The sequence below is a fragment of the Talpa occidentalis genome, unplaced genomic scaffold (assembly GCF_014898055.3).
Source record: "Talpa occidentalis isolate TD23 unplaced genomic scaffold, MPIMG_talOcc4v2.1 talOcc4.11, whole genome shotgun sequence".
NCBI classification, from domain to species: domain Eukaryota; kingdom Metazoa; phylum Chordata; class Mammalia; order Eulipotyphla; family Talpidae; genus Talpa; species Talpa occidentalis.
Window position 1 is genome coordinate 17,102,655 of NW_023601104.1, and position 223,212 is coordinate 17,325,866.

Below are 223,212 nucleotides of genomic sequence, written 5' to 3' on the forward strand. Positions count from 1 at the left end.
AAAAAAAAACACTCTAAAGTAATGGTCAGATGTCTAAACACAAAGGCAAGTAAATTTTCTGCTACTAAGAACAACTAAATCCACTTCTACCATCATCACTTATATTATTCCCAAGTTTCAATGATTTTGACTGAGAGGTTTGGGGTCTCCACTATGTGAATGTTTATCTCTGTGAGTACTGACACAGACTCAAGGTAAAAAATGAAGTATTTTACAGACTGGTTATCAATACTCACCCCTAGTAAATGGAAAATTTGCTTTTTATAGACATGTGATGACTGAAATGGATGTATGAATTCAACTAGTCCAGTTCCCTCATTTCATAGACAAGGAAAATGGAGTCCAGACAGATTCAGCAACTTCTTCAAGATCACATTGATGACTGCCCACAGAGTTTTTTTTCTCTGTATAATTAATTTGGACTTTAGTTCACCAGCTGGTCGACAGGCAGAAAAAATTTCCAATTACTGCATGCGATGTTTTTTCCCTTCTGCCTTTTGTCTGGTTACATCTAAAAAAGGTGCTAAGAATACATGTAGATGAGGGACTAAGTTTTCATTTCAGCCAAACAAGAGAATATTTTCCCACACTTTCAAATAAATTCTGCACTCCAAATAAAAATGGAGCCAATAAAGATATCGAATATGAAGTGTTCATTTGTTTGCCATCTTTTAAATCTGTGCACTCATGAACTATCTTTTTGTGAGAGGGAAGAAGGATAAATATGATGAAATCAGAAATGACTGATAGATTTGGTCTCTCAGTTTGTTACATGCTGTCTACAAATGATCCAAACAGCAAAGACTGAGAAATCCTAGGCCAAAGAATTTGGGCTGCAACACTTTGACCAGCAAATGGGACAGACCAATGCTTCAGTGGGTTTTGGTTTGATTCCACTGGCATAGACACTGTCCAAATTCAATGTCAAATTAATTTTAACATTGCAGTGAAAGTGCTACTAAACAGAAAATGCAATAAAGTCAATAGCTATCAAGCAAATTGCTTATTTTTGTAAGAAGGAAACCTTTTTTTTTCTTTTTGGCAAATGGTTCTGTAGTTATAGAACAAGAAGACATTTAGAACTAATCTCCCCGATATGAAAATGTCCCAAAATAACCAAGTTGAAAGGCACATACCACTGCCCCAGCAGTTCATTCAAGTTGTCTTTAGCATGTGAAGTTTTAATTGTGCTTTTTAGTTTGTTATCAATGTATTCTGGCCTTAAAAAGTGACATCCGTGCATATGCATAATTTCTTTTCAAATGGACCAATCCACTTCCCCTTTCTGAATTTTCACTTTCTGAAGATCAGTTTTGTTAGTTCTTTGTTTTACAAAGGACCTAGTCCACATCGGTCTTGGAAAGACGCACTTCACAGTTTGGGCTCTATTTTATGTAGAAGCCAAGTTTGTGTCCTAACACAAAATGGAGTTTCCTGAAATATCAGTGGGATGACACTTCCATATCGTCATTTGTTGGAATGCAAAAGTCCTGGATTATTATCTTTTCTCACTGGTTGTTTAAGGTTCACTTCACTTCCAGAAGAGATGATTGGCAAACTGTTATCCATGTGGTATCTGATCAGATGACCAACATTATCAAATACATGGTCCTTGGTCCTTACCTTGAAAAGGAAGTACAAATACATTAGGTTAAATGATAATATTTCTCCTAAAACATGTAAACAATCAGGGGGAACAAACAAGACATATCCCTGAAAGATATTTGGATGAGTAAACAAAAGGTACTTTTCAACTCTTTCAGTAAACAATTTTCTCATTCCCAGTACCCTTTTAAAGCAACTATCTCTTCCAGTAAGGAAAATGGGAAGCATTTGTGCCAACTCCAAATTTGCAATCAATCTCCTTGCCATGTTACTGTTTGACGTATTCTGTCCTGTCATCATTCCAATAAATATTTAAGTGGGGTGTACACAAGCATGACTTCCAGGGTCACAATTAAATCCCATCTAGCAGAGTACTTCTATATTCTCATCTCTTCAGGATGTAGGATTTCTGAAGAAGTCTTACTCCCTTTAGATGTTCAGCACAAATCCTGTCTCATCCAAGAAGTCTCCCCAAATCTTTATGATAGATGTTAACATCACCTTCTGGACGACTTCATGGTAGCTGATTTTATAAATATTTGTTACATGGAACTTCTTATTTGCATGTCAAAGGAACTAGGCCATGACTTTTCCTGTGGACTTTCCTCCCTAGTATTATTGGATTCCTACCATGTATGCGTGGGCAGTAGACATTCCTCTCCATCATGATTCCACTGGCCTGGAAGCCTGGCCATAATGCGCTCCCTGTTTGGAGGGTAGATGGGGAATGTCCAGGGAAGGGAAGGTGTAGAGCCAGGGAAACCCTCAGTTATATAACACTATTACCTCTCTACAAGGGATTCTTTGAGTTCTGTCTAGATGTTGGTTTTCAGAATATTGAAAACATGTATTTAAGGGAATAATTGACCAAATTTGGATGTGGACTGTGATTTAGATAATGGTGCTATATCAATGTTTAAATTTCTTGATTTTGATTACTGTGCTTTGGCTGAGTAAGGTTATATCCCTATTCCTTAGGAAACACACACTCAAAGACTAAGAGAAAAAGGATACAATGTCTCCAACTTGCTCTCAAGTATCCCTGGAAGATGATTTAATCTCCTACATCTCATCTCACCCTACATCAAATCAATTGATCAGTCTCACCCATTGTATTCTTAATTCCAGCTCACTCAGGCTTCCCCTCCTGCCTCTATTCTGGTTCAGGCTTTTACCTAGAAAAAGTGGATATGACACCAGGACACTTCTTTTACCTACTTACTTTCTCTGGCCCTGGTCATTTCCCTTCTCTTCAATTCATCCTGCACATAAATGTCAAACTAATCTTCCTAATGCAGAGATTATAACCTACTCGCTTTCTGGCTAAATACACTAGGGAACCATTTAATTTGCTGGGGAGTAAGGCAGAAGGTGTCCAACAGAGAATTTTTAGTATTTTGAATTAGTGAGGAGATTTCATATAAAACTCTGTTCTTAAAAAATCTGATTTTGGGGCCTCCCCGGTGGCGCAGCGGTTGAGCGCTGGGTTGCGAAGCTGCCCGCGGCCTCTGCGGCGCCGGTTCGATCCCCGGCTGCTCCCCGGCCACCGGAGGAGGCTCCCACATGGCGCGCAGACCTCTCCTGCCGCCCGCTGCTCCCCTCAGCAGTGTACTTCAGTCCTTCTGCCTGCTCTGCTCCCCGCTCTGGCTCTGGTGAATTCTCTCACCCTCCCGCGCTTCTGACTGTACCCAGTGCATGTAAAAACAAAACAAACAAACAAATAAAATAAATAAATAAAACATGCCTCTATAAAAAAAAAAAAAAAAATCTGATTTTGTGGCGCTGGGTTGCAAAGTTGCCCGCAGCCTCTGCAGCGCCGGTTCGATCCTCAGCTGCTCCCCGGCCACCAGAGGGTCCCACACGGCACGCAGACCTCTCCTGCCGCCCGCTGCTCCCCTCAGCAGTGTACTTCAGTCTGCCTGCTCTGCTTCCCGCTCTGGCTCTGGTGAATTCTCTCACCCTCCAGCGCTTCTGACTGTACCCAGTGCTTGTATAAATAAATAAATAAATCTTTTAAAAAAAAATCTGATGTTGTGATTTCTCTGGAAAAATAAAATCTGGCTGCACTGAGCCCCTACCCTGAGCAGTGACCCTTCCCCTTGTAGGACATGTACTTTTCAGTTCATCAAGTTCATTGCACCCTATGTGCAAGTACATCAATTGTCCTCCTTTGCACACTTACAGTACTGGCCAGGACCTGCAAACATTTGCCACTGTAACCCATATCACATAGGTTATTTTTTAATTGTGGTAATAAACACATAACAAGATCTATGCTCCAAACAAATTTTTTTTCAAAGAACTTATTTATTTTTGTGTAGAAGAACTGTGGTGCAGGTGCAGGTGCAGGCTAGAGATGCAGGGAGGTAAGAAGATTCACCAGAGACAGAGTGGGGAACAGAGCAGGCAGATTTACTGAAATACACTGCTGAGGGGAGCAGCAGGCGAGGCAGGAGAGGTCTACTGCGCCATGTGGGTAGCTCCCTGACCAGGGATCAAACTCAGGCTGGGGCAGTGAGAGTGCAGAGACTGAATCCCTAAACCACCAGGGAGGCCCCCAAACAAATTTTTAAGTATACAGTGGGAGTTAACGAAAGTACAATGTTGTATACCAGATCTCTAGAATTTCATCTTATATGACTGGAACTCTGTAACCTAATAAATAGAGGTCCCCTTCAACCCCTTCTCCCTACGCCTTGGCAATAGTCATTCTGCTTTGTATTTCCATCAGGTGGACCACTTTCAATACCTTATGTGTATGATGTATACATCACATTTTTAATCCATTCACCTATCAATGAACATTAAGTTGATTTCTAATTCTTGAATATTAGGAACGATGCTGTAGTGAACGTGGGAGTGCAAGTATCTCTTTAAGATACTGATTTTAATTCTTTTGGATAAATACTCAGAGAAAGGATTGTTGAATTATATGGGAGCTTTAGTCTAAATTTCTTGAGGAAACTCCACAGTGTGGCTTTTCCATCATGGCTGCACCATTTCATATTCTCATTGCCAGTGGACAAGTGTTCCAATTTCTGCGCATCTTTGTCAATCTTCCTATTTTCTAGTTTTTTTATAATGGCACTTCTAACAGGTATGAAATATCTTACTGTGAAGATTAGTATTATCAAGCATCTTTTCACATACCTATTGACCACTTGCATGTCTTCTTTGGAGAAATGATGGTTCAATACACTGCCCATTTTTTAACTGGGTTATTTGTTATCAAATGGCAAGTTATCCTTAGATATTCTGAAAATTAACTCCTTACCACCTGTATAGTTTGCAAATATATTCCCCCATTCGTTCACCTGCCTTTTCACTTTATTGTTTTCTTTGATGTGCAGAAGTGTTTTAGCTGATGTAGCCAACCTTGTCTATTTCTGCTTTTGTTATCTTTGTTCCTGGTGTCATATCCAAGAAACCAAGAAGCAAGACCAATGTTATAAAGCTTTCACCTTATATTTTCTTTTAGGAGTTTATAGTTTCAGGTCTTACAGTGAAGTCTTGAATCTATTTTAAGTTGATTTTCGTGTATGGTGTAAAGGTCCAATTTCATTCTTTTGCACATAGATATCCAGTCTTCCCAACACCACCTGAAGTGACTATCCTTCCCCAATAGCTTATTTTTGATAACTTCATCAAAGTTCATTTGAATATTTATGTATATATTGGACTCTATTCTGTTCCTTCAGTTTTATGTCTGTCTTTATACTAGTGTCATATTGTTTTGACTGCTGTAGCTTTGCAGTGTGCACTTAGGTCAGTAAATATGATGCCTAAACTTTGTTCTTCTTTTCCAAGATTGTTTTAGCTATTTAGGATCTTCTGTGGTTCCAAAAGAATTTTAGGATTTTTTACTATTTCTGTAAAAAATGTTATCATAATTTTAATATAGACTGCAATGAATTTGTAGATCATTTTGGATAGCATGGACATTTAAAAACATTAAATTTTCCAATCCATGAACATAGGATGGCTTTCAATTAGTGTCTTCTTTCATTTCCTTCAGAGTTTTGCAGTTTTCAGTGAACAAGTCTTTTGCCTCTTTAGTGTTTCTTATTCATAAGTAGTTTATTCTTTTTGCTACTATCATAAATAGAATTCTTAATTTCCGTCTCAGACTGTTCATTGTTAGCATATAGAAATACAACTGATTTTTTGTACATTGATATATTCTACAATTTACTGAAACCACAAATTAGTTTCAACAGGTTTGTTTTGTCTTGGTGTGGAACATTTAGGATTTTCCCATACATAAAATCATGCCACCTATTAACAGAGATCATTTTACATCTCCCTTTCTGATTTGGATGGCTTGTATTTCTTTTCCTTGCCAAATGCTCTGGTTAGCACTTCCAGCACTAAGTTGAACAAAAGTGGCAAGAATGGGCATTTTTTTCTTATTAATGATCTTAGAGGAAACATTTTCAGTTTTCACCACTGAGTATGGTATTAGTTGTGGGATTTTCATGTATAGCTTTAAACTGTTGAGGTAATTTTCTTTTATTCTTAGCTTGTTGCATGTTTTTTTTTTTTTTTCCTCATGAAAGGGTGTTGAATTTTGCCAAATATTTTTTCAACTATTGAGATGATCACAAATTATAACTTTTCATTTGTTCATGTGATGTATTATATTGATTGATTTTTCATATGTTAAACCATTCCAAGGATAAATCCTACTTGGCCATGGTGTATGATCCTTGCAATCTACTGTTCAACTTTGTTTGCTAGCATTTTGTTTAGGATTTTTGCATCTATGTTCATCAGGGATGCTGGTCTGCAGTTTTCTTATAGTGTCTTTTCTGGTTTACGTATCAGAAAACAAGGTTACGGATGCTTACCTTGTAAAATGACTTTGGAAGTGTTTCTTCTTCAATTTTTGCTTGGAAAAGTTTAAGAGGCATTGGCATTAATCCTTCTTTTAATGTTTGGTAGAATTCACCAGTGAAGACATCTGTTTCTGAGCTTTTCTTTATTAAGAGTTTTTGATTACTGATTCCATCTGCTTGCCAGTTATTCATCTGTTCATATTTTTTATTTCTTCATAATTAGGTCATGTTAGGTGAAATGTCTTTAGGGTTTCATGCATTTATTCTAGGGTATCCAATTTGGTTTTGGCATGCAGTTATTCTTGGTAATGTCTTATAATCTTTTAATTTCTATGACTTGAATTATAATGACTATACTTTCATTTCTGATTTTATTTAGTTTTCCCTCTTCTTTTTTAATCTAACCTAACCAGAAGTTTGTCAATTTTTATCTTTTAAAAAAACCTATTCACAGTTTTCGTGATTTTTCCTTTTTTTTAAATTTTCTTTCATTTGTTTCTACTCTAGTCTGAATCATTTCATTCTTTCTGTTAATTTTGTGCTTCATTTTTTCTCTTTTTACAGTACTTTGAGATGTAAAGTTAGGTTGGTTATTTGATATCTGTATTTGTTGCAATGTAGGCATTGATCGCTATTAACTTTCTATTGTTTTTTTCCTATCTTTGTTTTTTTTTTTGAAGATGCAAAAGAGACAGTTTTTATTGAAGGTTTTGTAGAACAGATTTGTGTAAGTGTAATCAAAGAGGATGATCACCCTAAACTTAGCAACATTAAAAAAAAAAAAAAAAACTTACAGAAGGCTATTTTTTTTTTGACAGATTCATTAGAATTGTACTTAGAATTTCAATCCAAAAGTTGGTGTTTACAAAAAGAAGAAATAAGCAAGTTGATATGTAAGGAACTGAGAATCATGAGTTTAAAGCAACTATAATTTTGAATGAAATGACTTCTCTTTCTCCGGAAAAAAAGTTTTAAAACATTGAAAATAAAAACAGAAGGATGCTTTCCTAAAAACTAAAAGAAATTTCAGCATTCACAATACCTTCTAACATATTTTTTTTTTAATATTAAATTTGATTTTTATATTCCCCCATACAATTGCAAACGCCCCATTCTGACCCCAATCCTTCCCCTCCCGCCCCCCACCCCCCAAAAAGTGTCTCTGGTTCATAGTTTTTTGTTGATTTTGATTTTCACTTTCTTATATTCATTTTCCTGGTCCCTTATTTAAGTTTTCTAGATTCCTGCTATGAGTGAGACCATCCGGTATTTTTCTTTTTCTTTTTGGCTTATTTCGCTGAGCATGATCCCTTCCAGCACCATCCATGTTGCTGCAAATTGCATGTGTTTATCTTTTTTGAATGCTGAGTAATATTCCATGGTATATATGTACCACATCTTCTTGATCCAGTCATCTATTTTTGGGCATTTGGGTTGTTTCCAAAGCTTAGCTATTGTAAACAGTGCTGCTATAAACATAGGGGTGCAGGTGCTCTTTGGAATTGATGTTTCTGTGTCCTTTGGGTAAATACCTAGGAGTGGAATTGCTGGATCATATGGAAGTTCTATGTTTAGTAGGTCCAGAAATCTCCACACAGCTCTCCATAGTGGTTGGACCAGTTTGCACTCCCACCAACAGTGCAGAAGAGTTCCTTTTTCTCCACATCCTCGCCAACATTTGTTGTTGCTAGTTTTTTTAATATGTGCCATTCTCACTGGTGTAAGATGGTATCTCATGGTAGTTTTGATTTGCATTTCCCTGATTACAAGTGATGTTGAACATTTTTTCATATGTCTGTTGGCCATTTGCATTTCCTCTTCAGAGAAGTTTCTTTTTAGCTCTTCTGCCCATTTTTTGACTGGGTTATTTTCTTTGTTGTTGCTGAGTCTCATCAGCTCTTTGCAGATTTTTGTGATCAGTCCTTTATCATTAGTGTTGGGTGCAAAAATGTTCTCCCAGTTGGTGGGGTTTCTCTTTGTTTTTGTTATTGTCTCTTTTGCTGTGCAGAAGCTCTTTAATTTGATGTAGTCCCAGCTGTTTATCTTTGCCTTCACTATCACTGCTTTGGGTGATGTGTCTGTAAAGATGTCTTTGATGTGCAAATCCCGTAGTGTTTTGCCTATATTTCCTTCTATGTATTTTATGGTTTCAGGTCTTAAGTCTAGTTCTTTAATCCATTTTGAGTTGATTTTTGTGTATGGTGTGAGGTAGTGGTCAAGCTTCATTCTTTTGCATGTAGCGACCCAGTTTTCCCAGCACCATTTATTGAACAAACTTTCTTTGCTCCAATGCATAGTCTTTGCTCCTTTGTCAAAGATTAGTTGACCATAAATCTGTGGGTTTATTTCTGGATTTTCTATTCGATTCCATTTGTCTGTATGTCTGTTCTTGTTCCAATACCATGCAGTTTTGATGATTATGGCTTTGTAGTATAATTTGAAGTCTGGGAGTGTGATGCCTCCATTCCCTTCTTTCTTTTTCAGGAGAGCTTTGGCAATTCGGGGTTTTTTGTGATTCCATATGAATTTCATCAATAATTGTTCTATTTCTTTGAAGAATGACATTGAAATTTTGATTGGAATAGCATTGAATCTGTATATTGCTTTTGGTAGGATGGCCATTTTAATAATGTTTATTCTTCCAATCCATGAGCAGGGGATGTCTTTCCATTTCTTTGTGTCTTCTTCTATTTCTTTTAACAGTGTTTTATAGTTTTCTTTGTATAGGTCCTTTACCTCTTTTGTTAGATTTATTCCCAAATATTTGATTTTTTTTGTTTCGATAATAAAAGGGGTGGTTTTTTTGATTTCTTCTTCTTCAGATTTATTGTTTGTGTATAGGAAGGCTACTGACTTTTGCGTGTTGATTTTGTATCCTGCCACTTTACTGAATTGATTGATGAGTTGAATTAGTTTTTCTGTGGAGATTTTGGGGTTCTCTATGTATATTATCATATCATCTGCAAATAGTGATAGTTTGACTTCTTCTTTTCCTATTTGGATTCCTTGGATGTCTTTCTCTTGTCTTATTGCTCTGGCTAGGACTTCCAGTATTATATTGAAAAGCAGTGGTGAGAGTGGACATCCTTGTCTTGTTCCAGATCTTAATGGAATTGCTTTCAGCTTTTCACCATTGAGAATGATACTGGCTGTTGGCTTCTCATAGATGGCCTTTATGATGTTGAGGTATGTTCCTTGTATCCCAAGAATTTCAAGGGCTTTTATCATGAATGGGTGTTGCACTTTGTCGAAAGCTTTCTCAGCATCTATTGATATTATCATATGGTTTTTATATTTCTTTTTGTTGATGTGTTGGATAACGTTGATTGATTTTCGGATGTTAAACCATCCTTGTGCCCCTGGAATGAATCCAACTTGGTCGTGGTGAATTATCTTATGGATACATTGTTGGATTCTGATAGCTAAAATTTTATTGAGGATTTTTGCATCAGTGTTCATTAGGGAGATTGGCCTATAGTTTTCCTTTTTTGTGTTGTCCTTATTCGGTTTTGGTATTAGTGTAATATTGGCTTCATAGAACGTGTTTGGTATTGTCCCTTCCTTCTCAATTTTTTGGAAGAGTTTGTGAAGGATAGGCACTAATTCGTCTCTGAATGTTTGGTAGAATTCATTTGTAAATCCATCAGGTCCTGGGCTTTTGTTTTTGGGGAGGTTTTTGATTACCATTTCAATTTCGCTGCTTGTAATTGGTCTGTTTAGGTGTACTATTTCTTCTTTATCTAGCTTTGGGTGATTGTAGAGTTGTAGGAATTTGTCCATCTCCTCTAGATTGTTGAACTTGTTTCCATATAACTGTTCATAGTAGTTACTGATTATTCTTTTGATTTCTGCTGTGTCCATTGTGATTTCTCCTCTTTCATTGATGATCCTGTGTATTTGTGCTTTCTCCCTTTTTTCCTTTGTGAGCCTGGCTAGGGGTTTGTCTATTTTATTGATTTTTTCAAAGAACCAGCTCTTGGTTTCATTGATCTTTTGGATTGTTTTTTTAGTTTCAATTTCATTTATTTCTGCTTTGGTTTTTATTATTTCTTTTCTTCTACTGGTTTTGGGGTTTTTTTGTTGTTCTTTTTCTAGATCTTTGAGCTTCGAGATTAGGTTGTTTCTTTGAGTTCTTTCTTGTTTTTTGATGTGAGCTTCTATTGCTATATATTTTCCTCTTATTACTGCTTTTGCTGCATCCCATACATTTAGGATATTGGTGTCCTCCTTGTCATTCAATTCAAAGAATTTTTTAATTTCTTCTTTGATCTCCTCGTTAGTCCAGTGGTCTTCCAGTAGTGTGGTTTTTAATCTCCATGAGGTAAGATAGTTCCTTGCCTTCTTTTTATGATTTATTTCTAGTTTGATGCCTTCGTGGTCAGAAAAGATGGTTGGTATGATTTCAATCTTGGTGTATCTGTTGATGTTTGTCTTGTGCCCCAGTATGTGATCGATCCTGGAGAATGATCCATGTGCGCTTGAGAAAAATGTGTACTCCGTTTTTTTTGGGTTTAGTGTTCTATAGATGTCTGTTAAGCCCAAATGCTCTAGGTCCTTATTTAGAGCTTTAGTTTCTTTACTTATTTTTTGTCTTGTTGATCTATCCATTGTTGATAGTGGTGTGTTGAAGTCTCCCACTACGTATGTGTTTTCTCTGATGTCTGTTTTCAGAGAGGACAACAGTTGTCTGATATATTTTGGTGCTCTTTCGTTTGGTGAGTATATGTTAATGAGTGTTATTTCTTCTTGAAGTATTGTCCCCTTAATCATAATGTAGTGACCATTAGGGTCTCTTTTTATTTTTTTGAGTTTGAAGTCTGTTTTATCTGATATAAGTATAGCTGTTCCTGCTTTCTTTTTTGGCCCATTTGCTTGTAGGATTGTTTTCCATCCTTTGACTTTGAGCCTATTTTTATCTTTTGTAGCTAAATGTGTTTCCTGGAGACAGCAAAAGGTTGGGTTTTGTTTCTTAATCCAGGCTGCAACTCTGTGTCTTTTTATTGAAGAGTTTAGTCCATTTACATTTAGAGTTAATATTGATATGTTAGCATCTGTATTTGCCATTATGTTTCTTTCCTTTGATTTTATTTATTCTTTTAATAACTTTTTTTTTTTTTTGGTCTTCTTTCGTTGTTATTCGTCCCTCTGAGGTTCTGGCTTTAGGATTCCTTGTAGTATTTTTTGGAGTGGGGGTTTATTCGTAATGAAATTCCGGAGTTTCTCTTTGTCTGGGAAGGTCCATATTCTTTCTTCATGGAGGAAAGAGAGCTTTGCGGGATAGAGTATTCTTGGTTGGCATCTGTTTTCTTGGAGTCTGTTGACTATGTCCCTCCACTCTATCCTTGCCCGTAGTGTTTCTTCAGAGAAGTCTGATGTCAGCCTGATTGGTTTTCCTTTGAATGTTATCTGTTTCTTCCCTCTTGTCAGCTTCATTATTTTTTCCTTGTCCTGGATTCTTGGGAGCTTTACTATTATGTGTCTTGCTGTGTTTTTCCTTTCGTCGTGGAAGTTTGGTGTTCTTCTTGCTTCTTGTAAATCAATTTTCAGCTCCTTCTTCGCATTTGGGAAGTTCTCTTCAATTATCTCCTGGAATATTTTCTCTGTTCCTACATCTCTCTCCTCTCCTTCTGGAATTCCTATAACTCTTATATTTCCTCTCCTCATGGAGTCAGATAGTTCCCGAAGTCTTTCTTCATTCTTTTTCCTTCGTACTTCTCTTTCCTTTTCTGTTTTGGTTCTTTTTATTTCTGTGTCTTCAAGAGAACTTATTCGTTCTTCCATTTCATCTATTCTGCTTTCCTTGCTTTTCCCGGAGTTCTTTAGTTCCTCCATTAATTCTTTGATCTCCTGCATTTCTTTTACTTCCCTCTTTAGGGACTCAATTTCATTCTTCTTACCATTGTTTTCCCTCTTTAGGGACTCAATTTCCTTCTTCTGATCTATCACTTTTTTAATCATGGCAATTTTAAATTCTCTTTCTGGAAGGCTCAGAAGTTCTTCCAAGTTGCTGTCGTTGCAATCTGGGGAGTGGTTTTCTTTTTGTGGTGTGCTTCTTTCCTGAGGAGTTGTTAGGTTGCGTGTGGTTCTTCTACTCCCTACTGTCTGTTTTCTAATTTGTCGTATGCGTTGGGACACTGTGTTGCTCGGACTGACTGACATCTTGGGTGAACTTCTCCGCTCCCCTCTGGCTCTTCCAGGAGCCATCTCTGTCTTCTGGGGGAGCTTTCTGCTGGTTTTAGGCAGTTTTTACTGAAGAAATGTCCCTGTTCTCAAATAGCGAAGCGGGATGCAGTCCCTGCGCCTCCGGTTTCAGGCACACTCTTCTGCGCACCCGGTCTGCCCCGGACGTGGGTGCCTGCTCCCTCTGTGGGCTCAGACTGCTGGTCGGAAGGGGCCTGGCGTGGAATAACTTCCCGGCTGGCCACTGGGTCCTCCAGAAGCCTTCTGCCCTTTTCAAGCAGTCTTAAGAAATTTCCTGTTTTATAGGGTGTTAGTGACTTTTTTTTCCTGGTCGCTAGGTGGCACCAGAGATCTCTCCTATTGTCCTTGGGGGGCTGTTTTTCGCCTCCCCCCACCCCGTGGGACAGGGAACAGAGCGGGAATGGTAGGGTACACCTCAACAGCTTTGGGGTGCTGTGTCTGCCTTGTGCCCCACCGTCGTGGAGAACCCACGCCCCGAATTTTCGTGCCCCGGGTCTCAGTTCAAAGCCCTCAGTTCCAGGACGCGGGCTGTAGCCCAGTTCAGTTGCGCGGGAATGGCGCCTTTTGCACCCCGCTCCCGTGCCTGGGTGCCTGGTTCCTGCTCACTCAGGGAGGGACCTTCACCTCAGTGAGGACCTCCGCGCGTCTCCCCGCAAGCCTAGGTTGCAGGCGCGGGGACCTTCACCTCAGTGAGGACCTCCGCGCGTCTCCCCGCAAGCCTAGGTCGCAGGCGCGGGGACCTGGGCCGCTGCGATCCCGGTCCGCGTTTTCTTTTCAAGCTCCCCGAGCGCACCGCTTTTCCGCGCAGGCTTACCGGCAGCCCGGGCTGGGTGCGCGTCTCCCGGGGTCTTTGTTCTTCTCTAATGGCGCCCGGAGCCGTTCGCTCACCGCCGCGGCGAATCCTGCAGGGTTCGTCTCAGCTCCCGTTCACGGGGTGTGGTGGCTGCAATAGTTCCTTTCCACTCACAGTCCCGCTTGCTGCGTCGTTTGTTCTTGTGGGTCGTTTTTGGTTTGTTGTTTTCCTCCTCTCTGCCGGTCGGAGAGTGCCGCCTCTGTGGGCGGGGGAGGGGAGCAGGGTTCTGCGCTTCCCTCCCTTCTGGTCCTCTTTTATGGCCACTTTCTTCTTCGGGCAGTTTGCTGGCGTCACCCGTTTATCTTCCGTGTCCCGGTTCTCACTCTCCTATCTTTGTTTTTAAACATCCTTGTTTATTTTTTCACAATATAGGATTTCTCCCCTCATGTGCAGTTACCATGATTTTACCACCACCAAAGTGCCCCCAGTCCTCCACCATACTCCACCACGCTTTGGTCCCCACCCCCCAACTTTTCTCATTTTGTTTCTGCTGCATCCCATAGGTTCACAATGCTATTTTCATTTTTATTGTCTCTAGATATTTTCTAATTTCCCTGTTGAGTTCTTCTTTGACCTGTTGGTTGTCCAAGAGTTCACTGTTTCAGCAAGAAAAACAGAAAAGAATATAAACAAATGGGACTACAATAAGCTGAAAAGCTTTTGCACAATGAAGGAAAACATCATTAAAACAAAAAGGCAGCCTACTAAATGGGAGAAGATATTTATAAACCACATATCAGACAAAGGGTTAATAGCCAAAATATACAAACAACTCACATAAATCAACAAGAATGGATAGAGGATCTAAACAGACATTTCATCAAGAAGACCAACAGATGGTGAAGACACACATGAAAAGATGTTTGACATTGCTCATCATTAGAGAGGTCCAAATTAAAGCTACAAGGAGAATTCACAGTAGTTAGAATGGCTATTATCAAAAAGCAAGAAACAATACGCATTGGTGAGAATGTGAAAAAAAAAAAAGGACAATTATGATTGGAATATAAATTGGTACAGCCACTACAGAAGACAATATGGTGGTTCCTCAAAAAATTAAAAACAGAACTACCATATAACCCAGTAATTCCACTTTTGGGCACTTACCCAAAGAATATGAAAATAGTAAGTCAAATAGATATATGCATCCCTCTATTCTTTGCAGCACTATAGCCATGACAGGGAAACAACCCAAGTATCCAACAACAATAAAGAAAACATGGTATAGACACAATGGAATAGTACTCAGCCATTTAAAAAGATGAAATCTTGCCATTTTGTGACAATATGAATGGACGTTGAGGGAATTATGCTAAATGAAAAGTCAGAAGGAGAAAGACAAATACCATATGATTCTGCTCATTTGTGGAATATAACAAAACAAAAGCAAATGACCACCTAAAACAAAACCAAAAAAAAAAAAAAAGAAAGAAAAAAACCTTTAGACTCTGACAATAAAATCGTGGTTACCAGAGGGGAAGCGGAGTGGCTGGTAGAAGTAGAGAGGACCAATTGGTTAATGGTGGATAACAAGGTATTTGGTGGTGGGTGTAGTATGATATATACAGCTGCTGCAGTGAAAAACTATATACCTGAAATCTTACCTCAACAAGAAATAAAAGAGGGTGTTGTCAATGACCACATTTGTGAATTTTCAAGTTTTCTTTCTGTCACCAATTTCTTGTTTCATTCCATTGTGATCAGAAGAGACACTTGGTATGATTTCAAGTTTTAAATTGTTAAGACTTTTTTTATGACCTAATATGTAATCTATCTTAGGATTTGTGATCTAACGTGAATGTTCTAGTGTGTTTGAGAAGAATGTGTATTCTCCTTCTGGGACTCTCATAATACATATTGTTTTGTTTGATGATATTTGATAAGTCCCAGAGGCTTTCTCTACTCTTTTTCATTCTACTTTTTTACCTTTTTGTTCTCTGTCTGGATGAATACACACAACATGTCTTCAATTTTGTTGATTCTTTTTTTTTTTTAATAGAGGCATGCTTATTTATTTATTTGTTTGTTTGTTTGTTTTTGTTTATACATGCACTGGGTACAGTCAGAAGCACGGGAGAGTGAGAGAATTCACCAGAGCCAGAGCGGGGAGCAGAGCAGGCAGAAGGACCGAAGTACACTGCTGAGGGGAGCAGCGGGCGGCAGGAGAGGTCTGCGCGCCATGTGGGAGCAGCCGGGGGATCGAAACAGCGCCGCAGACACTGTGGGCAGCTTCGCCAGCTTCGCAACCCAGCGCTCAACCGCTGCGCCACCGGGGAGGCCCAATTTTGTTGATTCTTTCTTCTGCTCGACTAAGTTTGTTGAACTCCTCTAGTAAATTTTTCCGTTTGATTATTGCATTCTTCAAAATTTCTATTTAGTTTAAATATATTCTCTTTGTTGATATTTTCATTTTATTTTGAATTCTTTGTAAGATACTTTGTATACCTTCATTTCTTTAGGCTGGGATCCTGCATTTGACTTTATATGGGATAAGACTCTCACCAATCAGCCAGGCTAGAGATTTCTGGGCCCTGGGGAAGAAGGATGCAAATTCCCTGGGCTTATACATACAATTTCTCAATAAGAAAGTCTTGCCACTTTTTTTTTTCCCCAAGCACTCCTAATCTCTTGCTCCCTCTGGTGTCTGTCAACATACTGCAGGTTTCCTAGAGCAACTGCAAGTTTCCCCACTAGTCCTTGCTCCCAGTGTCCACAGGCGTCTAAGATTTTCTGGCTCCTTGTCAGTGCTCAGATATCAGCCTTGGGCAGTCCCCTGAAAAGCCAGAACAGCAGATCCATGTTCTAGTCCTCTCCCTTCCTATTAAAGGAAAAGCATCTTTTCCTTTTCATGCCAAGCTATATGGCTATAGTAAGCCCCACTCAACTCTTGTTTTTCCCCAGGCAGTCAAGCCATACTGATTTCATCCGTGCTCCTTGAAAGACAAGACAGAAACCAGTCTCTCTGCAGTCCTCAAAAAAAATACCGCAACACTGGACACATGCACTTCTCTTTTTCCCACTGAGGAGCAGAAAGTCATTCTCTCAGACGTTCTCTCCCTGGCACTGAGCATTATCAACTTGAGAGAGGGACTGACTTGGTAAAAGTAAAATAGCTCTTCTGTCCTATTTCCATGTGGCTATTTTCAACTTTGTGTCCACCTGGGATACTGCAGGTTCTTAACTAGATTCTAGAATTCTCATATATAGGTATTTTTATCTATATATAATTGTGAAGTCAGTGTTTGGGTAGCAGAATAAGGGCTGAGACTTCCTATTCCATCATAGTGCTAATGTCATTGTTTACATGGGTTAACTGCATCATCCCCACTTTAAAACCTGCCACTATCTTCCCTGTCTGACAGCAGGCATTTCAGTCTACATTCCCACCTCACAACCTACTTTCCAAGAACATTTCTGCTCCTTACATCTTTATGGGCTTAATACCCTTCAGTTACGCTCTCTGCTCCTGCATTTCCATCCCTATGTCCCAGATGTACCCCCTTTTAAAATCTGTCTCTTTCAAGGTTCATCTGACTTGTCAGACTGCAAGATGTCATCGCAATTTGTGTCAACCCAGGCATTCCTCTATGCTAAGGAACAACATAATGCTTTGGCTGAACCATTCTTGTCATCCATCCTTATGTTATAATTATTTACATCTGTTTGACTGAATTATAAACATTCTAAGAGCAAAGGCCATGTCTGTGATGCTGGGCAATAATCAGCTATCACTCCTTGTACTTCATGTAGTGAGTATTCATTCAGTACATTGAACTGAACAGAAAGAAGCTGTCCTCTTCTTGATCCTCTAGGGCGATTCCTACTCAGACCCCTCCACCAGCCTCTGTTTAGCACTTCCTGCTCCTGTTGGAGGGTAAAAACATAATATACCCTTCTTCTTGACAACTCAATATCAGGTTTTGAATCTACCATTCAGAATAACCTTGTCACAACATCCCGTGAAGACGGTAATGAGAAGTTAATGATACCTTGCCTTCAGGATCCACCAGGAGAAGATGTTTTGCCTGGCCTCCTTGCAGTCCACTCAACACATATTGGCCAGGAGATGTTGCACTTTCTCGAACCAAAAAGTCCCCATCCTTTACCAAGAGGCTCTCTGCTGCCTTCCTGCTCAATTTGCCGTGGTAGCAGTCTTCATTCCGCAGCTGCTGCTTAATGTGTGGCAAAGAATGTGAGCTGGCAGGCTGAGCCGTGGCACCTGGCTGAACGGTTTCTGGTGCCTCTGAAGTCGAAACACAAAGAAAGACATTACTAAGTTATCTCCTCAGGCATGCACATCCATCTATTCGGCCAGCCGGCCAGCCTTCCAGCCTTCCATCCATCTAGTTGCTCATTCACTCAGGAAATAGAACTTGAAGCCCTACTATGTGCCAGCCACTGTTTAAATAATGCTGTTTCTGGGACAATATTTTTCCCTAGAACTTCCAACAGGCTCTAACTGAACGGTAGACCCAAACATTGCCTTTGGCTTCTATTACCAGGAAAGGCTTGCCCAGGTGCGGGAGTTTTTCTTTCAGATGAGAAATGGAATTGGCCCACAAAAACTGCTTTTATAACTGCAGAGAGAGTCTCTTTATGTCCCCATGTCTTCTCATGTACATCTTATGCTGTACCTGGTTTACAGATAACTTCTAAAACATTCTTAAAAATTTTTTTAAATGCCTACATAATTTCGAGCTCTGCCCACTTTTTAGCATTAATTATTTTTTCTTTAGCCATAATTATGAATGTGAGTCTCAAGATATTTCTGATCTGAAACATCAAAGCTATGCTGGAACTTAGAGGATTTCTGTTAAATGACCACTCCTTTGTTTGAGTCATTCTGCTCACACAAACAGAGTCTATCAGGTAAAACAAGAGCAGGCATGGTTGGATTCAGCCTCCCCAAGTTCTGCAGAAAAGTATAACCCAGATGGACAATACTGGGAATGAGAAAGTACATGAAATTAAGTGCATTAAATAGCACTTAGTAGTGTTACTGATACTCATAGTAATCCCCACTTACTATGATAGGTATTGCTCAATATTTTACATATGTAACATCTTGTTTGACTCTCAAAATCAGACAGGAAAGAAAATGGGTCTTTAAAAGTGCTAAATGACATACCTAAAGTCACACTGCTAATATGTTGTACATCCAGAATTGGAAACATGATCTAGCTGACGCCAAAGTCTAGGTTCTCTCTCACCACATTCTAAGCCTTTGTCATGGATGCAAAAATCTTCCAGTTTTCAAAACTGCTCTACCCACTCTATTTCTGTAGTACCAAAAAAGTTCCTAATAGATAGCAGAGCTATCAGGCTGATATACAGCATATCCAGAAGTAATAACATAAAATTCTCATGCCTGAATCTAGAGAAAAATTATATATTAAATATGGGAAATTTACCTGGAAAATAACCACAGAAATCACTGTCCTTTTAAATGTAAAAGGTCATTTATATAGAAACCAACTTTCACCTTTATAAATGCAAAGGAATGTCTATAGGGTTTTATGCAAAGGTCTACCAAATGAGAATTTGTTAAATTCATTTCACCCTAAGTTTTACAACCTATATGTGATGACCCCATGAGGTCAATGACTTTAGCAACCGATGCCGTGTAGGCGTAACATAACCCCCCTATTAACATGTTATAGTCTTTTCCCTATTTAAGAACTTCTCTCCACATAATACAATTTTGCAGCTTTCACATGTTTATCTTTAAGAATATCTTTGGTCTATTTCTAACGGACACAACTATTCTCTACAAACAATCAGGTCTTTCTTGCATAGCCAGAAAAATCGTGAAGAAATGTGTCTGGATTTGATGAATACTGATTGTATTTGCATTTTAGTTCTGCATGCTCTGAAACATAGTGGAGAGCTACTGATGACTAGGTATGTGTGTGTGTTTGTGAATGTGAGAAAGTGCAGAAAGTGTGTGTAAGAAAGTGTGTGTGAGTGTGAGGGAGAGCCAGCAATGTGTGTATGTGGCACACAATGCTTAGTACAGAGCAGTTTTTGGTTTATTCTGTGATTGTGGTGGACAGCTTTTGGACAAGGACAAACAAAAGAAAAGCAGACATTATATCATCTTGAAAAGAGACACTAGATCTGGGCCAGCCAGAGGATATGAACAATATTTTCCTGAAACAACTTCCTGAATTAGCATAAGGACAAGATACACTGTGTTGGAAGACTTCTAACACCCTAACATTTATTGAAAATCTAATTCTGCTAAGAGTACAATATCTTCCAGATAAAATTTGTGTTTTAATTTTAGAAAAATTGCATATACTAATTTAGAAAAGTTATACATACTATTTTTTTTAATATGGGAAGCAGAAAAAAACAAAGAAAAGTAATCACCAATGATCTCAGCAGCAAACACAATTTTTAACATTGTGGTACATTATTAATTTCCCCCTTTTCTTGCATAAAGTTGAATGTGAGTAAGATAATCATAATTTAATATGGATACTTATGTACAATTTTCATATATATTCAATAAATTATTTATATTTGTTTATTTTCTCAGAAATATTAAAGAGTAAGAAAGCATAAGGAAAGCTACTCTAGATTTATTTGATACTTAAAAATTAGAAAATGATAGAAATCTTGAAAAAACTAATTATGCCATCTTAGAATTCCCACTAACAACTAAGAACTTTTTGCTCACAATCAGATCTTTAGAAAAGCATATGCACGTGCATATGCTTCTGGTGGGCAAAATCTCTGAAAGTTGGATTATGACTTAAGAAAGAATAAAACCTAATATGCAAGATCTGCATTAAACAACTCCAAATAATTCCTATGGGGGAAAAAAAAAGATAAGACTTTAAAGAAACCAGAATAAACTATGAAGACTGCATATTATTTATGCATTCAATTATTTCAAGCATGTATAAGACTTTTTTTGATAGTATTGATTATTATATTAGCAAGAGACTGGGGGAAATGAGATGTTACCAAGAAGACACAGGTTTGTAAACAATGATACAGTCACACAATACAAGACTATAGAACAACTGAAAAGAACAAGATCTATGCATCCAGCATAGGAGAACCTAAATAAATAAAGCAAATATTAACAGATCTAAAAGGCGGGCATACACAGAAATACAATAATAGATGGGAACCTTCAATATCCTACTTTCAACAATAGATAGATGATCTACACAGAAAATCATTAATAAAATGCTGGACTTAACTGCATATTATAACAGATGCAACTGAACTGGGATGGGATGTACATTCTTCTTGAGTACACATGTAATATTCTCCAGAATAGATCATATATGTTAGGTCAAAAAGTCTCAACAAATTTAAGAGAACTGAAATAATATCAAGCATCTTTTCTGACCACACTGGTACAAAACTGGAAATAATTACAAGACCAAAAGTGAAAAGTTCATAGATATGTGGACATTAAACAAGATACTACTGAACAACCAATGGGTCAAAAGAAAAATCAGAAAGTATCTTAAGACAAACAAGGGATGCAGCAACAGCAGTTCTAATTAATTCACAATAATTAATACCTACATTTAAAAAAAAAAGAAAGCTCACATATAAAAAAACCTCAAAAACTATGAAAAGAAGAACAAATAAGCCCAAATTTAATAGAGGGAGATAAACAACAAATACCAAAACAGGAATTTATGAAATATAGACTTAAAAAATAGGTTAAAAAATCAATAAAACTAAGAGTTTTTTTTTCCAAATATAAACAAACAGACAAACCTTCAGCTAAACTTACCAGGGGGAAGTAGAAAGCACTCAAATAAATAAAACTAGAAATGAAAGCGGAGACATTAAAATGATACCACACAAATAAAAAGGATCTTAAAAGGTCCCTCGAACCTATGAATTCCTATGAACAAATTTAACAACCTCCAAGAAATGGATAAATTCTTAGACATACAACGTATTTATTCAAGACAAAATCATGAAGAAATAGAAAATCTCAGTAGATGAATTACGAATAAGCAGATGGAATCAGTACATTAAAACATTTAAAATATTTGCTGGTAGCAGCAAAAAGTCCAGAACAGATGACTTCACAAATAATTTCTATCAAACATCATAAGAATAATTAAAGACAATTCTTCACAAACTTCTCAAGCAAATGGACTACATTGACTAAAAAACTGCACATCAAAAGAAACCATCACTAAGCTGAAAAGGAAAAAATATTTGTAAATTGTGTATCTGATAAGGGGCTAACATCCAAAAACTATAAAGAACTCACATAACTCAACAGCAAGCAAACAATATGATTTTTTAAATGTGAATAAATTTTGGCAGAAAATTACATGAATAGACATTTTTCAAAGACTACTAACTAGACTTACAATGATCAGTTCAAAATATATATAAATATGTTGTATACCTGGAATTAATATAATTTATGCTCAATTATACCTCAATAAAAACACACCACATCACTTCATACCCAGTATGACTTTAGTTTTTAAAAACATAATAAGAATTAAAAGGTATTGGCAAGGATGTGGAGAAATGTAATATTTATCAAGGCTGATATAAAAATAAAATGGTATAGGCACTATGGAAAATAGTTCAGCAGTTCCTCACAAAATCACGTAAGTGTTAACATATGACATAACAATTCTACAGTTCTTGGGTATATACCCAAGAGAACTGAAAGGCTATGTTTGTACAATAAATTGTGCAATAAATTGAAGAATAATGTTTATTGCAACATTATTAATATTAATAATAACAGCCTGAAAGTAAAGACAACCCAAATGGTCATCAACCAATGAAGGAATAAAAAAAAGGAGTATATCCATGTAATTCAATATAATATAGTCATAAAAAGAAAGAAGTCCTTCTACATTCTACCACATGGAAAAAAACTCAAAATCTCTGTTAAGTGAAAGATGTCAGACACAAAAAGTTCACATAGTGTGTTACTCCATTTACATGAAATATCCAGATTAGGCAAATCTAAAGAAAGGATAAGTAGATTGGTGGTCGATTTAAAAATTAAAAATGGCAGAGGACTAGGCAATGGACATTTTCCACAGTAGACATACAAATGGCCAACTGGTATATGAAAAGGTCCTTGACATCACTGCCATCAGGGAAATGAAAATAAAACCACAATGAGATACCACATTGCACCTGTTAGAAAGACTATCATCAAAAAGACAAGAGATAATTAAGTGTTAGAGAGGATGTGGAGAAAAGAGAACTCTGCACTGTTGTTGGGAATGCAAACTGGTGCAGTCACTATAGAAAACAGTATGAAGGACCCTCAAAAAATTAAAAATATAAGTACCATATGACCCAGCAAATCCACTTTTGAGTATATATCTGAAGGAAACAAAAATCATCTGTATTCCACATTCATTACATCATTTATGTACTCCACAGCATTATTTGCAACAGCCGGGACATGGAAACAACTTAAAGGTCCATCAATGGATAAGTGGGAAAAAATGGAGTATTAGTCACCTATAAAAAGGAAGGAAATCCTTACATTTGCAACATGGTTGAAACTTGAGAGCATTTTGCTAAGTTAAATAAGTCAGACAAATGAACGCTGACTACAGATCTGAGGCAGCCAGAAGGGAAGGAGGCCAGGAATGGAAAGTAGAGAGGAGTAGAAAAAAAGGCAGGGGGAGAACACAATGGACATGGTGGAGGACTAAAGGGTGCTGTGGTGGTGGGACACCTGCGGTGACCACACCTGAGGGAAGAAATCCTATACTGTCAAAAAATTAACAAGGATGTAAGAAAAAGGTACTTCATTAAAAAAATAAATAAATTAGGGCCTCCCTGGTGGTGCAAGGGGTTAAGATGCAGCCTATGAAGCTATCCGTAGCCATTGCAGCATGAATTCAATCCCCAGCCAGGGAGCTACCCACATGGTGCAGCAGATCTCTCCTGTCCACCCCCTGCTCCCCTCAGTCAATATGCCTGTTGTGTTCCCCACTCTGTCTCTAGTGAATCCTCTCCCCCCCAATACCTCTGGCCTGTACCCCAGTTCTTATATGCATAAATAAAAAATCTTTAAAAAAATTTAAAATTATATAAAAAGAAAGACGTCAAACAAATAAAGACAAATAGTGTATGACCTCACTAACACGTAGAATCCAAAAATAATGAACTCACAGAAACAGAAAATAGGTTGGTGTTTGCCAGAAGCAAAGGGAGAGGGTTGGGAGAATTAATGAAGGTACAAAAAAGGTTTAGACTTCAAGTTATAAGATAAATAGGTGCTGACGATGTAACATACAGGGTGGCAACTGCAGCTAAGAGTACTGTATTATCTGTTGTATGGTATACTTACAATGTCTCTCCTCATGGAGAGGGCAAATAAGTTCCCTGTGAAAAATGAGTTCATGGATATTTGGGTGGCAGAAAGTTCTGTTGTGGCAAAAACAATTTGTGGTCTATCAATATTTACTCTTCCTTTCATTTTATTTCATATTCTAGAAATCCTGAGTTTTAGGTGGGCATGTGGCTGGCTGCCCAGCAGGAGTAGCCTTTCTAGCCCCATCAAAGGTAGGAATGGCCACATGTTTAAGTTCTGCCAATGACAGGGGCCACTACTGGGTCATATCCTTTTTATTTTATTTTATATATTTTTTACATCATTTTTCATTTTTTGTACAATGTATGCATTTTTATCGTGATTATAGTCCCCGTGAAATTCCCACCACCCATTCACCCAAGTCCCATCACCCTAGTCCCTTGTGTTCTTCCCATCCTGTTTTGATCCTATTCCCTTCTCTCCCCTTGCAGAATGTCTCTGGTTTATAGTTGCCTGTTGATTTTGATTTTTCTTTATTATAATTACTTTTATTTTTCAAGGAATGCATATGTACTCCTCTTGCCTTTCTTTCTACCTATGGCTGAACACTGTTGTGATGGCAAGAGTCCGAGACGCTTACACTGGACAAGGAAGCCAGGCTGGAGAGTGGAAAGCTGTCCTAACAACCCTACCTAATCTATTTGTTAGGTAAAATGAATAAACTGCAGTCTTTTTTACACTATTATATTTGGGGGGAGTTTCCCTGCTCTGGCAGCTTAGACTAAACTAGTCATAAAGTGATACAAAAACTAGACAGTATCAGTACTAATGATTTCTTTCTGCCATGCTGGAGGAGAATAAAAATTGTTTTAAAGCTTCTCCTATTTTGGCAATGGGATAGGACGGAGAGGCCCTGAAGGCAATACTTGAAAGAAATTTGATTTGTGTCATTAGATTTGTTTCTGTTTTGCTTTACTGAACTAATAAGTAAACATTTGTCTGGATAAGGGAAGCTAAGGATGCCTAAAGATTAGCTAATGAGGATTTTTATGGGAGAAAGGAAAGAAACAGGAGGAAGCATTAGGGGATAAGGTTAAAAAGGATTTAAGACATTTTTCAGAACAGTCAATATAAATTTTCCTAAATCAACATTATTTATACTTTTGAAGTTGAATTTAATTTTTTTGGAGGGAGTAACACTAGGTTGAAATTACCCTCAAGGTGATAACAAAAAGTCAAAGAAGGTTATGATACAATAAATCCTAAAGGGAAATACAGAATAAAAGATTACCAGAGGCCTAAATTATTAAAAATGTTGCCACCAAGGCAGGGAGAGGGAAAAAAAAAAGATGGAAAAGGAAAATGTGAAAACACATTTTGATGTTACAATTTTGGACAGAGCAGTTTCAACAAATGACAGAAAGTTAATATTATGGATTAATTTTACCTATTATTGAATAGTCTGTGATAAAAAGTAAAATTTATTTACTTGAATTATAAAGATTTTTAACATTGAAGATTTGATTATAAAGAAACAGCAGTTGTTATAAATCAAGAAGTATTCCAAATCACCCAATTTTAGCCACGCACAAATGAATCTTCTAATAACATGTTGCCCGGAAAAGTGCATGTGAAATAGAAGTTATTAAGCATATACTCCTATAAAGTTACTTTTAAAACCTGAGGTTCAGAAAGTTTCTTTTTTTCCAAAAGTTGTCGCTCTAGCAAATATTAACTTATCCACACAAGTTACTCTGCAGTAAACAGTGAAGTTCACTGTGGAAATCTGAACTCATTCCATATTCCCTTCCATGGCACAAGATGCTTTCTGAGGTAGACACACAGATTCACCACCCAGATCCTTCTTCAAAGAAGGACCAAGGAGGGGCCTCCCTGGTGGCACAAGGGGTTAAGCACCGCACTATGAAGCTATCCGCAGCCTCTGAAGCACGAGTTTGAACCCTGGCCGGCCAGCGAGCTACCCACATGGCGCAGCAGACCTCTCCTGACTCACCCACTGCTCCCCTCAGCAGTGTACTTCAATCTGCCTGTTCTGTTCTCCGCTTTGTCTCTGGTGAATCCTCTCACCCCCCATGCCCCTGCATCTCTGCCCTGTACCCCAGCTCTTGGAGCATAAATAAACAAATCTTTAAAAAAAAAAACAAAAACAAAGAAGGACCAAGGAGCCCAGGTGTCAACAGCCAGCTTCAGCTGACCACCCTTCAAGGTCTGCCTCAGCCACAGAAAAAGCTGCCTTGCCTCCTTCAAGTGGCCCACTGAAATAAGTGGGATTAAAAGGCCCAGCCATTTGTAACCCTCACATGCTCTCACTAGGGTTGGTCGAGGACATGGTAGCTCCAAATGTCCCTCTTCTAAAGCTTCCCTCTTCCTCCTTCCAATCCTCCATTCTCCCCCTCCTTTCCTGATATTAATTCTAATAACACCCTCTGTATGCCAAGCTCCGTCAGTGTTTGCTTCCAGAGAAAGCAAATGAGTTGTCTGGGTACCAAAAATGAGCTTGGAAAACTTGTAAGAAGATGGCCCTCTGTCCATCTGGTTGGCAATGAAGACCATTGTTTCTTAGTCTAAGTATTAAGGTCATCTGGGGAAGCCCAAGTTCAGCAAAATCTCCTTTTAAATTTCATCTTGCCATGGGAGTCATGCCAGCTGGAAAGTTGCCTTTGGCAATTCTGGAAAGACTTTCTGGGCTGGTGAAAGGACCTTCTCAGCCACTGGTTCACCATCTTTGGAACAAACCAAATTTGACACCAAGCCAATCTCTGAAACCAACAAACTTCAATATTTTATGAAAAGCATTTTTTGTTTATTTTTTAGTTGATTAAAGACTTTTGGCCTGTTTTGCTTTTATATATTTACGTTCCTGTTTGTGTGTTTATCCCTGGAAGCAATTTGGCAGGAAAATGGTGTTTATCTAATTGTATTTTACCCAAAGTATACAGCTGAAGAAGAGTCATCTTATTTTAGTGTTGTATAGATGACTTACCAAAGGATTTTAAAACTAATAAAATTAACACCCTCACAAAAATCATGGCAATTACTCCTCATGCAAACAAACTCAAAATTATCTCCCCATTTTGACAGCCCTTCCTTCGACGAGAGGAGAAACCAAGAGTTGAGAGTCAATTTGAAGTATTTGGGAAAATTATTCAAAATCAAAGCCAGAATCTTGAAATCCATAAAATCTATACAAAGTTCTAATCTATATTAGCTATACAGCTCCCTGAAGATGATGCCAAGCAAATAGCTCTCTTTAAAATGAGAGACAGTGTAGTGAGAAAGGAAAGGGGGCGTCCCTGGTGGCCTAGGGGTTAAGTCTCAGCACTATCACCGCTATGGCCTGAGTTCAATCCCCAGCCAGGGAGCTAACCTACATATGGTGCAGCAGACCTCTCCTGTCTCACCAGCTGCTCCCCTTAGCAGTATATTTCAGTAGATCCATCTGTTCTTCTCCCCACTCTGCCTCTGGTGGATCCTCTTGCCCTCCCACACCTCTGGCCTGCACCCCACTTCTTCTATGAAAAAATGAACAAAGGGCCTCCCTGGTGGCGCGATGGGTTGGGCACCGCACTGTTAAGCTGTCCACAGCCTCTGCAGTGCCAGTTCGATCCCCGCTGGCTGGTAAGAATCCCACGTGGCGCAGCAGACCTCTCCTGTCGTGCCCACTGCTCCCCTCAGCAGTGTATTTCTGTCGTCTGCCTGTTCTGCTTCCTCCTGTCTCTGGTGGATCCTCTCACCCTCCCACGCCTCTGGCCTGTACCCCGGCTCTTGTATAAAAATAAAACATATCTTTAAAAAAAAATGAACAAAGTTGGTTTTTTTGTAAAGAAGGACAGGAGACAAAGAAGTGAAGGCACGTGAAGACTGAGGCAGAGATTAATGTGTCTACAAGCCAAGGACACCAAGAATTGTGGCAGCCAACGGAAGCGAGGAGAGAAGGATGGAACTAATTCTACTCCAGAGGTTCCAGAAAGAACCAACCCCACTGACATCTTGATTTAGGATTTCTGTCCTCCAGAACTGTGACAGAATAAATTTCTGTTGTTTTGAGACACCCAGTTTGTGGTAATTTGTTACAGCATCCACAGCAAACTAAGACAGACAGTGAGCAGCTACTTACTTTCATGGTGCCATAGGCTCCCCAGTTGCTGAGATAAGCCTTGACTTCGGGCAGAGCCAAGTGTACTCTGAAGAGCCTGCGTATTAATGTAGCAGGGGTCGTCGAAGAGATCCACTCGACATGTGTGTTTCATTAATGAGGTGTCTCGTTGGGACTGCACCCCTCTCTCATGTGCATTACCTGTAGTGATTAGTCATGATCAATGTGTCATGTTTTTATTTTGTAAATAATAAGTAAAATCATGTTTGAGTCTAGAATTGGTAGGAAGCAAAAAGTCACTCCTATCTCAAACAAGAGTTGAATATTGACTTTTAAATTTGACCTGTAAAAGCATAAGTCTTGAGGGATAAGCATAGGTCTTGAGGGAAAGCACCCTCTCACTGGCCTCCCTGCCCCATCCCTCAACTGACCCTTTGTTTCCACAAGCAGACTAGAGGCAAGGCCGTAAGCTCCAAAAGAATCACCAGGGGAGAGAGAGGGCCCCGCTATCCGCCAACAGCACAGAGAGGCGCAGCACTCCACAGAGTTGCCGTCCAGGAACCAAGCAAGCTCACATGTTGTGTGGAAGCAGAATGTCTGTTATTTAAAGCTCTCCTCAAAAAGCCTATTTCTTAATTTAAAAGCACTAAGAATGGGATGTATCTTCTCTTTAGGTTCAAAATTGTTTCTCTAGGCTCAGCCTCTACCAGCTGCTGACGTTTACTCTGTTATCTACGGAAGGACTCTCCCCTTAGGCCATATCCTCTGTCCGCCTCCTCCAGTCTCTCCCTCTCCATCCTATGTTGCATATTGTGGCCCAAAAGATCGTGTCAATATGGAAATCTGATCATAGTTCTGAGAGACTTAAAAACCCTTCAGTTACTTGCCATTGCTCTCAGGCTAAAGCTCAAATTCTCAGACAAGCTGCAGGCCCTGGGCCCACCATCCAGTGTGTCTTGCAACCGTCTCTTCCCGGTCTCTGCCCATGCTCACACTGATCTTGCAGTGTAGTTTCCACTTAACTCCATTTTCTATGAGTGACATGCACTCTCTCCTTTGCCATTACCCTCATTCTTCAGGGCTCATTTTATATTTTTATTTATTTATTTATTTATTTATTTATTTATTTATTTATTTTAAACTCTATTATTTCTTTTTTTTTTTTTTAAGATTTATTTATTATTTATACAAGCACTGGGCACAGTCAGAAGCGCGGGAGGGTGAGCGAATTCACCAGAGCCAGAGCGGGGAGCAGAGCAGGCAGAAGGACCGAAGTACACTGCTGAGGGGAGCAGCGGGCGGCAGGAGAGGTCTGCGCGCCATGTGGGACCCTCCTCCGGTGGCCGGGGAGCAGCCGGGGATCGAACCGGCGCTGCAGAGGCTGCAGGCAGCTTCGCAACCCAGCGCTCAACTGCTGCGCCACCGGGGAGGTCAGGGCTCAGTTTAAACTTCACTTTTTTAGGAGAATCTTCCCTGATCTTCTCAAACCAGACTAAGCCTCTCTGCTTTCTAAGCTGTTTGAACCCTCCCCTTTGAAGCCCACCTCACAAGAATAGTTCATTCTATTGCTTATGTTATTATTTTTTTAATATCTGTAGTACATGTGGATACATGTCTTGTGAAGAGAAAGACCCTGTCTGTCCTGTTTACAGCTACAACCCTTGCTTCTAGCACAATCTGACACATATGACATTAACAGTCATATGTGGAATGAATGGATATTACCAACATATTTCACTATGTAGGGGCAAGAAGTGCTGTATACCATCCAGAGAGTTTTTCCCTAAGAATGTCAGGATAAAGTACTTTGCTCTTCTGTTGAAACAAGTTTACTTATCTTATTGGCCATACATGTTATAAGATTACCATGAGGCTGCTCCTGAAGTAGTGACATTGCCATTCCATTGTCCTATTGTAAAACCACTTGAGTCCTGTTGTTTCAGCCATTAAAGCCCTTCAGTGTGGGCCCAAAAGTGCCAGCTTTATACTGGATTTCATAAGATGCTGAATAATGTTATAACATTGTTACAAAACAAAGCAAAGAAACCTAAGAGCACACCAGTTAGCAAACTACAGCCTTATAACCTGCTGTCCCTTCACCTCTGTCTCACTGTCAACTATTACACAATACCGGTGCCACGCCACGCTCATCCTGAGAGGGGACTGTGACTTATAGTGGGAAGTGTAAGGGGTTGGTTAAACTTACTCTCACAAGCAAATAGGTAAAAGATCACTACAAAGAAATCAATGTGGGGGTGGGGGGCTTCCCTGGTGGCATAGGGGCTAAGACTCAGTGCTCTCATGCTATCACCCCTGTGGCCTGAATTTGATCCACAGCCAGGGAGCTACCCACATGGCACAGCAGACCTCTCCTGTCTTGCCCGCTGCTCCCCTCGGCAGTGTATTTCAGTAGATCTGCCTGTTCTGTTCCCCACTCTGTCTCTGGTGAATCCTTTCACCTCCCCCCCCCACACACGCACACCTCTGGCCTACACCCCAGTTCTTCTATGCATAAATAAATAAGTAAATATTTTTTAAAAAAAGAAATAAAGGAATAAGATAATTATTTTACTCTTAATACAAGCTCCTCCTTAGCTGCCTATTGAGCTTATAAACAAGAATGAGCTAATCAGATCAGAATTTGGCTTCCCAGAAGTTAAAAGTGTCAAGATTTGTAAAGTGGATTTACATCTACTTTCTTTATCAGTAAAAGTTCTAACTGTATGTCAGACTTTCAGTTATTATCTAATAATAGCATTCAATTACTGTAATTAATGAGACTTTGTAAAAAATGTTTGTTTTTTCTTAAATCTAACTTTGAAATTTTTCACTTTTGTGTTTCATAATACCTGCACATACTAATATTTTGTCTACAAATTTATACATGATTGAATTATTTATTTAGGAGTACTCGCTCATAAAATTTTACTGAAAACGGAATATGATCACAAGTGCAAAAGGTTTGCTTCTAAATTAGCATGGAACTGAATTCAGATCACTGTGGTATCTCACGCTATTTATGTGACATAGAGCAGGTTATTTAACCCTCTAAGACTCAGCTTTCACATCTGTAAAATGGGGATGCCTAGATTTACTGCTGCAAGCATGAAATGGAAAAAATGTTGATGAGACGATAAGCATTGTGCTGCTGTGTAGTCAGATGAAATAAATACTTCCCATCACTGATGTTGTTTATTCATTGATGCTGGGCATTTGCACACAATGCTTATCTCATGCTACAATATCCACCCTTCACTTTTCTTTACCCAAATCCTACTTATCCTTTAATATTCTGCCTGAATCCATCTCTTTTAGGAAATCTTCCCTTGAGTCCTCCTTTGCCCCTGATTGGGTAAGGTGCTACTCTGTGATAAACTATAAGCATCTGTTTACTTGCCTGCTTTGCCTTTAAGACTGAAAATTCCTCTAGCACTTGCAGAGAGATGATAACCCCATCATCTGTGTATCTTCTGATCTTCACTTACTAGTATGAAGCAGGTGCTCAAAAGAAAATGTTTGTCATCTGAATGGGTGTCTACCCAATTTCTCTTTCTTTGCATATTTGATCCTACCATGTTCGGAGGACCCTGAGTACACCTTTAGCACAGGACACTAACTCATCTGTCTCTGCTGGGCATTGGCATGAGCTGACCAAATCAAGTTTACTGTACCATAGAATTATGCAAGCATTTCAATGTCTATGCCTTGAAAAGTGCCATTCCTTTCTCTAAACTCTTGTCATTTTATTTAAGTCAGCAATGTTGTTCTACATTAAAACAAAAAAATATATATTATGCACTAAACCAAAATTTTAACATTTTTTAGAATAAATTGTGTGGCTGATGAGAGCTTAACACATCAACCATTACGCATTCCAAAAGTTCTTTTGGCCAAGTATTACTCTTAGAATCTATCTGAGGTGCCTAAGAAACCATCAGTAGCAGAAGTAATTTATATACAGTATATAAACTATAAGTACCCAAAGTTTTAAGTGCAAGCCCTCAGGGTTTATGGGAATTTAACATCTTTTTGATTAAAAATATCAACATTTTCATTTTAACTTGAAGGTTGGGGAAACATTATTTTGCTAGGGATTTTTTTCCATAAGGGAACTTAAGATTAAGGGCAGAGATGATTTATATTTCAGTATATTGCAGTACTTATAATAAACCAGAATTCAAGTTTTAAGTCAATAAATGGATAAATAAGTCTCCGGGAGGGGGAAAAACCAAAGCTTATTGAAAATATTTGTATAGGTGTCTCACAAACGCTCATCTATGACTCTCTAGGAAAAGTCATAAAAACTGTCTATTTGCTATTCTGACAACTACTGCTAATTTGCTCACTGGTCAAGAATTTCAGATCACTTTCTAAACGTATCATCAAGAAGCCACAGGCAGGCCCCAAGATAGAAACACCTGATTTCTGGAAGCTTATGGGTCAAGAGGACACAGGAGCAGGAAAGTCCTTCCTGCCACAACTGGAGGGGCCTTAACTGCATGGCCCTGGAGCAGGGCTTGGAGCCATCTGTCCCTTCATGCTTTTAGTGCCTGCGGTTTGGGAAGATTGCTTCCAAGTGTCTGGGTTCCCACTAGAACTTAGAACCTGCTTCTCTAAGGAATCAATGTTGTAACTCAGTGATCTGGTGTATGGGGTGGGGGAGGGGTGGTATCTGACTGTAGCATTTTCTCTAAACTACAAACATCTCTCACATACCCAAGATTTTGAAAGGTTTCCAATTCTGGATTATTCCCTGAGGGTCACCACAAAGGAAGAGAGTGTGCCTCCATTCTCTGTTAGTCCCAGACTATCCCACAGTTAGGGTGTAACTAAAGAACAAGCACTTGCAATAGAATTTCTATTGCATGTGTCATTACAAGATATATGTTTAAGCTCCAGTGGAGCAAACCAGAATAGCAGAGTATAATGCACTTGCCTTGGAGATAGACATCATGGCTAAAATTAATTCTATGGAAAAATTTATTTCAGGCTCCAAGTAAACAATACTATAAAAAACATCTGTTCATGAGTTTGGATCTGCTCATAGTGCCTTCAGGCATATATAAGTTATGAAAGAATAAGGGCCTACATTGTTAGTTAAATAAGAAGTAAAATCAAGATAAAGAAAAAATAAATTGGGCCTCCCTGGTGGCACAAGGGGTTAAGCACCGCACTATGAAGCAATCCGCAGCCTCTGCAGCATGAGTTCAATCCCTGGCCGGCCAGGGAGCAACCCACATGGCTCAGCAGACCTCCTGACTTGCCTGCTGCTCCCCTCAGCAGTGTATTTCAGACAATATGCCTGTTCTGTTCCCCACTCAGTTTCTAGTGAATCTTCTCACCCCCTGCATCTCTGGCCTGTACCCCAGCTCTTGTATGCATACGTAAATAAATCTTAAAAAAAAAAAGAGAGAGAGAGAAAGAAAAAATAAATTGGATTTTATGACAAGGCGACCCAGAAAGAAAAATCTTGAATAAGGTTGAAATAGTACCTGCATATCCATTTATTTCTTCCTAAAAGCATGCTTTGTGTGGAAGAGTAATTTAAATATGTGAAATGAAAATCAAGGTGAGAACTCTTCAGAAAAGAAGAAAGGAATCCATGGTCCTGTTCTCAATTGTAGTGTTGTGATTTAGCACATTCAACATAATTCTAGAAATGTTAGGATTTTCATTCAGCAAGTTCCTGTCACAAACTAGGCAGCTGAGGACAAGAGGCATGTCATGATGACTATTTAATGGAGGGGAGGAAAATGAGCTGGGAAGGGAGGTATTCAGGCAGGGTTAAAATTTTTGGAGGTTCCTCGGACTCTGTCCTAAGTCCAAGACTTGTCCTTCCCTCCCACCACCCCAAGCTACAGGAGAGCCAGCTGTATCTCCATCCCTAGCACTTAGCACAGTGGCTGGTCCACAGGAGGCTCTCAGAAATAGTCACTGAGTGAACTGTTAAATAATGAAGAATATAGAATGAGATAAAACAGGCCATAAAGATACTTCCAAGTGAGATTCAGCACAGGAAGAAAATGGATTAAGCACTCGAGGGCATGAGTGGTATGTTCTGACTATTTAGTCCTTAGGTTGAGGATGTCCAGGTTGGGGGAAAAGAGGGAGAAAGGAATTATAGCTCCCAGGGAGCACATTTATAAAAAGGCATTTACACTTACTATTATTTTGATTTGTTTTCATCATATTATTAAGAATTAGTTTGAAATTTTAAAATAACTTTAAAGAACAACATGAAATTTTAATTTCCATCCAAAGGAACCATGTTTTTAAGGAATTTTAAATACTCTTCTCCGGAGGCCGGGGAGCAGCCGGGGATCGAACTGGCGCTGCAGAGGCTGTGGGCAGCCTCGAAACCCGGCGCTCAACCGCTGCGCCACCAGGGAGGTCCTTAAAGAATTTTAAATACTGCCTTAGGTCATGACTCTTGCTATTTTTGCAGGGTGAAGGAAAGGGATACTCAAAGCTGTACCGAAAACAGTTAACTCTTTATATTTCTCCACTGTTTAAAAAATAAGGCAATTAATAGATTGTATTGGCATAATCCATAATAAATATGAATGGCTCCTTGAAAGTGACTACCTTCTAGATAGGTAAGTTGTTACCAATTTGAGTCCTCTAGTGTGGTTATCTAACTTTATCCTCCTCTGCACTACAGTTCACTTGGTATTCTTAGATGCTCAGAGTCTTGCCTTCTAAAGTTACAAAACTTTACTGCCCAAAGAAATAAATGTTTTTAAACAATTTATAAGAATAAAATGACTAGTTTTTATGACATAATCTGATAGTTGGTGGCCCACATTTGTGTTGTGGAAAAATGCCCGAGGTCAATTATCATGTGCATTAGTAAGACATTTAATGCCCAGGCAAGTATGGGGTGAATGGGCCCTTCATTGGGACTCTCACATTTCAGATGTCTTTTTGTTCCCAAGAAGAAATATAGGTTTTATCTTAATCCGAATGGATTTGACAAGCATCTATTTTCACATTAGCTTATTGTCTGATCTTTGAAGTGGAACTCCCTTGAGTTTTGAGGAAAAAAACCCACCTTCCCAGGGAAAGAGCTTTCCAGATGTCGAAGCAGTGAAAGATCCAATAGGGAGAAAGAGAATGCAGTAGAGCACTCAAGACAGGGGAGCCACGAGCCTTCGGAATGGTACACAGGAGGCACTCTGGGCCTCTCGAAATATGAGGCGACTGGTAGCTGAAGCACTAGATGTTGCTTTACTTATGCCCGACTTTCCAGGGAAGTAATTAAAAGTACAGGCCACAAGACCAAGTTACTTAAAAGAAATAAGAAGAACGGCAGATGGGGAGGGTGAGTGTACATACCTATTGCCCTGCTTTGTTCTAAACAGTTCTCGTATACACTGCTGCACTTGGAGTTTCCAGGCTGTACAAACAACAAATTGTGAAACATTTACCATCACAGTGTACATTCATACATTTTCAAAAAAACAAAACAATAATGCTCCCTTCAGAATATAGAGGATAATTCACTGTACGACACAGGAAGTGTTTGACAGGTAAGAAAAGAAAACTGAGCATGTAGGTGAGGAGTGTAGACTCCTTTCAAAGGATACTGTTTGAGAACTGTAGAGGTGGATCTGGTTGGGGTGAGGAGTCCTAGAGGTGGTCAATATAAGATGTGCATCCTGAGGGTGACAACCTCTGCTGGGGAGGTCACATTCAGGATTCAATCTAAGTCTCACCCAGGAAGCGTGATTTCCAGGACTTTTGTATATATCCTGGCCATTTAGCAAACCTCCCTCTAACCGTGAACTGGCACTGAAGCCCTACTCTCTGAGGCTTGTGCCAGGCTCACTTTACATCCTTGAAAATATTGTGCTGCAATTATCCCTTAAACATGTAGAATGCTTTTCAGTAATGCAATGGGTATCCTCTGATGCCTTTGAGAAGAGCAGTGTCTATGCTTTAGAAAGATTCATTTGGTAGTACTGTGCAAGAAACTTGGGGGGTGAAATTCCAGGCCTGTGAGGACTAGAACTTAGTGACAGGAATGGAAAACAATGGGAAGATTCAAAAGATATTTCCAGGGTAGAATCTGAGTATATATGGTAGAACGGAGTTGATAGGAGTTCTTTCATCAATAGGTGAAAGAAACAAAAAACTGTGGATCAGTGAGAGTGGCAATGCCACTGATTAACGTGCACAAAACAGTAAAAGAATCTGTACATTTGAAGTCAAGGGGAAAATGCTATTCAATTTGAATATAAACAAACAAATAATATAAACAAATGCATGTACCATGAATACAAACAAATGCATGTACCATCACAACTCCAGCCATAAGCAAAGACTGAAGACAGAGAAGCTGGAGGAGTGTGGATACAGTGGGATGCCAGAGGACAGCCCAGGCCAAGGGCAGAGCATTGGAGAATTCTCATGTGCTGGTAAGATGGGGTCTTGGACTTACAGGGGACAGGATGAAAGAAAACAAATGAAAAGATGCAACTTACTTTGAAACACATCAAAAATAAGATGGATTGATGGATGATAAATGGCTACAAATGGATGACAGAGAAAATATAGTAAAATATTAATTGTAGAATCTAGATGGTGCGTATATGAGTGTTCACCACACAATTCTTTCAATTTGCCATATGTTTGAAAATATTCATAATAAAATGTTGGAAATTTTGACAGAGAAAATAGAGAAAGAAGGGGTGGAGGAAAGAAAGGAGGAGGGAAGAAATAAGAAAGAAAAGAAGCAACAGGAGATATGGGATGCTTATGACAGGATGGAAATGTAGTAGTAGCTAGCAGAGGAGGGATTTCAAAAGAAGAGGCAGCCATCAGGTATCAACTGCTATAAACAAAATCAGAGTATTAATGAAAAGGAAATAGATTTAGCCATTAAATCACTGGCGACAAAAGAAAAATCAGTGACCACTATAGAAGTAATTTCTATCAAGCAGCCTCAGGTCTTACTAGTGAGGGAGGAAATGCAAAGATAAAAACAGTGTTTTCTAGAAGTTTGTGGGTGGAAGGAAGGTGGGACATTCTTACTCGGGTTAGTAGTTTATTTACAGACAGAAAGGAAAGAGACAGAGCAAATAAGGATTGAGACAGACTGATAGCGAGAACAGTCACAGAGTTAGAGTTGGTGGGAGGGAGAGGGATGGAGAACTCAGGGCAGAGGAGACATTAGCTTTGGAGACCGTAGGTAATGGAGAGAAGCAAAGAGAATAGAGGAAGATTGGAGATGGGGATGGTGAAATTGAGGCTAATATATTGGGCCACCTTAGTCTTCCCAGTGAAGTAAACTATGAGGTCATCTGATGAGGACTAGTTTGGGGGATTAAGAGTAAAAACAATTAGTACAGGCGTCAATAATAATTCACTCTCTGGTTCTAGACTGAGGAAGATGAAACTTTCTCTAAACCCAGTATTTGGAAACCTTTAAATAAAGCTTTCCAGTGAGAGGGACAGCACTGCATTGCTAGTTCCAATGACAACAAAACATTACTTACCAAATAGCACAACTTTTCACATTGAATGGGGCAGTATGGCGTTTGTTCTGTGGCTTGAACTTTGATGCGCACATCTGAAACACCACCTACTGGTGGCTGCTTTCCTGGGATTTCATTGTAATACTCATGATCTCTCTCCTCAGCATGGCCATCAACATGCACCTCCTCACTGTAAGGGAAAAAAGAATCCCCAAGAGGCTGGGCGGGAATTCAAATGCTGTAGGGGATGCAAAGGGATCAGATCCATGCAAATCATCCTGAAAAATTTTGCATTCATGTTTTAAGTTTAAAGCTCTGCTTAAGTGATGTCAAACATCTGGATGGAAGCAATGAGATGGGTTGAGTTGTTCAGTTTTCTGCAGACTATTAAAATGGGGTAAACCAACAAAAACTGCCAAGGGTGAGATTTTTTTTGTTGTTCTAGTGAGATATTATATAAATATATACAATTCATATGTGTTTATATATATATATCTGAATTTCTGAATGTATGGCATATTTGTCAATAGGATATTAAAGTACCAAGTTTTCCTGAGTAACTCTCAAATGCTTTGATTGTCCCATTTGGAGAATGTTTTGCTCAAATAAAATTTAGATATTGTTCTTTGTATAGTGTCTGGCCCAGTTATTAAACCAAGATGGAAAAAAGAAAGAGAGCTATGGCCAACTATCTTGTCTGCACAAGTCTGGAGGAATATATGTGATTCACAAAGAAATATTAAAACCATATGTGGTAAGTGGGTAGATTTATGTAAACATGTATTGCTTTTAAAATTGAAACAGGGCAAAAAATAAATGGACTTCTCTTCCAAATTGGAATTAGTAAAGGTTTCTTATGAAAAAGAGTAAATCAAGTCTTTTTGGATTGAACAGATTCCACTGACAACCCACACAGTTTGTTGGGTTCATTACATGTCAACAAAATGAGAGCATTAAAATGTAGGCTCTGCCCTGGGAAAAGTTCAACATCAAGGCCTTTTGGTAAACCCCTCTCTTTTGCTTCCCTAGACCACCTCATAAAGGGAGATCTCCAAACCCAGCATTTGTTGACACACAAAAATGCAAATGCATTTAAAAGTGCCCAAGAGCTTTGTTTCTCAGGCATGAATTCTGCAAGCCAGAGGCCTCACTGCATTCCACACGTGGTGGAGTCTGACAGGCCAAAAAGGGGTCAGCTTTCACTGCGGACTTTCTGTGCCTGAAACAGAACAATCAGATTCTTATGTCACGTCATGTTCCGTTCTCTGCCACAGTTTAGTTGAAGTTAATCTATTTACCCTGCAAGCCAGCAAAGCAACAGAAATTCCTGCTGTATACATCTGAATTCTTATTTTGCTCTTTGATCTTGAGTTTTTAAAACTAAGATGCAAGTGATCCAGGTTTGAAACAAATCTAAGAAAATTGTTGATGTTTATTATGTTATAATACTTCATTCCTTGCTCTGTATTACATTAGAGAAACAGGGCTCATCCTGTCTCATTTTTATAGACGCCTTTAATTTTATAAGCAAGCAGAAGGAAATATCTGGACAAATATGAATTGGTGGGGGAGGATCACTATTAGTTTGGACTGACACTGTTCCTATGTGTAAGGAAAAAATTACTAATTTCATTAGTCACTTTAATAATTAATAATATTAATTTTTAAAGAAAACAAAACATAGTGAGTCAAATAATGATAGAACTCTTGGCTAACCTTTCACAAGAAGTATTCAAGGAAGAATTTTTCAAATACTGTTTAAACCGGAGTTCAAAAGCCTGACCTATGGTACTGATGACATCCTGGGCCATTCCATTGCGGCATTCCAGTATGTGGCAAGCTACAAGAGGACAAACAAAAAAGAGTGATATGACAGTACATTTTTAACAAGAGAAGACAGGAAGTCAAAATACTTCCAGAACATGGCAAATTAAAGGAAGTGTAGGGAGTAGCTAACAGAATATCATAAATGAATTAGCAAACCTGCTGCTATTTAAAAACAGAAGCCTGTGTTCAGGGATCACAAATCATAGGGAACAGTATTCTAGCCTTGGATAGAGTAGGGTGTCATGCTGAGGGTCTTGGAATATAAAGATCTAAGGCCTCCCTGGTGGCACAAGGGGCTAAGTCTCAACCTATGAAGCTATCCTAAGCCACTGCAGCACGAGTTCGATTCCCAGCCAGGGAGCAACCCACATGGCACAGCAGACTCTCCCGCTGTTCCCCTCAGCAGTGTATTTCAGTAGATCTGCCTAGATCTGTTCTGTTCCCCACTCTGTCTCTGGTGAATCTTCTCACCATTCGCACTGCTGGCCCGTACCCCAGTTCTTGTATGCATAAATAAATACATATTTTTAAAAATTAAAAAAAATATAAAGATCTAACTGAAATTAAATTTCATAAGGATGACTAACAGTCCTAAGGATGACTGAAACACAGAGGCAGTGAGTCTCGGGAGCAATTAAATAAAAAAGAATACTGATTTGGTTAGCCTGAAAACTGAAGGGATGAGGCAAAGCTCAAACAGTTAAATATATACAGTTGTAAAGACTGTTAATAATCCTCTGGGAATAAGAAAAGCTTAAGCGTGTGCTTAAGGAATTCTTTGATTCCATACTGGGAAAGAATGTTTCAACATTCTTTAGCAGGACATCCAAGATGTCTCTTATTCTCTCGAAATAAATTCTTCCTCCCTCCTCTCTCTGTATTGTGAAACCAACACAGAACACATTACAACAAGGGCTACATGAGGAGAGGAGGGGTAGCTGTCTTTATGGAGCAACTTAAACATGTTGACTTGGAAGCACAGCTTCAAGCACAGCTTTGTCTTGCAAAGGGTTCTGTATTTATTTAAATTAAAAAGCAATTCGTTCACATCTGATGGAATCTGCAGAACCTATAACAGTAGGTTACCATAGGATTTATAATGGTGTTTCTTATCCTTATGTTGATGATCCTCTCAAGGGATCTCTGGTAATTCTCATTCCAAAATTAACTTGATTTTAATTGAAAGCATTTATGTCTCTGAACACTCTGGAAGAGGCTGTGGGGTGAGGAAGTGGGTATTACTAAATGAAGGTATCAAATCTCCAAAAGTTACTTATCATTTCTTTTAAGGTTTTTTCTTTTATTTTAAACATTCTTTTTTTTTTAAGATGTATTTATTTATGTATACAAGAACTGGGGTACCGGCCGGAGGTGTGAGGGGTGAGAGGATTCACCAGAGACAGAGTAGGGAGCAGAACTGGCAGATTGACCAAAGCACACTGCTGAGGGAGCAGTGGGCACAACATTGGAGGTCTGCTGCGCCATGTGGGTTGCTCCCTGGCCGGCCAGGGGATCAAACTCGTGCTGTAAAGGCTGCAGAGGCTGCGGACAACTTCAAAGGTTGCATCTTAACCAACCTTGTACCACCAGGGAGGTCCTTAAGGCTGTTCCTTTAAAGAAGCAACTTGGATCCTGAAATAAACTTAGGAGCTAATTCTAGCCTTAAAAACCCAATTAAGATTATCTATAAATTCATATCTTTCCTACCAAAGGAAAATGTTTGGTCTGCCTTTAGACTGCTATTTTATATTGCCCTTTCTTTTTTTCTATGGTAGATTTAAACAATGACCAACACATAAAAGGTGTTTTTAAAATGTGTTGAATGAATACATACTGATTTCTCTGAATCCCGTTTGATAATTCTACGGTGAGAAACTGTCTATAATATTTTTGAGGTGAGACCTATGGGGAGCCCCCAGGTTCTTGGAGCTAATGATTGCATGGGTCATTTGTGGAAATGGTCTCCTCCTTCCTAGTCAAGTCTCAGATTCTTAAATTTACAAAGTGCCTTTGGAGATGTGCCCTCCAGTTAAGCCAAGAGAAGTTTTGTTACATTATGACAAGGAAAGGTAATTCATTTTAAATTATTTTGCTGTTCATCCCATGAATTCCTGGGCTCAACTAAAAGTGAAGTCAAGACCACAAATTTTATCAAAATGGAGATGACCATTTTTAAACATTTTAATTTTTTAAGATTAAACAGATGTAAAGAGATAAAAAGGTGAGGAAGATAATGAGAGAGGCAGGAAATTCATACATTATAATACACACATGCATAGGGACACACACACACATACAAGATAGTAAAGTGTATGTCCTGTGAGAGGAAAGACAGGAAAAAGCAAGGAATGGGTGTCCCTTCTTGCTATATAAAAATCCTATCCTTCCTCTAACATGATAGCTTAAACCCTCTGAGGGACAGGGCAAAGCACATGGGCATAAAAGAATGAATGAATCAATAAAATTGGCCCAATCATCCTCTACCATTTCTCATATATTTCTAAAATGGTTATCTTAACTTCTCTGATTCTGGCATTTTAAGGTTTTACATAATTTTCTGCTTTGCTTCGGATAAACTTATTAGTTACCTTATAGTTTTGGAAAAGATTAAACAGAAAAAAAATTTGGTGCTTGTCTCCATGAAAAAAACAACATTGGACGAAAAGGCTGACCATGTGCACATGTTCCACCCAGCCATACACATTTAGGAGATGCACTAACTTTAACAGTTCTATTGGTGCCACTCACATTGTGCTCTGTGAAAATAGTTCTTTTTTAGGTTGGTCATGGGCCAGAGGAAGGATGGGTTTGGACTCACATGCAAATATGCCCACTGCCTAGTGTTAGAACCATCTCCAAAAGTTTGGATAAGCTACCAGCTTGGCCAAGAATTGCCCAATCTGTAACTAATGGAAAGGAAAATAAGACAAGTATAAAAAAAAGTCCTGATTACCAAAAAAAAAAAAAAAGTGACTCTCCAACTGGAATCAGATAAAAATCTGATTTTTTTCATTCTACCCTATAGCCAAAGAAAGTCACAGTTGTACCCTATATGAAGGAGAATTTTTAGAAATCTTAAATTCTTTTTCATTTGGCTTTCTAATTGGGTAAGAGGCTGAGAACTCTTTTTAGATCATAACAAGGCCTTCTTTACCAGTTTTATATATTTTAATAGACCAGATTTTTGGTTTTGTTTCAGATTTTTTTGTTATTTTTATTAGAAAACTAAAAATTCACAAGTACAGTGTCTCAGATCAACCATCAGATGGTGCTGTGGGATCAAGTCACAGAGGCCTCCATCTCTAGGCAGAAACAAGCCTGAAGAACAAAGCCTGCAGTCGGTCGGTGGATAACTGATGTCCCCAGGCCAGTAGTATATTTATTTCCTAAACGTAAATATAAATATAAACAAAAAGGTTCATTTAAATTGGCTTTTCGATGTTTTTTTCCTTCAGAGATCAAAACCATGGCCTCCACATAGTCTGGATATAGGCCTCTTCATACACTTAACACATTTAAACCTTCCCTGAATGGCTACACATTTGAAGTAAAAGGTGAAGAGAACATAAATTTCCTCACTTATGGCAATTACAGGGGCAGGCTATATTAGTCAGTGAGAAAATTCAAAACATTCTTACTGGAACTTATCTTTTCTACAGAAAAGGCCTTTGATAAAATGAGAAGTTCAGTAAAGGGTATCAGCCAAGATGGAGAAGAGTGGCATCTGTCCTGACTTGAGTAATAAAAGTGAATCAAGCATAGAGGAGACAGTGGGGACATTCAGGACTATTTTCATAAAGGCTGGTTTCCTCTGTCTGTTTCCAATTCCTGTCAGCCATGTTCTCCTCATCCCTGAGGACTGACTTTACCCTTCCACTGATACTGTGCTTTCTGGGGTAACTACTGACCCCCATATTGCTGGACTGAATGGTGTTCACCCTGACTCCTTTTCAGTGTGTGACATTTGGGGACGTCTCTCCCAGAGAAGATTGTTTTTCCCCCTTCTTAAATGATACTCATTTCCTGATTTTCTCCTGTTCTCTGACACATCGTTGTCTCCACTGACTTCTGCCACTCCCTGAGGCCCTTGGGTTCCTCCTTTGATGATCTCACGTCTAAGCAGTTGGGGTCTTTCCAAGCCCATTAGTGAAATCCTAGTGCCTTTCCCCTGCCTCCGCTCCCTCTTGCCTCACAAGGCTTCTCCTATTTGTTGATCAATTTCCCCTGGTGAACCAAATTCACTAGATAATTTTAAAGCACTGTCTTTCTCATTTCATTATTTTTTTTAATGCAAAGATTTAAAACATTTTTTTCTATTCACAAATATATAAATGGTCAACGTAGGAGTTTTAAAATATAAGGACTCCAAGAAAAAATAACCACTACATGAGTTTCACTATCCATTAACAATTTGGTATGAGTTTTATCACCTTTTTATACTATGTAAACCTACCTCCAAAAAATTACCTGGGATCATACACAATTGATTCACAATCTGCTCCTTTGTACTAAGTGATACTGCATATTTCCCCCATGTGGTCTTCTATAACACTAGGTTTAATTGCTACATAGTACATCCTATGGATTCATTTAAAGAGCTTGCTATTTATGAACAGTGAATTAATTCATTTTTCTACTATATAAATAATATATGCTAATGATCTCTATTACTTAATATTTGTGCATGTTCTGGGTATTTCCTTAAAAGAGAAAGTGCTAGCTAAAAAAATATTTAAAATTTTTAAGACTTTAACAAAAATTGTCAAATTGCTCTCCAAAACTTTTGCATCTATACTCCTATGAGCAGTGTTCAAGAATAACTACTACTATAACCGCAATTCACCATTTTTCAAAGTTTCAAATTTGAACATGAAACATGATATCTAAGTATAACTTGTGTTTCTTTGCTAGTGAGGTTAATTTCTGTTTATTTTTTTAATGTTCCTAAGTATCTTGTAATGTTCTTTTGTATAGGTATGCTTATTGATTAGATAAGATCAGGAAAGTCATTTCCTTTTTCTCAACTTCAATTTCAGCTCTATAAATAAGAAATGACATTAATTCCTACTTCCTGGAGTGGTTGTGTGGATGAACAAAGTACTCCAGATAATCGTTGGCATAGGGTGAACTGCTTTTTCCCCTCTCGTTTCTCTGCTGGGTTGTTTCTCTACTGAATTTCTCTCTTTTTCTTATTTGTAAGAATCCCTGTTTCTTTAGTGACAAATCACACCACTTCAAATCAAACAGAACAATAATAATAGCTACCACTTATTATACAGTTACTACGAACCAGACATTGAGATATTTGTGTCATATATAATAGCTCATTGAATGAGATTTCATCAACCCTGCTGTCAAATAAATAGCTCCCATGTACTATTCAGTTCACAATTTTGTCCCAACTGTCCCTCCCCTCCTCAAGGCACTATACAGCATGACCACTCCTGCCCAGGGCAACATGAGATGTCTTCCAAACTCATTTCTACAATGCAGGACTGCTTTTCTGCCCTCCAATGTCACTTGTACTGATTAGAAAAATTACCATAGAATGGCAGAAACCAGAGTAATTTTTATGAAGTTTAAAAGCTCCAGGGGCTCCCATTGGTCTTTTGATGTTATGCAAAGCCTTCTACAATCTGCTTCTGGTCTATTTATCTTTTCAGCCTCCTTCTACTCCTTCCCAGCTCTGCAACTCCACTTTATACACACACGCATGCTCCATCCCAAATACATACTCCCAGATTCTCTTAACTCAGTTCTTTCCCCCGAGTTTTTATTCATTCAGGCCTCAAATCCTGATGCTGCCGCCCTGTGTCCAGACTGTTCTCTAGCCCTCGCCATGTCAGTGTGCATGCTACACTGACTAATTAGTTCAGTCCCTTGTACATGGATGTATGTAATTACTAATTATTTGTAGATTCCAAACTGTGTCAGTAGTTCTGTGCAGAAATGAAAAGTCCAGAGGCTCCAGCGAGGAGAAAGGACTTAACAACAGAGGTGTATGCAAGCAGGGAGGAGGGAGAGAACAGAATGGCTTCTATTGAGATTTTTATACCCAAGATAAACAAGAAAGAGAATGTGGCAACAGGAAAAAGCACAGTTAAGTGATAGAGAATTTCTAACTATTTCATCCAAGAAAATTGCCCTCTGCTTCTGAGTCACCTGTCTACCAGACAGAACTGTTTCCCTGAGGAAGAAAGGTAAGATGAGGGAGGGAAGAAAATGATGTTTTTCCATATGTTATCTCAGTTATTCCCACTTGAAGAAATTAAGTTTAAAGGAAGGGAAATAATTTGACTGAAGTCACTCAGATGATAAAATTATGATTCTTAACCCAGTCATTCCAGCAACTTTCTTATTTCCTATTCACACATGGGGTCTTGAGAAAAAACTGAAACCTCTATTAGGAATGTGTCTGAGTTGATTTTTTTTAATTATACATTTTATTTTTTAATTTATATATATTTTACATCACTGTTCATTTTTAAACAATGTTTTCTTCACTCCCCTCGCCCTCAGGTGTAGTCCCCATAGAATTTTCTTTACTGATTCACCTGTGCAGATTCTTTTCTTATCTCCCATATCCATTCCTTGACCTCAGTCGAAAGCTCTTATAAGTACCTCCTCAGAATCCCTGTGCCAGGATCCCCCAAGGTCCCCTTCAAGCAGCTCAGCTCTGGCCAACTACTGAGGCTCCACAACAGTGAACTGCACCAGAATTGTCTCTGGTCCTCCTTCACCTGGGGGAGGGGGGATAGAAGGACTTTGCAAGCATGTGGGATGTGGGCCCTAGTTAGCCATGACCCTCAGTGACTGACATTCGTGAAGAGCAATGAGGCACCCAGAGATATTCAGTGACTAATGGCAAAAGTTATTAATATCTCCATTTCCTGGCTATTTGCTTTTCCTTTGACCCTGTCCTTTTCAGAGTTGAAAGGAAAGACTTTTTGTCCAGAACCTTCCTTAAAACAGCATGCTGTTGTTAGGGAAGCTCAGGAAGCAATTAAGAGGTTGCTCTTTTTTGGTGTCCTTTGTTTTGTTCTGTTCTTACACCCCTCCCTCTGTACTAGGTCCTGTCTCTCCTACCTACTCAAGTGTTACCCATTCTACGTTATGTCATTGAGAGTGAGTCCACTTCAGTGGAGTATTGCCTAGAACTTGTCACCTATTCCCTCTTTTCTGGTTCATTGAGTCATGTTCTTTTGGCAAGTATTCGCTGATCACCAACTCTGTGCCAAGAGCTGCTCCTCGTCGTTTCTTTTCTGAAAATCAGTGTCTTCCAAATGGATTTCTCTGCCTTAGGTTTCTCACTGAATCCATCTACTGCATCCTGCTGCCAAATTAATCTTCCTAAAGATCTGCTTTATATAACAGCATTCTCTCTCCCATTTGCCCATGGGGTTAAGTCCCTACTTATTATCTCTGCCCTATGTGCCCTCTAGATGACTTTAGGCTTTTTTCCCCTCCATACACATTCTGCATTCTTGATATGTTTTATTTCATTTGCACCCTAGCATGTCATGCGCATGTCCACCTATGTCTTTTGTCTCTTCGAATTTTCAAATTCCACTAATAAGTGTTTCCAGGCAAACTCTATCCCAAGTGCGGCAGAGAACGTTGCCTAGCTTACAGGTTCTAGTTGGGAAGTGCCCTGATACTCATCCCTAAGAAGAGTCTGAATCTCCCAAGAACAGGAATGAGAAGCAATCTAACCACGTCTATCTAGAGGGTCAATGAACTAAGGAACCTCGTGCCCTTGACACAAAGTGTGGCTGGGAGATAAGGTCCTTAGGCCACCTTGTTAAATCCTAGAATGAGAAATTCAATCAACTCCCTTTTGCAATCAGTCATTCAACAAAAATAGTTATTGCGTATCATCTATGTGCTAGGCATTGTGATGAGTGGTTAGGAAACAAGAATGAATAAGATAAACAGGTTAATGCCTTCATGCAGCTTTGAGTAAAAAGCACAGATATTAAACACATCAACAAGTGAGTACATAAAATAACAAACATGTAGGATAAAAGTGGTAATAAGAAATTTTTATGATACAGCAGGATGGGTTACGCTGCTAGAGATAGGTGCTACAGAGCAAAAGTCTCCCTGAAGTAGAGACATTTAAGATGTGATCTAAATGATGAGATGATGAATACTCAGAATGACAGGCCAGGCTTTTGGACAGCAAGTGCAAAACTCAACAAACATGCACACTCTTACACACAAGCACTCACACCCAGGCCAGTTTGACTAATAACCTCACTGTCTCGCGTCATGTGTAATTCATTTGCCCATCTGTCCACTGGGGGTGGGCCAGCCAGGCCCCTCTATCATAACCAAAACACCTTCTCTTTTGATTATACAAATAGAGAATAAGCCTTTTAGTTTATGAATTGTTCAAATGACTGGGATTTAAGTACTACTTATATGTTTTTCTCTATTTTGATCTTCTAACAGGGCTATTTATTTCTAATTCAAAATTATCTAATATTTACAGAGCTCAAAATAGTACTCCAGTGGTTCTCATCATCCTGCATATTGAAAATAACTGCTTATTATTTTTTAAATTTGGTATACGCAAGCTCTTAAGAAAATCTAAAAGTTGCTTTCCATACCTCGATGATTAACTGGATCTTTAGCTACGTAGGCAACATAGTCTGTAGTATCCTATAAAAAAGGGAAAATGATTGCATTTTAAATAAATGGATTGGAATATTGAAAGATAAGAGTACATTTATTTAGGACATGATACTGAAGAAAGGACTTATATATTAATGTTTCTGTCTCAAGAGAAAAGAAAAGCATCCTAGGAAGAAAAACAAACATTTGCTACATAGTTTGGCACTTGTGGAGTTCACGTTCTCACCTCTTGGAAAGAAATATGAAGAATGAAAATTTGGAGGCAGACCATATCATTAAAAATAAAAGCAAATAGAGGTAGGGAATATTTCAGGACACATTCTTTTAAAATGGTTACAGAATATGACGGTCTTCTGTGTTGAAAGGTGAAAAAGCCAGGGTTATGCAATCACCATTGTGTCATAAACTAGAATTTTCCAGTTGTCCAAACAGGTATCAATTTTATCAGAAAGTCAGTCAATTAAGTGCAGAGTGAGTCCTACAGGTGTTGCTCCAGGAGAGTGCAAATGAACTCAAGAAACAACAAAGCAAAACTACAAGGCATTTTTCATTTGATCAATGAAAGAAAAAAAAAAGACATTTTTAAAAAAGAGAACCCATAAAAACCTAAGGATTCAAAAAGAGGCGTTGCTGACTTTTGTAAAAACCGACAAACAAAAAGCCACTTGGTAATTCTGACTTTTATTGAAAACAGTAAGCTGATGAAAGATAAGATTTTAATAATTAAAGATGCTTTTTGTTATCTCAGCATGTGTTTTCTCAGGGAAAAAACACACACAATGCCATTTGCAGAATTAGAAGTATGACTCTCTAGAGGGAAGATGCAATCAACTGGCAGGAAATAAAAGTCCATGTTTGTAATACCCTCAAGGACAATCACTTAATAACCCACAATGAATCATACAGGAAGTGGATCTCAGGGTTAGCATAACTTGTCTTTGGTTATTTTAAAAATAACACACACCTAAGTAAGTTACTTTTATGCAAAACAATAAAAGAAGGTTTGAAATACCTTCTAAATAAAGCAAGGTCACGTCTATGAGATTTGTTTTATATTAACTGAGAAGGAAAGCAACATTGTTGAGGATTTGGCTGCTATTTTTAAAGCTGAAGAGGTGACAGGATGCCAGCAATGCTGTCAGGTGTATGGCTGACAGGAGAGAGGTCTTGGAGTCTCTCTGGATCTCGGTTTCCTCATCTTCCAAGCAGCCTCCAACATCCTTTTAGTTTTAAAATCTATTAACTGTAAATATCTGGGAGAGTTTAAAGAATGTTAAAAGTAAAGCACAAATAATGAGGAGAAAACACTGGCAAGTGTCTTTAATTTTGCCAGACTCGTAATGCATTTTTGAGACACAGAAAGTATATACAACACAGAAACATCACCAAGGGATGATAGAAAGAAGACAAGTAAACTGTTTCTGAGAAGAGCATAAAGGTGAGGGTGAGTGGAGATCAAGAGGTGAAGAAGAATATCCAGTACTTTTTAAACTTGGGTGGGGATCTGGTGGGAACAATTAGGCCATATTGGGCTACAGAGACTTTTCTTCCTACTCCTGGTACCCAGTTTGCTGTAGAGTTGTAAACTGCTTCAGTGAGTCTCCTAAAAATATATAAGCCCATGTGCCAGCTATAGGGGCAACTGTTACCTCTGCCACTGTATATCAGACATGGTGCTAGCAGTTCACATGCAGCAGCATTTCACTTAATTCTCACAACACTGTGCAGCCTGGGTGATCATCTTCCACCTTACAGATGAGGACGATGTGGCATAGATGTAAGCCTGTCAGGTCTCCGTGACCCTAAAGCCTGCCTCTCCACCCTGTTGCCTCCCTGGCCTGAGGATAAAACTGTACTCGTGAGGAACTCTCATGCCAAGGCTAGGGGCCACTCTAGTTTTCTATTTGAAATTCAGTAGGCTTTTTCTGCAGCTGCAGACAGAGAGCTCAGAGGCCCCACTTAATTCAGTAGGCACAACCTTTCCCACAAGGACTAAGAATTCTTTTTGTACTGGCAGTGCCTTGGTGTGGTTGAAAGAAGTAAAGGACTAAAGGCACAGGAAGACAGTGTAAACAGAATCAGGGTTCTAGAGCACTATGACAGACATGAAGGGCCCGCCTAGTGATTAATGAGGATTTGTGCACTCATCTGAAAATGACAGCAATTTAAATTATAGGATAATTATTTCTCACACTACACTGAAAAAACACATTACTTTAAACACCTTAGTGAAAATATTTGCATTCCTCCCTGGATGACCTAACTGCAGTAGATTAGGAAGAGGAGAGGTTGCTGGCCTTTTCAGGTTAGACCCAGTCAACCTGCTCTGCTACCAAGTACCCCTTGGTGTCGCTGTTGAGGCCAGATTACAAGGTGGGATGGACAGGGGGTCAGATTCCGTTTGAGCTCAAATTGCAGCTCCCAAGCTCAGTCAACTGCCTGCCCCCTACTTGCTAAAAATGCACCATCAGCCATCAGCTGACTCACTTGTGGGGACCATAGAGCTCTTAAGAATTTGGTTTATTTTCAAATGGCAGCAACCTCAAACTAGAGCTCTTAGAATTTGGTTTATTTTCAAATGGCAGCAACTTCAAACTAATATTTTCATTTGAAAATAACTATACCCCAAATTGAAAGTGAGGAAGCAGTGAGGCCCAAAGTTGAAATTGAGTATCTACTAATAAAAGAAATAAAACAATTACTTGAAATCCTGAAAGGCTGTCTTTCACATGCTTCAAAGAAGTTCTGAGGTAGGTTGTCTAAGCTTGGCACACTTAGATACTTTGTCACTGGTAGCCAAGTAATTATTGAAATGTTTTTAAGAATGGGCTAATTTAAATAGCATTTAGGTATATATTTCCCACATAAAAAAGTGACACCAATACCCAAGGCAAGAACTTGCTTAAATACTTAGATGCCAGCAAACGAAGCAATGACAGAGTAACTTCACAACTTTTTTCCTTTCAAAGATAAATAATTATTTTCTTTTTAAATATTTACATAGATGTTAAAACAAATCAAAACTTTGCAAAGACACTAGATTTTGTTCTTACACCCATTCCATGCCTCTCTTGGGTTTCTGGGTTACATGTCCTATCATTTATCCCCTAAATCGTAATCCTCAACTGGAAGAAACCATATGTAGTAGACAGAAAAATAATCAACTATTAACTTGGAATTTGTGCCTTATTTCTGAAGTATATAATCTTTAGTAATAAATGCTTTGTAGAGAAAGCAATACATTCTCAGTAAGAACAAGGTCTACATATGCTCCCCATTTATTTCATTGAAGCTGTTGATGGCAATCATTTTGAAAATCATACTCTGCCCTTTTCTAGCCTTCCTACATTGACAGATAGAAGGGGAGGGAACACATGATATTACAGGGGAGCAAAATCCTCCTATTTCCTCTATTTAAACAGATGTTCTCCTTCAGTCACAGACTCCCTAGCTTCAAAACTCACAGTTTTGTTTTGGTTTTTGTTCTGGTCCAGAAATGATGCAGCAGAGAATCAGGAAATGACCCTCCACTTTGCAAAGTGACCTGGAGACAGAGACCTAGCTCAGTCCCCACACACTTGATGGGAAATGAGCACCACTGGACTCTGGGTAAGGAGGAACTGTGAATCCTCTCTTCCAGCCCAGCTGTCCCGCCAGGAGTTTCTGCCAACCTGGTTCCTCATAATTAGATGAGCTGCCTACTTTGACAGCCTCGCTGGTAAAAAGGCTTCCCTTCACATGTCAAATTCAAATGATTAGTAGTATCTGCCTGGAACTCTGCATTGAGAAGAAATCTGACACATGTATAATATGCTCATTTATCATAACTTTGACATTATCAACAAGAAACTGTTGAGATGATAATTTCATGACAAGTAACAAAACAGAAGGGTATGAACTCATCCATTCATTCAGATATTTCAAAAATCAGTGAAAGGAAATATTTTATCAAAAAAAAAAAACTTGATTACCTGCTACAGGTGGCTATTCACAAATTGTAGTAAGGTATTTGGAAAACACATGTAGTGGTGAATATGCTACACAGGGAAGTTTTTTTTAACTCAGAAAAAGAACATTTATGAATCAATACTTACAGGATCCCCTCCAGAGGCAAATGAAATAGACTGCATGTGATGATTGGCAATAATCTGGAAAAGATAAGCATTTTGTAATACGTAAGAAGCCAAAGTTAATTACTTCTTAGTCATACATTAAAAGGCACATATTTGTTCATTTGTGCCTGCTCAGTATGTTTTTGGAAACCACTCTACCCACGTTCCATTATATTCTCATTTAGACCACGAGGTTCAGGTGGGTTTCACCCAGATGGGTCTCTCACACTTAGTGTGAGAAATGCTAAGTTTCATCTCACTGTCCCTCCATGATGCATATTATCAGCAATACCCAATTAGACACTGTATAGGGGAAAGGGACATTTGCAAGAGTACCTAAGTATGAAACTAGCAAGAATCATGTCAGGCTTTTTGGAAAACCTCATTCAACACTATAAGTAAGACCTGAACAAATATAAATCACCTTTATGGATGAGAAGAGAAATTGTAAAAATACCAATTATCTATAATTTGCATGCAATTCTCATTAAAATTCCACCAATATCATTCAGGGAACTTTGCATGCTGCTTCTAAAATTCACATGGACGAATAAATATGCAAAAAGAGCTAAAGCAATTTTTTAAAAAACAAAGAAACGAGATTTTTCTTATCGGGTGACTAGACAATGACATATTCAAGCTGTTTCTAAAATTTGTATGGAAGAACAAATGTGTGAGAAGCACTAAGGAAATTTTTTAAGAATAGAGACAAGAGTTTCCTTATCAGCAGGACATAATTGTAAAACTCTAGAAATTCATAGAACACAAGCCTAAAAACAAACTCATGTTCACAGACTTTTAGTCTGTGATAAATGTGGTACCACAGCAGACAAAAGAAGTGAGTAGAGCTGACTAAATCAGCTCTTTCTCCAGCTCTCTGTAGTTCTCAAAAATATTGGGAGACAGATTTTTGAGGTAGGAAAATTCATCTCAATAGAAAGAAGATACACAGAAGAATACCTTAAATTTGATTACGCAAAAACCCATTTTAAAACTGGTGTTAAGAGAAAGCACCCCCTGAAACAGGAAGGACACACAACAACAGGCTTGGAGACTATATTTGCAACATCTAAAACAAAGTATTCCCATGGCTTATAACCAGTAAGAAAAAAAAAAAAAACCAAAAGAAGACCTGAAAACTTTCAGAAGCAATAAAATATTTGATAAACATTGAAAGATAATCTCCAGGAATTCAAGTCTATGGAAAATAAAACAGGATACCAATGAATTGATAAATTTGTTAAAGTTCAACAAAATCATATGTGGGAAAGGTGTGGGTATTCTCAAAGTGTTGGTTAGAGCTTCCCTATGTACAGCAACTTTAGAGAGCAATTTGATGGTATATACTAAAACCAAAGGATGCATGCTCACTATCTCACCTTTCACTTCTAGATATTTCCTGCAGAGAAACATTGCCATGTGTGGCTGCTCATTGACTGACAGCTTATAACATCAGAAACTCAGAAATGTGTTCATAGTTAGGTCAACTAGTGTATAAGCTATACAAATACTAGAGGGCTGTTTGCCATGTTTTCTAAGTTGAATACAATTATGAGACAAAAAAAGAACCACAAAAGAATTTCCCAAGAAGAAATGCAAACCAAAACTACAACGAGATACCATCTTACACCAGTAAGAATGGCACATATTAAATAAACTAGCAACAACAAATGTTGGCAAGGTTGTGGAGAAAAAGGAACTCTCCTGCACTGTTGGTGGGAGTGCAAACTGGTCCAACCACTATGGAGAGCTGTGTGGAGATTTCTGGACCTACTAAACATAGAGCTTCCATATGATCCAGCAATTCCACTCCTAGGTATTTACCCAAAGGACACAGAAACATCCATTCCAAAGAACACCTGCACCCCTATGTTTATAGCAGCACTGTTTACAATAGCTAAGCTTTGGAAACAACCCAAATGCCCAAAAATAGATGACTGGATCAAGAAGATGTGGTCCATATACACCATGGAATATTACTCAGCATTCAAAAAAGATAAACACATGCAATTTGCAGCAACATGGATGGCGTTGGAAGGGATCATGCTCAGCGAAATAAGCCAGAAAGAAAAAGAAAAATACCGGATGGTCTCACTCATAGCAGGAATCTAGAAAACTTAAATAAGGGACCAAGAAAAAGAATAACTATAAGAAAGAAAATCAACAAACAACTATGAACCAGAGACACACTATGGGGGGTGGGGGGCGATGAAAGGAGGGCTTGGGGTCAAAATAAGGGGGTTGTAATTGTAAGGGGCACATAAAAATAAAATTTAAATAAAAAAATAAAATAAAAAGAATTTCCCAAGGAGACAAAGATCCCTACAAACTCAAACAAAAGGCCTTACAGGATGCACACCAAAGTGTAAAGTTGCCTCCTACGAAAAGAACTGGCACTCAGTATTTCATTATACTTTTATAAAAGAAGCCAGACAACACAGCCACTTGTGAATTGAACTCTCTTCAACGAGAAAAACTGAACAGATCCGCTGTGAACACGGTGATGTGTTGCTGGGGCTGTTGCGCACAGACAGATCTGGGGGTGCGGATGCGCACGTCTTTGGGGCGCAGAGAGCAAGTAGTTAAAAACCTCAGAGCAGACGCGATCGCCTTGGGTGTGGGGGAGGAGCAGCCCCAGGCGGAGGGCGAGGTGGGGGACGGAGAAACTTAAAAAGGGGGGGCTCACGAGGGGGGCCCCAGCGTCCCTCCAGAGGCCAAGGAGCGCGTTTCCAAGCGCAGAGCATCCCCAGCCGCAGACCCGCTAAGGAAGGCGGGGACCCAGCCCCGCTCCTGCACAAACAGCGCACGACGTTGCAATTAATGGGAACCGAGCCCCCCCAAAGCGAGGACCCCCCCCCGGGGGTGCGCGCTCAGAGGGGGAGGTATCTGGGGGTCACACGCACGCACGAGGTTACGCAAGCCCGGGGCGCGCGCGCAGGCGCACAGCCGCTCGGCCGCGTAGCTCCCAGCCCGCTGCAAGCGACTTCCAGGAGGGCGAGCTCCCTGCACAATGTCGGAAATGAACGTGCTGTGCGAGCTGTACGAGGAGAGCAATGACCTGCAGATGGACGTGATGCCCGGGGACCTTGAGTTTCCGCAGATGGAGGTAGGCGGCGGGAGCCGGGAGCCGTCCCCGAGCCCGCCCCGCGCCGGGGCCCCGCTGCAGCTGGAGGAGGAAGGCCCCATGGAGGAGGAGGCCGTGCAGCCAATGGCGGAGCCTCAGGGGGGCCGAGGCCTTGCAAATCGGGCCAGTCCCGGGGAGCATGCAGGCCCGATCGCGGGCCCCGACTTCGAGAGCGAGGATGAGGGCGAGGAATTTGATGACTGGGAAGACGACTACGACTATCCAGAAGAGGAGCCGCTGAGTGGTGCGGGCTACAGGGTATCAGCGGCCCTGGAAGAGGCCAACAAGATGTTTCTGAGAACGTCCAGAGCCAGAGAGGCAGCTCTGGATGGCGGGTTTCAGATGCATTATGAGAAGACCCCGTTTGATCAGTTAGCTTTTATCGAAGAGCTGTTTTCGCTGATGGTTGTCAACCGTCTGACCGAGGAACTCGGCTGTGATGAGATCATTGACAGAGAGTAGTGAAATGCTGTTCAAAAAGAGGAGGAAACAGCTTGAGACAACCAACATTCCACTGTGTCTTGGGTTCATTCCAAATCGTTCCGTGCCAATGAGAAACTTGATCTTCAAAAACAAAAAAAAAAAATTTTTTTTTTTTATTTTGCAGAATGGAATAGGGCAGTGACTGCACCGTTGTGAAAAAGGATGAAAATTGTTGAAGAAAAAAGAAAAGGGATTTTGGGACTGTTTTCAAGAATGTCCTGAAACACCAATGGCTTTGACTTTGTTGTTGATCCAGATTATTTTTTCCTTGCAGTGGGAAAAAAATCTTTCCTATTTCACTGTAAGAGTCGTGTTACAAGAATAAGCCACGATCAAGACAAACTGCCAGTAGAAGAGTCCACCGATGTTAATTGCGTAAGGAAAAGTAACATATCCAGTTTAAGACATGCTATCTCTGCATTATTTGGACTGAAAGCCTGTTGAGAAAACTGAAGATTCCACTGTGATCTTTCCAAGTGGCTTTCGAAGGCTAAATTTTGAGTGTAAGATAAACTGAGTATTCTTCGTTATCCCAAAAGAATAAGCAAACCCAAAAAGAAATATGATCTTGTGTACTTTACCTTAAAATGTGTTTCTAAGAGCATCTAAAATTTCATGTGTACTTGTATCTTAATCCTTTATAAAGCTACTATAATCTGTATTTTAAGAAAATTCATTGTGTTGACCATTTTTTAAGGTCAAAAATTAAGATGGTCTTAATAGAGTTTCAGATTTATGTAAAAGTACAAAGAAAACAAACTATGCCTCCCTTAGTAAGAGAAATTTTGTTTTACTTGCTATCTGTTTTTCATTTAACTTTACAGGCAAAAGACTGGTTGAACTTCATATGGTAAGAACTGTTAAGTGAAAATTGTCAAGTAAAAGGAAAGCCCTGTATTTGAAAAAGACTTTATGAACAATTATGCTGTCAACCTTCAAAGGTTTTAAAAGCTGCCCAGAAATGCCCCTCAGTGTCTGGTCTCCCTGTCTCCTCCTCTAATTAAGCTTGTTATTGGTTATGCACCAGCATTCAAGATAATAAAATTTCTTGTTCTGTGTATTTTGTTTGTTTGGCTGATAATATTGCATACCTACTTCCTCTACTACTTTTCTTTTTACAGTTGTGTTCCTGCAACCATTTTATTATTTAAATTTAACCACTGTTTATTAGGGAAGTGCCCCAGCATCAAATACTCAATTTACAAGTGAACTTGTGGAAATGAATCGTAATTCCTACAAGAGAATTTGCCAATTTAAGAAAACCTGCCTTGTTTGTTCATGTTCCTGTGGTTACTTCATTAAAATGCTGTCAGACGGATGTGTCCAATATATCAGCAGGTTTTATCAATAAAAGGATACCAGGTATTCCTGTTCCATTATGGCAGTAAAGAATACATCCCAAGCATCAGGACAACTCAGAGGCTTATTTATGTTATAGTCATCCATTTTAGGAAGGGGAATTCTTTTCTGCAAAATATGGGACTGACAAAGGATGATCATTAAAGTTTGGTGGACAGGAAGAGAGAGTTGGGAGAAAGACTAAATAGGAGGTAAAAGGTTGGCACTTAACCATCCATCTTAATCCTATTGTCTCCCAGGCCTCACTTCTTTCATTGCACTTTCAAACCACTTGCTGCTGCAGTCAGATGAAGGTGTGGATAGGTAATTAATTGCTTGTATGATGGGAATTAACAGTGACCTGGGGGGTAAGGGGTTATGGGAGGGAAAGGGACACTAGTGTGCAAAGAATTCACCGGTTACATTTACCTCCAAAGAGGCCACACTCAGGAGGTCTACAAAGTGGTAGGTGTTACTCCTTTCTTTTTGGAACAGAGTAAGAGGAGGGCGGAAAACCACTCCCGTTGTCTTTGAAGCTCTTGAGAAAGACCTGGACTCTGCAACTGAATCGTCTCCCATTTGTTGGTCTTAAAAATAGTAACCTGGTACATTTCATTCTTTATGCAGAATAAAGTGTTTTTTTTTTCTATTAAGAAAATAAATGAGCAATAATCTCCAAGAAATCATCTTGACCAGTATTAATGACTAGTTTGGTAGTTAACTGCCTGAGGCATAGCCAGAGGCCATTAAGACTCTGTAGGGGGCGGGGGTGAGAAAATGTGGGGGCTTTTGGTTTACCAGGAATTAACTATAGGTATGAATCAAAACTTCCTAAGAAAAGAAATAAAAGTTACTCTGGATGATTCAAAAAAAAAAAAATAGTAACCTGGGAGACAACTGAAATTAAAGTCATTCTTTGCTGAAGACAGAAAATGGTAACACTTTAACACCTCGTTCAGGGCTATAAATTCACGTGTACTTCTTTTAAATGGTAAAGTTATCAGTGGGCTCCATTACTTACTAACTCTCTAATTCGGCCTCAGGGTCATGAACTTAAACAGGGATAATACATTGTGAGAATTAAATGACGATGTACCTATATATCTCTATATGGATAGATAAAGAGGATTCCTGGAGAAAGCCTGATCCTGATTTTGTAATGGGTGAGAATGTGGAGTGGGAAGAGGGAATTTAAAGATGCTTATGAGCACTTAGTGTGAGGCTGTCCTAAGGACACAGCTGTTTGATTCATGCTTATAATTTTAATTTCTTAAAATGAAGACCATCTCAGGCTTCCCTGGTGGCACAAGGGGTTAAGGCGCAACCTATGAAGCTGTCTGCAGCCACTGCAGCAAGAGTTTCATCCCCGGCCAGGGAGCTACCCAGGCACAGCAGACCTCTCCTGACTTGCCCGCTGCTCCTCTCAGCATTGTATTTCAGTCAACCTGCCTGTTCTGTTCCCCACTCTGTCTCTGGTGAATCCTGTCACTCCCCACACCTCTGGCTTGTACCCCAGTTCTTGTACACATGAATCTTTTTTAAAAAAGGCCTTCTCATCCAGAAAGAGCCCCAAAACTCCCAGATTTCTTTTTTTTTTTTTCCCAAAAGTGAAAAATCTGGCAGCCCAAGAGCTCTAGTAACAAGGGAGAAAGTATTTGATTCACCTTTACATCAGGAAAGTGTCCTTTCTGCCACATTCACTAGTGTTGTCTCCCCAAATATAGGCCAGGTAACACTATTTATCACTATACTTGCACCACTATTTTTTCTGGTACCTGGACAGTTGAAATCATTAACTGCCTGGCCTCTAGCTAGTTGAACTTGTCTCTCCTCAGGGAGATTTAAGAATGTCTCCCTGTTTGCCAGGTTTACCTTCTTTGTCTCTCTATTACCCTGCTCAATTTTAGTTGCTGTTAGACTTGGTGGCAGGACTATAGAAACAAACTGAGATGAACATTTTTACTTAAACCTCTAAAAGGCTATATTAAAAGAATGTCAATAAAGTCTGTTGTTTGAATTTTTTTTACAGGGATGTACCAAAGCCCATGTGATTTTCCAAAGTGCATGTTTCCTGTGTCAAAATATAGTAAGTTTTAAAAATTGCAAGCATTATGTGTTTGATATAATTTTTTTTTCTGAGGTTCTCTGACATTTACTGGGGGTGAATGGTTACATTCTTGATGTTCTCTGTGATTGAAGACAAATGTGAACCATCTGACCCATAAATGCCCTTTGATTTAGGAATGTGTCTATAAACTTGAATCTGTTTTATATTTTCAGTCCAAAGTATAATTTAGAGGTTAAGATAGCGAGGAGGCATCAGCATTTTTTGTATTTGTCTTAGAAATTCAAAGTAGAACTTTCTTTAAAGGATTTAAAAAATCCTTTTGTCATGCTACATCCATAAGTCACTGCTCTGTTGCCTTCATCCCTTGGACATGTTAGTTGCCTTTTTGATGGACTGTTTATGTTTTTTGAATTGAAGTATCCAGATGCACATCTTTTCTTACCTGTATACCCCATCCTTTATTTCCCCCAGGTTTTGGTCCCCACTCTAGTAATAGGCTAACCACAATCCCATTCCCTGCCACCCAGTGCAGAAAAATTATTAGTCTCTCCCAAAGGTGCCTCATTGCTACAACTACAGAAGCAGAAATCACACATGCCCACTGCTTAAAATTATAGGTGGCAACACCACCAATAGTCACAGTGGTCTGAAAAAGGTCGTGAAGGCAAAGAAGTGCTGAAAATAAACTAGGTCCCCTACCACACACACCACAACTTGATTCTTACTGAATTCCCATTCATTCCTGTCACCTCTTGGAAAGAGTCATATTAAAAATTGTCTGCTAGACAATTATAAATCAGAGACATCCTGCAGGGGAGGAGGAGGGAGAGGGATGAAACGGAGGGAGGGAGGAGCACAGAGGACTGTGTTGATGGTGCACGGGTGCCTTGGGAAGTGAATTCTATGGAGATGCAATCTGAGGGGGTAGGGGGAAGCAAATATTGTTTAAAAAAATAAAAATAAAAATAAATTAATTTTAAAAATCAATTTAAAAAATTGTCTGTTAGATTCTACACATAGTCGTATGACTTGATGGCTCTAGCTTTGTCTACCTTTCCTCCCCTATAAGACTTTGAGATGATTCAAGGGCCCCTTTACTCAATGAGATCTCATAGCTGAAAGCATTGCACATCCTTGATACCATAAATGAGAGTGAAAACTAAACATAAATTTTACATCTATTGATGTCTTACGGGCACATCATCTGAAAGACTGAATGACTGTTCCACAAAGCTATGTGCAGCTTCCCCATACAGCCCCAAATGTTCTGCTGTCATTATACCAATGATATCACCTCTTTGGAGAACCAATCAGGACACAATTAGACAGGAATCTATTTTGAACAGTTTCATATTAAGCATGTTCCTCTATAGTGTTTTATACTACTGTGTAAATAATGTTTTATTCTGCTTTTGATCTTAGAAAATAAAGCATCTCTCAAAACCATAAGTGAATTTTGGGGGCAATAAATAGAAGTCAAAATGTATATGAGTACAATTACATGTAACTAAAAATTTTATAATTGTATATATTATAATATGCTTTCACTATTAAGTACTGAGTCTACGGAAAAAGAAATGATTGAGAAGTCTGTGAGAAGAAATGATCGAGTAAATAGTAATAATAAGTACCATGTGCAGGATACTGTAATGATAATTCATGATCTCATATAATCTTCTAAACAGTCCCAGGAAATATATACTATGGCTAAATCCATTCCCTGTGAAAATCTAGGAATAAGTACTATAATCCTCATTTCATTGAGGAGGAAAATTGAAGCTCAGAGTAATAAAATAACCTGCATGTTAGTGGCAAAGCCAGGATTTCAACCTCTTTTTGACCTCAGATCCTCTTAGTGTTTTGTCACTGCATTAAACTTTCCCTGAGTCCATAAGCCACAGTACTCCATACAGCAGAACCTTCAGTTCACAAACCTCAAATAACAACATCTTAACACACACAAATAAACTGACATAAGGAATTTAGTTTAAAGAATAAAAGTCAAGTGCAAAAGAGTATCCCAGTTTAAGGTACACATTTAGCTCAACGCTTATACATCTTTAATATCTGCTTCAGCAATGCTGTTGTTTGATAAATAAGGCTCACCATGAAAATTCAGGTATACCACACTATCACAAGTCATCAAAAAGAAAAAATATGTATATTTATGGTATCATTTTAGAAAACCTTTCAACCTCAAGGATTAGAAGAAAATATTTTTTGCTTAAATTTCAGTTAGCTAAGAACATTAACCCTAACAGCACCCTTCCCCTGTGTCCTTCATCTGCACCCCCAAGTCCAACATACAGTCTGTCAGTTCTGGTAATGATACTGCTTTCCATTTGGGGAGGGTAAAGGAGAGTAGTCAATGACTGACTCAAGGATGTGTATGCCAAATAGTATTTATTATGTTCTTTGCACCTTAGTTCTTATCCCAAAACCAATTAGGTAGGGACAAGAATGCCCCCAATTGAATATCTCAATGATCAGTTGAAATGCTGTTGTAATAATTACTGTTATGCATGAATTCTTGGCAGAATTTTTCCCTATCTCTTTTTAAATTACAGAGGCAAGCTGTCTGAAACATTATTCTCCTTATTATGTGTAGGATCCTGTAGAAAAATAGATAACAAGTCAAACTATAAATGACATTTGTGATCTTACCTGTTGGTTGTCGAGATTCATCAATGTGAGGCTGCAGGTTGAGATGATCAGTTTTATATTCATTCCCGAAAACTGCAGATTACTTTTGCCAAGAACTGTTGATTGGAACTTAACTGGAGGCTTTAAAAATAACAAAACAACACTCTTAGGTTATGGTTTTTGTTACAGAATGAATGGTTATGCTTTTTAAAGGGGCCACTGCCCATATTCTTCCTCTGTTTTACTTTACATAAATCAAATGAAATGGAATTATTTTTAATAAAATGTTCTTAATTGGAATGCAGTAAGTTCTTTAGTAAACAATAAAATTTGAGCCCTTAAAACTTTTCTCATACAGTCCTTCTCCCCAAGTGTTGGGGACAGGCTTTATATAAAAGGAATTCCAGTGAGGGTTTGGACTAGATGAACTCTCAAGTTCTTTTAAGCAGCACAATCCTTTTTTTTAAAGGTTGTTATCTAGATTTATCTTGACAAATTAAGAAAATATGAAAAAGACAACATACCAGAATGTTTGAGCCACAAGAAAAACAGTGCTAAAAAGGATACTTTTTAGCTATAAATGCTTACATTAAAAAAGAATGATCTCAAATCAACAGTATAACTTTCCATCTTATAACAACTTTAAAACTGTAGAACAAACTAAACCCAAAACTAGCAGAGAAGGAAGCAGTAAAGATTAAAACAGAGATAAATAATACAGAGACTAGAAAAACAAGAGAAAATCAACTAAGCCAACGCTGATTCTTTAAAAAAAAAAAAAAAACAATAAAATTGGCGAACTTTTAGCTAGCTAGAACAAGAAAAATAAAGAAGACTCAAATTACAAATGTCAGAAATGAAAGTGAGGATATTACTCTGTATTCAACAGAAAGAATTTTAACAGTACTGGGGACAATTGTAGATCAACAAATTGGATTCCTCTAGATGAAATGACAAATTCCTAGAAACAGAAACCCTTCCAACACTAAATCACAAAGAAATAGAAAATATGGGTGGACCTAAAACGAGTTAAAATAAAAAACAAAAAACAAAGAAAGCTATAAAATAATATGTTGTGTTGATAAGGATGTGGAAAAATTGAGACCTGTGCCTGTGCACTCTTGGTAGGAATGCACAATAGTACAACCATTGTGAAAAATAGCAATGTAGCTCCTCAAAAAAATTAAAAATAGGGTTACCATATGATCCAGAAATTGCACTTCTTGTTGTATATCACAATGAACTGGAAGCAGGAACCCAAACAGATATTTGCACATCCATGTTCATAGCAGCATTATTTACAATTGCTAAAACTTGGAAGTAACCCAAATGCCCATCGACAGATGAATGGATAAGCACAATGGGATATTATTCAGTCTTCGGAAGGAAGGAACTCTGATAAATGCTAAGTATGAGTTTATCTTTTTTGATTGCTGAGTAATATTCCACATCTTCTTGATCCAGTCATCTATTTTTGGGCATTTGGATTGTTTCCATAGCTTACCTATTATAAAAAATGCTGCAATAAACATAGGGGTGCAGGTATCCTTTTGCATTAATGTTTTTATGTCCTTTGAGTAGATTCCCAGGAATAGAATTGCTGGATCGCATGGAAGCTCCATTTTCAGTAGTTTGAGGAACCTCCACACAACTCTCCATAGTGGTTGGACCAGTTTGCACTCCCACCAACAGTGCAGGAGAGTTCCTTTTCCTCCACATCCTCGCCAACATTTGTTGTTGCCAGTTTTTTTAATATGTGCCATTCTCAATGGTGTAATATGGTATCTCAGTGTGGTTTTGATTTGCATTTCCCTGATGACAACAGATGTTGAACATTTTTTCATATGCCTGTTGGCCATTTGCATTTCCTCTTGCAGAAATGTCTTTTTAGCTCTTCTGCCCATTTTTTGACTGCATTGTTTACTCTGTTTTTGTTGAGTCACAGCAACATGGTTGGAGCTGGAAGGGATTATGCTCAGGGAAATAAGCCAGAAGGAATAAGAACAATATCGGATGGTTTCACTTATAGGAGGAAAGTAGAGGAAATAAATAAGGGATCAGGAAAAAAAGTAATTATAATAAATTAAAAAATCAAAATCAACAGGCAACTATAAATCAGAGACATTCTACAGGGGAGGACAAGGGAGAAGGATCAAAAAGGGGTGGGCAAGAAGAGCACAAAGGACTATGGTGATGAGAGTTGGTGAGTTGGTGGTGAGACTCTCACGGGGACTACACCTGAGAGGAGAAAGCCTATAGTGTACAAAAATGAAGAATGAGGTAAAATACATATAAAATTAAAAAAAGGTAAAGAGACTGTGATTTAAAAAAATAAATGAATGAATAAATAAATTTTACATCTGTCATATGAAACATCAATAAATAAATGCTAAGCATGGATGAACCTTGAGGACATATTACAAAGTCAAATACACCAATCTCAAAAAGATGAATATTGTATGATTTCACTTATACGACTTACTTAGAGTAGTCAAAATCATAGAAACTGAAAGTTTCTATGTTGTCAGAGAATAGAGAGAGAGAAGAAAGGGGAGAACTATTGTTGAATGAGATAGAGTTTCCATTTTGCAAACATGAAAAGAATTGGGGGGATGGATGGTGGTGATGGTTGCAGAGCAACATGAATGCACTTAATATCACTGCACTGCCCACTTAAAAAGGGTTAGGCTAGTAAGTCTTACTTATGTGCATTTTACCACAATTTTTTTTAAATTGGGTGAGGAAAGAGTATAAATATTGAGTGCTTAGAAGTATCCTTGCATGAATGAAGTACTCAATAAATGCTATCAAAAGAAATTATCTCAAAAATTCCTTTTTTTCTATATAAGTATATTCTTTAGAATAGCAATAGTTTCATTTGTTTGATTTTCTTTTGTTTTTGAGGCATGGACTCATTCTGAAATGCGTCTGTTCATTGGAATCAGCCCTCTTCTGGGACTCACTCAGTTTGAAGCATCCTATTCTCAGAGGTGTGAGGTGCAGAAGGAGGCTAGCGGCTGAGGTTCTGTTAGTGAAACTATCTTAGGGGGTTCTAATAGAATTCAAAGACATTGATCAGAGTTTTTTATACCATGAGGCTCATCTGAGTCATTGGATGACATTGAGCTCAGCCCTATGCAAAATGATGAATGGAAAGAAGTGAGGCAGGGTGGTATGGAAATAGAGCACTAAGCTGGGAATTTGAAAACCTGGCTCAGACAACTGCTTCTGACCTTGATCTTCCTAGTGATTTAAGGCAAAGCCCATGTCTTTTCTGAGCTGCAGTTTGGTAGCTGGGGAGACGAAATTGATGGGCTGGGAGAGCTCTAAAAATTCCTTTCCTCTTAAACATTCTACAATCCTATAATTTATATTGTTACTTTAAAAGCCTTTGCACCTCTCCTTTGCATTCGTCTAGGTAACTAAACATTCTAGGATTGATAGTTTAATAGTCGTAATGTTAACTACCACCCCCACTGAATATTTAAACTACTCCAGACACTGTTAGGTATTTTGTAGATGTCATTTCATTTAATTGTTATGTGACTCTATAAAGTAAGTGCCCTTTGCCCTCATTTTATAGATGGGAAAATCAAGGACCCAAAAGGTGAAGTCATTTGTCCATGATCACACCATCAGTAGGTGGCAGAGGCAGGATTTAAATTCAAGTGTATCTAACATCAAAAGTTGTACTTTCTTTCAGAGTGAAAAGTACCAGCACCCATATTTCCATCTGAAAATAGGTCAAGGAGTCAAAAAGTCTAAATGTTAAAATGCAGAATATAACGCAACGACTTAATTTTCAAGGAACAAGAACAGTCTCATAGAGATGAGATACCATGTCACAAAGTGAGAAAAAATTTGGAACCCCAATTCTGACTTGCAGCCAGATGCTTTCCCCACTCTGTCTCTTTAAGCATCAGCATTTCAGACAGTGTCAGGCAAGTCAGAATACCCTGAGGGACAAGAACAAGATTGAATAAAGCTCTGCTACCATGCCAACGGCCATTCTGGACCCGATGCCCTGTGCTAGAATGAACTAACAACTATTTTTATGTTCTCTTTCCTATATTTAGGAAAAAAGAAAAGAAGGAAACCACACCAATATTTACCTTTCGCTTTTTAATGGTTCTGGTGGCCCCAGGGACAGCATCACACAGGCGACTTATTGCTTCCCTACAGAACAAAAACCATATAAATAAAGTCTTAGTGTACTAACCAGCAAGCAGCAAATGCTCGATAATGTTAACAAGTATTATGACTAATATGTACACACAGGACAGAGAGTCTGACATTAATGACCTTCCGCCCAGCTGCACAAATCACTGAGATGTATCCTGCAGTTCAAGCTCAGTAACTCCCTAATACTGAGAAATTGCTTCACAATCAGGAGTCCAGCTATTCACGTTCCTCATCTCTTTTCTTGCCTTGAATTTTCAAGTTAAGTTTTTTTGTGTGTTGTTGGCTTTAACAATGGAGGGACAGAACGTTATTGTCTGGGAAGACTTCATAGCTTTACCTTTAGCAAAATCCTTTCTCTGTTATGAATAAAAAGCACCATAGTATCTCAGCACGAAAGACAATTAAATACAAAGCAACCGGGCACCAGAGGAAGTTTAAAAGGATCAGGAGAGAATTGAAGTTCAAGGTGGTCTCAAATGGAGCCTTATTGACTAAGTTACTGCTAGAAGCCATTGAGCTTCATGTAATTTCACAGAAGAAAAGCAAATCAATAACAAATTTCCTTCTTTGCTTATTTTTCTGCCCTTACTATATATTGCACTTCCTGAGAGAAAGGCACCACTAAAATAAGTAGTTGCGCCTTAATGGAAGTGGTGAATGAACTGGCGCCCTCCTCTTCAGAAATGCAGTTATAACTAAGAGCTTTTGTCTCTGGGACTCTGAGCCTTCCTAACCCCCCTCAAGCTTTCACTCAGTGTAATCTGAGCCTCCCCCTTGTGGCTTTCAACACATATATTAAACTTTTCACAAAGCAAATGGAAATCTTGAAATTCTTTCCCAGATCCCTTGGAGATTATTGTTTAAATTGGTAAATTGTATTAACACACACATACACATGCACACATGCACACTTGCAACATGGTATTAAGGTTTATATATGTTTGTGTGTGTGTGTGTGTGTAGTACTTCATGCAAGTATTTTCTGAGATTTTTTTTTTTTGATTCCAAAAAGTGGAGCAATGCAGCCCCATCAAAGAATAAATAAATAAATAAATATTCTCTATAAATAAATTATATATATAGTAGTACTGACCAATGTTCTCAGTGTTCTTCTAGAAGACACTTTAAAAGATAAGTAGAATTACCAAAGATTTTAGGCATCATTTTGGATTTTTGACATGTTTTAGGTGGTCAGATTCCCATTTTTGTAGATAAATCAAACTCTTCTCCAAGGTATTAGCTTGAACAATTTTTGCATTAGTACCTGCATCCAAAGCTTTTTGGCTTATCATATTTCCTCTGAATTTCATGCTGTGTTCCTCTAGGATGTCAACTTTTATGTCTCTAGTCAAACAGAGAGATGGCACAGAGGGTTGGGCTCTTTCATTTGTACAGTTGACTGATATCTTGCATCATCTTAATGATTATTCAATAAATAATGAGATTTATATTAATGATCCAAATTGGCCTTTGGTGCAGCTCAAATAACTAGTCCAGCTACCCAGCTATGTTGCTGGTATTTAAGAAAGAAGTATTTGTAAGAAAGGTATTATCAGACCCTTAACTCCATGAAAGCCCACTGGGGCACTTTTGTGTGGTGAGCTCGCAATTAACATTTGGAAATGCCAAAGGAGGGCATTGATGCTGACAAGTATGATGATAGTTATTATTAGGAGTTGTTATTTTTTATATAGCACTTCGTAATTTGGGGAAGTATCTCAGGCATTGGTTTCTTGCTTCTTAGACCAGCTGTCAGAGTCCTCTAACAAAAGTAAGGTGAGTTTGAATGAAAGGGAAAGCTTTATAGGATGAGCACCTCAAGCATGAACAGTCCCATTAGAGTTTGGAAATTCCAGACAGAAGGAAAAGCATGCACAAAAACACCAAAACTTAACGTATGATATGAGGGGAACTACAAACACTTTGATATTGTTGGAGTTGAAGAGCTGTAGAGTAAGAATACAGTAGAATAAGCGCTCAGAGATGGGATTCAAGTCTGAAACCTTTGTTGTGTAAAGGACAGATTGTGCATATTTTAGACTTTGCTCTGTTGCAACTGCTCAACTCTGCCATTGTCACGGGTAAACAGTCATAGACTATATATAAACAAAGGATCATAGCTGGGTTCCAGTAAAACTCTATTTCTAAAAACAGGCAACTGGTCTATTTGGCCCAAGGGCTGTAGTTTGCCGACTCCTAGATTGGTTAATTTCACACAAAAGGAGATAGAAATGGTTCAGTTTTAAAAAACAGGAAAATGTTCACATTCATTAGATTTTTTTTAAATTTAAAATTAAAGCACCTACAAGATATTTCACATACAATAAATCAGAAAAACAAAATTACAAAATACAGTGTTGGGAATGATGAAAATTATTCCACTTCAGGTAAATTCATCCATTTTGGGGGTAAGTAACACAATCTTCCAGTGAACAATTTGATAGAGGATGACAAATGCAATAAAATAAATTAAAGCTTTTGATAAGGGAGGGAGAATTTGTAACAGAATAGCTCAAGACATATAAAAAAAGAAACACTTCTTTTAAGGTAAAAAAAACAAAGTTTGTGATATAGCTATAAAACATATCAGCTTAAGCAGTGCCATTTGGGATGGTAAGGATAAAGACTATCTAAATATGAAGGATGGATCTATATAAATTAGTTGTGGGGGAAGCAGAACTTGGAATGTACACATATTAGTAGCAGCTATGTAATTAATTCTGTATAAATAATGATATAAAAAGAGATTATAAACAGTAATTTAGTATTGGTGTGTCTCTGTGTGTGGCTGTTTCCTTTTTTTTATCCAATTGATGTAAACAATGAGATGTTTTGCTTTCACTGGGCAGTTGATTGCACAAATAATCTTTTTAAATGTTCACAAGAAAGTAAAGTAAGTTTTCTCAGCAGGAGTTTTGCTCCAGTGCTGCATCAAAATGTCCCAATGGAGAGTGACACAGACTTCCCATCTTTTGCCAACACCCACAGAGAGGTGGGACACTGTTCTTACTTCTGGTAATAATGGGCAGCTGGTCACATTTCTTTCTTCTTTTTTAAATTAACTTATTTATTTTCTTACATCTTTGTTATTTTTTGCACAGTATTTGATGTCTCCCCTCAGGTGTAGTCCCTGTGGTTCTCTCACCACATCACTCTTGAACCATCACCATTGTCCTTTGTGCTCTTCCTGCCCATGTTTTGATCCCTTCTCTCCGCCTCCCCTGCTGGATGCCTCAGATCTATGGTCAGCTTGCAAGTTTTGTCTTTTTCCTGACCCTTTGTTTGATTTCTCTATATTAAACATATAAGTGAAACCACCCAATATTTCTCTTTTTCCTTCTGACTTGTTTCTCTTTCTTTCTTCTTTATTTCTTCCTCTATTCCTGCCCCAGCCTGGCCTTTAACGCCTCCATCTAAATCCAGATTTATCTTTTTCAGTTTATTGGGTAGACTTGCCCATTTTCATTCCCTGGAATTGCTTAAAGAAGAAAATTCTTGGCTTTAGCAATACTTTCACTTTAGAAATTCCTGCCTTTAGAAGGCTGTCCAGGCTATTACGGGGCCTGGGTTCTGACAAAGGAGCAGCTCCTATTTCATAGTCACACCCGCAGAAAACACCTTATGCTCATCATCTCATTGACTTAACAATCTCAAGGCAGGTGTTATACCCCCATCTTATAAATGAGGAAACTAAACTTTAGAGAATTTAAATAATGCACGGACAGAACAGCCTGCATACTCAGGTCTGACTGCAACACTCTCCCAGGGGGGACCACATTGCCAGGTTCATGAAAAGGAGGGACACCCAGGCTCCAGGGACTGGGGGAAATAGTATATTGTTAGTTTAAAAACAAAGATTTATTTTTATTTATTTATGCATAGAAGAACTGGGGTATAGGCCAGAGGTGTGGGGAGGGGGGGCGGTGGGGGGTGGGGTGTAAAAGAATTCACCAGAGTGGGGAGCAGAACAGCCAGATCGACTGAAATACACTGCTGAAGGGAGCAGCAGGTGAGACAGGAGAGGTCTGCTGCGCCATGTGTGGGTTAGTTCCCTGGCCGGGGATAGACTCAGGCCATAGAGGTGATAGCACTGAGACTTAAAGGCTAGACCACCAGTGATGCAGTGAAATAGGACAGGGAGGCCTGTATTTTGTTAGATTTTTTTCTAGCTGGCTTCCCCAGTATAGTGAAGGGCTCCTTTGCCAATCCTTATCCCAATAAGAGGCGCAAACGGCCAAAGGAATAAGGCAAAGTGCAGAGGACAACTCTCGAAAAGGCTCTCATGGGTTCCCTGGCTCTTTCCCAGACCTTTGCCTCTGTAACCCCTTCTGGAAGAAGAGCATCCAGAGTCCGTCATAATGCAGTGTGGGCAAGCATACACATGTATCCACAGGCACACTCATTTAGAACTTTAAAGTCAATTTAGGGGGCCTAAAGTCAATTTAGGGGGCAGATTGAGAGCAGTGCTGTGCAGCCTCCGCCGGCCAGGGAGATTCTCACATGGCACAGCAGACCTCTCCTGTGGGCTGCTCCCCTGCTCCCCTCAGCAGTGTCTTCAGTCCTGTCTGTTATGCTCCCTGCTCTCTCTGGTGAATTCTCTCACCCTCCCACGCCTCTGATCTGTACCCCAGTTCTTGTATAAATAAATAAATCTTTTAAAAAAATTAAATAAAAATAAATAAAGTCAATTTAAGCACCAGAACTTTCTTGATAGACAACTCTGCTCAAAAGGGAAGAAGAGAGAAATGTGCCTATGAACGAGTTTTTAAATTATACACCCATGTTCATAACAGCATTGTTCACAAGAGCTAAAACATGGAAGCAATACAGTGTCTATCAACAGATGACTGAATAAGCAAAATGTGGTATAGACACACAATGGATATCATGCAGCCTTAAAAAGGAAGGCAATATACTGCACTATACTACAAAATGGATGAATGTTGAGGACATTATGCAAAGTAAAATAAGCCAGCCAGTCACAGAAAGATAATACTTAGCTGAAATTATTGGATTTGAATTATTTGTTATTCTTATTACAGAAATGTTAGATTCTTCATCACAGACAGAGACAGGACGTAGAAAGTTGGCTGTTGGGGGCTGGAGTTACTATTTAATGGGTAGAGTTTCAGTTTTATAAGATAAAAGAATTACCAGGGTAGATGGAGTAGTGGCTGCAGAACAATGGAAATGTATTTAACTTCATTGAAATGAACATTTAATAATTTGCTAAGCACTCATAGCAGGAATTTAGAAAACCTAAATAAGGGACCAGGAAAAAGACTAATTAATACAAAGTAAAAATCAAAATCAACAAGCAACTATAAACCAGAGCAGGGGAGAGGAAGGACTAGGGTCAAAACAAGGTGGGGGTGCAATTGTATGGGGACTATAACCAAAATGATAATGCATACATTGTGCAAAAATGAAAAAAGATGTAAGAATTATATAAAATAAAATATTAATTAAAAAAATAAACATAAAAAAATAAACATTTGCTAAGATGGCAAATTTGCCAATTTAGCAAATTCTTTGCTGTGTGTATTTTAGCACAATTTAAAAGAGGAAAAAGAACACCCAAAAAGCAGTGATTATTATTTTGGATTTGAGTCTCTAAAGAGAGCCATAGCCTCTCTCACTGTTTGTAAAACTTTCCTGTTCAATTTTAGAGGGTCCAATCGCCCTCACCACCACCCTCAATACCATCTGTGAACCTCTTAGGAATCTGCCAGTCCCCGTTTAAGAACCACCGCTTTAAAATAACCTCTCAAATTCTGCTTCTTTTGCTGATATGGGTGTTCACCAAATCTCCCGAAACCCCAGCCAGGGAAGAGAGACATATGCCTGCATTTTGTAGTCTTTCTTCACAAAAAAATCTTTTTCCTCCCCTCAGCATGGGACCAAGAGATTAAAACTGTACCATTTACCAGAACAAATAGTACTTTCTGTGCTTTTCTGGAGTTTCAGCCACACCCTTCACCTAAAGCGCTGACTTTGCACAAGGAGAAAGAAAACAGAAAGCTCCAGGCAGAAAATTCTTACAGGCCCCTGGGCGCCCCCACCCTGCTCCTATCTTAGAAGCTCCCATTTCTGCAGGACCTTTTGGAAGCTGGCTTGGCCAGGAGACATTCTCCAGCTACAGACAGGCAGCAAACGCCCTCTTTTAGAGGAGCAGAATTTTCGGAGTCTAAATAGCTAAAGATTTCCATCCTAGGAGCCTGCACTAGAAAGAGGAGCAACGCCCCACAGAAGCAACAGTGATCACTTTGTTTATTGTTTTGCCACATGAGAGGGAAGGGGAGAAGTGGGCTGATGTAAGAGAATGAGAATGCAGTTGAAGATTTTCTTTTAAGCATATAAAACCCTGCCTACGCCATAGGACCCAAAAAAGATATTTCGTCTGTTTTAACAGAGTCCAAGCTAATTATCCAAACAAAGCCACCTTTCTTCAGCAACCCCTGGCCACCATAGCACTTAATTCGAATTTTTTCTGTGTCTTTAACCCTTAAACAGTTAAACTGGTCTGAAAACGAGGCTGCCTAGCCCCCTCCCCTTTTTTTAACTGTGGAAGGCAAGAACACAATCTAAGAAAGGGGGTGTTTATTGGGTGAGGGCGGGGCTGGGGACAAATTGTAATAAATGTCAAAATGCAGTTTCAGTAAATAGGAAAGCCAGAAAATGAGTAACATGAAACCAGGCAAATGGCCCAGTGGAATGGCTGAAGTCAACTCTCCTACCTCCCCAGACACACACACACACACACACTCACTCACTCACTCACTCAGAGTGAAGGAGCAGTTTCAGTTTTGGTGAGGCAAATAAAAATGAGAATAAATTTGAATCACAGCAAGTACCTTTCCAAAATAAAATAAAGTCACTTTCTCAGGGGACTTACCCTTCCTTTTCATCTCCAACATGAAACCTGAAATCAGTTAACAGTGTCCAAGGGACAAGTCATCTGAATGTCTCAAACTGCCTTCACATTGATGAATGAAGGGACTTGTGAGTAACCAGACTCCCTCCCCATCAGCGTGGTATTATACTGTCCCTATTGTTGCAGGGAAACTAGTACCTACTTTTTTGAAATCATTGCCTCAGGATATCAAGGCTCAGTGATCTATGTGCTCAATTTTGTTCAACTTGATGAAATTAAATACACCGAAGAACTGGTGCAAGCCCACAGCCAGGACACTTTAGAGCAGGAGTCTGCCTCCAGGGCGATAAGCCCACAATGCACATAGTCAGTGCCTGCAGACACACCAAGAATGGAAAGCTTCAGCTCCCTTTGTGCTGTTATCAAGGGGCATCGCTGCCTGTGCTTTCTAGCAGAGAAGCCTCAGCCCAGCAAATACAGCCTTTCCTTTCAGAAACTGACACTCCAGGTCCCAGGATGGTCAAATAAAACTTTTCAGGGCTGCCCTCAGCATTTACTCTCACCTTGACTTATCACATCACTCCATTCAACTGGAATTATATTTAAAAACCTCATCCTAGGGCCTCCCCGGTGGCGCAGCGGTTGAGCCCTGGGTTGCGAAGCTGCCTGCAGCCTCTGCAGTGCCAGTTCGATCCCCGGCTGCTCCCCGGCCACCGGAGGAGGGTCCCACATGGCGCGCAGACCTCTCCTGCCGCCCGCTGCTCCCCTCAGCAGTGTACTTCGGTCCTTCTGCCTGCTCTGCTCCCCGCTCTGGCTCTGGTGAATTCTCTCACCCTCCTGCGCTTCTGACTGTACCCAGTGCTTGTATAAATAAATAAATAAAAATAAATCTTTAAAAAAATAAAATAAAATAAAAACCTCATCCTAAAGAATATTTGCAATTTTTACCCAGCTCAGCACCCACAGAACACAAGTTGTTCTGTCTGCTACATAATTCTGCCTTTCGGCTCATTAATTGCACTTTAATGAAAAGAAAGCCCATCCCTGGTATCGCACTTTCCCTACAAATCTCCCCTGGTGAATGGAAATAAAGTGCTGATTTTCTCCTATCCTCACAGTGATTTCCTGTAACAGAATCGCATATTTCAAAATACAAACACCTACATGCACAGTCTGATGGCTTATACCCCTTCGGAGTGTTTAAGCCTTCTGAAAAAAAGTGTCTAAGTGCTTATGGAAAGGACAATAGAGAAATGTACATACAAAACATATTGGAATTTATAAATCCAAAAAACTTCTTCTCCTTTGGAATGGGCTTTTCTAAAACAACTCCTATTTAGAGAAATATTCAAATATTTCTTGTTCACAAATTTAAATTCCAATATGTCATAATTTCACATTTCTTTTCATTCCAAATATTGTGAAGGCATGTCTTTTGGAGTTAAAGTGTGAACTGATATAGTGCGGTCACTTAAGAATCAATGCACATTTGTTTGAAAACCAAAACAGGTAATCATCACTTTATGCACACATGTCACTACAAATGACATTTCTTTTTTTAAGATTTATTTATTTATTTATTTATTTACACATGCACTGGGTACAGTCAGAAGCGCGGGAGGGTGAGAGAATTCACCAGAGCCAGAGCGGGGAGCAGAGCAGGCAGAAGGACCGAAGTACACTGCTGAGGGGAGCAGCGGGCGGCAGCAGAGGTCTGCGCGCCATGTGGGACCCTCCTCTGGTGGCCGGGGAGCAGTCGGGGATCGAACCAGCGCTGCAGAGGCCGCAGGCAGCTTCGCAACCCAGTGCTCAACCACTGCGCCACCGAGGAGGCCCCAAATGACATTTCTTTACTTCCAAAATTAGTCCTCTCTTCAAAGAAGGAAGAGTTGGTGTGATTTCAGATATTTAGGATAGCTTGCCATAGAGGTATGTGTAATATTGAGCAAGACAATTGTCAAAATGAGTGTATGACTTCCACTATTTAAAACAACAAAAAGGCATTCTGGTTATTCTGGTTATTTTAAAGAGCCCTTAGCATAGATTTTATCTGTGAAGTTCATAGTGTGTGTGTGTGTGTGTGTGTGTGTGTGTTCATGCATGCACACACATCTGGAAGGAATCAATAACTGACCTAGCCACACCACTGTGTCCACTGTGAACTGCACATCTGCTGAGAATTCACCCACATGACCACTTACATAAGTGGTGATCAAACTTTAAAGTTCCGAAGAATCTGCTGGGGAGGTGGTCAAAATGCAGATTATGGGAAAGTTCCTAGAGATTTTGATCCTGGAGGTCTGAGGTGAGGTCCAGGAATCTGCAATTTAACAAGCCTCCTGAGTGACTCTGAAGCTCCAGTTCCTGGACCACACAGCTGATGTCTTTGACGTCTTTGACTCACTGCACAAGATGGCGGGTTCTGTGTTCCACAGCTTCGACAGATGGTTACATTTGTGCATGCTAAGGAATTAGGTCACCTGTTCCCAAAGGCTAGGTTGGGGGGGTGGCTATATGCCACGGTACATTTGATGATATCCCATTTGAGGTGAAAATTTTTCTTCAACTTAGTCAGTCAATATGCTGCGATGGCTATTTGGCAAAGTCTTCTCTCTGTCTCCTTCATCCCTGCCAACTGCCTGTGGACTTTCACCAAAAGGCATCTGGAAGTGCTGAAGAGCTCTGCGCACATCACCCCTTGCACACACAGGTGGTGATGATGACCTGCATTTTCTCTCCCATCTGGTGGCCTGGATACTGATATGGTCCATCTGCCCTTCATCATGCATTCCTGTTCTAGGCAGTGGCTCTCAACCTTGCCTGCACATTGGCAAAACACAAGGGGCTTTTAACAAATCCAGAACACTGGGCCTCATCTCCAGACTCCATTCTAATTTAATTGGCACAGGATAGGATTTGGGGACTAGGATTTGTAAAAGCTCTCAGAGTTTCTAACAGAGCTAAGGTCAAGAATCACTCGGTCAATAGTAGCAGTTGGCACGCCTTCCCTGTAAAGGGCCAGATAGTAAACACACTAAGCCATGCAGTCTGCAGTATCTGTCACAACTATTCAATTTGAAATTGCAGGTTGAAAAACAGCACCAGACAACACATAAATGAATGGGCATGGATCCAATAATACCTAGAGACACTGAAATTTGAATTTCACATCATACAATATTCTTAGATTACCTCACCTCCCACAATAATTAAAAAATGACAAAACCACCCTTAGCTCTCAAAGTGGCAAAACTGACACCAAGTAGGACGCCGGATTGTACTTGCAGGCTGTGGTTTGCTGACGCTTCTCCTGGAGCAAATTAGAAATGTATATGAGTCTTTGGATCATGGTTCAGGGTGCTTGGGGTACTACAAATATCACGTACTATGGTTTCACGTATAAGAAACCAAACAAAAGGTCAGGAAAAAGACAAAACTAGCAAGGTGACCATAGATATAGGCGTCAAATGTTTAATGTTATCATAGCTAGTGTATTGAGCTGTTGTTTTATGTGGTGGCTGAACCTTTCAAGAAGTTTTGAGACCACGTGTATAGGTATTATATATGTTTTTGTCCCTTTTAAACATTTGATTAACAATTTTGTAAACCTTATATTTTATTGGAGATTTTGGGGGGGGGGGATCTAAATGCAATAGCCCCAATTGTTTTTAAAGGTGTTCAAAGAAATAGACCTAAAGTCTTTTTTTCCCTTAGAGGTCGAAATCTATTTTTTACTGCATCTCCTACCTCTATATTTTAAGACCTGTTCATCCTGCTTTTTCTCTTCCTCCTTCCTCCTCCTGTTCCCCCTATTATTTCTCCTCTTCCCAGTATATGATTATTAATAGAATTACCACACTGCCACAATGTTACTCTGTTCTGGCCCAGGATGACTGCTCCAGGACTAGTTCCCCGGGAATTTGATATTTGGCCCTGAGAAAAACCAAAAGTGGGGAGTCTTTGTACTCCTGCTGCTTTAGTCTGGGGAGCCCTGACCCCTGCTCTTCTAGAGTTAGTGTTTACTGATATTCAGGGTCCATCAGCTGCCCCAATATCTTTTCAAGAAATCTCCCTTTGGGTATAAGCTAGGCAGAGTCATTTTCTGTTACTTAAAGCTAAAAAGACTGAATATACCTTTGTCAAGTAGACACACTAGAATTGTGTCTAGTAGACACATTAGAATTATTTCTTCCATCTTAAATCCCTGGTCAAAGCAAGTACTACTCATGGTTAATGAACTAGAAAATGTGCACAATAAATGACAAACACATGTTACAAATGAATATACACCATACACGCCCACTTTAGTTCTTAAACTTAAAACTGGGAAAACCTAACACTAAACAGTTACTCTCGCTTATGTCCAGTGACTTGTCTATTTTTCTTTCATAATACTTTACTTCCCAATTCTCCCAGCAAGCCAGGTTTATATGTTGTAATTGAAAAACAAAGCTGAGACTATATGAAGAATCTGATGTCCCACGAGGACCACCATCAGTGATGGTGATGAGAATAACCCTGTTCTCTCACTTAGACGTGATTTTAAAAACAACTCAGGACTGCTTTTATGTCCTCAATCGTCTCCCACCATCTGCTCTAGTGGCAGTTACAAGAGCAGTTTCACAGCTCTAAACCAAAGTCATGTCGTCAGGAAACACTAAGTGCTGACAGGATCTGGAGTGAGAGTACTGAGGTTTGAGCTGCAGCAAAGGAGCTGTGTGATCCTGGGGTGGTCACCTACCTTCTCTGAGCCTCGGCTTCCCCTGCTCTGAAATGAGGAGTTATAGGACACCCCTCTCCAAGTGATTGTGTGGCCCACAAGGGAACACGGATGCAAAAGCTCTGTGCAGTGCTAAACAAACATTAGACCCTTAGCCACATTCTTCTTTCTGCCCTACAGCAGCCCTTTGGTTGGGCTTTACTTCCAATTCTGTCAAGAAATGGGGCGAAGTTGCTATGCACTCCTTACTAAATTCTCTTGGCTGTAGTATCTTCTAGAAGCTCAGGCTTTAAAGCCTCAAGTCACTCTTCACTTCCTGGCTTTGAATCCTTTCAACAAAATAAAATTAAATTAATTTAGGGCCTCCACTGTGGCTCAGCGGTTGAGCGCTGGGTTGCGAAGCTGCCCGCAGCCTCTGAGGCGCCGGTTCGATCCCCGGCTGCTCCCCGGCCACAGGAGGAGGGTCCCACATGGCGCGCAGACCTCTGCTGCCGCCCGCTGCTCCCCTCAGCAGTGTACTTCGGTCCTTCTGCCTGTTCTGCTCCCCGCTCTGGCTCTGGTGAATTCTCTCACCCTCCCGCGCTTCTGACTGTACCCAATGCTTGTATAAACAAATAAACAAACAAATAAATAAATCTTTAAAAAAGAAAAAATTCCTCAAGTGCTTAAAAAAAATAAATTAATTAAATTAATTTATATGGCATTGAATACTCCAAAAATGTAACTCATCTAATAATTAACCTTTGAAAAAATGTAGTAAAACGTACCTAACATAAAATTGACCATTTTAACCATTTTAAGTATAGAGTCCCGTGACAATAAGTGCATTTACGTTATTGAACAACCATCACAACCATCTGCAGTAAATTTTCTTCCTTGCAAACTGAAATTCTGTATTTCTCATATAATAACTCCATCCCTTTCGTGTATCCCCAGGCCCTGGCAATCACCACTCTACCATCTATCTCTGGATCTGGTGACTCTAGGTACTTCATATAAGTGAAATTATACATACAGTGGATGATTTCACTCAACATGTCTTCAAGGTCTGCTTGAACACCTGAATCTGAAAGTTTGTCTCCCCAAAATTTGCACAATAAAATCCTAACCCCCAAAGGTAATGGTATTATTAGGAAGGTAATTAAGTCATGAGGCTGGATTACCTTCATGAGTGGGATTAGTGTTCTTACATAGTGTTTTTACACCCCAACCCAGCTCCTAGGCCCCTTCTGTAATGTGAGTGCACCATGAGGAGCCTGCCACCTCACCCACCAAGCAGCACCTTGACTTCAGACACCCACCCTCTGAACTGTGAGAGTGACACTTCTGTTGTTTATAAGTTCCTACTCTGAGGGTCTCCCTGGTGGCACAAGCGATTAAGTCTCAGCACCATGAAGCTATCTGCAGCCACTGCAGCACGAGTTCAATCCCCCAGCCAGGGAACTACCCACATGGTGCAGCAGACCTCTCCTGTCTCACCTGCTCCCCTCAGCAGCGTATTTCAGTAAATCTGTCTGTTCTGCTGCCCACTCTGTCTCTGGTGAATCCTCTCACACCCTGCACCTCTAGCACACTCCCCCATTCTTATATACATAAGTAAATAGAATAAATCTTTGTAATTTTTATGGCAGCCCAGATGAATATACCATGTGTCAGTTCCCTTTTTTTTCTTTTCAGCTTTATTAAGGTAAAGAATTGACAAATAAACTTGCCATTTATTTAAATTGTGTATGTGATGATTTGATATATGTATATGTTGTGAAAAGATTTCTACAACAAAATTAATCAATACATACATCACCTCGCTTATGTATCTTTTTTATTTATTTTTTTTTTTTTGGTAAAAACACTTAAGATTTACTTTCTTTTATGGTGGAGGACTATGGGTGTTTTCGTTGTGGAAGAGTTACAGTGACTACACCTAAGGGGAGGTATCAGGATTTCTTAACAAGGATGCAAAGCAATGGTACTTTATTAAAATAAATAAAATTTTTTAGGTCTTTAAACAAGATTTCCTCTCTCAGCAAATTTTAATTATACACTATAGTATTATTATTTTTTTTAAGATTTATTTATTTATTTATTTATTTATTTATACAAGCACTGGGTACAGTCCAAAGTGTGGGAGGGTGAGAGAATTCACCAGAGCCAGAGCGGGGAGCAGAGCAGGCAGAAGGACCGAAGTACACTGCTGAGGGGAGCAGCGGGCGGCAGGAGAGGTCTGCGCGCCATGTGGGACCCTCGCCCCGTGGCCGGGGGTAGAACCAGTGCTGCCGAGGCTGTGGGCAGCTTTGCAGCCCAGCACTCAACCGCTGCGCCACCGGGGAGGCCCAGGTTGCAAGTTTTTAGGCAAAGATAACACATGGAAAGCCCTTAACAGCCTAGTAATATTATTGTTGCTGTTTTTATTACTACTACTACTGTTACTACACTGCTGAGGGGAGCAGCGGGCGGCAGGAGAGGTCTGCGCGCCATGTGGGACCCTCCTCCGGTGGCCAGGGAGCAGCCGGGGATTGAACCGGCGCTGCAGAGGCTGCGGGCAGCTTCGCAAACCAGCGCTCAACCGCTGCGCCACCGGGGAGGCCCACTATATTATTATTGACTAGAGTCACCATACTGTACATTACATCCTCAGGCCTTATACATTGACACAGAGTTTATACTCTTTTCCCAACATCTCCCCATTCCTATCACAGCCCACGCTCTGCCACCACCATTCTATTCTATTTCTATGAGTTCAATTTAAGATTCCACCTTAAGTGATACCATTAGGTATTTGTCTTTCTCTGTCTGGATTACTTAGCATAATGCCCCCAGTTTCATCCATGTTGTCACAAGTGGCAAGATTTCCCTATTTTTTTAAAAGATTTATTTTATTTATACAAGAGCTGTGGTACAGGCCAGAGGCGCACTCGCCATGAAATAGAACGATCATTCCTGATTTTTTTCTCTTTACTACTCTTCTCAGTTACTCTCTTCACTGGGGAATGTTCCCTTGCCTAGCAAGTTAACAGATTAGGCCTTTTACCTACCCCCCACCTCCCCGCAGGCCAGGTGGGTTGCATTCCTGCTTCTTCCTTCACAGTCTGCTCACAAGCAAAACAGAATCCACATGGTAGGTGCAGGCACAGGTACTCCAAGTTTTACACAGAGATACAATAATACACATGCTTATATGTGTGAAGCTACAACCAGTCTCATTCCTACATTGCTCAGGAAATATAGATAAATGCCAGCCTATCTGCAAACAAGTATCTTCATTTAGGCAGGAGAACCTGGAACCTCCCCAGATATTTACAGAATACTTTCCCTCCAGATATTCACATTCCTTAGAAACTACATATACAGGTTTTTATATGTAGCTCATTCAATCATAGCTTGGATCTGATGGTTGCACATACACACACACACATGCGTGCACACACACACACACACACCAGAAGTATGCATTTGTCTCTGAAGAACTTTAATGTCTTATTGAACCAAAGAATCAAAATTTCAAGATAGTGCATTAAATTTGGAGAATTAAAATTACTCAGGAGCAATAATGTTACAAACAGGAAATTAGTCTAATTACAATATTCTCTGAATTATGAGCACTGCTTCCTTGTTGCTCTACCTAGTACCCAATTACCCGAATAGCCTGCTTACTGTCTGGACCAGCAGTTCAATAAACAACCTACTCAGGATTTTTTCCTCCCATAATGTGGAACAGGGCAGACAAATAAACCACAACATTCAGTCCTGGATGATCAACTGGAGACAATGAACCTTTAGCCAGGAATCCCCACCCTGTGGGAGCACTCCCACCCACTCTCAAACACCTCCCAGACCCCAGGATGACAATCACGGGAATGAGGCAAACCCACTTGGAGCTGCTGCTTCCCAGCTGTCTGGGAGTCTGGCGTGGGCAGATCCTGTGCAGGATGCCTCTTGCTCAGTCTGGCTGATTTTATTACCAATTAGGAGCTACAAATGTAAGGGGCTAAATACAGGAAGAGGACAGAGCAGTAAGACAATGATCTGGAGATGTGTCCTGCCCCTTGGGGCAGATTATGTGCTGTGGTGATGAAGTTAACATCCCCTGGAAGGTTCTGCTAGCTCTGCTGAGGGCAGATCCCCAGGGTGTTCTTCCTCCTTCAGCATCTGAGACAGGTTCCACCCAGACAAAAGAAGGAGCATCCAGAGGGGAAAGGAAAGTGTTTTTCTACTTGGTATGATGTGGATGCTTCCCCAAGGGAGGGAAGTCGGGGTGCAGACTTTAGTGACCCAATTTTTTTTGAGCTCGTGTGCGTGTGCTTCAGGTCAATTGAGATTTTTTTTTTCCCCATTATTTTAGCTTTGTTTTAAAAATCAAAAGAACTTTTTTTAATTAAAAAAAATCTCTATTAAACTTCTTATTTTCTTGTATTGCTTTTAAAAAAATATTTATTTATGCATACAAGAACTGGGGTACAGGCCAGAGGTGTCGGGGGGTAAGGGGATTCACCAGAGAGAGAGTGGGGAGCAGAACAGGCAGATGGACTTGAAATACACTGCTGAGGGGAGCAGCGGGCGAGTCAGGAGAGGCCTGCTGCGCCATGTGGGTGATGGAGGACAAGAATAGAAAAACTGGAAAGGAGACCTCACAAGACTAAAACCTGACTCACACAAGGAGGTGGGGGTCGAGGGGAATAACATGACCATTAACCCAGCTGTAGAGGTCATGACCCTTAGGCCCCAATGCCTTATCACAAAGCAGGAGATCCAAGCAGCATCAGAGAGCTCCACGGAGCACAGGCCTGAGGGTAAAGATATAGAGATTGGTCCCTTTCTCGGTTTTTTTGTTTTTTTTTTTTTTTTTTTTTGTTTGTTTGTTTGTTTGTTTGTTTGTTTTTTTGCCTGTTACCCAACATCAGCAACAAGCTGGCCACTCCATGGAGGAGTGACCTCTCCCAAAGAAAAAGGGTTGTATCAGTGCAGTCTCTGCACAGGCTCAGAGCAGCACTCCCACTGCCCACCTGTGACTATGCAAGTGCTTCCTTTTGTAACAGGGTGGTCCCCAGGAAAGGGGGAGGTTCCAGGTCTCCTGCCCCACTCAAGGGAGGGTGGAGCTGAGTAGGGAGAGAAGAAGCTGCAGAGGAGACTGGGGAAGGAAGGAAGCAGGACAGAGAGCCAGAAGGAGACCTGGAAGAGGCACATGGAGCTGAGAGACACGTGAAGAAACTACACTTGCCTTTTTTGGTCGTGGACTGGGTGACACGGATGTGGGTGAGAGACCCATGGGGAGGTGACAATGGCGGTTTTTGTCTTGATTTTGATTTTGTTCCTTTCCTCCCAGACTTGACCGGTTGTTTCTGATCCTTTTCTGTGGGTCCCCACTGGAAGATGCTTTAAACTTGTGACAGGCTTTGGGGCCTTGCTCTGGGCCAATCCTGCTTGGGTGGACTTTTACCCATGAGGGGACGGGTAACTTTGGTTACTTGATTTAGAAACTAGATTCTTTGCCTTTCCTGTATTGTTTCCTAACTGTATTAACGTTCCTTCCCATTAAAGTCTCATATGGTTTGTGTTGATGTAGCGGATGGCAGAACCTATTTAGAGCAGGCAGGTTTGCGGGGTCTGGGGTGCCCCTCTCCCTGCCCCATAACACTTTCACGAACTCTCTCCCTCTGCAGGGCAGCAGCTTCCTGGCAGCCTGTGACCATCAAGGCTGCCTGCCTGCAACCATGCAGGCCTCTCTTAGCAAAATCTGTCCCTTTTCCTTTCCCTAATAAACCTGCTCTTTCCCTAATAAACTCATGCTGCAGTGGCTGTGGCTAGCTTCATAGCTTGTGTCGTTACCCCTTGTGCCACCAGGGAAGCACTGCTTTCTTTTTTATTATTTATTTTATTTATATCTTTTACATCATTGTGTATTCCCCGTAAAATTCCCACCACCAATTCACCCGTGAACCAACACCATAGTCCCTTGTGCTCGTCTCTCCCGTTTTGATCCCTTTTTCTCCCTCACAGATTGTCTCTGATTTATAGTTGCCTGCTAATTTTTTTTATTATTGTTGTTGTTGTTATTTTTTTCTGGATCCCTTGTTTGGTTCCCCTAGAGTCCTCCTATAAGTGAAACTAACCAATATTTTTCTTCTTCCTTCTGGCTTATTTCGCTGAGCATGGTCCCTTTAAGCTCCGCCCATGTTGCTGCAAATGGCATGAGTTTATCTGTTTTGATTGCTGAGTAATATTCCATTGTGTATATATACCACATCTTCTTGATCCAGTCATCTATTTTTGGGCATTTGAGTTGTTTCCATAGTTTACCTATTGTAAATAGTGCTGCAATAAACATAGGGGTGCAGGTATCTTTTTGAATTAATGTTTTTATGTCCTTTGGGTAAATCCCTAGGAGTAGAATTCTGGGTCATATGGTAGCTCCATTTTTAGTAGTTTGAGGAACTTCCACACAGCTTTCCATAGTGGTTGGACCAGTCTGCATCCCCACCAGCAGTGTAGGAGAGTTCCTTCAAAAGAACATTTTTAGAGGCAAGAACAAATGACTGACAGTGTTAGCAAGATTTTCACCATCCTCTTCTCTTACTTCCTGTTGATATTGTTTTCCAGGTGTTTTGAAGAGAACTGTGACTCTGAGCTTTTGTTTTCCTTTTGATTGATTTCCTCTTTCCTATCAGGGAAAACTTCCTCATTTGCCTGATTGAATGAATACTCAATACTTGAATGAGGGCGGTTGAGCACTGGGTTGTGAAGCTGCCCGCAGCCACTGCAGCACTGGTTCGATCCCCAGCTGCTCCCCGGCCACAGGAGGAGGGTCCCGCATGGCGCGCAGACCTCTCCTGCCGCCCGCTGCTCCCCTCAGCAGTGTACTTCGGTCCTTCTGCCTGCTCTGCTCCCCGCTCTGGCTCTGGTGAATTCTCTCACCCTCCCGCGCTTCTGACTGTACCCAGTGCTTGTATAAATAAATAAATCTTTAAAAAAAAATACTTGAATGAATACTCAATTAGTGAAAACTGAGACCTGGTCCAGAATTGTTAGTGAAGAGAATAAACGCCTGGGTGAGAATTAGTAGAGGAACGATAGAAAAGCCACCCAGGGGCTCTTTCAGGGACAAAATTTGGAGTCAAGGTGGAGAGGTAGGGTGGATGCTTTGGAAGGGGTGTAATTCAGAGGAGATGCTAAGGCAATGAATAGCCCCTTGCCTTTTGTTGTTTTATTTAATTTTTTTTTGGTGCTCTGCTTGAGTACTTTTCTGTGTTTATGCCCTGTGGGTTCATCCTTCAAACAAGTGGTAGAAAGATCTCTCCTAAAGATAAGAATTCTACACCATCTTTCTCCTGTTTCAAATGCTGGCCCAATGGGTATATTTTATTCATGGCTCCACCTTAGCCTATTAATCTGTAACAAAGCATTATTAGCATAGGAATGGCAAGACCGTGATGAGGGGTGGGATATCAACCTGAAGGCAATGACTAGTCTCTGAAGTGGCAATAGTTACACTAATTTGTCAGCATTCACAGCTTGATCTTATGTCTGATGGAAAATGTCAGGAGTCATGGTTACAAAAAAAAAAAGTATTTTCGTTGGAATTCCAACTTGTCTGTTGAAAAATTGCATTATTGGACTAAATAAGATTTTGAACTAAATGCAATTGTGGGGCCTCCCTGGTGGCGCGAGGGGTTACTACGATGCAGCACTAGGAAGCTAGCCACAGCCACTGCAGCACAAGTTTGATTCCCCAGCCAGGGAGCTGACCTACATGGCATAGCAGACCTCTCCTATCTTGCCCGCTGCTCCCCTCAGCAGTGTATTTCAGTCAATCTGCCTGTTCTGTTCCCCACTCTGTCTCTGGTGAATCTTCTCCCCTCTCCAACACCTCTGGCCTGTACCCCAGTTCTTGCATGCATAAATAAATAAATCTTTTTTAAAAATAAATTCAACTGTGTATATGTGAAATTTTAAAAATTTGAAACCTGATTCAACCACAATATTTTAATGATGACATCGTTAAAATGACAATTGGTAATAAGGTGATTTGAATATCAAAATACATAGAAGTTGAGGAAAGAAAAGGAGAACAAGATAAAGAAGGACAAGCTAAGAGAAGGAAGAAGAGAAAATGTTAGGTAAATAGGGTGGGAATTAGAGATTTGGGGGAAAGCAAATTATTTTCTGAATCTGGTTACATGAGTACAATGAAATCATATGCTTCCGGCCTCTGACACTCCTATGGCTTTGAGATCCGCACTTAATGAGTGCACCAGTCTAACATGAAGGTGAGAGAGCATGTTAAAAAAAAAAATCCTGATCTAAAATAAAATGCCCCATCCAGTGAACATATAGCGGAGCATCTATTGTTAAGCTATGTAACAGCTAAGCTTATACCCACTTACATCCTCTTGCACAATATCCCACAAGACCAAGAGTTTCAAAGATCAATCTCACGTTCAGCCATATGTGAGCACCTGGAGAAAAAAAGTGAATATAATTTTTCTTGAATATTAAATTTTCTTTGAAATGCTACTAAGGAATTCATTGCACAAAAGAACCGGAGGTCAATTCTGCAATAATAATTTTTCTGTCCGGTAAATTGAGGTTTTTACTAATTTTTTTACAAACTTATTCTATCTTCCTCCTTGTCGTCTAGCTAACCTTTTTTGTAGGTTTTCACCTTCTCCACCCATTGGGATCAGGTGTCCCTGGTCTTCTGGTGAGCCCACAAGATGTAGCATCTCAAATTCTACAAGCTCCAGGGAAAGACTAGCAGTGGGGAACGGACAGCCTAGAACACATGGTTCTGAAGCCAGGAGACTTCTGTTCTGCTGTGGCACATGGAATCAGCCTCACTGCTTTAGAGCTACATCTGGGCTACTGAAGTCTCCCACTTCGAGTCAAACCACGTGGCATCTTAAGGCATCTCAAACCTTTATTATCCCATCAGATGGCCTCTTCCTCCCCTGAGTCAGGGCCCAGTGCACTGTCTTATATTTACTCTCCCACTCTTACAAAGCTATCTTCCTGGCTTATAAGCCTTGTTGTTGAAGCTGTGGACTGATGCGTCTTCCCTCCACCAGGAGCACGCCTCTCCTGCTCTCCCATGCTCATGCTCCTCTCTTCTCAGACATGCCTTCCCCACCACCAAATCTAAAAAAAGAAACTGCCACCTTCCGGCTTCCACAAATCTTCCCAGAGCACAGTCTGTCATGCCTGAATCTGTACAGGCACATCTACAAGAAATAATACACAAACACCTTCATTGGGTATGTACATTACTCATAAATTGGATCTTTGTGAGAGGAAAAAAATAGTCTTTTGCCATTTACTAAGCAGTGGGAAAATAATGACTTATACTTTTATAAAGATTAAAAAAAATAAATACTAACAAAAAACAGACACAGCTGGGAGGGAAGAGGATCATCCAACACAGTTCCACAGAACAATCTAGCAATGTGCATCAGTAACCTTCAAACTATTTATATTGTTTAGTCTAGCGATAAACCTGGAGAACATCATGCTGAGGGAAATAAGCCAGTCACAAAAGGACAGATATTGTGTGACTCCACTTATAGGAGGTACCTACAGGTTAGGTTCATAGAGAAAGAAAGTAGAATGGTGGCTGGGGGTACGGAGAGGGTGCCGGGAATAAGGAGTTATTAGTTACTCAATACAGTGTTTCAATGGGAAGATGAAAAAGTTCTGTAGGTGAGGGTGGCGGTGGTTGCATAGCAACGTGACTATACTTAATGCCACTTACTGTACACTTTAAAATGGTAAATTTTATGTTATGCATATTTTAGCACAATAAAAAATGCTTTCAAACATTTCACAACAGTATAGTGCTCAAGAGGGGAGAGATGGTATTAAATATTTTTTGGATGTTTCTATAAAAATCATTATAACCTCACATAAGAAATAAAGACCAGAAAGATATTCCAAAACACAACATAGTTTATAGACATTTCTAAGTGAGATTATGAGCGATTTTCTAGTCCATGCTTTTCTGCATTTTCTAAAAGGTCTAAGAAAACATAGTGTTTTTATAACTAGAAAACAATAAAATTTGAAATCCCACCTCCACATCTCTTTCCTTTTATCCAGCTTTGTTATTAAAATCATGGCACTCATTGCCACCTGAAAATATATTGTGTATGTATTTGTTTCCTTGCCAAAGTCTGTTTCCCCAGCAGAATATAAGCTCCATGGAGTCAGAGATTTCTGCATCCTATTTTTTGAAGTTTCAGGAACTTAATGAACAATCCATAAATATCTGTGTCCATAAACAGATGAATGAGCAAAAATCAGTCATCCTCAGGTAAGGACAATGGGCATTTCTTTGTTCTATGCCCTCATTTCAGACACCTGCGGTAGCCTCAGCCTCCCATTTTGAGGATATGGGAAGAAAGAATTTCTCAAGATTAAGGATCATCAGGTTGAAATAAAGCCTGAAATGTGTTCCTAGAGCTGACAGGGTAGAAAATAGCCTAGAAACCATGCCACGCAAAGAGTCATTGAAGAGACTGAGAATGTGAAGAAGAAACTAAAAGGGGGAAAGACATGTAGCTGGGAGATTGCCCAGTGAAACCATGCATTTATTCAATAAATATCTACTGAGCCTCTTTGATAAGCCACCAAGAGTTGAGGTAGCCACCAAGAGTAAACACACACACACACACACACACACACACACACAATTACATTTCTTGGGACTTCAGAGGGAACACTGAGGGTGGATGAGAAGTTTAGAAAGGCAGATTTGAACGCATCTTAAAGAGGAGAGCCCACAATAGCATTTTCTAAAGGGCATTTCATGGAACCCTAGAGATACATGGATGTTCTTTGACTTCATATGAAAAAAAAGGAATCTGGGGCTAAAGAAATTTATTCCTCTTTCCAATCTTGCTTTGAATCTGGGCCTAATGAACTTTACCTGATATTTCTACTTCTGACTTGCACTCTGAGTAACAGTGATTCTGGTTCATCATTCCACTGAGCTGCCCGGGGCCACCCTGAGTAAGGCCCATTTGGTTCAATTCCTCCATCAGCTCCTTGTCCATAGAGGTGGAGACGTAGACAAGAAGTAGGTGGATTCTCATGTCAAGGATGCCATCGATAGGGAGAGGCTGGGTTTTCTGATGTGGAAAGTTCTTCCCTGCTCAGCTACTTCTTCAGCAAGTCTGAGATTCTGTAATATCCCGCATTTTTAGGCATAATTTTCGTACCTGGAAAGCCAGTATTCTGCTGACTGCACCGTCTTGTCAATTCTTTCATAGAATACAGCTATGCCACCAAAAATTTGGGAAATCTTTCCCATTATGAGATAAACATCAGTTATCCAAAGTTCCTGGAGTTTATTCTACCTTCCAGTCATTTAAACAACAGCTCGAGGTGACTCTGAAGAAGTGCATGAAATTCCTTTGGGGAGAAATTATGACTTTAAACTGTAGCTCTCAGTGCCCCCCGATCTCCATTCTCTTACCTTGTAACTTGGGTTCTCATGCCAAAATCCAGCGACCTCATTGATTGCAGCACTTCAATGCAGCCCATGTACTGTAATGAGAAAAAAAAGGAGAGGTAGGAGAAAGGGAGCCTTAAAGATGTCTCTTAGCTTTATAGTGATTTCCTGGGAAACATCTTAAATGAGCTCCTGATATTGAGTTACATTTGCACACTCAGCCTACCATTGATATTTCTGACCATTAATGGACAAGCTTCAGTTCCGTTATAAAACATCAGCTAAATCCAAACTACATTGTCAGGAATGCAGATAATAAAGATGAATGTGAGTTTAGTGGTTAGGAGCAGAGTGTCGGGGGCCAGACTATAGGAATTTAAATTCTGACTCTGCCATTTATTAGGAACAGAACCTCAGCAAGTTACTCTACTTCTCTGTGTCTCAGTTTTGTCTTTGTAAAATGGGGATTCAATTACAATAGTTGTGAATTAAATTATTTCCCAAGGGGATTCCAAGAGTAGCTCCTAGCATATACTGTGATCAGATATTAGAGGAAGCAAAAAAAAAGTGTGAGACACATAATACAGGAACATGGAATGTATGAAGGGGATAAAACAAGCGTATAAATATGTCGAATACAAGATTTGGTGATATGAGATCTTCTATCTTGCAAGATGATATATTAAGAAAATTCCAAAAAGCACCTGCACCCCTATGTTTATAGCAGCACTGTTTACAATAGCTAAGCTTTGGAAACAACCCAAATGCCCAAAAATAGATGACTGGATCAAGAAGATGTGGTCCATATACACCATGGAATATTACTCAGCAATCAAAAAAGATAAACACATGCAATTTGCAGCAACATGGATGGCGCTGGAAGGGATCATGCTCAGCGAAATAAGCCAGAAAGAAAAAGAAAAATACCGGATGGTCTCACTCATAGCAGGAATCTAGAAAACTTAAATAAGGGACCAGGAAAATGAATAACTATAAGAAAGTGAAAATCAAAATCAACAAAAACTATGAACCAGAGACACTCTATGGGGGGTGGGGGGCGGGGAGGGGAGGGATTGGGGTCAAAATAAGGGGGTTGCAATTGTATGGGGAATATAAGAATAAAATTAAGAGAGAAAGAAAGAGAGAGAGAAGAGGAAGAAAGGAAGGAAAGGAAGGAAGGAAGGAAGGAAAGGAAGGAAGGAAGGAAGGAAGGAAGGAAGGAAGAAAGGAAGGAAGGAAGGAAAGAGAGAAAGAGAGAAGAGAGAGAGAGAGAAAGAAGAGAGAAAGAAAGAGAGAGAAGAAAGAAAGAGAGAGAGAAAGAAAGAGGAGAGAAAAGAAAGAGGAGAGAAAGAGAAAGAAGGAGAGAAGAAAGGAAAAAGAAAAGAAAGAGGAGAAAGAAGAAGAAAGAAAGAAAGGAAGAAAGAAAGAAAGAAGAAAAAAAGAAGAAAGAAAGGAAGGAAGGAAGAAAGAAGAAAGAAAGAAAGGAAAGAAAGAAAGAAAGAAAAAGAAAGAAAGAAGAAAGAAAGAAAGAAAGGACAAAGTCACGTCCCACACCAGGAACTAGTAAATTTAGCTTGAACACAGAGTATTGGGAAAGGAACTGTAACTTGTGAGCTGAAAGATGGTTTATATTTCAGGTGGCAGCAGCAGGAGCTGCTGGGGAGGGCGGAGATTCCCTCTGGGTTTGAGGAGCCTTAAGTCTGCAGCAGTGTGGAGGCGGGTGAGTAGTGAGGGAATAGTGAGGATGCCCCCGCGGAGAGGGAAGGAAAGACAGCCCACACCAAGAAGGGATGGTGGCAACAGAAAGGAGGGGACAGACTCAAATGACATTACAGAAATAGACACTACATGATTTGGCAGTTGATTTGATCTAGAGCATGGGAGAGAAGGGTGAGTCAAGGATGACTCAGATGTTTCCAGCCAGGGTAGCAGAGAGAACAACCTCTCCATTAACAGAAACAGGAAAGCGTGGACAGGGGAAGAATTTGAGTTGGTTTGGGATCCGTTGATGGGAGGATGTTGGTAGGGTATCCAGGAAACAAGCTGGCGGTTGAAAACTGGATTTGGGAATCGCAGAGAAGAATGAAGCCAAGAGATGTAGACTTAGTCTGTGTCGCTCTGCCAGGTGAGGCTGTGCAAGTAAATCCTCTCAGCAGAGTCTTCACTGGCGAGGGAGTGTTTCTCAGCGTGAGCTCAGAAATGTCCTGAGAGTCTAATTGAAAATGATCAGTCGGCTCCTTGGAATTGATATATGCCCTGTCCCGCTTTCCTTTGGAAGCCCTCCAACCTCTCTCCGCTTGGAATTGGCACAAACACTGTGGGGAGATTGCAGGAGCTGGGGGCGGACAGGGGGTGTCGGTAGAGAGGGGCCGCCTTCCAGACTCTTCTCGCAGTATTTCTGAACAAATACTATAGATTTACATCTAATGAGCAGGCAGGTCCAGCAAGTATAGCCTGAAGCCCAGTGCTGAGGGCATGTGCTGGCGAGGACAGTCACCTGGCAATGCCCCACCTGTTCCTGTGTCACACTCCTCTTGGGATCTCCAGCGCAGATAACATGAAAAATTTTGAATATTTTCTTTCGATCCAATGGTGCTTCATTTCCGAAGGCTTGAGTACTTCAAGGAAGGAAGTGATGCCTACAGGGTTCTGTTCAATAAGCCGCAAGATTCACTGGGAAAGGTTAGCCAGGTTTAGGGGGTATGACAGAAAGCCCACCTCAGAATCACCTTGAAAGGAGATCCCAAGGGCCCAAGCTCCCCGTCCTGGTGGACTGAAAAGATTTTCATTTTCTTTTCACACACTGGATGCTCCGGCTTTCCCTGCCTTTCAGGGTCTTTTCCATTCCAGAACTTAGCTCTTGCTCCCTTTTTGCTACACCCCAGCCCTGGAAAGAATGGACCCCCGCACAGTTTGAGGAGCAGGTCTGGGCTACCCCTCCAATGCCCCCCTGCATGTCTTGTAGGTTCAAAAGTGGGGTTCGTCTTTCTCTCAGGCTGTAAGTTATTAAGATGAAGTGATACCAACCAACCTATGAAGGCATACTTCTTGAAATTTGTGACCAGACACCGGAGTGATTTTTCAAAAATGTCTATCAGACCATGTACCTTCATTCCTTAAAAGCCCTGGCACTTACCGTCTAAACAAACATATCACTATGAACCCTTAGAGCCTGTGTGTTCTGGCTCTTGCTTGCTCCTCCAGCCATTCCTCCCCTGTGCACTTTGCTGCCACCTTGGCCTTCTTGCTGTTCCTCAAATATGCCCAACTCTTCCCAAACACAGGGCCTGGCCACTTGCTGCTCCCTCTTCCCCCATTACTCTGCAGGACTCACTCTGTCTCATCCTCAGTTTTAATTCCATTTTTGCCACTTCAAAAGCCCCCTCTTACCCTTTACCACAGCCCCTATTTATCACCTCCATGCCACTGATTGATGCTCAGGTTTATGTTAACTTGCTTGTTGATTGCCTGTTTCATTGCCTTGGCTGTTGGTACCATCAGAGTAAAGACCATGGTCACCACTGTATTCCCAACACTTGGGAGAGAGCCAGGGATACGGATGGAGGTACTGGCTGGAAGAACAAAGCTTCTTTTGTTTGGTGCCAATGGTGTCTTTAAAATGAATAGAGGGAGTGCGCAGAGACAGAGAGAGGTGAGCCAGTCTCTCCATTCCAGGGGATAAATATGGATTATAGGAAAACAGAAAGCCAGAACAGGACTCAGGAACCATAGGCCAGGACCACACCTTTGAAAGTTTTCTGAATTTCTTTGTCATTTCTTCCATATTGGTTATATCTGTTGTCCTCCATCTTGGAAAGTGACAACAAGCAACCTGACGGGGGTGTAGTTAAGTGGGAACTGGGGAGATGGTGCTCTACTCTGCAGGCCGTCTAGGGATAGAGGTGAGAGAGCCCTGAATATTAACGTAGGGAGAGTGTCTAAGTAGGGGCAACCCTCAGCCCAGTGAAATGAGTCATCAATGATGGAATTTGGGTTTCAATGAGAGGTTTTTAGTGGAAAGTGGGAGAGTTGGGGAAGAAGAGAGGGCTCCTCCAAGTTTTGCTTTTAATCACAGTTCATGGCCATAACCCCCTCAGCTGCTTCCATCTAAGGTAGACCTAGATGTGGCTTTCAGATCCTCTATATTGAAGCCTCTGCTTTGTTTCACACACCTGTCTGTCAGTGATGTCATGGCCTCCTCCTGCCAGCCTCACTGTGCTGAACTGAAAATTCTGAAGAAATGCACATCCTGGCCATCAGCACCAAGAGCACATTTCCCCTGCCACAACAGGCATATGTGAGGAAACCAATCCGAGCCCAGTGACAGAAAGCATCAATGCCTGATTTTTGTCACAATTATCCCAAAGCCCAGAATGGCATCAGTCTTCTTGTTGACTTACACAGTCCCTTTTACTAGGAAACCATTGCTATGAGGAAGCAGAAAGAGGGCAAAGCGTAAAAATAATCCATCTACTTTTTTGTTTAGGTACCTGATGATCATATCACCAAAGAGTGGTCTCAGGGAGGAGAAGTTTGGTTTGTTGATTTAGGTATAAACTCAGGATGACAATATCTCTCATTCATTTACTAAAGCAGATCTGCACAAGACATGGTCTCTGTTCTCAAGAAACCCAGCCCCACTGGATAGGACAACCATGAAAGGGATGATTTATCTTTTCTTTCTATGTGGTTAGTCATTGTTGTCAATTCCATTTAATAGATGAGGAAATTAAGGCTTATTAAAAGGAACTGTCTGGCTCAGTTTCACTTATTCAGTCAGACTGAATCAGGGTTTATTCTAGAGTCTGCACTTCATTTCTGCGACCCTGCGTGTAAGCTTTGTAGAACAGGAAAAGCAAAAATAGAATGGCTCATCTAGCTGGCGCCCACTGACCCTTCCTTCAGCCTAGCAGGTGGGGAACAATGAGAGAAGCTATGGGCCACAACAGTAATAGCAGGCGTGAATCCAAGCTGTCTGGGGACTGCAAGGAGGTGGCCCATGACAGAGAAGACACTCCCTAATTCCAGGCCCTGTGAGGACACTGGAGACTTTTATTAGAGACACACAGGGTGGTGAGAAAGTGGCGGAGCTCAGCAATGCTCAGACAACCCTCCCATTCAACACCTGACGGATGGCTTACCTAAATCCCAGCTTGCTCTCCCTTCATGCCCCAAGGCTGCAATAATATTTTTGTACTGTCTGAGCTTCAACCACTTACTCCCAGGGCGAGGTGAACAGCCTATTCATAGTTGTGTGTATCTTGGGATTTGCATTCCAGAGAAGAAATTACTAGGATTTTCAGCAAGAAGGGATGAGAGCTAGCTGAGGGGAACTTGTCGTTCTGAGTCAATTGATGACTTTGAGACTACAACAGAGAAAAAGGATATATGTTCTCATGTCCTCAGAAAGAATGTCTGAAGGATACATAAAAAATTGAATAGCGACCTCTGGGAATGAGAGAGAGGGAGCATTTTACTTTATACTTTCACATGTTTTTCTAAATAAGTAGCATTATCTTAAAGTTTAAAAAATGAAATAAGAAAAGCCTAGCTTAACCTCCAAAAAAGCATAGTTTATAAACAAAAAAATTATAAGAAGCATAGTTTATTCATTATTAAGTAGGGTCGAGCCCTTTTTTCTACCCCCTTCCTCAGAATGTGCCTGTCTCTGAGTCAGGAGTCCAGGGAATGGTGTTCCAGAGAAGGTTGAAAGCATAGGCCCTGGAATTGATAAGACAGGGAAGAATGACACTTTGAACAATCAAAACACTGAAGAGCAGTAAATAATCAAGTGTCATATGACAAGGGCCTGACCTTCATGTAATAAATGTTCAAGAACAACAGAGGCCACCAGTGTGAGCAGGAGACACTGCAGCATTTTTCTGCCACCTCTAAATAGTTTCTAGTCTTTCCCACTTAAAACAGGGGGTTGGGGAAAGACATTCTTTTCATAACCTTGAGACACTGTCTCCACTTCCTTACTCATATCACAACTGGCTACAGAAGGTTCTCCCCTCAAAAAATTGGCCAAGCAAAGGAACTACCTCCTCATAGTCCATATTAGTCAACTGTTTCTATACACTGGTTTGCCTTCCAGGGTATCTGTAATTGCTGACTTCAACTTCCCCCTTTGCCCCAACCTGTCTTCTTTCTTGACTTTTGTGAGAGCTTTATCCTCTGACTATCCCTCCCCAGTCTCCTATGCTGGTTCCTCATTATTTTTCCATCCTTTTTCAAATAGCAGTACCTTCTTTGACTCTGAACTATGTTTTTTTTTTTTTTATATAAGGCAAGTTATTCCAATCTTTTTTTATTATGGTAAAATACACATTAAACCATTTGAACAATGGTAGGTGTACAATTCAGTGGCATTTAGTGCATACACGTATCATAAAACCATCAACATTAATTCCAGAAAGTATGCACATTCTAAAAGGAAATTTCACTCATTCATTGAACATTCACTCCCCATTCCTGTACCATGGTTCTTAACCCCGAATACATATTAGCACCAATAGGGAAGTTTAGAAAGGTTTGATTCCTAAGTCATATTTCCATCCAGTAAAAATCAATTGCCTGCATGCATACTCCTAGACCTTCAATTATCGCCTGGGTGCTGATGGCACACCAATTTTCAACACTGTTCCATGCTCCAGATCAGTTTAGTCATGTGACTATTCCACTTTCCTCTCAAATCAATATATCTCAATTATATCTCTGCTTATATTTCTGATCCCAAGCAACAGTATCACCATCTACCTAGTTACATGAATAGAAAACTCAACTGCTCCTCTCTTCAACCCCTCATCCAATCAGGATCAAGCTCCACCAACTCAATCTCCATGTCATCTCTCCTATCTGCCCTTCTTCCCTCAACTCTGCAAGCTACCTCAACTTTCACCACCCTAGTTTAGGTATACTATGTCTTTTAATTGCAATAGAATGGCTTCGTATCACACGCATGTTCGACGTACTTGAATTCAGCCAGATTCGTTTGGCCAGAAAATGGCAAAATAACAACCCCTCTGTTCAGCTTCAGTCCCTTAATCCTCAAACCAGACTTTGATCTCAACTGCCCCACAGGAAGGGGACCTCTCTGTAAATGCAAATGGAAACACAAGACATTGATTCTGACCCTTGATGGCTCAAGTGCACAAATTGTGGAGATTATGCGTTTGTCTAATGCATTCTTTACTCAAATTTACCTTAATGCTGAATTTAGAACATAATTCTTTCTATGAGTGAGACCCATCCTTTCTCAATGCAGCCAGCACCTTACTGGAATGCAGGTCTGACATGATGTAACCCCATCCAATAACCCCCGTTGCCACTTAAAACACTAACAAGGCCCCTATCCTTAAACTTGAGCTTCTCAAACTTCAGAGAACTTCAGAATCCCCAGAGTCTGAGAGATTCTACCTCAGTAGACCTGAAAACTATATTTTAGTAAGTATTCAAGTGATTCTGCTACAGGTGGCCTAATAATCATATTTTGTAGAAGAATCTTCAGGAAAAGATTAAACATTCTTAGTCTGGTGGGCAAGATCTTAGTTACCATCATACAAAGGTCATTTCTATGAAATCTCTTCTCTGAGCTGTCCTCCATACCCAGTGTGAGATTCTAGTAGGCATTTATGAAAATCAAATTGCCAACAGTTTTGTCAATATGTTTCTATCTCTTTTAGAGCAGCGGTGGTGTCTGTTTCTTCTTTGCATCTCCAATGTAGACCCTGACGCACTGTTGTTCCTAAAGTGAATAAGATACAGCTTGAAAAACTTTTGAGAGAGGATAGGATAGGCATATAAACTTATCATATTAAATATTTAAATAATATCAATCCCTCTTTCAAACTGAGTCTTTATCTAATTTGGATTTTCCAAAAGAATAATCATAAAGGTTAAAAAAAAAAAACCCTCAGGGCCTCCCCGGTGGTGCAGTGGGTTGAGCGCAGTGCTGTGAAGCTGTCCGCAGCCTCTGCAGCATGGGTTCAATTCCCAGCCGGCCAGGAAGAAACATATATGGCACAGAGGACCTCTCCTGTCTTGCCCGCTGCTCCCCTCAGCAGTGGATTTCAGTCAGTCTGCCTGTTCTGTTCCCCACTCTGTCTCTGGTGAATTTTCTCACCCTCCCACGCCTCTGACTATACCCCAGTTCTTATATAAACAAATAAAAATCTTTAAAAAAAAATAAATTTCCACCCTTTAAAATAAAAAAACCTTCAAGGCCTAATAATTAACATATTCTTGAGTCAAGTGATCCAGATAAAAGAAAGTAGGCAGATGAAAGCAAACTTGAACTGCACGGCCTATATAGAATGATGAGATTCAAACTACTCACTCTAGCCCTTGTTGATCTTTTGGAAACTACATCTGATTTTTCAAAAGAAATCAGAAATCACTTTATTTGTGAACTCTCCCAATTTTTAAACACAGCAGGTCACAATGAATGATTCAAAAGTGACATTAATAATAGAATCAAAAAGAATGAATTATTTATGAATAAATTTACCAAAATAAATGCAAAACTCATACTTCAAAAATTATAAAATATCATTGAAATAAATTAAAGTTTAAAACAAATGGAAAGATACCCTGCGTTCATGGATAAGAAGACTTAATGTGTTAAGAGAGCAATATTCTCAAAACTGATCTACAGATTCAGCTAAATTCCCATTATAATCCCAGATGGTTTTACTGCAGAAATTGACAAGTTGATCCTAAAACTCACATGTAAATGGAAGAGAATCAGAATAGCCAGCACAATCTTGAATAGGAACAAAATTGGAAGACTCACATGCCCCAATTTCAAAACCAACTATTCACCAACACAATCAAAGCAAGTATAGTACTGGCATAAGACTGGAAATATATAGATCAATGGAATAGAATCGAAAAGTCCAGAAATAAACCTTCACATTTACTGCCAACTGATTTTGGACAAGAGTGCTAAAGTAATTCAATGGCAAATGGTTCTGCAATACATATACAAAAGAATGATACTGGGCCCCCACACACAAACACCTCATACCATATACAAAAATAAACTCAAAATGGATCCAAGGATCTACATACGAAAGTTAAAAGATAAAATTCCTAAAAGAAAACTGGTGTAAATAGTCAAAACCTTAGACATGACAACCAATGAAAAGATATATAAATTGGACTTCACAGCAATTGAATACAAAAAAAAAAAAAAATCACTTACTTGTATGCTTCAAGGGACACGATCAAGAAAATAAAAATGTCACTCAAAGAATGAGAGAAAATATTTGCAAATCACACATTTGATAAGGGACTTGCATCTAGAACATATAAAGAATTCTTACAACTCAATAATAAAAAGACAACCTAATTTTTAAATGGGCAAGATGTCTGAACAGACATATCCCCAAATAGCAAATGCAAGTTGCCAGTAAACACAAGTAAAAAATACTTAATATCATTTATCAAATTGTGCAGACATGAGGGAAAATAGTCTGAGTGCAACTCAAAAAGTTAAATTTAGAATTACCGTATGACCAGCAAATCCACTCCTATATAGATCCAAGAAAATTGTAACATGTCCACACAAAACTTGCACACAAATATTCATAGCAGCATTAATCACAATGGTCAAAAAGTAGAAACAACCCACTATCCATAAGATGATGAATGGATGAAAAAAAAAGTGACCTGTTATCCATGGCATAGTATTTGGCAATTAAGAGGGATGAAGTACTGATTCATGCCACAACACAGATGAACCTCCAAATACTATTTGACATGAGGGCCTCCCTGGTGGTGCAGGCAGTTGAGCGCAGCGCTGTGAAGCTGTCTGCAGCCTCTGCAGTACCGGTTCAATCCCACCGGCCGTGGAGATACCCACATGGTGCAGCAGACCTCTCCTGTCTTGCCTGCTGCTCCCCTCAGCAGTGTATTTCAGTCCGTCTGCCTGTTCTGTTCCCCGCTGTGTCTCTGGTGAATCCTCTCACCCTCCCACACATCTGGCCTGTACTCCAGTTCTTGTATAAATAAATAAATCTTTAAAAAATAAATAAATATTATTTGACATGAAAGAAGAGAGACACAAAAGACCACATATTGTACAATCTCACTTAAATGAAATGTCCAAAATAGCAACTCTATAGAGCTGAAAAGGAGGGCTGGAAGGTTTTAAGGGACAGTATAGGAGTGCTAAAGGGCATAGCATTTGTTTGGGGGTTGATAAAGATGTTCTAAAATGGATGATGGTTGTACACCTCTGTGAATATGCTAAAAACCACTGAATTGTACACTTCAAATGGGCGAATTGTACAGTATGTGAATTATAACTCAAAACTATTACCAAATAATAATAACAACAGTAACTAGCCAAACAAATAGTATCTGCAGGCAGTGTGTGACCCTGATATAAACTATTCAGGAAATGTGTATGAATAGACGAATAATGAATAAATGAATGAAGCATCAGAAACCATTACCAGATTTGAAACCTTCAGAACCCTTGAGTCTCTTCTTTGGGACAATGGGTTACACCCCAAGGTTGCACTCACCCAGTGGTGCTGCAATTTATCTGACTCTGGACTGTGGGCTTCTCAAGGGCAGGGTGTGAGTCTTAGTCATCACTATCCCAGCACCTCTTACAGCGCAATATATGATTTATTTGAATGAAGTAGCCAAGAAGCGATGTTCAGGAAGTCTCAAAATAACCTGCGTCCTAACTGAACCATCTGTAATGTGTTCTTTTTAAAGGGGGTATATTGCCAGTTAAAATAGTCCTGAAGGTAAGCTGCCCAAAGCCCTCTTTGTGCCAGGTGTGAGTCAGAACGAGAACCATGTGAGAAGGGATGGAAAACCCTCCCCTTTTAGTGTGGCTCCAACCTCATGAAACTTGGGCAGGGAGACAATGGGAATAAATAAGGACCCCTTCTCTGGAATGGGGAGCAACACTGGGGAAAAGATTAGAGGGAGTTCAGTGGACAAAGCCTCTCTGAACAATTTCAGTGGAAGAGGCATAAGTGATCTTGGCAAACATGGACTTTTCTTAGAATGATCTTTGAGCACCTTGGAAACTCATCTAAAAGCGCAGGGCCGCTGGCAAATTCCTTTGTTCCATCATTATATGTCCTCTTGTATTTTTTTTCTCCAAAAATACTGTCCCACTGAGTATTATGTATTTGTTTGTTTTCTGTCTCCCCCACTGGAAGGTTTAATGCCAGTGAGCTGGGACTCCTCTGTCCCCAACACCTAGAATACTTGCTGGCACACAGTCATCCCTCAAAATATATTTTGTTAGAATGAATTACCATTTACAAAAACAACAGAAGAACCTTCTGGAAGGTAGATTCAAAGGTCTGAAAATATGGGTTTTCTCATTCACTCACATTGAAGGTCTTTGTAATTAGAAAAAGTCAGTCCTTTACTCTTCTGCACTGTTGGTGGGAGTGCAAACTGGTCTAACCACTATGGAGAGCTGTGTGGAGATTTCTGGACCTACTAAACATAGAGCTTCCATATGATCCAGCAATTCCACTCCTAGGTATTTACCCAAAGGACACAGAAACATCCATTCCAAAGAGCACCTGCACCCCTATGTTTATAGCAGCACTGTTTACAATAGCTAAGCTTTGGAAACAACCCAAATGCCCAAAAATAGATGACTGGATCAAGAAGATGTGGTCCATATACACCATGGAATATTACTCAGCATTCAAAAAAAGATAAACTCATGCCATTTGCAGCAACATGGATGGAGCTGGAAGGGATCATGCTCAGCGAAATAAGCCAGAAAGAAAAAGAAAAATACCGGATGGTCTCACTCATAGCAGGAATCTAGACAACTTAAATAAGGGACCAGGAAAATGAATAACTATAAGAAAGTGAAAATCAAAATCAACAAACAACTATGAGCCAGAGACACTCTATGGGGGGTGGGGGGCAGGGAGGGGAGGGATTGGGGTCAAAATAAGGGGGTTGCAATTGTATGGGGAATATAAAAATAAAATTTATTATAAAAAAAGAAAAAGAAAAAGTCCTTTGAGTCTTATAACATGTAATATTAATGCTAAAAATGGAATGATTATAAAAATGGGAAAAAAAGAAAAAGTTGAGTTCTGCTTATTTTTCCAACTGCAATATCTACCTCTTCAGGGATCCTTCCCAAGCCAAGCAGGCTGTGAGGTAAGCAGACCTGTCCGTGCTGGCATAAACCCTTGCCTTCTGTGCCCACCCCCTACTACACAGATTCCTGTACCCACAGCAGATGGAGAGAGCACCTGTTTTCTTAAAGTTCATTCCTAGGCCCTCCAAAGCAAGCAGAGCTGATAATATCTTACGTTTAATCTCCTGGGAAATATTAGAACTAAGTAAGGGAAGTTTTAAGGTGATTCAGGTGAAAAGTTTCTCGTTAACAGTGGATAGCCCAGGAGCCTGCAAATAAAGTGTCTTGACTGCCAGGGGCCCAATAAACACCAAAGATCTTGGTCTGGCTGGCTTTTTGGTGCCACTCTAACAGACCAAGATGTGGGCGTCTGTAAGTGTCCAAAGAAACCTTCCGATGCATCTGGAAAAAAGTACTGGCCGTCTGTGGGCAAGGAAAGTATGACAACCATGTGCATGACCAGAGGCGGGTATGCAGGGCCGCCAACCAACAGTCCCACGCCTCCAAAATTCCCTTACTCTGGGGATTTTTGTGAACTGAGAGAGGTTTCATCTCTGTCTACAGACCTGAACACATGCAGTCCCTCAGCTGGCAGTCATCCCTGAGGCAAAAACCATGCTCATAGCAGTTGGAGGGCTGGGACCTCTCACAGCAGTAACTTCACACAGCCAGAAAATCCATCCTGCAGGAGCAACGATTTACACTTTGTCCATTCTCCCTGGTGTTACCTCATTTGATCCTCATGATGACGCTGTGACAGGACCTGAATGGGTGTTTGTACTCCTTTCATGGATGAGAAAACTGATTCTCAGAGGCTCAGTGCTTGCTCGAAACCACAACACTGGTGCAGGGAGACAAACCCATGTCTTTTAATGCTTAAAGCTCTGCTAGTTCATGTCACCTTCCCCACCTGAAGACGTCTACCATTAAGGGAATACTCCAAGTCCTGCAGCCAGAGAACATACAAGAGTACGGTGGTGTCAGATGCCGACTTAACGGACCCAGCGTGTCATCCTCTTACCGAGGCACGTGCTCACAGCAGTTGCCCTGAGTCAGATAGGAGACATTCCCCCACAAAGCTTGCTTACTCCCCAGCAGTGCCCCATGCTCCACAATGGGTGGAGTCCAGGAAAATATATTTTTTAAATATGTATTTTTTACATAGAAGAACTGGGGTATAGGCCAGAGTTGGGGGTGGTGGTGAGAGGATTCACTAGAGACAGAGTGGGGAGCAGAACAGGCAGACTGACTGAAACACACTGCTGAGGGGAGCAGCGGGAGAGACAGGAGAGGTCTGCTGTGCCATGAGGATCAGTTCCCTGGCTGGGGATCAAACCCAGGCAGTGGTAATAGTGCTGAGACTTAACCCCTAGGCCACCATGGAGGTCCCAGGAAGATATTTCAATGAAAATGAAATCTTCAATCTCTGGATTGAAGATACTGAATTTTGTCTCCCCTTCACCTACCCACCCAAACTTTCACTATATATATATATATATATATATATATATATATATATATATATATATATATAATTTGGCGTGAAAAGAAAGAAGAGAGGTCAGGCCAGACACCTTCTGTCGGTAGCAGTGAGTTTTTATTCTATACTAATTTACAGTGAATAGAATGATTGCTGTGTCCACCAGCCAAGTACTGTGCCTAGCTCCATACCTGGTCGACCACCTCTTGTGTTCTTGGAAAACAGGAATCATATCATAAAAAGTGAATTTTCCTTAGTGCTTGTGAATTATTCCCAATGTGCTCTTTGCAAATCTCCTTGGAGGGGGCGGGTTTGTATCTTACATTCACTGTTAATGTTATGCAGGTTCAACAGTTGCTGCCCATCGCCTTAAGGTAAGTCCTTTGTGGGGAGGATCAAGTGTGGATGCACTTTCTCATCCTCCTAAGAAACTTTGAAGAGATTTATTTTTTTAAATCACTGAGTAACCCTAATCCTAGGAGAGCAGAAATGCTTTTTTCTGTTGTTCTTTGAGACAGCTTCCAGGCTGGCAGGACTGGTTCCGTAATGAAAATGTGATCTGGCCTGCAAACCTAGCCCTACTCAGATTAAGTTGCTTTTGTAATAGCAATTGACTGCTCTCTTTTGATGGACCCAGTGAAGTCCCAAGTTGTGTCAAAGCATTAATACATTCAGAGGGGAAACCGTAACAGTGCTGCTTACAGGAAGAACAGCTGAATAATTGATCCCAGCAGTCCTTTAACTAAAGATCTATGGTTAAAAAGACAAGCTTTTTCTTATCCCCTAGAAGGCCCTCATTCCTTTGGACACTTCATCCTTCTCTTTTGTTTACGTTAATCTACTCTCTCTGGTCTTTTTTGTGTCCGTGGACTGTTCCCCAAATATTTCCACATTTTTACCTCCTCACCCCATAGTAGGATCACACTTTTCCTGTCCTTTCCAAGTTGGGTGTGGCCTCTGACTTGGCTAATGATATTCCAGCAGACTATCAATTTGGGGTGATTTCCACATGGCCTTTCTGTTATAATGGGAAGAACAGAGAAAAAGCCTCCCTCAGCTTAGGTCCTAAGGGAGAATGACACAGAATAGAGCTCCCCTCCTCACTCCCAGCCCATTTGCTGTGCACACAGCATTAGCAAGAAATAAAGCTTTTTTGACTAAGCCACCAAGTTATGGAATTGCTTGTTAATGCAGAATGAGTCTATTTTTTTTTTTTTAAAGATTTATTTATTTATTTATTTACACAAGCACTGGGTACAGTCAGAAGCGCGGGAGGGTGAGAGAATTCACCAGAGCCAGAGCAGGGAGCAGAGCAGGCAGAAGGACCGAAGTACACTGCTGAGGGGAGCAGGGGGCGGCAGGAGAGGTCTGTGTGCCATGTTGGACCCTCACCCGGCAGCCGGGGATCGAACCAGTGCTGCAGAGGCTGCGGGCAGCTTCGCAACCCAGCACTCAACCGCTGCACCACTGGGGAGGCCCCAGAATGAGTCTATTTTGACTGATAGAGTCACCATGAAGTGGGTAGAAAGAACGTGCCCTAGTCTCTGAGCATGGGCCTAAAAAAGCCAACAGGCTTGGGTTTGAATCTCAGCTTGGAATATAGCAGCTGTGAAACTGTGGGCAAATAACTTTACCTCTCAAAGTCTCAGTGTCTCATCTATAAGGTTGCTGTAAGGGTCAGATAAGGTCACACTGAGCACAGCAAGTGGTGCTTGGAAAGGGTTGGGCAGGTGACAGTAACTGCCCTGGGATGGCAACGTGATTCTTCCCATCCTCAGCTCCACCTGCCTCCTCATTTGGGGAGCTGGTAAGTAAGTCTCAACTACTATGAAGAGACATCAATCAACATCACCCTTTATAGGATTATGATAAACATGGATGCAAGGTGTTCTGGGTACAGGAAAGGCTCCAACCCAGCCTCAGGGAATCCGGAACAATTTTTCAGAATGGATGCCGGTGTGAGTCATGAAGGACAACTAAGGAGAGGCTGGGGGAGGGATTTCCAGGGAGTGGGCACAGGTTGGGGCAAGAATAAAGGGGTGCTCCACAGATACCCAATACTTCAAAATGACTGAAGTCTACAGACATGGCTGGAAAGATAAGACAGTGGCTGTTGCAGTGTGTTATCTAGTTAGCTCATTATCTCCCTGCAAAACTCAGCAGGCTCTTGTAGGAAGCCTGGTCCCATTCATTCGCATCCTTAGAGCCCAGCACAGTGAATGCACACAGTTAGGCTCTCAAAAAACATTTACAGGACATCTGATGAATAGAGCCAAATCTCAGGCCACTCAAATTTAAGTGTGATTCCAATTTCTCCTCATTATTCCATAAGTTTCCAAACAGTACTTCCACACAGCCCACTTCTCAGACCCAAATAAATACAAACTAAAAATATAGCCCAGGTCATGAATCATAAATGAGAAGGAAGAGCAGTGACTCACAGACGTTAATCTGCTTCCCAGGAGAGTGTTGCTGGATGTCCTTTGCTCTGAAAGGCTAGGCAAAGTGCCAGCACCATCACTGTGCAGATAAAGTTAATGCAATTCCCAGGTCTGCCATTAGGCACCTATCTGGTATACTAAAGTTCCCACTCGGAAGTACCAAGGGCCAGCAGCGCTGTGTCTCCTGTACGGGCAGTAGAGGGATGGGCACTGACAAAGATCCGCTGGGCATGTGCACAAGAAAATGGTGCAGGGCCCAGGCTGCTGCACTAGGGGTGCGATGTGTCCACCATCCTGCTGGTTGTGGCCTGAGTATACTGTGATAGCCAAGGCAAGGCCTTTGCAAAATGGTTTTAGTAGATGATCTGCCAATTATATTTGGAATCCTTGTCTAATTAAGTTGGGAACTTAATTTAATCTAATAGCGATGGTGTATGCGTAGTCTTTCCTGCCAACTTAATATTAGATATATATTAGATATAATATATACATAAGATATAAAGATATATATGAGATATATAGATATATATTAGGTATGTCTATCTATATAGACAGATATACTAGATATATAGACACATATCTATTAGGTATAGCTTTATATAGAGAGAGATGTATATTATATATTGTATATTATATATTTTATATATATAGTTAAAGTTTGGGTGGGTGGGTAAAGGCGAGACACAATGAAGTATCTTCAATGTAGCACTTTAAATGCTACATATTTTGCTTTTTATCACCTTATTTCTCAATTCTGAGATTCTCAAGAAATAATGAATTATGCCCTCTACACAAAAATGACTCCAATCTGACTCTGCCTTGAGTAACCAGGACCCAGAATTTTTGACTGAATGAAACATTTGTTCGAAGAACACTACATACTCAGAAATGAGGACATCTGCAAGTATCACCACAAGGTAGTCAAATTGGAGCAGGTCCATCAAACTGCCTCTTCTAGTCCCTTTCTCCGCCCAGCAGTGTCTATATCCACTCCCCATCTGAAATCCAAATACCCTTAAATGTATGCACTTGCCCCTGCCTATCAGATGAAATCATGCTCTCAGCAAATCATCTGAAATCTCAGAGAGCAGTATATGTAAGGAAATTACTATTTAAAACTAGGAGCGCCATTTAATTAAGCATTACTGGAAAGGGTCCATTGGATAAGGTCAGCATTTTTGTCATCAGCCGCCATGTTAGTCAAACATGATGTCCCCATTGGGGCATCTGCATGATGGTGGTTTTTTCAAACCTCCCAGCTCTCTAGGACTGTCATCATGCCCAGTGTGTGGTCCTGTCTGGGGGCCATGATGGGCAAAGAACCTCATTCATGTCACCCTCGCGCCAAGTCACAGCACTCCAGTCCTGCATGAGTGGTCAGTGGTTCTATTATGCTGTAACCACAATTCACATTAGCCAGTCTCCCACATGGTGATAAACTACTGAATGATGCCATACCAGTTTTCAGCTTTTATGATTTCTCTGAAAAAGCAGCAGCCAACAATATCTCCTTGCAGAATTGCAGCCCAAATGTGAATCATCTCTCATTACATTTCTTTTAACATGAAACAAGAGTTTTCTGTAGCTTAAGCCAGTGGCTTCTGACTCCTGATAATATAATGAAAAGAATAGCAGGGTTTGAGGGGAATTTAGAGATTATCCATGCCAACCCCTCTACTTTTCACAGATAAAAATTAAGTGGCTTATCTCATGCCACTCTGCATTGAAAGGGCAGGCAGAGTCGAGTCCACAAAAGACACAATAGTCAGCAATGTACAAGGAGAATCAATCCAAAGACTAAGTATGACATGGTGAAAGTCAAGGGCACTGGGAGTTTCAGGAAGGAAGAGTTTGTTCATTGAATTCAGGGCAGCAGAGAGGACCAATAGACTAAAGAGCTGGAAAATGTCCATGAGAATTTGGCAACTGTTGGTTTTAGTGGAGCAAGATCTGCAGTGTTGTAGGAGTAGATGGCAGAGAGCAGGAGATTTAGGGCATAGTATAGAGGCGAGGAGACCGGTGAGCAAAGTGCCTTTGTTTCTATTTTTGTTTCAAGAAATTTATATTATAACGAAAGAGTAGAGATAAGAGGAGAAGGGTCTTTTAAGGATGGAACAGACTTGTGCCTGCTCATATGATAGGGAGGTTGATAGTAATAGGGGAGGGATTGGAAATGGGAGCTCACAGTCCCTGGGGAGGCAGAAGTGCAGAGGATGAAATGGCTAAGGCTTGATTCAAATAACTTCTTTTAATAATGAGTCAGATTCTCCCAAGCGCCCAAATCAAAGAGCTTTCAAAGTTGCAGGAAACAGTTGCCCTTGTCATGTGTCTGGGTACTATTTGGGGACTCTTAAATATTCTTTTTTTTTTTTTTAAAGATTTATTTATTTATTTATACAAGCACTGGATACAGTAGAAGAGAGGGAGGGTGAGAGAATTCACCAGAGCCAGAGTAGGGAGCAGAACAGGCAGACTGATGAAGAAATACACTGCTGAGGGGAGCAGCAGGCGAGACAGGGGAGGTCTGCAGGCTGTGTGGGACCCTCGCTGGTGGCCGGGGACTGAACTGGCGCTGCAGAGGCTGCAGGCAGCTTTGCAGCCCAGCCCTCAACTGCTGCACCACCAGGGGAGGCCCAATTCTTAAATATTCTTATAAATAATCAGGAGCAAGCCTGAGTGGAAGTGGAAATGTAGTTATGGTGGACAACAGCACAATCCCATGCCTTCGGAAACCACTGGGTTGCTTCAGAAATAAGTTGCAAGGGCGTTGTGATCAGAGCTAGAGGTTGCTGACCTGCTAGTCAGTATTTTTTTTAAGCCCAAAACCCTAGGCTCAAAAAACCTTGGCACTGGAAAAGACAATTTGGGGACTAAAACCCCTATTTTCAAAATACTTAAATGACTCAGATGATGTCATGCAACAATACAGATGTCTAAACAAATGTACGAATTTTCTGATTTGTTCACTCTGTCATAGGCATCACGTTCCCAACAAATCCTAACATAGATTTGTGAGCCAAACTCAAACAAAGCCTTTAAACAACTTAAGGTGATACCTTCAGAAAGAACTCAAATAGAATCTCAGGTTTAATTTGCTCTGCCTTTATACTTTTTTATGCTTTTACATTTTTGTATATATTTTTTAATGTCTCAGCCGAAGAGAAAGAATAGAGTGCAAAGAAACTCTCTATTCTCCTTTAAGTCCATTAGCATAAAGTTGAATTATTTGTGTTCTTGGTTATTACATCCAGAATGACTTTTGACAAGGATATATATTCAATGTAATAATAAAAAATATGGGTGTAAAGTAATATTCTAGCACAGGGAGAGGTCAATGGGTTATAGCTAATATTAAGGAGTCTAGTTCAGGTTTGAGATGCTCATGAAAGTCAAGAAGCTTCTTTCTTCTCCAGTCACCGACTACACTCCAAATCTCCAACCACTGCCCTGAATACCTCTGACCACTGGCATCCATAAAAACACATGGAAACAAAGAAGAGTAGGTGGATGGCTGTTCCTGTACTATCTGACAAAGGTCTCTGTTCATCTTCCTTCAACATCGTTCTGAAATGTCATACCCTCTAGAAAGTCTGCAGATCCTCCCACTGAAGAACTAAGATGGACAATTCAACCATTACCAAAAGTCACGCTTTCAACATTCTAAGCCTGATAACTTGGGAGTGGTCAAGGAATGGGCTCTAGCAAAACTCTGAGTAACTGTGTGTCTTGTCCATCTTGAATCATGATGAGCTTCTAGATGCCAAGGCTGAGACACGGGGCTGCCTACCTTTATCTTTCCCCTGTTTCCTTCACTCTTTTCTTCCTAACTAGCAGAACTCCACCTCAACCCCCAAACTTCCCTTGAAGCCAGTAGACTAACGAAGATGTCATTGGGTAGGACTTCAGGGAAAGCTAAGCTACTTTTAAAAGGTTTACTCAGCCTAGAGGTACACCTGTTTTCTGCATTTGCTCTTCTTTCTTCCTGTTATTTGGAAACTAGATACGATGTGGGGGGAACAGGGGTGCTTCAATGGCTGTGTTGCAGTCTTGTGTGAGCCTGAAGACAGGAGCCATGTATTAAGGATGACCAAAGAGAGAGATAGAAGGGATCAGGTTATTGATGACTTTGAAACTACTTAGTAACCCCAGGCTACCTACCTTCAGATTTCTTTTCCATGACTGAAAAAATAAACCTCAGTCTTGTTTAAACTCAAGCTCTTTGAGTCTTTGTGGTAACCTAATCTGAAGCAATACAGAAGTCCTTTAACCTACGCTTTGTACGGTGGTCAGGACACCCCATGACACCCTTCCTACCACTAAGAGTTCTGCTAATGGGTTTTAGACTCTTATCAGTTCAGAGGTCCTTAAACAGCAAGAGTAACACTTAATCCCTAAAATTTGAAAGTAGAGTATTTATACAATAACACTAACTAGAAGCCCCATACATGACAATCAAATGTCCTAAACACGGCTGAAAATGCAGAAGTAAATTCCCAAAGATTTTTAAATTAATTCAACATTAAAGCTTGTGTTTTTCTCCTAGCAGTGTACCCCAACCTTTCAGTCTGAGCCTTTACTCTTGATTTTGATAGTTATACAGATTTCATCTTCTAAGGAGCTCAGGAATAAATTGAAGTGTTGGGTTCTCCTAAAGATAGGCTCCCTGTCAAAAGCAAAGAATGACAGCTAACTAAGCAGAAAGAATTTATAAAATATTGACATATAGATAAAGAGGCCCAGCTATTTGGGGACTGAGAGTTCAGGTGCCACTAATCCATCACACCCACTTGCTCTTAAGGTTTTTGCCTTGGGTCCTATGACTGTTAGAAGGAAAGCTCCACTTCCACCAGAAAGAAAAGGAGGTTCCATCCAATGTGTATCCACCCACAGATACAGACCCAAGAGAATTGAAAACACCTGTCCACACAAAAACTTATACATAAAGTTCACTGCAACAGTACTCCTAATAATCAAAAGGTGGAAAAAGTCTAAATGTCCATTACCTAATAAATGGATAAACAAATGTGGTGTACCTGTACAATGGAATATTAGTCAGCAATAAAAAGGCATCAAGTCCTGATACATGCTACAACATGGATAAAACTTGAAAATATTATGCTTTGTGAAAGAAGCCAGACACAAAGTATCACATATTATATGAGTTCACTTAAATGAAATGTCCAGAATAGGCAAATTCATAGAGCTAGAATGTAGATTAATGGTTGCCAGGGGCTGGAAGGGGATGGCAGGGAGTGACGGTTAATAGCATGTGGCTTCTTTACACAGTGATGAAATGTTCTAAAACTAGTGGTTATGGTTCATAAGTCTGTGAAAGTACTAACAGCCACCAAAGTGAATGAAATAAAACTCATTAAAAAAAAATAAGCAGTAGATGTAGAAAAAATCTGACTTTTCTCAGAGACTTTTTTAATCAGTTATCAATCATCTAAGAAGAAAAAAAAACACATAATCTTCACTACACAGCAGATTCTGTGTAAACTATTTTAAGTTTTAGAAGACTGGCTTCTAACAGGAGAAGCTGTGGCTTTCTGGAAGATTCAATGATTTCCTGGTGATGTCAGCTAAATGAATTTGACTGTATCAAGATTCCTACAGGTGGGTGTTGACAGCTTCTGTGGGCACCCCATTCAGAAGAAACAACCCCCCTCTTGGCTCACTTAACAGCTGGGTAGTGACTCACTTTTTCAGAGTTGCTCAGTGTGTGTAGGAAGCATTAACTCACTAGCAGGTGAGCCACCTCAGAACCTTTCTGGAAGTCAGCAGGGTATAAATCATAGATAAATATATCACCCGTGAGCATGCACATTATGCTTCCTGATGGCTCTGCGATCAATACTCATCCCTTGCCAGGACCAAGGGCCTCCCACAGAAATGGCCACGTCCGGCCTCATCCCCTATTCGCCTCCTCTCTCCATTCCCATCACTGCCTCTCTTCCTCAACTCCTTCTTGTTTTCAGAGGTGCTCACCTAGTGAAGAAATTGGATTCTTACATTTTCCGAAGGCAGATTTGGAAACTTGCCACACATTCCAAGCCAGAATCCCTTTCATTTATTTCCCGCGAGGGTCTGCTGTGCGGCTGTCCTCCCTCTCCCTGAACATCCTTCTCATTCTCTGCAGAGTAATGCTGAACCGTCGCCCCACAGCAAGTTCCTGTCACTGGGCTGGGCAGAGAGAGATGCTGCTTGCAGTCTTAGCCTTTATTTTCACAGAACTATGCAATTTGTTACCGCTGATCGCAAAACATAAAGAATTTAAGCCTTGGTGTTGAATGAGGATTTCTTTGTTTGTTTGCTTTTTGCTGTTGTTGTTACTGTTTGTTTGTTGTGGGTTTTTTTTTTTTTTTTTTTTTTTTTTGTGAATGGCATGTAGCTACTCCAGATGGGTTAACATACTTCAAAAACCTCATCTTTGTATCTGGAAGAATTAAGAAGAGCTATCTGAAATAACTTAGGTGCTGAGAATACAGTGTTAGGTGGACAGGCATGCATTAGTTCCCCGGGCTGTCTATCAATGATGTGTGTGCTGGAGAGTCCCTGGGGGAGGGGGTGGGAATGCAGTTAGAGCTACTCTAAAAAAGTTTTAGGCATTTATTTCAAATTTTCAGTACCTCCAAGATACTTTATTTTCAAATCCCAGACTCTTTCTAAGTGTTTCTTCCTTCCGCCAGCACAAGTCATCTCATATCAGAAACCAAAAGAACGCAGCCTAGAAACAGCTGAGCCTCCCCACCTGTGGGTTCCATGCCTGGCCACTCAGTTCAATGGGCAGGAGACAGGGGAGCCTGCCCGCCAAGGGAGACCTGTCCATGGCGTGCACCTTCTCTCATATGCCCAGAGTTAATCATCTATGACTTGTTTTGAAGTCTAGAAGCTGAGATGAAGTTGAATGTTGAAAGAGAAACTAAGAGCCTAAAAATATGCCAACCTTTTTAGCCTTAAATAAGCTCGTCTTCGAAGAATGAATCAAGTACCAGCCAAACAGCACACTGGAATTTACTTAATTCCAGTACATTCTGTAGCAGAAATACATCAGGCAAAAGTATTGGCTTTACTTTCTAAAGCAACACCCATATCCACACTGATAAACAAGTACCCACATATTGGGGTGAGTGGTTGCAGGCCGGCAAATCTCAGTTAAGGCTCTCACATATTCCTTGGGGAAATGGTCTGTCACGTAGGATCTCTGCACCTGTAGATACAGAGAAGAGGATGACCATGTTCTCAGACTGAGGAACTGGTCCCCTGTACTGGGAGTGCCCACCTCTGGGGGCTGGGCTTGGGGAAGTGGCTTTGGGTAGGTGGGGAGAGCAGAAGGCCACAAGCTGAAACAGTGCAGGGAAGATGAGAGGCTCCTTCCAGGGTCAGGAAGTCAGGGCCAGAAGCGTGGCCCCTCCCCTGGGACACCATGCTGGCACTGAGGGATCAACACTCGCTGACACACAAGGGTGCAACTACCTGGCAGAAAAAGCATGTTGCAGGATGGTATTCACCAGGATAACCTTCTCCTGGGTCAACAGGTAGGGGTGTGTATGTATGTAAGCATGTGATGCTTAAGAAGAAGTCTGAAAAAATATGAAAAAAAAATTACAAAACATGAATGCTGACAGTCTGAGAGACACGAAAGAACACATATGAATACAGGAATAGTGATTACCCTAGAGAAGGGACTTTTACTTTCTGCATTGCTTAAATTTTTCCCCAAATGAGTTAGTATTACATTGACATTTCAGAAGCTATAATAAAGAAAGGTTAGATAAAACCAAATAGAACTCCAAAAAGTTAGTATTCATTGTTTTTCCACCCTTTTTCTTCCATTTGTAAAAATACTATGAAAGAATAGTCACATTTACCAGGACTGGGTTGCCTTTGCATCCCTAAGAGCACGGGCTAAATAAGAGTTAGAATATATTCAGGGCCTCCCTGGTGGTGCAAGGGGTTAAGCACTGCACTATGAAGCTATCTGCAGCCTCTGCAGCACAAGTTCGATCCTTGGCCAGGGAGATCCCCACATGGCGCAGCAGACCTCTCCTGTCTCACCCACTGCTCCCCTCGGCAGTGTATTTCGGTCAGTCTGCTTGTTCTGCTTCCCGCTCTGTCTCTAGTGAATCCTCACCCTCCCGCGCCTCTGGCCTGTATCCCAGCTCTCATATGCATAAATAAATAAATCTTAAAAAAAAGATTTAGAATATATTCATTTTGCTAAGGAAGGTATCTTGATTTTGGCAAACAGATATGCAAAATCAAATCGGTTTCTGCTAGAATGTATGTCCAATAATTAATGTGATCACATCTTGAAAAAATATGCGTTTTTTCCCTTAAACAACAGACAAAAACTACTGAGAACAATTACATCTGCTTAGGTAACAAACTTATTCTATGTGTTCAATGTTTATAAAATGATATGGAGACACAAAGGTCACCCTATAAAAATGCAGATTGTTATTAAGAGAAACAAAAAACAGGGGATTTTCATCTAGTCTTAAGCTGGTAAAAACGTTGACAACAGTGGAGGAAACTCGAACCTCACATGTTTTTGGTTTTCTTAATAAAGGGGAAAGCTTCAGGCCATAGATGAATTTCTAAATTTAAACCTCATCCCAAGGGATGCCCTTCTAGTTGCTGATTCCGTTTCATCTCTTGAAGCGAGGATTCTGCATAAGCAGTCACGATATCCGCTGGATTCCTAGCGGTGTTATTTTCTAGTTTGCCTTGGGACACTCTGTATATCGCTTTCCCTGAGCAGAAACTGTTCGGAGAGTAAGCACAACAGCCTACATTAAATGCTGTCTGCTCTTCAAGGGCAAGATGTTGGTAAGTTTAGTGGGAATGGAAACCATGTTCCTTGAGGACAGTGATGCAAGAAAGCATTTAAATATGATGATCAAATTGGAAATGCCTTGTGGAAACGATATCAATAAACCAGGTGACTGCACTGTTAATAATACGACAATAAAACTCCACTAACTGGTTGCTACAGAAGCAAGTGGGGCCAGCCAGAGGACACTGGAATGTCCACACTTTCTGCTGCCACCATATGAGCTGTGGAATAACCAAGAATTCTGTTGTTCATGCCACACTGTGCATGACAGTTGTAACTGCATTGAAATTACATCATTTAAATAGACATTACACAAGCTGATAAAACAGAGGAGTCTGGACTTTTTTTTTTCCTAAAAAATTTAGTCCTTCTATGAAAATGAAGTCAAAAACTTTGGAAAGACTTCATGAAGTCAAGTTGCTTTTAACAATAATGTTGAATTAGGTGTGGAAAAGACAATTTTAAAAGATTTTAAAATGAAGTTGATTCTGCACTGAAATTGCTTTGAAGATGTCTCTAAAGCTCTGAAGCTCATCACACTTTAAAGAAACTGGAAGGAGGAACCACTGGTAGAATTTATGCAAGAACCATGAATGGGAATGTATTAATCATTGTATCTGCAAAGCTTACAGAAAAGACCATGGCGCTATAATAGAAAAATGCATACTATAGGTTCAACTTATGTTTCAAAAGAATACAGGAAACATATTCATCAAAGAAGAGATCCCACACTATACAATATTAAGCAACACTCCATTCCTTTTCATTCTCAAAAATTACCTAAAATCGCCCTGCTTTAATTAGGGTAATTGTCAGATAAGGATGCCCAATAGTTTGGCTTGACCCACAAAGCATACACCAGAGCCTGAGACTCTCCCCAACTCTATCTGCCTGCACCTGGATGACTCTGCAACTTCAAGCTCAATGAGTGAGCAAGTGAACCTTCCTCCAACTGCTGTTTCTCCTCCTGCGTCCTCTGTGTCTTTTATAGGCAACCCCCCACCCAGGTCTGTTACCTCCAAACTTCACACAAGTTGGATTGGATTCTGCCCTTCCTCTCTGCCCTCTTCATCAAATTTGTCTTCCATAATATTTCTACCAGTGTTTCTTTGCTTGACTCCCTCTATCCAGACCCTAATACAGACACTTCTCATCTTAACTCTTTGATAGAGTTTCCCACCTCCAGGCACTTCTTCCTCTAGAACAAATGAATTGTCATGTCTCTGTGCAGACATGTACACTCCTTAGCCTGATATTTAAGGCCTGCTATAATCTGGTTCAAATCTTACTTTATTACCCAACAGTCTTTTCCAAGCAGCCTATAATCCAACCAAGCTAAAATCAGTGAATATAACATATATATTCCATCTGGAAGACATGTTCCATCTGGAATACCCTTTTTTGGATACTCCTTGTAGTTAAACTTATATTCAATCTCTAGGGACTATCTCAAATGCTATAATCTGCCCTACAAGCCTTCTCTAACCACTCATCTAGAAATTATCTCCACCCTTTAGAGCTTATACTGACATATTGACTATTTCCTATGGGAACATACAATGTTCTGTCTTGTATTATGGCTACTCAATCCCTAGCTTCAACTGAAAGCTACAAACTACTGTATGTTTCACAGGATAGTTTCTATAAGGAAATGATCAGTAAGTCTGAAAATATTGCATACTACAGTCCCCACCTTAGAAACCATAGTGGGAGCCGAGCAAAATGAAAGTGGATGTAGAATGGTGTAAGCGTGGAATTGACAGTACTTGATAATTGAAGGCTGTGTGGAATAAGACAGCATGAGTCATGTAGAGATGCCTCTCACTGAAAGGACAGGATAAGAGAGTAGAGGTGCAGAGCATCCAATGTGTGTTTGGTTTGCAACAAATGAATTTAATATTTATGGATTTGATGAGGTGGGGAGTAAGAAGATAAAAGTCAAACCCATGGTTATTTCTCAGCTTTCATCTTTCTTGAATCCTCCACAATTCTGATTTTGTTTTGCTCAAAGACTTATTCACAAAATTCCCTCCTTCTTCTCCTTAGATGAGCCTGTCCTCTCTCTATCCTGCTCCACACCTGCTAGCTCTGTCACCAAAGTCCTTTCTTCCTCCCCTTCCACAGAACACCTAATGTGGTGCTCCCAGGCTCACTTCCCTCCCCGCTTTACATTCTCCCACTGGCATTCTGGCCCATTCCCAGGGCCTTGATGACAAGAGCAACAAAAAGTAATTTCTTCTCACTTTCTACTTATTCTATTTTCTGCTGGAAAGTCCACCTGTATGCTTTGAGGTCACCTTGAATGTAGCGTGTAGCACATGCCAAATGGAACTCACCTCTGACCCCCAAACCCTTCCTGCCTTCTCACTTCATCCACTAATGGGCCTCACATCTTTCTTCAACTCAATTTCCTTGTTCTAGACTACTTCTCACCTGGTCTTCCTTTCTCTAGTCTTTTCTTGGGTTCCCTCTGAGCATTGTAGCTAAAACATACCACTGAGGTTGTCATTCCTTTATTTTAAAAAATCCAGTGGGGGCATCCCTGGTGGCACAGGCAGTTCAGCACAGTGCTGTGAAGCTGTCCACAGCCTCTGCAGTGCTGGTTTGATCCTGGCCGGCTGGGGAGCAACCCACATGGCGCGGCAGACCTCTCCTGTCTCACCCGCTGCTCCCCTCAGCAGTGTATTTCAGTCAGTCTGCCTGTTCTGTTCCCCGCTCTGTCTCTGGTGAATCCTCTCACCCTCCCGCACATCTGACCTGTACCCCAGTTCTTGTATGCATGAATAAATAAATCTTTTTAAAAAATCCAATGGTTTTTTGTTAGAAAATCCAGCTCTTCAGATACTATGCAACTGTCATAGCATCATCTTCAGTTCCCTCTGATCTGCATGGCCAACATGTACTGCCCAGCAGAGTCAAAATACTTACTATTCCCCAAGTGCATTCTCCCTGGCCCACCTCCATGCCTCCCCTCCTGCCATTCTCTTTGCCTAGGATGCTCTTCTGCTCTCTCTGCCCATGGAAATGCCCTTCTCAAGACTCAGCCAAGTTATTGGATCAGACTCTCTGAGGCGGAGGCCCAGAAACCTGCATTTTTAGAAAAACAATGTGATTTTTAAAACAATGTGTTTTTTAAAATGATGTGATTCTCTTGTGCAGAAAATTTGAGAAACTCCTCCATGAAACTTTCTGTAATCATCTCAAATAGAAGTCCCCTTTTCACCCAGAGCTCCCACATATTTTACTTGAATCACTTTGTTGTCATTTGTTATACACTGCCTTATAATACAGTAATTTGTGTGGACAGCTTTGTCCTGCTTTCATACTGTAACCTCTTCTTAGAAGAACAATGTCTTACTCATAAAAGGTAGAGAAAAGAGCACTGGCCTGGGAGTCAAGAGACATGAATTTTAGTCCTTGCTAGCCGCTGGTGAGCCCTGTGACCTTGAATAGCTTCATTTACTATGAAATGGAACTTTGTAGTCTGATGTATCAGTTTGCGTCCTGAATCCCAAGCCAAGGTAATCAAGATTGGGGGGTAGGGGCAATTCCTTTCAAGAATCTGGAGTTGGTACTAGATTAAAATAATTTTACCTGAGGGGAGACATTAAATATTGTACAAAAATTAACAGTGATGTGATAAATAAATAAATTTAATTTTAAAGTTTGAATTATGCATACAAAATCCAATTTCTGGGTTTGTCCCTATGGCACACATAATTTCTCCTTCATTCATGGACTTTCTGGCACTCTTTTTTAAAAGACTTATGTATTTATGCATACAAGAACTGGGGTACAGGCCAGAGGTGAGGGGGGGCAGATGAGAGGATTCACCAGAGACAGAGTGGGGAAGAGAATATGCAGACTGACTGAAATACACCTGAGGAGAGCAGCAGGTGAGTCAGGAGAGGTCTGCTGCGCCATGTGGGTGGCTCCCTGGCAGGGGATGGAATTCATTCTAAGGTGGCTGCCAATAGCTTCATAGTGCTGAGACTTAACCCCTTGTGCCACCAGGGAGGCCCAAAATTCACATTGTTTTTCCAAAAACTTCAGGCTTCTGGGCCCCAGCTAAGAGATTCTGATCCTGCAAATCCAGGATTGGGCTGGGAATCTGTATTTTTAACAAATACTGTTAACTGAGAAACTTTGGGAAATAGTAAACTTTGGGAAAAGCAAACTTTGGGAAAAGGTACAATAAAAAAAATTCAATGAAAGAAACATCTTTCCAAAATGCAAACTTTCACTCCACAGCACTGAGGGCAGGAAAAGCTGCCCAGTAGGAGGCCAGGAGAACAGGAATGGGGGCCAGCCTGGGAGCACCCAGGAAGGGCTATGGAGAGGAAGTTCCCCCAGTGTGGCACTGCAGGCTGGAGAAAGAATGCCAAAGGGAGGTGGTAAAACACCAAAATCAAAGTTAGTCTATTTCAAATTTTGGGCCCAACACTTCCGGGCCTTGGAAAGTCCATTCCCCTCCCTCTTCCACATAATAGTCTCCGTGCTGGGCCTCCCCGGTGGCACAGTGGTTGAACGCTGGGTTGCGGGGCTGCCCGCAGCCTCTGCAGCGCCTGTTTGATCCCGGCCACCGGGCGAGGGTCCCACATGGCGCACAGACCTCTCCTGCCGCCCGCTGTGCACTTAGCAGTGCACTTCATCAGTCTGCCTGCTCTGCTCTCAGCTCTGGCTCTGGTGAATTCTGACTGTACCCAGTGCTTGCATAAATAAATAAATAAACCTTTAAAAAAAAAAAAAAAAGTGTGTGCACCTACGGAGTCTGAAGTTTAAAAAAAAAATAGTCTCCGTGCTAAGCCTTTTATTCGTATTGTCTCATTTCATCCTCTCCACCTTCCCAAATGTATGAGAAAGCTTCTCAACTTTTGACACTATTGCTCTGGGAAAATTCACTGTCCCAAAGAAATGACGTACAAACTCACTTTTGACCCATAACATCTTCATAAATTGGAATGGTCTGGAGCTTCAATACCCTAAAACCTCTGTAACTCTCTGTTAGGATAGGGAAAGTCTCTGAGCTGAAAAGGCAGGATCTTCTCTTGGGGGGAGGGGGTGTCTCACCCAGTCCCCAGCTCTGCTCTGTGGCATAAAAGGAAGGAGCCTCTGTAATTTGTCCCAGAAGGAAAATGTTATCGGCTTTTCTCCCAGGAACAGGTCCCCAGCCCCATCTCAAAGTAGAGAAGCGTTTCAATAAAACCTCTTGTAAGTCACAATGGCTTAAAGTAATGGAACAATTACCATTCATTTCTATGGAAAATTTTTTGAGCATTTCCAGACCCAACAAATATCCTACCAAATAACATAAAAAACCAAAATTGCACTCACATATAGTAAGTGCAGGAATTACATGGTAAGTGCACAACTCATTGAAAGTATTTCCCAGGGAAGGAGGTCAGCAGTGTTGCTCACACTGTGGGGGAGGGGTGGAGAATGGGGCTACCTCTAAAAGAGCTGCCACAAAACAAACACCAGGAAAGCTCTTTTTCTGTAAAAGCAGAAATCCTCTTGCATTGCTTTCAGTTAGAAAACAGCTATTAGTGTAGGTCTTTCTTAACAAATTATTTAAGTGGCAGAATATGAGCATTCAGAAATCAAGAGGATACCTGAATTCGGTATTGAAAAATATAAGACAGGGCCGCAAGGGGTTAAGACGCAACCTAGGAAGCTATCTGCAGCCGCTGCAGTGTGTGTTCAATCCCCAGCCAGGGAGCAACCCACATGGCACAGCAGACCTCTCCTGCCTCGCCTGTTGCTGCCCTCAGCAGTGTTTTCGCGGTCTGTCTGCCTCTTCTGCTCCCCACTCTCTCTCTGGTGAATCCTCTCACCCTCCTGCACATCTGGCCTGTACCCCAGTTTTTGTATATATAAATAAATCTTTTAAAAAAAAAGAAAAAAGAAAAATGGAAGACAAAAGGGTTAGAAATTTCTTCTTATTTCAGTGCCACAGGTGAGCATACTAACCCATCTGCTTTTGGGGGCAGACATAGGGGTAATAAAAGTGAGCACAACTGGGTGGGACTGTGGTTAAGTGTGTGGTTTCTGTAGGGGATTGGTGTCCTAACTCTGAGGTGCCAGATGTCCAGTTTTATTCGCAATTTCTTGGTTTTCAAATGTTGGCAAGTAATACAAAAAAAAATTGTTTTTCCTAATTTGCCCAAACAAAGCATGTCAGTAAACTGTTGGTTTATGACCTCTGTGTTCCAGATTCTTTTTCTGGGTAGGCACTGCCTGTACTGTGCATTCCTCCCTCTCCCTGCGCCTCTCCCCCTCGCTCAATCCCATCAACCTCCCACAGGCCAGAGAATTCCCATCTCCACGGGAGAACTGCCTTTGGACGAGTTTTTTCTTCAGAAGCCTTGGCTGCTAGCATCTGACGCTGACAAATGACAGCAACGATTTAAACATCAGTGTCTCCCCAGGTGGGCCTCCAGCTCCTTTGCTCCTTTGTGCCCTTCTGCCATGTCCTCCCTTGCTCAGCATCCGCCAAGGTCGCTGGTGGCTCCTTAATTTCCAGTTCACTTGCTTAAGTCGTCTGTCCTGTCTGTGCTTTAGGGTCAGTAAATAGGAAGAGGCATTTGATACTGAGGGTCTCTGAGCATTACAGGCCCTCAGCCTGCATCCAGCCAGGCCCCCCAGAAGTGGCAACACCTCACAAGAAAAATGGTTAGGGGGCAGGTCCCCAGCTCAGATTCTCAGAATCTTATCAGAATGGATAAAGATTCTTGTCTGAAAATGAAGGCCTAAACACAGGAGTGCTTCCTGTCTTTAGAGGACTGTTAATATCCCTAATAATGAACTAAAGTCAGAGGCTATTCCCCCATTTAGTGGAACAAAATAAGCCCCCTGATTCATTGTGCGATCCTGATTACAGGCTTGGGAGACCAAAATTGAAATTGCTGGGGAGGGTGGTGAGGAGGGGGTAGGGCGAGGGAGGGAGCCCAGTGGAACATAGTGGATTATTGGGGCTGTGGTGGTGGGCATGTGTGAAAATATACATCTGTGGAGGTTTGACCCCCATAACCCCTAAAGTAAATGCGATGACATAACTCAACTTTACTTCAATAATAATTGGTAAGGGCCTCCCCTGGTGGCGCAGGCAGTTGAGCACAGCGCTGTGAAGCTGTCCACAGCCTCTGCAGTGCCGGTTCTATTCCCGCTGGCAGGTGAGAATCCCACATGGTGAAGCAGACCTCTCCTGTCTCGCCCTCTGCTCCCCTCAGCAGCGTGTTTCAGTCAGTCTGCCTGTTCTGTTCCCCGCTCTGTCTCTGGTGAATCCTCTCACCCTCCCACGCATCTGGCCTGTACTCCGGTTCTTGTATAAATAAATAAATAACTTTTAAAAATAATAGTAATAGTAATAATAATTGGGAAAAAATAAGGACATCTGGATAAAGAATAAAGTTTAGTTAATGATAAAAAAAAATGAAATTATTACCGGGTAGGCAGGAGAGGGTTTAGCATTGGATTTCATGTCATTTTAAATATATATATATATATTTTAATAACATTTCCTGAACACCTGAGCTTATGGTTATAAATTTATACTTACTTATCAGAGCTACAATATCAGTACCTTTCTTATGATTATCCCAACCAACATTTTACATCAAAAATTCAGTTCTTTAAGGTCTTACAATGGATACAATCTTTTAATGTAATGGCTATTTGGGGTTAGCATTGAGGCCTTCATCTTTTAGTCACTATGATCTAGATATTTCTTTTTTAAAAAAAAGATTTATTTACTTATGCGTACAAGAACTGGGGTACAAGCCAGAGATGCAGGGGTGAGGGGGAAGTGAGAGGATTCACCAGAGACAGAGTGGGGAGCAGAACAGGCAGACTGACTGAAACACACTGCTGAGGGGAGCAGCAGGCGAGACAGGAGAGGTCTACTGTGCCATGTGATCTCCTCCTTGGCCGGGGCTCAAACTCATACTTCAGTGGCAGCCGCTAGCTTCATAGGCTGTGTCTTAACCCCTTGCGCCACCCAATATTGACTTTAGAGTAATGGGAAACTGGATCTGAGAGAAAAGCCATACTGGGGAGATGACCCAAGAGGGCCGTGGAAGGTGAATGAAATGGGGCCCATCTGTGCGTGTTGTACAAGCTCTGCTCCAGTGTAGACCTGGTGCCATCCACGGTGACCTATTTAAACCAAAGGTGAAATTGGAAAAGCTTATGCACTTCGTTTCCTTCCCACCCTGCCTGCTCTCATTTTCTTTCTCACTGCTTTGTAAAGACAATTTACCTATGAGAAAAAAAGGCTTCATTCTAGTCTTTTCAAAAAGCACACATAGCATTTTACTCAAGTAGAGCTATTTAACAAAACACATTTAGTTCAGAGGGAAAGGGAGGGTGAAACAACAGGAAGTTCTTGTCTGCTCTCTACCACGAAGTTGCTGTGTGACTCAGGGCTAGTCACTTCACATCTCTGAGTCTCTGTTTGCTCAACTACAAAATGAAAAGTGTGGACTTCGGGACTCTCAGAATCCAAAAACTGGATTGGACAAGGGATCTTATGAGGGTTTAAAGAGAATAAGAGAACAATAGGTGAAATCTGCCAGGATGTTCCTAAATGATAGCAGAATCTACTTCTACTCCAAGAATGAAAAGGAAGGAAAATACAACAATGCCGAAGTGTCAGTTTTAGCTGGAATTATTTCCTCCTATCTATATTACATCTCTTTTAACCACCAATAACTACAAAAAAAGGGAAATTAGCAGAGGCAGAAAGTCATCTTTGTTAAATAACTCTGTTACCCAAACCACTCAAGTCTGTCTTTGTTTTACACAAACCACGGGATTGTCTTTTCAGGGGGTTCCTGGAGTTACAAATCTCCCTCTTTCAATGTTTGAGTTACCAGATTGTCCATGTGTGGGGCAGAGCCTTTTTCTCTAAGCATTTCTGTCCAAAGACACAAAAGACTGCTTTTATAGGCCTCACATTGGATGCCATGCCCCGGTGTGGCCTGGCCGGCTAGACCATGTGAGCAACACCACACTCCCAGAATCCCACCACCATACCCACACCTTCCAGCCCTGGCTTGCCTGCCCCCACCCACCCAGCCCCCTCCTCCCCCGCCCTGCACCTGCCTGCCCTGCATGCTGTCCCGGAATCCTACATTTGGAGGCTGTTCCACAACCTTCCTTCGCTCTTGCCTTCCTCTCAAAACTGACCACCTGTGCCCGAAGCAATATCACACACGTCTTTCTGCTTTACTGGTGAAGTGAGTTGAGTGTCACTAAGAGCAAACTAAAGACATTCCTTCTGTCCATGTGTTAGGGGGAAAAGGATGCCCCAAAGCAAATTCCATATAGGCTTTGTGGACTCCACCCCCACCCCAGGTCAAAGCCAAAGACACTGGGAACTCCAAATCCCATCACCACCAAAGGGAAGGTGGCTGGGACCTGAGGGTGGGGTTAAGCAGCCAGGTGGATACAAAAGGCAGACACGTGGGCTTTGGGGGCTCTCTCCATTTTTGGGCTCTTGGCCAGCAGCAGCGTCCGGTCAGCTCTGAGAGTGACTTTGGGGTTTCCAGGTCGTCGGATCGGGTAGGACGCATTAAAGACTTTATTTCCCTATTTTCTCCCTGAGTTGTACATTTTCCTTATTTCCTTTTCTCTTGTAAATAAACCTTTTATTAACCCTTTTGCGTGTGTCTGTAGTAGAGTATTCATAAGTCCCTTTAAAGCGCGCGGGTGAGGACCCACAGCCAGGAACCCGTTTAATATCGGGGTTGCTCTATAACACATGAACACAAAGGCATTAAAAATGATTCCCTGCAGGAAACTGACCTGGCTCTGTTTTCTAACCAAGAGAGATTCTAATAGGAGATTTCATACCATGGGAAAGAAACCTGGAGTCTCAGATCCTAGACATTTATACAAATTTCTTACTTTAAATGTGAGAAAGTCAGACCCAGAGAGGCGGGAAGGGACTCATCCAAGGTCATGCAGCTGGTTGGTGCCAGTCATTACTTTAGCCCAGATTTTTTAAAGCCTAGACCCATGTTCTCCTACGGAAAAGATAGCTGGGACAGAGAGAACATTGTGGGTCCCGGACTGCATCTAGTCTAGACAATAGACAATTCTGGTTTATTGGCTCAGTATTAAGATACCACATTAGACAAGGGAGGATGGATGATAAGAATACTCTGTGAGAGTTACAAAGGAAGTTAAGAAAATTCCTCAACACAAATTCATATTTACATAAAGCGAATATGCTCAATACCCAAGAATGCCCATGTGGGCAATAAATGTTCTTGGGGACTGCAAGAGGTTGAATTATGTTCCTCCAAAAAGTCTTAGTCCCCTGAATCTAGGAATGTGACCTTATTTAGAAGTAGAGCCGTGGCAGACGTAATCAAGAGCAGAGGGAGTCACACTGGATTAGTGTGGGTCTTCATCCAAAGCCGAGTGTCCTTATAAGAAGAGGGCGGTTTGGACATGGGCACACAGGATAGAAAGTCATGGGAAGATGGAGGCAGAGATTGGAGTGATGCCTTCACAAGCCAAATAATGCCAAAGATCTCTGGAAGCCAAGCAAAGTCAGAAGAGTCGAGGAAGGATCCACCCTTACAGATTTCAGAGAGAGCGGGGCCCTGCTGATAATTTGATTTCAGACTTGTAGCCTCCAGAATGGTGAGCAAATACACTTCTGCAGTTGTAAATCATCCTGCTTGTGAACTTGTTACAGCAGCCCTAGGAAACTAATACAGTCTTGGGCAATGGTTGGGCTGGGTTGGACTGAAATTAAGTAAATGAATGCCACCAGGCAAGTTCTACGGGTTGGGCCAATAATGAAGCCATCCTGCAACCAGCTGCTCCATTCACCAACCTCCAGGACTGCCCGCCTTGCTCAGAGGTGGGGCGGTGGGGGGAGGAGGGAAGAAGAGGAGCATTGAAATGAAACAAGCCTCAATGGGAATCCTAAGTCTGTTCCTTCGTAGACTGTAAAGTGTAGGGGAGTTAATACACTCCTGGGGTCTCAGCGTCATCGCTGAGAGAATATAACCTTCTTCATAAGGCTGTTGTAAGAACTACTTGTTTCTTGCAACAGCTCTGCAAGAGTTAGCTTCTTTGCCTTCTGCTTTATTGAGTCTTGGAATTAAACTAACTGTAGGCAATTTGGGGTTTGGGGTGGGAAGAGGAACCAATGTTTTAACAACACCTATGTGGAGACAGAAGCCCTAGAGTCATTAAATGTTGGGGCTGAGGGACACCTTCAAGACCATATAGACCAATCCTCTCATTTTAGAAAGGAGCATGGGTCCCACTGGATATTTCCCATATTCACCACAGACCATATTGAGCACCTGGGAGAACTCTGTGAATGCTTGTAGGTGGGTAAAGGGACTTGGGAAGCCCTCATAAAGAAATGAAGCTTAATCCTGATGGTAGGCATGAGAGTCACCATCTGGCCTGTTCCACAGATGGAACTATTTTGCTCAGTCTGGGGTCTTGCCCCCCATTTATGGCTCAGTATCTCTCAAAGAAGGGTTTGCTAGCCACCTTCCTGAAGAGACCTTGAGGGAGTTCAAGGTCAGAACTTAAATAAAACTTAATCAAAAATAGGTGCTCAGGGGCCTCCCCATGGCGCTGCGGGTTGAGCACAGCACTGTGAGGCTGTCTGCAGCCTCCATGTCACCAGTTTGATTCCAGGCTGGCCAGGGGGATTCCCACATGGCGCCACAGACCTCTCCTATCATGCCCGCTGCTCCCCTCAGCAGTGTATTTAGTCCTTCTGTTCTGCTCCCTGCTCTGTCTCTGGTGGATTCTCCCACCCTCCCACGCCTCTGGCCTGTCCCCCAGTGCTTGTCTAAATAAATAAATCTTTTTAAAAAAACAGGTGCTCAGAATTTATAAAATATTTCAGCTGTATAATTGACTCTACAGCAAAAGATCAAAAGAAACATCATTTTTTCCAAAGGCTATTTAACCTAAAGTAATTCTAAGCTTTAGATGGCAAATACCATCCCTATTTTGAAAACAAAAGGTGCAAGAGAACAAGATAAAGAGTAGCTCTAACCCTGCCATTAGTTACCCAAAAGGAATACAATATCCTCCATTTCACCCAAGCTTTTCTTCCTTCTCTTCTTTTATTGCTCTCTCTAGCACTTATTACCATAAACACATTATATTCACTTGTTTGTTTAATCTATCCACTAAAATGTAAGTTCCCCATGGTCTCAGAACTGGTCATTTTTTATTCAGCAATGTATCCCCAGAGCCTGGAACAGTTCCTATGGCAAAACTGGTTCACAATATATATTTTTTGAATAAATGAATGAACAGATAAACAAATCAGCCCGCACAGGGAGAGGATCAGTCACATATGTTGATAAGGAGGTAGAATATGTAGTTGCTTGTGCCTTCAAAATTTGCCCCTCTATCCATCAGCTATTAAGAATCTCTCACTTCTCTGCTGATTCCATCATCACAAAACAACTTTTGATCAACTGTGTATTTCCCTACAGATAGAAGAACAGGCATCAACATTTTGGCTCACTTGGTACAATGTTTTTTATCAATAATAAGTTGGCATGTCAATGTTTGAAATTGGTTCACATCTCAAAAAATTCCAAGGAACAGGATAGAAACCTGTGGTGAAAAGAATGGCTGGGGGTGAGGGGGGTGTCGAGCGCTTGTGGGCCACTTATCTGTGTGACCTTAAAAAAAAAAAATCCACCTCTGGGCTTCAGATTCCCTATGTAGGCATCAAATTTGATGATTCTGGGCTGCTTCCATCATTATAGAATTCTATAAAAATTATTAAAGTAGGCTTTTCTATGGAGTTGACTTCCTAAGAGAAGGAATACAATATCCTCTATTTCACCCCTAAGAGAAGGGTGATCAGGGGTCGTGCCCTGTCGATTGGCAGGGTGGTACAGGCCACGAGGGTCACAGGATGAGACTCTTCATGGGGACAGTTATCAGTGCCATGAAAAGACAGATGGTGTCCTCATTAAAGATCTAACATACGGGCCTCCCCGGTGGCGCAGCGGTTGAGCGCTGGGTTGCGAAGCTGCCTGCAGCCTCTGCAGCCGGTTCGATTCCCGGCTGCTCCCCGGCCATCGGAGGAGGGTCCCACATGGCGTGCAGACCTCTCCTGCCGCCCGCTGCTCCCCTCAGCAGTGTACTTCGGTCCTTCTGCCTGCTCTGCTCCCCGCTCTGGCTCTGGTGAATTCTCTCACCCTCCCACGCTTCTGACTGTACCCAGTGCATGTATAAACCAAACAAACAAATAATAAATAAATAAATAAATAAGACATGCCTCTAGAAAAATTAAAAAAAAAAAAAAATAAAGATCTAACATACTAATGGAGACCTTCCCTAGGGGAAATGGAGATCACACATTTTCACATTCGAAAAGTGAAAGGAGGTGAAGTTGGTGCAAGGCAGGCGCAGGTAGAGGACATCTAGGTGACATGGGAAGGCAGGGGCAGAGTGTAGTTTTGGAGAGTCGTTCACTTTCCCATTAGCACTTGGCAGTTACTTACGCTTGACAAAGGAGAATGTGCCCATGAACCTTTAGTGGATACATGAGACTATTTCCATGATGAGCCACATCACTGTGGGGAAGAGCAAGAGCTCAGGATCTTTCTTTGAGGTCTTAGTTACCCATTCACCAAGGTTGCCCCAAGTGTGCTCTCTCTCCGTCATAATTTGGCCTGTCTTGAAAATATCTGTTACACAGTTATTGGGTCATTTCTCAAATTTATACTCTCAGACCAGAACTCTCACTTGATGCCAGTCTTAGAGGTCTGCCTGCCCACAAGTTATAATTATTTAGATATCATTCCTTTAAATGTTGTATGTCAAAGGCAAACTCAGCACACAAGTCCCCTCCCCCACTCACTGCTTCTATCGCTGGCATCACTAATCCCATTCCAGGACTTAAATTAAAGTTACTTTTTACTCCTCACAAACCTTCATCAATAATGTTCTCTAAACAACCACAACTGACCAATCTACCCACTGCTCAAGAAATGTCCGCTGTATTAAGTCCAGGGTCCCAAGACCTGACCCTCACCTGAGATGAGGCTTCTCAATGAGTCTCCTGCTATCATTTCCTTTCTCGCATTTCCGCATAACCCATGTTCTCAGCCCTCATGCCTAAACTCCCTCAGTAGCTTTCTTACTCACCTTCTCATCTCTATTTTTTTTTCTTACTGCTTCAGTCCATCTCAAATAGACCTACAGATTGATCTTCTTATGACTGTCATCAAGTCAAAGTATGCCTACAAATCTATGAGGGTTCTTGTTTACTAATCAGGGTTTATAACCTTTTCATTCAGTATTTAAAAGCTTCGGTCAAGGGTTCCCTCCTCCCCAAACTACTCAAGGGGTACATCTGTCTTCATTCTACTCCCATCTGGTAGAGCACCAGCTACATGATTGCCACTCTCTCTAGCATCCCCATCTCCTTAGTCAAGGCCAGCATGTGTGATGCAGCTGCCACAGTGATACCTGCCTCTTGCACTTGGCTCAGAACCTTGCCCTGCCAGGGATGGCTTCCTTTCTGCCAATCCATATCTGACGTCTTCCAAGAGGCACCTTTGCTTGCATTTCCCATTTGAATGAATCTCAGACCATACAACCTTTCCTTTGTATTCTTTTTTCCCTGAATTCTATAACATTCTTGCATTGATCTTTACTGCTAAGTATTATTCTCTTACTATTTCGCATGCATTCACTGATGTCCTGGATTAAAATGTGAGCTCCAGAAGGGCAGCAGCCATATTTTCTATTCTTTCTTTGCCCAGTTCTAGAATGGGTAGGGGCAGACAAAAAACTAGTAGGGACCTTAATTTTGCACATAAATCATGGATGATTTATGCAAAATCATCAATCATTTAGTGCAAAATCCACTATCCACTACATAAGCAATAATGATAGAGACCAAAAGTATGAACCATAGACTTAAGAGTAGTTCTTTGCACAAGCTAGAGATGAGGTCATGTGTTGAGAAGTGTTTGTTAAATGTGGAATTAATTTTTTTAAAAATAATTCAAGTCTCTGACACTATGTATTCTTCCAGCCCAGAAATCTCTTCTGACGTGCAATGGCTGGTATAAACCTTCGGGTCTCAAACACTGAACAGATTTAAAAGTCTTAACTCTCTTTGGCCAAAATGTTAGGTCGAGGGGAGACAAGAAGATGCCATAATCGCTGTCCCTGCAAGAACTTACCTCCATATCTGGCAACTATCTACAGGTTAGACCAACTCATGTCCTTAAACCAAAAGTTGTCTGACACCAGTACAAACCAGGTATTTGCAGGGAGACTTGTAAGCCTTGCTCCCTCTTCCCTTGATCTGGTTACTCCATATCTTGTCGGATCTAGAGCCCAGTCAGGTGAGATGCAGCCCCTTGCTACAAACAAGCCAAAACAACCCACAGAGATGCCCCTTTCCTCAGGAGTTCTTAGAAAGAACACAGAGAGGGAACTGGACTTACCCTCACATAGTAGTTCATGCCAGTCCCCAACAGGTGCTGCAGAAAGTGCCTGTCCTGCCTGCTCCCGGGGGCTGGATCCGCAGGCCCAGGGAAGGGACAGGCATGTGGAGTTAAGGCAGCAGCCCGGTGCCCCGCCAGCTCCCGCTGGGACGGCGGCGGCTGTGGCTGAGGTGCAGACCCAGCCCGATTTAGACTGGTCTCTGGAGAAGCCGGGCTGCTGGGAGCAGGCTCCTGACTTTCCTGGAGCTTCAGCCGGGGCACCTCTTTGGTACCCAAACAAAAGTTTTTCAGACTCAGCAAGGTGGCGGGGTTGGCCAGCTTCACACTGGCCAGGCGAGGGATCAGGGTGCACAGTGGGGTGGGGCTCTCCTGGGGCGCCAAGGTGGCATCTTCAGCCGGCAGGTGAGGTGCTAGGACGGGGTAGGGAGGTTGCTGCGAGCCCTTGTTCCCGACTGAGCCTCCTCCGGGGCAGCTTTCGTCCAAGGAGGTGATGGACTCGTTCCGAAAGCGGCTGTATTTGGCCCTGTGCAGCATCCCGGGGTGTCCGAAGAATCCTACATACAGCACGAGTCCTGCCAGGCTGTCCTGACCGCGTTCTCGCATAGCCTTGGCAGTGCAGGAGCAGGGTACTGTTGCATAAACCGCCTAGTCTTCTGCGAGATGCACCACCATGGGGAACGCCTCAGCGCCCCGTGCAACTCGCGGCGGCCACCTCTCCAATTGCGCTCTCGCCCTGCGCCCGCCTCGGCTCCCGGCCCCTTCTGGGTGACAGCCCAGGGAGACGACGCCTCCCCAGCTGACTCCAACTCCTCCTGGCCCCGGCGGCAGCACCCGGCGTTCTCGCCTAGGATCCCTTGCGGGGGAAGCCCCGACCCAGCCTCGGGGCGGCGGGGATCGCTCACCGCCAACTCTCAGGCTCAGAAGCCGGCCACGTTGCCAGCGGTGCAGGCGCTTTGCAGAAATATTGAGCGCCCCCCACCTCAAGTCTCCCCTTCTGCACACTGGAACTTTCAAACCTGCTCCCTCCGGCTCCCAAAGGGCGGGGCAATAGCTGGTCTATTAACCCTTTATTTGTTCCAGGGATTGTTCGTTTGCAAAAGGAAAAAAAAAAAAGAAACTGCATAGATAAGTCAGAGGTCCTTCTGCCTGAGCTGGTTGATTCTGATGGCTGACCCCTCTGGGAAGAGCTTGTCTTGCATCCCTTCTTGGGCCACGAGCCCCGGAGTGCTAGGGATGGGTGCTGCTCCGTGGTTTTTTCTGGACTGGCGAGGCCTCGGCGTTCTTCAGCTCTCGCCCAGCCTGCCCACCCTCGCTCCAGCCTCCCTCCCTCCTGGATTCCTCTCAGAGGCTTTTTCAGAGCCCATTCGCAGCAGAAGGAGAAGATGTGCTGGAGGATACGCAGAGTGTTGAAATTTTTATGAATGAACTTTGCTGAATGAATTTCTCTCTGTGTGTGCAAGCTAATAAATCTGTGAATGAAGCTGAGAATAGCTGTAATTGACTGATGGTCCCAGGGGTGCTTGGTTTTTATCCAATCAGATGGCAGCTTGATGACTCATGCACCATAAATATACTAAACTAGTAGCCAGGCGAAATAAAGCTGGAGGAAGAGATTTTATATTGTGATAGCTAACGAAAGGGTTAAGAGGAAAGGGAATCTTGACTACGAATCGTCAGCCAGTTGGGGAGGAGCAGGTTAAAAAGTCTACTTGTTGAGACGCAGGGAAAGCCAAGCAGAAGAGCTAAAAATTAGATCCATTGTTCCACAGATAATATTAGGACTTATGGTACATAACTCCTGTGGGAAGCCGTGATGCATTTTTCTTGGAAACATAGTTCTTTTTTTATTGATTGCTGGTTCCATCTCGGTCTAGTATAACTTCCTGTACCTATCAAATGCATTCTGAAGGCACGATGACAACTGCAAGAGGCTGAGCACACAGGAAGCCAGGGATGGAGCCGGGAAAGGGAAATGCAGGTTCTTTCAGGAATGGAGACTAGGAAACTGCTGGAACACTGGAAGGATGTGGACATCACCTACCAGGAGAGACAAGAAAATCTCTGCTGAAGGTTACATTTCTCAAGCTAAAGGTTTTTGCATCTAAAATTGTTTACTCATTCAAAAATTAAAATAAACCAGCAGTCATGGGAATTACGGGTGCCACCTTCATTGTCTTGCTGCCCATGTGCCCCCTTAAGGTTCATGTGTATTCATGACTCTGTGGCCTGCACTCCCCTGGTGTCCAAATATAGGTTCTGAGTTAATGGTAGCTTGTGACCAGCTGAAAAGGCATCATGGCTGCTTTCCTGCTTTTCCCAAGAAGTAGTACACCTTGCACATCTTGTTTGCTAAACCTAAGGAGATGTGTTTCTCCATAGGAAGTCTTTTTGCATCTCCATAAACCTTCCTGTACTTGATGACCTCTTCTTCCCAACCCCAAATTGGCTCCTGATAAAACTGAAGGGTGTGGCTCAGTGAGTTGGTCCTCAAACCCCCAGTTTGAAGAGACAGGCTCTGGGAAAAATCTGGAAGTAACCAATTTTATGCCTCTTACTCAATTTTCCTCTCCTCTTTTCCCTCCCCGACCCCTTTCTGCACCCCTCCCAGGGATCCCTTCCTTGCTGCCATAGCACAGATTTTGTGGCCTTAGAAAAGTTATTTCAAGGGCTTATCCCTTTAAAGCACTTGGCACTAAGCTCCCTGGGCGACAGAGAGCTCTAGTCCAGATCCTAGGCCTGTCACCTCTATGCTACAGCAAAGGCAGTCGAGACTCCAGTTTACAGTAAGGCCACCTGGTTTTACTTCTTTGTCCAAGCTCCACAGCTGGTGAGTGGCAGGTCTGATATGGAATCAAGTGCTGACTCACTCCAACTGCAAGCCCTTGACTGCTGAGACACCAGCCAGTGTGTGCAAGAACCTAGCTTCTGGTGGTGCAGCAGTTGAGCGCTGGGCTGCAAACCTGCCCGCAGCCTCTGTAGCACAGGTTCGATCCCCGGCTGCTCCCCGGCCACCAGAGGAGGGTACCACATAGTGCGCAGACCTCTCCTGCCGCCCGCTACTTCCCTCAGCAGTGTATTTCATCACTCTGTCTGTTCTGTTACCCACGCTGGCTCTGGTGAATTCTCTCACCCTCCCGTGCTTCTGACTGTACCCAGTGCTTGTATAAATAAATAAATCTTTAAGAAAAAGAAAGAACGTAGCTTCTACTCTGCACATGCTGAATGTTCGTTCCTGCCTCCTTCTCCTTGAAGATTATATTTATAAAATTCACCCTAAATACCTCCCAAGATTGCCAGGAGAAAAAACATGAATAATAGATAAGAAAAACCATTATTGTCATTAACCCATCAGGCACCATAACCTCCCTCATTGCTGCCTTTGGAAAGCAGAACTCTGCTTAGAGCAGTTAGGTGGGCCTCTATGACTCTGAGACATCCCCCCTGCAAGGGCACCTGCTGTGAATCAACAGGAACGCTTCTTAAGGGACAGCACATCCTGGCTGGACTTCTTGAGAAAAACAGGCAGGTTTAAGCAAGAGCTATGTCAGACCGGGCCAGGCCAGTATTAGCCTGGTGCTGCTAGGATTACTTAGAGGACATGGGTAAAAATGCCTGTCCAGCTTTTGGAGGTAACCCAGCGTGGTACTTGGGGTGGAGAAAGGGTGTAGTAAAGAGTGTACAGAGGTAGATATAGAAGAAGACAGATATAACTCTGGGGGCTGGTAAGCCAATTGTTCCTTTGGAAGAAAGTAGAGTAGGGAGTGCCGGCATGCTAGACCACGAGCTCTCCTCCTCCAGCCACCATTGCTAAGCAGCTCTTAGCAGACTTATTCCTGAAGAACCATCACCAGGCAATACCCAAGTCTGAAGAATTTTTACTGAGGATGAGTCTGTGAGTCTGACAGCCCATCCGTCAGGAATGGGCAAACATCATTGCCCAAGTTCTATTTTGGGGGGTAGAAATTTCCACAAGATGATATTTATATTAAGCCCCTGCCAGAGACCAAAATGCCATTTTTAGGATGAGAAAGTAAGATGGTGAGGAAGGGTAGAGCGCAGATGAAATGGCTGATAGGAACACACCTCTCTGGTGATTGCTGTTGACCCCAAGGGGCTTTCCCAGAACCAGGGCAAGCTAGAAACAGTTTTGGAAAATAGACATTTTCTTACCTGTTTAAAATAAGATAATGTATCTGGAGTGTAATATAAGGAGTTAGGCATCATGTGCTTCTGACTGTACCCAGTGCTTGTATAAATAAATAAATAAATCTTTTAAAATAAATAAATAAATAAATAAAAGCTTAAAAAAAGTAATGGAGTTACTTAGGGTCAGTTGCAAATCACACCACACACACACACACACACACACACACACAAACACACAGTGACTGAAGTTTAAAAAAATGCATCTCTTGGAGGTGAAATGTCCAGGGATATTGTCAACACCTGGCTATCACTAAAGTATATCTTTTGTCCTCATAGATCAAAATTGCTGAAAAAGCTCCTGCCACTTACAGTCCAGGCATAAAATGGGTCAAAGGACAAGAAAGGACATCCCACCCTTCAAAGAAATATCCTGGAAGTGCAATCCAATGTTTCATATCAGCCAGAACTAAGTCACATGAAGTCTTCATCTGAGAATAAAGAAGTCTTTTGTCCAGGTACATTACTCACATAAAATCATAGTTTGTGACTGTTGGAAGAAGGAAATGGACATTATGGTAACAGTTTCTGCCACAGTAATATCCTCAGAAGATCTTCTACCTGGATAGAATTTTTTTCTTTTTTTTTTGTGGGACCCTCGCCGGCGGCCCGGGAACGAACCGGCGCTGCAGAGGCTGCGGGCAGCCTCGCAGCCCAGCGGTCAACCACTGCGCCACCAGGGGAGGCCCAGGATAGAATTTAAAGTTAGTATAGGATAGAAATGTCCTTGGTCAATGCGCTGCATTTTCTGCTTTTGCCTGTGTTCTCCTGCATGTGCACACACACACACACACACACAGGAAGCTTTGAAATGACCTGTGTAAAAACAGTTACTGATGGAATAGAAACTTGCTTCTGCATAACCAGTGGGGTGGGTGGGCTCTAGGCCTAAGAAAGCTGGTCAGGGCTTCCAGAGCCAGCAGCAGGCAGTGACAGGAAGTGGATCCAGGCCCCTGCAGATGGCAGTGGACGTGGTTACCTGGGGTCAGAATTATCTTACAAGAAGGAGTGAGTGGGTGTTGGACAGGTGGTCAGAACACAGTCATCAGGAGGTGTCTGACTCAGGAACAGGATTCTGATTCTAATTGCAGATTGACAAGAGAAAAAGCCAAAGACCGGGTCCTGGACGGACTGAAACTCTGGCACTGTGAACTGGTGAAACGAAACTTCATTTCCTGTCTTCTTCTTTACCAGGAAAAACTAAATATTCACTTTCTCAGGTTTCTTTGCAACTGCAGGAGTTGCGGGGATGTGACACAGTTCTGGCCTGTGACGTATCGTGAAAGTCCTATGGGGGCTTCTGAAACATCCTGATAAAGGGCCACAAAACTGGAGCCTGTGCACCAATCCCCTGCCCCTGTTTTCCTGTCTTAAGATATGTGACATCTGGAACTGCAGCAGCCCTATTGCAACTGTGAGGGAACTGCCAACCAATTTACCAAGCCAATGGTCTTCACATCATTGAATCACTGAAACAAGATTAGTAACCACCTCTGGATTTGTTGTTATTGAGAAAAAAAAATCTTCACTCCTCTAAATCTCTCAAGCAACTCTTAGCTGTTACCTGTTACTTATAGGTCAAATACAGTGGCAAGACTAGGGTGAGTGAGCAGAGTGAGCAGGGCCAAATCCAAAAGGCCCTCAGTGATGTTCATGTCCTAATACCAGGAAGATGGCAACAGGAACTTTGGAAATGTGACTAAGATTACAAACCATAAAATGGGAAGATTAACATTCAGGCCCAATATAATCACGTTAGTCCTCCGAGCAAAGAAGCTCCCAGCTGCAGTAAGAACTGCAAGATTCAAATCAGAAAAAGGAAGAGAGATTTGAAGCATGGATTTAACTTGTTGTTACTGGCTCTGAAGAAGGAGGAAGGTTGCCATGAGTCAAGGAAGCGATGAAGGACCCCCAGTTGACAGGAGAGGTCTGCTGGGCCTTGTGGGTTAACTCCCAGGCGGGCTGGGGATCCAACTTGTGCTGCAGTGGCTGGCAATAGCTTGATAGCGCTGTCTTTAACCCCTGCACCACCAGGGAGGCCCCTGTCCATTCTACTCTTGAATTGCTGTATGGGTTTTATGCTCAAATTTCCATTTGTATACTGGTCAAGTCTTGATTATCTCTCACTGAGACACTCTCTCCACCCATCCAGTGCATTCTTATCAGAATTATCTTTCCTTCTAATTAAAAAGAATGATCACATCAATTCCTAGATTAAAACTGTTAATGACTTGATTCACAAAATAAAATTGCAATCCTTCACCACAGGTAGCCCCAGTTGGCTTTTCAACCTCTTCTCCCATCCTTACACCTTGAAAATTCTATTTCTAGATTGGAAATTCTAATACACCACGCTATTGGCCACTGACTGAGACAAAGAAAGTCCATGGAAAAATGAAGGTATCCTGGTACAACTGACCTGAGAAGTTTGGCTGATACCACCCCCCACCATGTACCCACTACCCCATCTTTTTCAGATCCCAAATATCACATTTTTGAACTTCTCAAAATATGTTCTCATATATTGCATCACAATGGGACAAGTGAGAGGTAAAATTCTAAAGTGGCATGGATAGTGACTGCCTTTAAATACAGTTGAAGTTGATATGTAACTTCAAAGTCAGACACATTCCCAAGGATAATTCAGTAAGTTTTGTTGAGCCTGTTACACAATGCTTCAGTATAACACTGAAAGGACATATTGCCCACCTCTTTACCTATTTCCTAGTTTATAATGGATTTTCCTACATGCATCAGTGGAGGTGATCAAACTGGAGAAATTTCAGGCGTTAATGAGGCGATCCATAAGGCCAGATTAAATCCTACTATTGTGCTCATCCCTTTGAAATCACCTGTAAGGATATTTGCTGATAAAGCAAATAATGAAATTAGAGAACTTCTCAGAAAGCCTAACACCACCTGTTCCAAGATAAAATGTGACCCACTGGATTCACTCTGGCGACTCAAGTCTAGCCAAGACCTGGAAAAGTAAATCAGGCCTATTGTCTGTCCACCATTTCCAAGAACCACCCAGGTAACCTGGTTACACACATGCGACCTGGAATAGGAGAAAATCACTGGTTCAGGAGCAGAGAGACTTGAATTTGAATTCTAATTCAAATCCTAATTCAAATTCTACTTATCAGCTGGCAATCTCTAAAACTCAATTTCCTCACTTCTAAGTGGATGATCTTAAGTATCAGTAATAATGGCAAATACTTGTCTATGAAAAAGATTTTTGTCCCTTTAGACAGAAATAGAAATAATTTAAAAGGTTCATAGGGAAAGAGGTGACCTTATAGTAAGAGTTTTCATAAAGATAAAATTAAATACTGCCTTTTTACTTCCAGATTGCCCTTTCTATCTGGTGTGTGTGATAATGTCTTTTTTATTATGAAGTAATGTTAATCAAAAATAGGAGCTCTTAATGTGGCTTTATGTGGGAGAATCAAAGTTGCTAATCCTATGTCCCTCTCCAAGTGGTTTTTGATACTTCTCCAAGACCATTATGTGTGAATTTACTTTGTGAACTAAAAATATGTGTATAGAGTGAGTTTTTTTTTTTTTAATTTTTTTTTTTTATAGAGGCATGTTATTTATTTATTTGTTTGTTTGTTTGTTTTGTTTATACATGCACTGGGTACAGTCAGAAGCGCGGGAGGGTGAGAGAATTCACCAGAGCCAGAGCGGGGAGCAGAGCAGGCAGAAGGACTGAAGTACACTGCTGAGGGGAGCAGCGGGTGGCAGGAGAGGTCTGCGCGCCATGTGGGACCCTCTTCCAGTGGCCGGGGAGCAGCCGGGGATCGAACTGGCGCTGCAGAGGCTGGTTAGCTTCGCAACCCAGCGCTCAACCGCTGCGCCACCGGGGAGGCCCATAGAGTGAGTTTTTATTATTGTAGTCTGCAAAGTTCTCATAGCTTATATGATGATAAAATTGTCATCCAGTTGGCCCCAAAGGTCCCAAAAGAACCCACATGAAAGCAGCTCCATCCCCCATTTCCTGCCCACCCGTCTACCTCCCCAGGTCTCTCACGTGAAAGGAAGTCGGTGCCCAAGAGGCACATGCACCTCTGGGTTAAGCCCTGGCCTTCTGTTCAGGACAAGAGTTTCATCACAAGACTAATCTCCAGTGGGGTAAGTGATAACACAATAGACCCTCCTTCTAAAATGGCTAAGGAAACCCCCTGGCTTCAGAATCAGTGATGACACGGATGAATCCAGTTTGCTGCAGGAGAGCAACCTGGGGTGGGGGGCAGGGAAGAAGCAGCTATGTTTGCGTGCTAGCTGGGATATCTCAGGGAGTCCTGTCAGCCTTTGAGCTGACTACACCTTTTAAATGCCCGTCCACTTTCCATAGAAGTTCTTCATTGAAAGAAATAAAAATAAGCCAGAGTTGAAAATCAAATTCACCCATATCCCAATTTAGACACAATCCAATGAACATTTTCATACATAACCTCAGTATGTTTTTTCTACAGATAAACACTTTTTCGAACAAAATTGTTTACTAATTGTGCATCATTTTCTACCTTCTTTTTTCATTGAACAAAAACCCCCACATTTTTCCACATCACTGAATATTCCATGCTATTTCAGTGGCTGTGCAGTACCATTGTGCAAATGTGTCATAATTTAACAAATGGGGATGGGGTGAGGTTTACACTTACACACACTTACACACACACACACACACACACACACACACTCTGTAAGACAGTGGGAGTTCCTGAATGGCTGTCCATTAACAATGCTAATTGCAGCCTCTAGCTAAGGCTCTAGGAATATTCACCAATATTCACCCTACCAGTCTGTCAACTATCTGCATATTTGACATTTTTATAAGATTTGACTGAAAAAAAAATGTTTTTCAGTATTCTCCTATACATCCCTAACTATCTTAGAATGAGTTCCTAGAAGTGCATTGCAGAGGGTCAAAGTGGATGCCTGTTTTCGAGAAATGGGAGCTGGGTTATCAGTTTCCCCGCATGAACGCTGAGAGGTGGGGGGCACCTCCCTGGTTGGCGCAGCGGCCGGGAGCTGCTGCCCACCCCGCAGCCGGCGGAGCAGCCCGGCAGCCGCGCCCGCGCCTTGGCACCGCCTCCCTGAACAAGACCAGCGAGCGCCAGGCTGCCAGGCGCGCAGCATCAAAGTTGCAGGCGCCCTGAGAAGAAAAGGGCCTGTGTGCGTCCACGAAACTCAAAGCCCTTCTCCAGGCACAGCACTCCCGGGGGAGGGGAGAAGGCGCTGCAACTGGGTTTCACAGTGTGGGCAGTCAGGCTGTGGGTGCCCCTCCGGGACAAAAGGGCCTCAGTGCTGGAGAGAGCAGCCCCGGGGCCTGGTGGCAGCATAAAGGAAAGCTGTGTCCCCGCAGCACTCAAGTTCACCTTTGTCTTCTGAATCCAAGTCAAAGGGAGGTTACAGAAGAAGCCTGCAGGCTCTCCTCCCTCCTCCGGGGTCTGGTCGATAGGAATGGCCAAGTTCTTTCCCCAAGATGCTGGGAACTGAGATGAAAATAGAAATGTGCTTGCCTGCTAGCTGGGACAGTGGTCAGTGTTTAGGTCAATAGCTGCATCCTCTGGCCAGGGACAGCCAGGAGGGGGAAGCCAGTACAAATTACTGGAACCGCTGGCCGGAATGGGGTCAGGGCAACATGCTACATGGCTCTAAGAATTTACCCTTGGGGGGACCCTTAAAGGGGAGTGGGTGAGACAGGACTGCCAGGTGGATGAGTTTCCTTCCTCCAGACCCTAACCACCTTCAGAAGTACAGATGCTGCTACTGCTTCTCCCCCAAAAAACAAAGACTTGGCTCTACTGGTACCTGATAACAGCCCATTGGTCAGCAGGGGAAGGTCAATGTGGAAGGTTAAAGGCTGCCTTGCAATTGACCTTTGTCGAGTCTCCCTCTGGACTGAACGCAAGATCAGCGAGTTGAAACAGGTCTCTGTTGGCACCTAAGGGGGAAAAAAATGCTGTTGACTGAACCACCCCAATAATTCCAGTGACTTAAAGCAGAATGAGAGATAGTTGTAATGAAGAGCAATCCACAAGCATGATCCCCAAAACACACACACACACATCCACACACCCCAGTTACACATAAATTTTGTGACCTTACAAAATAGTTGAGATGATTTAAAAACCATCCTAGGAGAGACTAGGTGACTATGCTAGCAAAGAAATATGCTAATACACAAGTTTTGAATCCCAAACCTGAGTCTTGTTCCTACTTCTGCCACTTACTGTCTATGACTTAAACAGTTAATTTCCCCTCATTCAAATGCCTCACCTGTAAAATGGGCATATATGTTGCCCTAAGTGTTGCTGTGAGGATTAAATGAAAAAAATATATGAACATCCTAGCACCGTAGTAAGTTTTCAAATAAAGCTCATTATTTACTTGTTTTTCTTAATTTAAAGTCTTCCTAACAGTCTTCCAAATGGATTTGAGGTTAATAGCAAAAATATAGAGTACACCATACATAATAAATGATTATTTTCAAGTTTTGCTCTGTATAATTCTTTTCATCTTTTATGGGAATGTATTAATCTGTTCACTTGTAAAATAAATATATTAAGAACCAAGTGAAGACAAATCAGAAGGAAATTAAGTTGACAGCAGAGGTGAGAGTAGAATAAGAGTTTGACAGAAAGTCAAGTTAACTTGCTAGGAATAGGATGTCGATTTAATTCCCAGCTGCCTATCAGCTAGACACAGAGGGAAACACGGTCATTTGAGTAACTCATGGTGTCCACTGATGAAAACAAACTTGTTTCTTAGGATCACAAGCTATTCTTTTTTTTTAAATATTTTATTTTATATAATTCTTATATCGTTTTTCATTTTTGCACAATGTATTCATTTTCATTTTGGTTATGTTCCCCATATAATTGCACACCCCCCCTTATTTTGACCCTAATCCTTCCTCTCCCTACCCCCTCCCCCGTAGTGTGTCTCTGGTTTATAGTTGCTGATCACAAGCTATTCTTCTAAAAGATTCTTCTGAAGGTTTTTGTGGAAGTAAATGCCACACTTTTGTGAATATCAGCAAAATTCTTTAAGGGCAGGGTGAGTGCTGCATCATTACTTTCATAATACTCCCCTAGGATGGCTAATGTCAATGTGCATCTCAGCAAGGGCAGCCTCCAAGCAGCTTGCCTGTACCATCCCTGCGCCTTTGCCTACCATGGCAGCGCTGCCTGCCTGATTAGCCCTTCATGGCTGGCACCCTGATACATTCACTCTGCAGCAATCCTGTGGCTGACCAGGGCCTCCTGCTAGCAGATGGCTGGGACTCCAAGCCAGATGTTTACACCTGCACACTTGACTGCACCAACATCCAGTAATTCATGGGCAGCTATACATGAACCAGAGAACAAAAGAGACCTATTGTCTTAGAATGATCATATCTCATGAGCCAGCAGAAAGCTGATACGAAACAGAATACCAGAGGACAGCTAAGTTAGTCGTGGGTGAAGAATTTGGGCTGAGGAGGCAAGAAAGAAGAGGCAAGCAAGTTTAAGGAATAACGAGAATGCCAAGAAATCATTGGGTAAATCACCTACACTTAAGGAGGAGGTGGAGGTTAGAGATCCAGGTCACGAGTAGAGACTAGGTGACTATACGAGTCTGCTTGGGCCGCCATAACAAAACACCATAAACTGGGTGACTAAAATAACAAGCTATTATTTTCTCACAGTTCTGGAGGCTGGAAGTCCTACATCAAGACATCGACAGGTTCTCGGTGAGAACTCTATCCTGGCTTATACTTGGCTGCTTTCTCGCTGTGGACTCACGTGGGCTTTCTTTTATGTGCTCATGAATAGAAAGTATGTTCTTGTGTCTTTCTCTTACAAAGACACCAGCCCTATCACTAGGGCTGCACCTTATGTCCTCATTAAACCTTTATTACCTCCTTAAAGTCACACTGGAGGTTTAAGTTGTCAATGTATGAACTTGGAAGAACACAATTCAGTCTGTAACAGGAACCAAATTCAGGGTGGAGGGAGTGTCTCTAGAACATAGCAAAGGAGAAGATTCAGCACTGCCAAAGAGGATCTTATTTCAGCCAGTGGGTTGTTAGATACAGGCCAGTTCTACCCTGTGAGGGTCTGACAAGGATCAATGCATGGCCTCATGATCACAATGAGATAAAGACCCTATAAATCAACCCCCTGGCTCTGCCGTGACCTGTGACCTTAGGAAAGTCACTTAAATACTCACAGCTTCAGTCTCCTTATCTGTAAAAGGTTCACGATATCTACCTACTCTACTCAGAAGTAGAAAATTGGGGTGCAGTGAGGAAGAGTGTGGGAAAGCAATTCCCAACTTCCCCACATACACACAACCCAACTATACAAAAACACTACAACCTATGAAGCAAAATGAAATAGTGGATGTGAATGTGCTGGATAAATTGGGTGCCATATAAATTTTACATAAAGGATGATATCACATGAGTGGTGATGACAGCAGTAGAAGCTACTCTCTGGCATCCTGTCAACCCCTCCCTGGCCTTGTCTGTGTGAGCAGTGCTGCCTGGGCCAGGGGCTCACCACAGCTTTGGCAGTGGGAGACCCCATGGTGGGGACCATCCTCCTATTGCCAGGCTGAAAAGAGAAGGTCCTGACTTTCCGGTAACATGTCCAAACACTTCTTCCTCAGCTCCTCATCTCTCTCCCTCTCTGCTGTCAGTCTCCTCCCAACACTTAGACGTTGGGGAGGCAGGAACAGGTGGAGATGGAGCCTCAAATCCTCCTAACACAGGTCTGTGTCCCCCTCTTCTCACTCTCATAGCTGTGACTGAATCATCTGCTGTGCCCTGAGGCTGGAGGACTGTCCCCCCCCCCGGGGGTGAGGGCTCACAGGGCCCCAAGTGCCATCCCCAGGCCTAGTGCAGGGGACCCCACACAGGAGGACACAGTGCAGGGTGGAAAAGGCAGATGTGAACGCTGCTTAGGAAGTGCCCCATCCCAGATGCCCTGGCTTTAATGGCTTTTCCCTGGGAGTCAGGTGACAAGAGGATGTAAAAGAAGCTGCCATTTCTGCATCTGCCTTGGGAGAAGTTGTCTAAGCCTCAGTGTCCCTCTGTGAAAGGGGAAAACCCCATCCTCACAGGGAAGCTGTAAGCGTGAAGTGAGAAGATGTAGGGGAAATGGTCGTGACAGGACCCCTGGCTCCTGGTTGGCCCAGGCAGGGCTACAACTGAGGTTCTTGTGTCATTGCACTTACTTTCGCCCTATCCCTGTTCTGCCTCAGCACCTGATATCCACATATTGTACATTAATCATATTATAAAATTAATTATTTTTTAAAGATTTATTTATGCATACAAGAGCTGGGGTACAGGCCAGAGAGGCAGGGGGTGAGAGGATTCACCAGAGGCAGAGTGGGGAACAGAGCAGGCAGACTGACTGAAATACACTGCTGAGAGGAGCAGCAGGCAAGTCAGGAGAGGTTGTTGGGCCATGTGGGTAGCTCCCTGGCTGGGGATTGAACTTCTGCTGCAGTGGGTGCGGACAGCTTCACAGGTTGTGTCTTAACCCCTTGTGCCACCAGGGAGGTCCTAAAATAAGCTATTTTAAGATGATTAAAATCACCTTTTAGTCAATAGCTATCATGTACCAGGAACTATTTTAAATGCTATGTATTAAGCCTTAAACTCTGTATTATTATTCCTGTTTATCAGGTGAGGCAGCTCAGTGGGTAACTGTCCAAAATGAGATTTGAATCCCAGAATGTCTGAACCCAGGATCTAACCCATCAATTGCTTCTTGCTCATCCTGATATATTATGATTTGTTTCGATTGCCTTCTATTATCAATGGCAAGGATTTTAAGGAACAGCACCTTGCTTGACTCCTGTCCCTCCTCTGGTACCTAGCATAGTTTGGCACACAGTAGGCACACAGAAAATGGCCACCTTTTCATGAACACATGTATCGTGTGCTGTCCATGCACATTGTCTCACCAACGTGGTAGGAATTACTATGCCTATTTGTCAGACAAGAAAACCGAAGCTCACAGAGGTTATGCTGTGCCTGTGGTCAGTGCCACTGCTGCCCTAGATGTGCCTGACTCCAGAGGGCATGTGCTTAACTGTGAGCCACATGGTCCTCCCCCAAGCACAGGGACACTTGATCCTTCTGGAAGGCAGCACCACATGTGCAGAAATGGAAGATCCGTATGTTTAAATGAATAAAATCTGTTGCTCATTTATGCTTACACATATGTTTGTATGTAAACACATACACATGTGTATACATATACACGTGTCTTTACATACACATATATGTTGGTACATGAATAGATTAGCTCTGGAAAACTGTTTCCAGGAAGTTTTTTCTAGCAGGAGAAGCTAAGAAACAGGAGGAGACTTGCTGTTCACTGTATACTTTTTTGGTACCTTTTTAATTTTGAACCATGTATAGCTATTGCCTACTTTAAAACAATTAGTGCTTTTTAAAAGACTGTTATATTTTTGATGAAAAACATACTGGATCCAGGAGACCCAGATTTTAACCTCATCTCTGCCACTGCCATCTCTGCCAAATTAAAGAATAATCAAATTTATTTTTCGTTTCTTCATTCAGAAAATGGGTTTAGGAATGGCCTCCCTCACAGGGCCAACCGAGTTCACCTGCACAAAAGTTTTTAGCAAGGTGCAGAAGTCCTGCAGAACTACACACGGGGCATCTCCAGGGTACACACACCCATACTGGCAGCCCGAGGACTGTAAGAGCAGCACAGCCTTGAGGAGGATTCCTGACTAGGTTAGAAAAGAGGTTTGAATACTCGGCTTACTTCTGTGACTACAGCAGCATGAGGCACCAGAATGAAAGCTCTCAGCAAGCACTTGTATTTTCTTTTCTGTCACCATCACACGGCCACCGGAAGTGGTTTCACTGTCCTTGGGGTTTAGGAACAGTGACCGAGGTCAAAAGGCAGCGGGAGCAAGGCAACCCTTTCCAACTGTTGGAGGCCGGTCTGCTTAGCAGTGTCCTTTGGGGGCCACCCTAATGCTCTTTCTGCTTGGCTGGAGAAGGGGAGCTGCAGGGAAACTGCAGTGTTGTGGGGTTACAGAATTTGGCCATCTCTGCCTCAGGAGTTCTAGGATGCCAACTCAGCAAGCATAGCCCTTCTGGCCAGAAAACAATGCTTTCTTAGAGGATCTATTTTCAAGAGTAGAATTGGGGGGAGGGCGTGGAGAGAACTCCTGGGGATTTTCTAGTTTCTGAGGCACAGGATGGAAAAGCCTGGGGATTGGAAGATCCCTAAGATGACTCCAAAAAGCTTTGGACCATTCCCCTCACTTCTCTGTGCCTCAGTTTCCTCATCCGTAAATGAGGAAGTTGAATTGAATCATTTCTGTGGCCCTTACCTGCTGCCTGTCCTGCGTGTCTGTTGGGCAGGCTCCGGGAAGTGAGTTGTGTTTCTTCATCCCTGTCATCAGCATCTGGAGGCCATGGGCAAAGGAGTGTCTAACCTGGGATGTGAACACCCCAACAGGGAAAAGTGCTGCGGACTTGCCATCACACAGGCAGCCGGGATGCTCACTGCCTGCTGGGGTGGGAGATGGCAAGAAATCATGTGAGTTGTGTTCATTTGCCTGTGTTAGTAGGGGGGCCAGGAAATTGTGATTGTGTGTCTATTGTCCCAAATGCTACATTTTCTCCTAGAAAGGTGGGGTCGGGGGTGGGTGTCACAGCAGCAGTTTCAACCCATGTAGCTGAAACTCTAAATTTGAAACAGCTTTGTTTCCTGCAATCATGCTTTTCTGTCTTTTCTTTTTTTTTTTTTTTTTTTTTTTTTTTAGGTTTTCTGTCTTTTCAACTCCAATATCAAGAGCTTCTGGGGCTGAGCTTGGAAGCATCATCATATGCTTAATATGGTTTCTTTGGGAAAATGCCCTGAGTTCCAAGCAAAAGTTTTCTAACCCTCGGCACACAAGGATGTGCCAGTCAGGACTAGATGTGATTCTCTCAACTCTGTGAGGGCACTGCCTCAACCATGAGCAATGATAACTAATTCAAATTATAGTACAATAAAGGGTCCTCATTTTGTGACTTAGTAAGTCTCCCTTAATAAGACTTTGAACAGTATAGCACAACTCTTCCCAGATTACCCAGGACTGTCTTGATTTTATTTATTTTTTTTAAAGATTATTTTATTTGCACAAGAACTGGGGTGCAAGCCAGATGTGCAGGAGGGTGAGAAAATCCAACAGAGACAGAGCAGGGAACAAAACAGGCAGAACAACTGAAATACACTGCTGAGGGGAGCAGCGGGCACAACAGGAGTGGTCTGTCCAGCCATGTGAGTTGCTCTGCGGCTGGCGGGGATCGAACCCGCACTGCAGAGGCTGCAGACAGCCTCACAGCGCTGCGCTCAACCGCCTGCACCACCAGGGAGGCCCTGTCTTGATTTTAAAAGTAAGTCCCACATCCGGGGAAGCCCTCACTCAGAGGCAAACCAGGATGTGATGACTTCTAGAAAAGACTTAATCTGAAAAAGACAAAACTTGAAAACAGACCAGAGATCTGAGGCAACCAGCAGGGGAGGCGGGGATGGGGGGTGATGGGGAGGGTGGGTGGGAGATGGGGGGAGGAAAGGCATCAAAACAGGGGAGGGAAAAGCACAAGGGACTGTGGTGTTGGTCACAGGTGATGTGGTGGTGGGAAAATTATGGGGACTATACCTGAGGGGAGAAATCAAATATCCTGGGGGGCGGAGCAACATGGCGGCGAGGAGACACTGCGAGTAAGATCTCCCATTAAAAAAAGCTAATAGGGAGGGAAAGCGGCAGGTCCCAGTGAGAACCGGGACACGGAAGATAAATGGGTGACTCCAGCAAACTACCCGAAGAAGAAAGTGGCCATAAAAGAGGACCAGAAGGGAGGGAAGCGCAGAACCCTGCTCCCCTCCCCCGCCCACAGAGGCGGCACTCTCCGACCGGCAGAGAGGAGGAAACAACAAACCAAAACGGCCCACAAGAAAAACGGACGCAGCAAGCGGGACTGTGAGTGGAAAGGAACTATTGCAGCCACCACACCCCGTGAACGGGAGCTGAGGCGAACCCTGCAGGATCTGCCGAGGCGGTGAGCGAACGGCTCCGGGCGCCATTAGAGAAGAACAAAGACCCCGGGAGACGTGCACACAGCCCGGGCTGCCAGTAAGCTGGCGCGGGAAAACGGCGCGCTTGGCGCGCTTGAAAAGCAAACGCGGACCAGGATCCCGGCTGCCCAGGTCTCCCCGCCTGCGACCTAGGCTTGAGGGGAGATGCGCGGAGACCCTCACGGGGGTGAAAGCCCCTCACTGAGTAAGCAGGAACCAGGCGCCCAGGCACGGGAGCCGGGTGCCATTCCCGCGCCACTGAACTGGGCTACAGCCCGCGTCCTGGACCTGAGGGCTTTGAACTGAGACCCGGGGCACAAAATTCTGGGCGTGGGTTCTCCACGACGGTGGGGCACAAGGCAGACACAGCACCCCAAAGCCGTTGAGGTTTACCCTACCATTCTCGCTCTTTGTTCCCTGTCTCACGGGGGTGGGGGGGTTGAAAAACAGCCCCCCAAGGACAATAGGAGAGATCTCTGGCGCCACCTAGCGACCAGAAAAAAAGTCACTAACACCCCATAGAACAGGGAAATTTCTTAAGACTTCTTGAAAAGAGCAGAAGGCTTCTGGAGGACCCAGTGGCCAGCTGGGAAGTTAGCCCACGCCAGGCCCCTTCCAACCAGCAGTCTGAACCCACAGAGGGAGCAGGCACCCACGTCCGGGGCAGACCGGGCACGCAGAAGTGTGTGCCTGAGACCGGATGTGCAGGGACTGCGTCCCGCTTCGCCAGTTTAGAAAAGGGACATTTCTTCAGTAAAGACTTCCTGAAACCAGCAGAAAGCCCCCCCAGAAGCCAGAGATGGTTCCTGGAGGAGCCAGAGGGGAGCGGAGAAGTTCACCCAAGATGACGGCCAGTCCGAGCAACACAGTGTCCCAATGCATACGACAAATTAGAAAACAGACAGTAGGGAGTAGAAGAACCACACGCAACCTAACAACGCCTCAGGAAAGAAGCACACCACAAAAAGAAAACCACACTCCAGATTGCAACGACAGTAACTTGGAAGAACTTCTGAGCCTTCCAGAAAGAGAATTTAAAATTGCCCTGATTAAAAAAGTGGCAGAAGTCATAAAGGAAAACAATGATCAAAAGAAGGAAATTGAGTCCCTAAAGAGGGAAAACAATGGTCAGAAGAATGAAATTGAGTCCCTAAAAAGGGAAAACAATGGTCTGAAGAATGAAATTGAGTCCCTAAAGAAGGAAGTAAAAGAAATGCAAGAGATCAAAGAATTAATGGAGGAACTAAAGAACTCTGGGAAAAGCAATGAAAGCAGAATAGATGAAATGGAAGAACGAATAAGTACTGTTGAAGACACAGAAATAAAAAGAACCAAAACAGAAAAGGAAAGAGAAGTACGAAGGAAAAAGAACGAAGAAAGACTTCGGGAACTATCTGACTCCATGAGGAAAGGAAATATAAGAGTTATAGGAATTCCAGAAGGAGAGGAGAGAGATGTAGGAACAGAGAAAATATTCCAGGAGATAATTGAAGAGAACTTCCCAAATGTGAAGAAGGAGCTGAAAATTGATATACAAGAAGCAAGAAGAACACCAAACTTCCACGACGAAAGGAAAAACACAGCAAGACACATAATAGTAAAGCTCCCAAGAATCCAGGACAAGGAAAAAATAATGAAGCTGACAAGAGGGAAGAAACAGATAACATTCAAAGGAAAACCAATCAGGCTGACATCAGACTTCTCTGAAGAAACACTACGGGCAAGGAGAGAGTGGAGGGACATAGTCAACAGACTCCAAGAAAACAGATGCCAACCAAGAATATTCTATCCAGCAAAGCTCTCCTTCCTCTTTGAAGAAAGAATATGGACCTTCCCAGACAAAGAGAAACTCCGGAATATCATTACGACTAAACCCCCACTCCAAAAACTACTACAAGGAATCCTAAAGCCAGAACCTCAGAGGGATGAATAACAACGAAAGAAGACCAAAAAAAAAAAAAAAAAGTTATTAAAAGAATAAATAAATAAAATCAAAGGAAAGACAAACACAATGGCAAATACAGATGCTAACATATCAATATTAACTCTAAATGTAAATGGACTAAACTCTTCAATAAAAAGACACAGAGTTGCAGCCTGGATTAAGAAACAAAACCCAACCTTTTGCTGTCTCCAGGAAACACATTTAGCTACAAAAGATAAAAATAGGCTTAAAGTTAAAGGATGGAAAACAATCCTACAAGCAAATGGACCAAAAAAGAAAGCAGGAACAGCTATACTTATATCAGATAAAACAGACTTCAAACTCAAAAAAATAAAAAGAGACCCCAGTGGTCACTACATTATGATCAAGGGGACAATACTTCAAGAAGAAATAACACTCATTAACATATACTCACCAAACGAAGGAGCACCAAAATATATCAGACAACTGTTGTCCTCTTTGAAAACAGACATCAGAGAAAAAACATACGTAGTGGGAGACTTCAACACACCACTATCAACAATGGATAGATCAACAAGACAAAAAATAAGTAAAGAAACTAAAGCTCTAAATAAGGACCTAGAGCATTTGGGCTTAACAGACATCTATAGAACACTAAACCCAAAAAAAACGGAGTACACGTTTTTCTCAAGCGCACATGGATCATTCTCCAGGATCGATCACATACTGGGCCACAAGACAAACATCAACAGATACACCAAGATTGAAATCATACCAACCATTTTTTCTGAACATGAAGGCATCAAACTAGAAATAAACCATAAAAAGAAGGCAAGGAACTATCCTACCTCATGGAGATTAAAAACCACACTACTGGAAGACCACTGGACTAACGAGGAGATCAAAGAAGAAATTAAAAAATTCTTTGAATTGAATGACAAGGAGGACACTAATATCCTAAATGTATGGGATGCAGCAAAAGCAGTAATAAGAGGAAAATATATAGCAATAGAAGCTCACATCAAAAAACAAGAAAGAACTCAAAGAAACAACCTAATCTCGAAGCTCAGAGATCTAGAAAAAGAACAACAAAAAAACCCCAAAACCAGTAGAAGAAAAGAAATAATAAAAACCAAAGCAGAAATAAATGAAATTGAAACTAAAAAAACAATCCAAAAGATCAATGAAACCAAGAACTGGTTCTTTGAAAAAATCAATAAAATAGACAAACCCCTAGCCAGGCTCACAAAGGAAAAAAGGGAGAAAGCACAAATAAACAGGATCATAAATGAAAGAGGAGAAATCACAATGGACACAGCAGAAATCAAAAGAATAATCAGTAACTACTATGAACAGTTATATGGAAACAAGTTCAACAATCTAGAGGAGATGGACAAATTCCTACAACTCTACAATCACCCAAAGCTAGATAAAGAAGAAATAGAACACCTAAACAGACCAATTACAAGCAGCGAAATTGAAATGGTAATCAAAAACCTTCCCAAAAACAAAAGCCCAGGACCTGATGGATTTATAAATGAATTCTACCAAAGATTCAGAGACGAATTAGTGCCTATCCTTCACAAACTCTTCCAAAAAATTGAGAAGGAAGGGACAAAACCAAACACGTTCTATGAAGCCAACATTACACTAATACCAAAACCGAATAAGGACAACACAAAAAAGGAAAACTACAGGCCAATCTCCCTAATGAACACTGATGCAAAAATCCTCAATAAAATTTTAGCTATCAGAATCCAACAATGTATCCATAAGATAATTCACCACGACCAAGTAGGATTCATTCCAGGGACACAAGGATGGTTTAACATCCGAAAATCAATCAACGTTATCCAACACATCAACAAAAAGAAATATAAAAACCATATGATAATATCAATAGATGCTGAGAAAGCTTTCGACAAAGTGCAACACCCATTCATGATAAAAGCCCTTGAAATTCTTGGGATACAAGGAACATACCTCAACATCATAAAGGCCATCTATGACAAGCCAACAGCCAGTATCATCCTCAATGGTGAAAAGCTGAAAGCAATTCCATTAAGATCTGGAACAAGACAAGGATGTCCACTCTCACCACTGCTTTTCAATATAATACTGGAAGTCCTAGCCAGGGCAATAAGACAAGAGAAAGACATACAAGGAATCCAAATAGGAAAAGAAGAAGTCAAACTATCACTATTTGCAGATGATATGATAATATACATAGAGAACCCCAAAAACTCCACAGAAAAACTAATTCAACTTATCAATCAATTCAGTAAAGTGGCAGGATACAAAATCAACACGCAAAAGTCAGTAGCCTTCCTATACACAAACAATAAATCTGAAGAAGAAGAAATCAAAAAAAACATCCCTTTTATTATCGAAACAAAAAAAATCAAATATTTGGGAATAAATCTAACAAAAGAGGTAAAGGACCTATACAAAGAAAATTATAAAACACTGTTAAAGGAAATAGAAGAAGACACAAAGAAATGGAAAGACATCCCCTGCTCATGGATTGGAAGAATAAACATTATTAAAATGGCCATCCTACCAAAAGCAATATACCGATTCAATGCTATTCCAATCAAAATTTCAATGTCATTCTTCAAAGAAATAGAACAATTATGATGAAATTCATATGGAATCACCAAAAACCCCGAATAGCCAAAGCTCTACTGAAAAAAAAAAGAAGGAAATGGAGGCATCACACCCCCAGACTTCAAACTATACTACAAAGCCATAATCATCAAAACTGCATGGTATTGGAACAAGAACAGACACACAGACCAATGGAATCGAATAGAAAATCCAGAAATAAACCCACAGATTTATGGTCAACTAATCTTTGACAAAGGAGCAAAGACTATGCATTGGAGCAAAGAAAGTTTGTTCAATAAATGGTGCTGGGAAAACTGGGTCGCTACATGCAAAAGAATGAAGCTTGACCACTACCTCACACCATACACAAAAATCAACTCAAAATGGATTAAAGAACTAGACATAAGACCTGAAACCATAAAATATATAGAAGGAAATATAGGCGAAACACTACGTGATTTGCACATCAAAGACATCTTTACAGACACATCACCCAAAGCAGTGATAGTGAAGGCAAAGATAAACAGCTGGGACTACATCAAATTAAAGAGCTTCTGCACAGCAAAAGAGACAATAACAAAAACAAAGAGAAACCCCACCAACTGGGAGAACATTTTTGCACCCAACACTAATGATAAAGGGCTGATCACAAAAATCTGCAAAGAGCTGATGAGACTCAACAACAACAAAGAAAATAATCCAGTCAAAAAATGGGCAGAAGAGCTAAAAAGAAACTTCTCTGAAGAGGAAATGCAAATGGCCAACAGGCATATGAAAAAATGTTCAACATCACTTGTCATCAAGGAAATGTAAATCAAAACTACCATGAGATACCATCTTACACCAGTGAGAATGGCACATATTAAAAAAACTAGCAACAACAAATGTTGGCGAGGGTGTGGAGAAAAAGGAACTCTTCTGCACTGTTGGTGGGAGTGCAAACTGGTCCAACCACTGTGGAGAGCTGTGTGGAGATTTCTGGACCTACTAAACATAGAGCTTCCATATGATCCAGCAATTCCACTCCTAGGTATTTACCCAAAGGACACAGAAACATCAATTCCAAAGAACACCTGCACCCCTATGTTTATAGCAGCACTGTTTACAATAGCTAAGCTTTGGAAACAACCCAAATGCCCAAAAATAGATGACTGGATCAAGAAGATGTGGTCCATATACACCATGGAATATTACTCAGCATTCAAAAAAGATAAACACATGCAATTTGCAGCAACATGGATGGCACTGGAAGGGATCATGCTCAGCGAAATAAGCCAGAAAGAAAAAGAAAAATACCGGATGGTCTCACTCATAGCAGGAATCTAGAAAACTTAAATAAGGGACCAGGAAAATGAATAAATATAAGAAAGTGAAAATCAAAATCAACAAAAAACTATGAACCAGAGACATTTTTAGGGGGGCGGGGGCGGGAGGGGAGGGATTGGGGTCAGAATGGGGGGGGCTGCAATTGTATGGGGAATATAAAAATAAAATTTATTATTTAAAAAAAAAAAAAACTTGTAGACATTTCAGAAACCGTGATACTTCTTTAAAATGTAGTCAACAATTATCCATTTGTTTGACAAATATGTTAGAATCTGTCTTGTCCTGGGGACACAAACTGACACAAAATAGGGTTAATTTTGTCACCAGCCTCAGGTTACAAAGTTATGGGTGAACTGAGGGAATATTAACTTTTTCCCTATTAGAATAACCTTCTCACCAAAAACACATCACTGGGCAATTGAATGCTAGGTTCTTGGTCTGACCTGGGATAGACTGAATTCTCAGTGAAATGCTATTGACTAAACTGAGGAAACCTTTTCTTTCTAACCTTCATGGAACACTGACAATTGTACAAGTGGTTTGCACAATTCATGCTAACATAAATGCCAGCAATATTTTATGAGTCATCCCATTTGTAAACAGGAGGGCACACTAGGGAGGGTCTGGGGCTGTTTCTTCGGGAACCCTCTTCTCCCTACCTAAAAAAAAAAAAAAAAAAGAAATCAAATATCCTGCAAAAATAAACAACAATGTAAGAAAACAAAAAAGAAAAAAGTACAGTAACAGTAAAACTACAACAGAAACCCTAATGCTTTGTAGGTGGGAACTTTGTGTTCCATTCTCCTCTCTAAAGTGTAATGGTTACTCAGGCACTTCCAAGGCCCCTGTGCAGTAAAGCTCCTGGGGCACTTGGGCCTGGGCAGCCATTCCCTGAGAAGTGGCTGGAGTAACACACAGAGCCTGCTGCCGGAAGGGGGCAGGGAGGCTGGCTGTGCCCATCAGGACAGGTGGCTGGAATCCACTTCATGGACATAGTCTTCACCCCTTTTGCTTGATTCAGTTGTCTGGCCGGGGCCAGACCGGCTCTCTCCGCAGGCCTTCTGTTAGCGCTGGACTCAAGCTTTTCTTGGAGCTCTCACTCAGCAGCCCTGGCCAGAGGTGCCTCCCTGCCCTTTTGCTCCTCACCCGCTTCCCCATGTCATGGGAGAAAAGCAGAGGGAGCCGTGGGAGGAGGTACTGGCATGTGATCAGAAGCTCTGGGTGAATTCTCCTCACCCTCTTCCCCAGGAAGTGGGGGAGGGAGAGAGGCCTGTTTTATCCAGAAGATCTGGATATGTCTGGCTAAGTCCACCCTGGAACACTAGAGAATGAATAAACAAGTGCCAGAAACAGAGGTCCAGAGAATTTGAGTCCACCTACTTGGGGCCCTGAACGTATGCGAAACTAATCCAGCATCCTGGCGCTGAGGTAGTGCAGTTTCTTAACCTCTGCACTATTGACATTTCGAGACCGATAATACTTTGTCGTGGGGTGGGAGGGGTGCTGTCTTCGGCAATGTAAGATGCTTAGTAGTGTCTCTGGACCCACTAGGTGCCAGTAGCACTCTTTCCAGTTGTGATAAACAAAAATATTTCCAGACATTGCCAACTGTGTCCTGGGAAGAAAATCACTCCTGGTTGAGAATCCCCGAGTTAGCAATCCAGGCCTCCCCTGTATATCCAGTCCTCCTGGCCCTTCATGGTCTATGTGACACGTTCTGATGCACATTCCGTGAAAAACTAGTTCCCCAGGATGTTTACAGTTTTTGCACAGAGAAGGTACTCTTTATTTTTTATTTTTTTTATTTATACAAAAACCGGGGTACAGGCCAGAGGTGCGGGAGGGTGAAAGGATTCACCAGAGACAGAGTGGGAAGCAGAACAGGCAGACTGACTGAAATACACTGCTGAGGGGAGCAGCTGACGAGACAGGAGAGGTCTGCTCACCATGTGGGACCCTGGCTAGCTGGCCAGATCTAACCGGCACTGCAGAGGCTGCAGACAGCTTCACAGCGCTGCGCTCAGCTGCCTGAGCCACCAAGGAGGCCCTCACAGAGAAGGTACTCTTTAATCAAATAATCTTGCCAGGGTCCATGGTCCCTCCAACTTGCTGGGGAAATCTGCCTTATATACGATAAACCTTTGCCCTCATGGAAAGTCTACTTGCATTGGAATATTGGAGGCTCCATAACATCTGCTAGTAAGAAAACTTGTTCAATAGTGTTTGACCCAGACTGCCTTTTCCTGGCCACCAACTCTTTGAGAGAGATTCCAGTCTTACAATTCAGGCACTAAAAACCAACTGAGCCAGGGGCCTCCCTGGTGGTGCAAGGGGTTAAGCACAGCACTGTGAAGCTATCCACAGCCTCTGCAGCACAAGTTCGATCCCCTGTTGGCCAGGAAGCAACGCACATTGCGAAGCAGACCTCTCCTGTCTCGCCCACTGCTCCTCTCAGCAGTGTATTTCAGTAGATCCGCCTGTTCCGTTCCCCACTCTCTGGTGGATCCTCTCACCCCCACGTACCTCTGGCATGTACCCCAGCTCTTGTATGCATAAATAAATATATTAAAAAAAAAAAAAACTGAGCCGATCTTAATCACAAAACTGAAAATCCTAAGGAAGAGACCATCAGGCCAGCCTTGATTAACTTTACAGAGTTCTCGGATCAATTAACTGATTCTAGGACCAGTTAACAGTGTATTCCTGCTCTAAATGGGAGATTGAATCCCCGCTAGGGGCTGCAGGGAGGGCTGGGTGTGGAGCTGTTACCCAAAGAAGTGACATACTAACTAGAAAAAGCAGTCATATTTCTTTCACAAAAACTTCCTTTAGAAGTTTTCTTTTTTCCTTTATGATTTTCCTAAATGCCCCAGCATCTTCGTCATCTTGATTCTTGCTCAGATTTTGTAAAAACTGGCAGTAGCATGACTAAATTGCTGCATAAGTTACAAGGGCATGGAAAAATATTCTTAAACTCTTGGATTGAAAGAGACAGTCAACATTCCCAGGCACTGGGGAGAAGAGTCACTGTAATTGGCTGTGATAGAGGTTCAGAGCTTTTGCTATGATTGTATTCCAGGTAGAAACCCTTTAGAGATTTGCTACCATGAATAGCAGGTGATGAATAGTCTTTGAAGAAGCAGAACTGCCTGAGCAGATCGGAGGCACCAGGATCAGACTTACTCAATTTCTATTCTGCGTAAGGGATGCCATCACTTTAAATACTGTGTTCTGGTTGCTAAGGAAATGCAGTAAGTGGGTTGGCAACAAAATCTTCAATGAAGATTAAAAGCACCTTGCTGCACTAGAGAGCAGATGGAGAGTCATAGGTGCAGTTACATTTCTCATTTCCCCAGGGGACAGTTAAATCTGGTGAAGGATAAAGGGAGACAATTTCCGGTTCACAGGAATAAAGTAAAATGTGTAATTACTAGCTATTTCACAAACCATAACTATTTGCCACATCAAGAAAGGAGTTTGTGATTTTTACCTCCATTTCTACCATGAATTTTCTTTGTCAATAGATTAAAATCAGAACTTAAAGCAAAGTTTAAGAAGTCAGTTATGGAACAGAAAATGGTTGTAAAACAGTCCAATGCACCTGCCCACACACAGCTTATTATTGGGGGAAAGATAAGATGAGCAAAATCTGTAGGTTGTTAGGGCATGATAAATACAAGTGGGGAAAAAAAAAAACCCCAAACAAGTAGGTTTGGGGAAGAGTGAAGAAGGGTGTTACAGTTTCAGATGGGATAGTCCCTGGCCCCCTCCGCATCTCCATAATAGAGGCTGGATGAATTTTTCAGTACACAAATCCCCAACAGAGGTATCAGCTCTAGAAATAAAGAGGAAGAAGCAGGAAAAGCCATAATAAGCACAAAGCGATGATGTTTCAGAGGTTGGCAAGTTATCTGTAAAGCGGCCAGGAATATTTTAGGCTCTGTGGGTCATACTGGTCTCTGTCACAACTACCAAACTACGTCATTGTAGCAGGAAAGCAACCTTTGACCGTATGTAAATGAATGGGTGTTTCTGTGTAAACGTCATTAATAGGATGCTGCCTGATTTGACCCACAGTAGTTTGCTGACCCCCTTATCTAAAAGAAACAGTAGATAGTTTAGATACTGTGTCTTAAGTATCAGGGAAAGAGTAAAAATTAAAGAAACAGTAGTATGCTTTTCTTTCTTTTTTTTTTTTTTAAGATTTATTTATTTATTTATACAGGCACTGGGTACAGTCAGAAGCTCGGGAGGGTGAGAGAACTCACCAGAGTCAGAGCAGGGAGCAGAGCAGGCAGAAGGACCGAAGTACACTGCTGAGGGGAGCAGCGGGCGGCAGGAGAGGTCTGCGCGCCATGTGGGACCCTCCTCTGGTGGCCGGGGAGCAGCCAGGGATTGAACCAGCGCTGCAGAGGCTGCGGGCAGCTTCGCAACCCAGCGCTCAACCGCTGTGCCACCAGGGAGGCCCAGTAGTATGCGTTTCTTAACCAACACTGTATTTGAGTATCTGAAATCATTCTTTTCAAACTTTTCTCTCATCCTTCCTTAACCAGAACTAACAAACAAAACTGCTTAAATTTCAACTCATTCTCAAGCTGTGGGTTACAAAGCTTTTAAAGTACTCCAACTCAGGTGAACAGTAAGACTCAGCAGCAAAGATAACCCAAGAAATCTATGTATATTGAAGCAGCTACCACCTTTATTCACATCACTCTTGGTAGATCTTTATTCACATCATCCCCTGGTAGACCAGGGTGAAACCAATTCTGTTTCAAATCAGAGTACAACCTAGAAAGGCTGTGGTTATTATCTGTTCTCTCTGGTAATTCAAAGCTCCCGACAAGCCTGCCACTTTTGTAAGGATGAAGCACTCATTCCTTCTACAGAAACGTATACTTCTCCCACCCCCAAACCATTGCTCACCTACTCACAATTCCATACTGGAAAAAGAACATGCTCAGCAAGGTGTTCCAAATTTCATGCAACACAGTATCTTACTACCTCTAGCCCTTTTAGATGTAGACTGCAACCCTGGATGCAGGCAGCTAGGTTATAGCCCTGCAGTTGCCCAAGCCGTTTCTGCAAGAGCAAATGCCTCTCCTTGCCATCAAACTGTCAAAGAATTACTCCAAGTATAAAAAAGACAGGAGTGGGGCGGAGGCAATGTAGTAATTAAGACTGGGTCCAGAACAGAAATTCTCCCATTTTCCTAAACTATGCATTGTGTGAGTTCCAATGGAGCATGCTTTGGTCCTGCAAGCCACAAGGCTGCCTCTGATGTGTACTATACACAAATGTGTATTATATAATGTCTTACTCATAAAGGTGTCATACTTCAGAGACTTTAACACCAGGAGAACCAATCAAGCTAAAACATTAATTGAATTGCTAAAATTATTTAGAAAGTTGCAATGACTTACCTGCTTAATTCAATGCAATTCTTTTGTTATTCGATTTCTAAAATGAAATTGAGGGCTTCCCTTGGTGGCGCAGGCGGTTCAGCGCAGTGCTGTGAAGCTGTCCGCAGCCTCTGCAGCGCGGGTTCGATCCTGGCCAGAGAGAATCCCATATGGCGTGGCAGACTTCTCCTGTCATGCCCGCTGCTCCCCTCAGCAGTGTATTTCACTCAATCTGCCTGTTCTGTTCCCCGATCTGTCTCAGGTGAATTCTCTTACCCTCCCGCGCTTCTGACCTGTATCTCAGTTCTTGTGTGTATGAATAAATAAATCTTTAAAAAAATAAAATGAAATTGATACCTACAGGTATGGTTCCTGAGTTCAAGTTTAAACTCAAAAGGAAGAGCCTTTTTTGGCAAGGCCCATAATTCACAATACTTTCCATCTCCCCATTTAAAAAAAAAAAATTATCACATGGTAGCCTTTGACTGTTTTCAGGTGCCATGTACACCCTCTTCTGGTCAGTTAGAAGAAAAACTGGCCACTGTTAGAAAAAATTCTATTGGGAGCGGTACAAACAATAGTAAAAAAAAAAAAAACACAAAAAGTTAATCTGCTGATTCAAGTGATTTAGTTTTCCGTCCTTTTTCTTTGTGATCACCTAAAACTTTTCATTATGAAAATTAGGATCCCACCATTTTCTAAAAGACAAATCTACTTTTATGAGATTCCCTACATTTCACAGTGACCAAGCCTGGGACTACGTAAGGAATGATCAGATGAGGCTGAAAATCAGTCTTTAGGCAATCAGTTCAGTCCTCGGGCACTTCCTATTCCAGAAGACACCTGAAGTGAGGGAAGCACTGACTGGTTTGCATAGTCTGGACATTTTGCGCTGAGACACAAAGAGTACTATCAAAAACATAAATGGGATGGAGTTTGAATTTCAGCTCTGTCATTTACCAGACTATTTTTTCTAAAAAGAGAGAAATAGCAATAGCAGTAATTCTTCCTCACCAGGTTGTGGTGGGAGTAAATGAGTTAATACTGGTAATGGCTTACCAGAGGCCTGGCAGACTGACTAGCACAGAAAGGAACTTGGAGGAGCCTACCAGGAGGGCCTGGCTAGAGGTCCACGCCCATGCCAGAGATGACACCATCCAGCCCAGGTGGACATTTTTATTAGTAACTCCTCCCTACATATTTTACAGCCTTCTTTGGTCACCATGAGCGCACTAAGCAATATCACAAGCTTAACTTTTTCTGTATCCCACTTACTGGGCAAATTATGTATTCCTTAAGTATCTATGCTGAAATGATAGACTACATTTTAATAACCATTTTATTAGTTACAGAAGAATTTCCACTATTATTTACATAGTGCAAAAAGCTGTTATTACCCCTAAAATATGATGTAACAATTATCCTTCATACAGCAAAACAAGATAAAAATCCCTTCATGTTGTAATTCATACTAATTTTGCTAGTTTTATTAGAGCATTACAATTAAGACATTAAATTATAAATTCATGTGGTATATTTAGAAATTAAATTACAAAATAATACAAATACTTTTAAGGTGTGATGTGCCAACGACGTTTAAATTTGTATCATTAATTAGGATTCAGATTTCAGGTCAGGTAAACAGTTTGGTTGATTCTGTGATGTATATAAAGATTGGACGGGGCAAGAGAAGGAAGATGTCTGTAATAAATTATTTCACAGAAAAAAATTTAAATCAAATAAAAATGATAATTAAGTTTTTCAGTGAATAAGTTAATGTTCTAAACGGTTGGCACAATGTACAGAAAATACTTCAATGACAGGCTTAAAGGAAACAGTGGCTTTACAAAGTAATACTTCTTTATACATATATTAAAGTAACAGTGTGTTAAAGTTTTATGTTAAAGAGTTGAAAAATGAACACAGAGTTCACTACTTATTTGCACATTACAATTCCCACCCCTCCCACATATTACTTCCCCCAGCTTATTAAGAAATCAGACAAGTACATTATTTGGATATTAATTTCTCAATATTTAAACTATATGAATTCCTTTTGACTAATTCTTTTCCAAATACTGGAAGCATATAAAATACCATCTCTGCAAAAATGACCTCCAGTCAAAGCCTTTAAAAACTTTTCAATGTATAACACATATTATTTTTCCCATGTTTAGTCAAAAGAAATATAATACATCATTTACAAACAAATTTAAAACAAAAGTTAAGCTAATATGAACATTGTGTCTTTTGAGTAGTAATCTTCACAGCAAACAAACTTACTAAAGCAGAAATCTACTTTTAGGAGTGCAATTCATATTGTAATTTATATACTTATGTATTGAAATAGAAATCTAGTATGAATTATTGCCAGTAAAACAACCTCTACACACTAAGAAAAAATCACTATGGTTTTTATTTGTCATGATGGTGAACCCCTAATCTTACCCATGGAACTCTTTCTAGGCCTCCAAAGAGTCACCCACCCCCAGGTCCAAAAAAATCCACTTTCCTAATTTTTACACCTACTCCTGCATGTAATACAAATTCCAGAATTTATCTAAAGGAAACAAATTGTAAAAACATTAATACCTCTTTAAGCATCTTTTCACCATAGTAGCATTTCCTTTAATAAATTTTGTGTTGTCCACCAGAGGTGACCTGTCTCATACACAAAAGGCTGTGGTCCCTTGGGTTTGCTGGCAGAAGATACTGCATGTGCAAGAGCAATTATAGAACATAATTCAACATTTCTAAAGTCTATAGCAAAATTATGAGTTATTAGTGTTCTGAAGATTTCCTCAACTTCTTTGATACAAATGTCAAAAATCTACAATGACAACTCTCGTTCAGAAGAGATATAAAATACAAGAGGCCTTGGAAACCTCAAGATCAAGAGTTACCTGAATCACTGACACTAACAAAGAACATTTACACCATAAAAAGTATGAAAAGTTTTAAAATTCACTTTTGAGATTGTCAGTAGTTCAAGACCTCTATCATTTCTTTAAACCAAAGTAACACTTCCAAATGTGTAGAGACAGTAAGATCTGCCACATAAAAATCCATGATTACTATTTCAGAGGCTTCATTCCTCACATGCTGTGTTCACTTAAGTACTGGATACTCAGTGCCTAAGATGTCTATACTGGAGAACAGCTTAGGACAGTAGAGTAACTCCCCCCTTTTAGCACACTAATAGCTGACAGACTGCCATTTCCTACACAGCAATGCTCCTCAACTTTCGTTACTCATAAATACAAAATCATCAACCAAGAATCTTACCACTCCAGTAATGAAATGCCAACATCATAAAATATAAAAACTGGCACAGTAGTACAAACGAATTCAGTGAAGAATCTGCCCGATTCTCTCCTACCTCTACGAGGCAAAGCCCTACTCAGAAAACCAGAGCAGAGAAAGTGCCCTTCCTCCCTAGGTTCCGTGCCTGCCATGGGAGCTTGTAATGCAAAGTAGAACGCTGATGTGTGTATGTGTGTGTTGGTTAGTTGGGGGAGACGGGGGAGGTTGAGGGAAGACAGAAAAACGGGTAATGTGCAACTCCCCCACTATTACCTAGACTTGTAGATGTCACGACCAGGTGGTGACTGAAGAACAAAGAAATATTCAGCTTCCATAAGTTTAATTTCTCCCAAGCAGGTATACACATTCCTAGGGAAAGGCCGAGACAAGTAACAGTTATCGAGAATTAATACCTGCACTTATGTGCCTACTCTAAAACATCTAATAGTTTCTGCACAATTAGAACAAATTTCTCTTTTCTTCAAAACTCCTCGTCCAAACCTTGATTATCAGGAGATATATTTTAAGTTGTGTCGAGTTCCCTGACCTCCTCCTATTAGTAACTATGGTTGGTGTTGTGTGGAAGGCGCTCAAGACAAGGAGCAAAACATAATTTTTAAAAAGTAATTTTAAAAAATTACCAAAAAATTTAAAAACATAAGTTTCTCACTCAAGGCAACCTTGGATGCCCACTCAAGTGCATATCTCAAATCAAGAGCGACCCAAACCAGAAGCATGCAAGAGAACACACCAGTAGAAGACTGTGTTTCAGGGTAACACTAAGTGTTACACTCATACAATCTACTACAGTTATAAACCTGTCAAAATTTGCCTGACTTTCTGTAAATATGATTATGTATAAGAGCATTCCTGAGGTAAGTAATAAGCAAATATGAGTAAATCTGGAAGGTCCTATAATGGGTGAATTTTCAGTATTGAGGACAGTAGCTATCATGTCTCACAAATCAGGCTAGCCCTAGTCTATCAATGGTGGCTTCCTTGCTAGCCTACGTTTGGGAGGTTTTGTTTTAGCACATCCGAACTGATTACAATGATCAGTGACTTCTGAAATAAAATCAAAGTTGCATCATCTGAACACGAAACACTTTGTGGACTTAGCTTTACCTTCAGTCTTTAACTTAGTTCTCAAACTCTCCCTATGATTCTTTTTTTCAAGAAGCCCAAACAACATTTTGGTCAGACGAATTAGAGCGAAGGAGGTATAGTCTTGAAGCAGATATTGGTAAATGTCCCTACTGCTTAGGACCTTGACTTTTAACTTCCAAAATGACTAAATAAATTTATTTTCTTTAAAAAAAGGTCGTCTTTTTTTTTTTTAAACCATTTTCCATTACAAAATAAGCTCAAACAATTCTGAATTTTCCACAGTTTTAGAAATACACTTAGATGCTAAATAAAAGCTAAGCTAGAGATCATAACAAAACAAGGCAAGAACAGTTACAAAACTATTTTTGTCAGGAATTAAACACATGTATTAAATACTGGACAGTGCAAAATGTTGAGATGAAGCATAAAAGAGAATGGCTGCAACCCTTACACGGTCAGAGATAGAGAGCTGACATGTCCTGAGTTATAGATTTGGGGGCACATGATTAGGGTCAGAGCGCTCACTGCTCTGCAAGCTGCAGATGCTGGGCTTCTGCTGTTCTGGACTTGCTTGGTGGTCAGTAGTCCAGGCCTCACCTTCCACCCCTGGCTCGAGAACCTCAGGCGCCTCTGCTTCCTCTTCCCCACTTTGCTCTGCATTGTCTTCCTCAGAACCATTAAGGGTTTTCCCAAGCTGAAGAGTTTCCATCGTTCTCTGGGTCTCTGAGACCCAAGACTCAATTCTACTATTGAGCTGAACTTCTACGGATATGGGTTCATGAGTATAGTCTTCCTCCTCCTCCTCCTCTTCATCATCCTCCTCTTCAAGCATGCCAGGCACAAGAGTGCTGGTGGTGCTGGTGATGGAGGAATTCAGAAGATCTCGGCAACTGCCATCCAAAGAGCCTGTCTCAGTACTTTGTTGTGAAGCCCATTCCAGGTCATCTGGCTTTGCTTCCTCTTTATCACTTGCTGTGGACTTCCCAGGGTTTGTAGCTGAGGTAGTACTGCCTGCAGTCACTAATAATGGCTGCTTACCAACAGGGGCCGTGTCAAACGGAGGTTTACTGGGCTTATCAGATGTGTTGTCCTTATAGGAAGTCTCTCTCTCATTTTCTGATGTTTCCAGTCCATCTGAAGTTTCCACCATGTTTCTCCAATTTGTTTCTGCAAATACCAAAGAGATTTTTAAAAAACTAGAAGATTGTTTTAGAATCAATGAACTCTTAAAAGAACAAAAATTTGTTGACTCACCAACTGATTGGGAAAACTGAAAACAGTCTATTCTAAAAGAAGTTGAAATGTTTTAAGGAAAAAAACTAAAAAATGTGCGTTTAGGAAAAGGAAGAAGGCAGAAAGTAGTATACCAATGTTTCAGAATGCAAAAGATCTTACATCAACAGGAACTATTGAGAGTCGCATAAAATTCATATATTCAAGAAAAATCAATGAACTGCCTCACAGTTTCTTCTGACCTAGAGGTATACTGGGCTCTAAGAGGCATAGTCGCAGGTGGCAGAGGCAAGACGTCCAGCAGAAATACTTCTGATTTAACAGGTTTGTAGCATGCTCCCTCAGCACATTATCTAGGTGCTGTCTTTTGACGTGTGCTGGGCTTTTGTTTCCATTTGGAAGCAGAGAAGCCAAGCATGTACTTCTAGTACATATTTGTGAAACACATGAACAAATCTGTGACAGTGTATTTTACAGTATGTTTGTGGCTACCAAGTGACACTGGAAGCCAAAATGAAAAGAAGTGCTACTGTTGTTACGGTTTTTAAAGAAAGTATGTCCTTTTACAACCATCTACAAGACTATCAGATCACTATCCTTTCTCAACTGCTTAGTGACACTAAGAGCAATGGATAAAATCCAAACAATAGGTCAGAAAGTTTACATTAATATTAAATTAGAACTTCTGGTTCACCAACTTATTTTAAAAGAATGTTCAGATATAAACATGACAAGACTAATCTGTCACCATTAAACATCTGAGTTGTAAACAGATTCTTGAGCTGCTGGTTCAGAGCCATCAGCTTGTTCATCTTTTACACGAGTTTCATCCCCAGTAGCTTTTCCACAACTACTACTGTAATACGCAGCTCCATGACCTTTTCCCAAACAAGGATTTTTTTGGCATTTATACTTTCCTAACAAACACATCATGATGGGTAAATAAACTGGCAAATCTTTTCTCTGTTTTTCTCAATGCTCTCTGGAATCCATTTTTTGATCATCTCCTTCAAGAACTTTGTACCTTCCAGATCATGATTTCCATCATCTTCTGAATTTGGTGGACGTGTCGTTGAATGTAAAAGGTCTTCCTAATCTGATTGTTGCGTTCGTTAGCAAAACCAACAGAGAACAGACAAAGCAAATAAACATAGGTAGTCTTGATGTCCACATGTGCTTTGATCATGCTCTGCCATTTTCTGAACATGGAAGCACCATTTGACCATGGGTAAGATTCATACCATGGAGGTTAGGCAGTTTTTGGCCTGATTATCCTCAGTGATGACAGTGAATTTTCTAAATGCAATGTCATCCTATAGATCAGCAAGGTTCACTTCAAAAACATGACCCTTAAAGCCATCAAATGTGGTGCTTGTTTCGTGAATTCTCGTGACTAGCGTTTTCCCAGCATTTTTTATACTGAACATTGTTGCTGTATTCACATCACCACAGTCTTTCTTAGGAAACAGAGCAACTACTTTCTTATTGGCTCCCTTTAAGCCACCTTTTACAAGGCACTTGTTTTTGCCAACTGCCAGAGAGAGAACAAAAGGGAAGAAGGGGAGTTAATTTGCACAAGAACTTAGGCACACGGGGTAGGGCAAAAAAAAAGTGTTATTGTATAATACAGTGGTGATAGTCTAAACCATTTTTACTGACAAGTCAGAGGAATCAGGAGACACAGAAGAACTCTCCTACTCCTCTAATTTCTCTCATTTTTTAAAAAAAACATTTTATTTTTATTTTTATTTTTTTAAGAGGCATGTATTTTTATTTATTTATGATTTTTATTTATTTGTTTGTTTGATTGTTTTGTTTATACATGCACTGGGTACAGTCAGAAGCGCGGGAGGGTGAGAGAATTCACCAGAGTCAGAGCGGGGAGCAGAGCAGGCAGAAGGACCCAAGTACACTGCTGAGGGGAGCAGCGGGCGGCAGGAGAGGTCTGCGCGCCATGTGGGACCCTCCTCTGGTGGCCGGGAGCAGCCGGGAATCGAACCGGCACCGCAGAGGCCGCGGGCAGCTTCGCAACCCAGCGCTCAACCGCTGCGCCACCAGGGAGGCCCCTAATTTCTCTAATTTTTTAAAATTAGAATACCCTTCTGTTTGCATTACAGCTGCTATTTATAATTCATAAGATATAATGATCCAGTTGTAATGATAAAACAAGCCTATTAATAATATGTTCAAATTAATTATTACTTATCAATTCCATATTGAAACAGACCAATATTTTGGGTATCTTCAGTCCGGGGACATGGTTGGAAAAACCTCTCCTATAGGTACTTCAGGTGTAGAACTCTCATTTCAATCCTCATGGGGAAAAAAATCTACTCTCCCTCCTGTATTTTTATTCTCAGTTAATAATGTCATCATTTTCACAGCCTTGAAGCACAAAAAACCTAACAGAAGCATTGATTCTGTCTTTCTTGCTTGTTTTTACTTTTCATTTTTAAGCAGTCTCACAGGTACAGAGACAGAAGAATATACAACAATTCCCATATATTTTCCATCCACATGTTCCTACAAATAATACCACTAAGTTGGGAAATTAATAGAAACTTATTATCTATGAGAACCCATTCAATTTCTGTTATCCTAATAATGTCCTCCTTCTGGTACAAGATCCAATCTAGAATTCTGTAATGCATTTAATTATCCTATCTCCTTAATCTCTTTGAATGAAATAATTCTTCAGTCTGTCTTTGACTTCTGAGACCTAGCAAATTTTTAAAGATTGCAGGCCAATTATTTTTCAGAATTAATCTGGGTTTCTCTGACGTCTCTTCATAATCAGATTCTGGTTGTGCTTTCCGGGTAGAATTACACAAAAGTTATGCCATATTTTTCTAAGTATGACATATCAGAAAGCACATGATGCTAATTTGCCCCAGTTCTAGGGATGTTAACTTTTGATTAAAATGATTATTATTAATCAGATTTCCCCACTATAAAGTTGACCCTTATCGATCTTTCTGGTCCCATTCATTTCCACCCCCAGCCATCATTCCATGTTCGAGGTTACTCTGAATTCTCACTTCTTCCAGAAGTCACACCCTTTCTGTTTACAATCCCTTCCTTTGTTGCAAATTGCTCCTTCTGTATGAAATATATTTTCCTACTTTCCTCTTCAGACTCCTACTCATCTTTCCTTCAGACACCCACTCAGTGGGTGAGGTAAAGCCAAGAGTCCTCCAGAATGAAAAGGAGGTATAACCTTGGAAGCAGAGACAAGGAATCTGTGATTAGACATCGAGAGACTTGTCACAATGATGAAAGAGCCACTGAGGTCAGGTATCTATATACAGGGGTGCTCCTATCTCAAAGTAATAGGCTCCTATCTCAAAGTAATAGGTTAAGCTTAATCAACAGATGATATGCACACAAACATATCAACATGTCAAGAAAAACAGCAGGTACAAAAATGTCAAAGATCTCAACAAGCCTGCAAATGATACTGATTCAAACCTACCTGGGCCTCTATTTATTTTTAAGCAGAACTTACTCAATAAAGTTCTTGGCTTTTTAACCTACCCTTTATGTTTTCCTGTTTTATTTAGTGGTTGCCTGTTAAACTGCTTTTTTAACTTTCAAAACTAGTATTTTTGGCAAGAGGATGAGGTGTGTATTTTTCCCTTCAACCAGTACACAATGGGGAAGTTGTGTATATATTATAGTTGTATAGCTAGTTGGAAATAGCGGAGGAACAAACAAATGAGTTTAAGAACCTAGAGAGGAAGGGAGACAGCAGAGAATGAGCTGGAAACCCAAGATGGATGGACTAGACATTGAGGTTATCCTCCCTTGTAAGTGGTACTGAACACACATGCTATACAATCCTCATGTACCCATTATGTGTCAAATCCCTAGTCTTACAGTTTAGTTGAGATTTATGTTTCAAACTATTTATTTTATGTAAGCATGACAGAATTGAGATACAGCTCAGGCGGAAGGAAAACACGCTACGAAAACAGTGTGTACACAATGGGGTCTTTCTATTAACGATTAGCATCCCCTTCCTAGTCTTGCTTTTTCATTAAACTGTGGAAATCTAAAGGAAACATTTTAGAAATTCTGCATCCTAGGCTCGCATGAAGACACTGTTAACCAACAGTCCTTCCCCATTTTCTTCCAGGTTTAAAAGGCCCCCCAAACTTGGGATGGACTTGAACCCTATTTCAAGGGATAGTTTTTCAACTATCATGGCTATCCTCTTTGCCAAATATTCTCTTGCCCAAATTTTCATTGCAGCAAGGAGTAGTAATGTGATCTGGATAAATGAAACAAAAAGGATAGTCTTTTGAAAATTGTTTCTTTCACTGATAACAGCTGCACACAGCCTGAACACCCGCTTCTGACTAACTGTGATGTGCAGAGAGCTGCAGCAGCTACTTACAAACATGAGATGATAAGCACAAGAAGAAGTCACATGCTTGGAATGGGAAAACAGAAAGAAAAAGATCTAAGAACTAGATAACATTGTGAAATAAATATACTAATTTCTTTAACCGCATTAGTGGGTTTGATGTTTGTGGCCTAAGAACTGGTACAGGCCGAATACATCTGACACAAATAGAAAAACCCTCTTTCATTCTCAATGTTACTGATGATCATCAGCACTCATTTCGCTGGCTTTCTGATCAATGTGTTCAGGAGATCAGGATCTTTAAGTTCTGTCTGAATCCCTCCTTAGGAATAAACATTAGCTCACATAATTTTACCTTTGAAAGATACTTTTTAGACGACCTAAATGAATCCTCTCCATTTCACTAAAGAGAAGTCTGAGGAACCAAAAATAATTAATTATACCTATATGTCCCAGGAAGAATATGAAAAATGCATAGGCTTTAATATTTTAACACTTTAAATCTGGTGCTTTTTGAATACACCTCCTATCTTTAAGAGGATCTTTTCATTTTATATGTTCTTACAAAGATCACTATTATTTGTCCAAACCCACAGTCTTATTAATTTATCTTACAGTTTGCTTTTGAGAAGATGGCATTTCACTACAGAGAGAACTGATCTAATTTACAAAGTTGGTATTTTCTCTTTAATGTCTATTTTCAACTACTATCACTCCAGCTATGCTAACTAAGTGCTTATCTATCTTGACCAACAGTTTTCTAAAGGCCCACAATAACCTCTCAATTACCTCTGGTCTGGAGCTCTGTTAAAAACAATCCAAACATATAGCTACAATGATGGATAGGAAAACCAGGGAGTGTGAGAATAAAGAAAATGAGTACTCAGTTTTCTACACATTTTATTTAAGGGACAACAAGCTATTTATTTGGTAAACTCCCAAACAGATTCAGAAGGAAAAAGAAGACAAAGAAGAGCCAAGCTGAAGGAACTGCCTACACTATTTAAAAAGACAAAAAAGAACACAACAAACCAGAAACTAGATGAAAAAAGTAGAGAACTTAAAAGTTCAAATTATAATAGAAACAAGGCAATCCAAATACTAAGATGTAGAGTGTAGTGAATAAAGTTACTTTACACATTACACATAATTAATGTTTTTTAGTCTGTTTCTTTTTGACAAAAAAGAAACATATTTAACAAAAAAAAAAGTCATGTCTATATTTTATAAGCTTAGCCTGAACAGTATTAGGACTTTCATTTATTTAGAAAATAAAATATTAGAGCATAAAATATTAGAATAAAGCAAAATTTTTTTAGATTTTTTTTTTTTTTTGTGTGTGTGTAGAAGGACTGGGGTGCAGGCCAGAGATTCAGGGTCTGAGAGGATTCACCAGAGACAGAGTGGGAGTAGACCAGGAGGATCTACTGAAATACACTGCTAAGGGGAGCAGTGAGCAAGATAGGAGAGGTCTGCTGCGCTATATATGTGTCAGCTCCCTGGTCAGGAACTGAATTCAGGCCACCACAGTGTGCCGTGGCAGTGATAGCACTGAGACAACTCCTAGGCCACCAGGGAGACCCCAATAAAGCTTTTTAAAGGTGTATTTAAATTACAGGTCACATGTATAGTGTATTTTGCTTTTTAAATCCCTTTGAGATTTTGGAACCATGTCTAAACTTCTGGGTCTCAAAGTCCCAGCCCCAAATATTCTAACATTTAATGGACATTGTTTTTTAAAGTAAAACTTGGAGCAAAATTTTAATAATTAAGAAGATTTTAAAACTTGGAAGTATAGAAGAAATTTTCAAAATGGTTTTAATCAAATTATTCATATTTACCTTTTAAAATGGTATATAACAACTTACCATATTCCTTTTCATTTACTTCAGAGATGGGTTCAGAAATAACACTGCAGAAAGAAATGGCGCTAGCTGCAGAGGGATTCCGAGAATGCCCCATGTGGTGTGGCACCTTTTTCACATTCTTTAAGGCTTCCTCAGCCTGTTCTTGTTCCATTGCTGCCACCATGTCTTTATAAGCTTTCCTGGCTTCTTCAGTGAGTTCTACTAACTTATTAAACAGACTCTAAAAAGAAAGATTTCATTAGTTCATTTTGTTGTTATAATTTTAATTCCTATTACTAGCAATAAATATCCCTTGCTTCAGAATCAGATATACCTTCAATCTACCAAAAAATCTAAATGGTGTGCAAACCACAGAACCCTATACTCTAATTTTTTGTTTGTTTGCTTATTCAATTCTCACAAGTCTTGAGGAAACTCCTTGATGCAATACTAGTCACTAAAGTGAGATATTAAAAGTTCTTAAAGAGTTTATCAATTTAACTACTGTACTCTTTAATATCTGGCACAAGACAACTTACGTAGCTCTGTCCTCAAGGAAACTTTCATGTAGCTAGAAGACAGAACATAGCTATAACTTATAGCACAATTATCCTGAAGGACTCAACATATAAAAAGTGGCTTTTGAAAAAAACATCAATTCTAACTTCTGGGCATCAGTAAGGAATTCATGAAGTAAGATAACATCTAGTGAAGACCTTGAAAAGAAGTACAATTTTGAGTGGTGGGGGTAGAACATTTTTAGTCAACCATGCAAAACTATGAATAAAGACACAGACAGGAAAAAGTACAACGCTTGATGAGAAGTAGTGAGGAATCATGTATGAGTTAGGACCTAAAGGAACGAGTGTATGCAGGGTAATGTCCAAGGGTGTAGAAGAAGATAGCAGGCTCATTAGGAACCAAAAGTTTCCTTACAAAGCTGTTTGCTGGAATTACTTAAAGAGAAAACCAAAAAGAGGCTGTGATGGTATTAAAGGTGATGAAAATAGGACACCCTATTTATAAAGAGACAAAATGAAGATATTGGAAAAATGGAAAATTATGAAAACAGAATACAGAGCCTAGAAGTAGAATGTGGAGCTAAATAATTGATAATTCCTCTGTCAGTGAAACAAATGAACCAGAATAGAATTAGCAGTCATGGGGAAATGGCAGGTGATTGGGTATATACATGTTAATAAAATGGCAAAATTAACACAGCATTGACAATGTGCCTAAATAATTACGATGTCCAAAGAAAAAGATACCAATTAAACTAAAAAGGAAAAACATAAGTAGCATGCTTTATATAGCTTAATTCAAATTGTTTAAAGTAGCATATACGGGGTCTCCTGTGGCACAAGGAGTTAAGCATAGCACTGTGAAGCTATTCACAGCCTCCGCAGCACGAGTTAGATCTCTGGCAGGCCAGGGAGCTACCCACATGACACAGCAGACCTCTCCTGTCTCAAGCACCGTTCCGCTCAGCAGTGTATTTCAGTCAGTCTGCCTGTTCTGCTCCCGACTGTCTCTGGTGAATCCTCTCACTCCCCACACCTCTGGTCTATATCCCAGTTTTCATATGCATAAATAAATAAAATCTTTAATAAAGAAACCTTCCAGGCCTCACTTAAGGCGCAGTGGGCTGAGCGCCACAATTTGAAGCTGTCCGCAGCCTCTGCAGCACGGTGTTCGATTCCCGGCTGGCCAGGGAGAAACCCACATGGCATGGCAGACCTCTCCTGCCTCACCTGCTGCCCCCTCGGCAGTGTCTTCACTCAGTCTGCCTGTTCTGCTCCCCGCTCTGTTTCTGGTGAATTCTGTCACCCTCCTGTGCCTCTGACCTATACCCCAGTTCTTGTATAAATCAATAAATCTTTAGGGGAAAAAAAAAACTAAAGTAGCACATACACACAGTTGCTGCTAAGGTTTGAAGAGAGTTGGGTGCTAGTAATATCAGAATTATATTCAGTATTTATTTTTGAAAATGCATTCTGTTAAAAACACTCCTATGAGTTACACATAAGAGATCTCGTAAGTATCTGCTTGCACTGCTTAACTACCATACATTCGTGAAATCAATAAAAAGAAAATAGGAACATGGGTATGCGGTTTTGCAATTAACACTGATTTTACACTATAAATTAAATAGACACTGTTGGAAATAAAAAAAAATGATAAAATTGAAGAGATACACTAACTGCCTCAAAATAATAATAGAGGGCAAGTAAAACAATGTTCAAATAAAAAAATACAAGCATTTTATAATTATAATACTGTACAAATAACCCAATATATACACATATAATTTAGTAAGAAATCATTAAAATTAGAAATAGGCATGTCTACTTTTCCTCACCTTGATCCTATTCCTGATACTGGTAAGTTCTGCATGGGCTAGTGCAAGAGCCCAAACACTAATTATATACTCAGAAAAAGTAGGTGCATAGATAGATAATTTTAAGGATGATGGAAGAGAAACTGAACAGATAGGGGGTGGAAGGTATGCCAACACAGTGACTGGATGGGAAAAGAATGACACTTAAATATGTAAAAATACTGTACAGTTGGGAAGAGGGAAAATGGTCTCTTAGTGGTATCACAAAATACTTTAAAATCAACTTCATAAAAATGATGAGTTAAGAAGCATTACTTTAAATTAATAACTTTCATATTATCAGTTCCTATGGGCAAATCTTTCTGCTTACAGACTGTGAGAGGAAGACCAAGGTAATGTGTGTACTTAGGAATTTGATTTTCTAAAGAAAAATGCCCCTTAAAGGAGGAGTCTTTGACTCCTACAAGCACAAAATATAACCAATGTATAGTATGAATAAAATTACTTTGCATTTTATAGTTATCTGTGATCTTTACCTGGTAGTTAAATAAATTACTGAGTAGTCCACAGTTGAACCCAAAAGGAAAAAAACACTGTAACAGAAAGAGAGCTAAAATTGTTTCAAAATGCTGTAGGATTAACTTATATAAATATAATATTAAATCACTAAAAATGTAATACTCAATAATTTCCCACTCATTCTTGAATAGTGATCATCTCCTCTTTTCAACTTAAACATCTTACAGGCATATGTCAACAGAAAGATGTACTATTTGGAGGGCATATGTGGGGAGTAAAGGAGTGTATTTTCTAAAGTCTTACCTCAGCACCATAGTAGTTGAAGATACCCACTACACTAACAGGAACCAGCTTGTTCACACAGCGTCCTAGAGCTTTTCTCCCAAGGGCAAACACAAAAGGAATTTCTTGTTCCCGTGCCATGGCTATGACATTATAGAGAGCCTCGTCCAGACCACCTGAGAAAGTCAACACATGCAGAATTTTAATTTAGTTATTTCCTAATGGGAGCTAATTTAACAGCCAATAATGAAAGTATAAAACACAGCAACAGGGCCTCCCTGGTGGCGCAAGGGGTTAAGATGCAACCTATGAAGCTATGCTCAGCCACTGCAGCACGAGTTCAATCCCCAGCTAGGGAGGTGCCCACATGGTGCAGAAGACCTCTCCTGACTAGCCCCTTGCTCCCCTCAGCAGTGTGTATCAGTCAATCGGCCTGTTCTGTTCCCCATTCTGTCACTGGTGAGTCCTCTCACCCCTTCAACCTCTGGCCTGTACCCCAGTTCTTGTATGCACAAATAAATAAATCTTTAAAAATAAATAAATAAAACACAGCAACAAAGAATTCTAAGAAAGTTTGTGGCACCTGAGCTATTCCACACATTTTCCTATTTGAATATGTACTAATATGGATATATTTTCTCCCAAATTAAATGTGAAATTCCTTCAATGCCAATATTTTTATCTTTCCACAGAGATGAACATAGTAAGAGTCAAATTTCAATTCAATAAAATTTGTTGAAAAGCAATTAAAGTTTACCCAATCTCACAGTAATATAGGTTATACATTACTGATTGTAATTTCTCCCCTGTGGAGAATATCCCTATTACTGCTACTTAACACATCTGTCTGTTCCAATCACCTAAGGTGACTCCTCCAGGAAGAACAAATAAAGGTGGTGCACTGCGTAGACAAAAACACTTGTGTGCCGGCTGACCATCCAAGAACCTGTGTATATAGCTGCTAGTTTATTAAAGACAAAATCCCTGACATATGCAGAAGAGAGTTTTATCATTTTTCTAACTCTTTTTAAGAGAAAAGGGCCAGGGCCTCCCAGGTGGCGCAAGAGGTTAAATCTCAGCACTATGAAGATATGGACAGCCACTGCAGCATGTGTTTGATCCCCGGCCAGGGAGGTGACCCACATGGCAAAGCAGAGCTCTCCTGTCTTGCCTGCTGCTCCCCTCAGCAGTATATTTTAGTCAATCCTCCTGTTCTGCTCCCCACTCTGTCTCTGGTGAATCCTCTCATATCCCCTGCCCACGCCCTGCACCCTAGCTCCTGTATTTATAAATAAAATAAATCTTAAAAAAAAAAAGAGAGCGAGCGAGAGAGAGAAAAGGGCCAATAAAGGAAGAAATGCACTCTTACTAGTCCCCACTCTGATTACAACAGAAGGAACACTTGGGACAACTTAAATCCTTCACCAGTGTTCACAGATGGGGATTTTCTTTACAATCCTATCTCAGTTTAATTAGTTAACTACAGGAGTGAAAGATTTCATTTTCTTTCCTCATGCTCAACATTTTGTTCTATAGCTAAACGCTGGTAAGGAAGATAAGGCTTCCACTATTAAGTTTACTTTATAGCCTACATTTATGCTAAATAATTATCAAAACATTTCAAAAGAAAAATGTTCATACCTTTTGACTGGATTTTTTCACAGTTTGGAGAAATTATAACACACTTAATCTTGTTTAACTTCATATGCTTGGTAACCTCCCTTAGACCCATAACCAGCCGTCTCCTTGCTTTTGCTCTTACAGGATCCTTTTGGTAGATGCGTTCCTGGAAACTGACAAGCTCTTGGAGAAGAAGAGTCACACATTCATCAATCTCTTTACAGAGAACCTGATTACAGTATCTGTAAAGGAAACCAAAAATAGGTCAGTCCATCTGAATTTATTTTTCTGCATTATGAAACTATTTTAGGAAAAAAATATATCCAAGAGGCTTCATAAGAAAAAAAAATCGAGTCTTTAAGATCTCCTATATTTTTCAATTAGAAAACAAAAATTCCTCTGAATTACAAGAGATTGATTTTTATGTAAAATCTAGATTAATCTCTATCCAAATGCCCAATCATTAAATTTTAAGGATATAAATCAAATGTTAGCCTCCTATTAGATGATAACTGGTATAAAGCTTCTGGTAAGAAAACATAAAGCTATTTCATTCCAATAAAAACTAAAGATACTTCTAGTAGAAAAGAAATATAATTTCACATATGCGAACTGAAAGCCCTGATACCAACAAACTCACCCCCCCACACTCTGGGCATCGGCTTCCTCAACCATAAAAATAAAGAGATAGGGCCTCCCCGGTGGCGCAGCGGTTGAGCGCTGGGTTGCGAAGCTGCCTGCAGCCTCTGCAGCCGGTTCGATCCCCGGCTGCTCCCCGGCCACGGGAGGAGGGTCCCACATGGCGAGCAGACCTCTCCTGTCGCCCGCTGCTCCCCTCAGCAGTGTACTTCGGTCCTTCTGCCCGCTCTGCTCCCCGCTCTGGCTCTGGTGAATTCTCTCACCCTCCCGCACTTCTGACTGTACCCAGTGCATGTATAAACCAAACAAACAAACAAATAATAAATAAATAAATAAATAAGACATGCCTCTAGAAAATTAAAAAAAAAAAAAAAAAATAAAGAGATAATTACAATGGCTTCAACAGTTCCTCTAGCTCTAGAACTATGTGGCTATGGAAGATGAACTCAATAATCAAATTGACAGTAAACCAAAGAAGTCTTGAAGTAAAAGTCACATGCCCTAGTACTAGGCAAAGCAACTGAATGAAGCTCTTTTTTGAGATCATGTATGGCTTTAATGCAAAAACCAGAAAGGATTGTGAGGCCCCTATCCTTAATTTCAAGGATGAGGAAGTCACTGACGTTTACTGACTTCTTATATATTCTACTTTGCTAATTCTCATCCCCTTATCTCTAACATAAGCAGATATTTAACAGGGAGAAATGGTGAAATTTCTAATCTAGAAATAACTAGGCAAGCACATTTTCACTTCTAAATGACATTATATAATGGAAAAATTTAAGTACATCCTTGAGTGCAAAAAAGAAAAAAAAAAAAAAGGTCTGTTTTGGGAATTTTTTTGTGTTTCTGTAAAGTAACAACACTTCAGAAAACGAGCTACAAATGGACAGATCCAAGAAATATTGACTATCATAGTTAAAATTATGCAAAATTAAAGAATGCAATTAAAAGAATACAACATCAAATATGCAACTTTCTTCATTCTTTTTTCCTTTGAAGCTGTTACTTCATACATACATAACATTTTATTCTCCAAGTGTCTCATTTGCTCCACATCTGTTACTTGACATTTAATTAACTCCCCAAATATAGGCAAGATGTATTTGCTCAAAACCGAGATTATAAAGAAAAGGAACAGAACAAAAAAATGTGGTTTACATTCACACAGACTGTACTTTCACCTGGGATTCTTTCACATGTCATTTTTAAAGGTGAAATTAATTGAGTTATGCAAATATTAAAAATCCCAAAATCCTTCAAAGCAGTAACTATCAGTTTAAGGTTATTCACAGAAAGGCATTTCAAAACTTACAAATATCTATTTAAAAACAGTTTTATGTAATAGATTCATGCATATACTAGGGTCTTAGAATTTTGTTATCAAATGGTTCAAGATGTTTTTTGAAGAGCAGATAATGTAAACAAAAACGTAAAAGCATTTGGAGTGAAAATGTCATAGTACAGCATTTTATATATAAGAAGCCAAATTTCCAGGGTATAAACGCTAATAAAAAGAGAATATATTTACTGTCACGTTACAGTCACATGAAGACTGACAGTTGACAGAAGGCAAATGCTTTAAATACGATGAAACCAGCTGCTAAAATCTGAAAGTGGAACTTAAAAAGATCTTGGGTGTTTTGTCTGCTTGGCTCAACCCATAAAACAATAATGGCAATACTATATACAGAACGATAACTAAGATACTCAAAACTATTCAACCTCAATAAGGAGAGTAGAACTAAAACTTACTCTCTAAATCTTTTGCTGTGGATTTTAGTTATTGTTGAAGATGCCATTGGACTGCCAATCCCAGAACTAGCCGGAGAGCCTTGTGACACAGGTGTCATGCAGTATGGAGAGTTCTGACTTGCTGGAGAGAGTGAAGTATCACTGGGCATGCTTAGTCCAGTATCTGCGGAGACGTGGGTAAGAATTTAGAATGTTGAAAAGTTTTATATTGATCAACATTAAATTTGAATGGCAGTCTTCCAAATTATCCAGAAGCTAACAAGTTGGGCACTGCTCACATCACAAACATTTCTTACACACTACAAAAAAATGAACTCTTCCTATTGCATAAGAAGATAGACTTTAAAAATCAAACAAAGCCTACAAGATTTCATAGAGAAGAGAGAAGGCCAAAGTATCCAAATTAGGTATTCCTTAAGAATTTAAACTGAAAAACAATTTCTGTACCTATTTCCAGAATACATTACCCAGCTCCAAGTATTTTCTAGCTATTTTTTAGAAATCATTATTTTATTGCTAAAAAATTCTCATTCTTGCTAGCAGTAATGAATTCTACCTTGCACATTCTCTCAATCCCAATTCTGATTCTCCAGGCACTACTCCAGTTTCTCTTTTGTTTGGTCTATGCTTCTGTACTCAGACTGCTGCATTTTCATATGCGATCTTGTAGCTCAATTGCCTTCCTCAGTTTCTGCTACAGCTAATATTTATATATCCAGTCCATTAACATATACATGCTTATCTCCCAATCACTCTAAAATTTTTGTAGAATTACATTTCCACCTTCTCCATCTCTGCCCCAGTTATTGACGTACACACAGTAGGAGCCCAATTAACATTTGTTGAATGGATAGAATGATACACCAAAATACAAAGGCATTACATTTAATTGAGAGTAAAGGGGAATCCAAAACAAGTATGTTTTTGCCGAACCATCCGTAGAAATAATCTCACTTTTCTAAATACAACAGAACACTTCTACTTAATATGCAAGTCTAATTCAGATTTTTTTGCAAAAAGTTGGGGAATATATAACAGCAGAAAAAAGGGATCTAGCCAAATTCCTCTTAAAATGTTTCCTTCATAACAATGTAAAACTGAGAAAGAATCTAGTTTTGCTGCTGTCCTAACTAAAATCATGTGCTGACTATTGCACAGAACTGAATCTTACTGACCAACTATACACTACAACAGGCTTTGCAATTCTTTACTCAACATGACATATATATTAATTCTATGAAAGCAAAAAGAAAGTCAACCAAAAAAACCCCATGAAAAATAGTTCTGTGGGGCCTCCCTGGTGGCACAAGGAGTTAAGCACCGCACTATGAAGCAATTCGCAGCCTCTGTATTTCGGTCAGTCTGCTTGTTCTGATCCCCACTCTGTCTTTGGTGAATCCTCTCAGCCCCCATATCTCTGGCCTATACCCCGGCTCTTATATGCATAAATAAATAAATCTTTAAAAAAAAAAAGGAAAGAAAAATAGTTCTGCAAAGGCAGATAGCCAACAGTATTCTGGCTATAAAATGCGGCATAATAAAAAGAAACATAACAATTACAAAGGAGATCTTATGCACTGGTGAGATTACTATGAGAATTTACAACAAATTCAGGCTATAAGCTTCAAAAGTATCACAGACATACTCTATAATACCTGTCCCCTCTTTTTTTAAGGATCTCCTTACAGAAGCATCTTCGAAAGAAGTCACTCTTAAAAATAAAGAAATTTACATAAAATATGGAGTACATCCTCTAATTAGAAGCACTATAGGTGCTGGTTTACCCATCTTACCCATCAATTAAATGGTCCTCTCCATGAGAAGAAGGGGAAAAGAGGTGACCTTACCTTCCTGGGAAACAATTTCTTGCGGCAAATCATCAATAAAATCTAAGTGCATTTCTACTGGTTCCTCAGATGCCAAAAGGCTGTGGTCCACAGTTAAACGGCCCTTCTTTTCCTCTCTTTCTTTCAAAATAACCTAAAAGTCATTACCAGTATTTAATTAGTGATCATTCTTTTAAGTATGTACTGAATAATTTAAATTTCCACTATTACAGATATTAAAAAGGTATACCTACAAATGGGTATGAAGATTTGGCTGACTACATGTTCAGTTAGCTTCGTAGAAACTGACTGGCAAAATGATAAATGCTATTTTAGGCACTACAGCACTATATCCAAAATAAAGGGAAGCAATGCTGCTATACAATACTACAGCTGTCAAACCACATGTGCTTCATTCTTTAAATACTGGTTGACAAACTGGAGCTTCCCAAAAAGTGATAAAATAAAAGTTTGAAAACTAGGTCATACAGTTACATTAGATTTAAATTTTACAGTTTTTATTTGGAAATGGATTATCTCATGGTGCTCCTTCTAATAACAACACTGAACTAAATAAAGCATGTATTATCCCTGACTTACAAGATGAAGATAATGAGTAAGACAAATCTGCCTAAAAGTGCATAATAAGAAGTCAGCACTAGAATCCAGGGCTTTAGTAACTAGGATCCAATGTTTCTGAACATGAAGTGTTTAACTATTTTTTCTTAAAACTTATAGAAAGAATTTGTTCTTCGGGGCCTGTTCAACACAGGTAGTCATAAAGCTGATGATATTCCGAACCCTGAATTAACTAATCATCATAAAGACATATCACAATATTCTGCTGGCAAAATTCCACAACTACTTTTGCAAAAGAGACTTAAAACCTTATTTATCCTACAAAATAAACATCCCCAGATTTTAGTTTACCTTCTTAAGTGCTGTGGGTCGTTTCAGTTTTGCAATTTCCTTCTCCTTTCCTTTTTTTGCTTTAGAGGAAGTGATATCCAAAGAATTAAAGGATGTCAAACAGGGCTGACTTTTGGGTAAAGATTTTCTGTTAGTGGAGTCTTTAGTGTGAAAAGAAGCTGCAGTGACCACTAAAACCAAACAAAGAACACTGATTTTACTATAACAGACAACTCCACATATTCTTAAAGCTTCAAATGTTAAATCTACATGTAGAAACAAAAACATCCTTTTCTGATGGAAAAAAATCAACATAAAGGTAAAAGTAGTACAAGGCCATGCACTGGCCCTCAGATACAGCCTTTATGCATCTTCTAGACTCCATAAAGACAACAAAGTCAATGCAATAATTTAACAGTCCAAAATAAGGATGAATAATTAATTCTTTCTTACTGCAGCCACCCTCAAGCATGGCAATTCTTTGCAACTGGTCTTCAGTCAGAACCATTTTAACTTTGAAACTTTAAAACGCTGCACTTCTTATTTCAAGTGAATGGGCTTGGAGGAGAATCACCTTATATAACATATACAGTCTATCACTCTTCTGTTTACCAGTAAAGAACAATGTATTTCCTTTTATCTTATTTTTTATTTTTATTTATTTATACAAGCACTGGGTACAGTCAGAAGCGCTGGAGGGTGAGAGAATTCACCAGAGCCGGAGTGGGGAGCAGAGCAGGCAGAAGGACCGAAGCACACTGCTGAGGGGAGCAGGGGGCGGCAGGAGAGGGCTGCGCGCCATGTGGGACCCTCCTCCGGTGGCCGGAGAGCAGCCGGGGATTGAACCGGCGCTGCAGAGGCTGAGGACAGCTTCGCAACCCAGCGCTCAACTGCTGCGCCACTGGGGAGGCCCAAGAATGATGTATTTCTCCCCCTCAGCTATACTCCCAGTAGTATTCAGTAATTCTTTTATGGCTGATTGACATCCTCAATCTCCAGTGGCTACCCTAACCCTTTAGCAGTCTGAAGCCTCTAATCTCAATCCTCTCTCTAGCCAAGAAGCTTTCCTGCCACTTCCCTGAGAAGCTGCTATCCAATGTAAACTCACATGAGAGGCGACAGGCATCCTAACTCCTATCTGAGGGTCACAAATCACTTCTGCTCTTTATTCCATCTCTGGATTGATTCCTCAGGGATCTCAAGTTTCTCCTTAACTCTTTACTCTTTCCCAAAACTCCCAACACAAGTCAAAATCTCCGTTATGTAAGAAAAAATAAATAAATAAAAATCAATGCTTTTCCCTCTCAAACTCATTCTCTAAAAATAAAGACATAAATTACTGTTTTAGTAGTGCCAGGTCACTTCTCTCTCTCTCTCTCTCTCTCTCTCACACACACACACACACACACACAACTGGATCAAAACCCCTGTATTTCCCATTTGATTTTAAAATTGAATTAATTTAGCTGTAGAATCAAATTTCTTGTGGTTTTTATTTCAACCTTTGGAGAAGAAAAGAAATTGGTTGACTCAAAAGGCACACCAACTGACATTTCAACAGAGAACTGAAAGACCTGAGGGAACAAACTACACTGTTGTGAAAAGAGAGTGCAGGAAAATGATATAGCAAGCACAAAGATACTAAGTTAGGAGCAGACTAGGTGTGTCTGGAGGGCAGTAAGGGGGCTAATGTAGCTAGAGCTATTTGTGCCAGGAAGGAATGGCGATGACAGCAAAAAGGTCACAGGGTCGGCAAGACATGGCTGTAACCCCCAAGTAAGATGAAGAGCTACTGGAGGGGGTCTGACTAAAGCAGTGATATAACCTAGGTTCTACTTTTAAAAGATAACTTCTTTTAAGATAAACGAGGAGGGCCTCCCTGGTGGCACAAGGGATTAAGCACTGCACCATGAAGCAATCCGCAGCCTCTGCAGCACGAGTTAGATTCCTAGTCAGCCAGGGAGAAACCCACATGGCAAGGCAGACCTCTCTTGTCTCGCCCGCTGCTCCCTTTGGCAGTGTACTTCAGTCTGCCTGCCTGTTCTGTTCCCCACTCTGTCTCGGTGACTCCTCTCATCCCCTACATCTCTGGCCTGTACTCCAGCTGTTGTATGCGTAAGTAAATAAATCTTTAAAAAGGAAAAAAAGATAAATGAGGAATTGGGGAATATTACAGTCCAGTATAATAATGGGGAGAGGAGCAAAAGGAGTTAGTGAATAGGGTGTTTCTAGTTTTATATATAAAATTTAGATTAACAATATCCAAAATAGGGCCTCCGCGGTGGCGCAGCGGGTTGAGTGCAGTGCTGTGGAGCTGTCCGCAGCCTCTGTGGTGTGAGTTCGATCCTGGCTGACCCACAGGGCCGGCAGGGTCCCCGCATTGCCCTGTGGAAATCTCCTGCCTTGCCTGCTGCTCCCCTCAGTAGTGCATTTTGGTCAGTCTGCCTGTTCTGCTCCCCGCTCTGTCTCTGGTGAGTCCTCTCGCACTCCCGCGCCTCTAGCCTATGCCCCAGCTCTTGTATAAAAATTAATAAAATCCGTAGATGTCTGTTAAGCCCAAGTGCTCTAGACTAATCAATACAAAGTAAAAATCAAAATCAACAAGCAACTATAAACCAGAGACATACTACAGGGGTGGAGGGAAGGAGGGGCGGGGAAAGGAAGGACTAGAGTCAAAATAAGGGGGGAGATGCAATTGTATGGGGAATATAACCAAAATGAAAATGCATACATTGTGCAAAGATGAAAAAGATGTAAGAATTATATAAAATAAAATATTTAACAAAAATAAATAAATAAATAAAATCCTTGGGGGAAAAAAAATATCCAAAATATATTACCAATGCCAAATAGCAAATTGTTCAACTAATGTATTACCTGTACATGACAGAGGTCTGGTATTAGTAATTTGTCGTGCTTTCATAGCTTGTTGTTGTTTTTCCAGAGCTGCTAACATGTCCCCCAAATCTAACTGCACAGGTGTTTTATTCTTTTTTCCTGCTGCCTTTGATAAAGCTTCCTGAAAGTTAAAAGAATGAAAATATATGTTTTTGTTATAGTATGAAAGTATAGCAATTTTAGATGATTGCATTTGTCATTCCCCCAAGTTTACCAAATAAACTGCTAAATTTGTTCATAAAAAAGGAACATATACCTGTAATTTTTTTTGCTCCATACTTATTTCTGAATATTCTTGAGCTGTGGCAAGGGCTGCTGCTAAAGCTTTCTTCTTCTGACTTTTTGCACGTTTGGGAACCGAGGTTGTAATAGGAATTGGAGTCTGAACTATATTGATTGGTGAGTTTTCAGGTAAATCATCCAACTATGATGATCAGAGAAAAACATCTGTTAGTGATTCCGTAAGTCTATCATAAGGAAAGATAATACAGAATGGAGGATGTCCTACAATATAAGTAGACTAGACTCTTCAAAGGATTCAATATCAAAGAACAGAGTGAAACACCGGGACCACTCCAGACAAGAAAGTAAGAAAAATGCAAAACAGCTTAACTCAACAGGTAACGCGCCTAACTGGATCCTGGACTGAAAAAACAAAATAACTCTAAAGCAAAGCTCTGCAACAACTGGGGAAATTTCAGCATGTTGTATGATGTATGAAACTACCATTTAACTATTGGTACTTTATTTATAATGAGACTGTGGATTTCAAAGGAAAGTGTGTTTGTTCTAAGTTAAAGGAAATACTAAAGAGCACTAAACACACTGCTGCTCCTAGAAAATCTACCATCTTTTTCATTTACCTTTAATATTTCTTTTCAACACAGTCATAGTTTAAAAGAGGTTTTCCTTTCTTTTTTAAAAAAGGAGCTACTTACTACTTTCGAGGAAAGTTTCTGTTGAATATTCTCATCTTTAGCATTTCCATTCTCATTTAATTCTTGAAATCCATCTTCATCCTGAAATAGTTTCACATCCGAAGTGAAAACATCGTTCAAAGCAATACACTTTTAAGAAAAACATTTTAAACTGCTTAAGGATAATGAAAAATGGGGAAGACATCTTTTAAATCTTGAAAAACAATTTAATGTCAGTATTAAAAAGAAAATCTCACTTCTCACATGTGAATAAATAAAACATAATTATCCAAAGGGTGTCATATGCACATGTCCATTCTTTGGGCTTTCTGCACCCAGAATTCCATTTTTAGTAATAATCATACCTTAGGATATAGAGGTATTTGAAAAGAAATTCAAAAAGGACTTTATCACATTTCAGATAATGTGGAAAATATTTTAAGTAGATGGCTTAAAATGAACGTCACCAAATATTCCCTGTCCTGCATTACTGCATACAACTATCAATAAGGCTAAGTTAAAACTAATTTTTTTCTTTTCAAAATAATTACTCATCCGATATCCTCCTTTATACTGAAAATGGTGTAAAATATGTTTAAGTGTAAGTATGCGACCTATCATCTGGCTAAATGCAAATCATAAATCTGCCATATGTTCTTGTTTTGAAGGAATAACTGAGATGTCCTCTCAAGTCCTACTCATATCTTAACACATGACAACTAGATTAAACAGCAATATGAAAAATTAGGGAGAAAGTTTCATTAAATCAAATCTATTCCAAAACAATGAATATGCATTCAAAAATTTATGAAAATAAACTAATGAAATTAATATTAGACTAACCATATATAACTAAGATAAAATGAGTCAGTACTCTGAGTTATTTATAATCTAGTATTAGAGTCACAAGTCAAGGCATTAAAAAATACTTTTCATAAAATGTTTATAATGTAACAAAGTCAATTTTTAATGGGAACATGTGCTATAACAGCTTACAAATAGAATTAGAAAAATACCTCAAAATATAAAGACTCAGAATTTGGGTCCCCTCGATGAGACTGGTTGGGGTTTAACTGCTTATTATCTTGTCTCTTTTGCAAATTCTGTCTTCTTTCTGAGGAAGTACTATGTCCTCGGCATCTGAATCCAACCTAAGGAGAAAATAAAACATATCTTATTATTTAAAAAAAAAAAAATTAGTATTTAGGGATGTATTACACACAGTAAGAACACAAATTATGTAACTAAAATGAACTTTTATCAAGAAGCATAATTACAAAAAGTTAAAACTATTAACATACAATGTCATCATAAAGAAGATATGAAAACATAGTAACGCATATTACTTACCCTCAAATAAAAATTTTATCATCTTTATAACAGCCTGAAATTGGCAAACCCCAGATGTCCTTCACTGGGTGAATAAACTAATGTGGTACCTTCATAGTATGGAATAGTCACAAAAAGGAGCAAACTATTACTATTATATATACAGCAAATACATATACTATTATATACATTCAGCAAACTGAATGAGTCTCCAGAGAACCATGCAAGTGAAAAAAAAGTCAACCCTAAAAGGACTGTATGAGTTATTTATATAACATTCTGAAAAGACAAAAATCATACAGAAAACAGATTAGTGGACTATATGAGTAAAGGAAAGGTTGGTGAGGGAGGGAAATATTTGTGGCTTTGAAGAATCTCTGGAATGATGCCACTGCTCTGTATCTTAACTGTATTTCAAAATATCAGGTTGTGATAGTGCACTATAGTTTTGCAAAATGTTACTACTGGAGGAAACTGCGTATTACCACATTTAAAAAATGATTAAATACTATTCATTTGCTTTTATTAACATAACTGACCACATTTTAATAATTTCAGATTTTTGATTCAATATCTGTATATTACAAAATGATCACCACAGTAGTTACACATTTTTTTTTTGTGAGATCTTTTAAGATCTCCTCTCTTAGCAATTTTCAAACATTACTACAGTATTACTAAACAGCATTACTAAATATACTAAATTACTACAGTATTAATACAGTATTACTAAAAAGGTGTATTTTATATTCCCATGATTTATTTTATAACCAGAAGTTTGTTTTACCACTTTTACCCATTTTGTTCACCTATATATCCCTATTTATATAATTTTATTAAATTATTATGATTCTTAAATAGCTGCAGTTAAAAACACAAGCATAGTAAAAATTTTAAGATCTTAATCCGAAGAAAACAAGTTTAAGAGAAAATTTTCAATCACATAAATTATTATCCTATTAATAAATTTGCTAAATATCCCATGTCATAAGGATAAGACATAACAGATTAAGCATTTTAAGACTCTTAAAACATTCCAAGTTCCCTCTCTTACGAACCTAATTTCAGTCCTCAGGACTACTTCAGTTAATATGAAATGTCTCTCTTCACAAGGGCACTTAGAAGATGTAAAAGTATAATCTTCATTATCAGTCAACCAAAACTATAACAACGAACAGAACCTGAAGCAGACCTAGATAGAAGATGCTGGTATACAAATTTTGGATTATGAAATTAGAAATATGCATCTAAAGAGCTGGAACCACCTGATAATTCCCATGACTAGCAAGATTTGCTGATAAGAGATTCTTAGATTCTTTTGAGAAGCAGACTGCATAGCTCAACTGTAATATAGTAATACAACAAACTTAATTCTTCCTTAGAATATGTATTGTGACAACTGGGCTACTTCTATAACCTCTGAACATCTTCAAAAATATATAAAATTTTCCAGATACGAAATAGTTTCTTAGTTTTAAATATGTACCTCATTTTAAAAATAGGCTCACAAATACCACTCAATTATAAAAAACAAGACGTAATCTTGCTCTTTGAATCAACTAGGATGGAATGTGAGCAGATTATGCTGTGAAATAAATCAGAAAAAAGAAAAATATAATTTCACTAACATGTGCAAGATAAAGAAAATAAATAACACAAAACAAAAACCGTTAGATCTGACAACAGAATGGTGATTACTCAGAGAAGGGGGATGAAGAACAGGTAGAGGAGTCAGTGGTGGGTGGTAACTAGAACTTTGATGCTGAGCCAAAAATGGTATATATACCTGCTGAGGTATGAGGCAGAAAATCTGAAACTTAGTACAGTGTTGTAAACCAATATTATCGCAATTAAAAAAAAAATACACACACCTCATGAAGACATATATGCCACAATGCTAGGTAGTATCTAGCTGATAGTTATATGAATATTCTCTGAAAATATTTCAACTTCACTGTCTAAAAAGTTTCATAATTAAGTAGTATTTTTTAAATTGGCTCATGAAAAGAAACTCATACAAGGCAGTAAAACAAATGCAATTTACAATGCCCAGGTACCAAGGAAACAACCTGATCAACATAAATTATTAACTTTGAAAAGAGGGCCTCCCCGGTGACTCAGCAGTTGAGCACTGGGTTGTGAAGCTGCCCACAGCCTCTGCAGAGCCGGTTCTATCCCCAGCCGGCCACCGGAGGAGGGTCCCACATGGCGCGCAGCCCTCTCCTGCCGCCCGCTGCTCCCCTCAGCAGTGTACTTCGGTCCTTCTGCCTGCTCTGCTCCCCGCTCTGGCTCTGGTGAATTCTCTCACCCTCCTGTGCTTCTGACTGTACCCAGTGCTTGTGTAAATAAATAAATAAATAAATCTTAAAAAAAGGAAATAAAAGAGTACTAATAACCCCCAGCTAGGGATAGAAACTCTCAACTCATTTCTTTGTATAGTAACCATCACCAAAAAAAAAAAAAATGCAAATTTGGCTCTCCAAACAGCATTAAAATTACATCAAAAGGTAAATAAATCCTGCTATAAACCAGAGTAAATAGATTTGTATTTATGTTAGTGAAAGCACTAAAACAACTTCCTTAAAAACAAATGCAACTTGATTCTCATCCTTGGAGACATAAAAGCTCCAAAATTAAATTAAAATCCTCAAATGAACAGTGCCAACAAAGTTCACGAAGACCAAACAGGATGTATTTCAAATACCTCCTGAAAAGAATGAATCAATCTCATTTTTTCAGTTCTAGGAAAAAAAATTTTGTTGACAGAAAGTGTGCATACAGAGCAGAACAAAGCTGAAATTACAGCATCATATATATATGTATATAAATGTATCTCATATATATAAACCCAGAAATTAATAATAAAAGACCTAAGCATTCAAACCCCATTTACATGACAAAAAATACTAGGAATTGACAAATGAGGAATAGTGTGCAAACATTTTCAGAAAAACCATACATCATCTGAAAAACAAAAAAAAAGATAACAGTGAGAAGAAATACTTTTTTTTTTTAAAGATTTATTTTGTATTTATACAATAGCTGGGGTACAGACCAGAGGGGCAGGAGAGTGAGAGGATGCACCAGAGATAGAGTGGGGAGCAAGAACAGGCAGACAGACCGAAAGCACTGCTGAGGGGAGCAGCGGGCGAGATAGGAGAGGTCTGCTGCGCCGTGTGGGAATCTCCCTGGCCGGCGGGGAATTGAACCCATGCTGCAGAGGCTGTGGACAGCCCCACAGCAGCTCCACAGCACTGTACTCAACCCGCTATGCCACTGGAGAGGCCCAAGACATACTTTTTTTTGCTTAGAAAGATCCCACATCATCAAGGCAATCCATTCTCCCTAAATAGACAGGACAATTTAATGACTAATGGAATAAGACTGAAAATCCAGAAGTAGGTTTCAATATATGTAGAAATTTAATAGGGGATGAAGAGGGTTATCTCAATCCAGTAAAGAAATGGACTTTTTAATAAATGATGGGAGATATGGGTTACTACTCAAATGGAATTAAGATTTAAACGTGGGGCCTCCCAGGTGGCGCAGCGTTTGAGCACGGGGTTGCGAAGTTGGCCGCAGCCTCTGCAGTGCCAGTTCGATCCCCGGCTGCTCCCAGGCCACAGGAGGAGGGTCCCACATGGCGCGCAGACCTCTCCTGTCGCCCGCTGCTCCCCTCAGCAGTGTACTTCGGTCCTTCTGCCTGCTCTGCTCCCTGCTCTGGCTCTGGTGAATTCTCTCACCCTCCTGCGCTTCTGACTGTACCCAGTGCTTGTATAAACAAACAAACAAACAAATAAATCTTTAAAAAAAAAAAGATTTAAATGTGAAAAAGCAAGACCATAATCACACTAGAAGAAAATAGGCAAATTCCTGGACTCCCTGGTGGCCTAGGGGTTAAGTCTCAGTGCTTCCACCACTAAGGCCTGAATTCAACAGCAGGCCAGGGAGCTACCCACATGGCATAGCAGACCTCTCCTGTCTTGCCCGCTGTTCCCCTCGCATTGTATTTCAGTAGATTGGCCTGTTCTGCTCCCCACTCTGTCTCTGGTGAATCCTCTTAGCCTCTGCACCTCTGGCCTGCACCCCAGTTCATATATGCAAAAATAAAATGAATAAAAATCTAAAAAAGAAAATAGGTAAATTCCTTTATAAGCCTAGAGTAGAGACGAGGCATTTCTAATTATGATTTAACTGAAAATGAAGAAACTCTTAAAGTCATCAAAGTGAGACATAATATAGGGGAGAGGGGAAGACAAAAGGCATAGGTAAAGATGAGATTTTCTTTTTCAATGATTTATATTTTGAACATATTTACAAAATAAAATAATTTTTAAAAATGTAAGTTTTTAGAATCTCTTCATCATCCAAAACTAAGGTTATTATCAGTATATAAAAAGGATCTGTCAACTGTTAAAACGCTGGGAAATGTTTCCCCAAAAATCACTAATTCAAACACTATGGTACAGAGGTGTAAAAAATCTGACAAAACAAAAGCCCAAATCAGAGGGAAAAATGTGTAACAACGCTGGGGCAACTGGTTAAACTACCTTGAAAATCTGTATCACTATGCTACACCATGTATCAAAATAAATGTGCAATTAAAAAGTCTTGAAACATTATACTATAAAAAAGTAGCCCAAAAAACCCCCACAAAACCCAGGCTAATATTTACTGGACTTCTAGATTTTAAACCTAAGATCAAGGGGAAGTACTTTGACTGAAAAAGAAAAAAGCTTTTGCATGTCAAAAATCAAACAAACGCATAAGAAAAGTACAAGTTTAAGGAAGCATCAGAAGTTAGAAAACACACAGCTTGGTATCTGGCTCCAGTTCTTTTGGAATGAAGAGAAATACAAATAAACAAAACTTAACATATTATATGGACTTGCACGACTTTTTGTTGTTCTTTTACCATTCCTCAATAGTTTTAAGGCAGAGACAAAATGTTTTTCCATCAGTATTATTTTCTTTCTGGTGAATTAATACCAAAAGCAACAATACTGAGACTGGAAACTTGGTAGTTCTAACATAAAATTGCAGAACTTAAGTAAATAGTTCGTAGCTTCTGTTTATCTTATCTATATAAACAATTCTTGTTTTAGCTCTTTTGTTTTTAATCAAATAAAACTAGATTGCCTCACAAGCCTGCCACAAATAACAATGACTCATTTTTGCAATAACCATAGGGAAGAGGACATTATTCTGCTTTCTGCTTGTTTTCCTGGCAGTCTAATTTAATGTTAGGGTACATCTGTAGTACTTTATTTCAGGGAGGTGAAGAACAGGCAAGTATTTGGTCTATTTAATCAATTAGTAACTTCCTCTTGTTTCAGTTCAACCACAGATCTATTCATGTAACTTTCCTTAACTAGATTTAGGAATCCAGGAAAGTTATCTAGAAAAAAGGAAAAAATACTGACCTATAAACAACTCCTCGACTTCATAAGCAATGCACAAATGCAGTTTTTCCAAGTTTGTGGTAGTATATAACTTTCTCTACTGTACTGCACCATATTCTTACTCCCCAAAGCCAAGAAGCTGCCCAGTCTGGCCATATTACATACAGCACAGGCAGCCATCACTAGAGCACTGCCACAAGCAGAACGTGGCTTGTGGCATTCACAGTCAAGGAAAGAGCTGCATGAACAAGACTACAGCCCTGAATTTCAAAGAATCAGTATTGAAAACATTAAAATGCTTTTAAGATGTTTGTATAGACAGTAAAAAGTAACGCAGATGAAGCAGGATTGGAGATTATTTTTTAAAATTAAAAAATATTGCGATGTTTCATATATAGAAAGGTAGAAATGATCCATAGTCTACCACAATAGTCCGCTAGGCTTCCTCCCCTCTTTTCTCATCCCCCCTCCCCCGCCCCCCACACTGGATGCTTCAGTTCTGTATTCATGGGGAGGATCCTAATGTGACCTCAATTAAAAGAATAAATAAGTAAAAACAAAACAAAAAAAAGGAAATAATCACAAAAAAAGGGTAGAAATAGTACAATATACACTCAAATACACACCACCTAAATTGAACATTCCACCATTTTGTTTATTTAAATAATAATTTTATTGGTCAAGTCATTTTAAACTTACAGATACCATATTTTACTTTTAAATAGTTCAATATGCATTTCCAAAAACGAAACTCTGTCCCTCAAAAGTACTGTACCACTTAAAATAATTCATCTCACACTAATCAAATTTCTTTAACCTAATTCAAATTACCTGTGAATTATTTCTTTGCTCAGTCTGCCTTCCACCTCTAGAAAATGTCTGATTTTTTTCCATCCAAGGTTTTTTCTGTGTTGCCTGGCAAGTTACATTGGACCAGTTTACACCACCTATATGAATGAGATTTTTAAAAATATGATTGACTTAGAAAAGATCCCAAAATTTAAATTGCTCCCAACATCATAAAATTCAGTCGTTACGAATGTAAAACTGGAAGTTTTTCTGAAAACCTTAAGTGGTATTTCAGTTCTAAGTGATACAAGTGTCATTCCATTCCGTAAGAATACCTCCAGTTGGCATTTTTTGCAGGAAAAAAATTCTATTTTCAAATTAACTTGAATTTCTGGAAGATTTCTACTTATTCGGCAGCATTAGCAAGTTTCATGCTTAAGAGCAAAACTTGGACATGAACAAAAAAGAAAGCATAGCAAAAATACTAAGCATAAAATAAGTACCTGCACAGATAGATGATTCCACATGCTAAAAATAGAAACAAAAATGACAATTATTTTCTGCTTAAGAATTAAACCATATACCCCAGTAAAACATTTCACAATTTACTCTATTGTGAGGCATGCTCATTACAATTAAAAAACTGCTTCTTCATAAACCAGTATTTTTGTATTAATAATAAAATATGCAAAATATATTTTTAACTACTCTTTTACTATAGGAATTGCTAATGAAAATACTTAAGCTTTAGCAGAGGGCACAAAGATAATACTGATATAGATAATTGATAAAGAAATCAAAGCAGTGTCACATACATTCATGGTGCTAGAATCAGGATTTCTCAAAGCCCCTGCTACGGACTGGTTGTTGCTGTGTTTGGGGCTGCAGTAGCCACTATCACTGTCAATGTCAGCTTCACTAGCTCCCTGCTCACTAGAGGATTCAACTGTAGGGTGGGACGCTCTTCTCCTCCTGCCTTTGGACTTCCAGAGCATTGTGGCAGAGCTCTCAGAGAGAGACTTGTTAGCAATGTCTGACGGGAAATCTACAAGACAAGGAAAATGTGACAATTCTGTGAAGATCACGTTGATAAATTCTTGTTAAATTATCATTAAGGTTATAGAAAATAAAGACATTTAACTTTACAAATGAAGAAAACAGGTGGACACTTTTTGAAAGGATCATCAAATGTTGAGATGTTCCTGATAAACTGCCTTGTAACATATTTATTATGAAAATAGAATAAAATATTCATGCAATTAAAAGAGAAAAAGAAACCATCACCCATTTAAGAAAGAGAATATCACCAATCCACCCTGCACGACTACATCTTCTTCCTCCCCTGTGTTTAGTCTCACATTTCTTAAAAAACTTACCATGGATTTCTGTGTTCCTAAAACATAAAGCATGTAATTCTGCAGTTTCTAACTTTATGAAAATGAAATCATACTGTCCACTCTTTGGTTACTTGCTTCCTCCACCCCACTGATTGAGATTCTGACACATGTGGCTGTAATTCAATAATGTCCCTGGAATGTAGAATGCCTATATAGGAATATACACAATGTATTCATCTTTGTACCACTGATAGGACAGTTGATTTGTTTTGGGTTTTACTATTAAGAAAAAAACATTTATATAGACTATAAATATTTATATAGACATATGAATGCATATGTGTGCATGTGAAAGTCTCTCTAAGGCAAATAGTGTTATGTCTTAGAGGAAACACATATTTAACTTTCACACTGTAGAGCCGAATCATTTTCAAAGAAGGTTAAAACAGTTTAATTCCAATAGCAAGATATAAACATCCCCACTGACCCATGTATTCGTCACATACTTGCTACTGTCTTCCAAGCTATAATTTTCGAAAATTGTTGGGCATAGAAAGATGCTTCATTGTAGGTTTTAATTTGCATTTTTCTGTTTAATATTAAGAGAGAACATTTTCTGATGCTTTTTTAGCACTAATGTTTTCTATTCTTGTTAATTTTACTTATGGGTTGTTTGACTTCTATTTTTCCACTGGGCTGTCCATGCTTTACTTTTGTATTTCAAATTATACTCACAAAACATTACCCAAAAAAACCTCTTAACACTCTCCTCTCAATCCAATCACAAAATTCCCTTTTCCACATTCTGACCATACCTAATTTTTACACCATCTCAATATAATATGGAGTCGGTGCTTTGTTTAATATGTCATATGATCTTCAGAATTATAAGAAGTTTCCATATTATTCCACTGATTGGATATCCTACACTTTTCTTGTTGCTGATTACTGAAAAAGGAAGTTATCATTTCTTATCTAGTAGCAGGACAAAGCTTTTTAATTTTGTGTCTACCCAGTCCTCTAAAAAACTTGTGACAAAGTGTTATCTAATTCAAAATTTTTATTTGTTTGACAACATACAGCGGTGTTAACTCATAGGTTTGGTTCAGATCTATGTTAACTAAAATATAGCATAGAAAACTTTCTTTTTTTTTTTTAAGGTAATATATTCACAGGTTGTAAAGATGAGACTGTATTCTAATCATCCTAGAGAGGCTAGCTCTTTGGGGATCTTTCAATCTACCTTACAAAATGGTCCATGATCTGAAGATTCCAAAATCCTTTACCCACCCTTTCCCTTTAACAGCAAGTCCCTCCCATCCACAGCAGTGAGCAATTCTGCCTGCTGCATATTAACCCTGAGAACCAATTAATATTATTAAACACTTACAGAATGAAGTCCTAAAGGCTCTCCTGATGGATACTATCATGACAATTGTTAGAACACAGCTATGCACTTTTACAACATTCCTATTCTTTTTTTTTTTTGATTGTTTTTAAATCTATTTTTTTAATATTTAATTTTATATAATTCTTACATCATTTTTCATCTTTGTACAATGTATGCATTTTCATTTTGGTTATATTCTCCAAACAATTGCATCCCCCCTTATTTTGACTCTAGTTCTTCCTCTCCCCACCCCTCCCTAATCCTACCCCCACTAGTGTGTCTCCGGTTCACAGTTGCTTGTTGATTCTGATCATTACTTTGCATTGATTAGTCTTTTTCCTGGTCTCTTATTTAGGTTTTCTAAATTCCTGCTGTGAGTGAGACCATCCGGTATTTTTCTTTATCTTTCTGACTTATTTCGCTGAGCATGATCCCTTCTAGCTCCATCCATGTTGCTGCAAACTGCATGTGTCTATCTTTTTTGATTAGCACAGAAAACTTTCTAATATGAAAATATTATAGGATGGATGTTAGGATGTCTTATAAAGAATTTTAATCTAGTTATAAAAAGAGCCACAATTCTGATTTCTGCCAAAATAAGTTCTTCAAATGTCTTAAATGTCTGCAAAGTTCATTCTCTGATTTCTGCAGTGCCCCACTATTATTGATATATAACAGGATAAGGAAACCTCAAACCCTGCTCTCAATTGTACATAAGCAAGCAAACAAGTTGAAAGAACATTAGAACATGGGCTGTTTTATATTTCCCAGAAAATTTCATACAGTGGCAGGATAAAAAGAAGGATGAAAATCTACAATCCTTAAAGAGGTACTGACCACAATTATAATATCAATGCATAACAACAGATAAAATCACTGGTGTATATATGAGAACCTTTGCCTTACCAGTTTGCTGTGAAGCATCTACTAGAAGTATAATTTTTGATCGATTATCAGGACCTGCTGCATTTGTCTCCTTCTGAGTAGCTACATTTTTCACCAGTGGCCTTTTGCTTTTTATGTGCTGTTGTAAAAGCTGTTGCTGATTAAAGTAAAAAAAAAAAAAATTAAGCTCCCACTCAATATACTAAATACTGTAAAATACACATCCACTATAAAACACACCTAAAATTAATGGCTTTCAACCTAAGGGGAAACAGGGTTACTAATTTAGAATTTCATGAAATTACTAGGTTAAATAATAACTTACACACACATATACACTATTTTTCAAGTAACCACTAATAACACTATGAGTAATAAAATAGTTACTTGCATTTTTAATTTTCTCAATCAATAATTAATAAAAAGGAGTAAAATCATGGCATATAAGAAGTTGTAATTTTTATTTAAAAAGGTACTAACTTATCCAAAAGCTAAATTTTAGTTTTGAAATTCAATGAAGTACAAAGGAAATTTCTGCTTCAGGTTTTAAAAAGAAAATATAAAAAAGCAGATCCCTTCCTACATTATTAAAAATATAAATAATCACCACTTAACAGTAGATTATGCAACAGAACTCTGAATTTAACTTCCCAAATTCAGTGCTAAGAATGCATTATGAGAAATCATGTTTCTTCAACCTTTGAAGGTTATTTACTATTATCTTATTCTTATTCTCAAAGGTCCCCAAAGGATTTTCCCTGTCCCGTTGTTTTCATGAATGAAACACTTGTCAAAGCAACTTCTGCTGCTTATATTTTAATTTGTAAAAAAGTATGCCAGAATACAACAAAAATTTTTCACTAAAGAAGCAAGGCTAATGGGACCTAGGGAAGCAACAACTTGATATAGTCATAAGATGTATCTAAGAAGTCATTCATTCTACCTCTACCAACCCAAAAGTGTTGAGTAGGAAGATGCCTTAATCCTAAATAAATGTGGTTTTACACATTTATCTTACATCTTCACCCTAGGAGATCTTGTGTTAATGTAATAGTAAAACATCCCTTGAACAGTAAAATGCTATCCTTATTAAAAAATTCATAGAACAGAAACAATGTGGCTGAAAGGATCTAATGAATCACAAGTGTTCTTTTCTTCTGTAGATTCTGAAGACTGAAATATCTTGAAGTGTATTAGTCATTCAACTCTGCTAGCATAGGGTCCAAACTAACCACTTATTAATACTGATGTCACTATGCAATTTTTATCACTAAATTGAATTAATTTGGAAATACTTGTGCATTATGTTTATGTAAAACTCTCTGAAGGAACCTGAAGATTACTGTAAATCATACCAATTAAGAACAGGGAGCAATAGAAAGATGAAAAATTATTTTGTAAACACTATATCCTTGACTACTTTAATACTGAAGGAAATTTAGCATTGAAGACTAAATTAACACAAGTGGCAAATTACTTACACTATTAGTAACAACATAAGTATCAAGTTTAAGAGTCAATCAGGATCAGTCACTTACTTTTGGTACCACTGGTCCTCTGTGGCTGTTTCTGCTTCGATGACTGGACAATGGGAAGACCTGTCCAAGCTGATTTGGACGCTCACTGCATTCTGTGGTTATAGTATTTACAGTATTTGCTGCCTGAAAGGTGTTGGAGTAAGGTGTAGGAAAAGGGTGATAGAAACCCATAACTTGGGCACAAGGTGCTGGCATCAGCTGATAATATGTGTACTCTGCAGAAACAGGCGGTTGAGCAGATATAATAGGGTAGGCAAGGTATGGTCCAGCAGGGTTTGGATTGGGCTGTTGCCATCGTATATCATTGTTATACAATGGAAACTGTCTGCAAAACCAAATCAAAAGAGAATAAATCTATTAACAAGTCTAAAAGTAATACTAAAGCAAAATTCATAACTCATTTTTTAAAAAGAGTGGTTTCAATATAATTCTGGAAAAAGAGATAAAATTATCATCTAATAAGTTACTTGGCGGTAGTTAGCTTATTATGTACATGTAATAACAATTTAAATGACAGTACAAAGGATTAAACCTGCATTCCAAAGTTTTAAAAGTACACACTATTCTTATTTGTCACTCTACCCTCAACCCCCTCAAGATATTTTTACCTAAAAGTTAATCACCTAGCCACTGGTGCATCTGCCAACAAAGGCAGTCTAAAGTTCTCATCCAATGCCAACAACTGTGACAGTCTTCTGCAAAAAGTGGTGTAAGGTGATCATGGTGTAAGGTGATCATTACAATGGGTGATTTGATTCCTCTATCTCTCATTCTTCAGCTCAGTCCCGAGCCGCCTACTCCTCTCTCATACTCCCCTAACCACTTGGCAAGTCCAACTCTTTTCTTGGCTCCCCTCCTTGGCAACGTAAGTAAGCTCCAGGTCCAAGGGAAAGAAGAGAAGAAAGAGGTAAGCCTGCCCGCTGCCATTTTATCCGTAGCATTAGAGCTTCTAGCACAGTTCCTAAAAAGCATCAGCAAGATCCTTCCTGTCTCAGCAATCCTTTACAGAAGGTTGCTGCTGGTGAATGATGGGTCTCAGGGAGCTGGAGCAAGGAGCTTTTCCAGACTACAACCATGAAAAAGCAAAACAGAAAAACACTCACTGCCATAATTCTAAAAATATTTTTAAATAATCTGCAAGCCACTCATGAAATCTCAAAGATCATTTGTAAAGTAAGAAAACAAATCTATTATACATTTGGCCATTTTGTCAAATACAAAAATATTAAATTGTGTTTACAAATTACTTCAAACAGCTCAAAACAGGTAAAAGAATTTTAATATAAATGCTAACTTTAACTGAGAAAGATACCTTAGCGTTCATTGTTCATTCAAATCCCCCAAACTATTCTTAGATTATCAACTTAGTTGTTTAGTGGTCTCATATCTCATACATTCAGGATATCTCAAAGAATGTGCCCTAATATATGCACATTAATATGCCACATGGGTTACAGTTTCATGAAGATATTGATTGCCTTAGCCCTCAGAGGTGTCTGGACAGAGGCAAGAGGAACCAGTCACCCCATTCATTTATCCCAGGGTGATAGAAGTACAATTTTCTATGGGTGATGTAACTTGAAAGAGGCTGAAAGTACTTCCATACCAGTAACAATGAGCTACACCAATGAAGGGCTAATCATTCAGACAGTCTAAGCACGATTAGAAAGACAACTGTGACTATCATAAGTTACACCCTAATTACTAAGTCACACATCTGAATTGTAACATTTTGCTAAATCCCCATGACTGCATCATAGAAGCCAAATTCAGAGTCTAGGGATATATGCCAACTAACTATAAAAGTCTCCGAGTTAAAGAATATCCCTTGGTATTTGCTTCTTTGTGTGTACTGTCTTGGCAATTATGATTATGTGACTAATTTCAAAAAAGGATCTCTGTTCACTTCTTTCTGAATAATTCATTCCTCCTTTTGAGTTAATTTATTTCAAGTGAATTTCCATGACTTAGTCTAGGTGATGTAAACAAAGAACTCCATTTCCTCTTAAAAATGAATAAGAAAATAATCCATGCTAACAATTTGAAATTTCTTTACATTAGGTTTATTTACTCCTCTTAAAAACAGACAAATGGTTAATTTCTAAAAGTTACAAAAGAAAAAATTAAGAAGTACGCTTCCCTTTATATTTCTTTTCCCCCTTCTAACTTCACCCCCCTCCCTTCCAAAAGAAAATATTAGATGAATCACCTATTGGACTGGTTCTCCTGCACAAATGGGTAACAAGTAATCAGGTAACTGGGAATTGGAGTTGGTTCTACACCGGAAACATTTCCATTATCATTTGGGAGTGCCATAGGGATCATAAATGTATCAGGATTCTTCTTCTGGGGAATAAATGGCTCTACCTCAGCTGACAGCTTGACATTCTTTAAAGAGAAATTGAAACATATTATTAACAAATGACCAAAAACCTAAAATAATACAAATTCATAATTTAACAACAGAAGAAATCAGTCTTTACAAACTGTAATTAGGTCTTAGTATTCACAAAACATTCAAAGAAACAGCAATGTCAATTTAAAATAATCGAATGTTATTTACTTAAATAAAACCATCAAATAAGGAAAAACTTATCAAAAGTTACTACATTTCAATGAAATCATTTCTTATATAACCAAAGCTGTTAAAACAATCAAGAGTACAAGGAAGTCATACCTCAGAGTCCAAAAATAAAACTGGTAGTAAGAAATCTAGCTCTTCAAACAAAACAATGTGTTTTTAACAAATTTTGCTTAAGGGGAAATATTCATGAAACTTCTCTGAAGAATAATTATATTTGTTTGACTAGTCTAAAAATAGTCTACTTCTGTCCATTTCAGGAAATTAGATTACTGTCATTATATTAAAAGGAAGGAAAATGTCTAAGCTGAATTAAAAAAATACTTAACATAAAGAGAAAAAAAACTTCTGGTTCACAGGGAAACTGGGGAAAAAATGAGTACTTCAGTTTTCCAGTAGACAAGTTGAGCAAACTAAAGTCATTATAATAAGTATTTCTTTTTGTTTATTTGTATTTTTTCTTATAATAAATCTACGGATTTAAAAAACATATTTAAACTGTAGTATAAGTATGGCCAGATCTTGTCCCAAGACTGCCCACCTGTATCTATGCAGGCACCTGCTTTCCTTTTTATCCTAATAATCCTAGCCTTAAAAACAAAAACAAAACAACCAAAAAACCTGAAGTAAAAATGCACAAGTGGGTGATAAAACTATAAAGAAAAATAAACAACATCTATAAAAGTCAGGATAGATTACTGTTAGGAAATAAGGAGATGTTATTGGGATATAACTGGAAGAGTTCGATATCCTAACGGGTGATATTTACAAAATATGCACCTGACAATAATTCACTTAGTTGTCCATTGGCTTTATATAGTTCTGTGTTTGGTATACTTGTATTTTTTAAATCTAATTATAAAAACCCTTCCTTTGGGCACATTCTGCAAAACAATGTTAAAAAAACCACATAAGTATAACAATCTAAAAATATACTGAATACTTCTTAATGAAACCAGCAAGTCAAACACAATCCGATATTTCAAATCAATTTCTTCAAAGCAATAGTCCTCACCAAAACTTTTATCCAACAAATCCACTAGGGTAGCATTTATTAGAAGCTCCTACCAAAAATCATACTACTCAGAATAAATTTCAGCATTTTTCCCCACAAAAATAATCAGTAAAAAGTCCAAGAAATTCTAAAAGAAAGACAATGTGCTCAATATATAGCCTTTATTCAGAAAACTGTTCTGTAGAAAGACTCTACTGTAAATATTAGAAATGCTTTTTAAAAGGGGGAGGAGAAGAAATCTGAACAATGGAGCAGTATTAGTTCACTATCCTTGTTCCTTGGCTAAATTAGCTCTAAAGTCTACTTCTGTACTATTAACCAAATCTGAAGTAGATACAGTAACAGCATTTATGAACACCTTTGAATTGAAGTTGGTTTCTTAAATTTTAATATAGGAGCCAAAACTCTCCCAAATTCTCACAGTATAAAACAATAATTTTCACTGAAAGTCACTAGAAGTCAAAATTTATTTATATCCAGTAAAAAAAAAAAAAATCCATTTAATGTTTCCCCAATTAGAAATAAAGGTTGATTTTCAACAATAATGCAAAGGCAAGGGAAACTTGCTTTAAATAGTTCATACATATGCATAAGAAAAGGGAAAATTTAAATCACATTTAACTACACTAAAAATACAATTTGTAAGATTTCTTTTAAAAAACCAAACAGGGCTTCCCCGGTGGCGCAGCGGTTGAGCGCTGGGTTGCGAAGCTGCCCGCGGCCTCTGCGGCGCCGGGTTCGATCCCCGGCTGCTCCCCGGCCACCGGAGGAGGGTCCCACATGGCGCGCAGACCTCTCCTGCCGCCCACTGCTCCCCTCAGCAGTGTACTTCGGTCCTTCTGCCTGCTCTGCTCCCAGCTCTGGCTCTGGTGAATTCTCTCACCCTCCCGCGCTTCTGACTGTACCCAGTGCTTGTATAAACAAACAAACAAATAAATAAATAAATAAAACATGCCTCTATTAAAAAAAAAAAAATAAAATAAAAAAATAAAAAACCAAACAGTATTTTTGAACATGAGAACTCTGGACAGTTTTATAAATATGAGCTAAGAGATATTAGTATTTTCTAAAAGCAAGGAATACAGTCATATCAGCTTCTCAGTCTAATATAAAAAAGAACAATACCAACATAATCATAAAATAATTTTAAAATAACACTTGTCTTAACTACCCCCACCCCCTCAAAAATAACACACCAACTCATAAATTACTTGGGTAACAACAAATTCAAACTCTGCTCAAGTCAAAAGCTACAAAAAAGTTTTTCATACCTAGTTTCATGTGTACTGTGTAAGTTTTATGAACTTGGGCAAGCTGCTATTCAAAAGGTATCACGCATAATTTAAAAACCAATGTGTGCACATACACACTGTATATACCTTTAAATATTAGAGTTTGTATTGTTTTCTACTCTAAGTGCAATTCTAGATATCAAAGTTCACGAATAAAACACACTGAAATGATCCTTTGTTTTTAGTAAAAAAAGAGAAGCTGCTATAGTCAACAGCTGCACAAACAGAAGATGTCACTAGTAGGAACAGACTGGCAAAGCTTCCCCTATACTTACAACTCTGTATGATTTCAAGTTATTTATTGTGACTCTGGGTGCTTCAGTATCACACACCAAAGGAAAGCATCTGTTAGTCTTAGGTCTGAAAATACTAACATCCCAAACTATTGTTAAAAATCCACATAATAAAATCCATATAGACAATATGTTAAGCAACAGATTTTGACAATATTTCAATAACATTAGTATAGAAATTTAAAAAATTGACTGGCATAATGGACAACAAAATGTTGTGAAAAAATTAGATTGTTATGCCATCTGCTACTATTCCTCAGTTACTTTATCCAATGATATTCCTCAAATTTTTGTGCTTAGTCCCTCTGATTTTGCCAAGGTCTACTTTTTTAGGGATCAGAAATGTTAACCTCTTAAAACTATATATGGAATAAGTCTAAACAACACAGAACAAAACCTAATTATTCCTGTACAACTATTTGCTTTAAAAAAAAAAAGATCTACATGGTAAAATTGTCTTATCTTTCAGAAACTATTTCAGAATTACCAAATTAGTGAAAAAAATCATAATTGTCTTCTTTCAGAAATTATTTCAGAATTTCCAATTTAGTGGGAAAAAATCTTAATTCCAGATCAAAAAGATACTATAACTTTAAATTTTAGCATTTATTAAATAAATGTCAATAATAAAACTTCTCTGATATGACCAATCTAGAATAGCCAAGAATTTATCAGATCATTAAAGTATAAAAACCCTGTTTAAAAAAGCTCATATGAAGGCCTCCCTGGTGGAGCACAGCACTGTGAACTATCCTCAGGGAGCTACCCACATGGCACAGCAGACCTCTCCTGTCTCGCCTGCTGCTCCCCTCAGCAGTGTATTTCAGTCAGTCTGCCTGTTCTGCTCCCAGCTCTGTCTCTGGTGAATCCTCTCACCACCACCACCACCACCCCTCCCCCACCGCACCTCTGGCCTGAACCCCAGTTCTTGTATGCATAAATAAATAAATCTTACCAAAAAAAGTTGGTAAGAAAATTTATTCAGATCATTGAAAGCCTGTATGATTCAGTAAGAAGGCACTGAGCACATGTTCTGGAAAAGGCAGTGTACTAGACTGGTTTAGGAAAAATGGCGAACATTACTGTGAAGCACACATCAACAGAAAATGCCACTAAACTGCAAGATAGAACTTCCAAAAGAACTTCCAGATTAAGCAATAGAAAAATGACACCCACTTAAAATCAAAACTGAAGTAGAATATAATAAGTCACTCTCCCACACTGAAATTTCAGTATATACCACACACCTACAGAAAAAAATATGACCATGGAAACCCTCCATATATTTCTCATGTTAAAGTTAAAAAAAAAAAACAGTTTATGTCAAACTTTAAGATATTGTACATTTCATAGTCAAAAACAAAATGTCTTCTGAAAAAATAAATGATTAATATTTAAGAGAGAACTTCTGGCTGCATTGTTTTCAGTTTGGAATGGCTTATACTTGAAAGTACATTATTTACCAAGACAAACTGCTGTGGTAGAGACACACACACAGACAGACACACACTTTGCAAGATGTCAGGAAATATTAAGGAATGCGTCTAAGTACCAGCTAAGACTGCACTTGCTCTGCTGAATGCAGTAATCCTTTTTCTTAAAACAAACTGAATGTAATGGTGTTAAAAATCCCATGGTACTTTCATAAAAACCAACTTTCCAAATTTAATACTAGTTCTCGGGTTATCTAACTTATCAATGTTTTGTCTTTTATTAATTAATTTTTCAATTGTGTTAACATTAGTATTCTATCAGGTATCACCACCATCACCTTTTGGAGGTTCTACCATCAAATCACCCCCAGTCCAACACTATATACTCCATTGTGCTTCCTTCCCTCTTGGTTCTTACCCCATGTATATCCCCTCCCCTCAATTTTTAAAAAATATTTATTTCCTCTTTTATTTGATAGCATTTTCCTCCTAATTTCTTGCCTCTGATGCTTGATTTTTATTGTTCTTTTTAACTGTTTAATAATAAAAATATCCATGACTATGTATTTGCCTCAGAGTATAGCTTCAGCTATATCCCATAATATTTCGTATGCAGAATTTTAAAATTTTTCCAGTAACCTATAATTTTACTTAATTTCCTTTTTGATGAAAAGGCTTAACGGAAAATGCTTTTTGTAAATTTCCAAATGATATTTTCACTGAAAAGTATTATTTTTTCTTTTCTTTTTTAATCTGATAAAACATTTCTTTATATCCATGTGTAAATCCCAACTAAGTAATATCGTTGAATAAAAAACATTTTATAGTAACATATATAATGTAGTTTTAATATTGTTATTTGAAGATTATTAATGATTTGATTTTTGCATACAAGAACTGGGGTGTAGGCCAGAGACGCAGAGGGTGAGAGGATTCACCAGAGACACAGTGGGGAGCAGAAAAGGCAGGCAGACTGAAATAAAGTGCTGAGGAGAGCAGCAGGTGAGACAGGAGAGGTCTGCTGCACCATTCATGGGTTAGCTCCCTGGCGGGGGATTGGAACTCAGTCCTTAGCGGTGACAAAACTCGTGGACCACCAGAGAGGTCCCCTATTTCAAGAATATTAACTATTTAAAGGAAGAAATGATAAGTCAGATGATTTTGTATCTTTGCACTTTGCATGAAGTCATATGTTTTTGTGACATTTTTTTCCCCCTAAGAACTGAAGACACTGGCAATGAATAATTTTACAATTACAAAATTGTAAGTTTTACAAGAACTTACCTCTGTTGATGCACTAAAAATTAAACCAATGCTTAAATCATTTATGCTAATACAAAAGAGACTGTAAAACATCAAGTATTCTATCACTTCTAAGGCCACTATTTATTAAAAACAATCTGAAAACACTGTCCTAAATGTTCTAAAAATAGAAAAACTATGCCTTTATAAACAAAAAGAACTCCGAAATTTATTCCTCTCTTCCCTTCACACCAGCTTTTTTTAAGGACCACAAAAAATGTATTATATCAGGAAATACCTCTTCTTAAAACTTTAACTCTGGCAGTTAAAATCAAGCTATTTGCTTTAATTTAGCACAACCTTGCTAAAAGAGAATATGCCTGAAGTTCTCTTCTGTTTATAACAATCTTTCAAGCAGTCATTTAAGATTGTCAATCTCAGTACAGTATTTCCAGTAACTTACTTTTATAATCTTGATCAACATATACACAATTTATGTTTTTACACAAAGACTTGCTTTTTTTTTTTTTTTAAAGAAAACAGCAACATGAGTGCCTTCAGGCAAAATATGCTTAGATTTTCTTTTTAAGTTGTACTTGTGCAATACTCCAGGAATTTCAAGTGGAAATGCACAAACTTCTATGAAATGCTAACCACTACAGTATCATAAGTTTGTTGTTTTTTTTAAGTTCTAGGCACTCCCAGAAACTCTGAATATACACTAACACTGGCTTAAATGAAAAGAAAAATATGAGGAAAAAACTGAAATCCAGCACATATCACATATTTTTACGTGTCTTTTACCTACCTAAGCTCTCCTCATTAGTAAAAAGATAAAAGCTACTCCAACTAACCAAGAAAAGTCATAATATAGTTATGATATAGTGGAACACTCAAAACTCCACAGTCGAGATATCTCAGTTCTAGCCCAGTAACACAAACCATTAAGTTAATGGTTTTCAGCCTCTTTTCCAATGATAGACCCCTTTGAGATATGATGAAAGTAACAAGTAACAGAAAATGCTAATATAAAATGAAGCACACTCCTTGCAGGTCATAGATGGATCCTTGAATTAAAGTGCTACCACACGGACTTAGGCAAAGTAGCATAACTTTTCTGGTTGTTAGATTCCTATGACAACGTAGGGGAAGAGGAGGTGGTTCCAATTATTCTCTAATTTAAGGTTAGGCTGGGAAGAGGCCAAAAGTTACTGAAGGAAAAATTCTTCAATAAAAAAACCTACTCTCATGATTTTTTCTAATCCTTCCATTTCTACAAGGTTATAGTCGTGGATCTTGGAGGATGAAAGAGGAAAAGACTTTACATTTAAATAACTTGGTCATAGCACTCATAGCAGTCAAGATAATCACACACAAATAGCTATGCTAAAGGTTACCATCTAAGTAGTTAATTACATTTCCTCTAGGATGAAAGGAAACTTAAATATACATACGGTATCATTACTGGTTCCTGTTGGCCATCATGGTGAAGGACCAAAATCTTTAACCCTTTCATTAATCACACACACACACACACACACACACACACACAAAAGTCATCCAAGAAAATTTCCTATTCATTTGCCAGGCTTTGGAATATGTGAAAGATAATTTTAAAAAAAAAAAGTTTCTAAATTAAGTTGTATATAGAATATTCCCAATTACAGGGAAGTCTGTATATATTTACCAAAAGCTTCCAAATAATTTTTCTGGTAAATCCATGTATGTTTTCATAAACTCATTTGTGTTGTCATAGTCACATAAAGTTTTAAATTTTAAGATTTAAAAAAAAAAAAAAAAAACCACAACTAGCAACAAGCTTTGCCTGCTTTCAAAATCAAAACTCTGACTAACCACACATACAGGAATTTGGGAAATCTTGCCTGACTTATTCAGGTGCTAAACATCCATCTGCAAAGTAATTAGGCAAATCACTAGTCTGTCCTTTTATCTATTTGCCTAGTTCTACACTAGGCAAGGCCTGCAACTGAAAAAGGAAATGGATAGTGAACAAACCTCGAATTTATTTAAATAAGTCGCTTCTTAGACGTCTCAAGAATGGAAAATACTGAGACTTTCAGGGAAAACAACTATGATTTCATATTGCTTTTTAACTGTCATCATCCCTGTATAACCAAAAACTGGATGCAATTAAAAACGACATAGAAGACGAATAGGACTATTTTAAGAATATGAAAATGATCTCGGAAATGAATTCATGCTTCAGGGGCTACAACCGAACAACACTAGGTCAATTCGAAAAAAGACACAATTTTTCTTGCAAAAGATTGCACAGAAGACCAAGTGGAAACCGTAATAGTTTGCATTTTAACGGGGACATCTCCCGAAAACCATTTCAAAAACAATCCTCTCAATGGAAGGAACGTCGATCGCAAAGGCCCGTGACACCCCCAAACACCCGGCACCCCCAAACCCTCCATCTGAGTTAGCACACATTCCCTGACGGTCTTTCGGGCTGAGACGCTTCAAAAGCTTTTCCACCTTGAAAACACATTCCAGAACCAAAGGGGGGGCTCTAGGGGGGGGCAGGAAATTCGCTGAAAGTTACAAACCCTCGGGAAAGCACCGACAACTTGGAGTCGGGCTCCCCTTCCCCCGAGCCGGGGAGGAAGGGCAGGGCGAGTCCCCATCCCGGGGTAGGGTGGGGTGGGGGGTACCCGGGACTGGAAAAGCCCCCGAACCCGAGGAGCATCTGGAACAATGCAGTAGAACGGGGTGCCGCGGGCTCCCGGCGAGGGGGGTCGGGCCCGCGGCACCCCAGGACTCCCGCGGCCGGGCCTAGCCTCGAGACCGGGGCCCGTCCGGGCACAGCGGCCGCCCCAGCCCCCGGCCCGCCCGGCCCGGCGCGTACCTGGTCCGCGGGGGCTCGGTCCATGGCGCCGGCAGCCGCGACGGCCCGCGTTAGTCGGAGAGGAGAGCGCCTCGGGCCGCTTTCTCCATCGCCCCCGGCTCGGCGGAGACCGGCTCCGGACCGCAGCCCCTGTCTGCCCGGCCCGACGCGGCTACGCCACTGGCCGAGGAGGCGGCTCCAGCTCCGGGAGGCGGAGGGGGCGGTGGCAGGCTCGGGGAGGGATCATCTGGGACGGAAGCCGAGCGGGGCCGAAATGGCGCGAGGCGGACTCGGAAATGGCGGCTCGCGGCGGGGCCGGCGGGGGAGGGGCCGGCCGGGGAGTGGGGGCGCGGGCCGGTGGGCGGGGTGACAGCGGCGCCCGTGGCGGTGGAGACCTGGACTGACCAGCCTGGAGGCTGCACCCCTAAACACACTGCGCTTTGTTTTTAAAGCGCTAGCTCTCCATGCATACAAGAACTGGGGTACAGGCCAGAGATGCGGGGGGGGGGTAGTGGGGGAGATGTGAGGGGGAGAAGATTCACCAGAGACACGGTGGGGAACAGAACAGGCAGATGGACTGAAATACACTGCTGGGGGGAGCAGCGGGTGAGCCAGGAGAGGTCTGCCGTGCCATGAGGGTAGCTCTCTGGACAGCGGGGGGATTGAACTCGTGCTGCTGACTGACATATTCATACTGCGGTGCTTACACCCTTGTGCCAACAGGGAGTCCCCACACTGCGCTGTACCCCGCCCCCCACAATGTTAAACTGGAGGCGGGCCATGCAGGGCCTAAGAACACCGAATTCCAGTGTCCAGGGGCCTCAGAAACAGCTTGGTTATCCCAAACCATCTCTTAGTGATGTTGGGAGAAACTTCAGCTGCCTGCTATGCATATGATCTTTCCTTATGTTACCCAATTAATGGGAGGCATGGGTGCAAAGCAAAATACCACATTAGGACAACCAGAGAGAAACCAAGTCAGGAGTCGCCACAAATATTGACGAGGTAATTCATCCTCTAGGTTCATGCCCACCCACTTCCAGGCTCACTGCCAGACTGATTTCACCTTTAAAGAACCTCTAATTTTATCCAGAGTCTGTGTCACACTGCCCAAGAGATAATTATATGCTCTGGTATGTTGATTTTTCCATTGTACTCATTGATTGTTCCTTTTATCTCCAGTTCATTAGCTACTTGAGGAAAGAGATTGTCGCAAAACTGGACTTTGGATAAGTAAGCATGGCAGATTCCCTCTGAACATCTCAGACAGACACACCCACCAACACTCACACAATCTGCAGGAGTTCTTGCTTGCTTGTCAGGTCCAAGGTGAGGAGGAAAAAAGCTATATAAGCTAAATTATACTTAAGGAAAGAAGATTAGAGAGGACTGCTGTTTGGGGAACTGGGGTGGAGATTCACGGAGGGGAGAGGGAGAGAATTTTTTTTCCCCTTTTATATTTTTACATTGCTGTTCATTTGTGTACAGTATTTGATTTCTCCCCTCAGGTGTAGTCCACAGAAATCTCCCACCACCACATCACCTGTAACTATCACCATGGTCCCTTGTGCTCTTTGCACCCCTGTTTTGATCCCTTTTCCTCCCCCTCTTCTGCTTTAAGCCTCAGATCTGTAGTTGCCTATAGTTTTGGCTTTTTTTTTTTTTTACCCTTTGTTCAGTTTCCCTATATTGCTCCTATAAGTGATATCATCTGATATCCTTTTCCTTCTGACTTATTTCGCTGAGCACAATCCCTTTCAGCTTCATCCATGTTGCTGTGAATGCCATGAGTATCCTTTTTATTGCTGAGTAAATTCCATTGTGAGAATTTTAAGAAGTTTTCATTGTCATCCTTTAAGAGACATCAGTCAAGACTTGAATTGCCTTTCCTGGTTAGTCTAGGTTGTTAGAAGCCCCTAACTATACTTAATTGATATGTCTTTTGACCTGTTGAAAGGAGCTATTTTGTATATGAGAGTCAGCTACTAGCTTAAAAATGAGTAAGGGAGCTCATTGGTGGCCTAGTGGTTAACACTCAGCATGACAGCGGTGGCCTGAGTTCAATCCCTGGCTAGAGAGAGGATACACATAGCAAAGCAGACCTCTCCTGTCTCACCCACTGCTCCCCTCAGCAGTGTATTTCAGCAGATCTGCCTGTTCTGCTCCCCACTCTGTCTCTGGTGAATCCTCTCACCCACTGCATCTCTGGCCTATACCCCAGTTCTTCTATGCAAAAACAAATAAATAAAATCTTAAAAAAAAAGAAGAGAAATGAGAAAGAGAAAGGTAACCAAGTGTATAATACTAGGTAATTGATTAGTTAAACTTGAATAAACTTTAAAAAAAGGGCTTTAATCAAAACAGTAGAGACAACCGTTCATAAAGAGAAACTTTTACTTTTAAAGAGAAATTTGTATTTGTATACAGAGATCTCTCATTTATTTAGTTTTATTAGCTCTTTGCCTATTCAAAATTTTATAAAAATATATGTATGCATGAATATATATGTGTGTATACAGGTTTGTGGTTAAATTGCACATGTGCAATTCAATTGTGTTTAAATCGTCTATGTATGCAGGACTGTTTCATACTGGAGCAGTTCATGTAATGTCATGCCCTTGCTGTCTATCAATGAATGCTGAATGAATTTAGGTTTGCTCAGAGAAAGTAAGCTATTTATAAGATGTAGTTATGTAAACTAGCAGATGATCATCCTCCTTCACAAATGAAAGTTAAAAAGAACTCCCAGTTTTCAGACTGTCTCTCCACTGGTGGGCTATAGCCATATAATACCCCCATGAGTAAAAAGATAATAATAACGCAATAAAATGCACTTTGTTAAAATCCTACAGTATGCTGGTTTTCTTTCTCCTAAGGAATGACCTGAGGAATTTGAAATACAAGATTTCCAAGGATATTTACACATTATAGGATTTTTATAACTATGAAATAGTTATTGTTGAAATAGTTCTCTCTCTATATATGGCATTAAAATTTTAAGAACAGAATTATAAGAAATTATAACAAAATATCACAATACCACTCTTATTTAACATAATCCCAGAAAAGATTGCAATAGCTGTTAGAGCTGTTAGAATAAAGAACTAAAAGCTATGAAGAAAAAGAAGACATTTTTAAAATACTACGTTATACAGATGATTGAGTTTTTTTTTTTTTAAATTAGTTTGTTTTTTTTTAAGATTTATTTATTTATTCACTAGGTACAGTCAGAAGCACTAGGTACACTCAGAAGCACTAGGTACAGTCAGAAGCGCAGGTACAGTCAGAAGCACTAGGTACAGTCAGAAGCGCAGGAGGGTGAGAGAATTCACCAGAGCCAAAGCGGAGAGCAGAACAGGCAGAGTGACAAAGTACACTGCTGAGAGGAGCAGCGGGCAGCAGGAGAGGTCTGCTTGCCATGTGGGACCCTCGCCCGGCGGCCAGGGATCGAACCAGTGCTGCTGAGGCTGTGTGCAGCTTCGCAGCTCAGAGCTCAACTGCTGCGCCACCAGGGGAGGCCCAGATGATTGAGTTTTTAATTATTAATTATTTTATTCAGCAACAAATATTTGATGTGCCAAGAACTATGTTAAGTAAGATACAGAAATTAAGATACTGTGAGCTCACGACCATGTTTGTCTTGTGGGTAAGAACACATAATTATAGTGAGTGGAGTATCATGAAAAGGAAGTTCAATATGTTCGACCATGACATGGATTGGAAAGTCAGGGAAGTCATATCTAAGTAAATATCTTCTTTTTTTTAAAAAGATTTTTTTTTATTTATGCATATAAGAGCTGGGGTGTAGGCCAGAGAAGGGAGGGGAGTGGGGAGATGATTCACAGAGACAGAGTGGGGAGCAGAACAGGCAGATCCATGGAAATAAAACTGCTGAGGGGAGGAGAAGGCAAGCCAGGAGAGGTCTTCTGCGCCATGTGGGTAGCTCCCTCGCCGGGATTGCTGCAGTGGCTGCCTGTAGCTTCATAGTGCAGGAACTTAACCCCTTGCACCACCAGGGAGGTCCATAAGTAAATATGGTCTAGGCAAAGACCTGAGAACAGGCAGGAGTCATGATAAGTGAAGAAGTAGGAAGGTTATTTCAAGAGGAAATGGCATGTATTAGGACTCTGAGGTAAGAGAATAAAGCTCATTCCTTGAAATGAGAGTTCAGGATGAGAGGAATAATCTAATAGGGCAATACTGGAGCAGATAGAGGCAAAAACTGGAGGAAGAGGGCCTCCCTGGTGGCCCAGGAGTTAAGTCTCAGCACTATCAAGCGATCACCAGGCACTGCAACATGAGTTGGATCCCCAGCCAGGGAGTCAACCCACATGGTGAGGCAGACCTCTCCTGTCCCTCCCACTGCTCCCCTCAGCAGTGTATTTCAGTAGATCTGCCTGTTCTGTTCCCTGCTCTGTCTCTGGTGAATCCTCTCACTCCCGCACCTCTGGCCTACACCCCAGTTCTTTGTATGCATAAATCAGTAAAAAATAAATCTTTTACACAAAAAAAAACCTGAGGGAAGAAATTGATCTTAGATGACAGTAAGGACATGGTGCCCACTTTTAACAGAAGGAGAAGAAAGGATAAATATAACTGCAGCTACATTTATAAATTGAGGAAATGCCTGTCCAGTGGCTTCTATTTTCTCAGTGAAGTAGGAGGCAGGGTTATCTGCTGACAGTGGAGGGAGGCAGGCTTGTGATGATCATGCACTTGTCAAAACTCAGCAAACAGCGAGTGCTGGTGGTATAGTGGTAAGCTCAGCTGCCTTCCAAAACACAGCGAACAAATATTTAAGACTTACATAATTTTACATCAAAAGAAAATCTATAAATATGGAACTCTAGTTTTAACAAATATATTCATCTATGTAACCTAAATCTTTATCAACATATAGAATGTTCTGCTTCCCTCGATGGTTTTTAAAACTTCTCTACTTATATCAAATATTTGTCTTATTCACTCTTGTATCTTCACAACCTGTAACAATGCATGGCACATAGCAGAATAAATTAACATTAATAAATGATATAATATTAAAGCAAGATTCTTTCATCCAGGGCTAGGTTTTGTTAGGGGTGTGCATTTTATTAAGGGAATAGGATTTGGTAGGGGACAAGCAGAAATTTCTTTTTCACTTAGCTGTGTCTTCAAATTCTGTGAGGGCCACTTCTTTTTCTGCCCTGGATGAAACCTCATAAAGGTCACACACGTTTAATTACAAGTTAGTATTTTTCTTTTCCCAAGCTCAGTCCTGCTTCAGGCTGGAAGCCTGCAGTGGGAGGCTTGGAATAGTCTGGGATTTTTTGTCATTGTTATTGTGTTCTATCTTTTACATTTACCTCCTCCATCACCTTAACTGCTCCCTCTTTAAGCATTTAGATTCCTCTAGGATTGGAAGCTTTTATTTATTTATTTATTTATTTAAATTTTTTTTTAATAGAGGCATGTTTTATTTTATTTGTTTGTTTGTTTGTTTTGTTTATACATGCACTGGGTACAGTCAGAAGAGCGGGAGGGTGAGAGAATTCACCAGAGCCAGAGCAGGGAGCAGAGCAGGCAGAAGGACCGAAGTACACTGCTGAGGGGAGCAGCGGGCGGCAGGAGAGGTCTGCGCGCCATGTGGGACCCTCCTCTGGTGGCCGGGGAGCAGCCGGGGATCAAACCGGCGCCGCAGAGGCCGCGGGCAGCTTCGCAACCCAGCGCTCAACCGCTGCGCCACCGGGGAGGCCCTAGGATTGGAAGCTTTTAGGTTTCTCTAGGCAGGTTGGTGCAGCAACTCAGATGTCTCAGATGTATGCCAAACATGAAATCATTTCCAAGCAACCGCTTATGACCCTAGCACAATCCCTTGGGCTTCTGAGGGTTCAGCCCTCTACTTAATCCCTTGAGGGCTCAGTCGGGCAGCCTTCATAGCTGTACTCCTCTGTTTTTTTAAGATTTATTTATTTATGCATACAAGAACTGGGGTATAGGCCAGAGGCCTAGGGGGTGGGAGGATCCACCAGAGACAGAGTGAGGAACACAACAGGCAGATTGACTGAAATACACTGCTGAGGGGACCAACGGGCGAGTCAGGAGAGGTCTGCTGCGCCATGTGGGTAGCTCCCTGGCTGGGAATCGAACTTGTGTTGCAGTGGGTGCAGACAGTTTCATAGGTTGCGTCTTAACCCTTTGCGCCACCAGGGAGGCCCAGCTGTACTCCTCTTTGAAATGGCTTTAGGCAGAATTCTCTCCCACCAATCCCTGGAAACATGTTACTACACTTGATTTAGCTCACATCTATCTGTCCATTCATCCTTCTGTCCACCCATTAAACGATATTATTTTTGATCCTTAACCAAGTAAATTGCTGGCATCAATACACTTTCCCCAGTGAAAAATGTCTGTATCCACAATTAGTGAAAGTGCTCTCTGTCTACTCTGCCTTTGGTTTTCTTAGGAAAACATCAGACCCCTGGTCTCTAGATTGCTCCAGCCTCCAGGGGACATGTATCAAGTTCAAGGGTTTCCCTGAAAGCTGCTCTACCATTGCTTGAGGTAAAGGGGACCATCTCTTTTTTCCCTGTGGAAGGTGTGGGCAGGTATCAGGTGTCTCCAAAGCAATACTTTCCATAAGTCATTAGTCCCCCTACCTCCCCCATCTTCTGTGGTCTGGAGTTGAGTGATAGATAATGGTGAACCTCAACTTCTTAGCATATTTTGCATGGTAGAATAATACGTGGCTTTAGGATGGAGGGCAACATGATACCTAATCTGTTGTGCCTTAGGGACTCAGTCAAAACAGACAACATCCTTGCCAAATGTCATGTTACATGTTCATTTATTTAACAAATATTTTCTGAAAATCTCTGCTGTGCTAGGCATTGTTTAAGTAGCGAGGCTACCACAGTAAACAGGACAAAGTTCCTGCTTTCATGAAATTTACAATTTAGTCTTGGAAACAGACAGTAAGAAGACAGTTTTAGGTAAAGACGAATGTTACAAATAAAATAAAACGCGCTCATGTGATGAAGGCAGATGGAGGGGGAGGTGGACTACTTTCTATTTGTTGATCTCTGAGGAGATAATAATCTGACCGGATATTATAAGTTTACAAAAAAGTAGAGGAAGGACAAGGCAAAGACCTCAGGAGGGAAAACTTAGCATTAGAGGAACAGAAAGGAAGAGACAGGTGTCAAGAGAGAAACAGGGGTTGTGGGTAATGAGAGTACTGTGAGCAATGGATAGAACAGGAGACTGGAGCCAAGCCAGAACATGTAGTAAGTAGGTGATGGTACGGAATTTGGGTTTAATTTTAATTCCAGAAGTCATTTGGAGGAGTTTTGAAAGGTGGGCAGAATTCACATTTTGGCTGAATGTTCAAGGGCTGACTGTTCAAGAGTGGAATGTTAAAATCAATACTTAATTTCTGGTCTATAAGGACAAATCTGAATGTTTACTTAGAATTAGATGATTATTATCATTTCATTATTAAAAATTTTAGTAGTCAAATTTTAGAAGTTTGAAATAATGCAGGAACAATTTCCCAGTATTGTAGTCCCTACAGGTTTCTGCAGCCACAATGCTGCACACTGAGATTTTAAATAAAAGCCCCTTTCGGGCCTCCCAGTGGTGCAGTGGTTGAGTGCTGGGTTGCGAAGCTGCCCGCAGCCTCAGCGGCAACAGTTCAACCCCGGGTTCTGCCTGCTCTGCTCCCCACTCTGGCTCTAGTGAATTCTCTCGCCCTCCAGCGCTTCTGACTGTACCCAGTGCTTGTATAAATAAATAAATAAATAAATAGCCCCCTTTCAACTGAGGTGCCATGAGGAGCAAGATAATTTCGGGCTGACTCTGCTAGAAGAGGGTAGTTCCAACAATGATGTTGCTATGTGTTAGTAAGTTCCCTTCCTTTCTAAATGGAACTAACTAAAGTTTCTAATTGGAACTAAGGTAAAATTTTATCTGCTTTCTCTCCTGAACTACAAATTTTGGCTGATGGTGATAATTCAACTTTTTAGAAGCCCTATAAGGCATCAAAAAATATTCACAAAAGGCTTTGCTTTGATTGGAGAAGATGCTTTGTGAATATTTTTGGATGTACATCTAAGATTGTTACTCTCATTTGGAGTTTTAACTTCTCATATGTGTTTACTTCTGCTTGCCTTTTATATTAAATTATGTGTATATTTATGGCTCAAAGGGATATAGTTCTTACCCTAAAATTATCTAGCCAACCTTTCTTATAACTGTATTACCTTTTAATTATTTCCCTATTTATTCAGCTGTTTGAAAGTCCCAATAATTTTTATATACAATTAGCAATGTTCACAACCACCATTAATTCTGCAATTTATATTTAAACTATTAGTTGAATTTCAACATAAGGTTACATCCAAAATGCTTACCTGTATTTGAAAAGTGCATATTCACATATTACCAGTAACTGACTGATATACCTTGTTGTTATAAATGTTAGTTATAACATGGCATGCTGATTAGATGTGATGGTTTACCCAGTGATATCACCTTATAGGGGTACAGGGGGTGCATGCCAAGTTTAATGTTGCCAAAAAGAGCAATAGGAATTTGACAATTTGCATTCCAAAGGCCACAAGTGAAGGCCACAAGTGAAGGGGAAGCTGAAAAACAGATTTTAGCCAAATACCAAAGCTAGAACACAGCTGAACCTGAATATGTATCTCACTTTTTGTAGGACAGTAACATTATCTAATGGCAAGAGGCATTAAGGTGAAGACCATGGAATCAAAGCTACTATAAAGTTAACATTCATCAAAAATTACCAGAGGTAATATCTGCACCAAAATTTCTGTATATCACGGTACGCTGATAGTAAAGAGGATCCCATCGGTAATATCAAATGGTGTGATGGAAAGATCACTACTAGGGCCTCCCTGGAGGCGCAGAGATTAAAGAAAGCGGTATCAAGCTATGGCACGGCACGAGTTCGATCTCCCACCGGCTAGGGAGCAACACACAAGCCTCAGCAGACCTCTCCTGCCTCTCCTGCTGCTCCCCTCAGCAGTGTATTTCAGTAGATCTGTATGTTCTGCTCCCCACTCTCTCTGGTGAATCCTCTCACCGCCCCTACCCCCCGCACTTTTGGCTTAAACCCCAGTTCTTGTATGCAAAAATAATCTTTAAAAAGATAAAGAAATAAAAATAAAATATGTAAAAAAAGAGAAAGATCACTACTAGACTTGGAATCAACAACTTGGATTTAAATCAGAGCTATGGGGCCTCTCCTGGTGGCCCAGGAGAGGTGGCACAGGCGGTTGAGCACCGCGCTGTGAAGCTGTCCACAGCCTCTGCAGTGCTGGTTCAATCCTGGCCAGCAGGCAAGGGTCCCACATGGCGTGGTTGACCTCTCCTGTCTCACCCGCTGCTCCACTCAGCAGTGTATTTTGTCAGTCTGCCTGTTCTGTTCCCTGCTCTGTCTCTGGTGAATCCTCTCACCCTCCCGCACATCTGGCCTGTACCCTGGTTCTTGTATAAATAAATAAATCTTTAAAAAAAATAATAAATAAATAAATCAGAGCTATGGCCCTTACAGGCCATGTGTTTTTGAAAGTCTCTTAAGCCTCCTTGAGCCTCAGTTTCCTCATCTGCACATTACATAGAGTTATTGAGACACTCTCATGAAAATGAGAAGACATTGCAGGCTCTAAAGGGGTACTCAGACCCCTCCTTACACTGATTAAGTCACAATCTCTGGAACAAATCATCTCTCAATCAGCCAGAGTAGCCATAAAAATCTTTTTTTAATTTATTATTATTTTTTTTTTTTTCATAAAAATCTTAAGTCAAGCAGTTTATATCATTCAGTCTGCCTGTTCTGCTCCCCACTCTGTCTCTGGTGAATCCTCTCACCCCCCTCCCTGCACCTCTGGCTTACACCCCAGGTCTTGTATGCATAAATAAATCACTCTTAAGTCAGACCACGTGCCACCTCCCTCCAAGCCCTCCAGTGGAGGTTCCCATCTCAGAGTAAAAGCTGGAGACTTTTGAGTGGCAATGGAAGGCCCATGATAAAACCTCCACCTCTAAACTCATTTCCTGCTCTTCTCCCTCACTCAACTCCAGTGACACTGGCCTCCTTGCTATTCTCCTATCATTACAAGCACATTCCCTCCTGGGAACCTTTGTCCTTGCTGCCTCCACAGCCTAGAGCACTCTTCCCTACTTACTCTTCCCACAAACTCAAGTCTTTGCCAGAGCACGACCTTTGAATGAGGCCTTCCCAGGTCACCCTTTTTAAAATATCACGCCTGCACACACTCACTTTCCTCTTCCAGCTTTTTCCTCCATAGTGCTTCTCACCATCTAGAATGCTAGATATTTGTTTTGTCCACTGCTGTGTAGTTCCAGTGTTTAGATCATGTTCTAGCACATGGCAAGTAAATATTTACTGTTACTTTCCCAAATAGAAGGATTAAGTGTACACCTTATAGTCTAAAAACTTCGGTGACAAAACACTGCCTACTCCAAATGTATTTTGTCTCCCTACCTCCCTGATTTTGTTCATGCTGTTCTTCCTAGCATGCCCTTCCCATCTTGAAACTCATTTCCTCCATTTCCTGGATGAAAAGGATCCTCCTCCATATTCCCCTAGATTGTGCCACCTCCTGCCCTAAATTGTTTGTGTACTGTGTATAATTATTTACGTAATTATTTCCTTTCTTCGAGTATCACTCCTTGAGAACAGTGTTACCCAACAATGTTTGTTGAATGAACAAATGAACTGACAAAGACATTCACCAGAAGAAGGAAGAGAGGTAATTAAAAGGTAAATTTACATGACAATCTAGCTTCTATGATAATACAGATTGCATGGAGGTAAAATAAAAACAGAAGGTGATAACATCCAAAAATAATTTGTGGATGGTTGGGTCAGTCACAACAACAACAAAATGCCTTGTGAACCTTGTTTAGTAGGTAAGAGTGAGTTGAAAAGAAATAAGTTTACTGCATAAATGGACTCTGAGAAGCTGGTAACATCTTAGACATGACATTCATTTTTGTGGCAGTGAGAACTTTGGGCTGAACCAACTAAAAACAGAAAATAACTTCCCAGTTTTATTGTGATGTCCTTCAGATTATTTAATGAACTATTCAAAAATCTCCATTTTTTTTTAGTGGAAATGAATGATAATGAAAACAATCCTGCTCTTCATTTGGAAGTGCTATATAATCAGAAATGGAAAGTTCTTCAACTCAATGTTTTTTTGCCCTGCCTTCAGAAACCTGTTTTAACAAGCTACCTAGAGTTTTGGAGCTAATGACTCATATCCTCAGCTCCCCAAATCTAGCTCATTTCTGAATTATCCTTTCTGAACCAACAGGCGCTGATATTTTGGAGCCAGGAATTTATGAGCCTCGACCTATGAATGTATAGCTCTTGTTCACCTTGATATGTTACCAAATTTCTCTACATCTTCCAACCAACTGAACTGATCAAGACACGTATCATTGGAGAGGAAAAAGTGATAGTTCAATGGCTGAGGTTAGCAGCAACAATACCTCTGAAAAAGTTCTTGCTCCAAAGAATGCCATCATAAAAGTATATATTGTAGAGGAGAGACATTGGGTTTTTTCCCTTTTCTTGAGTTTTAAGTGTTTGGCATAAATAACATTAAAGAAGTGAGAACAGTAAGAAAGAAGGAAACTCACCCACCAATTCACCTTTCTAACATATGGGCAGTTTTTTTTTTTTTTCATCTGTTCATTTATTTGCATAAACATCTATAGTTTTTATTCATGTAAACTGGAGGTACACAGGCTTACTGTACAATGGACTATCAGTTCACTCACCAGAAATGAGGTGTAAAGAAATCACTGTCCCCACCCCACCTCCACTTCCCCAGGATATATGTAAAAGATATCTGGCAGCTTGGGAAGAGCCTAAAACACACTGGAGGAATATGAGAGATGAGAATCATGACTGAGCCCAAGATATGCCTCTTGGCCTGGTGCAGACCCAAAGACCTGTCACCGATACTAGAACACAAAAGGGTCTCTCCATGAATCCTAAAAAAATATCATCTATATTTCTTTAAACAAGAGCTGGAATCTGAATCTTCCTGATAACAATTATTTCAAGAGAATATTTCCTTGCTAAACTATCTATGACCTGCATTATTTTGACCTGGAGGGTAAAAGTAATAAATAAATATTGGAAGAACAAAGATAATACAGTTGATTCTTGAGCAACTTGAGAATTAAGGATACCTGCCCCCATGCAGTCAAAAATCCATATAAATAACTTTGGACTCCCCAAAACATCACTGAAGGCATTCCTTGGTATCCAGGATGATTGATGTCAGGACCCTTATGGATGCCAAAATCCAAAGATGCTCAGTTCCCTTATTGTCAGCCCTTCATGTCCACTAGTTCAACCTTGGATTCCACCAAGTGACGTCAAAAGTTGGTTGAATCCATGAATGCAGAAACCACTGATATGAAATGTCAACTTTATTTATTAAAAAAAAATCACATAAAATGAACCTCTGCAGTTCAAACTCAGGTTGTTCAAGGGTCAACTGTAATACACAATTCTAAAATTGTGTTGGAGATACAAAGAAGGCATCAATACTCCCCTGTGGTGATTTCGTCCCCTGAGATCCAGCAACATGAAAAATTACTATAAGGAAAAAGAAAAATTTTCCTTCTACCCTTCTAGTTTCTATTGGCTGATTTAAAAATTAGATCAACATGAAACAGATTAATAGGAGAAAAACAAATTTAGTTATGTATATATGGGAAGTCAGGAACACAAAGGCATGAGGCTCGAGGATAGGTTGGGTAAATTGATGCTTGTATGTTATCCTGAACCAAGGCAAGGAATGGGCTGGGGGTTTCAGAGGGGGAGGCTCACTGGATGATAAGCAGAGCAAATGTTTGGTGATCAGTTGTTGTCCTGCCACATAAGTAGATCATTCAGATAAAAAAAAAAATTATCTTCAGGCAATAACTCTCTTTCTTGGCTAGAAACCTATCTAAATTGTTTAAGTAACTAAGGGAGAGGTAAAAGGTTTTCTTGAGCCTGCTCGGTTTTGATTGCCTTAAGCTCAAAATAATTCACAAGCCAAAGTGGCACATTTCAGGATGACCTGTTCTGAACCTCTTCATCAATAAGAAACTACACAGACAGGTATTTTTGTTTTCTCATCTCCTCGTGAACCCAGCATCTTTGCCAATCCTTCCACAACCTGAGTTGGCAGAACTCTTAAGGAAGATAACTGTAGTAAAATCAGTCTTTGTTGCTTCTGGCTGACCTGCCCAGTCTCTTTATATAGGCTTTGAAGAGACTAGCCATTCACCTACCAGTGGCCTGTGGGGTCTCTAGATTCCCAGCTGGGCTGAGAGGCTTTAACGTTTACATTTCACAGGTTTTGAACTGATCAGGCTCTCTGAGAAAAAACAGAATAGGAACTAACTTTCAAAAGGCTGTTGATGATGACCCCTACTGTGTAGAATGATAACAGTAGTTTACCTGGATGGTGCAGGAAACAGTGCTGGGTCCTTTACAGAAAGAATCCCATTTAATTTTCATGACAGCCAACAATTCCTGTCTTGTACCCCACCCCAACCAGGGGAAACTGTGACGTGTGTATCTTACATAGTTTATAATCACTTAGATAACATCCCCAAAGAGTTAGAAAGTAGCAGAACTAGAATTTGAATATATCAGGCAAAGGAGCTGGTACTTAAGGAAACCACTTTTTCCCGATGACAGGGAGACACTTAACAGTTTGCCTGGGAACTCAGCTTGTTGGGTCCTAAGCTGAGCTGGGCATGACCTGCTGAATGCTCCATCTCAAACGCGCACCCTGCCCCACCATGTTTGTTCCTCATGTGGAGCAAATGCTCTGGTGTAGAAAACAACCTCGAATCTAGTGAAGCGATCAGACTGAAGTGAAGGGGGTGAAGGAGGAACTAGGAGGAACTAGGGCTCCAGGGGAAAGGTCCTTCTGGGGAGTTCACACACTGTTCACAAGGAAATGGTTTTGGATGTCCCAATCAGCTGGGATCAAGGCAGAGAGGCAGCTGCTGCATGCAGCTACTCCAGAGACTCAGAGTCCTGAACCTGCTAATACATATTCCCAGGGCAAAGGAAATCTATTGTCCCCTTCTTGGGCAATGTGTCCATTTCAAGTCATGAAAAAAACAGTGTGTTTGTGAGGAGGATGGAGGGCTGGCAGGGACCAAGAAATCTGTAGTGAGGGAACAAAGAGAGAAGAAGTAAGATCAACAACCAAACTAGAGACGAAAGAGGCCTCAGGACTTGCCATGGGCATGGCATGAAGCACTCCTGTTTCTCAACAGCCCTTGCCGGTGCCAGACTGCGGAGCCAGGAAGGCAGAGGAAGGAGGAAGAGGAGGGGGGAATTCTGATTGAATTCATGCATTCCTATCCTTCCCCCATCTCCTCCCAGCCTTTCTTTCCTCTCTAGTCATCACTTCCTTTCCCCTTACCATCTCGCCATCCTTTACTTTTTTATTTTCTGCCTCTTTCCCCACCCTGCAAGTGCTCTTCTGAGAAGCATACAGCCTTAAAAAAAAAGTTGCTAGCCCCTAGATCTGGCGTGTGACTCCCTACTCTGTTGTTATTCTGGGACGTGGAAGGAGCAAGTGGACTTAAAGTCCAAGGCATTCAGAGTCCTATTCTCAGGTCTGTGGGTGAGAAGTAGATAGCACTTTTATAAATGTAACTCAGTCTCTAAGTCTTTGCCTACTCCACCCAGAACCCTGTAGCAGCCTTTGAACTATATCACGTGTACCATCTTGCAATTTTACTGCTGCAGGGAAAAGATGTTTGCATGCCGTGAGAATCTGTGACTCAGTGCTATTACTCTTATACCTTCTGAGATCTAGGTTGGTGGTTTTTTCTTTTTTATTAGTTTGTGATTAGTTCTTGTTTGTGACTAGTTTGGGCTTAAAACTAAACTCTCAAAAGGTATTCTGTTTACTTTTTACTGTATACTTTACAAAGTATGTTCTGGGGGAAATATGCTGTATTTAAGGCAAACAATACAATGCTATTATATAGAAAGCTGGACTGGAGTTGGTAAATTTCACTCTCTAGTGCTGCTGGCAAGAGTTCTAGACCATTCCTTCCTTCATTCATTCAACACATAACTTTTGTCAGAAGAGCTAACTACTATAAATAAAATTAAAGCATGATAGAGGAGAAAGTGTAGAAGGGCTGTATTAGATTGGTTGGTCAGGGAAGGCATTACTAAAGAAAATGACATTTAGTCAGTGTTGAGAGAAGTTAAGGAGTAAGCCATGCAAACACTGGGGGGAAAGAGGGGGAATTTTCACATAGATAGGACAGCAAGTGCAATGACCCTGGGATGGAAATGTACTTGGTGAGTTTGAAAAACAAGGCCAGTCAAGTTGAAAGAGACACAGGAAGAGAGAGACAGCGCAATCACAAAGGTATGCAGAACCTGCTTGGCTATAACAAATAGGTTCACTTGGATTGCAAGTGTGATGAGAAATCTTTGGAAGGATTTGAGCAGGAGAATGACAGATCCATTTTATGTTTTAGGAATATCACTCTGTCAACCTGAACTTCCATCATTTCTGCTCTTCTCTCACCCGGAATGAGGTAAAGTGAAGTGAGCTTTGTGCTACCTCTCCTCCCTTGCCTAAGAAGCAGCAGGAAGGTCAGCCTGAAAGAAACTCCCACCCAGTTCTCTGACCTGTGGGAGCACAAATCAGCCCTTCTTCCTTCCCAAGATCTGTCTGTACATAGGTTCTTCATTGTATACAAGAGACAAATAAAGTTAATTTCAAATAATAAAAAAATTTCCACCCAATAAAGTTAATTTCTCTAAAATTAAAAAAAAAATCCCTCTAGTTTGTGGCTACATAATATCCATAGGAGAGCAGGAGTAGAAGCAGGAAAGCAAATTAGAAAGCTATTAGAGTAGCCATGTAAAAAAGGATAGGAGCTCTTAGGCTTGGGACATAGTTTGTAGATAGGGTAGTGGATAGAGAACTTGATGATAAATTTGGATGTGGATTGTGAGGGAAAGAGAAGATTCAAGAGCACCTCTAGGTTTTTAGCTTGACCAATGAACTAATGATGGAGCCATTTCCAGGGATTAGAAAAGCTTGGCAGAAGATAGTAAATCCACTGTTCAGTTTTGCACATACTAAGTTTGAAATTGCTTAAGTCAACAAGAGGAGATGCCAAGTAGGTGGCGGTAAAGTAAGTCTGGAACTCTTTGAGAGGTAATATTTACTGTGACATTTACTAAGACATACTTCTGACCAATACTATTCATCAATAGTTTGAGATTTGAATTTCAAAGACATTCGCCCCCTCTCCAGGGAACTATACTCCCAGATTGCAGAGCCCTGCTCTATATTGCAATGCTGCATGTGGGGGAGTAGTAGTTAAGATGTTCAGGCATGACCCAGCTTAAGGAGTTCAGAATCAAATCTTCTGATAGCGCCTCTTGAGCAATTGCAATTTGATATTTAAAAAGTGCCCCAACTTAAGCACATCCTCTTAGAAGCCTCCGCAC

General features: G+C 40.3%; 3 protein-coding genes and 1 long non-coding RNA gene across 5 annotated transcripts; 1 reads left to right on the plus strand and 3 right to left on the minus strand.

Annotated features, from left to right (window-relative positions):
- Positions 1-695: 695 nt before the first annotated feature.
- SHC4 (SHC adaptor protein 4) lies at positions 696-130,445 on the minus strand. 2 transcript variants are annotated; one of them, XM_037502439.2, is made up of 12 exons: positions 129,184-130,445; positions 88,842-88,912; positions 65,717-65,780; positions 61,626-61,745; positions 51,931-51,984; positions 47,812-47,863; positions 39,089-39,212; positions 37,394-37,562; positions 35,232-35,292; positions 27,918-28,097; positions 17,484-17,737; positions 696-1,623 (listed from the first exon to the last, which is right to left on the minus strand). In XM_037502439.2, the coding sequence occupies exons 1-12, from the start codon at positions 129,784-129,786 to the stop codon at positions 1,468-1,470; spliced, it is 1,908 nt and encodes a 635-aa protein (XP_037358336.1). In that variant the 5' UTR covers positions 129,787-130,445; the 3' UTR covers positions 696-1,467. The 2 variants fall into 2 exon arrangements, with proteins under 2 accessions (XP_037358336.1, XP_037358337.1); XM_037502440.2 differs by lacking the exon at positions 27,918-28,097 and having other exon boundaries at positions 129,184-130,071.
- EID1 (EP300 interacting inhibitor of differentiation 1) lies at positions 54,877-56,634 on the plus strand. Its single transcript, XM_037502441.2, has one exon. It carries the CDS (start codon positions 54,959-54,961, stop codon positions 55,532-55,534), a length of 576 nt encoding a protein of 191 aa, XP_037358338.1. The 5' UTR covers positions 54,877-54,958; the 3' UTR covers positions 55,535-56,634.
- Positions 130,446-130,576: 131 nt separating the features above from the next.
- On the minus strand, positions 130,577-135,818 carry LOC129145416 (uncharacterized). Its single transcript, XR_008550946.1, has 3 exons — positions 135,806-135,818; positions 133,354-133,429; positions 130,577-131,220 (listed from the first exon to the last, which is right to left on the minus strand). It is a non-coding gene; the product is annotated as an uncharacterized LOC129145416 (long non-coding RNA).
- Positions 135,819-162,517: 26,699 nt separating this feature from the next.
- SECISBP2L (SECIS binding protein 2 like) lies at positions 162,518-206,896 on the minus strand. The gene is made up of 18 exons (XM_037502443.1): positions 206,694-206,896; positions 198,175-198,353; positions 195,966-196,290; positions 194,449-194,584; positions 191,631-191,860; positions 191,319-191,343; positions 190,858-190,973; positions 184,312-184,446; positions 183,317-183,397; positions 182,635-182,802; positions 182,358-182,499; positions 179,502-179,671; positions 178,593-178,725; positions 176,746-176,908; positions 174,373-174,593; positions 172,753-172,907; positions 169,614-169,833; positions 162,518-163,313 (listed from the first exon to the last, which is right to left on the minus strand). The coding sequence occupies exons 1-18, from the start codon at positions 206,715-206,717 to the stop codon at positions 162,631-162,633; spliced, it is 3,306 nt and encodes a 1,101-aa protein (XP_037358340.1). The 5' UTR covers positions 206,718-206,896; the 3' UTR covers positions 162,518-162,630.
- Between the last annotated feature and the right edge of the window lie 16,316 nt (positions 206,897-223,212).

What these genes read in the sequence shown, in the direction of transcription:
- EID1 (XM_037502441.2), top strand. Translation starts at nt 54,959, where the DNA reads ATGTCGGAAATGAACGTGCTGTGCGAGCTGTACGAGGAGAGCAATGAC.
- SHC4 (XM_037502439.2), bottom strand. Translation starts at nt 129,786, where the DNA reads ATGCGAGAACGCGGTCAGGACAGCCTGGCAGGACTCGTGCTGTATGTA. An exon ending in GTGAAAAGTTGTGCTATTTG is followed by an intron (nt 35,293 to 37,393) that starts GTAAGTAATGTT and finishes TTGTTTGTACAG; the next exon opens with CCTGGAAACTCCAAGTGCAG. An exon ending in AGAACAAAGCAGGGCAATAG is followed by an intron (nt 28,098 to 35,231) that starts GTATGTACACTC and finishes TAATCACTACAG; the next exon opens with GTAATGCACATGAGAGAGGG.
- SECISBP2L (XM_037502443.1), bottom strand. Translation starts at nt 206,717, where the DNA reads ATGGACCGAGCCCCCGCGGACCAG. An exon ending in CAGGAGAACCAGTCCAATAG is followed by an intron (nt 196,291 to 198,174) that starts GTGATTCATCTA and finishes TTGGTTTTGCAG; the next exon opens with ACAGTTTCCATTGTATAACA. An exon ending in AGAAACTTTCCTCGAAAGTA is followed by an intron (nt 182,803 to 183,316) that starts GTAAGTAGCTCC and finishes TGATCATCATAG; the next exon opens with TTGGATGATTTACCTGAAAA.